Genomic DNA, 288,358 nt, shown 5'->3' with positions numbered 1-288,358 from the left:
GAAAGTAAGAAACAACGAAATGTTCGCCGGAAATCAAAACCACCTCCTATATCTAGATATATGTCACGTCTCGAAACAGAAACATTAAAAAGTTCTTTAAAAAATATAAGCGATTCCAAATAAAATTTAAATGATGGAGAGCTGGAATCGTTTAATTACGATATTATTACACTGATATTTAATCAGTGAGTTTTACATGTCTCATGACACATTTTAGTTTCTGACGTTTCGTTCCTAAAAGCTTTCTCAAATCACTTTCTTATACAAAAATTACACATTGAATTGTAAGCCTTCCTCTTCCTGATTTTGAAGTTAGTTAAAAGTGACACCGTTACGGTGTAGGATGTTGGAAAACTGTTTGTCAAAAGAAAAACTTGAGCCATAAAAAACGATAAGACTACAAAAATTATATATATATATATATATAAGACAAATGACGTCACAGAAAGTATAAAGGGACCTTGCAGTACCGAAATGAGTCTCTAAGTGCACAAGTTGAGGATTTATCGCAGACAGTTACCAATTGCACTTACTGTGTGTAAAATTGACTGTAATTATTGCAACACTGTGTCCTGTTTATGATAAAATGTTTTTGTTTTGCGGTGTACGTTATTGTAAAGTAAGGTTTTTTTATCAGGTGACAATTTTTTTACAACTTATTTTACGGTTATAAGAACCATTGATCAGATGTTTGCATTTGGTGCGTAAGATATTCTCAAAGTATGCACTCTGAGTAGAAACAACAGTTCTTTTACCTGTAATGAAACACAGGTCCTACATACATGTTTAACAACACTAAGACAATTAGTGGTCAATATAGAATTAAATTGCACCATGCTATGCATCGTTTCAAGTAATACAACTAAAAATTCACTTATAGTTAAAAAAAAATATTATTATAAAAATACGACCAAAATTAAAAAATATGCCTGTTTAAAAATGGTTTTTGTAATCAAGCTCAACAAAAACAGGCAACATTCCATCATATTGCAAGGCAATCAGTTTGCTTATTGACAGTATGACATATTAATCACACGGTGAGACCATGCGTATGCGTACGTCGTAGATCCTTCTGATTGTATTTCCACACAAACAAAACTTTATATAAATGTTAAGGACCCTGTAGGTTTGAATACATATAATAGTTAGTACTAAGATAAAATCAAGGCAGAGTTAATAAAAGTTGTACCCGGTGGGAATGTTTAGAGAGCAAATAAATAGTAAAAGTAGAAATCTTTAGAAGGATTCCATCCTTTCTGTCCCATACAAATATTTGGACCAAAATAAAACTATACTAATAAAATTCACGTAGCACTTCCAAAGAAATTTTGTGATAAAGCACGTAAAATTCAATATTCCGTTGGTGGTTTGGTTGTAACTAAAAACACATCTGAGCGAAAACAAACTGTTAATTGGTGAGTTTGTCGGTGCTCATAAATTAGGCGGTACACACCCGCGCGTCCTTAAGTGGAGAGCACACGGTGTCGTCGGTAATTCGACTATTAATCATGGCCGGTGGTTGACTCCGTGTGCACTCGCACTGCATCATAAATATAAATGCCTCCGAACGAGATGATACGATATCGCTTGTTAGCTTTTAATTTCCTTTTAACTGAAACATCCTTAAAATAATGCTAAAAAGTTAAATAAACTAGAGGTTTTTGGCTACCTTCTTAGTATCACTCGTAGTAAGGTTGGGAAAAACTATGCTCGTATGCTTTATGCTTTACATTATTATAATAGTTCAATTAGTAATAGTCTTTACTCACAAAAATATAGTAAGCTATTCATACTTTTTCTTTCAAGTCTTACTGGTAATACTTAAATTTTATTTGATTATTATGAACTATTATTAATGTGGTGTAACTTATCTCTAGTGCGATGTATGAATTTTGGGGCCTACCCACACTAGGGTACCCGTACCCGTCCGGTACGGTGGGTAACCGTCTGTTGCGGGTAACTAGAAAACAATTAGTCAGTTACTTATTATTCGTAAACACTAGCGTGGCATCAGTTAATTTAAGGTCTTTGTCGTGCCAATTTTTCTACAATCACTTCTAACAATAGTGAGTAGTGGATATCGTAAGTTGTAAAAGGAAATTGCTACACGACCCCATTTTTCAACAGCTCATGCATAGTTCACGTTGGAAATATTAGTAGGAAAAATGTATGCAAGTTATTTATATCTGCGCCGGGAAAAATAACACTAAAGGATTGCCTGGTACTTGGTATTTTATTGTTTTTGATTACAATTAATTATATACCTTATAAATAAATTATTTATGACCACGTCAAATACTGGATTCTAACTACTAACTATTATTACTGATGGATAAAGAGAAGCTGGCATATGGAACGGGATATTTATGTTTTCCTCTTGCATATCCTTTGAGATCGCATGGATAAATTTTCTGCTAATTAAGAAAACGCCTTTTAAACGGATTGAAGCTATTATTTTGCAAAAAGTAAAAGTTTGCGTAAATATTAATATTTTTTTAGTGTCATATACTGTGCGTTTTTAATTGGAGGTACTTGAGATGGCATATATAGTGTCTTTGTACGTAAATATAGATTCACCTAATCTATATTATATATACAAAATATTCTTTACTTAACAATAATGAAAATATTTGCAGTTGTTTACATTGTCGCGACTCGCGAGATATAAAACTGTCGTAAAACAACACATTGCGATGAAACCTACGTTTTATTGATTTAACTATGTTGGTTTATTAAATCGATACAATTTAAAAGGTATAAATTTACTCTTTAAATTAATTTTAAAGGATGTACATATAAACATATTAATTGCAACTATTAAAACGTTAGTGCAGACAAGTTGCCCTTGGAAAAAAGAGGAAACTATAAATCAAAACATGCCGTCATACGCTCAGAGAGTCGACGGAGTGTATCAGGCACAGAATCTCCTAATTGCATATTACAGAAAAAAGAGTTACGAAACAGATACAGAGACCTAAAAGATTGTAACGCAACTAGTATAGTACAACGAATACGTAAACGTTACCTACATTTGTCCATTTTTTTATCCACTAGACTTTGTGAATGAGGACTCGCTTCAATAAGGAGTTACCAGGTCAAATGACAGAGGGCGAGCTAATGCAGTTAAAACGCGGTATAAATCAGACACACGTAGTAGGCTGTGTTGATTTATTGGTCCATTTGTCGTTGCGCCAAACCGCTGATTCATTGGGCACACTATATCTTAACTTAGACCATGGATATGATAGTTAAAAAGTTCACACGCATAAAAATCATCAAGTAAAAGCTATAAAACTTATTGAAATATCCTGTATGCTGATTTTTTTCATAACAGTAGCGTGATACTGGATGAATAAAAGTGTTAATTTTATTATTACCAATTTCAAAACTTGGTATGTGTACTAATGTTGGATTGCGAATTCTAAATTAATTCAACTGCTATTACAAACGAATCACGTGCAACCGATATTATTTTGTACTTGAAAAATAGACCCCGTTGTACTGTAATAGAATATTTTTCAATTTGAATTTGAACTAGCTCGCCAGTTGGAAGACAAACGACAACAATATTGCATGTTGTATTGGATTTGTCCTTTTTTTCAATTCATGAAACGCCATATGATTTACTCGGGCAAAGTTTGCTTTTATTAGAACAGATCACTGGATATTCTCATCTAATCTGCATTGTATATTGAGTTACCGATTTTTATTTACTCTAGGGTAATATGGCTTTCAAGGATATAAATCTAAGCTAGAGAGAGCTGTGAGTCGCTGCGGTTTGGAATACGCCTATACTTTGGGCGAATTAATCCCTTCTTTACACATGATTTTGTATTTCTATAGCCTTTCATAGGGTCTCATGTTGTTGGAACAATGTGTTAAATCATAATATCAAGGCCGAGAACCAGGCTGAGTGTGATGATATAAACACGATCACTCACTTCCTTTATAAAAGTTGCAATGAAGAGGATGCTAAAATTAACCTATCCTAAGCCCGTACTTACAGAATAATCGAAATAGTTTGTACCACAACCGTAAAGCTCTGAAATACGAATTATTTGATCAGGAAGCCATAGCAAATAGTGACATGCAGCCTTGTAATGGCACATTAATATTAATATAATTTTCGTTCAGAATTATTGACTATACGATTTTGAGAGGGAGCTTATGAGTAAATTAATCAATGATTGGTAGGCCTTAAAATATACATAAACATAAATTATTATTTTTCCTTTATGTTTGTATGTGGCAATTAAAGTCAAAAGAAATAAAATGTAAATGTAATGCACTTCTACTTAATTAGCACTTTTATTAAATGGTATATAAACTAATTATGTGGCCATAATTATTTTACGTACTTATCATTGTCTGATCTATGACCACAGCATTGTACACAAATTAATAAAATAATATAGATGATACTTAAAGAGACTATTTTGCTGCTAATCGGCCAAATTGGTATTTGAAATTAAAAGCGGTGCGTAGACGGCAGATCTATGTAGACATACATAACAATTGATACATTTATTTTGTTTTTAATTGGGTTAAAAAGGATTCAAAATTATTTTTAGACTATATGTATACGTTGACGAAGTTAAGTTTGGAACGTTACACGTAAATTAATCATTAAAAATTTATATAAATTTGACGAATATTTTAATGCTCCTTATCCTTAGGATTGATTTGCTCCAATTCAAAAAAAAAATATGACTCAAAACTTAGCGATTAATAAGAGTGAAGAGTTTCTTTCCAGTTCTTCTTGACCACTCTACGCCCTTGAATTGTGAACTGGAATTAATGTACATTTATAATTAATTTAATTTCTTTTCTGACGTTCATTAGTGTACTTGTTGGACCATTTTGACTTTGAATATGCCTGGATAATGTGAATGATATGTTTATTTAATACATTGCAAATATTAAACAGGTCCGAATTAAAACTTTAACTGTTAAAAATGACGCAAACCTACTGAAAATAGTGAAGGCCTATAATAAGCAGCCTTGACGGCCAGTGGACAATTTTCTACAATTTTTGGGAGGCTTTCATGAGCCAGAAAGAAGAAGCGGAAGGGCCAGCGACATTTGTCCCGAAACCAATCCCTGACGCGCTCACTAAATCCACGCCACCTAAATGGGAAAAGTATCGCTTATGTGTTCAAAAGAGGGGATGTTGCGAGCACTGGACTCGATCTCTCTTAGCTCTTACGAAAAAAACGAAGTCCGATTGGAACGCATACTTGCTGTGTCGAGTCCCATCACAAACTAAAAATGGGAATGAAGAGACGCAGACGCAACCGTCGCATCGCGGCTTTGCTTTTATTGCGTCCAGACTAGCGCAATTGTTGGTGGCGCCTTTGGATTTTAGTGGCTATACACAATAGCGAGTCCTTTATAACCCAGGCCTAAGCATTTCCCCGAATAAAAGAAAACTGTAGAAAATATATAATTTCCGCATTCTTTTTCTTACTTTCTAAATGAGTGATACAGTTGTATGTTAATTCAGTGAAATAATAATAAACAAGTGTTAATGTTAATATTATGTTAATTTCTTATTGTGGATGTAGATTTTACTACATTTAATTACAAACTAATTTAATAAGACATTTGATAAGAAATTGAGTTAAAGCACAGTATTGGAACCGGTATGAATAACTAACATTAAACTAATTTGTGAATAAACAGTAACTCCTTACTGTACTCGACCAATGTATTTTTCATAGTTTTTACAACTTTTCATTTTGACAATTCTAAATTCCACGTTTATATGGACAATTTTTTATTTTATTTTATTTGCAACCGACGTGTCTGCTATTGACTGCTTGTCACATTTTTTAGAACGACTATTGGTTAAAGATAAACAAATCGGTCCATTTTATCAATAGCAAACAAAAGTTTCATATTCACAGATAAATATATAACAATATATCTAAGACTGAACTTTCTTATTACAGTAAAGGTTTCATTTTAGTTAGCAAAACTATATTTAAGCGATGTATCCACTGTTATGGAAACTAGATTCACTCTTATCCTATAAATATACATAATGTAGATTTATAAATTAAATATTAACAAAGTCGCTGTTGTCTGTGTTATATATAACATTGTTTTTTTTATTTCAGTACGTCATCTTGAATTTGCGTAAAACGTCCTTATTTGTGCCTCTGTTTCAAACGTAACTTGAAACTAGTAATTCACTGAAAATTTAATACATGACTACCTATGTGCTGCTAACTATGGTTTGTGTGTCTATAGGTAGGTAATCTTGTAACTTTGCGAAAATGCATGACTGTTCACTTAATTTATTTAGTATACACTTGCAATACCAATTTTATTTGTTAAGTGAATGATAAAATTCAATCTTCACTTATAGTTTTCATGCTTTACGTTGAGCCTGTTTATAAATGTAATTCTTTGGGATGCAGATTATTTGGGATTTCCTAGAAGCCGTAGCATAATAGTTTTTTTTTGCATAGATAACGTTGTACAACACACGTTAAATATTTTTTTATCTAGACTTCTGCCAAAGAAAAATTACAAACAAAAAACAAACAGAAGGGCGTTTGATAATATTGATATCTCTGTATGTATATATAAAATTCTCGTGTCTCAATGTTCGTTCCCATACTCGTCCAAAACGGCCCGACCGATCCTTATGAATTTTTTATGCATATTTAGTAAGTCTGAGAATCGGTTACTATATATCTTTAAAATCCCTAAGTGTTAATGCTAAGGGTGTCCACCTCAATAAAAACATTTTTATTTTTTAGACAATTTTTTTTGTTTTTATTATTTTATGATACAGCATACAAAAATACATACAACCGTTAATTGTTACCCATCTACGATCAAGGCCTTTTTTATTATAGTAGATAGGTTATTTTTATTGAACTAAAAAAATGTTACCTGGAAATAATATACATGACAAAACGTTGTGTGCCGGGTCAGATAATAGTATATAAATATAATATAAAATACAGAATTAACATACATTTTAAATAAAACTTTTAATTAAAGACGTTTTTATAAAACGAGAGGCGCTAGACGTTGTTTCCTGACTACTTTTTCTTAAAAGGCACTTACCTATTAAGAAAACCTACCACCTACTTAGGTGATCAGCGTTGTTTGTGTACTTTTTGTCGACTTTTTGGGTCTAAAGCAAGGGTCATATCCTAAAGATATTTTGCACATAACAAAAAGTTACTATACAGCCGTAGTCACACATAATCGCTAGTCACTCAAATTCTAATTGAGTATCATTTAAAATAAAAATATTACATCGATTTGCATAAACAACAAAATAGTACACAGTAAAAACTTAAATAATATGGTTTCCAAAGTAATTCCTCGCATTTCACTTGGAATGTAACAAGCAAGTAACGACTGAAACAGAAATTAAGTTAGTACTGTGAACACGAAAATATTTCGCTATTAAATATGAACCAAAACTTTAAGCATTTCAAGATTTAATCAATTTCTATAAAGAAGATATAAGCAACCACAGAATCAACAAAGCATCGTTAGCCTAGTGGTAAGTATGAAATTATCAAACCTGAGGTCATTCGTTCAAATATATCTATACTGATATTTCTGTCTAAAAGCGCAATAAACATTTACATTGTGGGAAAACGAATAATTATCATATTATATTTAGACTCAAAACTAGTCAAATTGTGAAGGGTTTGTTTAACTAATTGGACTATCAAAAATTATTTAACAATATTTATATTAGGAGCTTTATTTAGTTTAAAGGATATATTTTTTGATTATACAGGTTCAATGAGTATACAGGTTGGGGAAAAAGTACTTTCGCATTATAGTATGTATGAACTTGTAATAAAATCTCTTTGGCTATACTATTTGTATCTGGCTGGTTTCAAATTAGGGAAATGTGTGATTTTTATTTATTTTTCGTCCTGTCAAGATAAGTGGAGATAATGAAGAAATTCGATTAATTTTAAAATTTTACTACAAAAAAGGTAAAAATACAACGCAATACGCACGCAACGCAACGTTTATGGACCTAGTGCAATCTCTGTGAGAGTAGCACAAATTTGGTTTAAGCGTTTTCAACCCGGAAATTTTGATGTTGCCCCATTACGGATAAAAGGGATGCCATTTTTGTGGAGTAAAAGTGCAGAAAGATCGGCAGTTACGACGTAGCTGAAGAGCTGGGAATTGACCACAAAACAATTTTGGCGCATATGAAAAAAACTGCCTCTCGATTTTGAACTCTACTGCGAACCACTGAACTTATTAAACCAAAAAATTTAGAGGATTGGATGGATGATTAAAGGATGGCCACTTTCTCAGCGGCCGGGCTTAATCATTAGGAGGAGTGTCATTTTTCATCATTTTGACATCACATATCTTTAGCTACTCAGGAAAAATTAAGAAGGCTTGGCTGTGAGTTGTTGTGTGTTGTTAACCGTGCAACTTCAGATTTTCATCTGTTTCGGTCTCTTCAGAATTATTTAGGCAGTGACAGGAGTGTGAACATCACGAGAGGACTGCCAAAACCAATTGTCGTGGTATTTTGTCAGAAGCCCCAAAATTTTTTTTGCACCTATATGCTTTAGTTAAATGTAAATAAACTATAATAAAAAATGTTGTGAATTTTGAATTCTGAAATTGGTTAATTACTTTGGTTATCTAAGCATTCATTCTAAGACCGACAAACCTGCTTTCCATGGACCTTAGTCTGTGACCATCTTATCTAGTTCAGCGGGTGTTGAGGCAAAAATAATCAAGACTAGCAACTACTAGTTGCCCTAAAAACATTTGGCTATAAAAATTTAGACTGTAAGATAGGGAAATGTTATTAGAGAGTCATAGAAATTACACACAATACGTAAATGGAAATGATTATTAAATGTATAAACCCCTTACTAAGCTCCTCATACAGACCCAATTACCCAATCAAACTGCAATATTCCAGCTAGAAATATATTATGCAAGCTTAAGATCATACAATAAAACTATAGTTAACCGCGAAGAAAAACGTCTCAGACTTACGAGTCTGTGCAATTGGAATTGTGAAATGAGCACTCCTTTTTAATTGTTCAGACTATTTGAGTCAGCTCTATTCTATCTTTGGATTACTCCAAAAATTTATTATTATACGTTTATTTTCTACTGGCTATTGTGACTCTCGAAAGACATTTAATCACTGAAGTGATCTCTTCCAGGCAATCCTATAAAAGCAAATAAATAAAGGAGTAATGTAAAGAGTGCAAAAATAATAAGACAAAAAAAAATCAATAAATTATAGTAATTAATATTGTCATTTATTATTGAATTTCCCTTCTAACTTCAATTTTCAAATGAGCTCGTCAACAAGCGTCGCTAGGACGATAGCAAGTGGCCATATGGGATGTCTTTGATCCCTTGGAGAAGTAGCCTCAGATCGAGTGCTTTCCTAACTCAACGAATGGCTATCGCAATAAAGTGACAAAATGCTGCTACAGATACTAAATTTTTCAAATGTACGAGTATTTTAGTTTTCTATTTATCCATTTGCAACTGAAAATTTGTAAATATTAATAAAATTTAGGTTTCTAGAATGTACTTATCATAGGATACCAAGAGTAACCGCTGAAAGCTAAATTTTTGATAAGTGTAATATAATATTTCTATAGGATTGATGCGAAATGTAGAAAATTCTCTCATCTGTAGTAGTAGAAGTAGATAAGATAGATAAAATACATTCAAGTCGTCAAGTTATGTCGCACTCCGGTAACTCTTTGACTTTAACTTGAACTCGAGTTTAGTCAGTTTAACACACTTTTAGTGCTTTATTAATTAAATAACCCGACGAAGATTCTAGAAGAAAATTCTGAATTTGCTTTGACAGGTTTAAAGTTAATAACAATTTTCCGTTATCTTTTCTGCGTTATTAGTGCTTATTTATCAGTGTTAATGAAAATTATAACCATTTAGTACTTCTATTATCATTTATATATATTACCTATTAACTAATTTTGAATTTGAATGTTTAATAGGCCGGCAACGCACTCGTCAGTTTTGGCCGTGTATGTGTCTATGGGCGATTGTATCAAACACGAACACTGAACTTTTGCTTTTTTGTAGAAATGGAGTCACACTGCCTTATATCACACTGCTCAGCTCGGGCTGTTTTGGCGACTGTAGCTTGGTAAGAATGGGCTTTGGCCCGCAGCAGTACAAGGGTGTCTCTTGGAACTAGAATCGGACCTTGGGTTGGGTCGTCACGGGGTAGTCATTACCTGAAGGGCAGGAAGGTAATTCCCCAGAGTGAGCGAAATATGAAGTAAGGAACTACGCCTACCTTGGTGAAGGTTTTTACCCTAGCCTTATTTTGCCTTGCCGCGCCTGCGGTTTAAATCTGTGATTGGCTACGGTGAATGAATTAATCTAAGTGTCTAAGGGTCATCTGACTCCTTTTATTCAGGACGAAATAGAGACGAGAGTGGACAAACGAAGACTTCTTGTGAACGGCGGCTTTATGCATACAGAAGTACATACCGTGACTCCTAGATATTTGACAGACTTCGCAACGGGATGGCTTGCCCATATAGGGTTACCTCTTGCTTGAGGTGGAGCTTTTCCCGAAATTGAGTGAGAATACCGAGGTTATCACAAAAAGAACTGCGACGTCCTTTCATTCGCCTTGTGGGTTGTGAGCGGTGCCATCGTCATAGAGGGCTATTTCCACATTGGGAGCCCTAGGAATGTCGCTGTTGTTGTTGTTGTGGTGTACGATGCGCACAAGTCTTATTGGCACTTGTAGGTGCTAGAGCTTGTAAACCAAGCCGTGCCAGACCTTGTCGAACGACTTCGCTATGTCAATACGGAACTAATTACCAAAAATTAATTATGTATCTGCAGTTAACACTTAGCATGGAAAGCTACTATTCCCCTGCTTCTCAATTTGATATTAAATTTGAAGCGACCAAGGGACGGTTTAGCTTTATTGTGAACTTATTTGCAACCTTTAAGGATACTGAGTACATACGTAATACTTGAACGGTCTCATACACTCTAGCGGAATTTTCACTCCTTTTTCACAAAAATGTAGTTTTGTTCTTGTGACTCCTTGCTAACACACGCCCCACGAAACCATCGCTGACGCAGATTGTCGACGACGTTATACCTTTCCAACCACTTGAACAGCTTCTTTAGAACTGTGATAGTACTCTTTATCATTTTACTTATTGAAGTGTTCTTCAATCGTGAAATTTTTTTATCGGTAAATAGGATATATTCAATTTACTTCACTTATTCTATAAATATAAATCTAATTACCGATTAAAATTATATCTCAATATTTAATCTCAAATATAGTCTGAAAGAATGGTAATGAATCTAACTTATCGCCGGTCACGTATCTCCTCTTTCCAGCCGTAGCCATTCACCTAAATTCTTTGATAGAATCTCACAGTGGAATTAGCCATCCGTTTTTTTATCTTTACCTAACAAATGTTTCGCTTAATGACAGAGAACCAATAAATGCGTGAACATTACTTTAAAATGTCTTGAATGTTGTTATGCAACGAAACTAACAAGCAATTTAATTTATTTCGTTATAAACACTTAAAATCTAAAGAAAATTTATATAAGACTGTTATGTAATTTCAAAAATAAACTCAACTAACTACGAACGAAAAATGCGAACTCAAATGATTACGGCGACTCATCAGTTTCGCGACAGCCAAAGATCTGGTAATAAAATGCACGCAAGCAAGGAATATAAACAAAAGGACCATGGAAATCTCCTGACGGGTGTACAGTGAACCAAATTGATCACGTCCTAATAAATAACAGACATAAAAACATCTAACGATTAGGAGGAACTAATTGTGATAGCGGCCACTATATGCTAGGTATTAAGGTAAACCTCGAAATTAAAACATTTAGGAAATGTAGTGAAATAATAGAAATAGAAACCCTACAAAATAACCAGATCCGCACAAATTTAATTTTTGAAATTTCAAATGCCCTCAAAGGTTTAGTAGTAGACGATGACGTATGAGATAAATAAAAAACACTGTTTGGAAAATCTCAATAACAATGCTGGGTCGTGGAGATGGGATGAACTACGACGGCCGGCCGGACGGATTTTATGACGTCTACATGATCTCGCTTTGCCTATTTGATGACATTTTGAGTTTCAAACTGAAGCCATTAATACCTTTCTTTGTTTCTTATCTTGTCTTCTTATCGTCAGTAGCATGGAAACCATGATACGAGCTAACAAGACAAGAACATTCTATAAGGAAGCCAAATATGTTAGACTTATCCATCAGACCTAGTGTATCAGTGTATTTATTATGGCTCATAAGACATTCTACCTGTATATATAACTTTATTTTATAAAAATACACTGAGTGGTGTATAACGTTAAATTATTTTTTCCTAAATCACCTTTTATTAAAATAAGTAAGTGATGATACATAATATTATTATATTAAGTATTGATACATAATCAATAGTGTCATTTTGAGGGCACTATTGATTATGTAACATTAAAACAAAACATCAGTAGATGGCAAAGTGGAATTAATTCTCTAAGTTCCAAGGCAAAATCTGTTTATGCACACTACTTTAACATGTTGCTGAGAAAACAAACAATGTCTAGAAAGTTCTCTAATAAAATCTTACACGCCTCATGCTTGTATACACTTACCACATATTTGGAGGATAGTTATAAAAGTAAAAATCTGAACCAAATATTACAATTGCCTTGATGACTAATAAAATCTAACTATGATGGTTTTTCGTACAAGAAATAGTATTATTAATTATATTAGTTTTCATTGTTTCTTAAAAACAGTCGATTACAACAACATTTTGTATGCATAGTACTGGCATCTAGTTTCACGCAAAGAAATAAAATAAGGTAAAATTCATATTTAAGACGTAAGACTTCCGTATGTTAAAATGTTGAATGTGGAACTGACACGCGATGTGTGTGTCCCTTCTCTTTTCTTTTTGATAAATCTCATAAAAAGAACATGCAACTTGAGGCCACGACCCATTAAGCATTGTATTTCAATTGAATTATCACTATTTAATGTGCCTAGTAGGATATGTAGCTCCAAAATCGTATGATCAATTTTTAGTAAAACAGCTGGAATCACAATTCACCTTGTTTTAAAAACTAATTAAAATCATATCAATTGATAGATCTTATAGATGGGTGGACTTTAATCATGATTCACTACCAATATTTCAGAAAATACTCAGTTTCATGTTTATTTACAGTTGCAACCAACTCATTTAATTAACGGAGGCAAACAATTAATCAAATATCTTTACTATTTTATAACTTGCAACACAAACATAACAATGTATTTTACAGTCCATAGCAAAAACTTAATAATATGTCTATTTAAAAATTTTAACATGATCATTGTGTTCAAAACTTGAAAACTAATAATTTATGGTGTCAATCATTTCGAGAATTTATTTTTTATTCATTTATTAAAACTTCGTTACATCACCATATAAAAAAATGAACATAATTAAATCAAAAGGAGGGCAACTATCGGCCTTATCGCTTTCGAGCGATCTCTTCCAGTTACATAAGATAGGCAAGATGTGCAAAAATACATGGTATATTATTAAGACAAAACTAATCAGGAAACAAAAAAACAAACTAAACTAAAAAGATGATACATTAAAAATAAATAGTAAAAAAGAATTTACATAGAAATAACTTGATAACTCTTTCAAGTACTATCCTCATCGAATGTTTTTTTGTTTTAAAAATAACGATAAGATAATTTAGTATTACCTAATAATATGTTATAATGTTAGATATTACTTGTAAGAACTTTAAAAGAACACTAAACTGAAAAAGATGCGCAACTGTTTAGCGTAGTCTTAGGGGTGTTTACAAGTATCTATACTTCAAGCTAGCGATTACAAGGCTACAGTTAGTTCGCGAAGCTTATTAAACAGCTGTACTGGAGCAAAATGTAAATTAGCAGGCAAATTGCGAGCTGCCGGAACTAACGACCCTTATCCTCTATGTCGTGCTCAGCGCGTCTCTCGCATCGACAATTTTCTCACGGTACAATGTCGACATTTGAAGTGTTTGGTGTCTACTTAATAGCGACGTCTTGCATGAAACCGTTGTGGGACAGAATAATGACAAAACTCATAGATATTACACATTTTAATAATAGGTATATAATAAATAATATTATACAAAATTTGTGTTTCAATTGACTGACTTTCGTTATGTTATGTATTTTCAAAGGACATTCCTTGCTGCTTTCTTTTCCATTCGGGTTCTTGGAGGCGACGCACGTGTGCTAGATCGTTGTCTATTGACTTGTTTTCTTAATTAAATACTCTACTGATCGTCAAGAGTACTTTATGTATAATGTATTCTAAACTATAATTCTATAATTTTAATTAATATTATACACAAAATTATACAACAAGTAACATGGTTTGATAGAACTGAGACAAAGATATTTCGCTAAGGTGACCTTATTTTGAATCAAATCATGTTAGCGATCCGTCGCCCCGGATCAACGTAATGATTTGGTCTTTAGTTGTTATCTTAATTAGTGAATGACATGTTTTTAACACGTACCTAATGTTTAGCTGAAAATAACTTTAACTTAACTTCATTGTTACCCACGTGCATACAAAATATTTTTCTACTATAAGAGAATAATCTAGTGGCGTTACAACCCTAATAAGGTCTCAGATAATATATTTAATATTTTTATAGTAAAGTGATCAAGCTTATTGGCCTGACATCACCATTTTTTTGGCTTAAGACCTGCTTTGCCATTTTACAGCCGAACATTCAATATGTTGCAAAAAAATCCATTAAGCCTGCAAACATGAGCACATCAATCTTCATTCAAAGCGGTCCTTCTAAGCTGGAATGAAATAAATTACATTTTATTGTGCGACGCAACGCATATACGCATGAAACGACGAGTCCCAACAATAAAAATCTTAAGCTTCGATTAAAAAAAACAGTTTAGATACTAGAAATTAAATTACGTATTAAAACTGCTTTACTGAAATTTTATTTTATTAATGCATATACAATCTATTATTTTGCGTGGAAGAGACTGTAAAATTAGAGAAATTTTATCGTGATTGGTCAGTAATATCTTTAGCAGGTTCAATAAACGAAACATGTAATTTCGTCTTTCATTTAAAATGTTTAACCTTTTATATTCACACTTGAATGTAGAACAGTCAGTGTTTTGTTAAAGTTAATTAAAATATAATTATGTATCTCTAATAAACTTAGGTACTTCCAAGTAAATCCAATGACACCTCATTATGACGCCAGTATAATGTTGCTTGTGCATTGTTAGCGTGCCGATAGAATCGAACCCTGCAATAATTAAATTAATTCATTAATTTATTATTTGATTTCATTATCATACAATGATAACACTTTTATTGATATTATAATATTATCTTATATTATATTATAGTTGACAACCGTAGAAACAATTTTATGACCATGGCAACAAATATCATAATATCTTCTATTTAGTTTACGTTTTATCATAAGTCTGATTTTAGGACGTTAAAAACTAAGTTTTATTAGAAAACATGCCCAGTTTGTTTGTCCAAACAGGACTAGACCTTGAACACCTTTCTGCTTTTTCAATGATCGAAAAAGCAGAAAGGTGTCTCTGATATTATAAGCTTACTAAATTGTAACAGAACTCCTAGATTATTCGAAGACGTACTTGGGTAACACTGAAAATGTTTAGAACTGATCAGTTAGAAACATTTCTAATGAAAACTTTTTTTAATTTCAATTTTAGAACTCTTTGGTAACCTAATGCATTCATTTGTCATTTGTTTTTGTGAATTGGCGGCAAATCTAAAACTCTTGTTACACGTGAAAATGAACCTAACGCGAGAAAATTTTCGGACAATGATTTATTATGACTTTCGTTATGGGCTTACTCAACAACAAAGCTATAATAGGCTGCAATTAGCATTTCTTAATGAAGCCCCATCTCGTGCCACTATTTACAATTGGTTTAACGAGTTTAAGCGTGGATGTAGCAATCACAATGATGATGAAGATAACATCAGTGCTGTACGACGCATGATAGAGGAAGATAAGAGAGTGATAGGTTATCAGCAGATACGGTATGAGCCAAGTTAAAAAAATATTACGCGAACATTTAGGCGACAGCTTTGTACCAGATGGATTCCCCATACTTTAACACCTTCGCCTGGACTGGTGTCGCCAAATGTTAGAATAGTTCCACGGCGGTGACTCAAATGCTGTATTTGACATCGTCACAAGTGATGAAGGCTGGATATAATGGATTGTGCTAGAAGATGGAAGGACAGTTACTGCAGACCGGTATGTCAATCGCTGTTTGCCTGTTGTCTTGGGAAAACTTCGACAGCAGCGACCTCGAAGCAGGATCCTCCTTCACCACGACAATGCTTTAACGCACTCCGCAATACGGGCTATTGAATATTTGACTATAGCAGGTGTCGAGATAATGAGTCATCCATACAGTCCTAACCTGGCGCCCTGCGACTTTCATTTATTCCCAAGAACTTAAGATAAAATTCAAGGTTTACGAACCCTGAAGATGCGGTGAAAGCGTACAAAAATGCCATATAAGAGATCCCTTAGGAAGAATGGGCCCACTACTTTTCACAGTGATTCCATCGAATACGACGATGTGTAGAGAGGAACGGAGATTACTTAGAAAAACATTAAAAGTATTGGCAACTTTCTACATTAAGCCAATCTTTCATTTTCTAGACATTTTCAATGTTACCTAGTTATTATCATCCCAAATGAAATTCAACAATTTTGTTAACTTAACTATAGCTTAGAAATATTTTTGGCTAAGAAACATAAATCTTTCTGATTTTAATTTAAAAATACGTTTGTCTCCAAAGAGGTCGTTGGGCAGACAGATTCCTATAGATAATTTTAAAACGTCATCAGGTTTTATTACTTACCGTACCAAAACAACTATTATGTGACCAGGAATCGTTCTCAGAAAGTGATCGTGAAAGTGAAAGCGATCTCTAGATACCTAGGTTGTAACAATTTAATTCACAAGGGTTCATAAAGAAACTTCAAACAAAACATGCCATTTTTGTTGATTTCAGAACAAATTTAATCTGTCATCTAGAATTCTATAAAATAATAAAGCGAAAATTAATCAAGAACCTATGCTCAAGTCCATTACAGACTTTTCAAGTTTTCGGACATAAGTAGCCGCAACAGTGGCTCCGCCGAGTGAATTCCGACGCCGGGTTAGACGGCTAATTAGCTTTGTGACAACTTAGACGTACAAGTTAGATTCTCTGTAATAATAAAATATTTAGCACATTTTTTATAGAACACAAGGCACCAGACTTTTATATATTAAGCGCCTTTTGCCCTTTGCGCCTTTTTTTGTTACTTTTAAGTTAGATTTAGTTATTTAATGGTCTCGTGCTTTGGAAATTCCATAACAGATTTAAAAAACAAAACTTAAATTGTATACATTTTCAAGTACTTCAAGTTTGTATTAGAGCTGAATTACCTTACAGAGTTCTACAAATTGATAGGAACGGCTGTATTGTGAGTATAACGATGCATTGTCCGCCTCTCATTAAAACCCGGCTCATTACCACGCCGTAACGAATGTTTCATTTTAACAACTACCAAACATGACGTAATAACACCGTTGTATTTTTAATTCAGCTTCGTTTTTCTATAAGTTTTTTCACTTAGCCCTATGTAGCCCTTTTGTATTATCAGATCGTTAATTATATTTGTTAGAATTAAATATATGTTTCTCAAGGTAGGATTCAGAATCGAGGCCTAGAGCTAAGTAGGCCATCCATATATCAAAAATGTATTAAAGTTGACGTTCAGAAGACATGCTTAGCGGTAAGATTCTGAATCGCACCCTTTCAAGAGTAACATTTACGATAAATTAAAATATAAAAAACAACATTACATAATACCTATCAACACCAAACCGATTTATAAATGTTTTACGTCTTATTTTCTATACGAAAAATAAGGGTGTGACTACAACAATATTATCTCGAACACAAAGAACCCAGATGAAGCACAGTTAAATTATTCATGAAGAAACGCAACGGTATTAGGTAAAAACCTTGAAAATACAAGCAAAGCGCGAAGGAAATTTTTCTAAAACAATTTTGTTCGCGGTTTCATCATAAAGCAAAACAATTCATAAAACAACGTGGGGCTTAAGAAACTAATTTCCATTCAGAGACTTAGTAACGGTGTTTTGAAATGTTTTCTATACTTTTTTGTTACCACTTTAGAAAAGGAAAAACAGTTGTTCAGTTTCTTTCATTTCGTTTCATTTCGAGACTTCTGGGTGGATCCGTCACGATTCTAGTTCGTTCGGGTCACTTGCGAGGTGCAAACATTTTTTAAACGAGGCTAAGTATGATATAGTGTATGTATTCGACAAGTAACAGACGCACTCATCGACCCACCCGTGACACTAAAATTTAAGGCGCTGAAAAAGCGTCTTATATCGGCCGTTTATCGAAGAAATCGAAGAACCATCAACTTCAAAAATGTATCTCACAGTTGCTACGCATAATGAAGCAGCTCATCAAGGACAATATTCGTAATGACTCATTGAGGATACTCTGGCAAGGACATCCGCCCGGTAGGTGCTCTTCTCGTGGTTTCCGTCACTAAAGCACTGACAGTTTAGCAACCCTCGTAGACAACGTTTTTACGCAAAGTGAGAGCAGTGTCAGTGACTCAATAGCAGTACCAGTTTTCTTTGCCAAATTGACCATCAAATTCCAAAATTTTGCGAGATCTAGACGAGCACATCGCAAATATACCACGGGCGTTAACGTTAAATTAGTATTGTTCACCGTAGTCGTGGATAATGAAGAAATATACGTATTCCAAATAGTCAAGGTTGGAAGGATTTTTTTTCTAAATTACTGTAATTTTTTATGGGATTTGTTTAACTTAAGTAAGCATACGTCCTTTTTAAATTTTCCACCTCTTTATCCACTCTCTGATCTATACAACATTGTTTGTGTATACTACCAGAACTTCGGTATATGCTAGGGCTAGAGGTTGCAAGAGTCAGGTATATGCTATCAATCTAGAAGTTCTCGGGCAATTCCGCTTTATCTAGTTACTAAGAAAAATTAAAAACTAGGTCCTGAGGTGACTATCGGCGACTTAATAATTACACTAAACCCTATTTCACGTCTCTGTATACATCTGTTGGTAAGACTTATTTTCGTAAAATAGACATAAGTCTACTTTCAATGAGTTGCCCTCTGCTATTCAGTCAGCAAACTTTGATTTAGACAAAGTTGTTGAATGTAGTAAATCGTATGGTCTTCAGATAAACCCTTATAAGAGCCAGTCTATTATCATTGGGAGTGCATCGTATATAAGGAGAATAAATTGGTCAACTTTACCCCAGATTACTATAGATAGTACTGTCGTGCCATTTTGCTCCACTGTTAGGGACTTGGGCATTACCTTGGATACAACCCTTTCTTGGCAGCCCCGTATTAACGAACTGAGCAGGAGGATCTTTTCTTCTTCTCAAGCGCTTAATAAGTTATGCAATTTTTTTGCCTATCCCTACTAAAAGCCTCTTGCTCATTATCTTTTACTCTCTATTCTTGATTATGCAGATGTATGTTATCAAGATTTAAGTGTGTTGCAGCTTGATAAGTTACAAAATGTTTGCATCAGATTTATATTTGGACTTCGTAAATTTGATCATATTTCGGAGTTCCGAAGAAAGCTTAATTAGCTACCTATTCGATTGCGGCGTAAGATGCACATTTTACAACTTCTCTATTACTTTCTTTTTAATCCTAAAACTCCTAGTTACTTAAAGCAAAATGTTATGTTCCTCTCTGGCGGTAGTTTTGATTTGCGTTCCTTAGACAATCTAATTCTTGAAGGTTCTATTAATAAAACTGATTTCTATCACTCCTCCTTCACTGTGCAAGTATCCTACTAGCTCAGTCTCTAAATTTATTTAAAAATCTTCTTTTTGATCTTTTTTCTTCTGCCTTGTAACTAGCTACTACTTATATATATATATATATATATATATATATATATATATATATATATATATTAATTGTGGGTCAATTAACCTTTGGCAGAGCTTTTACATGTCTTTTTATACATATTATTATTTATATTTTTTCTTTGGATTTTATTTTATTTAATTTTAGCTATAATTGCATGTTATTTTGAGTCTTTTTTTGTTAATTAATTATGCACTTCGTGTACTTTACCCTCTGTAGGTGTTTCTTTTCTTTATTGTCCCAAATTAGGGTTGCCTGGAAGAAATTGTTAGTGATAAGGCCGCCTGTTCCCTAATAACTTATTTAACATACTTACTTTTTGCTTATTTTTTGTATAATTTATCTATATTATGGTAACAAAGTATAGATAAATAAATATAGCTTATTATTTTATACGAACAGCAGCGGAAGACATAGAGTACTAGAAATTATTCACGTTTTGGTCTCTTTGAATCACCTAATTAGGTAATTAAGCCTAGACTTTAAATAAAGAATTATGGACGTATTCAATGGGTTACATTTAGTTTTTAATTATGTTTATGGCACCTGGATCGCTAGCGAGAATGAATCCCAACACCTTGGACACTTGCGTATGTTTTATGAATGATTATGTTATTATATGCCAGAGCTGATATAATAACTACTTTAAATAAATAATCCCTAATAAAAATAAAACCAGAGCTCATGAGTCAGCTGACAAGAACGTATTTGTAATGGGAGACTTCAATGCCAAAGTTTGCCTCTGTCTACATTATACTAATGAGTATAAGCTGTCAGTGATGAATACATTCTTCAAGAAAAAACAATCACGCAATGGATATGTATATCTCCTGACCAAAGAACAAAAGACGAAATATATTTCATACTGAGCACAACTCCACAATCTATAACCAATATGGAAATATGAAGTAATGTCAACTTCCTATCAGATCACAAAATGCTGAGATGTTATCTGGTGCTAACATCCCCAAAAATGAGTCGAGAATCATTTAAAAAGACAGTAAGTACTCTTAAGACTAGTGAAGAAACAGCAGAACATATTCAAAAGCTTCAGGAGAATTCGAAAGCATTAGACAATAATTTGAAGGACAAAATAAACATACAAAAACTAAACGACAACATAGAAAAAATAATTTAAGCAAGCATAAAGTAGAAAATAATGTAAAATACAAAAGCAAACAAAAAATACTCAAAAAAGAAATATTAGAACTCATTTTAAAGCGTCGAGAACTAACCTCTACAAAAACTAAAACTGAGGTTACGAAAGCCCAAATAAAAAACATATGGAAACAAACTTAACTTTTATCGTACTCATTTAGAGCACACGCATCGTACCAAGGTTTTAATAAGTACTTAGGCGGTACAAAGAAATAGGTCACAGGAAGCAACCAAAACATTTGAAAAAATGTATATTTGGGATATGTTTTTTTAATTAACTAATTCTCAACAAAAACACATAGTTAGGTAAAGAAAGTAACGAAAGACCTAGAAGAATACGCAATTGAATATACATCAGTGAGTTTAATATTAAATGCTATTAAAATGAACACATCAACCGGTCAACTGAAATTTTAACACTTTGCGGTAAATTTTCCCGAACCATAGACATCATTACGTGAACTGTCGCCTATGTTTTGTTATACCATTTAAACCAAGGACTAGAATTATGTTTTTGAATTATATTTTTTTGATTATGTTATCGATATTATTATTATTATTTGTCTATAATACTTACTTGTCCTACCGAACGAAGAACATCATAGACATTGGTCCAGCCGCTCTTGAGTTATAAATGGTATAACAGATACGAAGTATAAAATATTTTTATATATTAAATATCTTATGTGATCGTAATACGCCGTCATCCCTTATATTTTAGCCTATCAGTAACCCTGCTGAACGCACACTTGAGCTGAAGGCAACATCTCAAGTTTCTTACGTCACGACCTTGGCTGTGCCTCACATTCTTAAATAGAACTTTGTATGTTACAAACATTCAGTGCTATGTGGTTAGTTAAGTTATAGCGTCATCTAAGCATTTAGCCTTTTGAATAAACGGACTATTTTCATTACTTTGTATATTTAAGAGTTTTCAATCTCGTATCTTAAACTTTTACAGTATGAGATTAAATTTTTACGAAAACATTAATTATTTAATTTGGAGAATTCTTTCGTAAGTTATACTCTCACTATATTATACTATATTTAGGGATACATTTTTATTTTTGTTTTATTTTACACGCATACATAATAGATTTTTTAACTGATCTTCTATAATTTTAAATTGTGGAAATGTGGAAGTTTCCGTATAGACTTAAGTATCGTTATTGGGAATTTATAAACGACGCCAAAAATAAGCAGGTTTTTTCGTCGCGAGTTTCGCTCTAGTTGGTTTATTTTACTTGTTTGCATTTCAAGTTTGTCTTCTAAGATTTTGTTTTGGTTTTCCAACTCTCTAAACTTTTCATTTATGCTTCGATTAATTGTCTCTTTAATATCTTCCTTCATATGATGCATATCGAGTTTTTGTTGGTTGATTGCCTCTTGCATTGATTGCAATATACTCTTTATTTCTTCTTCTATTAAAAATAAAAAACAAATTCGACACAATATGAATATGTTCCTTGATTTGATCTATGTTCCGTGATTGAGCGTCATCGGCTTTCGGCCAACTAGAGGTAAGAGTAATTTGCTGAATTTCTTCTATATATTTAGTTTGGCAAGTGACTTTTGGCGTGATGCCTAATAAATTGAAATATGCTATCAGTCACGTATGCACTTTCACAGCAAAATATGTTAATCAACGTTCCACAATAAAGATACTTCACTTTAGTCTCTTTTTTTTACAATTTCGACTTCACAAATTATAAGCAGGTTGGTCCGTGGCTGAGTCACTCACTCAATACGTTCCAGAAAATGTTCTTTTTTAACTATTTGTTCGAAGTTTATGTACTAAACATTTTGTAGGTCGTTAGTTTGTATCGATTTACATTTTTTAAACATAAATTTGCACTATATTATTCACTGATTATATTTATAATAAAATCTGTAAGACGGAGCTTGTGTTGACGGTTGCTACTCGCACTACCCTCAGGAAGCGGGTCTTTTTAATCGCCAAGTTTTTGTTTTACACAACGTTTGTAAGAAGCTGCAACCATTATATCATGTTCCACGTGACATCTTCAGTTATTAATGATAATAAAATAAATTTAAAATAAAGATTTGTCCTCTATCTGCAGGGATATATCATGTCGAAATAGGAGCACGCACTTACATTCTCGTGGGAACAACACGCCAATACATAGTCGAAATAACTAATATCACCGAATACACGAATTCAAGTACGATCAGTCACCACATGTAGCACCCGAGTCACCCAGTTCACGAGTATGACGCATGGCCAGCCATCGGCCCCCTCGCCATATTTTAGGGAGAGTAACAATCCGACGCATGGACGCCACCTTGTGCTTGTGCAATAACATTTAAACTCATCCTATTTATAAATGGATTGTTAGTTTCATTTAGTTTTATCTTTCATATAATATATTTTTATTACTTTGCGAATATTTACAAAACTTAATTTGCAGAGAGTCAGTCACTCCTGACTACGAATATTATGTTGATAGAATACTCACGCGATCAAAAGCTTCTCCAATAGTGACGTGATGTTCGAGACGGGTTAATTAGTGGGTAGTGTCAGTACACAGTTATTTCATTCAAAGTTGTAGTTATTATTTAATATATGTACCCCCTTTCCTTTGAAGACCTCCTCCATCCAATAAAGACCAGAAAAAGGGGTTTGAAAGTTTAGACACCTTATTTTAATTATTCTACCTAAGTAATGTTAATTAGTCTAACTCGTTCAAAACAAAACCTAAAAGTGACTTTGTACATTCATGTTTTCGTTTTTATACGTATATTATGGTAATTGGTATACAAATGTTAGTTACATTTTCAGTTAAGTTTTTTTAAGATTTGTAAGATTGTGATTTGGAACAAAAATATATCTAGTCTGCATGCATTATCGATGCTTTATAATCGCGAGTCACTATAGATTGGTGAGTGGAGAGAAGTGTGAAGGCAATTTGTATGCAAATAACGTTGGTACTCACTTCACGGCTGCAAGAAATGATAGAAAGCGTTTAAAAAAGTAACGATGAAAAATATTCAGCGGGGCCAGGATATTAAACGGAACGAAGTTATCGAAATAATCTCAAATCTCAAATTAGTTGTTTATTATTTTCAAATGAGTTATTGTTAATTTAATTTGTAAGTTCTCATTATAAACAGAATAATCTGAAATAATTACGCTAATTAACATATACGTCACTGGTTACAATGTGTTACAATTATAGGAGTTATATTTGTTCTTTAACTATTAGCCTAATATCTTTAGCGTACGACTATAAACCTGAGGTTGTAGGTTTGAATCCCGGGTGTACACCAATGATGTTTCTGTACAGGCTCGTACAGAATCGTGAGAAAAGCATGCCTTAGCTAGCTGATCATCAACTTACGTTTCAAATACAAATGATCATGAAACATGTTTTTTGTATTTGGTTTTTGGATATAATAGATAATTAAATTTAAATAATAATATAAGCTTTCAACTTGGATCAGACAACAACAAGATAAGTTTAGTTCACTAGTCATATATTTCAGCAGTGATTTTTTGCAAATAGCTATATGAAACGTAAGAAACGTACTTTGAAATTTCTATAGAAAATAACAATGTATGGAAAATACGTACCTAGTCCGGCCATAATAAGTTCTGTTACAAATGAAAATTCTTTTTAACGAAGTAATGTAATATTATTAAAAATAATACCTCAATATTGATTAAAGTCTCGAAACGGCCACTTTTGGCTTTTATACAGGCCTTTAATCTGTTTGGCCAGGAATATATGGATTTACGCACTGTTTCCAAGGGAAATTTCGCCACTGCTTGCTCCAAAGACATTTAAGAGATTCAATGTCGCCGTGTTGTTTAGAGCAGGCTATGTCCTCTAAAACTGACCATAATTTGAAGTCTGAAGGGTGTATCGCTACAGAAGGCGTTTTGATCCATCCTCTCTCTCTTTAATTGTAAAGATTGATAAGGGCATATCGTGTATATCGACGATAAGCACCGAAATACAGATCTTGTTTTATAGGATTGACAGAGTCCTAGCGGGAATCATTATTTCTCGCGATAAGATTTTTGCTTCCTAAAGGGGTTTCCATGAATTATTTCTTTAACAGCATTAACTGCCTTTGTAGTTCTAACAGCACGCGGCCGCCCCGATCTTTTCTGGTATTTGACAGACGACGCGTTGTTGTATCTGTTGATAGTAAGATATACGAACTGACGGCTGATACCAAGCTTTTGAGGTGTCTAGTAAATGACCGACGGCTCCATACCCACTTTTTACAAGGCGATCACTACAATCCTATTTTCTTAAATACCCCATTCCAATTGTAATAATATTATAACTTCAATTAATTAAAAAGTTGAAAAAGGTAAAGTTTTTATGTAACAGAATTTATGCCCAGACTAGTTATACCTATATGATTGTATATTTGTGTGTCTCATATTGTTTTTATAATATTCATTTCTTATTTTATTGTGTATCAAAAGCATGAACGTTACAAAATTTGTAGTTGTAAGAATCTTTAAAAAATGTTCAGTGAACCTACAACAATTAAAACGGTCAGCAATATAAGGCAGTCCAAATCATTTTACTAATTAATAATTAAATTTGAACGTAACTCATTTAGCACAAATCTCATTTAATGGTCCAACTAACTAGGCTAAATTGAAATTATATTTAAAGAAACTTAATATGAAATTTAAACATACAAGTGACTGATTTATAGATATAAAGTTTATGAACATTAGCAAAATCACATTTTTAATCCAACTATTAAATTTTTCAAATATATATTCAATTATTTTTGAAGCCTAGACAATATTGTTGTGGCCTTACCGGAAGTGGGTTTCGATATTACACTCAAATAATTTATTTATAAATTCTAGCTTCTCGTGGCTCGGAAAGACACAAACAAATATATAACATCTACTTTTCTACAGCATCGCAGGACATGGCTTACTTTGAGTCGTCACGCCAGCGCAGTAAGTTATTATATTAGATTTGTCTATCCAGTGACATTACATGTATTTATTCTAAATTAAAATCTTTTAAAATTAAACTCATAACTAACATTTTAATTCTATACTTGCTACTAGGTACTACGGGAATTGCAGCACTCTATTAACCCAGCCAAAACAAGTAGCAGTTCAATATTGACTCGCACTTGCAGCTCCGTTAATCTCACAGATATTATCAAGCACTAAAGAAAACCTGCTTGAAGCGACACGACATTCACAAACACTCTCCGGGAGCTCACTTGACGATGGATAGCAGTCAGTCACACCGTTGCAAAAGTATTTTCAAAATTTATTACTATGTCTTAAAATGAATTTTATATATACATATATTAAATAGCAATAAAAAAATGTTTTCTTTATGCTATAGTTTTTTAACAGGACTTCTTATATGTGTTTCCATTATTTTTGTCTAAGTTTAATTAAGACCATAAATATAATTGTAATATAAATTCAATTAAAAAAATAATTTAAATAGAAGATTTAACTTTATTTCGACTAGCACTAGACTAATTTACAGCGTATAGAAGTGTTAACACTAATATACATATTAAACAGTAAACTTAACCAGTACAGAAACAGAGAAAATATTTTTAAAAAATCTACGGAACGAAATACCACACGGATTCTTAACTGAGACAGAGAGCCTATCTTTTATTTGATATGGCAATTGAAACCTAAAAAATAATCAGATCTTGTGACATTTTTTGTAAACAACTCCTAACAACTTACACCATGGTATAATAGTCGACTACCATTTAAGGCTATCCATACATTTTTCCTCGTGTGAACGGCATGAGGTGAGGATCTTCGTAATTGGAGGAGATGGCAACGAGCAAATACGATCGAATGTTTGCTTCTAATTCATTATAGGAGCGAGTTTATTAAATGAAATGCTTGACGAGTCTGTTTGTGTAGGGGCGTGTGGATATGTATCACTTTATATGGATATAACCTTGGAGTCCAGTAAGAGTACTTACGTATTTTTGTGTTATATAAGTTTATATTATAGTATGTATTTATTTATAAATATTGATTTTAAGCCGATAGCTAATTTTAATACGAGCCCCTAACATCATAAATTACTTTAAATATAGAATTGAAAGTTCTATGCTGCCACACTTAAAGCAACCAATTTTTATTGATTAATTTTAATTAAGAGTCGGGCCTTTTTCATTTTCTAATTATGTACTATTAGTGTACACCCACCACACCACCCACCACTTCTATCTTACATTTGTCTTAATTCCTTTTAAAAATAAAATTCAAATTTCCTTTAAGTCTCCAAGCATTACGTATAGTAAGGTGGTTTCAGCCACGCGAGAAATCTCGACAACCTTTGACGACATAAAAATCCAATTGAATATGCTACCTGAACCTACAAGGCGCTTACATTTCATTCAGAATCTGCCGTACACAATATGAGTAGTGATGTGATGCTTCATTTGAAAAAAAAAGTCTTTCTATCTATAAACTGCTTGATATAAATAATAAATAGGTCTTAGTTTTTGTTTTATAAAAGACCTTGTTCTGTATAAATTCGCAAAATCATATTACGTTTGTTCCATGTGTACTGTTCGAAGGTTCGAATGCATAACCTCAGAGTTGAGAATAGTCTAGTTAACTATTAACGCTGCTTAATTTTATATCAAAATATAGTCTATAATACCAAAAATACAGAAAAACAGTTTTACTGGAACGTCACTAGTGTGTCGGAGCGAGCAATATTTTATTTATTTTCTTATATCGGGATTGTATTCGCTCGGTCCCCGCGGTGTAACTTACATTCAATCTATATTTTAATTAAACTTTGCTTCCATAAATATTATATAATAAATTATAAATGTAAATTGTATGGGCGATAAAACACTGACTAGATTAAACAAATATCATGAATGATTTTGAAAGGTTATTTATAAATAACGGTGACAAAATTGTTAATAAAAATCTTAAATTGTGTTTCTACCTCTAGTATCTTATTCCTCAGGGCCGGGATTCGATTATAAGGGAAACAATATCTAATTCAAGTTACAAACACCTGATTATAATCGTACACATAATTATTAAAAAGTTATATGAGTATATACTATTATATGTTTTGACTTACAGATGTCACTGATAAAAACGTAAAGCTCAAAAATAATCACATACATAAAATTCTGAAATGTTTAAAATAGATGATGTTCTTATACTACAAATAAGGAATGAAAACTTAATTCAATATAGCAAAAATGCTTTTGCTCTAATTAATTATTATTATTCATGAACAATAATGATCAAGTTGAACACAAACGCTTTTGCGATTTATACGATATTAAACTGCTCCTTGTTAAGTTGTATAGTAGGTAAGTCTAAGAGAGAAGAGAGATAATAAAAAATGTGATATAATTAAATGGAAACATAATATGGTTTGTTCTTTTTATCATATTTTTAAGGAATGTCCGTTCCTCTAATAATATTTATTTACTTGAACTTGAAGCGAACTGTTAGAATGTTAAATCTTATTGAATAATACTTTTTGTTGTACATTATATAATATAATGATTTTTTTAAACATTTTTCTGGCCCTTATGTATGTATGTATGTATGGTAAAGTTACTATACATTTTTAGTAAAATTATCATAAGTTTGTAATATATTTAATAAGATACAATACAGTCTTTAGTATTACATATTTCACGCTAGATATATAGTCCAGCACAATTCCTTAATCTATATATAATCAGAGAAGCGTAGCAGGCGTACAGTAGTGCGTAGGCTTGTAAAGCGTAGCAGTACATAATTTTGCATAAGCATGAAAATCATAGCAGTAGATTGCTGTCGTAGACATTTGGAGCGTAGCAGTTCTTTGTTGTGCGTAGGCTCGTAAAACGTAGTAGCTTATAGATGTGCGTAGGGTTACAGATCGTTGCCGTACATATCTGTCAGTAGGTATGTAAGCTGATATTGAACCATTAAACTGCTATGGTAATAATATATAAAATAAATCATACATTTGTTTAAACGAGCTAATTATTTTGTGTTGGATAACAAAGAAATCTGTTAGTAAAATGGTCAAGGTATAATTAAATTTCGTGTAGATTTCTAAATGTTTGGTAGTTGTTCTTTTAAATAAAAAACTATAAACTTTGTTAAAAGCATATATTGTAACGGATATTCGATAAGGCGCACTCGGCACACTCAATATTTGAAAGCTGTAATTGATCAGTTCAGTTATTGAAACCCGCTCCAATTTTGTCGTTCACTGCTTTTAACAATGCACTGAAGTAATATATAGTTTCCTTTTAAAGAAATATTCAAATAATATATCAACATTCCATTGCCGCTTTCGAGTTTTTTTATAATTTCGTATACCTTTATATCATTTATAAGATCGAACTTTTTCTTTTTTTATGTACACATAGTACCAATACCATATTGAAATGTAACGCCGAATATTAATTAATAATAAAGCCTTATAATAAGGTATTAACTAATTAATCCTTTAATATCTATGTTCTTTCTTCAAACATATTGTACCCTGTTATAACTAATTTCAACGACTGTGAAACGATAAGATAGATACATACCATATTGCATTCCAGACGAGGACTAGCCATCGAACGTTTAATTAAAGCAAAACGAATAAAGTGTGATATTTCGTACTCGCGATATCGTTATACTTCTATTACAATTTTAAATATCTGGCCGTCAGCATAAAAAACTGTTACCAATACCGTACATACATTTTTATTTATTTAAAAAGGTTTACTAACGGACATTACAATAAAATCTCACTTAGAAAAATTTAATAAATAACAATAAAATCTTATTGTATAATCCCTTTTAACAAGCAAACACGGCATGCGTGACCTAAACAGCGAGTGATATAAATGAGACGTTGTATTATAATTTTATATACATTAACGGATAAATTTTGCTTTATATTTTTATTATTATTATTTTGTTATATATCTATTATTTTAGCATTTTAATGAACCCCACATTGCTTCAGTGCAGTTTTCTGTTCTGCAACTGTTTTCAAATCAAATGTTAGGCGACTGTTCTTTGCGTTTGTAGCGGCTTAATGAGCTTCTCTTGTTGACAGTACTACAGTCAGCTCTCTGATAACACCTGATGACATTGCTGTCATTATTGCGCCTTTATTAAGCGTTGACTTAGATAAAAAATTAGGTAGAATTTGAAGGTTCACTGCTAATGAATACGTGATATTTAAAATGGATCTCATTGTAACGTGCGACTAGGTTTAATCACGCATAAAAATACGCCCAATTAAAATTATATTGTAAATCGTAATCATATTTCTGCGTCATTGGCCCTACCGAATATAAATTTGAATAAGCGTGAAACAGGATTTGCTCTTAATTTGAAATTCAAATTGTCCAAAGAATGTAACCACCCGCACCCGCCAGGAAATGAAAAATGTACCATACAATTTATTAAATTATCGTTTTTTGTATATAATATTGCTTAATGAATATTCTATTTTTTGTTGTATTGCTGAGTTCATTATGTAGAGATATTATCACATATTTTTAAAAATTATGCTCCTTTTGTTGCAGTTGATTTGTACATATTTTTCTTAGATGGTTTTAATAGACTGACGTATTACTTCCCTCGTATTGTATTAATGGTGCAACCCTGAACTAGGCCTCAATTTCTTTTTCAATAAATGCTTATTTGAAATTCAGATTTTATCGACAGTCGTGAGTCAGCGAATATTGCAATATTTATGTTACGTGTAAAGATGTGTAAAAATGGACAATCATCGAATAAATACCTTTTATTTAATAAAAATTTTGAAGATTCTTGCCGATTTCATTTTGGATGCAGTCGACGACTTTTTTGTATATGATGAAGAGATTTCGCTTGCTTTTTCTGATTTAAAGTTAAATTATCTTTCTATGTTTTAAACTACTGGAATATTGCTTTCAAAAAATCATCTTCAAAATAGTTAAGAAACTTGATTGACAAAATGTCTTTAATCATCTGATAATTAGCAGCATTAATTTAATTAAATTATTTCTTATGTCACATACTGTTCAAATGTATTTGAAACGTGTACTAAATGTGATAAGTGACTGTAAGACACTTATTGTCATTTTATACAAATAATACGATAATATTAAAACAATTCGTTTATATTTCCAGAAATATAATCTAAGGTTAAAGAGAACAATATCAAAGGGTTCGTAAAGACTCCCGACACTCGTGATGGGTCACAAATTATTTATTGCAAATCCAGATTCGGAACTTTAGGGTTCCATCGGGAATATACTGTATTTTGATCAGACAATAGTGGCGTTAATTCTGAGTAACCTTCCTAATGAAACCGGGCAAATCTGCGACGCCCAGTTAATACTGTATGTGTTATTTTCGAATGAAAAACTTAATATATTGATGGGTTATTGGATGGTTTATTAATGTAAATGATATATGAATTTATTTCCACACTTTAGAAATGTATTTGAAACTGTATACCACCTCTTAATTCATAAACAAATTCACAACATTAAATCCGCCAGTATAAACAAAACAACGTTAATAATTACGAGCCAGTAATAAACTGAAATTGTTCATCACAGTTTATACACAGCTAAGAGTTGATTAAATGTACTTCCGAATGACTTCAAATAGTAAACTGTAGGGCAAACAAGTCGTAATTACAACTTTTCGCCAGCTGTTAAGAAAATGAGGTAGTGAATTTTAGAAGTGTAAATCTAAACGACAGTTATATAAGGTTAAATGTAAAGAGTAAAAATTTGAAAAATAATATAATTTAATAGGCATTCCATCATTATACCACTCTCCACGTAAGTCTAGATGTTAGTCAGTCTAGCATTGATCAAAATGGAATGAATGGTTCAAAAAATTATAATACTAAATTAAACATTGAACTATTTAAAATAATAAATTTAATATTATGTTAGAATTGTTTAATATTATTATAAATTTACCCAAATTCGGAATTAATAATCGATTTGATCGTACTATAATAACAATCCGTGATTTAGCATTATTAAACGTTTCCATGTTTATATATACTTCTACTGACAAGTTTTTATTGTACCGTAATCCGTGTAACGCGTCATAAACGCCCAAATCGTTGGTCCGAATTTGCATAAACACGAAACAAGGTGGCGGTCGTAAATGATAACGCTGCACTATCGATAAAAACAAACGAAGCAGAAGGTGCCGATAAACGTATTTCTCAGCAAACTGTCCCATTCATGGCCTCAGAACACCGAGAGTTTACGAGGTGAAAATTTATCTTTAATACATTGAAAAGGAATATTTTACTCACAACATTTTTACTGGGAAATATATGGCGTGTATATAAAATACAAAAATATGGTCAATAGATATGGCGCAGTTAAAATGAATTGATAATGAATATTTAATATTATAATTATTATCTTTAAATTTTATAACCTATTGTAATTTATAAATTTTGATATAAACAATTAACAATCTATTAACAAGATTATGTTCAAATTCTCAAATAAAATACCTTAATATTGTCACGTTTATCACTACTATTATTTCGTATTCTCGATCACACAAAAATGTCTTGAATTATTAAGCACAGTGGGACTTTAATCAACATTGGTGTAAATGAAGACATTTTTGTGTAACATGACAATATTTCGGCATCTTCAACATTGTACAAAGCCGCAGACACGTCGCGTAGCAAGAAGTACAGTAGTCAGTAACGAGCCTACGCCTTTAAATTACCTTCATCTGGTCACGTGCGAAGGGGCGCCAGGCAACGGGCGGGACTTCCACCTTTTTAGTTCTGCCATAAAACACCTTGTATTCAATTAAATATTGTAATCGTAATTTTCTCAAAATCATGTTAACTCATAGCACAAACAATCTATGTAAAGACATTGCCTGGCCGAGGGTACAAATTTTCGAACAAAAGTCAAAAGTCAAAATTTATTCATATAGGTAACACAATGTACACTTATGAACGTAAAAAAAAAGAAATATACATTAAATGCTTCTAATTTTACATTTGCTACCAGTTCTCAAATCAAGGGCGTAGAACGAAAGAGTACACTATTTTGTCGTGGTAATATTACTTTTAAATGTTCAGCAAATGAAATTAAAATATATAAAATTAATTAAGGCAACTAATTGATTGATGATGATGATTCACAATCGGATCATACAGATTTGTGTAAATGCAATTAATGGAACTCAAAAACTTTAGGATGATTTTTGAGTTAAGCTACCGTTACTAGCTCCACACTGAAACCCGCTCTTAGAGGTAATGAGCCGCTTCGTGACGGTCGTGAAAAATTATATGAAATCGCTTTTGACCCACATACGATCAATTACTTCTATGTATATTTTTTATTTATTTTTCCTTTGATATTATATATTTTGTTTGCCTAGTTTCCTTCACAATTTATTTAATTTTTACTTTTACATACAAACAAATAATTACTATGAAAGTATACTTACTGAAAACATTACTTATTGCCTTTTATCCCGAGAATGCTAAAATATAGGCTTCTTATAATAAATATTTTTTTTACTCTACCGAGCAAACTAACCAAACTATTAAGAAGTACAAACCTTATTTAAAAGATATTTATACAGTATGGTACAAATAGTTACAGACAATCAACTGTATTGTACGCGGTTCCAATATATGGACGTGATGGCTAGAATGGCCAATAAATAAATAAGCGATATTTCAATATTCTCCAATAATATTTAATGCAAACGTGACATAACTCTTGTTTTACAACGAGTGTGCCGCGGCACGATTCATTTTTATTATGCGTGTAGCTTTAACACCATACGATTGATGTATTATATATACCATATCTGCAAATAATTATGAAGTGTATATATAAACAAATTTAACAAGTCTGTTTAACGATAACCAATACGCTATAGTATCGAACCACAAGTTTAAAATTATAGATTTATTTACAGTCTTACCTAAACCTTGTTCCTGCCTACCAGACTCGTAACCGTATTTTGTTTCATGTTCCTCAAATTAACACTAACTATTCAAAAAACCTCAGTTTTGTATCGCGCAGCCCGGACATACAACGACCAATATTTAAGCCTTGACTTGTTTAAGTTATCGCGGAATATGGTTAAAAGGATTATTAAGAATATCCATAGCACAAAATCACCTGCATCATGAGCATACACACGTTGACGTACTTACCCTCAAACATACACCTTCACACAACACAGCCAAATTAGGTACCTCTTAGTTAAATGTATTTAACTGTTTTTATTTTTTGTTTCCTTTTCCAAATTTTTAAACCTTTTTGTACTTATTGTACAAACACACAACATACATGTATAAAGTATTCCATCTCTGGCTATATTTTCAGTGTAATTGTTTGTTATTATATATAATTTATGTTAACTGAAGGATTACGAAATAAATAAATTAATAACCAATACAATAGATGAGTGCAATAAAGCCTTCTCGATAACAAGTGATATCTTCCAGACATCTCCATGCTACAATACTTGGAATAACAAAGAGTAGTATATTGAGATGTAAACATGAAAATAAAATAATATTCTATAACAATTAAGTCAATTTGACTTGGAAAGAATATAAATTATACCTGAGAATTTAATATGTCGTCAAACTCGTGATAATTTAACTGAAATCGTTTCGTTTACTATAAGTATTTTCTAACATTGCTGACGCGACTCCCACATGCGTGTGCATTATGGGAGCCTTCAAATATCACTCTTACTTGTGTGTATTTCTATTTCGTAGGTTTATTGGAGTAAATTTATTGTCATTCTGAACTAAAACGTCGTGTAGAGTAGAAGCTGTTTTATAATGGAAATATGTTCTAAGATTAGTTTTTGGTTCGTCATGTAAGTTAGATATATCAATGATTCCTCTACCGCCTTCGACTCTTGGCATGATCATCCTTTGTATATGGGACCTTGGTGACGCTTTCATAGTTGCGTTTATAAATATTATAAGTCGTTGCAGAACTTTAAGTTTAGAGCAGTTTATAATCCCAAACGTAAAAGTTGGGATAGACATTGTATATGATGTATTAAGATATTTTATAAAACTTTTTAGAAGATAAATATTTTTTTAGAATAGAATTTAATCGTTGGTTAAAGTTTTGTTTTAATTGGATTTTGATTTCTTCATACTTATTTTTTCATGCCTAAATGTTTATAAAACTCGTTTTCTTTTAAGCCCCCTAATTGTTGTCAATTATGCAATATAAATTGATGGTTTGTAATATAATCAATTTTTAAATTTTCTGAATTTTGAGATATTGCCATGGAAGCATGCTACGAGCTACGAGCTAGGGGATCGGATAGAAAATGCCGTAGATTTATTCAAGGGTTTACTCCTTGATAAATCAATGACAAATTTATAAGCACAAATTAATCGCATTTATAGACACTAATTACTTTAATTATGCACACTTCACATGATACTTTATCACTTGTCTTCACTTTATTCGCACTTTATAGTTTCGGTGTTTATCTCTTGATATCGCATTCGAAACTAAACTGGTCGCGCTCCGGCTCGCTTATATATCCCTGGGAATAATCTTAAACAATATTCGAGAACTCTCTAAGCGGGATTGCTACTGAGTAGCGATTGCACAATTCTAGAACTCATTACTCTTTGTCTCTTTTGCACATTGCTTCGTCCTTGTCGTACGGGGTTTTAGAGTGCTCAGTCTAGATGAAGGTTCCGATCTTCCTTCTCTCTCGCGTATCATTCCCGCCCTTGTCCCACACCTAGAAAATTCCGTCTAGAATATTCCTTCACCAAATGGGTACTAGGCCTAAATACGCCTGAAAACGGGCCTCCTGAAAACTGCACCTCTCGACTACACATTTTCTGAAACTGCCTGAAAAATGTTTCAGCTTCCTGAAAACTAGGGTAACATTATACAAATTACCATTTTCTAATATGTGATTGACCCTCTCCTGAAACGGTCAGAAATCACATTTCTGCCTGCTGAAAAGTTCTCTAACTAGTGGACATCGTAACACTATAATCATTATCCAATATTTTATGTATTTAAAAGATTTAATAGTAAACCCCTCTTTTTATGTTTACATATTGTTTGATTTAACCTATTTGATTCTAAACTGGGGTCACTCATAATTTTGTATATCTTGAAAATTTCTAATAACCATGAAGAAAAATTTCTGATAGTCAATGTATAAATGTTATGACTCAAACAAATTAAAACTCGCTGAACATAAAGATAATGTTCTTCAAATTTAATATATTTTCGGCACTCTTTCCATTGTTCTACAATTTTTTTTACTTTACATAGACGAATATGTAATTTACGAAAATTACTTGATATATTATGTAAGTAGTAATAATTTTATAAAATGTCTGTAAACAAGTGATTGGTCGGTAATTTGCGGGATTTATTATGTCGTGGTATTTAGGTGACCAATAAATTATTATAGTAATTCCCTTGGTAATGTATTTTGGTAGCGCTTCTGGATTACTTATAAAATGGTTAATGTGTATATATATATACAGGTCAGCCAAAAAGTCGTGGATCTAACGCAACTAGTGGTTATATGGGGTTATCAGCTGCAAAAAAAGACCCCTGCAGAGTGATCCTTTATTTTGCGTTTTTAAAAGAAATTTCCCTTTTTTTGTGTGATATTATGAAAAAGATACAGAATGTAGAGTTTTCTAATTTTAATGAGAATAAGTAAAAAAATCATAGATTGGTTGGTGGCCAAACAGATTAAAGGCCTGTATAAAAGTAAAGGTATTTCGAATAGAATATTGTTTTATTTTTTGCTGATTTTTTTAAAAATAAGTAGGTATAAATTTTAATACTATTACATTGCTTCATTAAAAAAATGCACTTTCATTTGTAACAGATCTTATAGCTGCACTAGGTATATATATACATATATATATAGGGATGAATGTGAGTAAATGTTTTATACCGACATTGTTTAAAAAAAACACTTTTTAGCGGATTGAAGCTATGTATTATTATAAACTTATAATTATTTTTTACATCATTTTTAATTTCTCCCGACGTTTCGCATGCTTTACAGCGTGCGTGGTCACGGTGACTGAAGACAAAATATGTTGAATGTCAAAAAGTATCACAGCTATAGAGAAAGTTGTTTTATCTGTATTTATTTCTTTTTTCTTTACACAGTTACTGAAAAATAAGCTCTCAGTATTGTTTCATCATTTTCTGCAGTCCATTTTATCCTGTTACCTAGCTGAGGTATGTCGGTTGAGATCCGTTCTCATGTGTGTATCCAGTTGTATACTTTGGGCATTTATTACTTCATTTTGGAGTTCCATAAAATTTCATATTTGTTCGATGTGTTACATTAATGTATGTAACATATCCTCCGATGTTGAGGTCATTTCACGGAGAATCGACGCCACCTGGTAAATGTTAGTAGCAAAAATAAATCTCATTTTTTTAATTATTAAATTAAATGCTATTCATTATTATATAAGTACTAGAATTAGATGTTTAATCAAACGAAATAAGTAGTCAATATATTTTATCCGAAATCAATCGAACTATTTTAATAAATCGATATATTTTTTTTGTACGTAAAAGCTGATGTCATTTTCTAGTAAAACAGTCATAAGTCATAAATAACTAGTTCGGTCTAAGTATGGGGATCATCGGTTGAAACGGATCTTAAGGCAATCTGCAAAAACATATGTTTTATAGATATATTTATATTATACCCTTATAATAAACATATTTTATTACAATTTGCCTTGTTAATTTAAATCCTGAATGAAGACATAAATTGTTCTCTTCATTACTATACAGAGAATTACAGTATGTATTGTTCTAACTAAGCGCGCGTATGATTTATACACTTATTTTCACTAGCGTGTATGGTACTCATTTTAATTTAACAGTTTCATATGATTCAGTATGTGCTTGATAATATTTATTTCACGTTTTGGAATGATTAAATTACTTCAAACAAAAATATTTGTATAATATCAAAATAACATACATTTCATACCAATAATGTAATAGTTTAGGCCTTATTCATACTTGGTACCAGCGTACCTGGGTCACCGAATTTCTTAAAATAATCAAGGATATTATTTTAACTCTATAATAATCACTTTCAACAAATCAATTAATGCTAAATGAAGTGATAAGCTATCATTAAAAAATTGTGTAATCGCCACCCCTATAAGATTAAGAAAGCCTGAGTGAGAAAAATTCTTAACTCTTGACTTGCTTTACAGGCTCTAATATTCCAGTCCTTTGAGGCGACTGCGAGACCGGTTGCTGATTATGCCGATGGGTAGCATACTCAGGTTACAATACTCCTCTTTCACGTCCCCTGTTTTTATACGCTATCTGTTACACAGGCCTCCATAGATTTTTGATGAGGAGTGAAATACCTGTATAGTATCATGTCAAGCATAAAAAGTACATTACTGTTTTGATGACTGCAAATATGGCCTATGCTAAATATTCATGTCATAATTTCTAACCGTACCACGTAGGTGATTAGAACGCTATAATTTCTAATCATTTTTTTTAAGTACATAAATTCTCCATCTTCAAGCTTCAAAGTTATTTGTAATATTGATACATATATTTTTAGGATGATTCATGTTTGATACACTATATGTAACTAGATATGCGAAACTAAGGCTCAGGACAGACGGATTTTATTAATCATTTTATGTATTCTGCTTCTTTCCTTTTCCTCTGCCATGTTTTTGATTTTGCTGTATAATGCTTTTATGCACTCCTGAACGGTAAACGATGATATAGCTGAACTTCCGCAACCTTCCCTTTTTAAGACGCCGCTTTTTATTTTGACCTTTATTTATGACCTAATAAACCTATATCTTGTAATTATTTCTATGCACGGTCACCTAAAAAAAATATAATAATATTTCTTTGTACATGGTCGAAGACAATTAATTATAAAATATAAGCGCTACAGATATTGCAGGTACTAAGTCTACATTGTAAACAAAACACGTCGGCGTCGAAATGGTTATTCCTATTTGGAGTTATAGTTACCGGTCTAGCACGCGTTCTTCAAGATGACCTTTTTTGTGACGTTCAGAAGTGATTTTGATGCAATATAACTTATATTTTATTAAGAATTTATTATAATAAAGATTTTCTATATATAATGACCGATGTCTATAAATACCCGGTTAGAGATATTTGAGCTGCGATGTTTGCTATTAGATGAAACACGAGGAACAAAACAAAACATACGAGATTGTGTAACCTGTATTAGAGGCTTCATTTTATCAATTTATTGTGAGTGCCATCTTAGTGAGGAACTGATGACTTAGTGTGATTTCGAAATATGGCTGTTTCAATTAAAATATTACGTTAAAGTTAGTAATTTTATTTAATGGTTTATAATATATAAGTATCGGCGTAATATAAGTGTATTTACTAATAGTATAATTAATAAATAGTATAATATTCAAATAATAAGAATAGATATTTGAAATCCTAAATTTTAATTTTATATTAAAGTAAAAAATCTCTATTACAGAATATAAACCCGTATGTTTAGATAATCGCCGATACAAATCGGCCGGGGCAATTCTTTTAATTGGCCCACGTCTCGAAGGGAAGCGGGTCACCGGGAAATTGGGATCAGTCTAAAGTTTTTCCATTTATGACTCAAATCTATACATGCTATTTGAGTCCTTAAACTTAAAAGAATAAGATTCAATTTTCATTGAAAATATGATGCTGGTGATTATATGCATCGGAAACGCATGGGTGCATTCCCTAGCCGTTTAAAACTGTTTGTTGAATGACAACTGTTATTTATGATTGCATTACGGGACGGAACCGAAATATTGGAATCATAATTTGCGTTTACTAAAATTGATCTACTTTTTTTTCACTTCACTCTGGAGCACGAGAAACAATTAGTGAGTTATTTTATTATCGTCACAGCCTATTCGCGTTATGTATACAATAATATACATACATACAATATGTCTAAATTATCTTATGACTTAAGCTAAAGTATCTTAGAGGCAAAATCTTATTGAATGCAATCTATAGGTACTAATACTAAACAGTAAAATGTAGTATTTTGGAAAGTTTGAAAAGAAACGCACGCCCGCGCCCTTGATGTCGAACTTGAAGCTCAAAACCTTCTGCTATTGAGAGGTGTAGCGATAACCTACCAAATCAAAACCCCTGAGCTCTCCACAAGGCGTTAAGATGGGCCCCGGGGTTCACCAAGGCATTTAAGACGCCTTATATTCGACATAGAGTTCCAGAGACCAAGACCTCAGTTGCACCGTATAACCGAAAAATAATTTTATCAAACAACAGGATACTTTAATTATGTTAAATATAATAGTTATACAATTATTGCACACGCAAAACAAATCGGTGTGATTAATAGTAATAATAAGCATTGAATTATGTATTTGATAGTTAATAAATACATATTTACCTACTAATACTAAACACGTAACTACTGGATTTAGCAAAAATCTAATACATATAATATTTTTTAATAATAATATTAACTTTAGCGCCATCTCGTATGCGATGAAAGAACTACGTTGTTCACGGAATTTGTAGTTTTTAATACTATTTCTGCAATTAAATGCAGCCTCCGACAGAGTGCAAAATATTGAAGATTACGTACACTGCTCTTTATATAAATTCGCTCCTTAGGTTCCTCAGGTTTTGTAAGATGTTGAGCAACGTAATGTATTTAGAGCCTCTAGATGATAATTAAATTTCGAATAATTCTGATTACAATAAAGCACACAATCCACATACCCTATTAATTCATACCGGAATAATTGAATAATTAATAATAAAACAATTTAAAGCATCTGGTAACTAATAAATAAAGTTTTAGATTAAAATTAATATAATTAACCTAGCGTACGTCGTACTCCCTAATAGCCAATGAATATGGTGCTACAGATAACCTAAATTTAACTTATGACTTTATGAAAGTAATACAATGAACACAAAATAAATATTTAGTTCACTTCTATCACCGAATTGCAATATTTAACGTTAAAATGTATCTAGATTTGCTGTATACTTAGGCAGCTTGATATATTTATTTAATTATTTTCTGAACGCTGGCACAAATATTTGACAATCAATGTGTAAATCTGAAATTATGCTTTTTCATTACTCACATTAGTCTACATTTATTAAATATAAAACACCACTATACGAATATTGTGGATGTATCTTATCGAAACTTTATTGAAGTAAGTTTATTTTGTCAAGAGAGTTTGCCGTCTCGACGGAATGATTATTTCTTGGGCCATATATACGATGCGAATGATTAAATGGCAATTATTTAAGATATGTGTTACGGATTCATCCAAAATGACCCGTGTAGTATGTGACGATAAGCCACAATAGTCTTGGTTTAAGAGTTATATGTAGTATCTATATTATAATTAATATCCTTGGTATTCATCGTTCGACAACAGAAGGCGCTTTGTCATTATAGATCATCAAGGTTTTTTTTATATAGAACAAGCCAAGGCAAACGGGCAGGAGGCTCACCTGATATTAAGTGATATCAGTAAGTGAGCCCATGAACACTCAATGCCAGAGGGCTCGCAAGTGCGTGGCCGGCATTTTAAGAATTGGTAAGCTTTTTCTTAAAGGACCCTAAGTCGAATTGGTTCGGAGGTACTTCAGTGGGCAGATTGAATTTCAGAAGCCTGTGACTTCCCAGTCATATGTTATGTGTACGTGTTTACACACAGCAAAATACTAAAATAAATAAATCACTATTTCGATTATTTGAGGTTAGATAAATGTATAATTAGTAAATGCATTTACATCGATCTTATTGATTAACGTCTTAGTTATATATTCATAAAAAATCTTGCTACCTTGCTTAAAACTAAATCGTTTGTTCATCATAACTAAGCGTTTTTAAGGCAGTTTTTTCCGCGCACCATCGAAAACAGCTGGCCACTGAAGTTCGGAGTTCCTTTTAACGTAATTTTATTTTTTTATATTTTAGTACTACACTTTTCACTTGCAAGTGTGATATGCACGTAAAGATGGCAAATTGGCAATTTCATTAAAATAATTGTTGTATTACCTTTGTTCAAATAATTCGGTGCTTCGTTCGTTTTATTGCGTCCTTAGGCTGAAGGCGTTGAATAAAGGACATTTCTACACTTTAATAGTTTAAGATGTCAAATTAAATACATTCTTTGATATTTGTCTTTTATTACAAAACCATTCACAATTATCATCGTTACATCGTTTTATTGGACTACTACATCATTAGTATCAGTCAATGTTAAAACTAGATACATTTTATAAAACATTTATTTTCACAGCAATAACTACATTACAACTACAATACATTCGTAAATTACGTATGTTTATTTATAAAGAAAAGCTTGTGTATCTTCTTCTTCAATATGAGGTAAGTCATCAGGACATATATTTAAAACGATAACTTCTCCTACAAAACGTAGATAGCACGATTTAGCGTCATATTGCTATGTGCTACGACCTCCGGTACGTTGCTTTAGATTTAAGTAAGCTCTCGACAGACAAACTTACGACAGAAAAATGTTAGCTATAAATTTTACATCCTAAAGTGATTTCCGCTGCGTTTGCACCTTCTCATCAAAAAGGTTGTTGGCTACAAGATAGACATAACGCAATATAAACATTATAAAACTAGTACATTAATTAGTATATTTATAAAATTTGTCATCTCAGTTGTTCGAAAAACAACGGACAGCTTAGTTATGGGGTGACACTGACATACGCTAATTTATACTGCACATATAAATTAAATTATTTTTTAAGGATGCATACACAGTGGGTGTTTTTAAATAACATATAATCTATATCTATCACATAAATAGGGTTTTATTCATAACACAACCAACATTTTGTCAATAAGACGTATTTAATAGATATAAGAATTTCAGATTTTCTTCAAAAATACAGCAGGAATACCTGAATATCTACTGTTCTTCCCTTCTATGAATCCAAATGAGCGCTGGGAGCCTAGGGCGCCATTAACATTTAATCCGACTTTGACTATTCCTATATTTTAATAATATGGATCATTCGTGCTTAGTTTAGAGGACACATTTACAGTAAAATAAATAATAGTAGTGAGGTAAAGCTGTTTACAGGGATGGATTAAAAAGCTTACTTACTAATGGTAACATGAACTATAAACATTGTCTCAAAAACGGCTTCTACATTCGCGCGTAATAAAGTATATAATAACAGTAATACCAGTATATTAACAGTATAATAACAGTATATTTTATAAAATCAACAGAATACACTCTAATTAACAAAAAACAACGATTATACAACTTACAACATCGAAAATGTATCTTAACTGCAAATTATCTTTCTATAATCGACCAAATATACATATGCCAAACATTTACAAAAATTATTTGTTGTTTAGTTTATTCTATACACACAATAATATCGAAAAGAGACAGTGGTCTATTTTTCGTAATCGATTCTGAATTTTACCACAGCCAAATGTGCTAAAGGTGCTCTGCATATTCAGTTACTTGTGTAAAGGGTCCTCTACACGGGCTACATCATTGCCGACTATCGCGAAAATACATAAAACATTTTAATGCAGCACATTGTTGAAAAATGTACTGGGATAATAAACATTTATCGGACATACAAAACATATTTGGCAATATATATAACCCGGCCATACTAGAAATATTGCCGAGTATTACCAACCGGAAATGCTGGCTGATGCTACCAACCACACTCTTGCATCTATACATTTTCGCGAAAAATAGACCACCTAGGAGCCTTAAAAGTGTTATGCCACGGTTTGAGTCAGTATATCAATATCGCATAAATTTGAGTGACCTAAAATCTTTTAAATACAATACAATTGATTTCGTTGTTTGAAGTCATTCACTTTGATTGAGGTCATGCTACTTATTATTTTATTTAATGGTTAAGCAAAGTTCTATCCTGCCACATACAAAAATTTACATGTATTTGGAATTTTACTACTATTACGCTGGCGCAGCAACTTCTTGGCCTGCGATGCGAGTTCACTAGCCATCTTATTCGATCGCGCGATACCGCGTCAAGCTTTTTAACGTATTATTGACGAATGGACTCAAATGATCAAATCACCTACTCTTTGTTAATTTTAGTACCTTGTTTTACATTTCTGAAAAAAAGTTGAGCTAATCGTGGTGCCTAATTAAAGTTATTATTCAGTAATAAACCAATTTTGACAATAAATAATTTTGTCTTACATGCCGTTTAGTGCTATGTAATTAAATATAATAATTAATTAATTACTTAAATTGTCAATTTTAACTTCATTGTATAATTTTGGAGTCTTTTCATTAATTAACAATTATGTCTTGATGATAAGTATAACCTTTTAATAAGTATAAAATTTCATTACAAATATTTTTTACGTTACACTTAAACGAAACCTGTATTTTTTCGACTTACTTTAATAACAAATAACCCTAAACTTTTTTTTTATAAGTCATAATAGAACAATTTATTGTATTTTCGATAATTTATATATACCTAGTCCAGCCATAAGTTCTGTTGCAAAAGAAAATGCATTTTTTTATGAAGTAATATAATATTATACCTACCTATTATTAAAATGATAGAATGGATTTATCAAAGGCTCAGCAAAAAATTAAAAAAAAATTCTATTCGAAATGTCCACCTTTGGCTTTTATACAGGCCTTTAATCTGATTGGCCAGGAATCTATGGATTTACGCACATTTCGCCACTGCTTGAACCAACGATTTTAAAAGATTCAATGTCACTGTGTCGTTTAGAGCTGGCCCTGTCCTCTAAAACTGACCATAATTTAGAGTCTTCTTTAGAGTTCGTTGACCGTGAAAATTTTATCGTAGTAATAAAGTAAAGAGGATATTTATGTGCTTTTCACTTGCGTATCGCGATAGAAGGCGTGTTCCAAATTGAAAATAATTAAAAAGTTTTTTTTTTATGTAACAGTATTTATGGCCAGATTAGTTATTATGAATAATAGCAACCATAACTTTTATTTTTTATACGATTCTTCCCATTATTATATTATAATCTTTTCATAATTTAAAAATAACTATGTATGACATAAATGGTAAATCAGCTTTTCTATTAAAATATAATATAACATTTTTGAGGTTTTTAATCAGAAATTCTCTCTTTTACATTACATTTTAATTCCAATGTACGTTATACAATACCTATACATTTTGATTATAACTATTTTCTTTTATAAAATAGCACAGCGATTTGGCACGTATTTAATTTAATAAATTGGTCACATTATATTTATCTAATTTAAGTTTATTGATCATATATGTCTACATTTCAAAAATGTAGTACTAGCATCGAACATGTAACTTGGCAAGAAGTATATAATGACTCAGGCCAACTTATTAGCCGGAAAATATACGGTAGCATAAGAGGATTGGAAAATTTAAATATGACTCTCGTGTACGTTCGGTCCATGGCTTGCTGCGATGTCCGCGCCAAGTGCTGTTACACCACAGTCTACTACGGATATAGTCTGGAAACCATTTATATCTTTAATTAATTTGTATTCGTATTTGGCAGCAAAAATAAATCTTCTTTATCGCTAAAAATGGAAAAACCATATACTGGAACAAATAATCATTATTTGTACACAAATCTAGGAATTATGACAAAAAAAATTTTTGCCTCCATATAACTGTGATGTAAACGAAGTTCGTTTATCTAAGCATCATGTAAGACAAGGTGTTACTCCAATTATAAAAAGCAACCGGTGACTTTACAACCTATTTAGGTCTGGGCCTCAGATTTCAGTATTCTTTCTAACACACCGAGTTCTGATTCTGGTTTATCGAGCGAGTGGTAATGCGCACATAGACAGAAGGTCAATTGGTGCACAGCCGGGGATTGAACCTACGAGTTCAGGAATTAGAGCACACTGTCATACTAGGTTAATAATGTTGTTGAATATACCTATTAATAATTATTTATCACTAAAAGACTTTTAAAGATTTGTTTACTCACATAGTTGCTAGGTACGACATTAGAGTCTCGATTGCCACGAATTCTCAGAACGTCGCTCGCCGCAAACATTTCCATCTCTTCTATGTTGTTTCCTGAATTGCAATATTAATATAGCATCACTGTAATATTATTTAAATAAACGAAGCAAGGTTCTTACATTCAATCGAGGAATAAATTCATAGAGTCAACTTCGATCAAACGTCGTGATAAGTTTAAAGCAAGATAGGTTGTATGTCTGGTATACTTGAAGTGTTCTATTACTTACCATTGCGTAAGTCTGGATTGTCGAGGGGTCCGACTTCTAGTGCGAACTGACGGCTATAGTCGATTTCGGGAGAGGCTGTGTACGTGTCATCATGTTCTGACGACTCCACGCTATTAATATGAAATTGTCAAGTTCATCAAAATATATATAAATGACAAAACAAAAATATGTATAGACTGACATTTACTGAAGTAGTCTCGAGTATAATAACTGTATTATACTCGAAATACTTCCTAATTTGTTAGTTAAAATAAAAGTAAAAAAATATCAAAACGAAAAATTATTTGGTTATTTACATTAAATTTACTCAAGTTATTATAAAAAAAGGCAATTTTTTATACAACTCAGATAAAGCACTCCTTATGTCTGTTAAATAGAGCTTACAGTTTTATGTAAATCATATATTATGTTTAGTACTCGCGCAAAAACTTACAGTATTATCATTAGAGCATCTTTTACTATAACTCACTTGATGGGTCGATTATTATGGGTCCTATGCCGGCAGTAAGCTGCCGCAAGCACTACACATATTGAGGCAGTTAAAAAACCCACAATTGCGACAAAGGACTCTAGCATTGGTGACAAGGACAGCGGAGTGTGTAACTCTGTAAAAAAAATATCACTGGCGTTTAATTATCTACAAACAATTATCGTTTCACTAAACCTAAACTCGGATCCATGCTTTCACAGTATCCTAAATTACCAATAAAGGACTTAGTTATAAATTTACATTTTTTTGTAAAGTTTTTTTTCATTAGATTAAAAAGTATAATGTTTATTTCCGTAATTTTATATTAAACAAACAAATTTTGTGATATATCTTAGAAAATTATGTTTGGCAAACACTTATTTATTGCATATATATCATATTCTATCATCATATTATAATAAAATTACTAATTTAATAAAGTCATTACGTTACAATTTTACCATTCTTATTTTCTACTGGGACTTTTAATACACTGAAGTATTTCCGAACCAATACGACTAAGGGTCCTTCAAGAAAAGAGCGTACAAATTCTTAAAAGGCCGGCTACGCATTCGCGAGCCCTCTGGCATTGCGAGTGTCTATGGGTGCGGTATCACTTAACATCAGGTGAGCCTCCTGTCCGTTTGCCCCCATTATTATAGAATATAATATTAGAGCCATACTTTTATGAAAAAAGTATTAAAACATCGATACAGGTGTATCAAGATAACATTCTTGCGGAGGTAGTGAAGCCCCTTAACAATACCATGTTCAATAACCAAGTCCTGCCAGCAAGAATAGGTGCCGGGTCATAAAGCTCGGCCTACGCAGTCTTGGTTGGAAACGAACGTATCCGTAATCCGTACGATCAGCATTGAAGAATTTTCCCATAGAAAGAGTGCGTGTTTTTATCTGGCCTCAACATTTAAAGGACTGTATTGTAACCATCCATCCATATTGTAATGTCCATATTGTAATGTACCACTTCGAATCAGCTTTTTATATTTTAAATTGTTTTATATTTATGTATTAAACTAATACACTGTAAAAGTATTGAATGTTATTTGCATTAGATTTTTTTTACTTTATTTCAGTATTTATGGCTAGACTAGGTATATACATATATTGGTTTACTTGGAAAGGTAACGTTTTATACCTTTTGCTTAGTAACCAACATATTTATCGTTCTAACGTTTAAAGAACTTTATTTCTCATTACAAAAAATTATATTTTATTTACATGAGAAACTAAACATTGTGAGCGAGATACAAGTCCCAATTTTAGTTCACTATGTTCACTTTGACATGGATCTTTAATGCTCCCTTGAATCTGTCAAACACGCCAATATTGCGAATTTTAGATGGCAACCGATTAAACAGTTGCACACCCTCATACCCATCGACCTCTTCAAATAATTTGTGCGCGGCTTCGGCAAGATAAGCAAACTCGCTCGACGAGTATTGCGTGTAGTGTAGAGCGTGTAGAGTGTTTGATTTTTTGAATGATAAGCTACTATGGAGAGAGTTATTTAATTTTTTTTAAATTAAGATACAGGTGCTATAAACATATAGTTGTTTAATCGTCATATTTTTGGTTTCTTGGTAGATTTTATTAGTCTGTGTTAAAAAATCTTATCTAAATAGTGCTTTTATGAATTTATTTTGTAGTGTTTGTAAGTTAGAAATTTTGTTTCTGCATGCTGTACCCCATATTCCAATTATATATATAAAATGTGGCTTGGCTAAACAATTATAAATTAAATTCCGTACAGATTGCGTAATACATTTTGATATTGACCAAAATCTGCCAATAAGTGATTTTAGTTTGGTAATTATGTGTGATATATGAAAGTTCCACTTTAAATATATATTTATTCTAAGACCCAGATATTTCTGCCATTTTTTATTAGTGAATTCAATTTCTTGAACTTTTAGCGGTTGAAAGATATGAATGATTTTATATTTTTCCCTGAATACTACATAAGATGTTTTTCAGATATTAATGGTTAGCAGAATCTGTTGAAACCAACAAGTTAGGGCATTTAGATCTAATTGAGCTTGAGCAACCATAGTCTGGATATTTACACCAAAGTAAAATAAGCAGGTTTCATCAGCGTAGAGAGTGATTCGACCATGTAAACCGAGCTCATGAATGTTGTTAATATATATTAGAAATAACAAAGGACCTAATATAGATCCTTGTGGGACGTTACTGGTATTTCTGAGCTTTGAGCATTACCTATTTGATTGTCTGGGTTCTGTTTGATAGATAAGATTTTAATAATTTTAGTGCATAATCTTTTATTCCTATGCGTTCTAATTTTTGTAGCAATAGGTTGTGGCTTACGGTATCAAACGCTTTTTTTAAATCAATAAAGACACCCAGCGCCATTTTTTTGAGTCAATATTTTGCTTTATTTCACTAATGAGATCGGCAGTAGCTGATAAAGTGCTGCTTTTTGATCTAAAATCGTATTGGTGTTTAAAAATAAAATTATTAGTTTGTAAGTAAGTATCAAGTCGTGAATAAATAATCTTGTCTAATATTTTTGATATTGAAGGTAGAATGGATATTGGTCTGTAATTACCGGGGTCAGTTTTAGGGCCTGATTTATAGATAGGAGTAACTTTGGCTTTCTTAAGAGAATCCGGAAATTCACCTTTATGCAGCAGCTTATTAAAGCAGATCGAGAGATATTCAGATATATCATTGATAATACATTTTATAGTTTAAGTGTTGATTCCATCTATTCCAGTACTACAATTTGTGTCTAGTGTTTTTATTATATTGGTGATTTCAAGTGATGTGCATGGATTAAAGTTAGATAATTCAGCGTTAAGACTTTGAGGAAGTGCTTGGGTAAAATTAGTGTGAAATTGTGTTGGTATTTCATTAGCTAGTTTTAGCCCTATGGTAGAAAAGTATGTATTAAAAGCTGCACAAATATCGGTCGCTTGAGTTAACTCTTTGGTGTCTATTATAAGTTTTGAAGGTGCGCAATCTTTGTTTAACCTGTTACCAGCCAATTTATTTATTAGACTCCAAAATTTTTGGGGTTTTTAGCGTGTTTAACAAATTCGTCGGAGAAGTAATTATCTTTAGTTTCCCTTATTTTTCTTTTGACCGTGTCTCTTGTAGTAGTAAATTGTTCTTGAACAGCTATATTTGTAGGATCTTTTTTCAGTTCAGCCCGTAGTTGGTTTCTAAAATTAATTGCACTAATAACTTCTCCACTTATCCAATCTTTCTGAGGTGGATTAAGTATCTTTTTTTTTACTTGTTTGCGTTTCGTTATACATTTCTTAATCGTCTCTTCCAGTGAAGAATAATCAAGTGGTGTTACATTTTAATTGTAAAATTTTGAATAATCAGTGGCTTCATACTCAGAATATACTAATTGTGGATCTTTGGATTTTTTCAACTCGACATAAAGTTGCCTATGGTCGGACATTCCAGTATCAATGAATGCCATATGAAAACGGTCACTTCGTAAATTTGAACACACGTGGTCGATTATAGATTTACGTGTTTTCGAGTCACGTGTACTATATTTTTTCTTAATTTTATTTATGATGCAAAAAATGAAAAGCAAACTAAGCAGTATATGGATGTCATGAACGAGGCTGTATATCCATCCATATACTGCTTAGTTTGCTTTTCATTTTTTTTCACTAAATTTATATTAAAATCCCCAAAAACTACAGCCCTCTTTCTTTCCTTTAGTTGCGATCGAAGTTTTATAAAAAAATTAAGAAGTTTGTATCTCCAGGATTATACACAAGTCCAATTTCGGTGGCATATCTGTCTAATTTAACCCATAGGTAGTTGTTGCCGTCTTTATATGTTGACGCCGACAAACTATGTTTTATACTGTTATGGACATAAGTTGAGACTCCACCACCTCTAAAATCCGATATATAATTAAAATAATCAGTGTAGTTTGGTAGACTGATCTCTTGAGCCTGAGTTTCATTAGTGATCCATGTTTCTGTAATGAGTACGATGTGAACAGTTTTAGAAATTGTCTTTAAAATACAATTGAGTTCATCAAATTTGCCTTTCACTCGGATACTCCTAGCATTAAGGTATAAAAACGATAAGCGTGACTTGTGCGGTTGTAGCTGATTATGGTTTTGCAAAACTTCATAGGTATTTGTATCTGTGTTAAGGCGTTTGGTTGTGTTTATTACTTCGAGTTTTTTTAAGATATTTTGGTAATAGATCTGTATTTCATAGTGATGTCAGTATCTCCCGCGGCTTGACGTCGGACTAGTTCATCCTTTAAATTTTGCAGATATTTTTGCTGAGCTGGAGTTAAATCTGAATAAATTTTAATGGCTTCCGGAAATTTAGACTTAATACGTAATAAGAATTTAGCCGTAATATTTGATTCGTAACAAACTTTGATTGTACGGTTTTTGCCTGGATTAAATTTTCCTATCCGAAAGACCTTAAAGGGTTATGGTAGATTGGGGTTTATGGTGGAAATCAGTTGTATTATCTTATCTTCATCCTTAAACGATTTTTACTCTGCGTTAATAGCTACATGTTCCGGTATACCTGCAATAATGAGGTGTTTCTCCCTTTGATTGCGATCTCGAACCTCATTGATCAGAGTTTCAGTAGAAAGATGCTTATCGATAAAGTTGTTTGGCAAAGATTCATTGTTGTTCGTTTGATCTTCCATTTGCGAAAGTCTACCCTCCCAAGTACTCATACGAGCTTCAAGTGAGAGTATGTCTTTCCTAAATTTCCGCGTCCTCGAAAATGGCAGCGTTGAGGTTGTCTCGCCATTGCTGTCTCAGATCTGCGAGTTTAGTATCCATATATTTTGTCAGCATCTCGGTATCGACGTTTAATGAGGATGCTAATTTTTTTTTCGGCAACACAGATGAAGTAGGAGCAACCTTTTTGCTCTTGCACGCCGTTTTGAAGTGCTTCCACTTTTTCCTATTCATCGGAAGAATTCTTTTAAAATCAGATGGATCAGCACAGAAGTAATGCATCACACACAGTGAGGCAAGATGTGCATTTAATCAATTCAGTATCAGAGGCATATTTTAGGCATTTGCAACAATACATCTTGGTTTATTAAAAAAAAATACCAAAACAAAAAAAAAATTAAAATTGTCCGCAACCAGATTTGATCTCGCGTAGTATAGGAGTTAAGAGCACCACGACGAGAACGCTGCGCCACCACGACAGTAAGTAAGTTAGCAGGCGAATATATTATACAATTTCTTGAGATAATATACCGCTGTTTAGTGACTAATGCAAGATTTATAGCAAGTCACGTATTCACTTTACATCAAGTCCTACAAGTTTTGGTAATTAAAATCCGTTTCTCGAAGTAAATAGCACTGTTAACAAGAACTGTCACACACTTTTGGTTACAATTTGAAGGAAAGAAAAGTCTCTTAAGTCAAACCACGAAACGCGATTTTAAAACTTGACTTAATCACTATATTCTATAGTATAGGAATTCCGATATTACACCCGGATAAGTACTTTAGACTAAATATTTTTAAAGAAAACTATTTATTTCGTATGTTTTTGTGAAGACACAATGTCCACGCCGTGACTGCCCGCGTATCAATCAATCGTTCTATCGAAAATAAACATATTATTACATATCGGCGCATCTTATGATATGATATATTATTTTTTACAAAAAGTTTTTACAACAGGCCTAGATAGCCAAATAATGTCGTAGATTACATTTCTGTAGGGTACTGTGTAAACATAATTTGCAATTAATGTACGCAATACCAAAAAACTAATTGAGTCATTGATAGATTATTGGAGAGTGAACAGTTCTCAAACAAATTTGCAGTGTATGTAGAACTACTACCTGTTAATCTTACCTGTTAATGTTGATTAACTTACCTGTTAATCGATTATGTGAAACAACAGCATACAAGGTCTCTATCTCGCTCCTCCCCTTCGCATTCGATGCGTACAGGATGAGAAGATAATGGGCTCGTGTTCGCTCAGGGAGACCAGTTACTGCCAGAAGTGATATATTTGAGGTAACATTTGACAGAACCTAAAAGAAGAAAGTTCTCATAGTAATTATGGTCAGTTGAACAGTGTTAGTCTAGTGCTTGAACTCACGACCTTACACCAATAGAAGCATCTTCGTAAATAAAACATTGTAGTATATATATATATATAATTTCCTATAGTGACAGCGATACTGTTCCCAAAGACACTTAACGTAAAGAGACAAATAATCGGTAAGGAAAATCCGTAACACTCGTGGTATTTACAAATTGTGCCGATGGATGTCACAAGCTTGACATCCGTCGTTCCAAAACTTAGCGTTTCTTCAATTTCTACCGCGCACCACCACTATGTGGAACCAGCTGCCAGGTTCTTCAAGAAAAGAGCATATAAATTCCTAAAAGTATTCCTAAATTCTTTTAGGAATTTATATGCTCTTTTCTTGAAGAAAAAGAAGGTTTTTTATTCCTTTTTTAGTTCACTTCACCACTTTAACGGTTACCTTTCAGTGATGTGTAGGAAAATTCTATGTATTGTTAGCAAATATTAATTCACATTTATTTGTGCATATAGTTTATTGGAGTTTATACCCTAGGTTCTTAAGGCACTTCCACCATTATCACATCACTTATTAATTCATATCGGATTTTTACAAATACATATTTAGTCGGCACCTGGGCATGGAAAAATTACATAACCAATTTCGCTCCCAGCGACATATCGACTGAGAGGACTGGAACGACGGATGTCAAGCTTGTGACATCAATCGGCACAATTTGTACCACACTCGTGGTATTTACAAATTGTGCGGATTTTCCATACCGATTATTTGTCTTTTTAAGTTAAGTGTCTTTGGGAACAGTATCGCTGTCACTATAGGAAATTATATATATTACGTTGTCACGTCAAAAATTAAAGTCAACTATCACTACATCAATATTAGCTTCAAATATATTAGGGATAGAACTTAAAATTCTTAATTACTGAAAACGCATATACTCACATTCAAAGAAGGTATATCCAGCACCTCCATATGGAATACCTGCGTAAGACCTCCATCGGAGCCTTCTTGACACTCCACTTGCAGAGCTGTAAAGCTTTGATTCAACACTGAACAGTTCTGTAGCGCCGTTGGTATAGCTGCAAGACAGATTTTAATTAAAATATCAATACAATAGTTATTAAATGACATATTTAGGTAACGAATTTAAAATCAATTACCCGAATTGGGGTTTGGTGGAATTGGGGAGGCATTGTGAGGAGGAGCGGTATAGTTATCACTCCCCACCACTTTCACGTGCCGGAAGCAGTTATTAAAAAAAAAACCAAAAAATACCTAACGAAACCTAGCCTATCCCATCCCAACCCTAGTTTTTTTTTGTTTTTTGTATTTTTTGCTAAGTGTGAATAGCGCGGGGAGTGTGGGGTCAAGGTCGTAAAATGCGATGGGCCCATACCCACTCAAACCACCAGGACCCAATGCATAGCCCAATAATAGCCAGTAGGCCTGAACCAAATACATCGAATAGATCCGATGTTTTAAAGAGGTAGAGGTAGAGTTATCATGTCCAACCACTTACACGCGGCGGAAACAGTTATTTAAAAAAATATTAATATACTAACCTAACCGAACAATAGATAATAATAGGGTTTTTAAACAACTCCGGCGCTACGGGAAATGCAGCCTCTCCACCCTTCCGTTCCAAAGCACAGGCATTATATTCAAGCCTGCATAATGCCTGTTTTGTTATAGTGGTGGGGGCTGCTCTCCTTCCGCGCCTACGGTTTTAATATAACATTCTAGGGTTAAAACAGACTAATAACACATCAGCTGAGGTTGACTGAATCGATGATGTCATAAATGCGGACCTAACTTAACATGTAGATGAACATTAATTAATAGTGCTGTAAATTCGATTGTAAAATATAGCCAAGTTTCCAAAAAATCCAAATAAAATAAACGCAGAAGCAGATGCACCTAAACTTGAAAGTAACAGATTTAATTTCTGACAAAATCTACATTCGAAATGGCGTTTTGCATTTACACACCATTGTCACATCTACATAGAAAAGTAAACTACGGTTTGTTTAAAAATTTCAATACATTACACAAAATTTTAATTTTTTTTTTAAATATTTAGACGCAACTCCGGCAGCGAAAATTTACTTGGAGGTGTTCCAATCAAGGTCCCCAAAGACACCTCTATATTCAATATCATCAATTTGTTGCCGTGGAAGACGCCGGTCACCTATCTAGGGGTCACCATAGACCGGAGTCTGACCATGACGCACCACATCTCCAGGGCTGCAGAAGAGCCAAGTGGGCGGCGCACACGCTTCGCCCACTCTTCACAGGCAACCTACCTCTCCGCACCAAGCTCCCGCTACACAACCCGGTACGCGGCACCGAGCCCGTATGTATATGTATGTCACAGAGCTTATAAATTAAAAACATCAAAGTCAAGTTTTACTTAATTACTTATATGGACGGTTTATTTGATTTGATTCGATTTTGCCTTCGGTTTGATTAGTTCGATGAAACGGTCGAAGCAAGGGGAAGTCTCTAAACTCGAAATTAAACGAGAAATTAATTTATGACATCAGAATTGCTTGCTACTATTTTTAATAATTTATCGGCTTCTATTTAAGTCCTGTTTTTGTTAATATTAAGGTCGTGCTGTCTAGTCATTCTTAAGGTTCCCAACTGTTGTCTCTGTCTTTCTATCATTTGACGGCAATATTTATTTTGTTTATTAATAGTTACTGCATCTGTCTTTCGGTTTAAAGAAATTTGTTCTCATTAAAAACAAAAACATACTTGTCACTTACATGAGAAAAATAATATTAAAAACTTAAAAAAAAAACTTTCTACTTTCCTTCCTCTACGTGTAATCTTGGTTGGACCCTTGGAATATTTAGCCCTTTTTTATTTTATATTTATGGATGTCGGTAAGGATGACGGCACCTCATGTAATTGGCATATGCAACTCTGTTAAATATTTCAGTTAACAAAGCAGCAGATCTATGCTGCTATCTAGCCACTATTAAGCCTGTTGAGTACCAATTGATTTCTCACTCTATCGGCGTAATATATAATAAGGTATATCTTTTAATACCAATATTATAAGGAGATATTGTGACAAAACTGGAATGTCTTCGTTATGATCATCGCTTTTTCTCAATATATTCCTATTTCTATCAAAGACAGATACACAAATCTGACGAAAACACCTATAAAGCTTCCGCAGCACCACTGCATTACTTGCTGCCGCAGAGAAAGAAGTAGGCATTGACATTGCCGCCGCATTCATTTCAAAGCTACAAAATCAGCAGAACTTTCCAAATTCGGTCTGTAATAACCAACATAGGAGGCACTACTCTTTCAAATTCTTCGCGATTATAACAGATTAATCACTACTTATTGAGTGTCAATTACAAAAATGTTGGGTAGAAAATTAAAATAACTTCGTCAAATTACATACAATAAACAACAGAATAACATGATGCAAATAAAGAAAGTAAAAAGTTTAATTAGCCTTTTAATCAATTCCATAATAACTTATGAATTGTGTATTAGATTAGAGCGGAAAACAAAAAATTCTCAACTTCATTAGATTAAGATTAGGTGTAGTTCTAGTTTTATTATTTGGCGTCGGGACGTGACGACCCAATCGCTCACAGGTGAAATAACCTGTGACAGAGATTACTTCACCAGTGCAATCAGTCAAACTAGTGGGAGTGCCATACTTTTGCTTTCGGACCAAATGGGCAGGCACGACCAAGGTAGTGCCATGTCTCACAGAAACCGGCGTGAAGTGATACAACAGGAATCATCTTATTATATATATTTCGTGCGATAAGTGAGACTCCTAGATTCTCTGTGGTAGTGGGTTTAAACGTTCTTGCAAGGCGGCCTAATGATAGGGCAGTGTGTGAGGGTCAGCTCGGGTGACGAAAGTATCTTCGCTTCCACAAACTTTGGCTATCCTTTTGGGACCCACTAAAAAAACCCCGACTGGGATGTCTGCCTGCAGAGGGCTTAAGGTTCAAACCTGATTGGAAAATAATGTAAAGGAACAGTGGAAACCTAAAGGTGACAATTATTTAAAAATTGGATGCCTCAATGACATAACATAGACATAGACGGGTTAATAACCGATGTAATAAAACGTATAAAGCATTCAAAGTAATCGCTTTATTGTTAATCAAGTGAAACATAAATTAACAATAATCAGTTTTATTTTCATTGTAGTGCTTTGTGATATACAATGTTTTTGTTTGATTACCTGGCGCGTAGACAAACAAATTGATGGTTTTCCAACAAGAGAATGTGAGATCGCAAAATGTATTGGTAAGCGCATAACTCTACAACGCCTGGACCAATTGTACCAATTCTTTTTTTTAAATGTTCGTTGAAGTCTAAGGATGGTTTTTACGGCTAGAAAGATTCGAATAATTTCCGGGAAAACCCTAAAACAAGGGCTGTTTTAGGCTTTAGGTTTTAGGCAAAGGCTTGTCTTTTTCCCATACAAACGTGAGGTTAACGGCCACCGTTCGACTTTTTAGGACTGCCGGTTTTGATGACATGACATTTTACTTTACCGTACGAGGGAATGTCAAAAGCACACATTGATAGGATAGTCGGAGATCGCACCTACGATCCCAGGGATGAAAATCGCACGCTGAACCACTAGGTTGACACGAGTCAAAAATAAATACTATGCGTTTCAATGATAATATCAATATACATCATAGGGAAATAAATGGACCCAATTCCGACCAAGTAAATATACTAAAATTTATAAAAAGATAATGTTCTTACTAGGAGCCACCAGTATGAAGCTGCATGGTTCGTCTTGAAGGCCTGCGGTGTTTACAGCCAAACATGAGACGACACCAAAGTCCTCTTCTGTACTTGGTGTGTACAGGAAAGTTGATTTACTTCCCCTCGATTTGTAGTACCTGAAAAAATATTCTATTTAGAAATAGTTTAAAAGACGACATCTTTAAATAGCAATGTCTGACGAATGGTTAAGCGCGGTTTCTCAAATATGTGGACGCCGGTTTATCATGCCAGCTAGCGATAATAGCATCCTCCGCATGATCGCGGACCGAGTCGATAGACCATACCTCAATCACTGTTCCGCCATTTAATGCGGAATGATTCGGGTATGAACAATTGAAGCGGTATTAATGTTTTTAATTTCTGCAATTCCTGTATTTTGATGTATTCTAATATGTAATCCTACTAACCCTTAGATTTAAGTTATTACGTTGTAATTACTAATATAGTTGTAGGTGATTAGTACGTGTCGTAATGAAACAGTAATGTGTCCTGACAAGGACAGTTGTAAACGTTATCGTCATGAAACAATAATTTGTTCTGAAAAGAACAGTTAATTGGCGTTATCGTTAGACCACGATATCGAACTGTTCTGAGAAGAACACGTTCGTACCCTTCGACGGTTGCGCGCAGAAAAGGACAACTTTTTGCCGCGCCTCGATTTTATCGTCTACGCACCCTTCGCATCTTGGTACCACATGTTACCACTAGTGGCCAGTGTAGGATAACTTTTGTATATAAATCTACAGTTTTTAAAAATTAAACACATTCCACATTCCATCTTCACCTCTTCTCAACGAATTATTAGGAAGTTTTATTTTAACCAAATTAGGACCAATCAACATAAACCAAACTACCTAAATAGTTATGGAACCATGTTTTCCGAAATAAACAATTTTTAATTTATTTTATTTTACTCCAATAGATTCTTCGTGGTATCAGCGACCATTCACGTCAAGGTGAGGCAAAATGTCATAAATTAAAAATTATTAATGAATCAAATAAGGAAGTCTGAAACTGAAACTGTTCGCTTCAAAGTTCGCTTCCGACTATACTGCCTATATCTTAACGTTTTCTGGAATAAAACGTATTTTTTGTCTCTCCTGGTTTCTAATCCTGGACGTTAGAAATTTGAGTAAAATAGCAGAAGTTTAAACACTTTATCTCTAACCGAATTTAATTTTAAAAACTTCACGCTAGATATACATTATTACATTTTGTAATTTTTTTGTGTATTAAATACAATGCAACATACTTTTGATCTATATCCATGTATTCCTTGGAATTATTGAACGACCACATAAAGTGTTTAGGTGGCGGGCTAGAGCTAACTTCACAGGTTAACTCTATCGTCTCCTTCTCCAGCACTACGAATACTTGGCTGTTCTTCGATGAGATACACACTGGAGGATCTAAGAAAAGAATTTGTGAATTAGATGTTGAGATAACTTTACGTGCGCGCCTTTGCTTGTACATAATCAGTGTTCTAGTTCATTTTGACAACGTTTCTATACATCACCCATCACGTGTCAGGCAGACACGAGCAAATGATATAGTATGTATATATCTACTTTTTTACATTTCCAAAGAGCTGTCAACTGACAACCTATGGGCTACTTCTATGGTGGCATACGTGGTCCTTAATTATCCTTATCATATAATTATCCCTATTAAAGCTGACACATGAGAAAATCACATAGATTTTTGGCTCATCAGCTCCATAGCTATGGTAATTATAACCGCTGTGAGTGAGTAATAACACAAGTCTCAAAAAAAAAAACAAATGAGAGCTGAGCTTTTTTGCGTAATTCTTATGATTTTGGGTGTACTTCGAAAAATTCATTTTATCATAGAACACCACGTTTTCTAATATTGTCGGTATCTCTGTTGAACAATGTATCTATCATCTTAAAGTAAAAGATAAACTTTATTGAATTTGAGCACTATGATTATGACCTGTATCCCAAAACAATAATAACAATGTAGGCAGTGTAAGAGTAACGTGCTAGATAGTGCTCCTCAGAGACGGACGTTGGGCACCAAGCCCTTCTTCCCTGACCCCTCATTTAAAGTTTTCATGTTAATGTAAATTGACGAAATTTTGATTTAAAAATTTATCAGTCTGTGCTAGTGAATAGTCGTAATTACCTTTGTATAAATACCTACATGTAACCTGTAAATTAACTGGGTTGCTTGTAGCTTTTCCTTCATCGTTCTGTGCTGCACATGTATACTTTCCGGAATCGTTGCGAATTACATTTTGCAGCAACAGGCTTTGCTCGCTCACAAAAACCCCTGCGCTGGCGTTGTGCTCTATTGGCATATCCTAAAGAACATACTCAATATTTAAATTAAAAAATTCAGGTCCATCATAAGACATCATACATGTGACTAGGGCAGACCTAGCATTCGTGTCTTTGTTTGAATTCAGTAAAGGTTTACCTATGCTAAAATAATCACTATAAAAATAATTTGTGTCACTATTAACAATATTATTTTTCGAGAATCTAGAACTATATATATTAACATACCGACCTGTTTGAACCAAAAGAATTTACTAGGACGAGGATTGGCTCGTGCAGTGCATTCCAAGTAAACGTCATCTCCTTCCGCGATGTGATTCGACTTCTTGCTAAAACTCATTTTGAGGCTGACTATTGGTACATCTGTTGGGAATTTTGGTTAAACTTTCCAATATGGACCATCGATATTTTAGGTTTTAGGGGGGCGACGGGGAGGGCTACCCCCCTGTGTCATCCCCACCCTGCGGAACCTCATGATTATGGAGATATTCATGGTTAAAGTTGTACGGTTAGAATGGTAACGATTTAAAAACTGTCGCACGAATTTGATGATACTGATTATGTAGGTACTTTGTACCTTGATTGGAACACCTCCAAGTAATTTTTGCTGCCAGAGTTGCGTCTACGTATTAAAAAAATGATTTAAATTTTTGATATACAGAAAATTCGTATTAAAATTCGTAAAAAACCGTACATTATTTATTAAAAAAAGCTATATTTGAAAAATGGAGCAGATACAAAATAAAATAACTTTATAAAATTTGATATTGAAGTGATTTTATCGTAATAATCGTAACACGATAATTATGTGCATTCATATAATATATTTTTGTATATTTTGTTTATACTTAAACAGATGGTTTCAAGTTTCACATCATTTTAAACTTTGCCAAAGTGGGCTCAGACGATCCATAGCAAGTAGCAATTATTTCTGTCCTGAGTCTTGTATCTTTCTTCTTTATTATATCTACTAATATCTTTGTTGTTGTCCTGATTTATATATTTCGTGTAGTATTGTCTAATTAGCTAATGTTTTGCTTTGTATCTTATTTTTATGAGTATATTGTGCATTGTATTAATTTTGATGTTTTGTTTTTACTTATTAATTTAGAGAGATATATCTATTTGTTTCCTAAATAATTAAATAAATATTGGGTTCTCAGCATTTTAACTATATGTTAGATCTGGAGGAAGGTGGAGAGAAATAAATAGAAAGTTATCCCTAGTTGTGAACAAATATTTAGTGCAACAAAAGCTCTTGTGTAATCCTTAATACCTCTACTTACATTGAACGGCTAATTTCCACGTGTCCTCAAGGCTCTTTGCCCTGAGATGAGGATTCTCAGCATGGCAAATCAGCAATCTTTCATGATCTTGTGCTTCTGGCACTAGCTGGACTATACTTCGGGTCAAGTTTGACTGTGAAAACTGTGAAAATTCATATCATTTAAATGTTTTGTGTATATTAAATGTCACATCCGTCATTAGCAAGTCTATCTTATTGGTAATCACTAATGGTATAATTTTTTTTATTACGATTTTTCCTATTCAAAAAATTTATGCTAGCCTAAAGTTAGAAAGGTAAGGGGTAAGGTCACGTAAACCTGTTCGTCTTACGCCTGCTTTGGGCCGCACTAAGGAACATCGAGGTCAATTTCAGTGTCTTAGTGAGGTCTGTCAAGAAAGGCGATTTAATTTTTGCACACGTATATAGTATTACAAAAGGGCTTCAAATAAAGTTCAGATATATTACTTTTACTAGATTTATATATGTATAAATAAATGGGAAAAACAAAAGTTTAAAGAAATGAATTTTATTTCCTTATCGACAAAATATTTTTTTTATTCACTATATGATGATTACTTATATTTATTTTATAAAATATTTAAAAATTGTGCAAAATGAAGATAAAACGCCTTGTTATCAATGAATAACCGCAAACTAATCAATTAAATAATTCAACACAATAGATAATAAAATATCTACGTAAATATCTACGCTACAAAACAAAATCGACAAAAAAAGGAAAAGGACCGAGAGACATCGGTCTGCCCTCTCGACGAAGTTTTGTTAAAAACTATCTTTTTTCCCCTCACTTACTGTAAATTTTTTTAATGATATAATCATTAAACTCTTAAGGGCTTCCTAAAAATGTATTACTAATAACTATACCTACAACTTTTTGAAAGAAATTAATTTTAAAAGTTTAACAGCGAACAGAACTTAAATAGATTTTTTTTGACATATGTACTTATTTTTCAAAACTAAAAAAAACATATCTATATAAATAAAAACGAAGCCCGAAGCCGAAGGGAAATACCGTTGGTCACGGCATCACGTGTCAACGGCTGGACCGATTTCGCTAATTCTTTTTTTGTTGTGTTTATTATTCAGTCAGGAGAAGGTTCTTATGAAAATAAAAAAGGTGGTGTTTTGCCTCGTCGCCTAATGATGAAACTAAGTTGCAGACATTAATCCGACCAACTCCCCCGAGCACTCTCCATGGTAAATGCGGTGGAAGCGCAAAGAGTGTTGCTAGGTTTTGTTATGTGGTGTACATAACTAAGCAACGACAAGCGATCAAGCCACTCAGAAAGTGACTGGTCATCGAAATGGAAGGAGCTGGTACTAGAGAGCTCCTTATGACTTTATTTATCATCCAGAGATGATAAATAACGTTTCGCCGTGCTGAACACACCAAGTTTCTTGGAGGCTCATTTCGCCTTTCCCTCTGACAATGATCGCGAAACTTAACTCCCTTACTGATAACAGGAGAAATGCCGTCTGAACCACAACTTTTACAAATATCTTTTGTCATAATTTTATTTTTCTAACATTGCATAACGGTAAGGCATTGCAAATTGTGGCATTTTATAAACTATTATCAACGCTACTGAAAACTGAGCTAAAGTGCTCCGCAATCCGCATATAAATTAACCTTTTTCGCAAATTTGTGTGGCTATTTCACCACCTCGAGACATTTCTTGCGTTATTGTGTATGACTATTTTCTTTTGTGATTAAGGAAATTCCAAAAATGCTTTTCATTTTTAGATATATTTTTTTCAACATTACTAGTATTACCGCTGCCTCCACCGTTCAAGTCTTCCACAAATTTTTGCCTTAGACTTAAGATTACATCCTTATAAAATCCAAATAGTCAAAAAAATTAAACCAGAAGACCTGGTAAACCAAAAACAATTGTAGTGCTCTTGAAAACACGCGAAATAAAAGACAAGAAAATATCTGGCTTACGTAAAAAACGGGAAAAAACCATACATCTGATATGGGAATGTCAGAGGATTCGAAAAGGTTCTCTGTAAATGAGCATGTGACCCCAGATAATAAGCATCCTCCTTAAGGAGGCGAAAGGGCTGGCAATCAAAAGTTAAACCCACCTTTATGTATTAATCGTATATATTTTTGGAGAGTAGTTATGTATTTCATGGTAAGGTGGTCTATGGTATTTCCTTTGTTTTTGCTTCATTAAAATATTAGACGTGATTTTCTGGTTCCATATGGGTCAATAACGTTGCATAAATTCACTATTAACCTTAGTATTGTAGATTACTTAAACTATTCATTTCAAAACTTAAAATTGCATTGTTCATTAAATTTTAGCACCTTAATAACAAATTTGTATTAAAAGTCTACACTAAAGTTGTTACATTCTCTATGTATTTCAATGTTTGACGAAACTTGTAACTTTATTTTATCAAAACGTGCGTGACCTGCGTACATAAACAAATAAATTTTATTAAAAACTAGTTTTAATAATATATTTTAATTCATTTCATGGCTTAGTAGCAGTTTTTTTATGATAATGAACTGTGCATTACCATATTAGATGTTTCGACGAGATAGAAGCGGAGGGCTGCTGATCTATGTATCTCGAGCAAAGCACATGAGAGGCCTGAGTGGAACTGCAATCGTGTTGAAACACTCTGGATAGCATATATCATAATTCATTGGCAGTCAACGACCGGCGCAGTCTCCATATCGGCCTTGTCTATATACCTCCAGACTTTATTCAGACTTGATACGTTTATTTCCTCGTATGTGGCTACATAATAGAAACAAATATAAGTGATAACTTTTTAATAGTCGGTGACTTTATCCTCCCAAATAATTATTGGACGCCTTTAGGACTCATTGTATTTTTTTAAAAATCGGTTGACTGTAAAGTCCGTTTACCGACGATAGTTGAACGTGACAACGTCATAAGAAAATACTGATGGAATGGTTGCTTTTTCAAAAGAAAATATTAATTTATTTGTTTGATAGATATTTTGTATAGATATAGAGAAGTGTAGGTAAATGGAAATCATAACTGAATTGATGAAGTTACATTTATTTGTACGCATAAATACAATTATATCATTTTTTCATCGCTCACTCAAGTAGAGAGAGACAGACAGTTTTTTTTGATGAAGGAATCTCGCTGTTGGCCTTAAGGGCCTTTACAGCTCAGCTCGGGCTGTTTTGGCAAGCGTAGCTCGGCCAGAATGGCGTTTTATCCCGCGGCTAGCGCAAGGGCGTCTCCTGTGAGACTCGAACCTCGTCTTGGGCCGTCGCGGGGCGGTCAATCGCCTGAAGGGCAGGACGGAAGCTCACTGGAGTGAGCGAAGTGCGAAGTAAAGGTCCTCGCCTTACCCGGTGAAGGCGGTTTTTTACCCTAATCTGTGATTGGCTATTTTTATTATTTTTGGCCGCGCGGGCGGCTTTTAATTTATCGTTTGCTACGGTAATTGGATCATCCGGATCCGTTAGTATGTGTCGGGGCCTCCTACGAGCCTTTTTTGTCGGGAAGGGGTAATAGTTGATGCTATTACGCACCAGCGGATTGGGATGGTGTTTAGCCTTGTCAAAGTGGCGTGTGGACGCCAACTTCATCCATTGGGCTATGGTAGGGAGCTCCAGGTCGTGGTGGAGATCGACGTTTCTCACATAGAAGGGCGCACCGGTCGCGATTCTCATGAATCGCGACTGAAGCACCTGTAGCCGGTGAATATAGGAAGGGGAGAGACAGATGTCGAACGCTGCCGAACGCGGAGGCCGATTGTGCCTCTTGGTCGCTCGTTCCGCGCTCTCGCTTGCACTTCAAGCCTTAAATGGAACGCCTCAGAGCGAGGTAACGCCGCATGCGTTAATTTTTTTTCGTGCATGCAGCCGGCTCCATCGAATTATAAGACGTTGTCACGTCAAAAACATGTGTGTGTACTTATGTCCATGCGTTAGAAGTTATACTTGTTTGGCGTTAAATTATTTCTAAATAATCAATTTTTTTATTTTAAAATCTTGGCTATGCTAACTTCAGCATGTCGGTTTTTTATGACGGTGTGCGCGCGCATCGTAAAAATTAAGTCTCCCAGATGTAATTTGAAGTAACGATTCCAACGATTTCATTCGACAGTTCGACAACTAATATGCCGCTAGTTACACCTGACATATACGAATATCATCCTTGCTTAAAGATTGATGCTACCGACTTAGTTCTACGTGAAACCATCCCAAAAGCACAAATAAAATACAACTTTCGTCGCGCTAACTACGAGAATATTAATAAACCATTGTCGAATATTGATTGGATAAAAGTTTTAATTGGAGATACTATTGATGAAATGACAGATAATTTCTACGTAATCTATATATATATAAAATTCTCGTGTCACAATGTTCGTTCCCATACTCCTCCGAAACGGCTCGACCGATGCTTATGAATTTTTTTATGCATATTCTATAAGTCTGAGAATCAGCTACTTTCTATCTTTCAAACCCCTAAGTGATAAGGGGTGTCCACCCCAAAAGAATATTTTTTTTATTTTGTAGATAATTTTATTTTTTTTATTTTTTATGATACAGCATACAAAATTACATACTACCCTTAATTGTCACCCCTCTACGATGAACTATTTTTATTATAGTAGATAGCTTATTTTTATTGAACTAAAAAGTGTTTCCTGGAAATAATTATATACATGGCAAAACGACGTTTGCCGGGTCAGCTCATACCTAAAAGACGGAGGATTGGCAGAAATAAATTGCCTAGTTGGTACTCAAGCCCTTTGATACATATAATAAAAGATAAATTAAAAGCTCACAAGCGTTTTAAAACTTATTCAAGAGACTGTCGATGAATTTTCGCTGTTACGCGCTTGATAAAAAAGTGAATCCAAAAAGTGCTTTGATATCTATGAGAAGAGTCGGGATCCCAAAGCGTTGTCGTCATATCTGAGAAATAAACGCCAATGTAGCCCATGATTCTCGGAGATTCATACTCACAATATAAGTTTTATATACACATAATATAAGTCTACTATACAGAAACATTTTAATTTTTCCTAACTAATTTGGGATGGAGAAAAAGACAATAACTTAAACACCTTGTACATCAGTCTAGTTGTTAATAATCCAATTTCTACATTAAATAAGTATTAACCACTTACATTAATGACATTATCTCTTAGAGGCTTAGAACCTATCGACCAGGTAATCTGCGGTGCAGGACGAGAACCAGTAACGATGCACTCCACATCGTAACTTCGGTAAGCAGAAAGCTGTTCTTCTTTCTTCACTATCTGCACACTGAGAGGCCTCACTGTTGACAGAAACAACTTGAAATATAAAAGGTCATTTTTGATTTGATTATTTTTATTTTATTTCAATTCAGTATTTCGAATAAAATAACATTTTACACGAAGTTTGAATGTTCAAGTTTGGAAAAGTCATTGAAAAACTTGAGGTAAATTTTTAAACGAAAAGTTGTTATTAACCGACACTTTTAGATTCAGAAAACAATTTATGATTTTGTGGTGAAATGTATTTTTTGCAACGCATGTGCTACGTATTAATACTAAATGACAAATTAACAGGTTTTACAATGAAATTTCACAACGAAAACTTTTAACTTCCAAGCCTAAAGAACTCAAGAGAAATAAAAATGTAATTTGTTAAAATCATATAATTACGGTCTACTTACAGTTTATGTTTATGATAATCACTTTACTCGGCGGTGGCGATAAGTTTGTGTTGGAGGCCTGACAACTAAGCCTAGCATTAAGATGCTCTCGTCCCAATCTTGGGAATGTTAATGCATTGCTGGTAACTCCATTGTCCTCTTCTTCAAACGTCTCATCTATTATTGTGTTCTCTAAATACCATATGAGACTTGGCCGTGGAATTCCTATTGAATAATTTTTTTAAAAAATCAATAAAATCTTTAACAGGTACATACATATAGCCCGGGATGACAACAATGAATTTTATTTCAAGGAGTTGTTTAATGTTCAGAAATTAGTAAAATAAGCGACAGTCCCTCTATCAGTGGAGCTAAAGGTGACAGCATGAAAAAGTAAACGAAAAAAATATGCTTTAATGTTCTTATACCGAGCAAAAATGTATTTAACTATTGTTTTAATCATATTTAAGAAAAAGCCGTCAGCTGTAATGACAGTCAGTTATATGTCAGTCACGTGCATGAAAGCCCTTTAAATTTTTGAAATTTATGCATCAAAAATTTTTAAAATAATATAGGAAATCGTCTATTTATTTAAAATTTTAAATGGTAAACCATTAACAGAAATAAAATAAATTTAAAACGAATACCTATTTGAGATAATAAAAAAATTTCAATAAAACTTTAACGCATGCACTTGTATAATTCTTTTTGTTGAGCATTTCTATAAACTAATAAGCCTATTAATGGTAAATACTTATATGATATGTAATAATATATAAATATAGATAAATGCAAAAGGTTAAAATGTACTACTTTCTAATCTTGGAAAAAATCTAGATTAATAGTAAAACTCACTGCCTTACCACAAGCAACTGAGATATTGAAATTTATTGCTTCCCATGCGACCGTTGTATTTCAACAGAATAACTCCAAATTATTAACTAACGCGAATATGGATTATTCAAACAATCAGTATTAAGAAAGATGTTGTCGAGTTAATTTTAACATTCTATTCCTCGTAGTAAGTTATAGTTTCAGTACACAATTTTGTAATATCTAATCTGGAATCTCGCTGTTGGCCTTAAGAGCCTCTACAACTCAGCTCGGGCTGTTTTGGTGAGCGTAGCTCGGCCTGAATGGCGTTTTATCCCGCGGCTAGCGCCAGGGCGTCTCCTGTGAGACTCGAACCTCGGCTTGGGCCGTCTCGGGCTGGTCAATCGCCTGTAGGGCAGGACGGAAGCTCACTGGAGTGAGCGAAGTGCGAAGTAACGGTCCCCGGTGGCTGTTATTTACCCTAATCTGTGTTTTATTACGTTAAGGATGAAAAATATATCTAAATATACTAATATTAAAACCCTGAAGAGTATGTTTAGTTGTATCGAGTTATCCATTCCATTTATTAAAGGTGACAGACTTCATTCCGAATTTACACGGGAATCTTTCGCGTATGGTAAATATCAACTACTATTTTTAAGGCTTATTTTCTTCCACGAGCATATATTGTATTACATTTAATCTCTTAATTTATACTTATATAAACATTTTGATGATAAGTTTCATTCATCAATATTCAACAGCTTACATAACTATGCTATACAACTAACTATTTTCTGCATTTTGATGTTCTTTCATCACTGCACAATTAGATCAACATTGTGAACTTTCTGTGACAGAAATATATTATTATTTTAAGTAACGTATATCGTTTTGTTTCCACGTTATTTAACATATATTAATAATATAACTTATAAATATAACTAGCGGACCCGACACACGTTGTCCTGTCTTAACTATGAATATTGATTTCGAATTGGTATAATTGACTAAAAAAATATAGTGTAATGCTTGCAGAAACAAAGTGTAATGCTTAATGTATTGTAATGAGTTATGATATACAACATTCTTTTTTTTTGGTTTTTCTGGCGCGTACATAAATAGTTTTGTTGAAATTCCTACTCGTGAACACGCGGCGTATAACTGAATGTGAAAAACATGTCAACAACATAAATTTTCAAGATTAATACCACAGACAATTAGCGACTGTAATTATTTTATCAATACATTAACTCCGATCGAAGCATTTGTTTTAAACGATATTAATTTTTATTACATCCCCTTTGACGATATTTGTAGCACGCATTCTATTAATGTTCTGTAAATTGCCAAAGGGATATATCATAAAAGTTTGAATTGTAAAAGCGCTATGCACTGAAAAAAAAATTTTGCTGTATCAAAAGTCTGGATTGCTTAAATTAAAAAAAAAATCTACTTTTCTGCGCAATTTTTTTTCTTCATAAAAACCTTCTGACAAGAATAAATACAACAAAAAAATAATTCTCAAAAATGTTCCAGCCGTTCACGCGTGATGCCGTGACCAAGGGAAATAGGGATTCATTTTTATATATAAAGATAACATAACTTACAATCGATATAATGTTTTTTTACGACGTTTTACTACAGACGGACATAAATGCAAATTCACCACATTATTTATGTAACTCGAGCGCTTATCAGCTAATACGCTCAGTGTCTTCCGAATCGAGTTGATACATAGGGAAGGAGATTAGAGAGGTATTTTTGATGTTTTAGTCTAAGTAAAAATTAAAATCTAAAAAACACTCATACAAGATTAGACGCCTTAGGTTTTAACAAAATTCATTTATCTCTAGTCCGCACACTAGGGAATCCCTGTGTAGTAGGTAAATAGATAACAATTATTCCATGGTACATGGTGACATACATGTTTAAAACACAGTTTTTTGAGAAAAAATTGTTTTAGTGTAACAAAGAATCAAACACAAGTCTTATGAGACATTAAGTATGCGTGAATGTGTAAGTTTTGGAATGGGTGGGTGTGTTCGCATGTATTTGAGGGAACATAGATACCGGCAAACATCTTGAACAAATGTCCTTACATGCGCAGAAGCGATTTTTAGGTAGCACTGCGCGGCGGCGGGAGAGTGACATGTCGATCGGCCGGTATCTGTATCTGAAAGTTGTTTCACGCTCATGCGTGTGCTGTGTGTTACCCTTCTGTAGATTCGAATTCCAATTCAAATTTGGTATCGGGAATACAAAAAGTATTTTCTTAGATGTGTGCGGATTTGTTAGTCTATGTAGTTTATGATATCTTAAACATATTGCTAAGCTTTCTTACTGAATAGGTTTTTGTTTCTAGGTGGAGTTTGGGGTATCTAAACGGTCTGCGATAGGCAACTTTAAGAATTGCTTTTTGTGCACATTCCAACTTAATCAGTGAAAATTCAGCCGTTCCTTCCCATGCAGGTAGACAGTACGTTATCATGGACTGACAAAGTGCTAAATAAATTATTCTAATAACCTCTGCTACTCGTTTCAGTCGATTGATGATCTGCTTTCTGATTAGCTTTCTGGTTCTAGAAGACTGTGCATCAATGTGCGTTTGTATTCTAGAACTGGACATTGGCATGGATGTTGGTTATGGACTGCTAAGTGCTACATGATATATCACAGACGTATTTTCAGCGAATGAATAAAGTTTTCCGTTGTCCAGTGGCAGACTGCACTATATATTAAAAACAAAGTGGGTGCAAGCGCTCCCCTGTGGTGATTCCACATTTGACATGGTTCCGGTGACTTGTATATCCCCTAGGCTATCACGCTGTTGCCTATCCTTAAGGTAGGATTGCATTGCAGAGCTACCCCTCTGGGTGGCATTCGCACAGGAAGAATGAATCGCTGACCCATACGACGAAGGCGAAGACTAATCATCTAGGCTGTCTCTTTGCGTCGAACTCCACTTTAAATGATCAAGGACATTGTTGCGGTATGATACTTCGATGCCTAAAATTATACTCCGGCAACGTGCTATCCGCAAACCTCTAAATTCTATGGACATTCTAAATCGAGCGGGCCTGATGGCATTTCCCCAATTGTATTGCGTACTTGTGCTCCTCAACTCACAAGTGGCTTCGGTCCTAAATGCGGACGACACTATTGGGGATATTCTTTACAGTGTCCGGGCTGGTATTTCGGGCAGTTATCGATCAGTACTGGAACAAATTTGTGACTGGAGACGAAATTCTGCTACATAGAATTTCGGACTGGGGTAGACAAAATTTAGTCTAATTTAGACGCTTTGTCGCTTCTCCTCCCCTCAAAAACACTCTCTATAAAGTCTTCTGTTTTTTCTTCTTCTGTTTGATCTCTTAGCGTTGCGTAGAGATTGGTGGTCATTCTGCATCGTCTTTCGTATTTGCTAAAGAGAGTGTTCACAGGATTTATATACCATCTACTAGCTGAGTTTCATAATAGGACGTCAAGGTAGAATACAAAATACCCCCTTCTCACCTCAACTTCGACGTCAATCCACAACTGAGCATTTCTTAAGCCGGTTTTTGCCACACACCACTACTACTCTGTGGAACCAGCTGTTCACAGACGTAGTTCCGAAACAATTCGACTTCAAGAAAAGAGGGTCCCAATTCTGAAAATTCCCACAACGTACTTGTGAGCCTTCCAGAAATTTGTACATGGGCGGCGGATGAACAAAACAAAACTGCCCGTTTGCTTCCTGATAAATAAAAATAAATGTTTTGATTTCGGATTCACTTCTTAAAAAATGTTACTTTTTAGATAATACTGAAGCTAACCTTTACTAAAGGTAAAAGTTAGGTTAATTGGTGGTCTTACCTCCATTTACTTCACACAATAGCTTCATCGTGTCTCCTTCATTATATGGTTCCAACAAGCGAATTGAGTGCTGCGTCCTCTCATCAATTATGGTCGGTCTATTCGGTGGAGCTAAGTATTGAAAATTGATAGTTTTTAAAAAAAAAAACTTCCAATCCTCAGTTAATAGGATTTAGCCTTCAGAAATAGAAGTTTGCATAAATATTAGGATACTAAGACCTATACCGTACTACAATACATATATATAATATAAGATATACTTTTTCATAGTAGTTGTAAAAAAAATTAAACATGACATACCTATTGAAACTTATCGTACGTATCGTATCGTAGGAGGCATATTAGAATAATAAGACATTTGGTTTTATCTAACTAAACGACTGTATTATTTAAATTAATTTAGATTTTTTATTTATAAATTATCTTGAAATTTTGTTATTTAATTAATATTTAATTTGTTATATGTATGCTCGAAAATGTACCCAAAATATTTTTCATTTAAGACAACGCTTTTGAACAAAGGGTGCCAAACAATGAAAGCTGTCCATTCATATTTTTTTCACTATTCTTGTATTTTGATAAAATAATTAACAATAAGTTTTGTGGGCTATTCTAGTGTGCAAGTACTGTCGCTGTCGCCGGTACCATTTCAATAAATCAATCAAGCTTCGTTTTTATGGAAGAACGATAAGTTTCAATACAAGAAAATTGTAATTCTACCACATAATATAGACATTAAATAGCATTACGATGTCTGAAAATAGGCGAAAAGCTGTGAATAATTAAGTTGAAATGTATTTATTAATATAATGCATGAAGTATTATCGTCTATGAGAATATTTTGGTAAAACAAAACGATCTGGGCTTTCTGTGTTTCTCCTTAACTATCTATAATATACTAACTATCTAATAAAATGTTGGATGTGGTTAAGTATTTAATTAGCATTGATTTAAGAAACAAGAGTAGGTATAGTTTACAGGGAAATTATGTTATTTTACTTGTACTGGGATGTGTGGTATATATGGAAAGTTTTATATAAATAACACTTTTTAAATAGACGCTGTGTGTGGTTCTTGTAAATGGCGATAGGTATTTTATTCAATTTAACTATACACCTTATTATTATCTTAATTTAAGTTTTTTATTTCTTACAATAACGTTAATACATTGATTGTTACAGGAATACTTACTGATGACTGTCAAATTAACCATATAATTTCGTGTTGCTGAGCGTAGGAAGTCTACCCGACACCAGTATATTCCACTATCTGCTGGAGTCACATGTTCCAATAAAAGAATAGCAGGAGTGACCGTAGCGTAGAAGTAGGCTCGAGTACCAATTGCACTGGATGACGATTTCGGCTGACTCATTGGGCGCCCGCGCACTTCATAACTGTTGACAATTTGATCATAACGATTGACATCTGGATTTTTTACGGTATTTAGGTTGAGGAAAAGGTCTTTTCGCAATCTAGTATGTATGAATTAGTAATAAAATCTCTTTGGCTATACTATTTGTATCTGGCTGGTTTTGATATCATTAAAAGTTTAAATTTTAAAGAAGATAATTCCAAATTCATTCAATCACTCATTCCAGATTCATTAATCAGACAGTTTTTTGTTGATAATCTATAATATAAAAATGAATCGCAAAATGTGTTGGTAAGCGCATAACTCTACAACGCCTGGAACAATTGCACCAATTATTTTTTTAATGTTCCTTGAAGTCTTGATGAAGATGGTTTTTACGGCGAGAAAAATTCGAATAATTTCCGGGAAACCCCTAAAACAGCCCTTTTCTTTTTCCCATACAAACATTTTGTAAATAAAATGTAGAGTCAATTTGATCTTTATTGCTATTCGATAAAGTTCATATTAAATTACAAGCACTCACTGTTGTCTAAGCAATGTCGCGTTCCGAAACATAACAAGTGATAATATCGCGAACCCGACCAAATTGAATAGTCAAAAAATGTGAGAGCTATAGATAATTAGTACTGATTTTTAATTTGGTTGGCTTCTCGATATTATTTATTTTATTTTAGTTTCGGCATGCGACATAAAATGCATATGTTTTTACGTCATTACATCTGTCAAACAAATCGCGTTAAAAAAAGGATTAAATTTTTGAATTATTATTTTAATAACCTTATCTGAGCAAAATTATTTGAATACATACTAATAGGAAAATATATCAATAAGGCACACAATTTTTAAATATTTGTTACTTTTAGATTCCCACTATCCTTTTAGATTATTTTCCAATCAGGTTTGAACCCTAAGTTCGCCTCTTAGTTTGAAGCCCTCTAGTAGACATCCCAATTGGGGTTTTTTAGTGGGTCACAGAAGAGTGGCCAAAGCTCGTGGAAGCGAAGATACTTTGGTCACCCGAGCTGAAACTCACACATCGGTCTATCATCAGGGTGATGGTTCTGCCATGAGAATTTTTTGCGCCGACTATAAAATTGGTAGGAACAAAAAACTGCCACATTTCAAATCAAATCTATGGGGTCCGCTAGTATTACATAAAAATCTATGACTTTGTATTGTCTATCTAGACGTTGTGATGTCATTAGTCACTCTTTGTAAACGTCATTCAAAAAAGAAATTATACAATTAATTCGTCCTTCTGGCCATATAGTCTTGTGGTGTTGCAGATAAAGCGCGTTCTGGAATCGAAGCTTTGTATCGGCCGGAGTTGTAACCTAAGTCAGGAAGTAATGGATGTTGCAATTTTTTTTTAATTTCTGTTTTTTCTTAATTCTATATGAAAATATTTAATTTAATTTTAACATATATAATATATGAGAAAAATTTAATTCTCTAAGGGAATAAATATAAAAAGAAGGGAGGAAAGGAGGGAACAGAAAGATAAATAATTTTGCGTAGGTAGTTAGAAACATAATTTCAAAGTATGGACAAAAATTAAATGGATTACCTTGTAGAATCGATATACCAAAAGCTGTGCGAAAAGTTGGAAGACCAGACAAGAATAATAACAGAAAGTATAACAAAGTCCGTCGACAGCAGTATAAATGTGAAGCTGGCAGAATTAACTGAAGAAAATAAGAAACATAAATCGGATATCGTCATTCTAAACGAGAAAGTAAAATTCCCATATGAAAAGAAAAAATAATTTATTATGTTTTGGCATAAATGAAAGTCAACAAGTAGAGGCTAACCTGCTTATACACATAATAAAGTTGATAAATAATTCAACTGGATTATCTTTGGATCCTAAAGATCTAAGTTCAGCATATAGACTAGGCAAATAGAGTGACAAACCTCGCCTCGATACTGAAAAATGGAAAGAAATTTCCATCTAACATGTATGAAGTATTAGAAAAACGAAAACTATTACAAACCGAACTAAACTATTATAAGCTGAACGTGCTAAAGGGAGAACATGTTATATTATAAAAGATTCACTCGTTATATACGAGAATAAGCGTGAGAAATTTGAAAAACGAAAGAGAAACTTCTCAGAATCTCCGAAAGAATCTCAACCTTAATCAACAACTAAAAAAATAAACTTACTCGTTGACTATGAAGCGCATGGTTCCATTACAACGCCGAAACAACAAAAAAACTAGTATGCGCCACTGACCGCACGAACCAACATAATTCACTCAAATGCAATAACGAAAGAGAAAATACACTAATCACCCCAAGCCGGCTGGTCACCGTGGGGCTCAGCGACCCTCTAAATTCAAGATTCTTTACAAATGCAATCAATTTCAACAGACCTTACCCACTACATCACATCTCTCCCGCAACAGAAAAATCCCATGAATTTGAAGAAGATGAAGAGTCATATTTAAAAACTTTAGAAACCAAAATAAAAGATACTGATGAAGGCAACGTAAACAAATATTAGGTCCTTACATATTAAATTGGCGTTTTGTATGGGAGGAACAAAAAGTCGAATATTTTAAAATATAATATATTTAATTAATCAAAGTATGATCCATTGTTTTGCTATGCACTTTTGCCATCTCATAGGTAGTTCATTGATCCCTTTACTAAAAAAACCAGTCGGACGGGAATCAATAAAATCTGTGAAGGTGATTTGGACTTCCCCATCAGAGTTATATTTTTTCCCTTGCAAGAAGTTGTCCAAATTTCGAAAAAAATGGTAATCTGTTGGAGCAAGGTCCGGGGAGTACGGAGGATGTCTTAGACATTCCAATTGAAGCTCTTCTAATTTGGTAGCCGTCTGTTGTGCAGTGTGTGGTCTAGCGTTGTCGTGAAGTAGCAGTGGCGTGGAGCGATTGATGATCCTAGGTTGTTTAGCCGCTAGCTTTTCCATCATGGTTTGCAATTGCTGACAATAGACCAGATGGCCAGATTTGAGAAAACTGCAATGAACAATACCGGCACTAGTCCACCAAACGCTTACAAGTAACTTTTTTGGGGTTAATTTTCGCTTGGGGTAGGATTTGGCTGGCTGGCCAGGATCCAACCATTGCACTGAGCGCTTCCGATTATCGTAAAGAATCAATTTTTCATCACAGGTAATGATTCGAAAATACCTTCATTATTATGCCGGTTCAGTAATGTAACGCAGCAGTCGACGCGCGTTTGCCGGTTTGCTTCAGTAAATTCGTGAGGTACCCACTTTTCAACCTTTTTAATCTTCCCAATTTGCTTCAAGCTAATTAAAACAGTTTTATCCCTAACACCGCAGCCTGCAGCTAACTCGGACGTGGTTTGCGATGGATCCACTTCCACAATAGCCTTCAATACTTCATTATCAACTTGGGTCTCAGGCCGTCCACGGGGCTTGTTCTGCAGGTCGAAATTTCCAGAACGAAAACGTTGGAACCAAAAACGAACTGTGTTTTCTTTTGCAACATGACCGCCATACACATCATTCACCCTTCGAGTCGTTTCTGCAGCACTAGTGCCACGGCGGAACTCGTACTCGTAAATAATGCGATACTTTAAGTTTTCCATAAAACAGAAAAAAACAAATGAATGACGGTCATCGAAGCACAAATACATGAGTAAATAGCTGTACAAATTTGAATTTGGAATTCCTTACCAAAGAGGAGAACATCGTGATTAAAGGCCAGTACGAAATACGCCAATTTCATATGTAAGGACCTAATATTGTGATCAAAAACGTCACTAACGAGCTTAAGAGCCGTTAGACTAAAAAGTAAAAATAGAAATAATCGAAAAGGTTATATTATCTCAAATTACATAAAGGATATAATTCCCAGAAGAAACGAGTTGACTCGTAACTCACATTTAAGCAGGACATAAATATAGACAGAAATAAAATAGGACAACAAAAAATATAGATTACAAGTACTAGATAATTTTTTAACAGAAACAAGGAGTCTAAAAAAAGGGTTTGAGAGCACTTAACGTAACCAAACAACGTATACCTCGAATAAAAAACCAGTTCAACATCGACAATATACTCTAGCTCCAAAATAATTGAGGTAGCTACTAAATTCTACAAAGAGTTATATGGTTCTAAGCATATAATAAATAATACAGAAAATTTTGAAATACATCGCAACAGTATACGGACTGAAAGATTTTCAACTTATGAAGTTATCAAAGCTATGGAAAAATGAAAGAAAGAGAAAAGCTGTGGACCAGATGGCATAACAAATCAAGCTATAAAAATTGGAAGATTTATGTTCTCACAAAATCATGTTTAAAGCTCTTGGTGAATGTAATGTTACTTATAAAATAATAGAACTCATACAAAATATATACCATCAAAGCGTAAGCCGCGTGAAGTTAGATAGAATAGGCCCAGAAATAAAAATATGCAAGGCGACCCTTTATCACCTAGAAAATTTATAACGGTTCTACAGAGCATTATGACCTTCAAACACGACAAACCTTCAATGGGAGAAAAAAGGGATAGAAATAAACGGTCAGTATCTAAGCAACTTGAGGCTCAAACAGTGCTTCGCAGCTACGCGAATTGATTTGCGCAAGTAAATGCATTAGTCTAGAAATAAACACCTCCAAAACTAAAGTTATGACTAACAGCAAAGAACGACCAGTTTTTGACAATGCCACGTCTCTTGAATATGCGCAGAACTACATATACCTAGGTAAGCAAATATCGTTTAGCCAAAATCGACATGTGGATAAAACAAACAAACGAGTAAACTAATTTTGGGCATTAAAAGAAGTTCTGAAATCCGACCTTAACTTAACTATAAAAAGAACAGTCATGGACACATGCATACTTCCATGTCTGTCATATGGATTAAAAACGTAGATTTTTAATATGCCAAAGAGCTATGGAGCGCTCGATTCTTCAATTGAAACTAAAAGACGAGGTAGAAAACAACGATGCCGTACAAAAAAGTTAAAATGGAAATGGGCCGGTCACATTGGCCGCATTTGAGATAGCAGATGGGTCAATAAGACCCTTAATTGGAATGGCCCAGTGGAAAGAAAAAAGAGAGGATGCCCACCAAAAACTTGGGAAGACGAAATAAAAAGGTTGGCGAAAAAATTGTCACAATGAATAGACAAGTGGAAGAAGTTGGAGGAGACCTTCACTCCGTCGTAGGTCGAGAACTAGTAAAAACATATCTGACATGCACTTAGTGTAACTATAGTGTAATCGAATTAAAGGCTATTTTTATTTATTTATTTTAATTCCAAATTCAAATTAGGAAAATGTGTGATTTTTATTTATTTTTCGTACTGTCAAGATGAGTGAATCTAATGAAGAAATTCGATACATTTTAAAAAAGCACGCAAGCCGCAAAAAAAATTGCGATGTTTATGGACCTAGTGCAGTGTCTGTGAGGGTAGCACAAATTTGGTTTAAGCGTTTTCAATCTGGAAATTTTGATGTCAAAGATGCACGTCGCTTTGGTCGCCCTATTACAGATAAAATGGATGCCATTTTTAAAAAAGTGGAGCAAGATCAGCATATCAGTAGTTACGACGTAGCTGAAGAACTGGGAATAGACCACAAAACAGTTTTGGCGCATTTAAAAGAAACTGGGTACACAAAAAAGCTCGATTTTTGGGTACCTCACGAGCTCACTGTAAGAAATCTAATGAACCGGGTAAGAACCATTTTTGAAGAAGCTGATAACTGGTGATGAAATCGGGATCACGTACGATAAGAACGTGCTAAAAAGGTCAAGGGCCCGTCAAGCTTCGCAGACTGTGGCGAAACCCGGGTTAACTCGCAACAAGGTGATGGTGTGTGTGTGTGGTGGGATTGGAAGGGCATTTTCATTATGAGCTGTTACCACCAGGTATGACCTTCGATTATGAGTATGAACAACTGATGAGATTAAAGCAAGAAGTTGAGAGAAAGCAGCCGGAATTAATCAACAGAAGGGGTGTGGTTTTCATCATGATAATGCATCCGCCGTATAGTCCTGATCTTGCACCTTCAGATTTCTACCTGTTGCGGTATCTTCAGAATTCTTTAGGCAGTGTCAGGTTAACATTACGACAGGACTACCAAAACCAATTGTCGCGGTATTTTGATCACAAGATGGCAAAAAGTTATCGAACAAAATGGTACCCACATACTTTAGGTAAATATAAATAAACTATATTAAAAAATGTTGTGAATTTTCTTATAAAATGCGAAGATACTTTTTCTCCTATCTGTTATTTAAAATTAACCAGCTACTTAAAAAGCCAATAAAAAAGATTTAAATATGTTTACCATGGCTCTAAAACTTCAAAGGTAAGCTGCCTTTTACTTTCTTAACTCTGACATTTACTCATCAGGGATCACTTAGATAAGATAAATAGTTAATTTACCGTTAATTTAAAGAACTAATTTAAGTTCAACAGTATATCTAAAATATAAGCCTTAGGTATAGAATTCAATCGCTATATTTACGTGTAAATAGGTTGCCCATTAGCCTTTTTGAACCACAGCACCATGTCCACCTTGTCTTGAGCACTGGGCTGAGTGTCACATGGAAGAAATACCTTATTACCTGCCATCGCCGTTACGTGAGCTGGCCATACTGAAACACAAATAATAGTTATTAATGGACAAAAAACTTTTCTGACAATGTAAAAGCAAATATATAATATTTATTAAAAATCATGACATTTTTTATGTTATCAAACTCAAACATTCGTCCAAACCACTTTTGTATGTCAATACACTTTAGAAAAACCTCAAACTGTTCAACGTGTTAAAGAATTCACAAACTACCTAGGTAACACTGAAAATGTTTAGAAAATTAAAAACGGCTTAATGTAGAAATTTGCCAATACTTTTATTGTTTTTCGAAGTAATCTATGTTCCTCTCTACACGTCGTCGCATTCGATAGAACCACTGAGAAAAGCAGTGGGCCCATTCTTCCTTCAAGAAAAGAGCGTACCAATTCTTAAAAGGCCGGCAACGCACTCGCGAGCCCTCTGGCATTGAGAGTGTCCATGGGCGGCGGTATCAGGCGAGGTCAGGACTGTATGGTGGATGACTCATTATCTCGACACCTGCCTTAGTCAATATTCAACAGTCCGTTTTGCGCGAGTGCGCTGAAGCATTGTCGTGGTGAAGAAGGATCCTGCTTCAAGGGCGCTGCTGTCGATTTTTTTCCAAGACCACAGGCAAACAGCGATTGACATATCAGTCTGCAGCAACTGTCCTTCCATCTTCTAGCACAACTGACGCGAAATGACCTTTCTGGCTAAAGAATTAATCATATTTTTTTCTTGACTTCTTCCTTTATTTACCTTCGTTGACCGATCCTCGAAAGGAAACACCCACTGAGCTGATTGTCTCTTGGTTTCGGGTTCGTAGCAATATATCCAGCTTTCATCACCAGTCAAATACAACATTTGAGTTACCGACGTTGAACTTATCTAACACTTGGCGACATGCGAAGGTGTTTCTGGTCGTCGGTAAAAGTATATGGAATCCATCTGGTACAAAGCTTCCTGACGCCTAAATGTTCGTGTAATACTTCAACTTGACTCATATCAATGCCTAGGCTTGCCCGTATCTGCTGATAGGTCACGCTCTTATCTTCTTGTGTCGCACAGCACTGATATTATCTTCAGTAGTCGCTGTTAAAGTACGTCCCTCACGCGGATCATTATTGAGCTTACTACGTCCACTACTTCGTCCTACTACTTAAACTCTTTAAACCAATTGTAAATAGTGGCACGAGATGGGGCTTCATTAAGAAATTCTAATCGCAGCCTATCATAGCTTTGTTGTTGAGTAAGCCCACAACAAAAGTCATAATAAATCATTGACCGAAAATTTTTTCGCGTTAGGTTTCTTTTTCACGTGTAACAAGAGTTTTAGATTTGCCGCCAATTCACAAAAACAAATGACAAATGACTGCAATATACTACTACTATTAGGTTACCAAAGAGTTCTAAAATTGAAATTCATTAATGTTTTCTTTAGCAATGTTTCTAACCAGCCAGTTCTAAACCATTTCAGTGTTACCCACGTATATTTTTAAAGATAATAATTATAAAATAAAATATGTGTTACAATTGCATTACAATGTGTAAGATTTGGGAACCCTTTTAAGTGAAAAATACCTGTGTCAGTGTTTCCAGCTCTTTCATAACAAACTTAATTATACATCCCTTAAAATATTTAATTTAGTTTAGTTTATAAGAGTGTGTCATCTATATTAATAATTTAAAAGCAAGGCTTTAAAATTTTGTATACAAATTGCAAATAATTACGAAATCTAATTTTGTTAAATTAAAAAAGTAAGGGCAAATTGCAACCATCTTATATCCATTAGATAATTTTCACGTTGAGAGAAGGGAGGACGCCCGCCAGGAACCTGGGAATATGGAATAAAAGCGATAGCGATAGGAATATTGTGGCAAGAATGCGAGACTTAGGAGGAGGCCTTCACTCCGTCGGAGGTCGAGTACTAAGTATTTGAACACAATGACAGATACTTAATGTAATGTATCTATTTTAATGTTTGATTTTATAATATATATATATAATTATAAGCTGACTGCTCGATGATTTAACTACAATCGTTGAAGCATAACTATGCCTCAGAGAATAATAGGTTCTTTTCACAGTACCAATATCATGTCATCAAGATATCGTTAAATACATAATAAAGGTGTAGGTTTGTTATTACATATTTCCTGATAATAATACATGACCATCGTAATGGTGCAACGGGCTTCCTACTAAGCTATTTCTTCCAAGTAACACTAAAAAAAGAGAAATGTGAAAAAGTGCATGGGTGCGAAATTATGATTCAAAGCGGTAAAAATATTAAATGATTATAATGGATCTTAATTTAATGTTAATGTAATTAACATACGGGGAGAAAAGAAAAATGTAAATAAAATGTTATAAATAAAATTGTTATTATAAATGACCATAACGACACCGAGTTTAACAAAAGAATACGATACGAAAAGGAAGGGAAGGTTTCCTTACAAAATTTGTTTTAGAATAATAATAATCAAACTTTATTTAAGACAGAAATATCATTGGGACAAAAAATTCGTCTAACGCTAGTTTCCGCACTAGGAGATTACAATTATTCCTTGGTAAGTGGTGCATGTTTTAAACATGTTTTTAAAGAAAAACTAGTCTTATTGTTACATCTAATGAAACAAGGATACGCAATATTAGCGATTGAGTGACACAAACACAAAATCATTGTTATTCGAGGACGTTAAGTAGTTAAATATCCTTAACACATAAATCACGATAGTGACGCTTTTAAATTTGTATCAGTCACTTCGTATGATTTCGAATCATTTCATAGCGCTGAGATATCACCCCTCCTTTGCATAGTACCCCCACAGCCTTATTTAAAGATCAACGAATATTTGGCGAATCATTTAGAGTTTCCGCAGTGAGGCTATGGAATTCACTTCCTGGCCCGCGGAATTTGCTCTCCTTCCTTGAAATCTCTACTGCACAAGCATTAATGTCACAATTACCTGTGACTTAATTGCTTTGTTTCGTTTATTATTATTCATTTATGTCTCAGTAATTGTAAGTCATCATCAGCAGTCTCGAAGAGATCGCTCGAAAGCAATTAAGCCGCCCATTGCCCTCGTAATAAAATTTAATTATTTCAATTGTACTATATTTATTGCAACGAAGTATAAATAAATAAAATATAATGTTAGTCGTCCCACAAATTTGTACATAAATATATTTTACAGATCACCATATCACAATTATTCAAGAGAATGAAGCCTTCGGCTTTGTTTGCAATTATGCAGAAATTGATTATTTAGTTATAATAATATGTTCTGGGTACCATGGGCTCTTATTGCTATTGATAACCTACAACTGAGATGCATTGCTCGCTTATTCATACCATGACGTCGCATAGTTCTCGGTTGGATTGAGGTTTTGGCTCAGGAACTAGTAGCAGTTAGGTGAGTTGGAAGTTTTAGTACAAAATATCAAAAACACAAGATGGCCGCCACAATCACCGTTTATGGACCCTTATCGCAAAAAAATACAAGGTGTCTTATATACGGTCAAGCAGCATTGAAACTAGTCTCACATTTCAATTACGCAAAAAAGATATTGGCATGCCTAAACTGTGCCAAATAAAAGGATGCTCGAACAAACTTTCATCAGCTATTTGTAGCAGTGACAGGGGCGGTCTATTTTTATTTTTTTCTAATTTTGGCGAAACTATAATATTAGGAGTAGCCACTTAGCTCAGATCAGCTCGCCGCACCCTAGACATAAGGTATTTGCTGAAAGTAAAAAAACGATTGATTTAGTTTTCGAAAGCTTTTTAAATTGCGGATTTCTGTCAATTCTTTAAAACATGATCTATTTCCTTGATGTGTAAGTGGCATCAAATCCTTGAGCCGCCCAAATAGCTGGTCGCGTGCGGACTAGCACCGCGTAATCTCTATAAGTAATTTGCTGGGAGCAAAGTCATTTGATTAAATGTTCGAAAGCATTTTAATAACTAACAGATATTTTAACAAATTCTATCAGAGGCTTGCCTATTACAACTACATAACAAATTTCACTAGAAGAGTTACGTGTCTGTGAAGTCAGTAGAGTACTTGCCAGGAGAGCACAAAAAATACGGTTCTAGAAGCATACATAATAGTTCAATAGTTTTTTTTTTAATAGGACAGGGGGCAAACGTGCAACAGGCCTACCTAATGTTAAGTGATACCCCTGCCCATGGACACTCAATGCCAGAGGGCTCGCGAGTGCGTTACCAGCCTTTTAAGAATTGGTACGCTCAGTCGTGGAACGTCGGACGTCGAGGTGATACGGGTGGAATTTTGTATTCTGCCTCGACGTCCGATGATGAAACTCAGCTGCAGGTATTAATCCGAACAACTCCTCTGAACACTCTCCATGGGGAATGCGGTAGAAGATGCAGAGTGACCCCACATCTCTACGCAACGCCAAAGGATCGAGCCGCTCGGAGAGGGATTGGTCATCGACAATTCGAACCGCTCTTCGTTGGATACGGTCAAGTGGAAGGAGCTGGTACTGGGGAGCCCCTGTCCAGAGGTGAGAACAGTATTCCATTTGGGCCCGTATTTGCGCCTTAATTTAACCTTTCCCTCCAAATGATCGCGAAACTGAACGTCGTTCGATATGTCAACGCCAAGTATTCCGATGCTGGCTGTGGCTTCAAGAAGAGTGTTTTCGAAAAGAGGAGTAGCGACAAAGGGTGTTTTTTTCGCGGAAAACGCGCAAATTTGTGTCTTCTTGGGGTTAAATTGGACTAGGTTTAGTCTACCCCAGTCCGAGACTCCAGACACAAGTTTGTTCCGGTACTCATCGACAACTGCCCCACAAATACCTGACCGGCCAGTGTAAAGAGTATCCCCAGTGCTGTCATCCGCATAGCAATGAATGTTGCTAAGTTGCAACATATCATTGATATGCAGAAGAAACAGGGTCGGGGATAGAACACAGCCTTGTGGGACCCCAGCATTCACGGGTTTAAGGTCGGAACATGCTCCGTCGACGATGACCTTGATTCTCCGATCGGCCAGAAAGCTAAAGATCCAGTCACGTAATTTCTCAGGAAGCCCGTAGGCTGGAAGCTTCGAGAGCAGTGCTTTGTGCCACACCCGATCGAAGGCTTTCGCTATGTCCAAACTAACTGCTAGCGCCTCCCGCTTGAACTCGATTGCCTCTGCCCATGTGTAAGGTATACTAGAAGGTCACCAGCTGAACGACTACTGTTAAAGCCGTATTAATAATCGCTAATCATCTGGTGGCCCTCTAGATACCTCAAGCATACCATTAATAATGGATTCTATTATTTTTGAGAACAAGGAGGTTATAGCTATTGGGCGATAGTTGGACGGATCAGAGCGATAGTTCATGATAGTTTTTAGAAAACGTTCAGGATGTTATATTTTGCTACTCTGCTGGTGAGTGCCCTGCTAACTTCACTATTCCGTGCTGCTATTCCGTGATTTCGTTTTCATTGACAATTATCTTTTTAGGAGTGTATCTGTGTTTAGTGCCTGAAGATTTAAATGCACGCGATGTCAATTTTTTTGGTTTTTACGGACAAAGAAAAAACTTCAAAATATATAAAGAGAAAGTGTCAATCGTTAGTCCGCCTAATGAGGAATGATAAAGCTGAAAAATAATTTATAAAGTTTCATGGAACTTCATATTTAATTATTTACTCATGACGAAGGAATGTATTTTTTTATTAAAATCAATCAATCATTTGTTTGAAAATAGAGTTTTTATTTTGAAGAAATCGTTTCATGAAATGGTACATAGAATTGATTTATCACGTTAACTGATTTAAAATTAAATAGATTAAATACCTAAGGGCATAGTTTCACTATCAAGTAAATTGATGATATTAAACTCTCCTCGAATATATTTTTATTTCTTAATTACATAACATATTATCCGTTACTTTCTATAAAGTATCGTATTCCACTAAACGAGATATTTACAAACTAAATCAGATAAGAGAACTAGAACAAAACTTCAATAGATTGCAATAGTTCTTAAGCGGTGCTATGCGGTGAATTATATAAATATAAGGTTATTTGTGTTTTGTCTTTAAATGGTTAATATTTAGACAAAATCTATGATATATTGGTTGGTGAAAAGGTCATTATAGTATGTATAAACTTGTAATAAAATCTCTTTGACTATACTATTTTTATCTGGCTGGTTTTGGTATCATCAAAAGTTTAAATTTTAAAGAAGATAAATTCAAATTAGGAAATTGTGTGATTTTTATTTACTTTTCGTACTGTCAAGATGAGTAAATCTAATGAAGAAATTCGATACATTTTAAAAACTTACTACAAAAAAGGTAAAAATGCAACGCAAGCTGCGAAAAAAATTTGCGAGATTTATGGACCTAGTGCAGTGTCTGTGAGAGTTGCACAAATTTGGTGTAAGCGTTTTCAATCTAGAAAATTTGATGTCAAAGATGCACGTCGCTCTGGACGTCTATTACGGATAAAATGGAGCAAGATCGGCATATCAGTAGTTACGACGAAGCTGAAGAACTGGGAATTGACCACAAAACAGTTTTGGCGAATTTGAAAAAAACTGGGTACACAAAATAGCTCGATATTTGGGTACCTCACGAGCTCACTGAAAGAAATCTAATGAACCATGTACTTATTTGTGATTCTTAATACGACGTAATGAAATCGAACCATTTTTGAAGAAGCTGTTAGGTGATGAAAAGTGGATCACGTACGACAGGAACGTGCGAAAAAGGTCGTGGTTGAAGGCCGGTCAGGCTACACAGACTGTGGCGAAACCCGGGGTAACTCGCAACAAGGAGATGCTATGCGTGTGGTGGGATTGGAAGGGCATTATTCATTATGACCTGGCAGGACCATCGATTCTGAACTCTACTGCGAACAACTGATGAGATTAAAGCAAGAAGTTGAGAGAAAGCGGCTGGAATTAATCAACAAAAGGGGTGTGGTTTTTCATAATGATAACGCTAGACCTCACACATCTTTAGCCACTCAGCAAGCTTGGCTAATACATCCACCATATAGTGCAGACCTTGCACCTTCAGGTTTCCACCTGCTTTGGTCTCTTCAGAATTCTTTCGGCAGTGTGAGGTTAACATGACGAGAAGACTGCCAAAACCCAATTTCAATTTCTATAGCAATGGGATCATGTCCCGCCTACCGTCCTACCTACAAGATAGCAAAAAGTTATCAAATGGTACCAACATACCATTGTTAAATGTAATTAAACTATATTAAAAAATATTGTGTATTTTCTTTAAAACTTTTTCCCCAACCTATTATGTGGATTTATGATAATAGAAGAACTAAGACAATGTTATTTTGAGATTTTTTAAGAAAAAATGACTTCATTTCGTAAAAGTTTGTTAACAGTATAAATTCAAGAATTTCTACTAATTCGTACAAGTTGTGATACTTTGAACTAAATTACAATATTTACCAAATAATTGGTACCCAAGTCTGAAATCGCGAAAGTTCTTTCCTTTAAACATAACACCTTACTTCTAGAGTCTTACAATTTAAATATTTGTCTTAGACGATCAAATATTTAAATTTTAATTAGATTTCATTCAATGTCATTTTGACATAGATATAGACAATATTTATTACTAACAAAACTCACACAGAGAAACATGAAATAACAATAATCAAATATTTAAAAAAAATGAGAGATAACTTTTTTTTATTATAGAACAAGGTATGTTTTAATTGTGTAATGCGTGTGTGCTGTGGTTGTAACTGGCCCTGGGAGCATTATGCTGAGGAGCAGAGTTGTTCTGGTTCAGAGAGCGCTGGTTCTGCCAGAGACCACAGCAGCTAGTTTGCTAATTTTTCATTCTATCAAACAATCTAATTTGCATTGATAAGCGACTAGCTCGAATTTTGTCTTACCAATTTTAGGCAGCGAAAAAAACGGCATAATATCAAAAGACACAAGACTGGATAAATTTATTTATTTATTATTTGATATTATGTAGCCTGTAACGAGTTAACTCTAAAATGATAACTAGTTTGACACGTGTGAATTTCTTAAAAAATCTTTCTGTTAGGCGTAAAATTATATTATTTACATTGGTTGCTTTACATTGGTGGATTTTACTTTAGTAAAAAGTGATACAGAAGTTATAGTTTTAGTATAGTTAGTATAGTTTTTTTTTTTTACCGTGAAAAGATCGATGATTATTTTAATAACAAAAAAGACTACAGTTATCACATTTATTTTTCAAATCACTTTAATAGCTTTAATATTTTACACCGTACGTGGGTAACACTGAAAATGTTTAGAGTGGACAGTTAGTGGACATTGATAATAAAAACGTTTTTTGAATTTCAATTTTAGAAGTCTTTGGAAACCAAAATGTAGTATATTGCATTCATTTGTCATTTGTTTTTGTGAATTGGCGGCAAATCTAAAACTCTTGTTACTCGTGAAAATTAACCTAACGCGAGAAAATTTTCCATCAATGATTTATTATGACTTTCGTTGTGGGATTACTCAACAACAAAGTCTGCGACCAGCATTTCTTAATGAAGCCCCATCTCGTGCCACTATTTACAATTGGTGTAACGAGTTTAAGCGTGGACGTAGCAATCTCAATGATGATCTACGTGAGGGACGTTCTTTAACAGCGGCTACTGAAGATAACATCAGTGGTGTACGACGCATGATAGAGGAAGATAAGAGAGTGACCTATCAGCAGATACGAGCAAGTCTAGGCATTGGTATGAGTCAAGTTCAAAAAATAAAACGCGAATATTTAGGCGTCAGGAAGCCTTTGTACCAGATGGATTCCCCATACTTTAACCGACGACCAGAAACACCTTCGCATGGACTAGTGTCGCCAAATGTTCGATAAGTTCAATGGCGGTCCTTTTAAGAATTGGTACGCTCTTTTCTTGAAGGAAGAATGGGCCCACTGCTTTTCTCAGTGGTTCCATCGAATGCGACGATGTGTAGAAAGGAACGGAGATTGCTTCGAAAAACAATAAAAGTATTGGCTATTAACTATCTACATTAAGCCGCTTTTCATTTTCTAAACATCTTCAGTGTTACCTAGGTACAATATTGAAATGAACGAAATAATAAATTTGTTTTTATTTTGTATTATCTGTTTTGTTACGTTTAAATATTTAATTCATATAAAGAAGAAAAAAAATTAAACGTAGAAAGCAGCAGTGCGATTGAGATTGTGGCGCTGTACATGCTGAACGGTGACGGTGACTTTTAATCACTATTGAAAGTTACATCAATATTCCCATCGCTGATTTCGCAACCTCGGGATCGCGCGACACAAGAACCCATTGAAGAGACAACTCGGCGTCCATGCGTCGGTTGCCTCTCTCCCTAAAATATGGCAAGGGGGTCGATGGCTGGCCATGCGTCATACTCGTGAACGGGTGCTACTTGTGTGTGGTGACTGGTCGTACTTGAATTCGTGTATGCGGAGAAATTAGTTATTTCGACCACGAGAATCTAAGTGCGTGCTCGTATTTCATCATGCCTCCTGCTGATAGATGACAAATCTATTTTTTAATTTGTTTTATTATTATTAATTACTTAAGATGTCATGTGGAACATAGTGTAATGGTAGCAGCTCCTTACAAACGTTGTGAAAAACAAAAAAACTTGGCGATTAAAAAGAGTGGCGGAGAGTTTATAGCCAGTTCTTCCGTTCTACGCCCTTGATTTGAGAACTGGCAGTAAATGTAAAATTAGAAGCATTTTATACACATTTATGTTTTTGTCGTTCATAAGTATACATTGTTACGTTATGTTTGTGAGATTTTGTCAATAAATTTGCGGAACCTAGGATACTCATGGTATTTAATATTTATATCCTAATTGGTACACGAGGGAGGTCATTCATAGAATAAACAAAAAGCCGCGCCACTAAATCCCACAGTGTGTACGAAGAGTTGTGCCGTTGCAGAGCAGAAGTCAAAAAAATTGTTTTGGCACTTCAGAATTATACTAAGGCTGTTGAATCTCATGTGATAAACGATACCAAGTAATTTTGGAGCTTTATTAATAGTAGCAGAGTCAACAGAGAGCCATCGGGTAGAATTGAGATCGGAGAGTATTTTAAACTATCCTTTTAATTTAAGTTATTACCCTGATGGGAGTATTAAAGCATTTGTTCAATATTTTAAAATTATTTATCTATGTTTTATTACTAGACTTATATGTATAATTATTTGTTTAATTAATTATTTACTATAATAATAGAAATTGAAGAGTAATCAGTTTTTGTATTTTTAAAATTATATTTAGTTTTTCTAATTGACATCGGTATTATGAATTTTCTAAAATTAAATTATTTATAGTGTCAGAACAAAATAAACTTAAAAGGAAATCACTTGACTGTCCACTCTCGACTGTTCGGGTAGACGTAAGAAAGCGCTACTGAGACACAGATTGACGCACACGTTACTCTGGTTACGGCTAACTTCCCTTTCCCATTTCCTCTGATTTAATAATTAGTGTGTTTTTATTACTGATGCCTGATTTCTTTTAATGCAGTCAGCATACGATACCTCTTAAAGATTTCATGATTTGAATCCGAAAATTATATAACTTTATAAAATCTTATTTACACTACATTATTTACATTACAAAGATGTAAAATAAGTTTTAGTAAAACCTTTTTCCTTAGATTAAATGATATCAAGGGTTTCTGCCAGATAGCCAGAGTTTTATACAGTGTAAGCTCTTTATAAACTTTATAAGAAGTTATTTATTTTGTTTACAAATTGGGATTGCTGGCACATGTAGACTGTTGTTGATCATGACTAATAAGTAGGAGTCATAGATTTGACTATTTGTTTCTCTCCATTTAACGACTCTCTATAACGACATAAAATGCACAGTCCATTCAGTGTCATTATATAAAGTTTACACTGTATTTATTTTTATAAGAATATTGCTGGTCTATTAGTTTAATTGTCTTTGGTACTAATAATAGCTGTAAAGATATAAAGACAAAATACAGAAACAGAACGTACTCACAATTTTATGAGATAATACTGATGAAATATCTAGTGATAATTAGATGAACAGTATTTTGTGTGTGAGTGAGCCTAACAGTTATCATTTCTATATGTAATTAGTTATAGTTTATACATGTTTAGATTTCAATAGTAGATGTTCTAATGTATAAATGTGATGAAAGCACGTAATATCATATTTCAAATGACAATTATACATAAGCGGATACTAAGGTTAAACTCCCAAACTTTAATCTTAGTACCAGCTAATAGTAAATGTATACGTAGTTTAAACATTTGTATTCAATAATAATAATCGAGAGAGTCGAGAATTTATTTGATTTGTAACGATTTTCTTAAAATTAACATTTAATAATTTAACTGGAAGAAAAGGTAAGTGGAAAATCTTATATAGAAGACTAAAGGAAAATGGAGTGGGCTGGAAGAGGATTATTGCTCGTACAGAGAGTCCTTATAATTAAGGATTTTTTAGCATTAAGTTTTGTTTATTATATTACTGAAATTGCGTATAAATATGCTATTGAAATTATATTTTTGTTATGGAGTAAATATGTTTTTACGGCGCCTTACACCGTTATAACATTGAAAGATTTATGAAATATGTTTTTAAATATTATAAACTATTACTATATACAACAACAGAAATCGTAAACATAAGCGTGTGTAAGAAACTGTTCCTCACATTCAAATCTAGAACATTTTGAACTCTTGATCATTTACTATTTAACAAATGGCAAGATGAAACTCCGATATTCGTTAGCACTTTCAGGTCGCCGCTATACACCAAGCCGCCTGTTGCAGTTTGGCATTGTTTGTGTGGCCATAAACTCTTCTAATCCCTCCCTCTTTAAATTATTGTTTTAGCATTATCAGGTGCAATTTTCTTTTTTTCAATTTGCACAATGAACCAACCTCAAGTTTATAAAGTATGATCTTTATTATTCTGTAAATTGATGTAAAAACGTTTGCTTTTCTCTAGTACATGTTATAGCGAATAAACAATAGTATATATTAAGCGCCAGTTTATAATAAAACTGTGTTTAATATTTACAAAAACTCCAATACTCTTAAAGTCTAAATAAATAATAAAAGAAATACGTAATAAATATTGTTATTTTTTTAAGTAAAATACAGAACTTACGTGATATATTTAATCCACTTGTGTATTTTGTATCATTCATAAGACCCAGAATCATGGTTGTCATAGCAACCAGCACAACAAAGACACGCATATGCATGATGCCTGACACCCCTCGGTATTTTCTCGTAATTTCCCCTATCAGAACGTCCAACTTTACTATATACTCAAAACGTATCTAATTTAACTTTAATAATTATTTAAATATAATTGAGTCTTTTTTTCATGTTCACAGGCATATTTTAAATTCATTGTTTAACTATAAATGTTCATATATAAAGAAATGGAGAGGCGCGAAACGTGCATCCTTCAGGAGAGCTCGCGGCAGACTGATTTAAAAGTCGAAAATGTTACCGGGAATAAACGTTCAAAGGAAAATGGAAAGTTTAAATTAGGTATTACTATAGTTGAACGTGAAAACGTTTTGAAATACAGAAGGCTGTGACTAGGGCAGCAACTAATGCGGATTTGAGAGGGGCTTCAAGCCATCCCGACAATTAACCAAAACAAACGCTGCCAAATATCAAAAATAATTGGTATTTCGTAAATAACAAGTACGCTTCGACGCTACGAAATTAGATAGGTGGCTATTTTTACTTATTAAGAAAAACACTTTTTGAACGGATTAAAGCTATTTATTATTTTTTAAAACTTATAGTTATTTACATAATTGTAAATTTTATTTTTTCCGACGTTTCGCGTAAATAGAGGCTTAAATTTTGCAACGGCACTGCGGAAAATCCCTTACGAAGAACTTGTTAGTTACGTAGAGGAATGTATATTCAAAAATACGATACCAAAGGATGAGGCTGAAACCATACGGCAAGTCATCTCGTGCATGCTGCGAGCAAGCAAACCGCCAAAAAGACACCTCACTTTCGCTGAAACAAAGGCTCTCGCGCAGCTAAAGGCGAACGAAGATTTGGTAGTACTCCGAGCTGACAAAGGGAACGCAACCGTTGTTATGGATACGTCGAAATACGAAAGCAAGATGGCTCTCCTCCTAAACGATGTCAATACCTATAAAAAAGTCAATATAGTTCCCACAAACAAGGTAATAAAACAAACATCTAGCCTCCTTACTAAATATTCCAAAACACTGTCACTAGACATTAAATCTTTAAACACAGCCTGCGTAAAACCTCCAAAAATGTATGGTTTGCCAAAAATACACAAAAAAACAATCCTTTAAGACCCATAGTCAGTCATATTGACTCATACAAATTAGCCAAACACTTAGTCTCAATATCATCCCTTCTCAGGGGGCACACTAGCGCTTTTGTTAAGGACTCTTACCACTTTGTGGAAACATTGAGAGATCTCAAATTACTCCACAATGAAACCATGGTGAGTTTTGAGATTGAGTCTTTATTTACAAACTTACCACTAAATGACTGCCTAGATATAATTGCTAAAAGACTTAATGAACAGAACATGTCACCAGATTATGTAGATATTGTAAAACACTGTCTCACATCAGGATACTTAATGTGGAAAGATGAGTTCTATGTGCAGGTTGATGGAGTAGCCATGGGTTCTCCGGTGTCACCTATAGTCGCTGACATCATCATGGAGGACTTTGAGGAGAGAGCTCTGGCCAATGCCCCGGTTAAACCTCGACTTTACAAGAGATATGTCGATGACACATTTGTAGTATTCCCGAATGACAAAATATCTGCATTTCTAGCACATTTAAATTCAATACATAACAACATCAAATTTACTGTTGAACAAGAAAACAACAACTGTCTGCCCTTTTTGGATATTTTAATTACACAATTACATGGCACACGAGGTCACACAGTACACAGGAAGGCAACCCACACAGATAGGTACCTCAATGGTGAATCCCACCACCACCCTTCACAACTGCTTTCTGTCGGTAAATATTTGTTCCAGAGAGCCCAACGTCTTTGTGATGCTGCCCACCTTGAGGAGGAACTACAGCATGTAAAACAGGTGCTACACCGAAACAAGTTGCGCATCCCCCGGCTGCATCACAGAAACAAAAACAAGACACAAACAGTTCCCCGTCAACCAGCCTACCTACCATATGTAAAGGGAGTTACAGATAGAATTAGCCGGATCCTAAAACGAGCTTCTATTAATACAATTTTCAAGCCGCACAAGAAGATTCAGCAATTCCTAAGACCAATCAAAAGTAACACCCCGTTGTAAGATGCAGGTATATACAAACTGGATTGCGACTGTGGCCTGTCTGTCAGCAGACTCAAAGAGCACATTGCAGACATAAGACATAGACGTCACACAAAATCAGCAGTCTGTGAACACACACTAGATAGGCCTAATCATTACATACGCTTTGACCAACCGAAAGTACTTGCGAAAGAAAAAACATTCTTCCCAAGATTGGTACGCGAAGCCATTGAAATAAAAAAACACCCCAATTTCAATAGAGAAGACGGCCTAAAATTATCAAACACCTGGGATCCAATAATATCCAAACTAAAACCCGAAGACAAACAATCCGCGAAAACAGAGGACACCGTTAGTCATTTTTGCAAAAACCCGTCATCTTTTAGTCGATACCAACTTCGGGACAATAAATACAGATAAAACAACTTTCTCTGCAGCTGTGATACTTTTGACATTAAACACCTTTCGTCTTCAGTCACCGTGACCACGCACACTGAAAAGTACGCGAAACGTCGGAAAAAATTTAAAATTTAGAACTATTTTTACTTATTTAAAATATTATCGAGTTTGATTGTGATAATTAGTAATAAAAATAGCAAAATATATGATAATTATAAATAGTTTAGAAGTGAATGATTCTGTAATTTATAAAAAAAAATTGGGTACGCGTTTCATACAAAATGCTACGAAAGTCGAGTTTCGCATAATTAAATCCTAGTAAATAGAGACTTTAATCCCCTCGACTTTAGTAACCCACTTAGGAAAAAATTAGACTGTTTACAGATATTTGAAGACTGGTTTGTGTAAATGATATGAAGTTTATAAAAAAAATATTTACTGTTATAGTCATAAGAGCGTTTTTTTTTTCATAGAACAGGAGGCGAACGGGCAGGAGGCGCACCAGATGTTAAGTAATACCGCCGCACATGGACACTTTCAATGCCAGAGGGCTCGCGAGTGCGTTGCCGGCCTTTTAAAAAAAGCCAAAAAATCCCGAATTAAGTTTCTATCGTGTCGCTCATGTTTATGATCATCTATTTTAATATCTTCGTAAATAGTAAAAGATGTGTGTGACAAATTCGCATACCCGGTATTTAGAAGCACTGTTTTTATCACAGTTAAATAATTTACTTAATCAAATTATAAATATTAATTTTTAATGAAACAACGTAATTTTTATAAGCTAAGTAAGATATATTTGCAAAATGTAAGTTTATTGATTGTCCCTGTTTTTATTACTACAAAGTAATTGATTGAAGTAATAATGAAAAATTTAAAATGCTTGAGAATACTTCGCAAAAACAGGTCAGCGTGATTCTCGTTCCCATCTCTTCGCTGTAAAAAAACGTCGTTTCCGCCATCTTCGTGCTTACCTTTACATTCAGGGACAAGACAAAGCTAAATATGACCGTATATACAAAAAGTATACGATTTTGGCGTGCGGAAGCAATTAAATATACTAAATCTCAATTTTCAATCATACTCAAAAATCTTGAAAGGAAGAATGGCTTTGCTGTTTTCAATAAAATGAAATCGCACGGCAGTCACAAATTTTGGAAAACAGTGTGTCACTTCAAGCATTATATATAGAATCCAGGATGTACCTTACGTTTTGTAATTGTGTTTTTTAAGGCTCTCACAACTAAACTTGTTCAATCAAATTCAATTATAAACTTTTTGCTAGTAGGTAATACCATGCACGAGGAGATGAACTTTTTACAAAATAAAAAGAATACAATAAAACAAGTATTAATGAATAATTTTCAAAAATATATATAAATAATTTCAGTCATTAAGTACTAACATAGATTATGAAGAAATATATTTGAAAGATTTGGTAATAGTGTATCTCAGATATCAAAAATGCTGTATCTCCATATTTAAAATAAAGACAATATTTTTCACGAAACGTAACCTAACCCTAACAACTAACAGAAAACCAATATCAATGAAAGAATTAAATCGGAAAGAATCTCTCTCCGGACAAAATCATTATACGTGAAGCTATTTTATCCGACTGCAAAAGCCGTTAGAAATATCTCATTAGCTAAGCCTCTAGGTTTTAGTCTATCATCGTGAATCAATGGACTTTGTGTATGTGTCAGATATAAAGCCGATTCGATTACCTACTTTTCTATGAAAGAATAATAAAGTAAAAGTAGCTTAGCTCAGTAGCTTTATTTTAAATGTACTAGGTGATAAGGATTAAATATTTGATAGTTTTTAATTAACAATTATTTACATTGGCATTGATAGGTTTGACTTTTTTAGCTAATTTAGCTAGCTATTGATTAATATTAGGTATCTACCCTAAAAAACAATAATCTTTATTTGTTTGACAGCCCACAGCTAACCAAAAACAATTATATCGAACAAGATCTATCAAATAAGAAAAATAATGGTTTTATTAAAATCATTACCTTACAATATAAAAAAAATTGAACATAATTAAATCAATAGGAGGGCGACCGGCGGCCTCATCGCTTTCGAGCGATCTCTTCCAGGCAACCATTGTGAGTAAAGAAAAAAGAAATAAAAATGTATTAAATTACATAAGATAGGCAAGAAGTGCAAAAATACATGTTATACACACTTAAGACAAAACTAAACAAGAACAAAAAAAAACAAACTAAACTAAATATATGATTCATTAAAAATAGAAAGTAAAAAGTAAAAACGACACATAAATCACGATAATTTATTAGATATAGATAAAGAACATCATAACATCATCATAAGTTATAGGATGCATACTTCCCATAATTTATTTTGAACAAATGGCCACAACTATTAAATTATTAAAAATTATTATTTATTCCGTGTAGTAATTGTGTTTTGTTTCTTTTAAAATTACTTTGTATTTTAGTGTCTCGAAAGTACATATGAAATCTTTCATCGTCTTGAAATAAGTCTGGATACGTCTAGGCCTTTTTTTTCCTGAGTCATTTAAGTATTAGATCTGTACCTAAAATTTTCATCAAATCTTCTTTAAAATCTTTATCTGTCTCGTTATTTATTAAATCCAAAGCACAAGCGTCGGGTCACGTCTAATAATGTGTTTGCGCCTTAAGAGGATTTTTGATGATTGTTAACAATCGGATATACTGTAATTACCAAGTTTAATGTCAATACAGTTATAAAAAATTTATTTTATAAAGAAATATCCGGGGTACATAAATCACATTTCACAATTTCTTAAGATATAATCATAAAGATATAATAGATAACAATTCAAAATTTCTTTCAGTCATTATTTCCTCCCCAATGCTACGCATCCATCAACTTCTTATTTTATTTTATTGTATTTTGTGGAATATCCAGCTCTCAATCGCGTGATAAAAGAATAAAGGATTATTTTGTCTAACCGGTTACGATCCCAATTATATGAATTTGTAAGAATACGTCGTAGAGTGTCGGTATAATATTTTATAAAACTTTGTGTCTCCATTTATTATTCATAATCTCTTGCTTGTCTCATTTAAGTTATTCCTTAGTTATTTTTATCCAATTTATGTGTCTTTAATTCCATGTAACATTTTTGATAGCTTTGCTCGTTTTGTTGAAAAGAATAGATTTTTAAATATATGTTCATTATTAACCTCTCACACCTCACTGACAACCAAATTGTCTAAGAGTTGGTCTATAACGCCCAAAATTAATAATGTATCTTCAATCTAAGTCTAAATCTAATCTTGGATTGATTCATATCTAAAGATCGATCTCCAATCTGCATGCCAATATTGCCATTTGCTACCCGATTGTTTATTGGACGATAGATTGCACGTAATCTTTTACGTGATCCTTCCCTCTCGACCGCGTTTCGTTAAATGCAATATGTTTGTTCAAGCATACTAAAAGGTTGCTGTTTTTGGAATAAAATAAAATAAGTAGGACTTTGTACCTATAGTAACAAATATTTTTGGTTATAGCTACTGATGTAAACGTTTAAGGTCTCTATTTATTTATTAAATATTATAATTTATGTTTTTTGTGGTAATATGATTTTAATATTAATATTATTTTGTCAACCCATGAATCTTTGTGCCCGCTATTTTCTAAAATCTAAATATAAGTGCGGTTTACTTAAGTACAAAATAACATAATATTATAAATTATACAACTATAATCTCTGTCGTAAAGGATGTTGAAACCGTAAGTATTTGGTTTACTTTATTTGCATGACGCTGATTTCCCGTCTTTGATTGTTTTGTCATATTAATGTTATATAAATGTGTTTTATTAGGTAAAAGGTCGACCTCTGTCTAAGGAGCAATGCACGTTTTAACTTAACCTAATACAAGAAAGTAAAACAATTAATAAGTAAGCCACCAACGCCACTAGCTATAAATGAAAAAACGATGAGTGGATTCGACTAAACGCCACCGCTACCACTTGTCCCAGGATATTGCCGCAGCAACTTCGTCTAAAATGAAAGAATTTAAAGAAGGATGCTCGTAAGAGAAGTAGCAAAGGAAAAAGGAATGAAATATAGCAATAGCAGAATATTATATGCCTAAACAAAAATTAACAGACTACTAAGTTTAAAAATGTAAATTTTAAAAATAAACATTTAATATTAAGAAATAAAGAACTTAGAACTAATGAAAAACTAGTCTTAGTTAGAAATGTTTTAATTAAAAATAGAAAAGTTAAAGAAGTAATTGGTTGTCGAGAATAATATTAATTAGCATAGTATAGTTTACAATTTTGTAGGTTTTGGTTTACATATTAGTAATATATAAGAATATAATGAAATACATTTTATATTATGTTATGTTTTTATTTCTTTTTCCTAATATTTCATTACATTACATGATTATAATAAATAATAATTTAATTTTATAGGTAGATTAACTACATAACTTATTAAAATTTTAACTGAGTTTCTTCTCTTATTTTATATGTACAAAAGGACATTTAAATAAAACATGTTTGTTTCTGCTAGAATTATATTAATTTTCCAAAAATAATAATGAATAAGGCTTGTTCTTTCAATTATGTCTTGATTTCCTTCATTAACTTCTTTACTTGAAATTGTATCAAGTGTTGGAACTAAAACTTCTGAAGGTATATCTACAAATTATAATCCTTACAAATATTTTGCATAACAGCTGTGGCAATAATAATAGCTTTAACTTTAGCTAGTGGTAAATACAATGTTAAAGCGACATTTCCATACTCCAAATGTTCTGAAAAAGACAAATATTTTAACCTTACATCATGTTTTGTTTGGGTTACATATCTTTCAACTTTTTGACATAGTATAGTTATTAATACTCTAAATTATACTATATATTTACCTCTCTATAGTATTCCTATTCTTAATGTGTACTTCATCATATCTCTGGTCAGCCAGAGAAATGGTGTTAATAAATATGGTAAATTTGAGTAAGCACTATTAACAACCATCCAGTGATTTCTCAGTAGACCTGTATGATATTAATCTATAAACAAATATAGCTGTTAATTTAGTTGGCACTTTTAACAAGTTCTACCTTCTTATCAATCAATTTGAATTAACTTGTAGAACCGAGTTTACAAAGATTGTTACATCATGAGCGGCACCAGGCCATGGGGCACAACATTAATAAATTTTATTTCTGCATCACACACAGCCTACATTTAAAGAGAAATATCCTTTTCAATTACGATATTATTCACCAATTACGTCACCTAAAGAAGATAATGCTGCTTATTATTATTACAACTTCATACTATAATGTACAATGTTAAATAATATATAAATTACTTACATGATGATTGAATTCGTAAATGAGTGCAATCAATGGCAACAATTCTAGGAAATCCAGCAATTTCATGTAATTTTTCTGTACTCTGTTGGTGTATAAAAACATACTCGTAAGCTAGCTTATCAATTGCAGATGATATATCACCAACAACTTCACTATCCTATATCTATGATATGAATATTGGCATGCTTTTCTGTAGAAACAGATTGAATTGTCGATCTAAGTAGGTTAAAATTGGACAATCTCAAGTAAGCTATGGTTATCCTATCTTTGCATTAAACTCGTCAATTACAAGGACATTATTTTTGAAGCATTTGTAAGCCTCTTTCAGAGTTTTTACAAAACTTATTAACTACTTCACGACTTGTATAACAGATGTGCTAATAAAAAACAGTATACCTATGTAGAATATTTTTTTATTAAAAATAAATTTATACCCTTAGTTTACAAAGATTTATTGAAGATATATTTGAATGACTTTTTTGTCGTGTTTGTAGAGAAATAAGAATTCTCAAGGAAATGTTTTAAAACTTATTTAACTATCATCCGCTCGCCTTGCTACTGTGGCATCCCTATTAAGATTAACGCCTCGTAAAATCCAACCTTTGCCAGGTTGTGAGCGCTCTCCCCCAATAGGTTTATCGTGGGGGTCGTATAGCTGCGCTAAGAGCATTCGACGTGGCCTCTTGGATAAATTAGGGGTGCTGCCATGCAGCATTAGGTAGCTAAACACAATCAAATCTCCGGCTTCAACAATAACAGGCTTTGCTTTTTCGATTGGGTATTTTTCCTAGAAAGAAATGAATACGTGTTAACTGTATTTGTATTAGTAAAATACTAAACGAATAAAGTAAAATAATATGAACTTCTTGACATTATACATTAAGGAACTAGTCTCGATTTTGCATTTATTAACATTATATTTATCAACAACAGGTTTGCTAGTACCTGATCGACGTAATGAAACTCGCTTCCTTCTTTCGGTCCGAAGTCTTCGAGAGGTCCAAACTTGTGTGAGCCCGGCCATACAAATAGTGTTCCATTCTCTACGTCAGCATCATCCAAAAAAAGAACAGCAGCTGTCATAGTATCATTTTCGTATGGGAAATAGTGGTAATCCTAATTACAAAAAAAACATTGATTTCAAGAGATTAATTTATCATTTATCATAATGGTAATGAGGTTTTTTTACCTGATGCATAGGATAAGCGGCTCCCTTTTCTGGTGGCTTATAATGCGCTTTGGTATGATGAAGAGCAATGTTGGGTGTGCCCATTAGGTCCTCCATAGCATCCAGCAGATTGTCGTTATACAGGTATCGCCCAAAAACTGCATGGTGCATTTGTAGGTTATGGATTCCTTTAACCTAAAATCTTATATTGGGTTATGTATGTGGTTCATTGTAAATATAATAATATCAAATAATACATTTAAGCTAAATTACATCATTGACTTAAAATAAATTATTATCAATACTTATATATTACTAGCGCCCATGAACTTGAACTATTGATAAAAAATGTTTAGATAGCAAAGATGAAATGAAACGCATTGCATAATATACGTGCTAGACTTTGTATGTCTAAAAAGTCCCAAAAACGTATTGTAAATAAAATTATTTCCATAGTAATAATGAAACCTGCATCAAATAATGCTACTAATTAACTCATACTCTAACTATAGCGTAAGTGTGTATCTAACATTAACCATAATTTCAGATTTATTTAAATGTAATACGTACTGTATAAGGGCTGTCACTCGCTCTATGGTTCTTTTCACTGCCTACCCAGGAACTCTCCACCTTTGACTCATTTTTCCTATGGAACAGATCATCATATTCTTGAGTTATCCTCTGTAATTCTCTGCCTTGAACGAGCTTTTTCAATATAATATAACCATTGTCCTTGAAGAACTGGATCTGATCCTGGCTGAGCCTGCCCATTCTGATGGTTTCTTAAGAACTGAAGTTCGTGATATTGTCTCATTGTTTATATGGATAAAAAAGGTCATGGCTCTAGATAACTAAGGTAAATAGAACCGAGGAAATATGTTTACAATTTATACGACGATGTAATTTTAGCGATATGCCTCGTTAGTCGGCACAAATTTTGCACATGCACATCCATTAGATAAGAACAAAAAAATTCTAAACTAGAAGCTAATAAAACAAAATCAAACTGTAAAAACTAACACTTATCAAGAGCGTAATCTCTATATATATATATAACATTTTCGTGTCACAATGTTGATTCCCATACTCCGAAACGGCTCGACCGATGCTTGTGAATTTTTTTATGCATAGTCAGTAAGTCTGAGAATCGGCTACTATCTATCTTTCAAAAACCCCTAAGTAGTAAGGGGTGGCCACCCCAAAAAAATTATTTTATATTTTTATTTTTTAGACAATATTTTTTTTTTAATGATACAGCTTACAAAAATACATACAAACCCTTAATTGCCCTCTACAAACAACCTCTATTTTTTTATAATAGTGGATAGTTTATTTTTATTGAACTAAAAAAATGTTTACTGGAAATAATATACATTGCAAAACGACGTTTCCGCCGGGTCAGCTAGTATAATATAAAATTAAGGTAAGTAGAAAGATTATTGTAAAATGTATCAATATTTTCATAAATCTTAATAATTAAATTGTAAGAGTGAGATAGGAAGCCGTAGGTACGTATAGAAAACTTTTAATTCTGGTAACCCTAGGATTATAAGAAAGGAAAATTTAGCATGGTCACTCAGCATTAAAATCAAATGTTTTATACAAACAGACAAGTCGATTTTGTCACTTTACGAGTTTAAGGGTATCTAACTAAAAATAATCTAAACGAGAATTAAGTTCGGTGGCGGTTTTTAGTATGGAGATGTTTATATAAAACTCTTTGTTTGAATCTGGGTGACAACTGACTTTAATGGTTTAAAATATGAGCTTATAGGTAACACAAAATTAGGGGTACCGACGCTAACATGGCTTATCATAAATCTAAAAGACACTTATAAGTGTGGTAAAAACGTAAGGGCTCATATTGGCTTCAAGTGTGTGATGATTGTTTACATTTATTTACGCTTCTAATTAATACCTAAAACTTTTATATGTAACTTAATCATTGTTGGATTACATGACTCCTCCCTTCTTATGAGAGAAGCATACTGAAAAGGTAAACTTCAACGCGCTCTGTCGTTGATTCTGGATTCTTCGATGTGTGACGTCGGACCGAAATTCTTCTTCGTTTTCGCCGGTACGTTGTACATTAGTTACTAGTTGATTTGACACAATACTTAAGTTTCGAAAATAATTTCAATCAAATAAGATTATACTTGTCTCGGTATGTCTATCAACAAATCCTTGCGATACAAATCGTTAAGACAGTTAAAGTTATACAATACTCTAAAATCTAGTCACTGACTGTTTCAATCAGCCAATGAACACAAATATAACGAACTGGTTCCATTTTTTTATACATCGAGACCAAAAATACAATTAATACTGAGATTTTATTTATTAAGATAATTAATATTATACTGTTTTGCACACAATATAACAGAAAAACGAAAATGCAAGTAGCATTTCATACGTATTTTATTTATAGGGAGTCTCCACGACCGATGGATAAAATTAACATATGAATGAGGCATTCCCTTTACCACTCTTCTGCAATGAGTATTATTAACTTCTCTTAAAGTAGATTTGATTTTTATGGGCGAGAAAGCTCGCCTGCACCATTCTGGCGGCGTGGAAGCGTACATGCAAGAAGTTGGGATGCGTGGTTTAGATTGGTCAGCTCGAAGTCTTGACCACAATCCAATTGAGCAGGTCTGGGATGTAGAAAAGAGAGGAGTAAGATCAGTTCAACCACAAACATCAGGGAGCTGAAAAGTTCAAAATATTATTAAAAACAACATGAAAAGCATGTCCAGAAGGATTCAAGCTGTAATTTTAGCAAGAGATGACACACTTCTTATTAGCTTTTTATAATTGAATCTTTATTAACTTAAACAATGTAAAAAATCTTCTTGTCTTTTTTGCCGTATACATCGGTTTTTCAAGAAGTCATCAAACATTTATAAAAATTGCCAGAATTAACTTTACGCGTATTAATTTATACGATAATAAGTAAACAGACTATGTCAGACAATTAAATTTCATTTCATTAAAAAAGCGATTCGATCGAAACAATTATTTTCCCAGTCATTTAAGGTACCTATTTAGCTTTTAGATAATGAGAGGGAACAATTAAAATTACTATAAATAGAAAATTCACACGTATTAATTAAACAGATTTTTTATTCTTATCAAATTAACTATAGCTATTGCCGTGAAATAGATAATGCCAATTGTCGTGAATTGTAAATTTTTTTGTTGCAAATAAATTATGTCTGGAAATCGTTGATATCTAATCGAAACAGTTCTCTGAAAGACAATCACTAAGAATATTCTAAATAATATAGATATAATAAGAATAGCTAAATCAAAGCTTCACAAAAGCATTAATTGGCCTGTATGTAATGCGCAAGTTTCTATATTATCTCACTGAAAGCTGAACTTTAACTGAACTTGAATAAGCTAGGAAACTCTAATTTAGTCATGTTTACAAAGTGTCATTCGTTAATTCATCTGAGATAATACTATGACTACCATTAGTAAGTTTGTTGATTGATTTCTCGCCATTAGTTTGGTTGAAAAGGCTTCAATTGGCTAAATCAGAGAGATTAACGAAAGGTTATCTAAGGGAAATACGAACGTTTGCTGTATTCAGTCCTGCATTGTGCATCTAAAAATTTGCAGCAGGTATCAAAGGTATAGAATCCTCGATAGAATTGATCGTTCCACCAACCAAGACAAAGACCGAATATCGACACACATTGCTGGTACTCTTTGTTATCCACCGTTCTAGCACATACCTTGCCAACCCTATAAACAAAACACATATAGAATAGCCTATATAATATAGATGGATTTTGTAGATTACAGTTTTTTTATTTCATTAATAAGGCTGATGGCGTCAGGCACATGAAAGACGAAGGCTAGGGTTTGGTTTTATGTTTGGAAGAACCTGATGATATTAACGATTAACTTGCAACATTTGAAAACACTCTATAAACTCCATGTAAAATTCCTCGATTTAACGACGAACTCCCTAAAGCATCGAAATCGATTGGCTTTGGTTGGTCTAGCTGGTTTTCCATACAATGATACACTCTACATAGCATTACACCCACTAACAATAACTACAACAATTGTAAAGTACTTTCATGAATAAAAACCTTCTAAAAAAATTGTTATTTCGTTTACAAATTGGGAATGCCTGCACCTGTATACTATTGTTGACCATGGACTTATAAGTAGGCGTAATGGATTTTCTATATGGTATCATATTCTTAGTTGCTCACCAACTTTCAAACTGCAAACAATAAACATGTCTAGTAGTAGAAAATCACTGTGTATTGAAACGGGAGAGAAGATAAGTGACGTTGGAAAATGATTTAGATTTAGTCACTCTACCGAATAACATTCAAATAAGATTTTTTATGAACACACTAACTACTAATTCTAGTCTGAAATAAACTTTTTCTTGTTCTAATTCTGATCTCTCTGTTCTCTCTAAAACGACATAAAAATCACAATCCCTTCAGTGTATACAAACTAACGGTATTTACAATTTTACGGTGACATATATAGAGTTTACATTGTATTTTGATGAATGACCATACCGTGTATATAAATAATTACATTCTTCTCCGCAAACAAGGGGGGTTTTGGTTGTGGTCTCATTTGGGCCAAGTTCTTTGTCCAAATAAAGCCAGTGACCTCCAGGCCAATACGGCTCATAGCCATGATTGGGGTTGTAGTCTGGTTGAAGCTTAGGGACATTCTTCTCAACCCATGCTTTGAAACTCCTACGAATAGATGATGTATTGTAGACTCATGTTGCAGATTGAAAAGTATAGTTGCCTCATAATAAACAAATAAAAAGAATATATTTTGTAATTCACAAAAGAGCTAACAAAATCAATTAAGAAAATGTATCATCCAAGTAAAATCATCACATATGAACATATTTTTTCCATTAGAACGTAAGGATGAAATTAATACACTAATTAACAACGTCTTAAGGATATGATACAGTTATATAATTATGCTTTTATCATATTTACCCTTTTGATGCCTTCATTTGTTCAACTGGTGTACATAAATACAGGACTAGAACAACAAAAAAATTACCGCTTTTTTAAACTATTACTATCCCTAAAACTGAGTTCAATTAAACAAAAATTTCATAAAAAATGTACAGTCTTATAAGCATACTCAAAGAAAAATCCCCTATAGTACAAATTCTGTCAAGACATTGTCCGTTTATATCTACATCGCTTTCTAAAATAATTATACTAACTGTGCGTTGAAAACACGAATTTCTTAAACATAACTGCGACGACTAATTGAAATTATCGTCTAGCTGACGTAGTAATTTGCTCACGGAAAATACAGTTTTTCCTTTTTTAAGTAATTTTTAATTATTTTTAGATTGAATTTCCATGCACAACAATGCATTTTAAATTCTGAACAAATGTGATTGATTTAATAGCTTCTGTCCACATTTAGAGTTTATGAATATATGTCGCAGATTCAACGCGATAAATAATTGCAAAATTGGTGTTACTACCGTCGTTCGACATTATTATAACTTAATAATTAAACACAGTCAGTGCACACGTCGGAAAAAAATTAAATGTAAATAATTATAAGTTTATAATAATAATACATAGCTTCAATCCGTTTAAAAAGTGTTTTCTTAATGTGTAAAAGCTTTGTTAACTAAAGACAATACTAAATCATTACTTAGTAATGTATCAGTTGTGTAGAGAGAAAATTATAATTACATTTTATATTTTGATGAACAAGAACTCTATTTTTCACGTCTTACTAAAAATTATAAATATAATAATCCTACCAAATCCTAATGAATATATCCTATGTCTTATCTATCATATCGCTAGACTTCCAATGTTTAAGAACTAAGTACAAATACTTTAATTATAAGTGTTCTTCTCACGTTGTAACACTTTGCGTATGCAAGGGATGGGTCAATGCTTGTCGGCGAGCGGTCCAAACCATTTGGTACCACCCGAACATTTTATATATCCCCGAATCCAGCCAACACTGCACTGCGGAACAATTTGCATTTATAATTTTCACTTTGTTGCTGCAATCATTCACGCTTAAGGGTGTATTTTAAAACTTCCTCAAAATATTGTTTATCACATAACGATATATCGCACGAATTTTGCTTTTAATTTCTTATTCATATTTGCGAATTAAATTTTATCTCCTTAAAAGTTCCTTTATTCGTAAGTATTATAGAAAAATATATTAAACTCACGCCATATAAAAATGATATTCATTTTTTAAACCTGCATTAAAGAAATTCTAAAAATATATAATAACTATAACAATGATAGTAATAATTCAAAACAACTGATGAAATTCTGGAATAATCTTAGTAGTAATAAGGTAAAATGAAATAATAATTGTAGTTTGCATTTGTAGCACAGACAATTTCAAAATTGAAATTGGTCAGATAAAGGTTCCATTAGATGATACGCGATCACATAGTCACGTGAGTTTAGCTGACGCAAGAAATATATCTCCGAGAAGGGAAGACATAGCCGAAGCTTCTACAGCCGAAGTTTGTTACGCGCTAGAGTATAGTTTCGTCATCTTTTGTTTTTATGATCTCATTTTTTATCAATTAATTAGGAGCTGAGCTCACTTTGATTGACAGTAATATTTAATTAAGAGTCGACCGAAAAGAAATCTCTTCTGTGGACATAAAATAATATTTTAAACAAGAGGGTTTATTTCTTTATGTAATTTTTGATATGAAGTATTATAATGCAACCAGATTGTTTGGTTCTAAGAAATACATTGTTTTTTAGTTTAGTTTTATTTAGCCAAAATACACATTTTATCTTTTCTGTGGATGGATTGGATGGTGGATTAAGTAAGTTAATAATGATAACTAAATATTTTAATTATCTCTCAATTATTATTTTATCTTTTCACCATGATTACTTTATCTTTGTTCTTAATAAATGCTGATTTGAACAAAAAAAAAACTACTAGATTTGTTCATGACCCTTTCAAACTTTATCTGATTTAACTCTACTTAACCAACTTCTGTAAAGTTGCATATAGTAGATAATTTTTCGAAAAATAAGGTCACAAAGAAGTTTCACTTCTTACGTGTGTACACTAATACACGCACACATTTTTTATTATTTTCATTAAGTATTTTTACATGTTCTATATTATGTTGTAAAATAGTTGTTTATAAACAGCTAGACCAAGGCCCGTAATATATCTTCAAGCGGTGAAATTATACGGGGACAGATTTTATGTTAAGTTATGAGGATCTAAACTTGCACAGAAGAGCGAAGATTAACGACAGATATCCACCTAATTTGAGTAGGACAGTTTTTTCATAAATATTTTAACAAAAATGGAAGAAAATGTATGGCAATCAAAAGAAATGAATAATTTAGAAATCTATAATTTGTTTCTCTGTTTAAGGCGTACGATGAGAAGCGAGGAATGGTTATTTCTATAAATTTAAAAATTTTGCTCTCCAGTGTACTTGCAGCAATTTGATTGGCACTCGCTAATTATGAAATGGTAGTTTTAGTAGCGACAATAAAAGTGTTGGCTTCAGTGTCTGATATTAAACAGTTAAGTTTTATTTCCAGGGGGTCAGGTGAGTGGAGAATGTTTATGATCTTTAACGGTACATGAATGGTCCGAACTCTCCTTTAAATTTCGCTTTTAAGCGGCTTAAACGTTCTTGGAAGTTAAGTCAAACTAATCTTTTAAAATACCCTCAAATGCCAAAATTTGTAGCCATGTTCCTTCTTCATGGCTCATATTTGTTGAAAATATTCCCATTCAATAACAATAGCTTTCAGTAAACCATAGACTAAACAAGTTGCGTTGCTTTTGCATAAAATCACTATCGTAGTTTCGAGTCCTACATAACAATGACGTAGCCTTGCTAGAATTACTAATCCTTTGTTGTAGAGTAGCACACAGCAGAAACTTTAACTCGAAGTAGTGCTTAATAATTATGTTTACCTGACTGAAAAGGAAACGTGTAGGTGCGTAATTCTATATTAAACGCATTACCGACTAAGTCAAAGACGTCACCAATAAAATATTGCGCATAACACCATAACATTAATAAGTATGATATCGGTATCAATATTTAAGAGACTGAAATTAAAACTTAAAACGGGACGACCTCATCAATATCTCGTTACCTCGCCGAACTGGTTTGTTGCGAAAATGATTACTTTAGTAATAAAAATAGAAGATTCATAAAAGCGGACTTAAGTAATGCTATGACTGGATTAATATAATTTTTATTTTTTATTAAGCTACAGCTTTTGAGGACAGAAAGAAAGGGTACTAAGGTAGGGTAATGTACTTGTCTCAATATAATATTGTAATATTTATTTAAATAAATTCTAAACATTTTTATGAAACATATTCTTAGCGTCTGGCTTATGAAAGAAGAAAAAGAAAAAGGGCGGCAAATTCAAAAAAAAAAATAGTATGGTATCCCTAAAAGTTTGATCTATTTTGTGGATTAAACTTACTTGATTTTATTTTATTATTTTTTACATTGATAGCAACTGTATTTCTATGAAATTAAATACTATACCTAATACTACTATACTAGCATTGCATGGAAAACTCAAACCATATTTATTATAAAGCACAACTTTATTCGGAATAAATCGTTGCCATCCGAAAGTTTTTAAATAATTCAATTATCTTCTTTCATTAGCCAGACTCTAAGAATCTCGCTACAAGTGCGCATGTGCAATAGTTATTCATTTGACTCGTTGGGTGTTTACGAATGGACTCGAACATCACCCCGAAATAGGATGGTCGAGACGAAGTAGGGAGGTGATTATAAAAGAGGTTGTGACACATGCGCACGGGCAATTTCCTACCCTAAGAACTAGATTAACTAGGCTTAAAATAGTATATTTCATTACGAGTGCGAAAAGCCTGTCATTGCAGAGTTGACAGTCGGACGGCTTCCCTCATTTTTAAAATCAATACGAAAGATTCCAGTCCAGTAAACGTCAATGATAGCTTAGTAACTCTATCGTAATGGTTTGCCGCGAATAATTTACTCCTCAATTCTGCTAAAACTAATGTATCAACTCTCGCTGCCTAATGTCACCCCAGTAGGGCTTAACGTAACTCGATGGTGACAAACTTGAAGTCATCACTGAAACCGTTTTCTTGGGCATAACCATTGACAGTAAATTACAATGGGGAGCTCACATCGCAGCATTATCAGGTAGACTAAGTTCTGCAGCTTATGCAGTCAGAAAAATAAGACAGCTTACTGACGTTGCTACAGCTAGGCTTGTATATTTTGCTTACTTTCATAGCATAATGTCCTATGGTATTCTACTGTGGGGCGCGGCGGCTGACGTAGATGCCATATTCATTCTCCAGAAAAGGGCAATTCGTGCAATTTATAATCTTGGCCCCCGCGTGTCTCTGAGAGAATTATTTAAAGAAATTAATATACTCACGTTGCCTTCCCTTTACATTCTAGAGAATATCATGTTTGTTCGTAAAAATTTGCATCAATTCACTGTCAAAAGTGTTATTCATTCTATAAATACCAGGAATAAGCATAAAGTAGTAGTCCCAAAATATTAGTTAACAAAATCGAATAAATCGTTTCTTGGTAATTGTGTCTACAACAGGCTGATTCTACAACAGGCTACCGAAGTGTGTAACTGATGTTACGACTAAAAAGTGCAAAAACGTCATCAAAGGAATCCTAATTAAAAAAGCGTATTATAAAATCCAAGACTATGTTGACGATAAAGATGTATGGCGTTACTGAGTTTCGGTGGTGTTAATTCAAATAGAACTATTTGCATGAATCATAAAAACTTCTACGATTTTTTTTAGGAAAAACTTGGCGGTTGGTTTTTTCTTTTTAATTGACATTATTTTGACAGTTGGGAAAGAGAACCCACGAGTGCGGAGTGTGTAATAATAGACCACATCCCGAAAGCTATACGTCCCTGCAATGCGCCACTTTTTGAGCAAATGTATTTAAAAAAGTCAAATATTCACAAGCAGTTAGTCTCTAGTAATTTCCCCTCCTTTATTTAAAGCAATTAACAATTGTTATCAGCTTCTCACGTAAGAATCAATTTGTCAAGTGTATGACTTAGTCCAAATTAAAAATATTTTATAACAAATTGGCAACCTTACCAACGTATTTTTATGACTACCTCAGTTGATGGTTTTTGTCATCAACCAAAAATTAAGATTTCTATTATTTACAAGTAAAAATACAAAATGCATATTCCAGTCTCACCGCCGTTGACCGTGCGTTGTACCGCTGACATACCATCCACAAACCGAGTGCGGAAGAGAACATTCGCTTTGTACAACTGTCACAGAACACTTTTTTAGTAATTAACAAAAACCGTTCAATTCATACAGTTTTTCACATACTTTTCTGATATTTTTGATACAACAGCAAAGTATAAAAATGAAAATATTGTTCACCAAGTTACTTTCTCTATCATAAAATCTATCAGAACTGTTTAGGTGTTCGTGTTATATCGACCTGTCGTTCTATAAGGGATAATTAAAGTCCTTGCGAACCTCGCAATACATTATATGCCACTTTGATTAATGATTACCTAAATATCGATATTAAGCTGAACGAAATGTGAAGGATAGCTGCTGCACATGATTACTGTCGCGCATGTAAGTAATATTACCTATCTATAAGATATAATAAGACAGTAAAAAAGTGTCTGTACATAGAACGTATTTCCAAAAAAGACCTAAGATATTTTAACAAGTTTATGGGATGTAGAAAAATAAAAACATTATATTTTAATTTGTAATCTTTTATTAATCTGAATCAGAGAACGGTATCACGCCTTCAATGGTCTCGCGACAACGCCTTTTGCTTACCGAGGGCCCGGGCTCATAACTGCTTCGTTCGTCGGCACTAGCGTCATCTTTATTGCTATCCTCGGAACTATCTCCATCGACATGAATAATGAATTGTTCTGTTACCAAATCCACGACATGATCACTCTTTGCATGTTGCTCTTCTATATCCTTCAACTTTTTACACAACTTTTGCCAATCCCATGTACCCATTAGTAAAACCTTTTCTTGTATTAGGTCTATACATTTACTGACACTGAATTTTATATTTTTGCTGCCTACATATTGTTTAATATCCGACCATGCCATTTCAATCGGATTTAGGTCGGGGTGGTATGGTGGTATTCTCAGTACCTGATCACCTCGTTCAGCTAGGATTCGATCAATCGAAAATGTTTAAATTTATTTTTGTTGATCTTTATTAAATTGTATAACTGAGGTTTCAAATATATTTCCCCGTACTGTATACCTTTTTCAAAATTCATATTGTCGTAGTAGTCGCCTGATTTGGTTCCTGCTTTAAAAGTCAGCAACGCATTAGGTATAAACCCAGTATCAGACCATGCGTGGACAATGACAACTCGCTGTCCTTTCGAAATAGGTTTCTTAAGCCCCTTAGTAGTACCATCGGTCCAGGCTTTTGAAGAAGAGTGCGATGAATCTACGTAAGATTCGTCTGTATAAACAATAGGCTTTCCCTCTTGGCGATATTGCTTTATTTTCCTTAAATATTCGATATTATAAGTTACTAAGATGTTAGAAGTCTCAATCAGCACTTTCCGGTTGTTTTCGGTGTTTTTCCACCGAAATCCCAAACTCTTAACTATTCGCCGAAGACTTCCTTCTGAACCTTTGAAATTTATGTCATCTTCTAGCTGCTTTTTAAGCTTTCCGGTGGTCAGAAGTTCATTATTTGTCTTGTGAAAGTTATTAATGGTTCTCTTTATTACTCCTTGGTCGAAGTTGTCGATATTTGTGACCGGTTTTGTTCTGGAACGTTTTTTGCCAGGTGTTCTGAACACTGTGATCAAATCAGAACTTTTGACTTGATTGGAGATGTTTCTTACCGTTACAACAGTAACAATAATATTAATGACGCGACTGTACATCATCCCATATGTGCGCGGGGCGTCGTATCGGTACGGGGGACGGAATGCGACTGGAGAGCCAATCGACGCTACGCGCGCCCGCTCTTCATTCCGATAGCCCCCCCCCCTCAGGTACCTTATTTTTTACTTCTGCGCAATAATGGTCAGCGCTAGAGTTTCGTGCCGGTACTTGTAAAAGGTGTGGTAGTGGCAATGACAATGTGTATAAAAACATTAAATATTAAATCAATATAAAGTAAATCATCAATCAAAAAGACAAGAAATAATCGAGACTAATACAAATCATCAAATAATAAATAGTTTGAATAAAATACATTATAAAGAACAACTCACTCTTCCACCAGCCGCAGTCTCAAGTGCAGTACAGTATTTGTCATGGACGACGTCGATCAGTCTGCAGTCCGTGCCTGAAATTTATTTTAGGTTCTACTAGTAACTTAGGTTAATAAGAATCCGTATGATAATTATGCTGTACTAATTACTAAACTTTCTATGTGCTCATTTAACACTCGACGTACGATGAGGGAAAACATTATAAGGAAAAACTCGTTTTTTTATCTATTTTAATTTTATTATTACATACCAGCAACTCTATTAGAGTCGAAGTTCAGTTGTGGCGGTGTATAGCGGAAGTTACAGCGTTGTAGCCTCGAGGCCAAGTCATCGGCGCGACCTTTGTAGAGTGCGTAGACGTTCCTTAGTCTCGGTGCATTGAGCCTCATTAAAACTCATTTCAGATAGCTGACTCTATACAGGAAAAAAAGCAATCATGTTGATATTTAATATGAAAAAAAGTATTGAATTTTTGTAAATAAATGAAATGACGCGTAGAAAATAAAAAGGTATATTAGTGCGCATAGCTGTCGCGCCAGTTATCTTTCGGCACTCTCTCGTTGAGGTCATCAGTAAATAATATTAATTAAGAATCTACATTTTTAAATAAAATTGTTGCAACAATCTGTTCAGATTAAAACCCACTCCACCCACACCCCTGTAATCATTCAGTATAAGGCGTTCTGTTACACTCAGCCTTTTGAGATATTACCGAACATGTTTATTGTTACTCTTATGTGCAATGTAAATAAATAATATTGTTCTAGACTCTCTAAATTCCTTATAAAAAAGGTACCACCGGAAAATATACAGACTATATAGCACACGCATATTCATTTATAATTTATATGGCGCGGTACAAGTGTCCCCGAGTAGTTCGTGAGAACAACCGCCGTCGCTTTCAACGCCACGTGGCATATTTCGAATTTAGATTTATAGCGCTGTGAGTTCTGCGTACGACTTCGCTGGATTCTGTCGAAAACGAAACTGACCGACCGGTGGTCGGCGACCACCTCTCGACCCGTTACGTCCCCACTTTCGAATCGTACACAGACCTCATTCAAAAGCCATCTCTGAAACAGGGAGCATTTGACGCTTTTTTTAAACAACTAATAACGACATCTATGATCACTTTAACGCAACCTCGCCGACATATATAATAAACATTTATTTTTTATTACATTATGTTACACATTTTAGTAGTATTATATAAGTTTTAGTTATTGAACCTTTTCCTTAAACTGTCCTTGGTCTTTGTGTATCTTCACATCGATATGAAGACTCTCAGTCCCTGTATTTTTTAATTAATTATTAAAATATTTTTTATGGATCGTCCTAGAACGGGTCATAATTAATATCAATATTTATAAGTTTTTGTATGGCATATACCTGCAGCCGGTCGACAACAGCTTGTTGTTCGGCAATAGTTTCCAAGTCCCGTCGGTGTTGAGAGCTACTTGAGCTGAACTCACGTTCCAGACCCGTCAGCCGCTCTTCAGCATGACTCTTCTCCATCATGCTCTGAGAGATTCTGGTAGACGCCTACGGTGCTTGCTGTTTTGCGGCTGAGAAAAAAACATAGAACATTCCACCACTGATTTCCAATTACAAACAATACAAGCAACATTTACAAAAAAATGCTGTTATTCAGCAATGCTGGAATTCCAAGGCGAAATGGCTTAGAATTTCATTATGAGTAACTACTTTAGCAACTTCTGTACTTAGTGAATACTTTTTTAGATTAAACTTTTACTAAATATGTATTTCAATTCTTTTAATTCAGGAGCTTCTGTAATCGCCGTTTATATTGTATCTGCAAATGATTTAAGAGATAAGATTTATATGAAAATGAATATAAGACAAGAGAATACAATACAATTGTAAACAATACTTCTTTCTTTTAAAGCTTAATAATCATATATAGTGTAAACTGTAAACTCCATCTAACGTCCCTCGATTTAACTACGAACTCACCAAAGCGTCGAAATCAATTGGCTTTGGTTAGTTTAGCTTATCTTCCATACAATGATACACTCTACATAGCATTACAGCATCTCTCAATAACGACAACAATTGAGTAATAAAGTACTTTTTAAGTTAAAAAACTGCGCAACTGTCTGCGTTCTTTTGTCGCTTTATTATCCTAGCTCGCAATAAACTCGACTGTCGGCATCATGCATACGAACTTTCTGAGAAATTCTTTCTTTTGTTTACAAATTATGATTGCTTGCACGTGTAAGTGATGGCGTTGGCGGTACGTTTTTCTTCTCTCCATTAACGACAACTCTCTATAACGCCATAAAATGCACAATCTCTTCAGTGTTGTTATATATAGTTTTTTAATTAACATATCATAGCATAAATTTAAACCTAAGCATTTAAGCACTTTAAGCAATATTACATGGGCCGACATAATTGATTTTTATAAGACTTACCAACCAGGAAAAATATTTTTTCTCCAGAAATCGTATCCATCCTGATTTTGTATGCAATAAATGTGAACACAGGAGCTTCAAAATAATGCAAAAGTAATTTTGTTTAAATATATACCCATGAGCTGGTTCTGTAAAGATTCCCCCGCATCTTCCTGTCCTGTACTGACCGCCAGGAATTGAGCTTGTGCTTCGGCCAGAGCCTGAGTTTGAGCCTCGCTCGCACTGCGGAGATTATCGAACGTCGAAGATGCCTACAATTACATTTCAATCAAAATTTATTTATTCATATTAGTCTGAATTTACATAAGCTGCCAGTTCCCAAATCAAGTGCGTAGAGCGGGCATAAAGCGGGCCCTCAACAACTCTTTTAAGTAGTTTTTTATTTATAAGGAAATGGTATGGTACCACCATGTCTATCGTTGAGCAACATGCTAAATAAATTAACAAACTCTTAGCATCTGTTTACAAAATAGAAACTAAGTCGATCAAGGTGAAAATGTGTAAAGTGGTTGAAATTAATTTAATGGTTTGATACTTTATATGTCACAGGCCTTAGTATATATATTAATGATTTAAATATGTTCAATGTCCTGGTGGACGGTACAGTTTGTATTTCCACCACACCAACTTCCTGGATATTAAGATCATTTATGCAATAAATAAATAATTATTAATAATATTCACACACACTCGAATTCAAGCACGTCAAATAGCGGCTACGAGCATTTGGAAGACTAATCACATTTAAATTTTGGATATTCGGTTTATGTAAGTAGTAGTTTAAATACCTGTTGCCTAAGGGTTACAAAAAAGCGAGTTTTTAATAAGGAGTGTTACTGTCACCCAATCCAGGTGGGATCTGATAATACAAGCTTTTTGCTTAAAGTGGTTACATTTAATGACATGAATTTATGGTTGAAGATTTTTTTTTTGTAATTAAAAACAGTTTCATACACTCTTCTAACATACTAAGGCAACTTTTATTTTTAGGATAGGGCAAATAAGCCTGCCTGTCCCTTTTTGGGCGTCCTATGGGCAGCGATCGCAGCCTATGGACACCCATTTTAATGGGTGCGTTGCCGAAATTCGAGGGAGGAGCTCTTTTAATAGTTATTCTAGGTTAGGATTTAGAATGTTAGGGTCCGTATTTCGAATCGTATCTTAAGTTATAATCTCATTTTGAGCTCTGGCATATATGATTCGTGATTGATTGGTGTTCTAGAATAAGAGCCTGAATATCCTAATAATATTTTGACAAACAAATTTGAACCCGTTAGGTATATTATTATTAGGGTATATTATCGAAACCAAATACATGAGTGTTTTTAATAACAACACTAGTTTAAAGAACATTATACCTGAGTAAGGACTGCCCTTTTATCAGCGAGTGCAGTTTTATCATCGGCTAATGCGCGTCGCAACAACTTCGCCTTAGCTTCGCTGGCTGTGACAGCTTCCTTCGCAGCGCGGTGCGCGGCCGCCATACTTGCATCTGACTTCTCTGCCGCTTGCAATTCAGTCTCGAGGTCTTTTAGTACACTGCCACTTTCCTACAAAAATTTTGTCAAAAAATCTAATTGAGGTGTAAAAAACATACGATCAGGGTTAGCATATGTGGCGGATAATCCTGGATAATTCGATTCTCATATAAATAATATTTTTTTCGGATTAATTAGTATTCTAAGCTTGATTGGATAACTGAAAACCGACTTCTAAACCACATTTTGATACTTATTATATGAAAGTAAACAATAAATACTGTTTATATGTAATTTGTAATACCTTATATTAGTTTAGTATAAAGAACATTTTCAACCCGTATAATTATTAAAATCTACAAACATACACAAAGGGGGAAAATTGAAACCGATAATAATGAGTTATATTATATATTAGTATATTATTTATATTTATATTTTAAATATATACAACAGTTGCTAAATGGTTCTACACCGTTCTATTTCATTACGAGTGCGGAAAGCTTGTCATTGCAAAGAGTTCCGACAATTGTCTACCCGAGCCGAGGCGCAGCGAAGGTGAGGGTTGACACAGTCGGAACAAATTGCAATGACGGTTCCGCACGTGTACTGAACAACTATTTAATACAGTTGCGAAAATTATTGCTATTTGCTTTTTCTCTTCTCTCCACGCAATCGAGTCGTATATGTAGCGACTTTTGTACCTTTCCGGTAAAATGTTCTCCGAAGCATTTTGTGCAATTATACTGAGTTCCGTTGGTAACACCACATTCAAATAAAATATCGTCGGAATTACTCATTTTTCGTAACAAACAATTAAACTCGCAAGAACATTTTTGCGCCAACCGTAAAAGAATATAAGAAGAGATTTTTTTTTTGTTTTCTTTTTCTGGGTAGGCAAAGGGAACTATGCCCATACTGGCGTATATAGTCTTCAGTAGAATTTTTTGATTGATATGAAATGAAAATGAAATTTAATGAGATGAAATGAAATGAAACCTAACCGAACTCATTGAATCAAATCATTCAATCTGATATTGAAACAAATTAGTTGTTTCTTTATAAAAATATTTGCATGAATCATAAAAACTTCTACGATTTTTTTTAAGTAAAAACTTCGTGGTTGGTTTTTTTCTTAATAGACACTGTTTCGACAGTTAGGAAAGAGAACGCACGAGTGTGTAATAGCACACATCCCAAACGCTATACGTCCCTGCAATACGCTACTATTTGAGCAACTGTATTAAAAAGATCATTCAGTTCATAAAAAATCTATAATTTGTACCAAAAAAGGCGACATTTACTATTAATTATTTATTAATAAAAACAATTTTCCTACCTCATCAAGTTTCTGATTAAGCTTAGCCACTTCTTGGTCAACCTCTGTTGCTCGTGCAATATTACCCTCAATGTTATCTTGCTTTTGCTTTATGTCATTCTTTACTTCAGTTACTTTATTGTTGGCTTCCACCACATTCTCTTCAGCTGTTACATACCTAGCATTTGAAATTTCATAATCAATGATAACTTTACTAAGAAAAAAACAGGACATATTCTTGTATTGTGGTCTTGAATTGTTCCATGTATTGTTTTTACATTCACGAATGTAAAAACAATACAATTTCCATTCCCTACAATTATTCTGTTATAGTATTAAATTATTTCTTATGATATGATCATGCAAAGTTGACTACAATTATTTTATTACAATATTATATTTGACTTCATTTTAATCTAATGTAAAACCAACAAAATTATATAATTTCATATTATTAATATGATTATTAGTCTGAAAATACTTTATTTTGCTTAAATAAATACAATTAAAAAAAGAGACACTAACTGCCAGGCAACATGAAGACGTGTCAAATTTTCGAATTCTCGCACAACCTTTTGTTACTCTTGAAACTGGGATCTTTCAACTTGTAGCTTTTGCAACTTTGGTGCTATATCCTCACGAATTATCTGTGAAAGAAAGTGTTAAAAAGGTAAGAAACATTCAAAGATTTTTTTTAAATAATACTTCAATAAATTTCAGGGTCTTTAGAATAATATAATATATATATATAGTATGTTTTCTTTAATAGTTGAAACTACTAGGAATGCAATAATCTTTTGTGGTTGGTTGAATTTTTTTTGCATACAAACTAATATACAAAAGGAATCCCTAAATTTTACTATTATAATTTGATAATAATAAAACACTACCTACTTTGATTATTTAATAAGTATTTATCTTAATGCAAAATACTGTAAGAATATATATATTTACTACTTGGTACTACACCAAACAAAAACAGATACGTACATCATTTAACTCTCTCAGTTTTGCATCTTTCTTTTCAATCATTTTCTGAGCTCCTTGTTTTTTAGTCTCATACATTCTTGTTCCTGTTGCCTCTTCCACCATTGATAAAATCTTAAAATTTTATATTGTTTAAATATATATGAATAATTGGTAATTTAAACTTTTGTTAAAAATAACATTTAAACAAGAGTTTAAATTGGTGTAGGTCAGACTTACTTTACGAGATCAGGCGTGACCACAAGCCAGTAATTTGGGAGCGTTGGAATGTCTGATAACCTATCAAAAGTTATCAAGAATGCAAAGTGCTTGCTATATGCTGATGATGTTAAACTGTACATGCCCATAGGGAGTACAGATGACTGCATATGGCTGCAGGAAATCATTGATTGCGTTGGTTAATTGTAGCAGGAGAAATATATTAGAAGTTAATTTGGCGAAATGCAGTCATATCTTATTACATAATAACTAATTATACCATTAGTGGTCTAACATTGGCTATAGTCTCAGAGGTCTTTCATCTGCGCACCATGTAGATAAGACATGTAAAAAGGCTTTCAGAAACCTGGGGTTCATATTAAAAATAGCTTGTGGCTTTACTAATATTAGTGCAATACAAATTTTATACAATGCATTAGTTAGAAGTCACTTGGATATGAGGCTAAATACAGTCTCCTGTTAGAGCAAGTACAAAATAAATTCACCCATTACCTCTACAAGAGACTGTATGGAGTGTATACCTTGTATCTGCTTATGTACCCTGTTTGTTCGGGGCATGGTGGGTTATGACCAGCCACAACCCAGAAGAGAGCAACCTCTTTCAGTGTGTTTATTTATAATACTTACGGGTTAGGTTCATAATCTGAAGATAATGGAGAGACTGGGTCTATGGGTACTAAGTAAAAACCTGAGGCAGTTGGACTTCTGCGATCTACAGTGTGCACATTCCAATTTGGTTAGCGAAGCGCCACTAACGCGAGGCATACAAATACTTAATAAACAAAATTTATATTGAGGTAGACCTATTAGTTTGTACACGACTGAGTTCTATCACATCTATGTTATACTGCATTAGGAGTAACTGTTAAGATAGAATAATAATGTGGAATAAATAAATAATATAACTCCTTCAAACTTAAACTTTTTAATCAGGTAAATTGATGCCAATTAAACTGATAAAAAAATAGTAAATAGGAAAACATACACAAGACTCACTTGGTATCAAGACATGATACCATTGGAAGACCTAAGTAATTATATTCACACATACCTCAGGTGGTTTCATGTTCTATACTTTAATAATTCTTCCTTGCATTATGAGAAAGTGTGGATTGTTGACATTTAGCTGTACTGAGCTGAATAGATCTGTTACCCTCTTGTTCTGGACATTAATCCCATTTATTAAATATTTGTTTTTGCCACCCATTACAACCTGTAAAGTATGAATTGAAAAGATGATATTATTACAGCTCTCCTGTCAGCAGGGATTTAAAAAAACATAGATCTTAAGAGTACAAATGAAACTATTGGTAATGGAGAGGTTATAACAAGTGTCTGGTAACTGTAATTTCATCATGATTATGAGAATCAACCATCAACCAATCAAATCAACCAATTGGACTTTGCTGTTTATTTTTGTTGTCAAATGTGATGCTCACTGTGGCCTTTGTGATACCAGCCTGTCCATGTTTGTATGTCAATTCTTAAATTATTTCCGGACGCACCTACCAACGCAAGTTAAGAGTTGTAGTTTCATTAATATTTTATATCCTTTTGCATTCATTCAGGCTTGCATATATAATGTATAAACAACAGGTTGACTACGCAATAATTATACAGGATATTTTAGTTATAGTATAACCACTTTAGTAGAAAGTTTTTAAATTTACATTTGAAAGGTTGGTAATACCAAGCACAAAACATATTGAATCTAGGATATTGGATTTTCCAGTGCCATTCAAGCCTGTAATCGCATTGAATTCTGGGTCGAAACCGGTGACCTCAACTCTATTGCCATACGATTTAAAACCGTCAAGAACAATAGACTTAATATACATTTTATTATTATAAACAAACGCTCTTAATTCTTTTTTAAATAATTATAAATATTAAACAATTATTGGCATTCGCGCGTATCTGCCGTTAAACCAAATAAATATCCAAATGTCAGTTACAACTTACAGTTTCAAATTATCAAATAACGAAATGACAGCTGAAACCACAAAATTGTGTATACTTTTTTAGGGTAGTTTTGGTTTAGGTTGATTGGTCCTTATTTGGTTACAATAAAACTTCCTAATAATTCGTTGAGAAGAGGTGAAGATGGAATGTGGAATGTGTTTAATTTTTAAAAACTGTAGATTTATATACAAAAATTATCCTACCTGGCCACTAGTGGTAACATGTGGTACCAAGATGCGAAGGGTGCGTAGACAATAAAATCGAGGCGCGGCAAAAAGTTGTCCTAACGGTAACGCAATTAACTGTTCTTTTCAGAACAAATTATTGTTTCATGACGACACGTACTAATCACCTACAGGATTCCCCCTCTAGCGAAGCGTACCGGCAGGCGTATAACGCGGACTCGGCGAGTTGTTCTTGTAGGTATTGAGGTGTTCCCAGTGTCTTGTTGTTTCAGGTTGTTGTCATTTTGATGTTTCAGGCTATTTGATGGTTCATGTAGTTCGTTCGCACTTGATGTGATTTGCTTGTTGCAGGTACTCGTCGTTGTATCAGTAGGCACATCTTGCTCGGCGATAGTGTAGGCAGGTTTGAGTCTGTCGATAGAGATATTCATTTCACGGTTAGGTAACTGCAGCGTGAATATCTTACTGTCTCGTTTCAGCACGCGATAGGGTCCGTCGTAAGGTGCTTGTAATGGCTTCTTTACGGCGTCTATGCGTACGAATACGTATTCACATGATTGCAGGTCGCGGTGAACGAATATGGGTTTTGTGTTGCTGTGTGGTTGACTCGGCATTGGTTGCAAGTTACGTATTGCGTCGCGCAGCTGATCGATGTAGCCAGAGTCCATGATGACATCATTGCGGGTCGTTGATAAGAAATCACCGGGTAAGCGTATGTTGCATCCGTAGGTAAGTTGGGCGGCGCTTACGCCGGTGTCACTTCGCATAGCGGCGCGTAATCCGAGTAGGACGGTTGGTAGCTCGTTGATCCAGCTTCTTGCGGTCTGTAGTCTTGCCTTTAATGCGGCTTTAAGGACACGGTGCCATCGTTCGATGATACCGTTACACTGTGCGTGGTATGAAGTTGTACGCGTTTTTTCGATTCCTAGTAAGCGAGAAAGAGATGCAAATACTCTGCTTTCGAATTGGCGTCCTTGGTCCGTTGTTATTGTTACAGGACAACCGAAACGGGAAATCCAACCTTCGTATACCGCTTTGGCGACTTGAATTGACTTGATGTGTGGCGTTGTATTTTAGCGCGCTGACACTGTAGGCATACTTTTGCCCACTTGCCGACGTCTGCGTTCATTGAGGGCCAAAAGTAACGTTGCGTAATTAATTTTCTCGTAGTCTTTCAGAGGTCATTCCAGGGTGGCTAACGTTATGTACTGCGTTGAATGCGGTACGTCGGTATTCTTCTGGTAGGTACGGACGTAACTGTGAGGTTGAAGTTTCGCAGTGTAATTTGATATTTGAGACGGGCAGGTTGACTTTCTTGAAACATAAGTTGCTCTGTAGACTGAGTGCTTTAATGGTATCGCTATCGCGTTCTTGAGCTTCTGCAAGTAGATTGTAGTCAATCGGCGATGGACAGGTGATTGCTTCGACACGTGATAATGCATCTGCGGCTGCATTTTGAGATCCACTGACGTGTCGTATATCAGTGGTAAATTCGCTGATATAAAGTAGCTGTCGGGTGCGTCTCGGTGATTCGCTGTTTGTATTTGTTTTTATGTAAGCGAAAGTTAGCGGCTTGTGGTCGGTAAATATAATTATTTCTCGTCCCTCGAACATTTTGCGGAAATGTTTGACAGCCATGTAGATGGCGAGTAGCTCTCGATCGTAGGTACTGTAGCGAGTCTGTGCGTCGGTGAATTTCTTCGAGAAATAGCCGAGTGGTTGCCATGAGTTGTAGATAAATTGATTGAGTGCGGCACCAGCTGTTTTGTCGCTAGCGTCGCTGAATATAGCAAGTGTCGCCTGGTGAGACGGATGAGCAAGTAAAGCGGCGTTTTTTATGCTCTCTTTACATGCTTCATAAGCTTGCGTTGATTCAGTGGTCCAGTCGATCTTAGTTTTGTCACGCTTCTTGACGTTGTGCAGGTAGGTATTTAACGGCGCTTGTATGGTGGCGGCATCTTTGATATTTTCACGGTAAAAGTTTATCATACCGAGAAAACGTCGTAGTTCTTCTACGGTTTGTGGTTTTGGAAAGTCTGTAATAGCTTGTACCTTCTCTTGGGGTGGCTGTATTCCTTCCGCTGTGACTTGGTGACCGAGGAATTTCACAGTTGGCTGGCCGAAAACACATTTTGATGGGTTGATGGTGATGCCGTATTCTTCTAGTCGCTGTAATACGATGCGTAGATGTTTTCGGTGCTCTTCCTCGTCGATTGATGCTATGAGTAGATCGTCAACGAAAGGGAATACGAAGTCGAGTTCGCGCAGTACTTCGTGAATAAAGCGTTGGAAAGTCTGTCCGGCGTTCTTTAGACCAGGACACATGCGCGGAAACTCGAAAAGACCAAAAGGTGTGATGATGGCGGTTTTCTCCACATCTTGCTCGCTGACTGGCAGTTGTTGGTACGCGCGATTGAGGTCAAGTGTGGAGAAAATTTTCTTCCCTGCGAGTTGGTATGTGAAGTCACGTATACGTGGTATGGGATACCGATCGGGCTTGGTTATGGCGTTGAGCCTTCGGTAATCGCCACACACGCGTAGGTCTCCATTCTTCTTTGGCACGACGTGAAGAGGTGATGCCCAAGGGCTTTTGCTTGGTCTGCATAACCCTTGATCGATCATGTTTTGGAATTCCTTCCTGACCATTTCGTAACGATGCGGTGCAATGGGGCGTGGCTTGCAGTGAAGGGGCGGTCCATTTGTTTCAATGAAGTGTTCAACGGAATGTTTGGGACTAAGCTTCATTGAAGTGATTCTGGTTGTGCCTGGGAAATCTGCTAGTATGCTGTGGTAATTTTGCTCTATGTCAATACTACGAACTGTAGGTATGTCTGCAGTACTGAGTTGAGCGTTTGTTACCAGCTTTGTTTTCCCGTCGATCAATCTTCGGTTTTTTACATCGACAATGAGGTGGTGGTGCTGCAAGAAATCTGCTCCCAGGATTGCCTTAGACACATCTGCTACGACGAATTTCCATGTGTATGGTCTTCGGAGGTTAAGATCAAGTTGGAGTGACTTCTCTCCGTATGTTGGAATGACCGTGTTGTTGGCGGCGTAGAGTTGAAATGGCAGTGGTTTTTCGCGTGAGCCTTTTGTCTTTGGTAGCACGGAGATATTGGCTCCTGTGTCGACCAAAAAGGTAAGTTTCGTTACCCTGTCGGTAACGAAAAGGCGGTGTGATGATTCGGTAACGCCGGTTCCCGCCGCGGCCAGCGTTACTTTTAGTTTTCCGACTGATTTATGGGCTTGAAACTGCATGGTGGTGCGCATTTCTTCGCGTCCATACCATAGCGATGATGGTAATAGCAGTACGGCATTGGAGATTTTTTCCGGCTTCGATCTTCCATCTGTGACTCTCGTCGGTTTTCGTTGCGCTTTGTTGATGCGTTCCGCGAGCGTGATTGTAAATGGTAGCGAGAACGACTGTTGCGGTAGTTGTCGCGCGGTTGTACTCGTAGCTCGGCAACTTCCAAAGACAACCTTCTCATTTCACCGATGAGGGTGTCGATGGTTGATTGTTCTGGAATTGGTGGCGATGCTACAGGTGTGAAAGGCGTTGCGACGGCAGCGATGTGTTGCGACGGCATGTGGACTTACATCATCTTGTCCGCGAGCAAGGTCAGGTCGTCAAGCGTCGTTTTGATTTTAAACGCTTCGCTGACGGATAGCACGGAACGAATGTGTGGCGGCAGATGCTCGAGCCACATCATTTTGATGGTGCTCTCAGGAAATTTGTCCTTGTTAAGCTGCTTCATTTGCCTCATCAGCTGGCTGGGTTTCTGGTCTCCAAGCTCAACTTGCGACAGTAGCTTCTTCGTTTGTGCGCTGTTAGATTCTTCGTATAGCGATATTAAACGGTCTTTAATGGCGTTGTAGTAATCTGCTTCCGGCGGCGAGCAAATGAGATCAGCGATGTTTTGGATATCTTGCTTTTCAAGCTGTGCGATGACCATCTGGGCGAGCTGGGCCTGGCTTCGTTTTAGATCGGCGGTTGCTGCTTCGAAACTGCAGAACCAGAGGAGCGGCTGGTCGCGCCAGAATGGTGGCACACGGAGCGACAGTGAAATACCGGAGACTTCTTGGCTCGACGGTTGTGATGAAACTTGACGCTCTGCACCGGAATTTTCTGTGTTCGTCATCTTCAATTTTCTTGGTGTTCTTCTCGGGGTCACCACTTTAGGGTAGTTTTGGTTTAGGTTGATTGGTCCTTATTTGGTTACAATAAAACTTCCTAATAATTCGTTGAGAAGAGGTGAAGATGGAATGTGGACATTCCACATTCCATCCAGTTTAATTTTTAAAAACTGTAGATTTATATACAAAAATTATCCTACCTGGCCACTAGTGGTAACATGTGGTACCAAGATGCGAAGGGTGCGTAGACAATAAAATCGAGGCGCGGCAAAAAGTTGTCCTAACGGTAACGCAATTAACTGTTCTTTTCAGAACAAATTATTGTTTCATGACGACACGTACTAATCACCTACACTTTTATCACTATTAACCAAAATTTACATCAAACAAAAAATTTTAATTGACAACGATTTTAGATAATTTATTTAATGCAGATCATTGTATTTAATATTAATTCGCTTCGAACTGAGAATAAAAATGACAATCTAATTATACTTTTAAGGTAAAGGCAAACATTTGATAAAATATTTTTTATGTCAACAATACCAAAGTTTTTAGAATTAAATCTTGTCATTGTAATGTGAACAAATAAAATTGTCTCTCTAATTGACTTTCATAAATATATATTTACGACACATTCAATTTGATAGCATTCTAAAGGTGTAAACAAGCATCTGAATTTTTTTCTGAGTTTAAATATGTTTACGACCACTAAAGAAGGATAATATGTGGGTATCTCAATTACCCATGCTGAGAGTCCAATTCGTAGGAGCTATATTTTTTAGACGGGTTTTATGCGGTAATTCTTATTTTAAGTTAGTGTAGCAATAGTTGAGTTGAGTGAGTTGACTAGTGTGGTACTAAATATTTATAGTCGACGTATTATGAACTGAGGCTTCGGGTCAGTAATCATATTTATATGTCTGTCTCGCTCGCACTTACAGGTCTTATAGAAGTGATATGCGTAACCATTGTTAGCCTGTGCATATCGATAAAGGTCGCTGCACTAACTCACAAATCAGTGCTGCAAGTTCTCGTGAACTATTGAAATTGAGGCTAGTTTTTTTTTCGCAGTCAGTTTTCAATTAACACGCGTTGATGTCACCATTCTTTTTTTTCAACACCACGTTAGAAAATAAATCCTCCGCTGTGCGTATTGCGTAACGAAGCGTAAATAATGTAATGAGTTTCATAACAAAAAATCTTATATTTATAGAAAACTAAAAACCCTTACTCGTAAGGATCAGAGTGCTAATAATCGTGACCTTCGTCACGATGACGCATCGACTCCGCGTGCGCAGGTAGCTAAGTATCGATAACGGGTGGCATTGCGTGCACATTTCTACTGTTAGGACATGATTCTATTGCCCAACGACTCAGTTTAAAATGCGTCGACTATAGTCATAATGTATAAAGTCTACTTTTTTTTGCACGTCTAATTTTTTTTTCTTGTTTATGGCTTTTATTTATGCCAACTGAGCACAAGGTACTTCGGCAGTGTCGTGTAGATGGAGAAGACATCTAAAATGTCTTCAAGCTTCTGTCCAGATATGTCTGCAAGAGAACAAAGATCCTGAGCTGAATTTTTAAAATGATCTAGAGAATCTGACTCAACAGCTGCTTTGGCACTTGAATCAGCAGTCTCGTTTCCTGGGATACCTGAGTGGCTAGGAATCCAAACTAGTTTGATAGACAATCCTTTTTGCTTACAAGAGAGCAGTCTCCCTGATTTTTAGTATAATAGGAAAACGTGATTTGCTACGAAATGGGTTTTCTTTAATGGACATTAAACAACTTAAAGAGTCTGTCAAAATAGCTGTTTGTTGTATGTTATGGGAGTGTGCAAATAGGATTGCTTCCAATAGAGCTGTGGCCTCTGTGAACACTGAAGACTCGGGAGGACATTTAAATTTCAGGATAATTCTATACCGAGGAACCCAACAGGCAGCACCAACACAGCCATCTGGAGACAGCTTTGATGCGTCAGTGTAAATAAGAAGATGATTTGACCAATTTTGATTAATATAGCTTTGTAATGTGGTATCTGGGGCTCCTTTGATCAGACCAGTCTGTGATGATAGGAGGTTTGTATACCAGGGCTTTATAAGGAGTAGAATACAGGGGATTTGTTGGAAAAGATATCAGGGGGTTAGGGAGGCTGGTGTACTTTAGATAACTATTGAGAAGATAGGAAGAGAAGTTGTGGGTGCAAGGAGCATGTGATAATTGTAACATCTTGCTAACAAAGCGGTCACATAAATACTGCCGGCGGATGTGTAGAGGAGGATCAACACACTCAACCTGCAAAACATTAATAGGGGAGGATTTCATTGCACCTAGAATGATTCTTAGGCACCTATACTGAATTTTGTTTAATTTTTCAGCAGCTGATTTGTTAAAGGGATCCAGAACAAACATACAGTAATCCATATGACCATGTACTAAGGCATTATACAATAACTAAAGAATAGGGGTGAGCACCCCACCAAACTCCCGCTACTGCTCTTAGTATGTTATACCTTTTTCACATTTTTTTATTATGTGTTCAGAGTGGGCAATTCCGTTCAGCCGGTTGTCTAAATAAATACCTAAAAAATTTACTTTATCTGTCAGGTTGATTGCTTGATTTTCAAATGAAATGGGTAGAGTAGGAATGTATCTCTTGTAAACACCACTGCCTGAGATTTGCCAGCTGACAGGGACAAGCCGTGGTCAGACAACCACTGGCCTAGATAATACAAAGCAGAATTGTTATGACAGGATACATCCCCTATACTGCCTGAGCTGTGATAGAGGACAATATCATCAGCATATTGTAAGATGTTACAAAAACTGGTGACAGACAGTTCGAGGTTGTGGGTATAAATACTAGAGAGCAGAGTACTGAGCCTTGAGGGAGACCTTTCCAGACTAGTCTGGGTGGAAGAGAGGTATTCTGAAAATCCTTGAATCTACCTTTACATTTTCTTTTTTATTTTTATATTATACCTACTTTCATGTCTTTTCAGATTTTGCTTATTAGTTTGTTAGTAGATAATACTTTATTAAATTTTTTAGGCAGTGGTGATGTTAGTGTAGGCATGTCACCATCTGGTTGGTGCTGGGTTGTAACTGGGCGTAGAGTTCTGGCCCAGCCTCAGGAGCTGACAGGTTCATCAGGGCCAGTAGCTGCTTGTGAGCTCACTTTACCCCACACACAAAGCTGACCTTGTTTTTATCTTCTATGAAAATGATGAACAGGTAAGAAAAAATGTCAACACTCTAGTTACAGTGTCTAGTTTGCACATAGTAATTTAATGTGAAATGCTTTTTATTATAAAAGGTACATTGTAGTGTTTTTATGTCTGCTAGGCACTTCTTGCTTGTAGTATTTTACCTCTATACCAATTTTTATTTTTAGTGTATAGTGTTTATTATATAATAATATGTATGTATTTAATAATAATAATGTATACCTCTTTTAAAATTAAAATTTTAGTGAAAAGTTATAACACATGGATAGAAAATATATACAAGCATCCTAAGTTCTTATTTTATCTGTTCTCAGACTGTACCTTCCTGTGTTGGGGTTTCACCTGAAGGAATTGTTTGTTACTGGTCATCAGTAGGGCATGAGGGTGCATACAGTGAAGTAAGCTGTGAAATTGCAGGGCAAGAATGTGATCGATTAGTATCAAGAGTAGATGACACTGATACCACTTTGGGATTGTTACTTCTTGCAACTACAACTTGTACTTTAGTCAAGATATCTACTAATGGAGGTAAATTTCATTTAAAAAAATCAATCAGTGAGAAAAAGAAATCTATTTATGTATTTCAGACTAAATGGACTGTATATCTAAATTATAAATATATTGTATATAGTGCAAAATGGCTTTTTATTTATTTATTTATATAACTTTGTTAATACAACATTATACACATCTCAGGTTAATCGACCAACTCGTTACAAAAAAGGTTCACGAACAAACTATGGAATGAAAAGGTTTTTATGATATAAATCTAAATTCATCAAAACTGTTAGTGAATTAATCACATTAATTTCACTTTCAAGTATGGAAATCTGTTTCTTTATCTTGTTTAAGCTTAAAATAGCCTATACATATAATAATTGTACGTATTATCTGCGGGCACGTTTGCAAGTGCGGTTGATGTATAGAGAAGCGCGCGTAGACCAAGTGGCAGACAACGCGGTGATCCTTCTTCCTGTCGTCCGGCTCCAACTGCGCATGTGGTGAATCAGGATGTTCCACTCTTATTTGGCCTAGAAAAACATTAGACATAAACATATACAGTCAAACTTGGAAAAGTGAGAGATCTCATTTTCTCTTATAGAGGTTTCTCACTAACCCGAGTTTCTAGCTTACAGATTTACAGTAGAGGAATGTCTCACATATACAGGTAAGAAAGAAACTATAGAAAACAATAACAGATGCACATTTGGTTTGAAGCAAAGAAGAGTTCCACGAAATTTATGAATGAGTCATAAATAGCAAAAGTTAAATGCGTTTAACAATGCTTATCGCTTAGAGGTATAGGCAAGTATCAATCTCACTTGTAGAGTTTTACGCGTTAAAAATAAGTGTCACTTATACAGGTTTAATGTTTTTTTTATAGAATTGGGGGCAAACGGGCAGGAAGCTCACCTGATGTTAAGTGATACCGCCGCCCAAGGATACTCTCAATGACAGAGGGCTCGCGAGTGCGTTGCCGGCCTTTTAAGAATTGATACGCTTTTTTCTTGAAGGACCTTAAGTCGAATTGGTTCGGAAAAACTTTAGTGGGCAGCTGGTTCCACATAGCGGTGGTACGCGGCAAAAATTTCCTTAAAAACGCTCAGTCGTGGAACGGCGGACGTCGAGGCGATACGGTTGGAATTGACCTCGACGTCCGATGATGAAACTCAGCTGCAGGTATTAATCTGAACAACTCCTCTGAACACTCCATGGTCAATGTATGTGGTGTACCTGGTAAATACTCATTAATAGAGTTTTCTCGCTTACCCAGTTGTCACTGTTATAGTGTTAAAAAAATTAAACTCAAACTTATTTTTCAAACAAAGTATTAACAAATCCTAAAAATAATTTTATTGATAAAGCGTCAGTGGGCAAGGAGAAGCCGGAACACGTAGATGTGTCCGCGGAAGGCGACCGAGTGTTGGGCGCGGGAAGGGGCGGAAACGGGGCTTTGTTGGTCACTCGCAGGCACGGACTACTACGCCTCACCACCGCGTTTTCAACCCATCATGAGATGCATCAGTAAGTATAGTCTGTGTAGAAAGCGACTGGCGTGGCGGTTATGCAAATTCCTTTTAATTATATACTTTTATTTTTTTTATATTAAGTATCAATATGTCGAATAATATTGTAAACATCACATAAAAGGTTTAACACTGCTGCGCACTCAAGTTTTCTTTTTACACTTACTCTGCATACTATAGCATGTTTACTTAAAATATATTTAAAAAATAATATTTTCATTGTGAATTAGCCGCCAGTTGATTTAATTATGTTCAATTTTTTTTAAATATTGTAATGTAACGAAGTGTTAATAAATAAAATTACCGACAATTTCTTTCATTTCTAATATTAGGCCCTTACATATGAAACTAGAGTTTGTATGAGAGGAAGAAAAAGTAGATTTTTTTAAATAGAATATTTAAAGAATCAAAGTATGTACCAAGTTGCTATCAATGCACTTTTGCCCTCTTATAGGTAGTTTTTCCATCTAACAATCGCGGTACTCTTAGGCCCACCCTACCTCATAAGGTCAAGCATATTCACAATTTTGTAAAAGATATGTTTTTAGGTAATAGCAGTGAAAGTATAAATTAAAAATTAGTTAATTATGTATTCTTTTTAATTCTATTATCATATTTTTTTATTAAATTTCCTGACAAAGTAAACCAAGAAAATAATCTATTAGCAACGGAAGAAAAAAGTGGTAAAGTATTTTACACATAACTTAGAATTTGTAATGTTATCTAGTATTCATAAGGGAACGTTTCCCCTTCGAATAGTCGTCATTATCTTTCGCATAAATCGTCCAATGTTACTGAATGGTACAGTAATGTTCTCACTTAAAAATAATTTCTCTTTCTTTGTGAAGGAGGGAATGGCACACGGTCATTTGTTCTTCTTATCAAGACCCACTGGGCCTTACATACAGGCCAATTTAATGCGTTTGTTAAGCCTTCATTTAGCTTTGATTAATATTCTTAGTGATTGTCTTTCAGAGAACTGTTTCGATTAGATATCAACGATTTCCAGAAATAATTTATTTGCAACAAAAAATTTACAATTCACGGCAATTGCCATGGTTAATTTGATAAGAATAAAAAAGCTGTTTCATTAATACGTGTGAATTTTCTATTTATAGTAATTTTAATTCTTCCCTCTCATCTCTCTCTCTCGTTATCTAAAAGTGAAATAGGTACCTTAAATGACTGGGAAAGTAAATTTTTCGATCGAATCGCTTTTTTCAATGAAATTAAATTTAATTGTCTGACATAGTCTGTTTACTTATCGTATAAATTAATACGCGTGTAGTCAATTCTGGCAATTTTTTTTATAAATGTTTGATGAATTGTGTGTCATCCTCTTGCTAACATTACAGCTTGAATCCTTCTGGACATGCTTTCCATGTTGTTTTTAATAATATTTTGAACTTTTCAGCTCCCTGATGTTTTGTGGTTGAACTGATCTTACTACATCCCAGACCTGCTCAATTGGATTGTGGTCAAGACTTCGAGCTGACCAATCTAAACCACGCATCCCAACTTCTTTTATGTACGCTTCCATGCTGCCAGAATGGTGCGGGCGAGCTTTGTCGCCCATAAAAATCAAAACTTCCTTAAGAGGAGCTAATGATATTCATTCCAGAAGAGTGGGAACGGGAATTCCTCATGCATATGTTAATTTTATCGATCGGGTGTACAGATATCGGTCCCTATAAATGAAATACGTATGTATGTTAATTGTATTTTTGGTCTCGATGTATAAAAAAATGGAACCAGTTCGTTATATTTGTGTTCATTGGCTGATTGAAACAGACTGTGACTAGATTTTAGAGTATTGTATAACATTAACTGTCTTAACGATTTGTATCGCAAGGATTTGTTGATAGACATACCGAGACAAGTATAATCTTATTTAAGTCATATTATTTTCGAAACTTATAATATATATTATATTATTATATATAATATATATTTCGTAACTAATGTACAACGTACCGGCGAAAACGAAGAAGAATTTCGGTCCGACTTCACAGACCAAAGAATCCAGAATCAACGACAGAGCGCGTTGAAGTTTACCTCTTCAGTATGCTTCTCTCTTAAGATTATGATTAAGTTACATATAAAAGTTTAAGGTATTAATTAGAAGCGTAAATAAATGTTAACAATCATCACTTACGTTTTTACCACACTTATAAGTGTCTTTTATGCCATGCGCCATGTTAGCGTCGCTACCCCTAATTTTGTGTTACTTATAAGTTCATATTTTAAACCATTAAAGTCAGTTGTCACCCAGATTCAAACAAAGAGTTTTATATAAACATTTCCATACTAAAAACCGCCACCGAACTTATTTCTCATTTAGATTATTTTTAGTTTGATACCCTAAAACTCGTAAAGTGACTAAATCGACTTGTCTGTTTGTATAAAACATTTTATTTCAATACTGATTGACCTTGCTAAATTTTCTTCTTATAATCCTAGGGTTACCAGAATTAAAAATTTTCTATACGTACCTACGGCTCCTATCTCACTCTTACAATTTAATTATTAAGATTTATGAAAATATTGATACATTTTACAATAATCTTTCTACTTACCTTAATTTTTTATTATACTAGCTGACCCGGCGGAAACGTCGTTTTGCAATGTATATTATTTCCATTTTTAGTTCAATAAAAATAAACTACCTACTATAATAAAAATAGAGGTTGTTCGTAGAGAGGTGACAATTAAGGGTTTGTATTTATTTTTGTAAGCTGTATCATAAAAAAAAAAAAAATTGGGGTGGACACCCCTTACTTTTTAGGGGTTTTTGAAAGATAGATAGTAGCCGACTCCCAGACTTACTGGATATGCATAAAAAATCATAAGCATCGGTCGAGCCGTTTCGGAGGAGTATGAGAAAAAAATTCAGTAAAACGAAGTAGTCATGTCCGAAAGAACACAAGCATGTATTTAAAGAAGAACCGAGTTCATTAATACTAAGCATAAACCAAAAGAAATAAAGAAGGAACTAAGAAATCCATTCAACAAAACGAGCAAAGCTATCAAAAATATTACATGAGATTAAAAACACATAAATTGGAAAACAATAACTAAGGAATAACTTAAATGAGCCACAAAGTTATACAAACACGACATGTACGACGTCATCTTACAAATATATACATAATATAGTAGCGATCGTAACCGGCTAGACAAAATAACCCTTTATTCATTATTTTATCACGCGATTCAGAGCTGGATATTCCACAAAATACACTAATATAAAAGAAGTTGATGGACGCATAGCAATGGGGAGAAAATAATGACTGAAAGAAATTGTGAAATGTGATCTATGTACCCCGGATATTTCTTTATAAAAGGAATTTTTTATAACTGTATTGACATTAAACTTGGTAATGACAGTATATCCGGTTGTTAACAATCATCAAAAAACCCTCTTAAGGCGGAAACACATTATTAGACGTGACCCGACGCTTGTGCTATGAATTTAATAAATAACGAGACAGATAAAGATTTTAAAGAAGATTTGATGCAAATCTTGGGTAATTGGGCGCTTCACTGCTCGCCGTTAGACCCGCCCTCCCTTACCAACATAGAGTGCTCTATGCTGCGCGTAGCCATGACCGGCCATCAGCCGATTATTATCGCGTCGGTGTACCTCCCTCCCGCCAAGGACATACTAGAGAGCGATCTCAGAACCCTGTTTGCGATGGGCCCCTCGGTCTTATTAGTCGGGGATCTCAATAGCAAACACGGGGACTGGAATAGTTCAAAACAAAACCCTAATGGGTTAGCCCTCAATAGGCTTATAGACGTGCTCAATTTCAACGTCATTGCCCCCATACAACCGACTCGCCGTGGCATAACAGGCAACGGCCTTCTCTCAACGGACGTCATAGACGTAGCGGTTTTACGTAACGTGGCACTACAGCCGCGAAGCGTAGAGACGTTACACGAGTTAGACTCGGACCACTTCCCGGTTCACTTTGAATTCGGCCCTCCTAACACTCGAGAGAAGAAGTTCAAGTCCATTGTCGACTGGCAGAAGTTAGACGAGGCCCTCAAGCCCGCCGACACCTCTGCCCTCCCAAATGTCCCCGACAATTTAGTCTCGTCCGCTCACGCGTTAGACGCGATCTCCTCGGTCACTAATCACATTCAGACCAAGGTCGCCGAGTCGTCCCGGAAGGTCCCAGATGAGTTCGCTCAACGCTGGGAGCTTCCCCCGGACGCGAGGCGTCTATTGACCGAGAAGAACGCGGCGACTCGCGCCTTCGCCAGAGCACCGACCGACGAAAACCGCAGAGCACTCCGCGCCTCGCAGCGCCGAGTCAAAGAGCGCATGCGGGAAATTAGAAACGAACGCTGGGACCGTCTTACCAGCGAATTGTCACCTTCGCACACGGCCTATTGGTCTCTCGCGCGTTCCCTTAAAAACGACACGGTGGCGTCCATGCCCCCTCTCAAGCGTCCAAATCTGCCTGACGCATTCGACGACGACGAAAAAGCCGAGTGCTTAGCCGTCAACCTAGTGGAGCAGTGCAACCCGTATCTCGATCATAGCGACCCGGCGCACGTCGAACACGTGAACCGAGAGGTCGAACGCATCGTAGCACTGCCCCTCCTTCCCGAGCCGCTCCCTCCTACGTCGATCGCCGAGGTCAAAACTCTAATAAAGAGTTCACTGCCTCGTAAATCTCCAGGTCTCGACGCCATCTCGAACAAGGTCCTCCGGTGCCTCCCGCCCCATCTGATATGCCTACTAGTGTCCATTTTCAATTGCCTCCTTGAAAACTGCACCTTCCCGGCGCAGTGGAAAGAGGCCATTGTCATTGGTATTCACAAACCAGGCAAACCCCGTAACAACCCCACCAGTTACCGCCCTATCAGCCTTCTCAATACGCTTAGCAAGCTTTACGAGAAGGTACTAAAAAAGCGCCTCCTAGACTTTGCCCTAGATAAGGGGCTCATTCCCGATGAGCAGTTTGGCTTCAGGCCGGCCCACTCGTGCGTTCATCAAGTCCATCGAATCACGGAGCACATCCTCTCCGGGATGAATAGCTCCCTGAAACCGAGAGCCACGGGTGCGCTCTTCTTCGACATAGCGAAAGCTTTCGACAAGGTCTGGCACAACGGCTTGGTTTACAAGCTCTACCACCTTAATGTGCCACTAAGACTCGTGCGTATCGTACACGACTTCTTGTCCGACCGCTCAATGCGCTATCGCGTAGAAGGAACGTTATCGTCTCCTCGCCCCATCATGGCCGGAGTCCCTCAGGGCTCGGTCCTCTCGCCCCTTCTGTTCACGCTCGATAGCGGCATGTCTTTCCGAAAGCACATAGCCGCCGTTCGCAAGAAGGCCCATTTTGTCCTCTCTCGCCTTCATTTCCTCCTAAATAAAAGGAGTCAAATGTCTCTCAGACACAAGGTGACCCTGTACAAGGCATGCATCCGACCGTGCATGACATACGCTAGCGTAGTCTTTGCGCATTGTGCCCCCTCCTATATTCACCGGCTACAGGTGCTTCAGTCGCGATTCATGAGAATCGCGACCGGTGCGCCCTTCTATGTGAGAAACGTCGATCTCCACCACGACCTGGAGCTCCCTACCATAGCCCAATGGATGAAGTTGGCGTCCACACGCCACTTTGACAAGGCTAAACACCATCCCAATCCGCTGGTGCGTAATAGCATCAACTATTACCCCTTCCCGACAAAAAAGGCTCGTAGGAGGCCCCGACACATACTAACGGATCCGGATGATCCAATTACCGTAGCAAACGATAAATTAAAAGCCGCCCGCGCGGCCAAAAATAATAAAAATAGCCAATTACAGATTAGGGTAAAAAACCGCCTTCACCGGGGAAGGCGAGGACCTTTACTTCGCACTTCGCTCACTCCAGTGAACATCCGTCCTGCCCTTCAGGCGATTGACCGCCCCGCGACGGCCCAAGCCGAGGTTAGAGTCTCACAGGAGACGCCCTTGCGCTAGCCGCGGGATAAAATGCCATTCTGGCCGAGCTACGCTCGCCAAAACAGCCCGAGCTGAGCTGTAAAGGCCCTTAAGGCCAACAGCGAGATTCCATTCTCAAAAAAAAAAAAAAAAAAAACAACTCGGGCAGTCGTTCATCGACCATTGCCCGGTGCACACGTTACGTAATTACCGAGTAGCTTTTGAAATATTTACCTATTGAATTTGTTTATTAAAATCGTATTGGAATAAATCAAGTGATTGGGAGAAAACTTTGTGTTTGTTATCTTAACAATGTCGGGACCTGACGCTACATCAGAAGTGGGATCCACCCCCACACCAACCATCATCGCCAAATGCGCCGAGGAGTACAGTAATGGAGCAAATGATGTCGACTGGTATGGAAGAGATCTTCAAAAAAATCGCTGATAATATGACACCTTGTCAGCCTGTTCAGCATGCACCGATAAAATTAGTCAATTATTATCCGGATGAACCTAAACCCGACATCATCAACTGGTGCACACTCAGCGAAATGATAATTGAACAGAAAAACCTAAAAGGAATCGATTTAATACTTGCCCTAACACATTCTCTCGTGCTGCAACCTGTCTGACGAATATCAAACCAGATCAAATATCATGGCTGACGATCAAGGAGATGCTGGTGTCAAGATTTGCTAAGCCCATGATGACTCGAGACTACTTCGATCAGATCATTAAATTTCAGTTAGATGGCAAAGAGAGCCCTGCTGAAGCGGGAATGCGACTATGGCAATTAATTGAGAAATTTCCTGAAGTGAATATGCCCGACAAGGTGTTCACTGGCTTTGCAATCTCTGTGCTATCTCAGTGCTACGAAAAGTTTCGTCGAGTGTTAAATTCAGTGGTTATAAACGGTACGAGACACGGTCATCGAGGCCTAGATTGCCGCGACAGAAATAGATTCGTCGCAAGGGACTCTTCAGTGGCAGCCAAGACAAAGCCACGTTTCTCAGCCACTCCGCAGAATCCTCGCCCATCTGTCGCCTGCTACGTGTGTGCCAATCCCGGCTACGTAGCCTCGGTATGTTCCAGCAAGCAGGTTAACGTGTGTACTCGAGCTGCGCATGGATTGATTGAGATAAGTGGTATAAAATTGCCTTTTGTTTTTGATTCCGGTTCGGAATGTAGTTTGATTAAGCAAAGTTATTGTAAGTTTATTAAGGGTGAACAGTTTCATGAAAAAAATAGCTTTAAAAAGTGTAGGTAGTAATAATGTGATTTCTTTCACATGTCCCACTATAGTCCAAAACCTTAATTTTGACATCATTTATCACGCTTTGCCAGATGAGTTTTATTAGGTCGTGATGTTTTAGAACTAGGGATTTCCGTTTAGATTAGTAATGATAATTTGACTTTTGTTAAGAAAAAGATATCAAACTCTTGTACAACACTCTCGCCATTTCACAAAGGCTCGATTGATACCGACCTCGTAGGATGCGATAAAGAGCACCCCCTTTGAAATCGCACACACTTCCACTGTATATTCCTGTGTGGTTTGCAAGTCTTCAAAAGGGTCCATCTGATGCCCAACAAGTACGCCTGCATCCAATCCCCAAGGTCCCCATCCACTCCCATGGCACACTCTCCACTTAGATCTTACAGGAAAACTCAGTGGTAAGAGCGACCGCAAGGAGTATTGTTCCGTCACTATTGATGCATTTACAAAATATGTCTTACTGCTTAGGAGCGGCTCGGGAGGGAGGGGCAGTGCTACGATGCGTTCGACCTCGCGGTTCACGTATTCGACGTGCGCCGGGTCGCTATGATCGAGATACGGGGTGCACTGCTCCACTAGGTTGACGGCTAAGCACTCGGCTTTTTCGTCGTCGTCGAATGCGTCAGGCAGATTTGGACGCTTGAGAGGGGGCATGGACGCCACCGTGTCGGTTTTGAGGGAACGCGCGAGAGACCAATAGGCCGTGTGTGAAGGTGACAATTCGCTGGTAAGACGGTCCCAGCGTTCGTTTCTAATTTCCCGCATGCGTTCTTTGACTCGGCGCTGCGAGACGCCTCGCGTCCGGGGGAAGCTCCCAGCGTTGAGCGAACTCATCTGGAACCTTCCGGGACGAATCGGCGACCTTGGTCTGAATGTGATTAGTGACCGAGGAGATCGCGTCTAACGCTCAGCCTATACGTGCCAGAAGGGAAGGCCGGGCTGCATCTTTTTAATTATCTTGCGCCGCACCCCTGACCTCACCCCCGCTATATACAACATAAAGGAGCTGTTGTGTATTCCGGGGGTCACCATCGAATCTTGGCGGGGCAAAAGGGGCCCCGCTCAGTGCCACCGCTGCCAGGGATTCAGACACTCCTCGCACCAGTGCCACCGGGCCTTAGCCTGTGTGCGGTGCGGGGAGGAACACCACTCCGCCGACTGCCCCCTACCAAAGAGGGCCACGCCGAAATGCGCCAACTGCAAGGGGGCGCATACGGCTAACCACAGCACGTGTCCGGTGTTGAAGGAGGAAGCGCGCAATAAGCGCGCGGGCACGGTGGCGCACACCGCAGGGGGCAAGGGTGTCGCGGTGCACAAGATGCGCGCGGTGCGCGCGGTACGCGTGGCGCTCGCGCCGCGGGACCCGCTGCGTCGCTACCAAGGGGAGGTGAGCCGCACACGCATGCGCAGGCTGAACGGCGCGCCCATGAGCAGCGCGCCGTGCACCCGCAGGATGCGGAATTAATTTCGTACCCTGCGGAGTCTCCCAGAGGCCAACGCAGGCGCCCCCGAGAAAGAAGAGGCCGGGGGGGCTACAACCCCCCGCCACCCGCGGGCGGAAAATTCCGCGCACTTCGCAGAGGGCCCCAGTAGGGCCGCTCCTGACTCCGCTCCGCAGTGGGGGCCCTCTGAGGGGCCAGATGTTCCTCAGCGAGACGGCGATTGCTGAGGCGGTCGACAGGGCGGTCAACTCATTGTTGACACCCTCATGACACCCCGGAATTGACCCCATCGGCTGCGCGCAGCGGGTAGAGATCGAGTCTCCCCGCGCGCCGCAGCCCTCACCAAGGGCTATATGCATGCCCGTACCGATCTGTATCAGCAGGGCGCGAATAAAAACACCACCTGAAGGGGGCATACGCCCCGAACAGGATAAAACATCCCCCTCGCGAGAGAGGGTGTAGCATTAACTAACTAACTCGGGCAGTCGTTCATCGACCATTGCCCGGTAAACACGTTACGTAATTACCGAGTAGCCTTTGAAATATTTACCCACAAAAATAAGATCAGAGACCAAAGCAATTGATGCTCTAAGCCACGCCAAAAAACTGAAGTGGAAGTGGGCGGGTCATGCAGCACGCCTAACAGATCACAGGTGGAAGTAACTTCATGGAGAGGCCCACCAGGCAAACGGTACAGAGGCAGACCTTACGCTCGATGGGATGATGATATCAAAAAAATCTCGGGTCCTTAATGGATGCAAATAGCTCGAGATAGAGAAAGATGGCAAGCCTTGGAGGAAGCCTTTACCGGAGAGGGTTCCTGATACATACTAACTGTTACAAATAATTACTAACACATAGGATAACCGGATATTAGTGGATCGGGAAATAATTTAAAGCTTAAAAAAAAAAAAAAATAACCTCTAATTGAAATAAGCGAAGTAATAAGAGCAACAAAATCTCTTAAACCAGGAAAAAGCCCAGGATCTGATGGAATCACTAATAACTGATTTAACATCTCTTATAGTCCACCTGAATAAACTGTTTAACCTCATTCTTGTATATACCTGCATCTTGCAACGGGCTGCTACTTTTGATTGATCTTAGGAATTGCTGAATCTTCTTGTGCGGCTTGAAAATTGAATTAATAGAAGCTTGTTTTAGGATCCAGCTAATTCTGTCTGTAACTCACTTTACATATGGCAGGTAGGCTGGCTGGTGGGGAACTGTTTGTGCCTTGTTTTTGTTTCTGTGATGCAGCCGGAGGATATGCAGCTTGTTTCAGTGTAGCACCTGTTTTTCATGCTGTAGTTCCTCCTCGAGGTGGGCAGCTTCACAAATACGTTGGGCTCTCTGGAACAAACATTTACTGACAGAAAGCAGTTGTGAAGGGTGGTGGTGGGATTCACCATTGAGGTACCTATCTGTGTGGGTTGCCTTTATACGTATTGTGTGACCTAGTGTGCCATCTGCTTTGCTTAATTAAAATGTCCAAAAAGGGCAGACAGTTGTTGTTCTCTTGTTCAACAGTAAATTTAATGTTGTTGTGTATTGAATTTAAATGTGCTAGAAATGCAGATATTTTGTCATTGGGGAATACTACAAATGTGTCATCGACGTATCTCTTGTACAGACGAGGTTTAACCGGGGCATTGGCCAGAGCTCTCTTCTCAAAGTCCTCCATGAAGATGTCAGCGACTATAGGTGACACCGGAGAACCCATGGCTACTCCATCAACCTGCACATAGAACTCATCTTTCCACATTAAGTATCCTGATGTGAGACAGTGTTTAACAATATCTACATAATCTGGTGACATGTTGTGTTTACTAAGTCTTTTTGCAATTATATCTAGGCAGTCATTTAGTGTGCCCCCTGAGGGGGGATAATATTGATACTAAGCCAAACGGCTAATTTATATGTGGGCGAGTCGATGTGACTGACTATGGGTCTTAAAGGATTGTTGTGTTTGTGTATTTTTGGCAATACCATAAATTTTTTGAGGTTTTACGCATGCTGTTGTTAAAGATTTAACGTCTAGTGACAGTATTTTAGAATATTTAGTAAGGAGGCTAGATGTTTGTTTTATTACCTTGTTTGTGGGATCTTTAACGACTTTTTTATAGGTATTGACATCAATCTTTTTGGTGGTTTACTTGCTCGCAGTATGCACGAGATGTGTTGCCGTATGGTTTCGACCTCATCCTTTGGTATCGTATTTTTGAAAATACATTCCTCTACGTAACTAACAATTCCTTCGTGAGGAATAATCCAGGTTTTGTTTTGATAGATTGATGACAGTGACGTTTTGACAAGTATCGGCTGTCATTTAAAGTCGCGACGTTTGACGGATGTCTATTGGTGCTCTGTGCTAGTTTTTCAAACTTTTTTATTTGTACCTATGACTTTGCAGTTATTGAATTTGTTGTGAGCCCGACTGTTTAAGATGTTTATGCACTGCCTCCAATCTGTTTTCGACAATATCTCACGTAGTTCATACGTTTCATTTTGGATTTGAATGTTTAGTCGTTGATACTCTGTTCAGTGTCCGGCGATAAGTTTAATTAACAATTTTCTACTTGCTATTTCAAGAATACTGGTTCTCCCAACTATGTCCTTTCTTGGAGCCAATCGTACACAGTTGGGGATGATGTTGTGGTCTCTGCATCTTTTAAGAAAATTTATGGCTGCTAGGAGACGAGATGCCTTTATTTTCTTGAATTCCAGTCGTCTAATTTTGTTTGCATTTTCCAGTCCGTACTGTTGCACATATTGTCTTTGCTTAATATAGCTTTTACACATTGAAAGAAAACAATTTTTTAACCGGATTTAAGCTATTTGTATTATTACCAACAACCTGTACCAACAGGCAGGACCATCGACTTTGAACTCTACCGCGAACAACTGATGAGATTAAATCAAGAAATTTGGAGCGGCTAGAAGTTCCAAAAATTATATTTCAATGGGATCATGTCCTTACCTACAAGATGGCAAAAACGTATCGAACAAAATGGTACCTACATACTTTATTTAATGTAAATAAAGTATATTAAAAAATGGTGTGAATTTTCTGTTGCCAGTTCTCAAATCAAGGTCGTAGAACGATAGATAGGCAATAAACTCTCCGCCACTCTTTTTAATCGCCAAGTATTTTTTACACAATGTTTGTAAGGAGCTGCAACCATTAAACCACGTACCACATAACTTCTTAAGTAGTCAATAGTTAATTCAAATTAAACAAATTAAAAACTAATATTTGTTTGTATATTTGTGCTGATAGATCAGTAGGAGGCATTGTGCAATAGGAGCACGCCGATATTTTAGGGATGATTGGACATTTAAATAAAACATTTAAAACGGTTTTAAGTTTTGTTTATTAATAAATGTTTTAATAAAATTCCTCAGCACTTAAGTGCAGCATAATCATTTATTAAATCTTCGCAATCCAACTTGCTTAAAAAATCAGCTTCTATGTTTAGCAGAACAGATATTATGTTTAACCTATGCTCTGTCATTGTTGTGCGTAAATAGTTTTTAATACTGCTGTACTGTAAATGTTTTGAAGACCTTCGGTTCGTAACCATTTGAACAAACTGACTGCACTCTTTCGCTCCTGATATTTTATGCTGCAGTGAGAACGAAAATGAAGACATTCTTCTGTAAAATTGTGGAAATTTGTCTCGCCAGGAAGCAGCTTTTGCTTGCGATTGCGTTGAAAATCTTTTTCATATTCCTGTACGAAGGACAGTTCTTTGGCTTTTTTCGAAATCATCCAAATTCTCTCTTGTTTCGCCAACAAAATGTATTAAAGCCTCGGACAGTTTTATGACGATGGTAATGTCAATTTCCACATTCCTGTAGTTTTTTGCTTGTTGCGTTAATGCGATCCAGTAAACATCCCCAAAAAACAGTCATGAGGGCCGGTTCAAAACGTTCCAGTTTCAAATGAATACCTCTTGCTTCGTAAATAACGGCTTTCTTATGTTATCCATCGCTGTATGGATTTCATTCCAGGATTCGCGTAAACTTTTGCATGCGACTGCACGAGCTGACCAACGAGTCGTTGATAGACTTTTGACAGTAAAATGGGCTTGACGAAGTTCCTAGCGTTGAAATGACGCTGCAAAGAAATTGTGTAACTCTTGGAGAAGAAAAAAGAACGAACAAGCCTCTTGGATGCTTTCAGCTGCACATTCTCCTACTAAATTAAGCAAGTGTCTAAACAGGGAACGGCTGAAGGGCTTTATTTTAGCTTGCAGGCCGTTATATATGCCTGACATGTTAGCTACGTTTTCATAGAATTGTCTGCGGCAGTTTGAAATGTCAATTCCCAATTCTGTTAAAGTTGAGGTGACAGCATTAGTCATTTGTTGCGATTTGTGGCCTGCAAATCAAATCAAAGCGTTTATTTCAAAATAGGATAAAATTAAATATTACTTATTGAAAGTCAGGCAAAATGTCTCTATAAACTACTACCCGCTCGTAAACTAGAGTGGCGCTATGCGGACAAGAGAGGGTGCGAGAAACTCGGCAGTCATGGTGATCTTTTAAAATAATTACATACATAATTTTATGTATAGTAAAAGGAACACGCAGAGCTCAAACAATACAACTATGACCAAACATTTTTATTATACAAAACTGTCTTCAAAACTTTGTCTTCCATAAGACGAATGAATTTTTCGCATGTTGTTGAAGAAAGATAACTCGTAAATCCCGAGTCTGGATTTCCATAACGTGTAATGTGTTTGGCTAAGAACGGATCGAATCTCTAAGAACATTAAATAATTTCCATTATACTATTATATTGAACAAAATGTTTCGTCGTGTCCTCTGAAAGACAAACCACGCGATGCAAGCGCTTCTATCGCGATCTAATTGCAGTGATAATGCGCAGTCAATGCGACCTAACACGTTGCTTCGTTCTTTCATTTGCAGAACAGATAATTTGTCAGAAGGCGAATTCTCATGACTTGATACTCGATGTGTGGATACGTCTCAGATAGTATGGTATTCACGCGCGGCATATTTGTTTAAGATCATCTATCTTTAGGAACGGTGTACTAGATCTTCATTAAACTGCGTATGGGTTGTCTAGTTTCTATAGGGAACAGTTTGTCAATAAAACCACAAAGGGCGGCCCACAAGCAACGACATTTAAGCGAGCATGACGATCCTTGAAATGTGACCTTGGCTACATAAGAATATAATAATAATACTAGTTATACTGGAATAATTTGATGCCACAGAATCACGGTTTGTTACCACTTTACATTAAAACATTCGTGGATGTTGACGATCGCCCTCGAGTCTGGAAATGTAGCTGAGAGATTCAGTCGCGTTACCTTTGTTAAGACTTAACGCCTGCGAAAATATTACGCCAAAACACCATCGCGGGAACATTGCCGTCACCCACATCAGGCGCTTGAATATTCTTCATACAAATCTGTCTACTCATGTCACTTGACCTACGTTCAATTCACATCCTTTTTTGAATTATATTAATTTATTAAGTATCTGGGCATTTAATTTACACCGCTAAAGATAGAACATGGTGGCCCACGAGGGGAACAAAGAAGAATCCGCGAAATAATAACAATTAATACGTAAATACGACGAGACACAGCTTTGTTACAGCAGGGCTGCTCTTCCTGCGCGCCTCCGAGCTTTTATATACACTCTAGGGGTACCGCAGACAAGACCACGTGGATAGTGGGGTGCTCTGATTCGGTTTTGGGTACTTTTTGAATATTAAATAAGTAAGTAAACACTTAATTGATTGATGACAAAGAATTAGATAATACAGAAAGTTACAAACAATGAAATGAATTTATTATATTTTATATACATATTTAATCGCAGTTAGTAGTTCTTCGTAGGCATCCAAATGATTTATCAAAATTCTTCAAGAGTAGTATCGATACTTTCAAAATAATCGGAACCCTACACTAAGTGATTGACGTTTGACATCAATTATTTGTCAAATATATTTTGTAATGGCGTGTTATTTACCAATTTGTATGAAAAGTTTTAAAAAATGTATCTCATGAACCGTAAGTTTGCGCAACCGAAAACATTGCAAAACTCTTACTTTTAGTGAGTACTATCTATATTTTAAATCGACGGTCCATATTGGAAAGTTTAGCCTAAAGTTAAATTATTTTAGGAAGTAACGTTGGTTTCGTATTTTAGGTTTTCTCGTTTCGTATTATTTATACATACAATATTTAGCGTATTTGCCGAATATTCCAGGCCAATATTTATCATCGCCGTGCGCCGTTTGCAAGTACATACTTATCCTGTTGGATTACATTGGCCGGCCGCGGCTCCTGCACCGGCCGGGAGCGAACTGTTGAGCGTGCGCAGCCGGGTTCCCTGATCGGCAAGTACCACCAGAACGAGTAACGTGAGCCATTTCAATTGAATTACGCAGGAATTGCATTGCTATTTTATCTGACTACCAAAAAAGAAAAGTTTAAATTATATTGTTTTGTTGCTGGTTGTTCGTAAGTGTTATATTTAATGACAGTAGAAATGAATAAACAAATTTTACGTGATTTAATCACTAGAAGAACAGTCTAGTCAAAAAAGTCAACAATACAATTCTACATTTAAAATCAGAGGCCAATTTTATCATAAAATAGGCTCATTGCTGCCAATGCCAAACGAACCACATACAATTTTACAAATCTACTTTATGGGGGCGAGAACTCCACAAGTGCACTAGCCAATCGGGTGTATATACATTGTGGCTACAATAACCTTGATTCATTCGTTACCAGACGCATCGTCAGCGAGCTGGATGCCAAATGAATGAGCACAATGAATTGTTGAAAATATTCAAATCCCACATGCACAAATTAGAAAGCAATATTCACGCTATTTTTTATTAATCCTGATAAAACACCAGCTGGAGAACACGTTCGTAGATTCAATGCACATGTTGCTGACGACGTTGAAGGAATCATGGTTGGCGATCATACAGGTGCACGAGAAATTGTGATTCATAGGAGAAATAATAATCTAAAGTTCATTGCTGATCCCTTCGTATGACACTCTCCAATATCCGCTAATCTTCTATATAGCATAAATATGCTATATCCGTATTTAATATTTATTAAACAACGAGATCTCGTATCAGGTACTTCATTAATTATGAATATTATTATTACACTTTTAACAAAACAATTTAATTATTAAACGTAATTAATTTAAATTAATATTTATAATAATAATAAGCCTTTTTATTTCCTGTTTTACAATAGTTGGTAGTTGCTATATTACAGTAAACAAAAATATTGATTTTTGTTAGTATGTTAGCTTAGATTATGTTAGTAATATATATACATTATGAATTGACAAGAACCCTGGTTTGGGTAAAGGCCTCCTCCAAAGATACCCATTATTGTCGGTCTTGTGCTATGGAGTGCCAGTTTAAAGGTGTTGTATTGTTTTATTTTGTTGCCCTGTCGTCTAACTTCCGAAATTCCCATAATATCATAGTTAATTTTACTTAAATATTCTTCCAGTTCTAAAAGTCGGTCGTATGATGACAGGCCGTTGACGTTGTATGTTATAATGTTTAATTGGCGGTTTAACTTTGTGTGATTTTTTGAACTTTTTAACATTGAGTTAAAAACGTATTGTTGGAGGGTCGTAATCTTCCACGGTGACCAGCCAAGATTTCTTGTGTTTTGCGAGGGGGTTTCTTGCTATGCATTTTTGTTTGCTGTCTTTTACTTATCAAGAAACTTCTTGAACTGAACATAGTTGGTTTTATGGTACCTTCGGTGACACTATTTGACATTGTGGCTTTTAATTTTGAGCCAGACTGTTGTTTTTTTTATATTTTTTTGTTTTATTTTCTGTAGTCCTGTTTTTGTCTAGTAGTAGTAGTAGTATGATAGGGTATGATCGTAGTTTATTACAGCAGTATTACCTTTTTCTCTCTGAATCTCCGATAATGCTCTCTTCCTTTTGTCTGTTTTAGTATAGAGTAATGATTAGACGCGGGCTGAACAACGTCATTCTACGATGTCGAGAGCTTTGTCAACAATTCATGGTAGACATGTACGCGAAGATAGAGGGTGAACGACTACGATACTTACGATATAATCAACTCAGGCTATGTGCGGAAGTGTCAATTCAATTGCGAGACGTAATTGTAAACAACGCTAACGCCGCCGAAATTGGTAACTCTGTCATTCTACCATCATCGTACGTAGGCAGTCCAAGTCATATGCAAGAATATACACGATGCTCTGACTTTCATGCGCGAATATGGGTGACCGTCTTTATATTTCTTAGTAATCCAAAATGGCCATCTTTGTCATGACATTACAGCACGTGTGTTTAGACAGAAGATGAAGTTATCGAAAGCACCATTTTAAATGGCAAGTTTCGAGGTAAAAATATATTAATACGACGAATACCTATTATACCCACAGATGTACAAATTCAATTAAAGCGTATTCAATTCATTAGATTGTCATTTGCGATGACTATTAATAAATCACAAGGCCAAACAATGTCTGTTTCTGGCTTAGATTTGAGCACACCGTGTTTTTCACACGGACAACGTTGTGTACTCTCGAGTGGGTAAACCATCAAGTTTGTTTGTACTAAAGACGGGCTAACAAAAAATATCGTTCACGTTGTAGAATGAAGAGTTAAATATTATGTAATGAATTAATTAATAATAAATTTAAAAAATAATGTTTGGTGTTTTGTTATTTTTATATTCCCTTATAGTTCACAGCGCTCCATGCCTTTTTCACTCATATAGTACGTCCTTACACATTTCCAATAAGTTAGGTTTTTTTTCTTACACTAGAAATTCTCTAGAAATTATTATCATAGCAAAACAACGTTTGCCGGGTCAGTTAGTAATATATACACATCAAGTTTTAGTATGAAACTTAAGCAAGCAAATGAATTGATAATTTTGAAGAAACCACCTTTTCTTGTTATATAATATGCAGGAGACAAGGCATGATCAAGAATGCATCGAAATTATGATTTCATGATTTCATTGCAACAAATAATCAAAAGAGTTCTATTAACAACAAACAACTTTTATGCAACGCCATCGAAAGGTTCATTACCATTTTCTGACTCGTGTCGCCATCCCTCTGTAAGCCTGTAACAGACTTAACGTACCAGTAGGACATGATTTAGTTTTAATAATTTTATTGTCGTTTTCTTATTTAGAGATCTTGATTAACTACTTTTAACAAATGTGATACGGCTTACGTTATTATTCTATGTTATATTTTTTGCGAATGTTGTACATAAGTAAGTCAAAAATTATGTCTTGCTTTAAATGAAACCATATTTTTTCTCATTTAATAGATCTTGTTCGATATAATTGTTTTGGTTAGCCGTGGGCTAAGTCGAACAAATAAAGATTATTGTTTTTTTAGAGTAGATACCTAATATCAATGAATATCTAGTTAAATTAGCTAAAAAGTCAAACATATCAATGCCAATGCTAATTGTTAATTAAAACTATCATATATTTAATTCTTATCACCTAGTACATTTAAAATAAAGCTACTGAGCTATGCTGCTATTACTTTTATTTTTTTATAGAAACGTAGGTAATCGGCCTGCTGTCTGACACATAGACAGAAAGCCCAGTCCACAAAAATTAAATATATTACAATCGGGTTTTGCAGTCGGATCAAATCATTCAACGTTAAATGATTTTGACCGGAGAGAACAGTATTTCATAAATCAACGGATTTTATTGCGATTCAATTATTTCATTGATATGGGTTTGCTGTTAGATGCTAGGGTTAATTTACGTTTCGTGACAAATATTTTCTTTATTTTAAATATGAAGATACATAATTTTTGATATCTGTGCTACACTGTAATACCAAATCTTTCCAATATATTTTTTCATAATCTATGTTAGTACTTAATGACAGAAATTAATTATATATATTTTTGAAAATTAACTCTGATAAAAACAAGTTCTTTTAAATACCGCGAATGCCAAACGAATTTGTCACACACATTTTTTACTGCTTACGTTGATATTAAAATAGATGACCATAAACATGAGTGACACGGTAGAAACTTAAATCGCGGGATTTTTTGCTACACTCTATGATTATAACAGTAAATATTTTTTTTATAAACTTCACATCATTCGCACAAACCAGTCTTCGAGTATCTGTAAACAGTCGTCTATTTTTTTTCTAAGTGGGTTACAAAGTCGAGGGGATTAAAGTCTCTATTAACTAGGATTTAATAATTTCATCTGCGAAACTCGGCGTTCGTAGCATTTTGTATTAAGTGGGGTGCTATAATTGTTTTTGAATTTATTTAATTTAAATACATAGGCTATTATACGAAACGAGTACCCAAACTTTTGTAATAAATTACATAATCATTTACTTCTAAACTATCTATAATTATCATATATTTTGCTATTTTTATTACTAATTAACTTAATCGAACTCGATAATATTTCAAATAGTACTTGTTATTTACGAAATACCAATTATTTTTGATATTTTCCAGCGTTTGTTTTGTTTAATTGTCGGGACGGCTTGAAGCCCCTCTCAAATCAGCATTAGTTGCTGCCCTAGTCAGAGCCTTCTGTATTATAAACGTTTTTACGTTCAACTATAGTAATACCTAATTTAAACTTTCCATTTTCCTTTGAACATTTATTCCCGGTGACATTTTCGAGTTTTAAATCAGTCTGCCGCCTACTCTCCTGAAGGATGCACGTTACGCGCCTCTCTATTTCTTTATATATGAACATTTATAGTTAAACAATTAATTTAAAACATGCCTGTGAACATGACTTAAACACTCAATTATATTTAAATACTTATTAAAGTTAAATTAGATACGTTTTAAGTATATAGTAAAGTTGGACGTTCTGAAAGGGGTAATTACGAGAAAATACCGAGGGGTGTCAGGAACCATGCATATGCGTGTCTTTGTTGTGCTGGTTGCTATGACAACCATGATTCTGGGTCTTATGAATGATACAAAATACACAAATGGACTAAATATATCACGTAAGTTCTGTATTTTACTAAAAAAAATAACAATATTCATTTCGTATTTCTGTTCTTATTTACTTGATTTTCTAAGAGTATTGGAGTTTTTGTAAATATTAAACACAGTTTTATTATAAACGTGCGCTTAATATATACTATTGTCTATTCGCCATAACATGTACTAGAGAAAAGTAAACGTTTTTACATCAATTTATTTAAACTTGGGGTTGGTTCATTGTGCATATTGAAAAAATAATATTGCACCTGATAATGCTAAAACAATAATTTAAACAGGGAGGGATTAGAAGAGTTTATGGCAACACAAACAATGCCAAGATGCAACAGGCGGCTTGGTGTATAGCTGCGACCTGAAAGTGCGAAAGTGCTTATCGGAGTTTCATCTTGCAATTTGTTAAATAGTAAATGATCAAGAGTTCAAAATGTTCTAGATTTGAATCTGAGGGACAGTTACGACAGACACGCGCTTATGTTTAAGATTTCTGTTGTTGTATATAGTAATAGTTTATAATATGTAAAAACATATTTCATAAATCTTTTCAATAGTATAAGGGTGTGAGGCGCCGCAAAAAACATATTTAGTCCTTGACAAAAATAAAATTTCAATAGCATATTTATACGTAATTTCATTAATATAATAAACATCTAACAATAATCGACTCTCTCGATTCTTATTATTGAATGCAAATTTGATATATTATATGATATATGTTTGATATATTTGTAAATGACATAATAACTTGTTTTAAGCATTCTAATGAGTATATGTATGCAGACGATCTCAAATTTTGTCGTGTTATCAGTAACTTCAAGGATTGCTTGCTGCTCCAATCGGATCTGAATGATATAACTTCATGGTGTATCTCCAATGGTATGGAGCTGAATGTCCAAAAATGCCATTTCGTTAATTTTTCTAGAAAAAGGGATATAATAATATAATTACCTATATAATTCACAACTATCATATAGTTCGAGAGGAAAGAATAATTGGTGACTTAGGGGTACTTTTTGACAACAAACTAACGTTCTCAGAACACCAGGACATTATAATAAAGCAAAGCTTCTAGAATGCTTGGTTTTATCCTGAGAAATACAAAAGGATTCCGAAGCATCAAAACAAAAATTGTATTATACAATAGTCTCGTGCGGAGCATTCTAGAATATGGTACAGTTGTATGGAGACCGCATTATGCGACCCATATGTTACGACTCGAGAGATTACAAAAGAGGTTACTGTGGCATCTGCTTTTCTCCAGTGGCATCTCGAAAAAAAAGTTACAAAACCAGGCTAGCGCACTTTAAAATTTTGTCATTGGAGAGTCGCAGAAAATTAGTTGATATATCATTTGCATTTAAGATATTTAATAATCAGATTGATTGCCCGAACCTTCTATCTAAATTCGAATTTCGTGTACCCTCTCGATACCCCAGGCATCCCATTATACCATTTGTCCCTCCTTTCCGTAGAACGCGTTTTGGTCAAAGCTCACCGATATTTATTAAGCATTCTGATAAACGAGCTAGGTCTGGATATCCACACACTGCTCCCCTCACATTAAAATCGATTATTGTTTAGTTTTTTTGTAATTTAATGATTTATGTTTAATGTTTGTTTTGTTTAATATGTGTATGACCTCAACGTGTATACCATGTTTGCGTTTAAGTGCTTGTCACATTAAAAATTGTATTTTGTGTTTATTTTACATAATATGTAATGTGTGCCGAGCGTTGGCAAGCTTTTATCAATAAAATAAAACATATGATATTACGTGCTTTCATCAAATTTATATGGAAATGATAAGTGTTAGGCTCACTTTACATCGTTAAATTCTTAAAATCATTTATCATTTTTTGTGTCAGAGGTTATTTCACCAGTGCAGTCAGTAAAAACCCTTCCTAGTGGGAGTGTCATGCCATGCTTTCGGGCTTCAAAGGGTTCGTGCGTGAAGCGATACAATAGGTTCATCTTGTTGTACTCGCGTTTCGTGCGGTGAGTGAGATTCCCGGAGCCCATCAATCCCCCCCCCCGCAAAATATGAAGATGCAGTTTAAACAGGGATTACCCCAGGGGGGTACCACACGTTTCTGCTGTGGAGAATCCCCCTCTGAGGCGTCCATCATCGGAACAATCAGTATTCGGTGGTGGATGCACAGGCTGCCTTTCGTATTCTGGGGGGGGGGGGGGCAAAAACTGCGCAAAATACTTTAGGATTCGATTTCGGGGCAAATAGTAGAATTTACCGAAGGCATCCCCTTCCCCGCTCTCAGTGGACTTTACCAATGTTAGGGGGCTCAATTCTAATCTTAACGCGGTTCACTTTCACCACGAAGCCAGCCTTATTCTTCCTTACTGAGACTCAGATATCCTCCCCAGCTGATACTTCCTACCTCTCTTACCCGGGGTACAAATTGGAACATTCATTTCCGCCGCGGGCGGGAGTTTGCGTGTACGTCAGAGAGGATATCTGTTCTCGTCGCCTCGGGACGCTGGAAGGAAGGGACCTATCTAGCCTCTGGCTGCGCGTAGACTGCGATGACCATCCGCGATTCTACGCATGCCATAGGTTCCATAGCGGAAATACTGAAACTGTTCGACTCATTGAGCACATTCAGATTGCTACAGATTCCCTGCTCGAAGGGGTTCCTACCGCTGAAATCGTGATACTTGGCGATTTTAACGCTCACCATCCCGATTGGCTCGTCTCGGAAACCACCGATCACGCGGGAAGTTCCTTTCACGACTTTGCTTTAGCTTACGACCTGTCACAAATGGTCCCTGCGATTACGCGAATACCAGATGTGGATGGTCATAAACCCTCTTTGTTAGACCTTCTGCTGACCTCACATCCGGAGACCCAACAAGTGTCTGTTGACCCGCCATTGGGTTCATCGGATCATTGTGTGGTCCGGAGTACTGTGCCTACTACGCGCCCTCCTCGGCCCCCTTTTTCGGGTTGTCGTCGTATTTGGCACTATCGGTCACCAGATTGGGATGGGATGCGGTCTTTCTTTGCGTCCTACCCTTGGGGGCCTATGTTCTTTTCGTCGGAAGCTCCAGATTCCGTCGCTGCCTCTGTCGCTGAAGTGGTTCTGCAGGGCATGGAACTCTTTATTCCATTATCTGCGGTGCCGATCGGTGGCAAGTCACAGCCCTGGTTTAAGCGTTCTTGCAAGGCGGCATCGCGTCGAAAGCGAGAATGCTTTAATGTATGTGTGGAAGCGGTGATATCTCGTGATGCCAATAGCAGCGAACATAAAAAAAGCATATAACTCAGCCTCCAGGTCCTTCAAACGGGAAATCAATAAGGAAAAGTCAGAGCACATCGCCAGATTTGGCGAGAGATTGGCCCAACTCCCTTCGGGGACTCGAGCCTTCTGGTCTCTCGTCGAAGCTGTACAAGGGAATTTTTGTCAGCCATCCATTCCACCGCTGCACAGGTAGGATGACTCGCTCGCCCACACTGCGAAGGAAAAGGCCGACCTCTTGGGCTGTCGCGTCCAACTCGATTTTGGATGACCAAGGGAGATCACCGACGATTTCGCGGTGTAATTATTCAATACCGGAAATCACATTCCGGCAACGTGTTCGCAAAGCACTATCTTCCTTGGACAATCATAAGTCGAGCGGGCCGGATGGTATGCCTCCAATTGTGCTGCGTACTTGTGCTCCTGAGTTGGCTCCGGTCCTGACGCGCCTTTTCCGATATCTGTACTCGCTCGGCACTGTGCCAAAGTGCTGGAAGATCGCTTCGATACATCCGATCCCTAAAAAAGGCGATCGCTCTGATCCGTCCAACTATCGCCCAATAGCTATAACCTTGTTCTCCAAAATAATGGAATCCATTTTTAATAGATTAGCGATTATCAGTACGGCTTTCGTCGTGGTCGTTCGGCTGGCGACCTTCTAGTATACCTTACACATAGATGGGCAGAGGAAATTGGGTCCAAGGCGGAGGCGCTGGCGGTTAGTTTGGTCATAGCGAAAGCCTTCGATTGGGTGTGGCACAAAGCACTGCTCTCGAAGCTTCCAGCCTACGGGCTTCCCGAGAAATTATGCAAATGGATCTCCAGCTTTCTGGCCGATCGGAGCATCAAGGTCGTCGTCAACGGAGCATGTTCCGACCTTAAACCCGTGAATGCTAGGGTCCCACAAGGCTGCATATCAATGATATGTTGCTATGATGACAGAACTGGGGGACTAGACTCAACCTAGTCCAATTTAACCCCAAAAAGACACAAGTTTGCGCGTTTTCCGCGAAAAAAACAGCCTTTGTCGCTACTTCTCTTTTCGAAAACACTCTTCTTGAAGCCACAGCCAGCATCGGAATACTTGGCGTTGACATATCGAATGAATTTTACGCCTAACAGAAAGATTTTTTAAGAAATTCTCAAGTGTCAACTAGTTATCATTTTAGAGTTAACTAGTTACAGGCTACATAATATCAAATAATAAATTTATCCAGTCTTTTGATATTATGCCGTCTTTTTCTCTGCCTAAAATTGGTAAGACAAAATTCGAGCTAGTCGCTTATCAATGCAGATTAGATTGTTTGATAGAATGAAAAATTAGCAAACTAGCTGCTGTGATCTCTTGCAGAATGACCAGCGCTGTGGAACAACTCTGCTCCTCAGCATAATGCTCCTAGGGCCAGTTACAACCACAGCACACACTTTCTTCTATCTATCTTCTAAATTCTTTTTTTTTTATATATTTGATTATTGTTATTTTAGTGTATGTCGTAATTTAGTTAAAAGTATCACAACTTGTACGAATTAGTAGAAATACTTGGATTTATACTGTTAACAAACTTTTACGAAATGAAATCATATTTTCTTTAAAAAATCTCAAAATAACATTGTCTTGGTTCTTCTATTATCGTAAATCTACATAATTGGTTGGGGGAAAAGTTTTGTTTAAAGAAAATTCACAATATTTTTAATATAGTTTAATCACATTTAACTAAAGTAAGTAGGTACCATTTGATAACTTTTAGGTAATGCTTGTGCAGCAGAGATTTCAAAGTAGAGATTTCGCGGGCCAGGAACTGAATTCCATAGTCTCACTGCGGTAACCCTAAATGATTCGCAAAATATTCGTTGATCTTTAAATAATGTTGTGAGGGGTACTATGCACAGAAGGGGGAGGGATATCTCAGCGTTAACAAATGATTCGAAATCAGACAAAGTGACTTATACAAATTAGAAAACTTTTCAGCAGGCTGTAATATGATTTCTGACCGTTTCAGGAGAGGGTTAATCACATATTAGAAAATTGTAATTTCCATAATGTTACCCTAGTTTTCAGGAAGCTGAAACCTTTTTTTCAGTCGGTTTCAGAACATGTGTAGTAGAGTGGTGCAGTTTTCAGAGGACCCGTTTTCAGGCGTTTTCAGGCCTAGGTATACCCTTTGATGAAGGAATATTCTAGACCAAACTTTCTAGGTGTGAGACAAGGACGAAATGATACGAGAGAGAGAGAGAGAGAAGATCAAAACTTTCTCGAAACTAGACTGAGCACTCTGGAACGCCGTACGACAAGGACGGAGCAACGTGCGAAAGAGACAAAGAGTTCTAGAATTGTGCAACCGCTACTCAGTAGCAAGCCCGCCTAGAAAGTTCTCGAATATTGTTTAGAATTATTTTCAGGGATATATAAGCAAGCCGAAACGCGACTAGTCACCTTTAGTTTTGAATGCGATAACAAGAGTGAAACACCGAAGCGATAAAGTGCGAATAAAGTGAATACAAGTGATAAAGTACAGCTCGTAACAGTAGTATATTGCATTCATTGATCAATTGTTATTGTGAATTGGCGGCAAATCTAAAACTCTTGTTACACGTGAAAATGAACCTAACGCGAGAAAATTTTCGGTCAATGATTTATTATGACTTTTGTTGTGGGCTTACTCCAACTTTACTTACTTACTTACTTAAACTACAACTTACTTTGTTAAAGCCACTATTCTTATCCACTAGAGCCACTAATCTCGTGCCACTATTTACAATTGGTTTAACAAGTTTAAGCGTGGACGTAGTAAGGTCAATGAAGATCCGCGTGAGGGACGTCCTTTAACAGCGACTACTGAAGATAAAATGAGTGCTGTGCGACGCAAGAAGATAAGAGAGTGACCTATCAGCAGATACGGGCAAGCCTAGGCATTGGTATGAGTCAAGTTCAAGTATTACACGAACATTTAGCCGTCAGGAAGCTTTGTACCAGATGGATTCCATATACTTTTACCGACGACCAGAAACACCTTCGCATGTACTGGGGTCTCCAAATGTTAGATAAGTTCAACGTCAGTGACTCAAATGTTGTATTTGACAGGTGATAAGCTATATTGCTACGAACCCGAAACCAAAAGACAATCAGCTCAGTGGATGTTTCCTTTCGAGGATCGGCCAACGAAGATAAGGAAAGGAAGAAGTCAAGAAAAAAAGATGATTAATTCTTTAGTCGGAAACGACAGTTGTACTAGAAGATGGAAGGACAGTTACCAATCGCTGTTTGCCTGTTGTCTTGGAAAAAATTCGACAGCAGCGCCCTTTAAGCAGGATCCTTCTTCACCACGACAATGCTTCAGCGCACTCGCGCAAAACGGACTGGTGAATATTGATTTTGGCCGGTGTCGAGATAATGAGTCATCCACCATACAGTCCCCTGGCACCCTGCGAGTTTCATTTATACCCAAGAATATTCGCTTTACGAACCCTGAAGATGCGGTGAAAGCGTACGAAAATGCGATAGAAAAGACCCCTTTTTAATAGAACAGGGGGCAAATGGAGGAGGCTCACCGGATGTTAAGTGATACCGCCGCCCATGGACACTCTCAATGCCAGATGGCTCCCGAGTACGTTACCAGCCTTTTAAGAATTGGTACATTCTTTTCTTGAAGGAAGAATGGGCCCACTGCTTTTCTCAGTGGTTCCATCGAATGCGACGACGTGTAGAGAGGCACGAAGATTACTTCGAAAAACAATAAAAGTATTGGTAAAATTTCTACATTAAGCCGTTTTTCATTTTCTAAACATTTTCAGTGTTACCTAGGTAGTTCGTGAATTCTTTAACAAGTTGAACAGTTTGAGGTTTTTCTAAAGTGGTTAGGACGAATGTTTGAGTTTGATATCATAAAAATGTCATGATTTTTAATAAATATTATATATTTGCTTTTATATTGTCAAAATTTTTTTTTGTCAATTTTTAATTGTTATTTGTGTTTCAGTACGGCCAGCTCACGTAACGGCGATGGCAGGTAATACGGTATTTCTTCCATGTGAAACTCAGCCCAGTGCTCAAGACAAGGTGGAGATGGTGCTGTGGTTCAAAAAGGCTAATGGGCAACCTATTTACACGTAAATATAGCGATTAAATTCTATACCTTAAGCTTATATTTTAGATATTCTGTTGAACTTAAATTAGTTCTATAAATTAACGGTAAATTAACTATTTATCTTATCTAAGTGATCCCTGATGAGTAAATGTGATGAGTTAAGAAAGCAAAAGACAGCATACCTTTCAAGTTTTACAGCCATGGTAAACATATTTAAATCTTTTTTATTTTCTTTTTAAGTAGCTGGTTAATTTTAAATAATAGGTTGGGGAAAAAGTATCTTCGCATTTTATAAGAAAATTCACAACATTTTTTAATATAGTTTATTTATATTTACCTAAAGTATGTGGGTACCATTTTGTTCGATAACGTTTTGCCATCTTGTGATCAAAATACCGCGACAATTGGTTTTGGTAGTCCTGTCGTGATGTTAACCTGACACTGCCTAAAGAATTCTGAAGATACCGCAACAGGTAGAAATCTGAAGGTGCAAGATCAGGACTATACGGCGGATGCATTATCATGATGAAAAACCACACCCCTTCTGTTGATTAATTCCGGCCGCTTTCTCTCAACTTCTTGCTTTAATCTCATCAGTTGTTCATACTCATAATCGAAGGTCATACCTGGTGGTAACAGCTCATAATGAAAATGCCCTTCCAATCCCACCACACACACACACCATCACCTTGTTGCGAGTTAACCCGGGTTTCGCCACAGTCTGCGAAGCTTGACGGGCCCTTGACCTTTTTAGCACGTTCTTATCGTACGTGATCCCGATTTCATCACCAGTTATCAGCTTCTTCAAAAATGGTTCTTACCCGGTTCATTAGATTTCTTACAGTGAGCTCGTGAGGTACCCAAATATCGAGCTTTTTTGTGTACCCAGTTTTTTTCAAATGCGCCAAAACTGTTTTGTGGTCTATTCCCAGTTCTTCAGCTACGTCGTATCTATTGATATGCCGATCTTGCTCCCCTTTTTTTAAAAATGGCATGCATTGTATCCGTTATAGGGCGACCAGAGCGACGTGCATCTTTGACTTCAAAATTTCCGGATTAAAAACGCTTAAACCAAATTTGTGCTACCCTCACAGACACTGCACTAGATCCATAAACATCGCAATTTCATCGCAAGATTCACTTACCTGAGGGTACAAAAATAAATAAATATCACACATTTTCCTAATTTGAATTTGGAATTAAAATAAATAAATAAAATTACACTATAGTTACACTAAGTGCATGTCAGATATGTTTTTACTAGTACTCGACCTACGACGGAATACTACACAAATTCTTCCACTTGTCCCTATTCCTTGCGACAATTTTTTCCGCTAACGTTTTTATTTCGTCTTCCGAAGTTTTTGGAGGGCATCCTCTGTTTTTTCTTCCCACTGGGCCGTTCCCGTTTAAGGTTCTTTTTGACCCATCTGTCATCACAAATGCGGCCAATGTGACCGGCCCATTTCCATTTGAACTTTTTTGTATATATTATTTACGTTTTTATTTTTGTACGGCTTCGTATCACATTGTTTTTACCTTGTCTTTTAGTTTCCATTTGAAGAATCGAGCGCTCCATAGACCTTTGGCATACTTCAATCTTATTTATTAAAGATCCTCGTTTTGCATCCATATGAGACATGGCAGTATGCATGTGTCCATGACTGTTCTTTTTATAGTTAAGCTAAGGTCGGATTTCAGAACTTCTTTTAATGCCCAAAATTTGTCCCATGCTAAGTTTAGTAGTCTGTTTGTTTCATCCACATGTCGATTTTGGCTAAACGATATTTGCTTACCTAGGTATATGTAGTTCTGCGTATATTCAAGAGGCATTGTCAAAAACTGGTCGTTCTTTGCTGTTAGTCATAACTTTAGTTTTGGAGGTGTTTATTTCTAGACTAATGCATTTACTTGCGCAAATCAATTCGCGTAGCTGCGAAGCACTGTTTGAGCCTCAAGTTGCTTAGATACTGACCGTTTATTTCTATCCCATTTTTCTCCCATTGAAGGTTTTTCATAATGAACTGTATACTCTGTAGAACCGTTATAAATATTCTAGGTGACAAAGGATCGCCTTGTCTTACGCCTCTGCATATTTTTATTTCTGGGCCTATTCTGTCTAAATTTACGCGGCTTACGTTTTGATGGTATATATTTTGTATCAGTTCTATTATTTCATAAGGAAAATTACATCCACCACATGCTTTTGTGAGAACAAAAATCTTCCAACTTTTATAGCTTGATTTGTTATGCCATCGGTCCACAGCTTTGTTTTCCTTTCATTTTTCGATAGCTTTGATAACTTCATAAGTTAAAAATCTTTCAGTCGATATGCTGTTGCGATGGATTTCGAAATTTTCTGTATTATTTATGCTTAGAAACATACAACTCTTTGTAGAATTTATTAGCTACCTCAATTATTTTGGATCTAGAGTATGTTGTCGATGATGAACTGGTTTTTATTCGAGGTATACATTGTTTGGTCTGTTAAGTGTTCTCAAACCTTTTTTTAGACCCCTTGTTTCTGTTAAAAAATTATCTAGTACTACAAGTACTCTATGTTTTTTGTTGTCCTATTTTATCATTTTATGTATATTTTTATACAGAAATGATCGTTCCTTCTTTTCTTAGCTGCTTAATTGTGACTTACGGGTCAATTCGTTTCTTCTGGGAATTATATCCTTTATGTAATTTGAGATAATATAACCTTTTAGATTATTTATATTTTTAGTTTTTAGTGTAACGGCTCTTAAGCTTTTCGTTAGTGTCGTTTTTGTCATAATATTTGTTCACGTTGCCTTCATCAATATCTTTTATATTGGTTTCTAAAGTTTTTAAATATGGCTCTTCATCTTCTGGAGATTTAAGGTAAGCCTATTTTTATATTTTACTCAACTCTTTTTTAGGTCTTTTATTTTATATGTGCATCTTACAAGACTCTGGTCGCTGGCAAATGATATATTGTGCACCACTTTTTGTTAACGCAACTCATTTGTTAATATTGTTACGAGCTAGGGGATCGGATAGGAAATGCCGTAGATTTCTTCAAGGGTTTATTTCTTGGTAAATCAATGAGGAATTTATGCGCACAAATTAATTGCAGAATATTCGAGAACTCTCTAGGCGGGCTTGCTACTGAGTAGCGATTGCACAATTCTAGAACGTCCGCACTCTTTGTCTCAGTCTAGTTTCGAGAAAGTTCTGATCTTCTCTCTCTCTCTCTCTCGTATCATTTCGTCCTTGTCTCACACCTAGAAAGTTTGCTCTAGAATATTCCTTCATCAAAGGGGTATACCTAGGCCTGAAAACGCCTGAAAATGGGTCTCCTGAAAACTGCACCACTCTACTACACATGTTCTGAAACCGACTGAAAAAAGGCATCCTGAAAACTAGGATAACATTATGGAAATTACAATTTTCTAATATGTAATTGACCCTCTCCTGAAACGGTCAGAATCATATTACAGCCTGCTGAAAAGTTCTCTAACTAGTGGAAAAATCTAGAAACATTGCAGTCGACCCGTCTTCGTAACAATATATAGTCAATTTGACTTCGTCGCTTTTTGAGTGAAGGCCAGCCCCATAGACTTTTTTTAGCTTCTTTGTCAATTTTGGTATTTATTCTCTTTAAGTCGTTTTCACGGCAAAATGGCAGGAGCAGATCTCTTTGATCCTGTTTACCAAAGCAATTAGCACCCATTCATAACACCATAACACATAACACTCTTTCTTCCCAGTTTTTGACGTGAGCGTGTTTGAGTTTCAGACGTCTTATAATTCTATGGAGCCAGCTGTTCAATTGTGATATCCATACAAAATATCTATCAAACAAATAAAATTTAAATTTTCTTTTGAAAAATGCAATCATTCCATCAGTATTTTCTTATCACGTTCAATTATCGTCAGTAAACCGACTTTACAGACAACCGATTTTTTTCTCGTTTGATGATAGTGAACTCGCGTTAATTGTACAAATAAATACATGGGAATTTTCTTTCGCGGGAGAGATGTGATGTGGTGGGTAAGATCTGTTAAAATTGATTGCGTTTGTTAAGAATCCTGAATTTGGAGGGTAATAGTCGCTGAGCTACTGCGCTACTGAGCTACGGTGACCTTGTATTTTTCTTTTGTTGTTGCATTTGAGTGAATTATGTGGGTTCGTGCGGTTAGTGGCGCATACTAGTTTTTGTGTTGTTTCGGCGTTGTAATGGAACCATGCGCTTCATAGTAATCGAGTAAGTTTATTTTTTTAGTTGTTGATTGACGTTGTGATTCTTTCGGTGATTATGAGAAGTTTCTCTTTCGTTTTTCAGATTTCTCACGCTATTATATACGAGAGTATATAACGGGTTAATCGTTTATAATATTACATTTTCTCCCTTTAGCACGTTCAGCTTGTAATAGTTTTCTTTTTCTAATACTTCTTTAGAGAAATCTTCGTTTACATACATGTTAGATGGGAATTTTTTTCCATTTTTCAGTATCTCGTATTTTCTCCAAAAGTTATTAAATTTAACAAGCACTGGGCGAGGTTTGTCACTCTTTTTGCTTAGTCTATATGCTGAACTTAGATCTTTAGGTTCCAAAGATAATCCAGTTGAATTTTTTATCAACTTTATCATGTGTGTCAGCAGGTTAGCTTTTACTTGTTGATTTTCATTTATGCCAAAAAATAATAAATTATTTTTTCTTTTCCCATCTTCAAGGAATTTTACTTTCTCTTTTAGAATGGCGATCTCCGTATTAAGTTTCTTATTTTCTTCAGTTAATTCTGCCAACTTAACATTTATACTACTTTAGAATTTGTTACACTTTCTGTTATTATTCTTGTCTGGTCTTCCAACTTTTCGCACAGCTTTTGGTATATCGATTCTACAAGGTAATCCATTTCATTTTTGTCCATACTTTAAAATTATGTTTCTAACAACCTACGTAAAATTATTATTTATTTATTTATATTTCTGTTCCCTCCTTTCCTCCCTTCTTTTTATAATAAATAGCAACATCCAAAATTTCCTAACTTAGGTTAGAACTCCGGTTTGTTCAACAAAGCTTCGATTCCAGAACTCGCTTTATCTGTAACGCCACAAGTCTATGTGACCAGGAGGACGAATTAATTGTACAATTTCTTTTTTGAATGACGTTTACAAAGAGTGACAAATGGTATAATAACTCGTCGCAAGTCACGTACACACTTTTTGCATCACAACGTCTAAATACAAAGTCTTAGTTTTTTATGTTATAGTAGCTGACACGACGGACTTTGTTCTGTCAAATAGAATTGGAATGTGGCAGTTTATTGTTCCTACCTATATTATAGTTAGCGCAAAAAAATCTCAGGAAAAGGGGTCAGCTCGGGTGAACTTTGGCTATCCTCTAGGGACCCACTAAAAAACCCCGAGTGGGATGTCTGCCAGAGGGCTTCAAACTTAACAAGTTGGTAACAAGAGGCGAATTTAAGGTTCAAACCTGATTGGAAAATAATCTAAAGGGACAGAGGGAACCTGAAGGTGACAAATATTTATTTTTTATTTTTTTATTTTTATTATTTATAAAGTGGATATTATTATTTAGTTTGGTTTGTAGCATTTCGGGTTCTTCAACCTAAGTTACTTCGACTTATAGGAGTCTTATAAATTGTGTCACATTCAATAATTATTAGGTAAACGCTTTTTTTAACGCGGTTTGTTTGACAGATGTAATGACGTGAAAACTGATGCATTTTATGTCGCGTTCCGAAACTAAAACAAAAGAAATAATATCGCGAAGCCAACCAAATTAAAAATCTAATGATGAATGCTCTCACATTTTTTGACTATTCAATTTGGTCGGGTTCGCGATATTATAACTTGTGTTTCGGAACGCGACATTGCTTAGACAACAGTGAGTGCTTGTAATTTTTTTATGAACGTTTGTATGGGAAAAGAAAAGGGCTGTTTGAGGGTTTTCCCGGAAATTATTCGAGTTTTTCTCGCCGTAAAGACCATCCTTAGCCTTCAATGAACATTTAAAAGAATTGGTACAATTGGTCCAGGCGTTATAGAGTTATGCGCTTACCAACACATTTTGCGATTCATTTTTATATTATAGATAATCAACAAAAAAAAATCTGATTGATAAATCTAGAATGAATGATTGAATTTGGAATTATCTTCTTTAAAATTTAAACTTTTAAGGATACCAATTCCAGCCAGATACAAATAGTATAGCCAAAGAGATCTTATTACAAGTTTATACATACTATAATGCGAAAAGACCTTTTCCCCAACGTAGATACCGTAAAAAATCAAGATGTCAATCGTTATGATCTAATTGTCAACAGTTATGATGTGCGCGGGCGCCCAATGAGTCAGCCGATATCGTCATTCAGTGCAATTGGTACTCGAGCCTACTTCCACGCCACGACCACCCCTGCTATTCTTTTATTGGAACATGTGACTCCAGCAGATAATGGAATTTACCGGTGTCGTGTAGACTTCCTAACTTCACCAACACGAAATTATAGCTTTAATTTGACAGTCATAAGTAAGTATTTCTGTAATAATCAATGTTTTAACGTTATTGTAAGAAATAAAAATCTAAAATAAATTAAGTAAATAACTTTAAGGTGTGTAGTTAAATTTAATAAAATGCCTAAAGCCATTTGGCTATAGGCATTTTATGTTCTTGTAAATACGAAAACCACACACACCGTCTATTTAAAAAGTGTTATTTATGTAAAACGTAATCTTGTTTCTTAAATCAATGCTAATGAAATACTTTACCACATACAAAATTTTATTAGATAGTATATTATAGGTAGTTTAGGAGAGACACAGAAATCCCACACCCATTTGTTTTACCAATACATTATCTTAGAAGATAATACTTCTTGTATTATATTAATAAATACATTTCAACTTAAATATTTACAGCTTCTCGCCTATTATCAGACATCGTAATACTATTTAATGTCTATATTATGTGTTGGAATTCCAATTTTCTTTTATTGAAACTTATCGTACATCCATAAAGAACGAAGCTTAATTGATTTATTAAAATGGTATCGGCGATAGCGACAACACCTACCCACTAGAATAGCCCGCAAAAATTATTATTGATTATTTTAGTAAAATACAAGAATTGTGAAAAAATATAAATCATCACTATCATTGCTCGGCACCGTTTGTTCAAAAGCGTTGTTTTAAATAAGAATGGTATTTTAGGTCAATTTTCGAACGTATATATAAAAAATAAAATATTAAATATATAAAACAAAATTGAAAGATAATGTATAAATAAAAAATCTAAATTAATTTAATTAATACAGTCGTTTCGTTATTTAAAACAAAATGTCTTTTTTTAAATTCAATTTTCATTTCTTAGCTCCACCGAATCAACCGACTATAATTGATGCAAGGACGCAGGACTCAATTCGTTTGTTGGAACCATATAATGAAGGAGACACGATCGAGCTATTGTGTGAAGTAAATGGAGGTAAGACCACTAATTAACCTAACTTTTACCTTCAGTTAAGTAGGATAGCTTCAATATTATTCAATAAGTGAAATCCGAAATCAAATCATTTATTTTTATATAACAGGAAGCAAACGGACAGGAGGACAAGGGGCAGGAGGTTCACCTGATGTTAAGTGCTTATCCGCCGCCCATGGACAAAATGCTGGAAAGCTCACAATACGGTGTCGGACATTTGAGAACCCTCCTTTCTTGAAGTCAAATTGTTTCGGAAATATTTCCGTGGATAGCTGGTTCCACAGAGTAGTAGTGGTATGTGGCAAAAACTGCCTTAAGAAACGCTCAGTCCTGGATTGACATCGACGTTGATAGTTGCGTAGAGTTGATCCCTAGCAAACCGGTGGGAAACTCAATGGTCGTCGACAATTGGAGTGGTTTTTCGTTGAATGTGGTCAAGCGGAAGGAGCTGGTACTGGGGAGCTCCTGTCCAGAGGTGAGAATAATACTTAACGTAGAGCAGAAATTGCTCTTGTTTTCGCCTTGCTAAGCATATCAAGGTTTTTAGAGGCTAATTTAGCCTGACCATCCAAATGACCACCAAAGTCCAATGCAAATGTCATTTGGCTTTAACGAGAGTGTCTTTGAAGGGAGGAGAAACGACAAAAGGTCTAAATTAGACTAGATTTAGTCTACCCCAGTCCGAAACTCGACGTAGTAGTGTTTCGTCTCCAGTCACAAGTTTGTAAGAGTACTGATCGACAACTGCCCGAAAATACCAGCCCGGACACTGTATAATATCCCGATAATCAATGTTGCTAAGTTGATATTTTATCCTTAATATATGGAGAATAAATAGGGTCGGGGATAAAACACAGCCTTGAGGGAACGTTCACGGGCTTAAAGTTGGAACATGCTACGTCGGCCTTGAAGCTCTAACCAGCGAAAAAGCTAAAAATCCAGTTGCATAATTCGTGGAGCACATAGTCATGTCCAAACTTATAGCTAGAGCCTCCCACTTGGACTCCATTTTCTACCATTGTAAGGTAAACGAGAAGGTCACCAGCGGAGCGAGCATGACGAAAGACGTACTGACTTTGTTTGGTTATCCTCCATACTTGCTAGAGGACAACCATCGGTTGTCGGAGCTCGCCTCTTATAATGGTTTCCAAGTAAAGATAAGTAAGTGAAGTTGTTTTCTAAGGCAAAGTCGATCTCTCCGCGTGATCGGTGGTTTCAGAGTCGAGCCAATCGCCATGGTAGGCGTTAAAATCGCCAAGTATCACGATTTCAGCGTTTGGAACACTTTCGGGCAGGAAATCTGTTTGGATGTGCTCGATGAGTCAGTTAGTTTCGTCATTTTCGTTATACAGGCATGCGTAGAATCGCAGTCCTCGCACAGCTAGTTAGGTCTGTATGTCAGTTCCTTCAAGCGTCTCGAAGCGACGGAAACAGACAACCTCTCTGATGTAAACTCTCGCACGCGGCACAAATTAATATTCCAATTTGTTTCCCGGGTACGAGGTATTTGAGTCTCACTAAGAATGAGCACGGTCGGCTTTGCGTCTCTAAATAGAAGTGAACAGCGTGGATGTTGAAATTGAGACCCCTAACATTTGTGAAGTACTCGGCGAGTGTGGAAGTTTACTCTTAATTTTGTTTTTTATCATGAACATAATCTATTTCTCTAGTTTCTCTAATACTGCAACGGAATAACTATTCACATACAGCCAACTCATTTGTTTTGTAATGCCAAAAACTTCTACCTTCGAACACATAGCGATTTTCTTGTATCTCTATTCTCAAAAATATACTGTTCGAGCACAAGAATTACTCTGGTTTTTCCCTTTTTCTAATTCATAAATATCTCTTAAACCCACCATCCATTTCTTTCTATAAAATTCGATAGTAATGCTTAAATTCAGGCCATTGATGGCACAACATCTAGCGATAGCGAGCTACTGTGGCATTTTGAAGATTGCAAAAGGTCCAACCTATCAATCGTATCACAAAATATTCGGAGTATCCAGAAGAACTTCGACGCCTTTAACCTCTTTCTTGGACTTACCGTATTGTGCTTACCGAATGCTCGATCTATAATTATACTTAAAATATAAGCAAAAATAAACATGTTGTTAGATATGGCAAAATTCTGTACAGAAGCACAGGTAACTCTGAAAATGTTTAGAAAATGAAAAACTCAGTCCCTCTCTACACATCGTTGCATTCGATGGAACCACTGAGAAAAGCAGTGTGCCCATTCTTCCTTAGGGCCTCTTCTATTACATTTTCGTATGCTTTCACCGCATCTTCAGGGCTCGTAAAGCGAATACCTCGAATCTTATATATATGAAAGTTCCACTTTAAATATATATCTATTCTAAGACCCAGATATTTCTCCCATTTTTAATTAGTGAATTCAATTTCTTGAACTTTTAGCGGTTGAAAGATAGGAATGATTTTATTTTTTTCCCTGAATATTACATAAGATGTTTTTGAGATATTAATGGTTAGCAAATTCTGTTGAAACCAACAAGTTAGGGCATTTAGATCTGATTGAGCTTGAGCAACCAAAGTCTGGATATTTTAACCAAAGTAAAATAAGCAGGTTTAATCAGCGTAGAGAGTGATTCGGCAGAATCCACCTGGTACAAAGATTCCTGACACCTAATTGTTCGTGTAATACTTGAAATTGACTCATACCAATGCCTAGGCTTGCCCTTAACTGCTGATAGGTCACTCAAAAATCTTTCTCTATCATGCGTCGCACAGCCCTGATGTTATCTTCAGTAGTCGCTGTTAAAGGACGTCCCTCACGCGGATCATTATTGAGCTTACTACGTCCACGCTTAAACTCCTTAAACCAATTTTAAATAGTGGCACGAGATGAGACATTTCTTAATGAAAGAAATGCTGGTCGCAGACTATCACTATCAGCTTTGTTGTTGAGTAATCCCACAACGAAAGTCATAATAAATCATTGATGGAAAATTTTCTCGCGTTATGTTTCAAACTGGCCAGTTCTAAACATTTTCAGTGTTACCCACGTATATACAGGAATAGAATGTTAGTAATTCTAACATTCTATATTAATAATTAATTAAAACATTCTATATTCACGACAACAACCTTCTTAATACTGATTGTTTGAATAATTCATATTCGCGTTAGTTATTCATTTGAAGTTTCATTCTGTTGAAATACAACGGTCGCATGGGAAGCAATAAATTTTAATATCGCAGGTGCATGTGGTGAGCCAGTGAGTTTTACTAATAATCTAGATTTGTTCCAAGATTAGAAAGTAACCCATTTGAACCTTTTGCATTTATCTATACCCCTATTTACCAGGCTATGCCTTAGTAATAAGCTTATTAGTTTATACTAATGCTTAACAAAAAGGATTATACAAGAACATGCGTTAAAGTTTTTTGAAATTATTTTATTATTGATAAATAAATTTATTTATCAACGTTTTTAAAGAGCTTTCATGCACGTGACTGATATATAACCCCGTATATGCTCGGTATAAGAACATGGATGCATATTTTTTTCGATTACTTTTTCATGCTTTTTCACCTTTAGCTCCACTGATAGAGCGACAACTGCCACTTACATTACTGATTTCTAAACATTAAACAACTATTTGAAATAATATTCATTGTTGTCATCTCAATTTTATTGGATTTTTGATAATTTCATAAATTTTATTCAATAGGAAATCCACGGCCACGTCTCATATGGTATTTAGAAAACACAATAATAGATGAGACGTTTGAAGAAGAGGACAATGGAGTTACCAGCAATGCATTAACATTCCCAAGATTGGGACGAGAGCATCTTAATGCTAGGCTTAGTTGTCAGGCCTCCAACACAAACTTATCGTCACCGCCGAGCAAACTTCTTATCCTGAACATTAACTGTGAGTAGACAGTAATTATCTTATTTTTATCAAATTACATTTTTTACTCTTGAGCCCTATACCTTGGAAGCAAAAAAGTTCGTGCATTGTAAAACCGGTTAATTTCTAATTTAATAATAGGTTGGGGAGAACGCTACTTCGCATTAAAAAAACGCAACATTTTTTAATATAGTTTATTTACGTTTATCTAAAGTATGTAGGTACCATTTTGTTCGATAACTTTTTGCCATCCAGGCAGGGACATGATCCCATTGCTACAGAAATTATGGGGCTTCTGATCAAAATACCGCGACAATTGGTTTTGGCAGTCCTCTCGTGATGTTAACTTGACACTGTCTAAATAATTATGAAGACACCGCAACATATAGAAATCTGAAGGTGCAAGGTCAGGACTATACGGCGGATGCATTGACACCTCCCAGCCAAGCTCTCTTAATTTTTGCTGAGTGGCTAAAGATGTGTGAGATATAACGTTATCATGAAAAACCACACCCTTTCTGTTGATTAATTCCGGTCGCTTTCTCTCAACTTCTTGCTTTAATCTCATCAGTTGTTCGCAGTAGAGTTTAAAATCGATGGTCTTGCTGGGTGGCCCTTTCAATTCCACCACACACACAGCATCACCTTGTTGCGAGTTAACCTGGGTTTCGCCACAGTCTGCGAAGCCTGACCGGCCTTTGACGACCTCTTTCGCACGTTCTCATCGTACGTGATTCCGTTTTCATCACCAGTTATCAGCTTCTTAAAAAATGGTTCGGTTTGATTACGTCGTAATAAAGAATCACAAATGAGTACCCGGTTCATTAGATTTCTTTCAGTGAGGTCGTGCTCGTACCCAAATATCGACCTTTTTTGTGTACCCATTTTTTTTCAAATGCGCCAAAACTGTTTTGTGGTCAATTCCCAGTTAATAAGCTACGTCGAACTTTTTCAAAAATGGCATCCATTTTATCCATAATAGGGCGACCAGAGCGACGTGCATCTTTGACATCAAAATTTCCGGATTGAAAACGCTTAAACCAAATTTGTGATACTCTCACAGACACTGTGCAGTGTCTAAGTCCATAAACATCGCAAAAATTTTTTGCGGCTTGCGTTGCATTTTATACCTTTTTTGTAGTAAAATTTTAATATGTATCGAATTTCTTTATTAGATTCGCTCATCTTGACAGTACAAAAAATAAATAAAATCTTATTGAAAATTAATTTTAGATACAAATAGTATAGCCAAAGAAATTTTATTACAAGTTCTTACATATTATAATGCGACTAGACTTTTTCCAATAGGTATGTTCCAAAAAATTAAGGAAGTATGTGTCTAGTTTATTAGAATACCATATTAGTTCGGCTCAATACATAACCAATCTGTTTAATTTATTCGTAACCTTCCATGTTTTTTATCTAACACTGGAACCGGATCTTAAGTCATACAACTTACATTGCCAGAGGGTAGCAAGTGTGCTGCTGACTTTTTAAAATTATGTAGTGCGAGTCATGCAGAAAGCTACTAGTATAGTAATAAATAGTTGATAATAATTCTTTTAAATCAAAAATGCATTTCAGCAATAAATCATAAATTGTATTCTGAATTTAAAAGGGTCGGTTTATAACTACTTTTCGTTTTAAAATTTACCTCAAGCTTTTCAATGACTTTTTTTAACTTGAACACTTAAACTTATTACGTGCTAAAAATTATATTTTATTCGAAATACTGAATTGAAATAAAATAAAATAATCAAATCAAATATGACCTTTTATATTTCAAGTTGTTTCTCTCAACAGTGAGGCCTCTAAGTGTGCAGATAGTGAGGAAACAAGAACAGCTTTCTGCTGACCGAAGTTATGATGTGGAATGCATCGTAACTGGGTCTCGTCCTGCACCCCAAATTACCTGGTGGATAGGTTCGAAGCCTCTAAGAGATAATGTCATAAATGTAAGTGGTTAATATTTATTTCATGTGCAATTTGGATTATTGTTTACTTAATTACCTATATTTTACGGATTAATATAGCTTTAACATTGTACTCTGCAATAGAAATAGGTGGTTGTTGCGTCGTATATTATAAGATGTGAAATTTTTCAAATTTTAAATGTCTACTAAATCTTAATATATACAACACAGTCGGGTTTGTTCGAAACGAGAACGGTTGGACTTAAATTAATGGATATAAAACATCTTATAATTTACATTATAATAATACATTCTTGTATTTGTCTTCATCCCAAATTAGATTGGAAAAGTGAAAAATTCAAATGCTTCTGTATCTCCAAGAATCAACGTGTTAGGATAGCCTGAGCTACATTAGCGTTTATTTCTCAGATATGACCACAACGCTTTGGGATCCATACTCTTCTCATATATCAAAGCATTTTTTGGATACAAGTTTTTGTAAAGCGTGTAACAGCGAAAATTCATCGTATTCACTTGGATAAGTTTTCAAACACTTGTGAGCTTTTTATTTATCTTTTATTATATGTATCAAAGAGCTTGAGTACCAAATAGGAAATTTACTTCTGCCAATACTCCGGCTTTTAGGAATTAGCTTTTTTTTATGTAATAGCAGGCAAACGGACAAGAGGCTCAACTGATGTGAAGCGATACCGCTGCCCATGGACACTCACACCGCCAGAAGGCTCGCAAGTGCGTTGCCGGCCTTTCAAGAATTGGTACGCTCTTTTCTTGAAGGACCCTAAGTCGAATTGGTTCGGAAATACTTCAGTGGGCAGCTGGTTCCACATAGTGGTGGTGCGCGGCAAAAACTGCCTTAGAAAACGCTCAGTTGTGGAACGACGGATGTCGAGGTAATACGGATGGTACTTTGTATTTTCCCTTGACGTCCGATAATGAAACTCAGCTGCGGGTATTAGACCGAATAACTCTTCTGAACACTCCCCATGGTAAATGCGGTAGAAGATGCAGAGGGACCCAACATCTCTACGCAACGCCAAGGGATCAAGCCGCACGGAAAGTGATTGGTCGTCGACGGTTCGAACCGCTCTTCGTTGAATACGGTCAAGTGGAAGGAGCTGGTACTGGGGAGCTCCCGCCCAGAGGTGAGAACAGTATTCCATGTGGGGCCGAATTTGCGCTTTATAGAGTTGCAAGCGGTAGCCCGGAGTGAAGTACCGTCTCGCCTTGCTGAGCACACCAAGCTTTTTGGAGGCTAATTTAGCCTTCCCTTCCAAATGACCGCGAAACTGGACGTTATTCGATATGTCAACGCCCAATATTCCGATGTTAGCTGAGGCTTTAAGGAGAGTGCCTTCAAAGAGGGGAGTAGCGACAAAGGGAGTTTTTTTAGCGGAAAACGCGCATACTTGTGTCTTCTTGGGGTTAAATTGGACTAGATTTAGTCTACCCCAGTCCGAGACTCCACGTAAAAGAGTTTCGACTTCAGACACAAGTTTGTTCCGGCACTCATCAACAACAGCCCGAGAAATACCTGCCCGGCCCGTGTAAAAAGTATCCCCAGTTCTGTCGTCCGCATAGCAATGAAGGTTGCTAAGTTGCAACATATCATTAATATGCAGAATAAACAGGGTCGGGGATAGGACACAGCCTTGTGGGACACCAGCATTGACGGGTTTAAGATCGGAGCATGCTCCGTCGATGACGACCTTAATGCTCCGATCAGCGAGAAAGCTGGAAATCCAGTTGCATAATTTCTCGGGGAGCCCATAGGCTGGAAGCTTCGAGAGCAGTGCTCTGTGCCACACCCGATCGAAGGCTTTCGCGATGTCCAAACTTACCGCCAGCGCCTCCCCCTTGGACTCAATTGCCTCTGCCCACCTATGTGTAAGGTATACAAGGAGGTCACCAGCTGAGCGACCACGACGAAAGCCGTACTGAGAATCGCTAATCAGCTGGCTGCCCTCTAGATACCTCAAGAGCTGGCCGTTAATAATGGTTTCCATTATTTTGGAGAACAAGGAGGTTATTGCGATTGGGCGATAGTTGGACGGATCAGAGCGATCGCCTTTTTTAGGGATCGGATGTATCAAAGCTGTCTTCCAGCACTTCGGAACAGTGTTGAGGGAGTACCGGTACCGGAAAAGGCGCGTTAGGACCGGAGCCAACTCAGGAGCACAAGTACGCAGCACAATTGGGGGGATGCCATCAGGCCCGCTCGACTTATGGATGTCCAGGGAAAATAAATGTTAATGGATAGCACGTTGCCGGAATGTAACTTCAGGCATCGTAGTATCACACCGCAATAATGTCGGTGGTTCCTTCCCCTGATCATCCAAAGTTGAGTTCGACGCAGAGACAGCCTAGAAGATCGGCCTTCTCTTTTGCAGTATGGGCCAGTGAGTCATCCTCCCTATGCAGTGGTGGAATAGAGGGCTGACAGAAATTCCCTTGGACAGCTTTGGCAAGAGACCAGAAGGCTCGAGTTCCCGAAGGAAGGTGGGCCAATTTCTCACCAAACCTGGCAATATGCTCTGACTTTGCCTTAGCGATTTCCCGTTTGAAGGACCTAGAGGCTAAATTGTATGCTTTTTTACGTTCGCCGATAGCCGCACCACAGGATGTCGCCGCTTCTGCCCAGGCTTTAAAGCATTCACGCTTACGGCGCAAAGCCTCTTTGCACGAACGCCTAAACCAAGGCTGGGACTTGCCACCGACCGGCACCACAGAGAATGGAATAAAAAGTTCCATGCCCTGCAGGACCACATCAGCGACAGAGTCAGCGACGGCATCCGGAGTACTCAACGAAAAGCAAATGGGCCCCCAAGGGTAGGACGCAAAAAAAGACCGCATCCCGTCCCAATCTGCTGACTTATAGTGCCACACACGGCGACAGCCCGCAAGGCCGTAAAGGGCGCGTGAGCGGCACAATGCTCCGTACCACACAATGATCTGATGAACCCAATGGCGAGTCAACAGAGACTTGGTAGGTCTCCGGATGTGAAGTCAGCAGAAGGTCCAACAAAGAGGGTTTATGACCATCCACATCTGGTATTCGCGTAATCGCAGGGACCATTTGTGACAGGTCGTAAGCTAAAGCAAAGTCGTGAAAGGAACTTCCCGCGTGATTGGTGGTTTCCGAGACGAGCCAATCGGGATGGTGAGCGTTAAAATCGCCAAGTATCACGATTTCAGCGGTAGGAACCCCTTCGAGCAGGGAATCTGTAGCAATCTGAATGTGCTCAATGAGTCGAACAGTTTCAGTATTTCCGCTATGGAACCTATGGCATGCGTAGAATCGCGGATGGTCATCGCAGTCTACGCGCAGCCAGAGGTTAGATAGGTCCCTTCCTTCAAGCGTCCCGAGGCGACGAGAACAGATATCCTCTCGGACGTACGCGCTAATTTGTGCATACAAAATTTGTGCTACATACGGGCTCCAGCCCGCGGCACAAATGAATGTTCCAATTTGTACCCCGGGTAGGAGAGGTAAGAAGTATCAGCCGGGGAGGAAATCTGAGTCTCGGTAAGAAAGAGCAAGGCCGGCTTCGCAGTCTCTAAATGATAGTGGACAGCGTGGATGTTGGAGTTGAGCCCCCTAATATTTGTGAAGTCCACGGCGAGTGTGGATGTGGGTGCCTTTGTTGGATTGCTCCGTTTGCCCCGAGACCGATATTTTTTTTTAAAGAGCGCAGAATGCGAAGGGCAGCCTGTGCGTCCACCACCGGGTGCTGAGTGTGTTGTGGTTGTGGTATCCCCCTGGGGTAGATTCTGATTCTTCTGCACCTTCATATTTCTTGTAGAGGGGGGGGGGATGGGCTCCAGGAATCTTTCTCACCGCACGAAACGCGAGTACAAGAAGGCGAACCTTTTGTATCACTTTACGCCGGTTTTCTGAAAGACATTGGTACTGCCCCGGTCGTGCCTGCCCGTTTGGCTGAAGCCAGGAGGCAACAGCATGGCACTCCCACTAGGAAGGGATTGACTGATTGCGCTGGTGAAATAACCTCTGTCACAGGTTATTTCACCAGTGGGCGATGGGGTCGTCACGTCCCGACGCCAAAAAACCCGCTGACCTGGCAAACGTCATTTAGCCATGTATATTATTTCCAGGAAACATTTTTTAGTTCAATAAAAATCTAGCTAAGCTAAGCTAAGCTATCTACTATAATAAAAATTAGTTCTAGAGGGGTGACAATTAATATAATTTTGTTTGCTGTATCATAAAAAAAATAAAGATAAAAAAATTGTCTACAAAATAAAAAATATTCTTTTGGAGTGGACACCCCTAATAACTCAGGGATTTGAAAGATAGATTAGCCGATTCTCAGACTTATAGAATATGCATTAAAAAAATCACAAGCATCGGTCGAGTCGTTTCGGAGGAGTATGGGAACGAACATTGTGACACGATAATTTTATATATTAGATAGAGATTACGTAGAAATCTGTCACTTCATCAATAGTATCTCCAATTAAAACTTTTATCCAATCAATTTCGACAATGCTTTTTTAATATCCTCGTAGTTAGCGCGACGAAAGTTGTATTATATTTGTGCTTTTGGGATGGTTTCACGTAGAACTAAGTCGGTACAATCAATCTTTAAGCAAGGATGATATTCGTATATGTCAGGTTTATCTAGCGCCATATCAGTTGTCGAACTGTCGATGGAAGCGTTACTTCAAATTACATCTAGGACGTTATTGCTACTATTGCGACAAATTATGTTGTTTTAGGCCTTAAATATTAATTTACTTTAAAAAAAATTCGGAGATATTTTGTATTTTAGAAGTAACTTTTGAAGCTATACTTGTTTTGGTGCGTTAGGAAAAAATGAAGAGACTAAATTTTTACGATGCGCGCGCACACCGTCTCAAAAAACCGAAACCCTGATGTTAGCATAGTCAACATTTTTCAGAAATGATTTTTCAGAAATAATTTTACGCCATAGAAGTTATACTTCTAACGCATGTACATAAGTACACACACATGTTTTTTTTAAATAGAATGGGTCCTAAAGGAGTAGAATTAATATTTGGGAGGATAATGTCACCGACTATAAAAAATGTATCACTTATATTTGTTTCTATTATGTAGCCATACATAATAAACGTTTCAAGTCTGCATAAAGTCTGGAGGTATATAGATAAGGCCGTTATGGATACTGCGCCGGTCGTTGACTGCATATGAATTATGGGGTATAGTTATCCAGAGGGTTTCAATTTTATTGGAGGTTTCATTAATTCTGTCTCGTCGAAACATCTGGTACTAATATGGTAATGCACAGTTCATTATCATAAAAACTAAGCCATGACTCGGTTATTAAAATAATATCGTTATCGAAAGTTCAAGTAAGTAGATTTTTGTAAAACTAATTTGTTTTTGTACGCAAGCCACGCAAATTTTGATAAAATAAAGTTGAAACATTGAAATACATAGAGATTGTACCTACTTTAGTGTAGACTTTTAATAAAAATTTGTTATTTAACCTTGTTATTAAGATGCTAAAATTCTATTTTAATGAACATTGCAATTTTATGTTTTGAAATGAATAGTTTAATTAATCTACAATACTAAGGTTAATAGTGTATTTATACATCATCATTAGTATCATCACAATATATTAGCCCATACGGAACCAGAAAATCATGATACTATACTGATTTTCTGGTTTTTTAAAGAGGCAAATACAAACGAAATACCTTAGATCTACCATGAAATACATAACTACTCTCCAAAAATATATACGATTAATACATAAAGGTGGGTTTAACGTTTGATTGCCAGCGCTTTCGCCGCCTTAAGGAGATGGGGTCTGGGGTCACATGCTCATTTACAAATAATCTTTTCGAATCCCCTGACATACCCATATCAGATTTATGGATTTCCCGTTTTTCACGTAAGCCAGATAATTTTTTGTCTTTTATTTCGCGTGTTTCCAAGGGCATCATAATTGTTTTTGGTTTGCCAGGCATAGGAATGCTTCGGCTGTCTTTTGGTTTTTAATTTTTTTGACTATTTGGATTTTATAAGGATGTAATCTTAAGTAAGTAATGTAATCGTAAGGCAAAAAATTGTGAAAAACTTGAATGGTGTAGGCAGCGGTAATATTAGTAATGTTGAAAAAAATATATCTAAAAATGTAAAGCATTTTTGGAATTTAATTAATCACAAAATAAAATAGACATACACAATACCACAAGAAATGTATCGAGGTGGTGAAATAGCCACACAAATTTGCGAAACAGCTTATTTTCTATGCAGATTGCGGAGCACTTTAGCTCAGTTTTCAGTTGGTTAATAATAGTTTACAAAATGCCGATTTAAGTAAAAAATATATAATGAATTAGCCAGTATATCTGTTAATTTATATTTAAAAAAAAAAACTTTCTTTGTTGGTATACAAAGTTAGTCATAATGTCTTATTACAAACACTGGCTATACCATTGAAGGGGGGTTACTAAAATATTTTGTTTTATGTATGTTTGTATATGTATTCTCAATATTCGTAGTAGGTAACTCATGTTGTAGATAATCTATTATCCGCTAAAAAACACCATTTGTCGCTACTCCTCTCTTCGAAGACATTCTCCGTAAAGCCTCTGCCGTTGACGTATATAAGGGAGTTCAGTTTCGCGATCATTGTCAGAGGGAAAGGCGAAATTAGCCTCCAAGAAGCTTCGTGTGTTCAGTACGTCGGGACGTTATTTCTCATCTCTGGATGAGAGCTTCCTTGGTTGAGCTAGTAGCTCCTTCCACTTCGACGACCAATCACTTTCTGAGTGGCTTGATCCCTTGTCGTTGCTTGCAGTTCCAAGGAGGTGCTCGGGGGAGTTGTTCGGATTAATGTCTGCAACTAAGTTTCATTATCGGGCGTCAAGGCAAAACACCACAGTGAGCGCTTTTTAAGGCACTTTTTTGTCCAACCCCACTATGTGGAAATAGCTGCCCACTGAGGTATATCCGAACCAATTTATCTAAAGGTCTAAGATAAGAGCGTACTAATTGCTAGAAGGCCAACAACACACTTGCGAGTTTATGGGCGGCGGTATCACTTAACATCAATGGAGCTTCCTGCCTGTTTGCCCTCTGTACTAAAAAAAGGCCTTGGGATTGTAAGCGCGACATATTTCATAGGATCGCAATTATTATAGCGATTAGGAGTTACAGTACCGACCCACAATTCTCCGGTGTGACTTACTTCAGTTGAATTTTAACATATTTTCAAAAGCAATTTACGAGATAAGATTGCTTAATTTCGAACCATTGGCTAAAGTCATGTTGCCTATTGACGCTATCTACCTTCCTCACACTCACACTTAGTTTTTAATGTCCCGGTTCGAATCAAGTCGGTTTAAGCCATAATTTTGTTAGTCATTATTGTTATTATTTTTTTACCCTGATTATGGAAAACGATTATGTTACAATAAAAAGAAAATCTATTAATCTTAAACCTTAATCTTTCATCTAGTTTCTCTCTTCTTCTCTTTCGTCGTCGAAGCGCAGCCGTGCGAGTGACATGCGCATAATCTAACACGATCTTTTTAAGACAATCTAATCATGTCGAAGTGTCACACTTGTATTAAATGTAATAAATCTTTTTCTAAATCTTTGCCTGGATGTGAATTTGCCCGATGTGAAATAATGGTACACCTAAATACCAGATGCAGTGGTCTTACCAAAAAACAGATAACCGCATTAAAGGCGGCCCCAAGCCTGGACTGGACCTATATGGAATGCCAACAAGAATCCCCGAAGCGAAACTCCTCTTTGTATCTAACAGAGGATGCAGAGGAGGAAAAAACTATAAAGAAGGAAATAAACGAATTCAACCAATCTCTGCAATTTCACAGTACGAAGTTGGACGAAGTATTAGGTTGTATTGATGCCTTTAAAAACACCATAAAAGTTTTAAACACGGAACTAATACACAAAAACAACAATCTGGATTTGACTGTAGGTGCATTGGAGCAGCGTTTTCATGAGATGGAACAGGAGAAACTTGCTAATTCTATAGAAATAGCAAACGTAGAATTAAAAACGGTATGGTGCGTGCAAGAAAGGATGAAAACACTAAAATACAAAACCTAAGATCAGTATTGAATATACAAGTGTTAAAAAAAAAGACAGAATGTCAATTAACTGACCAAATTAAATGCATATAAATTATTATTATTAAGATGGATAGTTTAACTAGTGATATTTGTGAATTAGAAGACTGTATAAACATAAATGATTTTGTGAGTAAAATTCCCAGTAGTCATTTAAATCTATTGTGTGTACACATAAACATAAGGTCAATCATAAAATACTTTACCAGTCTCGAGCAATGTATATATGCGGCTGGCGCTGTTGACGTTATTGTGCTTACAGAGGTTAACATTTCTGATAGAATCAGTTGTCTGTATAATTTAGATGGATACCATATGTTTTCGGCACTCAGAAATGGTAGGAAAGGTGGAGGTATCTTAGTATATGTAAAAAAGAAACATAAATTTAATATGCAAATTGTAAAAAGCCAACATTTCGAGAATATACTTTTTACCATCACAACTCAGACAAAATACACTGCATAAATTTGTGCTATTTACCGCCCACCTAGCCTAAGCAAGAACCTGTTTATTGACGAACTTCATAATATTATTAAGAACAACTGTCAGAAAAATATTGACATGTATCTATTGGGAGACGTTAATATAAATCTAAAGCTAGACATTCCTATAAAAAATAAATATTGCAACACATTACACAGTTTAGGCCTTATGATCACAACATACACTAGGGCGGAACTATACAAAGGAACCATAACAAAATCATGCATAGACCACATATACGCTCGATCCCAAACACACGACTTATAGACGGCAGCGGTTGGCACAAAACTGGCGGACCATCGAGCGTTTGTGCTTGCTTGCACTAAAACACAGCTACAGGATGTTCCAACATATAAAACATTAATTGACAATAATAAATTAACGATCCTTCTAGAGCAAATTGATTGGAAGCCGACAATAGAAATGAAGTGTCCTATTGGTATATACAACTTCATACAAAATAACTTAACTCAAGCATATAAAAATCTGAATTTACAGTTAAACTTAAATCTAACTCTCTTCGAAATAGTAACCATTGGATTAATAATAGAATTATTAAAGCATGTCAGTACGGAGATAAACTTTTTACTCAATATACAAAAGATCCAAACAACTTAATACTCAAACAAAAATATAATAAAACCAGAAATTATGTCAATAAATTGATAAATAAAACTAAAAATAAAACAATTAGAACCAATATAGAAGCTAATAAAAATAATCTAAAAAATCTATGGGACATCAAACCAACTAACAGGAAAAATTAACATCCATCGACGTAGCTATACAGAACTCATTTGCAAATGAAAATATTACATGTAAAGATATTGCAAATAATTTTGCAACTTCCTTCCACAATAGTATTAGTAATATAGCAACCAACTGTGTAAATCCACTGTTAGATAAAAGCTCTTACAAGCGTGCAGAAAATACTAGTATGAGATTTCAGTCAGCAGACCCTAAATCAGTTGCAAAGATAATTAAATCATTAAACGACAGAAAGTCTCCAGGTGCAGATAAAATACGAGCTATAGATATTAAAACATTATGTAATAAAATCAACGTAGCCATAGCTAACTTTATTAATACGAGCATTTACACTGGAAAATATCCTAACTTACTAAAAATAGGCATAGTACGACCAATATACAAAAATGGTAGCAAAAAAATCTATAATAATTTTCGTCCAATAACTATATTGCCAACAATTAACAAAATAGAATAGAAAAATACATATGTGGACAAATTCAAAATTATTATAAAAAACACAATATTCTTTCGTAAACTTATCGTGTGCAACGAAGAAAGTTTTCCAATAGATTACAGAAGGTACGGCTCAGGGCTCAGTCATTGGGCCTATACACTACCTTACCTACGTTAACACATTACCTAACATAATAAAGTATTGTCAGATATTCCAATTTGCAGATGATACATGCCTAGTAGCCGCAGGACCTAACATCCAAGAAGGAGAAACAAAGCTACAATCTGATTTCGATACATTGGCTAAATGGTCCCACGACGTAGGACTTGTACTAAATCCTAACAAAACAAAGTTCATGCATATCCGATCCAGTCACAATCTAAGCTCACGTACACCCATCTTAATCTTACACAACCACACATGTACACATTCTTATAACTCGTACCCCAAAAGCTGCAACTGCAACGCCTTAGAATTAGTTCATAACCATAAGTACCTGGGGCTTACAATAGATGACCGAATGTCCTGGAAAATGCACATTAATTCTGTCTGTGATAGGCTAAGAGCGATACTTGCCAAATTCACTTTAATAAAAAATAAAATACCTCTTAAAACTCTGCTACTATTATACAAAGCACTAGCCGAATCCATTATAACATATGGACTTTCAAGCTATGGGAGAACATGCAAAACTTATCTAAATCAAATATTTGCAATACAAATACGTATTTTAAAAACAATTGCTCCCATAAAATTAAAATCACAATATAAAGAGGACTACAGAAAGCTATTTGCATTTTTCAAAATTATACCTATACACGAGAAAGTGCAACTAGGATTATTAAATGAAAACTACTTTACAGAAAATTACCTCAAAACAATTAAAACTCACTATCACTATTCAACACGTAGAAAATCAAAAAACGAATTTCTATTACCCAAATACAATAATTTATATGGAAAAAAAACATTAGATTACATTATTCCAAATTTAATAAACTCGATACCAGCTACACTTCTTACTAATATAACAAGAAACAATATTAAATTTAAATTAAAAAAATACTACATAAGTCAAACAATTATAAATTATGCTATATACGTCATTATAACATATTCGAATATAGGAACTCATCATGTATGTGAATGAGAATTCTCGACAAGAACAAGTTTCTTGCATCGGCTATCTATGGCGCGTCAGTGTTTAGATTTATATATGACGTTTTATGTGCAATTTTAAAGCGTTTGAATGGTTTGATTGTTATAAATTTACAGTTTATATGTCACTCGCCTTAGTATATATATATGTGTGTTAATGATTTAATTATGTTCGACGTCCTGGTGGATAGAAAAACTGTACAGTTTGTGTTTCCACCACATCAACTTCCTTTATATTAAGAACACTTAAACAATAAATAAATTAAATAGTTCTACTCAATCGAACTGTGACTGTTATGACTTTAGAAGTTTACCCGACATTTCTACCAAAAACTTATACGAATGATATGATCATTCCGAATTATTGGAGCAAATAAAAAAATTACAATTAGTTTCAGCGCACCAAAGAATTGAAAACGTATTACTTAAAAATTCTATGATAATGAATAATAGTACTCCCAACACCTTATCAAGAAGCAAAATACAAAGGAAGCGGTAAAATAGGAAAGTAAAGAAACAAAAATTAAATGCAAGCTGCGGCGACTTGGAATGATTAGAAACCTCTATAGAGGTACTTAACGTTGATTCTAGGAAATTTTTTATAAAAACTAAAGAATACTTACAGTCCTGAAGAGATGACTTAACAATGCCGAGGACTTGCCTCGGAGCTTATACGATCGAGGTTTAATACACAATACGGACGCTTTGAAATTAATTCTATCATTAAACCCAATGCAAAAACGTGTGATCTCTTAAGTACAGTTGATGGTTTGGATGACTTTGTGGGAAATTACCTGGTACTATGCTTAGGTGAAAATAATACCAATCCATACCAAATATTTATTATTATTAAAAACAGCAAAAAAATCAATAATTAAATGTCTGTACGAATAGGTTCCTTAATGAAAATTTTCTTAATAATATGTTGAAAATTATTTCTAATAGTTTTAAAAAATGGATATTGAACGCGGTACTTAATAAAAAACAATATTTGACGATCGTATGTAAAAAATTAAACTATATATTTGATCATGATGCCTATACTAAAAAAATCTTCACTTTCCAAAATAAATGTAAAGAAAACACGTGATCGTGATGATATTCCTTGTAAGGATACCATACCGTTCTATTTTCCCGTGATAAGACCTAGCCAGAACCCACATGTAAAAAATAGAGGTTTTTTTAATGAAAGCTCAAATACCTCACGAAATGACCTAACTGGCGGCATTTACTTATTACACCAAAATATAGCAGGACTTCTTAAAAAACTAGATTCTATTGAACTATATCTTAACGCATTCACGTACACTAAAAATACTAAAGTTTTCTGTTTTTCTGAAACTTTTGTAAAAAGAGGTAACGAAATTTACATGAATCTGACAAAGACAAAGCTTTCCAAATTTTCCATGACACTTTATTGTTATTAATTTATCTCTGCTTTCCACTAATTCAAATTAATGTTAATAACAAAATGACAACACCCAAGTGGATTACATCAGGACTTAGAACTTCCTTTAAAATATTTAAAAAATAAATAAACGAAAATAATCAAGAATACAAAAAATAAGACAATTATCTTAAAAACGCGTTGTGGCATCTAAAAAATACACTCATTTCACGTAACTTAAAAATGTTTAAAATAAATCTCATGCGACTTTGAATATTATAAAATACCAATTATAAATATAATAATAAAATATTGAAATAGTTAATCTGTTCAACAACTATTACGTTAATAATATAACAACAACTAATAAACCTTTCAGTAACCTTCAAAACATTCACTCTATATACGAATCCTTGTTTCTAACTCCATGGTTAGGTGACGAAATATTTAAAGCTATAATCTTAATAATACTAAATCAGCAGGTTATGACTCAATAACTACCGGGAAATTCGGTAGATGTAAAGAAAGTTCTCATTACTCAAAAAAATGTATTAGGGATATTATGGGCGTTGGACCCCTTGTAAGCTGTAGACCATTTTTTTTTACGAACTCCATATTTTTTTACAGTACCAAGTTTATATATTCTTGAAGCAGTTATGACTGTAAAAAAATATCCAAAATTGTTCAAAGCATACAAAGAAACTTGCCTTTATATACCGAGGGATCCACCACGATCTATACAAAAAATTGTTACGTCATGGCTATAAAACTGTTTAATCACCTTCCTAGAAGTTATAGATCACTGCCATGTAAATCTTTCGTAATAACGAATACGGGAAAGGGAAGGTGAAGGTGAGGTTAGCGAATATTTGGACCATAGATTTGACACCGACTGTAAATAATTTATTTAACATTATTTTATGTACTTAATAAGTCATTGTAAAAATTTATATGACATTTGCATGCTATTTATATATGGCTGATTGTGCGGATATTTGTAATTGATCGATCTAACCTGTTAATAATAAACGATTATTATTATTTACAGGTTTTCGTGAAAAATCATAATGGCGTATTTTAAATTTCAGCTATTAGTGATTTAGTGATTAGCAAGTCTACCGAAAAGGTAGATGTGACATTGAATATACACAAAACATTTCGGGTTTCTTTTGTAAGAAAATCATATGAATTTTTACAGTTTTCACAGTCAAACTTGACCCGAAGTGTGCTGCAGCTAGTGCCAAAAGCACAAGATCATGAAAGAATGCTGATTTGCCGTGCTGAGAATCCTCATCTCAGGGCAAAGAGCCTTGAGGACACATGGAAATTAGCCGTTCAATGTAAGTAGAGTTATTAAGGATTACACAAGAGCTTTTGTTGCACTAAATATTTGTTCCACTCGCATTCAATACATATAAATACATATATAGAAATAACTTTCTATTTATTTCTTTCCACCTTCCTCCAGATCTAATAAATAGGTAGGTAGGTAAAATGCTAAGAATCAAAATTTATTTAATTATTTAGGAAACAAAACGGACACATCTCTCTAAATTAAAAAGTAAAAAATAAAACATAAAATTAACACATTGCATAAATTCACATAAAGTTTCACAGGTAAAAATAAGATGCAAAGCAGATCATGACAGCAGAACTTTAGCTAAGTAGACAATACAACAAAAAATATATAAATCAGGACAACGACAAACATACTAGTAGATATAATGAAGAAGAAGCTTAGGGCAATCATAATCGACTGAGCCCACTTTGGCAAAGTTTAAAATGATTTGAAAGTCGTAACCTGCTGTTTGAGTATAAACAGAATAAAATCAATGTATAATATTAAAAATATTATATGAATGTAAATAATTATTAACACAATTATAACGATAAAATCAATTCAATATCAAATTGTATTAAGTTAATTCATTATGCTATGCTCCATTTTTCAAAGATAGGTTTGTGTGAAATAAACTAAATTCAATTAAAAACATAACTTGTAAATAAACTAATTTCGCAACGCAGTTCTTCTATCGTAAAAAGTTGTGAGATCTATGTAATTCCAAGTCGGTCCCTGCGGGACTTTCTATATTAAGTTACTACGTTATTAGCCAACCTAACAAAATCTTATAGCAACCAAATATTACAAATATTTTATGTTTAAAATAAATACATTGACTTGGCCTTGAAATGCTATCGAATTTATAGCCATCGAAAATGGCCTGAATTGCTTCTAGAAAAGTAGTAGTAGTGTAGTGACATCATAATCAGTCAAACAATAATATTGCACTTGTGTGTAGTAGTTATAACCGCTTGCCTTGTTTGTAATGTATTCATGTTCTTCAGTATAGATCCATGCAGTGTACTTATCGCTCGTAATAAATAATATATATTTTAACATCAATTTTTTATTGAACTAAGACAAAGGCAGGACATAACTACTATTGGCTACATTAGTCTTACATTGTTCTTACAGATAGTACCGCTGTTTTGCTCCTTGCCCCTAGATTCTGTTACAAGAGTTTCTACGCGTTACTAGACTGTTCTATAATTGAAAACAAACTTGTTATAATGCGGTAATGAAATTTCTATTTAGATTCTACAACTATCTGAGTTACCATTACACTGCTGTAGGCAAAGCATTTGACTCTCTTGAGGCGTATGAAGGATGGGGGTATAAAATGATTCTATGATTATTTTAATATTGACATTTATTTGAGTTTTTATGCATATACATTGAGGTATATTCCGAGTATTTATACGCTGTCCCGATGGATCTGAGTTTAAGAAGTACTTAGATGATTTTTAAAAATTAAATAAGACAGGCGTTTGCATAAATGCAACGAAAGGTGAAAGGTGAAAGGTATTCCAGCTAATTTAAATTTACACCACGCCTGTTTAATAACTGGTCGTTCTCTTCTTTCATAAAAATGCCAATATAAAAATGATTTTTTTAAATTTAAAAATGACAAAAGTATTTGGTAGCTATAAATAATAATTGACTACACTTGCTGCACACTAGGGCCATTTCTGTGTTGCGAGTGACCAAATAGGCCTCCGTTTAATATCCCTCCTCCATATAGGTATACAAAGAACAATACAATATTGTCATTGGGTCATATTTTCTCTTCTTCAGTGGAGAACTTTTTTAGTAGCAACACTTATGAAGTGTCAGAATTCTACGGAATGAAAAATCAGAGTATAGAGAAAGGGGGCTCTAAAGAAAAATAATCGTTGTTCGAAAGCAGTCCGTCATATTGGCGTCGGGAAAGTGTGAATTACTATTTAGTAATTACGACATATTTAACTCCATTTATTACTAACACAGGTAGCTAGAATATATAGGTTTAGACTGAGCGTGTGTTTGTGTCTAAATGGACCCAAAGGAGGATATCGCAAGAAATACGTGAGTATAGACTGATAAAGCGCTAGGTAGGCTTATCACCGCATTTCCCGCGGTTCGCTTCAGTATTGTGTATATATAGACAAAAACTTAATAATGATGCTTCAATTTGTTTATCCCATGTAATGTGTTGGTCGATAATTACTCCTAGATATTTGGTTATATCTGAATATTCGACTTATGGGCATATACATGGGTGTCGTCTGATGCATGGAATTTAATAGATGATAGTGACTTTGGTCTAACACTTTTTGAAATACTAAAGTAAATAAAATTTGTTTTGGTTACATTTAGATGTAATATATTGCTTTGAAGCCACTCTTTTAATACCTGCTACAACAGTGGCCTGCCTTCCATTTTTTGCATGATTTATTATTATATAAAAACCACAAGAAAATTCCCAACAGATGTACCAATAGTCAGCCTCAAAATGAGTTCTAGCAATAACTCGAATCACATCACGGAAGGAGATAACGTTTACTTGGAATGCACTGCACGAGCCAATCCTCGTCCTAGTAAATTCTTTTGGTTCAAACAGGTCGGTATTTTAATATAGTTTTAAAACAACTGGTGACTTTCACCAGTATAATTCGCAAAATAGAACTAATTTGAGTGTACTACCAACGAGGCTCCAGAAGATAAACCACTCCTTCTATGGAAATTCGTTTTTACAACAAACTCCTAAGGGAAATTAGAGAATTATCACTAAATAAATTCAAAGCCCTCGTTAAACGTAAATTAATCAATAAAGCATTTATAAATTTGACGAATACTTAAATGATTCTAATCCTTGGGATTGATTTGCTCTAGTTCAAAGAATTTGAATGACTCAATACTTAGCGATTAAAAATAGTGGCTGAAAGTTTCTTGCCAGTTCTTCTTACGTGCTCTACGCCCTTGACTTGCGAATTGGTAGTAAATGTAAATTTACAATTAATTTAACTTCTTTTTGACGTTCATTAGTGTACTTGTTTACCTATATGAATAAAGATAGTTTAAGTATTGTTCTAGATTCTCGTAAAAATAATATTGTTAACAGTGACACAAATTAATTTATAGTGATTATTTTATCATAGGGGACATTCACTGTATTAAAACATATTAATCGATCACTTAAGTACGTTCTTATTCATAAAAATATACTATAAGACACGAAGGCTAGGTCCGCCCTAGTCACATGTATGATTTCTTATGATGGACCTGAATTTTTGAATGTAAATGTTGAGTATGTTCTTTAGGGTATACAATTAGAGCAAGACACCAGCGCAGGGGTTTTTGTAAGCGAGCAAAGCCTGGTGCTGCTAAATGTCATTCGCAACGGTTCCGGAGAGTATAAATGTGCAGCACAGAACGATGAAGGAAAAGCTACAAGCAACCCAGTTAATTTACAAGTTAGATGTAAGTATCTATTAAAATACAAACGTAATTAAGACTTTTCACTCTAATAGTCTAGACGGATAACTTTTTAAATTAAATTTTTTGTAAATTTACATTTACATGAAAACTTTAAATTAAAGGGCAGTAAATGCCCCTCATTTACTTCAGGGAAGAAGAGCTTGGTGCCCGACTTCCGTCTCTGATGAGCACGCCACTCTTCACTGTCTACATTGTTACTATTGTTTTGGGGTACAGGTCATAATCATAGTGCTCAAATTCAATAAATTTTATCTTTTATTTTAAGATGATAAATTGTTTAACACATTATCAAAAAAGGTGACGTTCTATGACAAAATATTTTTTTAGCAAATTTATTGAGCAAACCCAAAATCATAAGAATTACGCAAAAAAGCTCAGCTCTCATTTTATTTTGGACACTTGTGTCACTCACAACATTGCAGTCGTTATAATTACCATAGCTATGGAGCTGATAAGATATGCTAAGTATCTATATCATTTGCTCACGTGGCAGACTTCTTTAAAAGCGATAATTATTCGATACGGAATATTAAGGACCACGTATACTATCGTGAAAGTAGCCCTGCGTTGTCAATTGACAGCTCTTTGAAAATGTAAATAAACCAAATAAAATAGTATATATATACTATATCATTTGCTCGTGTCTGCCTTTAAGGGTGATGTAACCTAGAAACCTTGTCATAATGAACTAGAAGACTGATAATGTACACACGAAAAGTTATATGAATATCTAATTCCCAAATTCTTTTCTTAGATCCACCAGCGTGTATCTCTTTGAAGAACAACCAAGTATTTGTAGTGTTGGAGAAGGAGACGGTAGAGTTAACCTGTGAAGTTAACTCTAGCCCGCCACCTAAACACTTTGTGTGGTGGTTCAATAATTCCAAGGAATACATGGATATAGATCCAAAGTATGTTGCATTGTATTTAATACACAAAAAAATTACAAAATGTAATAATCGGTTAGAGATAAAGTGTTTAAACTTCTGCTATTTAACTCAAAGTTAACAAAAATTCTAACGTCCAGGATTAGAAACCTGGAGAGACAAAAAATACATTTTATTCCAGAAAACGTTAAGATATAGGCAGTAAGATAAGACTTATGTCTTTGAAGCGAACAGTTTTAGCTTCAGACTTCCGTATTTCATTCTTTAATAATTTTTCATTTATGACGTTTTACGTGACCTTGACGTGAATGCTCGCTGATACCACGAAAAATCTATTGGAATAAAGCCGGCTTCTACATATTTGATAAACCAGAGCGTAACCATTCGTCAGACATTGCTATTTCAAGATGTCGTCTTTAAAACTATTTCTAAATAGAATATTTTTTCAGGTACTACAAATCACGGGGAAGTACATCAACTTTCCTGTACACACCGAGTGCAGAAGAGGATTATGGTGTCGTCTCATGTTTGGCTTTTAACACCGCAGGTCTTCAAGACGAACCATGTAGCTTCATACTGGCGGCTCCTAGTAAGAACTTTATCTTCTTATAAATTTAAATTTTAGTATATTTGCTTGGTCAGAATATCGTCCATTTATTTTCCTATGATGTATATTATGATTATATATTATCATGGAAATGCATAGTATTTATTTTTGACTCGTGTCGACCTGGTTAAGTGTGCGATTTTCATTCCTGGGATCGTAGGTGCGATCTCCGACTGTCCTATCAATGTGCGCTTTTGACACCGTACCACGGTGAAGTAAAATATCTTGAAAAACCGGCAGTCGCAAAAAATCAGGAGACATAGGATGGAAAAGAAGTCTGTATTTAGATCTGTCGTTATATGTGTAAGTATTTATTTCATACCGAAGAATCTTATCGCGAGAAATGAAGATTCCCGCTAGGATTGCCGCGTTTTATAAAACAAGACCTGAAATTTGGTGCTTTTCGTCGATATACAGGACATGCTCTAAATCAATATTTACAATTTAAGAGAGTGGATCGATCAAAATGCCTTCGGTACACGAAAAGCACAGAAATATCCTCTTTACCGATGAAAAAATTTTCACTATTGAAGAACACTACAATAAGCCTTATGATAAAGTATACGCTCACAGTTCTAAAAAAGCTGCTCAAGTGGTCGGAAAGGTGCAACGTGGCCATCAACCTGCGTCAGTGATGGTTTGGTGGGGCGCACAAGGCACGAAGTACCTAAGCCTGGTTTGTACCAAGTTTGAAACCAACGTTCCAAGCTTTATAAGAGCTGAAGACTGAACCTCATTTAGCCCAGACCGCCACCCTTTAAACTTCATATTATATCAGTTTTAGAGGACATGGCCTTCTTAAGATGACACGTTGACACTAAGTCTGTTAAAAAATCTGTGGACCAAGCAGTGGCGAAAATTCCCTTGAAAACAATGCGTAAATCCATAGATTTGAGGCCTAACAAATGTTTTTTTTTTAATTTTTTGCCGAGACTTTCATAAATATGTAGGTATAAATTTTAATAATACTACATTACTTCATTAAAAAAGAATGCATTTTCCTTTGAAGGAGAACTTGGGCTGGACTCAGTATTTAGAAAGCATCTTAATTGGACCTCCTTGAAATTAAATATTTCACACACTTCCACGAGGATCATAAGAAATGATCTACCACAGGTCGAATCTATTTATTACCTTATTCTATTGGATAGAAAATATATCGTCCCAACCTTTAAAAATCTGATGTTGATGGCTCAAAAATTAGGTTTGTTTTCAAATTAAGTGAAATCTAAACAACTTAATGTATACCTATGTATATATAAAGAATCTATTGGTAAAAACTTGATACTGACAATCTCAAAGTTAGATCTTAATATAATTCAAGTTTTTTTAAAGTACACACGGGCGGGTACACTTATAGGGAGAATTATATATATATGTAATTTTAAGAAACTAAGGCAGCTTATCCACTCATAAAAAACGTGTACACTGCATTGGCTGAGTCTATTATGACTTATTGTATCTCTTCTTGGGGCGGTGTCCGAAAGATACATCTTATAAAATTAGAAAGAGCACAGCGTACCTTACTCAAAGTCATTAAATTTAAACCATTCAGGTACCCTACAGTCGATGTTTATTCAGAATGCGACGTATTAACAGTCAAACTATACATAAGAAATATAATTATCAATCAACACCAAAAAAAAAAATTTATGATGAAGCCATCGTAAGTAGACGAACACAGAATCTGTCCCACTATACATACTGAAACAAGTTATATTCAAAAACTCCAATGTTAAACAGGCCCCATGTTGTACAATAAGCTGAATAAAATTATGAATATATATCCTCTTAATATCTATGAATGTAAAATGAAACTAGTAGAATAGCTAAAATAAGTAATAAAAAGAAAAAAATGAAATAGAAAACATGTTTGGTAATATAAAATAATAAAATTACGCCATAATTATTAATAAAATTAACAGACTGATGTTAGAAATTAAAATCTCTCTTATATTGTTCAAAATTTAATTTAAATAGAAAATCTTAACAATAAATATTAGTTTCCATACTTACCTAAATAACGAGACTAAATTCATATCTCGTATTCAAGTTTCTCATCCACAAGACATAAAAATCTTTATCGAAGTTCACACTTCTGCGGTCTAACCCATTGCAACAACTTAAATAGATTCTACCTTCATTTAGTTTAATTAACAATAAAATGAATAAACATCTTATGACAAACTGGAAGGAACTAGCGTTTAGATACAGGCTATTCCTAGTTTAAACGCTAGTGCTCATAGAAGTATATTATGTATAAGGTTAACCAAAATGAATATTGTATCTCAACGTTTCGTTGCCTATTGTATTTTTACAACCTTTAGAATTTAAGTACAATACTATATATTTTGATAAAAAACGACTTGAAAGCACGACCTTAATATTAATAAAAGCAGGAGTTAAATAGAAGCAAATAAATTATTAAAAATATTAACAACAGAAATTCTGATGTCATAAATGAATTTGTCGTTTTATTTCGACTTCCCATTGCTTCGACCGTTTCATCGAAATTAATCAAATCGAAGGCAAATAAAAAATATAAGTCAACCTTTAAACGGTTTTAAACTAACTTGACTTTGATGTTTTTAATTTATAAGTTCTGTGACATATAATGACAATGGCAGCTGGCAGTAGCGCCATTGCTACGACATTCATAATAGGTCATAGGTCGAAGAGTCATATACTAAGACATATCCTAATGTAATTCTGTATCGTTATTCTTATAAAAATTTAAATTTACAAAATTCGATATAATTTAACCTTATATTTAAAGCCGTCAATTTGTGCAATTCACCCAACATAAGAAAGTAATATTTATAATAGTGTTAACTGTAGACAGTTAACTGTAGATAGTTAGAATGTCACTTTTACTACAGTCTCGAGGAATATAATAAATGTCGATTTCACTTATTTACCTTGTGCTATATATAAGCGGCTGTGCCTATAAAATACATTTTAAGTATGTCATTTAATAACTATTGCATTGATATTTTAATTACAATCTGTCTTGTAGCTTTACCAACGAAGCTACAGAACTGTTCAGTGTTGAATCGAAGCGTTACAACTCTGCAAGTGGAGTGTCAAGAAGGCTTCGACGGAGGTATTACGCAGGTATTCCATATGGAGGTGCTGGAACTACCTTCTATGAATGTGAGTATATACGTTTTCAGTTATTAAGAATTTTTAGTTCTATATCTAATATATTTTGAAGCGAATATTAATGTAGTGATAGTTAACTTTAATTTTTATTTGTTACATAATCATGACATTCACATTGTTTTAATTACTTTATTTGTATAGAGTTCTATCAATACATGAAATATTTGACGTTACATTTTGGACATAATTAATGAATGTAAATTATGTTAATCTAACCTTTATATATTTTAAAGAATGTCAAAGATTGTTAAATCTTGCCTCTTATTTTTTGATATAACATCAGCTGATTACCACAATTTCGGTAAATTAATGGTTTGAGTATGTAGTAAAAATAAAATGGATACAATTTTTACAAGAGGTGTTGCCGTTTTGTGCAAAGCTGTTGTGCGAAAAGAAGGGAAGTAGACAAAACACCCTGCGCTGGCCATCCCCTGTCCTGCCCTACTTGCTTTTAGGCCTCTCAGTCGATTTGTAGCTGTGACCGAAATTGGTTATGTAATTTGTCCATGCGCAGGTGCCGACTCCTTATGTGCGTGTAGTAATCCTAACATTACGAATGAAGATGTCATTTGTAAAAATCCGATATGAATTAGTAAGTGATGTAATAATGGTGGTAGTGGCTTAACCTAGGGTATAAACACCAATAAACTATATGCACAAATAAATGTGAATTAATCGCTAACAACAAATTGAATTTTCCTACACATTACTGAAAGGTAACCGTTAAAGTAAAATGCCTTAAATATAAATAAAAAAACCTTCTCGAAAGCACAAGCTAGGCCCGCTTCGTGCCAGCACTTTACATTTAGGAATGTAACTATATTTTGTGTACACATCACAAAATCATATGATACTAGGTATGGTTTTTATATTAAGTTTAAAACAGTGAGTTAATCAAATTTCAAACGTGAATCTATTAAATTTATTACAAAGATACATTTATCACAGGTTACACGGCACATATAGTTGAGATATTGAAATATTCATACGGCACTTGAACATCTAAAAAGCAAACAATTGTGTTCACGTTTTCGACTCAAGTGAACTTAGCGATAATATATACATCCCGTTCGTAGGTATTCTTTTAATCCTACCTAACTAGCACAACAATGCGCGGTGTTGCCGTCGTCTAGTATGTATGAATTTGCAATGGTGTTTAATATATTGACGAATTTTATTTTAATTTGTTTGTATGAGAAACTAGACTTTCTAGTAAATTACATTTTTCTTTTACTGTTACCAAAATATGTATATTACGCCTATACCCTTGCACTATATAAAAATGGAATGGAATAACGTTATCTCGGTGAGGTATGGCCCTAAGAGTTTTTGAGCTACAAACACTATTATGTCTGTTTCATGTGGTTTATATTCTATGGGAACGACCCAAAAGAAAAATACAACGGACGCCAAAATAAAATGTCGAAATCTCGTAAGCGCCGTAGTATCCTTAATACGATCTAGCACAGTACGTTACAATACTATGTTTTGACAAACAATAATAATCCAGCGCTTTATACGCATAAAATGAAAAATGCTTATTTTTTGCTTATACATTTTTAATAATAATAATTTATTGCAAGACTATGGTACAAAAAGGTGGTACAATAGTAATTTCGCATATTCTTCAACACACAATGGCGCTATAGGAAATTATAGACTGAATTTATAGTTCAATATCGCTTAAGCACTAGACTAACACTGTTCAACTGCCCACGATTACTATGAGTGCTTTTTTCTTTTAGGTTCTGTCAAACGTTACCTCAAATATATCACTTCTGGTAACTAATCTCCCTGAGCGCGCACGAGCCCATTATCTTCTCATCCTGTACGCATCGAATGCGAAGGGAAGGAGCGCGATCTCTACCTTGCATACTGTTTTTTCACATATTCGATTAACAGGTAAGTTCTAATATATATGCAGGAATTACATCGAAGTCAAGTTCAAAGTTCTGCATCTACATACACTGCAAACTTGTTTGAGAACTGTTCATTCTCCAATAATCTATCAATGACTCAATTTGTTTTTTGGTATTGCGTACATTAATTGCAAATTATGTTTACACAGTATCCTAAAGAAATGTTGTCTACGACATTATTTGGCTATCTACGAAATAATATTTTTATTTTCGATAGTACGATAAATATGTTGGTTTTAAGTAACAGGTATAAAACGTTACCTTTCCAAGTAAAACAATATGTATATACCTAGTCTAGTAATAAATACTGAAAAAAAAATCTATTGCAAACAACATTTAATACCTTTACAGCGAATTAGTTTAATATAAAACAATTTGAAATGTAAAAAGCTTCTTCGAAGTGGTCCATTGGCTGCAAAACAGTCCTTTAAACGTTGAGGCCAGATATCAATAGAAGCACGCACGCTTTCCATGGGAAAATTCTTCACTGCCAATCGTACGGATTGTGTTAGGGACTCCAAATTAACATTATTATTATGATTAATAAGCGTTTAGAGGAAGCCGTATTCTCTAAAACTGACAATAAATCATTATCCAGTAGATTAAGATCGGGACTAGACGACGGCTATTCTTCAGCTCTGATGAAGTCCGAAACGTTCGTTTCCAACCAAGACTGCGTAGACCGAGCATTATGACCCGGCGCCGAGTTTTGCTGGAAGGACTTGGTTATTGAACATGGTGTTTTTAAGGGGCTTCACTACCTTGTCAAGAATGGTATCTTGATACACCTGTGCCGATGTTTTGATACCTTTGTAATAAATTTGAGCATAAATACGATCATATTGTTTGTTAAAATATTGCTCAATTGTAAAAAAAATCTTATTCGTACCTAGTCCTAAGTCATCTTTTAATTACGCGACATGGTTCTAGGTGTTATCTTCAACTCCCGAGATAAAATATTTTGCGGCATTATTTCAATATTAGTATATGGCTTTACAGTATTGTCCAGTGCAGTATTGTCTTTACACGGTCTATATATATGGCTTGGCTAGTACTTATAACCAAAACAAACACAAACGAACATAGCGCTACTCGAATGAATCATGGCAAACTTCACGTAGCATGAAAAAGGGACGAACTTAGGCCTTACAGCGAGACAGAAATAATATGGCTGATAAATATTGGCGTATTTTTGATTGCAAAGCGATCGTTCCGGCCACTATATACGGCTGGGACACTAAACATTTATCGGACACACAAAAAATATTTGGCAATATATCCCGGCCATACTAGAAATATTGCCGAGTATTGCATTGTCTAACCGGAAATGCTACCAGCCACACTCTTGCAACTATACATTTTCGTGAAAAAAAAGACCGCCCAGGAGCCTTAAAAGTGTTATGACACGGTTTGAGTCAGTATATCAATATCGCATAAATTTGAGTGACCTAAAATCTTTTGGATACAATACAATTGATTTCGTTGTTTGAAGTCATTCGCTTTGATTGAGGTCATGCTACTTATTATTTTCTTTAATTGTTAAGCAAAGTTCTATCCTGCCACATTCAAAAATTGACTACTACGCTGGCGCAGCCACTTCTTGGCCTGCGATGCTAGTGAAAGCCATTTTATTCGATCGCGCGATACCGCGTCAAGCTTTTTAACGTATTACTGACGAATGGACTCAAAGGATCAAATCACTTACTCTTTACAAATTTTAGTACCTTGTTTTACATTTCTGAAAAAAAAGTTGAGCTAATCGTGGTGCCTAATTAAAGTTATTATTAAGTAATAAACCATTTTGACAATAAATAATTTTGTCTTACATGCCGTTTATTGCTATGTAATTAAATATAATAATTAATTCAATTTTAACTTCATTGTATAGTTTGCAGTCTTTACAATAATTAACAATTCTGCATTAATAATAATAATAACCTTTTTTTATAAGTCATAATATAAAAATTTATTATATTTTCGATAAATTAATATATTACTACCTACCTAAGAAGAAGACAGCAAAAAATTAAAAAAATATACAGGCCTTTAATTTTGGCCACGAATCTATGGATTTACGCACAATACGCTTCCAAGGAAAATTTCGCCACTGCTTGAACCAAAGATTTTTATAAGACCGTCACCGTTGTCGCCGTGTCGTTTAGAGCAGGCCTACTCCAGTGTCCTAAAGCTGACCATAATTTGAAGTCTAAAGGTTTGATATCTGGGCTAGATGAGGGCCAGTCTTCAACTCTTATAAAGTCCGCAACGTTGGTTTCAAGTCAGGCTTGGGTAGTTCGTACCTTGTGACCGGGTGCAGAATTCTGCTGAAAATTCACGGGATATTTTTAAATAGTGTATGTATCGTTTCTATCGTTTCTATCGTTTTTTCGAAGGTGTTTCGATGAATTAATCGAACCACGGCATGTCCTGTATATTAACGATAAGCACCGAGCTTCAATTCTAGTTTTAAAATACGCGACAGATACATTTTTTTGCTCCGTAATGGGATTTCGACGAATTCTGGCTTTAACAGCACTAGAAGCACGCGGCCGCCCTGATATTTTTTGGTCTTCGACCGTCGATGTAGTGTTGTATCTGATGATAGTACGATATATACGCATAGCATACGGCTGATAAAAAGCTTTTGAAATGTCTGGAATATGACTCACGGCTCCGTACCCACTTTGTGCAAGGCGATCACTACAATCCTATTTTCTTTAACACCCCATTCCATATTGTAATTTGATAATGAACACGAAAAAATATGTGAATTGGCGCAAAATCGATAGCAGTTTTTAAAATAATATACGTGTTCCAAATTTAAAATAATTAAAATTTTGAAAAATATTTTTTTTTATGTAACAGTATTTATGGCCAAACTAGTTATTATGACGAATAGCAACCATAACTTTTATTTTTTATACGATTTTCCCCAATATTTTATTATAATATTTTTAAAATATGTTAATCAGCATCTTCCCATTATTATATTGTTATAAAGACGGGTCAACTGCAATGTTTCTAGATTTTTCCACTACTTCGAGAATTTTTCAGCAGGCTGATGATTTCTGACCGTTTCAGGAGAGGGTCAATTACATATTATAAAATTGTAATTTGCATAATGTTACCATAGTTTTCAGGAAGCTGAAACATTTTTTCATTCAGTTTCAAAACATGTCTAGTCGAGTGGTTCAGTTTTCAGGAGTTTTCAGGCCTAGTTATACCCCTTTGATGAAGGAATTTTCAAGACCAAATTTTCTAGGTGTGGGACAAGGACGAAATGATACGCGAGAGAGGGGGAAGGCCGAAACCTTCTCGAAGCTAGGCTGAGCACTCTAGAACGCCGTACGACAACGACGGAGCAATTTGCGAAAGAGACAAAGAGTACGGACGTTCTACAATTGTGCAATCGCTAGTCAGTAGCAATTCCGCCTAGAGAGTTCTCGAATATTGTTTAACATTATTCCCACGCTTATTCATAAGCGAGCCAAAACGCGACCAGTTTAGTCAAGCCGAGCTACGCTCGCCAAAACAGCCCGAGCTGAGCTGTAAAGGCCCTTATGGCCAACAGCTACATTCCATAACAAAAAAAAAACCAGTTAAGTTTCAAATGCGATATCAAGAGATAAACACCGAAGCGATAAAGTGCGAATAAAGTGAAGACAAGTGATAAAGTACCGTGTAATGTGGGCATAATTAAAGTAATTAGTGACTGTATAGTGTGTGTATAATAAGTGTATTTCTGCGAGTAATTTGTGCTTTTAAATTCCTCATTTATTTATCAATAAATAAACCCTTGAAGAAATCTACGGAATTTTCTATCCGATCCCCTAGCTCGTAACAATATAATAACATACCTAGTTATCCTAATTTAGGTATAAAAATAAAAATAAATCATGAATGTTATATACAATAAACAATAAATTATATAAAAAGTATAAATGTCATGGTGTATAAAGTATTAAAAGCCTCCTAGTAGAAAATAAGAATGGTAAAATTGTAACGTAAATAATTCAATTAGTAATTTTACTATAATAATATGATGATATGATATGATATATATGCAATAAATAAGTGTTAGCCAAACAAAAGTTCCTAAGATATATCACATAATTTTTTTGCTTAATATGAAATTACCGAAATAAATATTTTACTTTTTAATAAATAAAAATAAAAAAATCATTTATTTCAGACCATCATAAGTCCATATATTGTTAATAGAGACACTTATAACTATATTAGCAAAATTATTAAAACATTTAATTCAAAAATCTCCGTTGATTCGAGGCACCAGGTACATAGGCATGTATATGAAACCCAGTGTCTCAAAACAGCACATTCGGGTTTATTAGCTATAACCATCAGGATATTGTTAGTACTCTCACGAACCCCACGCATCAGTGAGGCTGTCCGTTTGCGGATTATTGATGAAAAGTCATCCACATGTGCATCTGCAAACATACCCGACGCGCTACAGTACCACGAGAGCCCCAACAACATCCTGAAAGCGTTATTTTATTGCACTCGGAGACCATTGTATACCCGCCGCGTATATCCAACCCACAGGGCAAATGTATAAAAGGATTGGCAAAACGCCTTGAACAAGGTTACCTTAACCTGTGCGGTACAATGGTAGAACCTGCGGGCCAGCATATTGCAGCGAACAGCCAACGCTCTCCGTTCCCTTTCAATATCTGCATCGTCTTTAAGGTGCTCAGTTACAATATGGCCAAGGTACTTGAACTCCGTAACCCTCTCCAGTGGAACACCTCCGAGCGTTACTGGTGGCACATAAGTCGGTTTTTTCTTTGCTGCCTTAAAGCCGAGCTGTTCACTTTTTTTAACATTATAGTGGAGCCCGTGAGATGGACAATAAACGCCGGAGGGCACCAACCGATGTGCTCAGTAGCACCATGTCGTCAGCGTAACTAATGCTGTTCACACAGTGACCATCAATCGAGCAGCCGACACGTGCGCTACCGAGTGCCTCGATCAGCTCATTTATATACAGGTTGAATAGTGCGGGTGAGATTAAACCCCGCATTCCAACCTGTACTCTTCCGACAGTGTGCTTGACCATCTTATCTGATTGGTCTGATGCTCGTACCAATGGGAGAACAGGTCCACGTAAGGCCCCGGTTTTTAATCTAATGAAAAAAAATAACTAAGTCTTTTATTGGTAACTTAGGATGCAGTGTAAGCATGGATGGAGTTTAGGTTTACTGTGAAACGATAATTGTTTTTAGATAATTTATCGCCAGTGATATTTTTTTTACAGAGTCACACACTCCGCGGTCCCTGTCGCCAAGGCTAGGGTTCTTTGTCACAATTGGGGGTTTGTTAACTGCCTTAATATGTGCAGTGCTTGCGGCAGCGTGCCGGCATAGGACCCATAATAATCGACCCACTAAGTGAGTTATAGTAAAATATGCTCTAATGATAATACTGTAAGTTTTTGCGCGAGTACTATACATAATACATGATTTACATAAAACTGTAAGCGCTATTTAAATGTATTACATAATTCGACATAAGGAGTGCTTTATCTGAGCTTTTGTTATTTTTTTTATCATAATAATTTGAGTAGACATAATGTAAATAACCACATTTTTCGTTTTGATATTTCTTTACTTTTATTTTAACTTACAAATTACGTCACAATTGTAAGGAAGTATTTCGAGTATAATAACTGTCTTATACTCGAAACTACTTCAGTAAATGTCAGTTTATACATTTTATACATATTTTTGGTTTGTCATTTATATATATTTTGATGAACTTGACAATTTCATAGTAATAGCGTGGACTCGTCAGAACTTGATGATACGTACACAGCCGCCCCAATGATCGAATATAGCCGTCAGTTCGCACTAGAACTTGGCCCCCGCGACAATCCAGACTTACGTAATGGTAAGTAATTGAACACTTCAAGTTTACCACGCATTCAAACTGTCTTACTATAATATTACGTTTCATCGAAGCCGACTCTATGAATTTATTCTTCGATCGAATGCAAGAACCTTGTTTCGTTTAATTTACAAAAGTAATATTTAATAATATAAGTTTAATATTAATATTGAAATTCAGGAGACAACATAGAAGAGATGGAAATGTTTGCGGTGAGCGACGTTCTGAGAATTCGTGGCAATCGAGACTTTAATGACGTACCTAGCAACTACGTGAGTAAACATTTTTTTAAAGTCTGTGCAATTGTATCTAATAACCTGTAGTGATAAAAAATATTAAAAGGTATATTCAACAACATTATTTACCTGGTTTGCCAGTGTACTCTAACTCCTGAACTCGTAGGTTCGATTTCCGGCTGTGCACCAATTGACCTTCTGTCTATGTGCGCATTTACGAGTACATCACTCTCAATCAAACTCAATAAACCAAAAAGTCGACGGCGTGTTAGAAAGAATACTGAAATCTGAGGCCCAGATCCAAAGAGGTTGTAAGGCTGCTTTTTATAATTAGAGTAACACCTTGTCTAACATGATGCTTAGATAAACGAACTTATGATGGTTTTGATAACATCACAGTTAAATAAGAGCTTACAATTATTTTTAAAATTATTGTACATGAATCATGATTATTTGCTGTATTCCATTTTTAGCGCTAAGGAAGATTTTTTTTTGCTGCAAAATACGAATACAAATTAATTAAAGATATAAATGTTTTTCAGACTATATCGGTAGTAGACTGTGGTGTAACAGCACGTGGCGCGGACATCGCAGCAAGCCATGGACCGAACGTGCACGAAAGTCATATTTAAATTTTCCAATCCTCTTATGCTACTGTATATTTTCCAGCCAATAAGTTAGCTTGGGTCATTAAGGGGCACTGAAGTCGGTTTTAGGACTTTACACCATTAAAGTTCATGTACGCGAACCCACCTCGAAGAATCTTGCCAAGTTACATGTTCGATGCTAGTACTACATTTTTGAAATATAGACGTATTATATGATTAATAAACTTTAATTAGATAAATACAATGTGACCAATTTATTAATCAACGTGCCAAATCGCTGTGCTACTTTTTAAAAGAAAATAGATAAAATTGAAATGTATAAGTATTATGTAAAGTACATTGGAATTAAAATGTATTAAAAAGAGAGAATTTCTGATCAAAAGCCTCAAAAATGTTATATTATATTTTAATGGAAAGGCCGATTAACATATTTTAAAGGGTGTTAGGAGGAAGGATGTTATACATATTTCAAAAATATTATAATATAATATTGGGGAGAATCGTATAAAAATAAAAGTTATTGCTGCTATTCGTCATAATAACTAGTCTGGCCATAAATACTGTTACATAAAAACTCTTATTGTTTTCAACTTCTTAATTATTTTGAATTTGGAACACGTACATTATTTTAAAAACTTCTTTCGATTTTGCGCCATTTCACATATTTTTTCGTCTTGATTATCAAATCGCAATATGGAATGGAGTGTTAAAGAAAATAGGATTGTAGTGATCGGCTTGCACAAAGTGGACACGGAGCCGTGAGTCATATTTCAGACATTTCAAAAGCTTTTTATCAGCCGTATGTTCGTATATCGTAATATCAACAGGTACAACAACACTTCGACGGTCCAAGACTAAAAAAGATCGGGGCGGCCGCTTGCTGTTAGTGCTGTTGCTGTGCAAAAAAATGTCGCGTATCGATAATATGTCGATATACAGGACATGCCCTAAATCAATCGTTACAATTAAAGGGAGCGGATCGATCCAAACGCCTTCTGTCGCGTTTTGTGAAAAAGGAGTTAAAAATTCAGCCAAAGTGTATCATCTTGTGAAACCTCTCAGCAATAAACTTTTTATGAATATACCGTCGATTCTCCAGCAGGAAAGGATTTTGAACCCGGTCACAAGGCACGAATTACCCAAGCCTGGCTTGAAACCAACGTTCCGGACTTTATAAGAGCTGAAGACTAGCCCTCATCTAGCCTAGACATAAAACCTTTAGACTTCAAACTATGGTCAGTTTTGGAGGATAGGGCCTGCTCTAAACGACACGGTGATATTAATTTATTTAAAAATGTTTGGTACAAGCAGTGGCGGTATTTCCCTTGGAAGCGTAATTCGTGACCAAACAGATTAAAGGCATGTATAAAAGCGTTTTTGAATAGAATATTTTTTTTAATTTTTTGCTGAGACTGATAAATCTAGGTATTAATTTTAATATGACATTACTTCATAAAAATGCATTTTCATTTGTAACAGAATTTATGGCTGGACTAGGTATAAATAAATTATCGAAAATACAATTAATTGTTCTATAAAAAAGTTTAGGGTAATTTGTTATTAGAGTAAGTCGAAAAAATACAGGTTTCGTTTTAGTGTATAATTTCGTAAAAAAATTGTAATGAAATTTTATACCTATTTAAAGGTTATACATATTAATAATACAGAATTGTTATTTATTGTAAAGACTGCAAAGTATACAATGAAGTTAAAATTAGCAATTTAATTAATAAATTATTTTATTACTTAATAATAACTTTAATTAGGCACTACGATTAGCTCAACTTTATTTTCAGAAATGTAAAACAAGGTACTAAAATTTGTAAAGAGTAAGTGATTTGATCCTTTGAGTCCATTCGTCAGTAATACGTTAAAAAGCTTGACGCGGTATCGCGCGATAGAATAAAATGGCTTTCACTAGCATCGCAGGCCAAGAAGTGGCTACGCCAGCGTAGTAGTCAATTTTTGAATGTGGCAGGATAGAACTTTGCTTAACAATTAAAGAAAATAATAAGTAGCATGACCTCAATCAAAGCGAATGACTTCAAACAACGAAATCAATTGTATTGTATCCAAAAGATTTTAGGTCACTCAAATTTATGCTATATTGATATACTGACTCAAACCGTGTCATAACACTTTTAAGGCTCCTGGGCGGTCTTTTTTTTCACGAAAATGTATAGTTGCAAGAGTGTGGCTGGTAGCATTTCCGGTTAGACAATGCAATACTCGGTAATATTTCTAGTATGGCCGGGATATATTGCCAAATATTTTTTGTATGTCCGATAAATGTTTAGTGTCCCAGCCGTATATAGTGGCCGGAACGATCGCTTTGCAATCAAAAATACGCCAATATTTATCAGCCATATTATTTCTGTCTCGCTGTAAGGCCTAAGTTCGTCCCTTTTTCATGCTACGTGAAGTTTGCCATGATTCGTTCGAGTAGCGCTATGTTCGTTTGTGTTTGTTTTGGTTATAAGTACTAGCCAAGCCATGTATATAGACCGTGTAAAGACAATACTGTACTGGACAATACTGTAAATCCATAAACTATTATTGAAATATTGCCGATATATAGATTTTAGCCATGTCCTGCATTATAATATTTTATGTATTTTAGCGATAGAGTCGGCAATTATGTAACCCATGTAGAGGACCCTTTACACAAGTAACTGAATACGCAGAACACCTTGAGCACATTCGGCTGTGGTAAAATTCAGAATCGATTACGAAAAACAGACCACTGTCTCTTTTCGATATTATTGTATATAGAATGAACTGAACAACAATTATTTTTTGTAAATGTTTGGCGTATGTATGTAATTTGTAGTGTTAAGATACATTTTCGATGTTGTAAGTTGAATAATAGTTGTTTTTTCACAACGTAAATGATGGAGCCCGTGTTGTTACGCCACAAATGGATCTCAATGCACAACAGCTAGAATCATTGTCTGTTCAGCTTTCGAAAGTTGGAGAAATATGTGCCTGTGAGAGCAGAAATGACCAAGGAGATTTAATTTTGATCGTAGCAATTTACATCTTTCCCAACCAATCAATAAAATCAGTTATTGAATTTATACATGAAAATTTGATCAAATATACCCCAGAGGTATCGCGAATTCTCAAAAAGAATTATGATAAAATTCCGATGATTTTAAGTGGGGATTTTAACATAAATTTTGCATCAGATACAGCGCTTCCTTTGATTGAGTTTCTCGATACAACATTTTATTTAAAAATGTGTAACAATCGCACTCAATCAACTACAAGATCAAAAACGGTAATAGATGCAGTGTTCCAAAGATATATCAACCAAATTTAAACTAAAATATTTGTATCGTATTTTAGTTATCATAAGCCTCTTGTATCATTTGTTGAAACTGAAAATATGGAACTTGAGTAATAGATTATGTAACATATGTTAAATAAAATATAAAATATCTTTTAAAATTAATCAAAATACTTTCATTTTTGAACAATTAAACTTTGTAATTATCCTACCCTTGTTATAAATATTCATCTCATTCTTTTGTCGATTCACTGAAGTTTCACTTCTATCGTGTGTGAATCGCACACACACCTTTTTTTTTCGTTGTAAGTTGTATAATCGTTGTTTTTTTGTTAATTTGAGTGTATGATGTTGATTTTATAAAATATACTAAGTATTACTGTTATAATATACTTTATTACGTGCAATTGTAGAAGCTGTTTTAGAAAATGTTTATAGTTCTTGTTACCATCAGGAAGTAAGCTTTTTAATACCTGCATCCATCCCTGCAAACAACTTTACCTCACTACTATTATTTATTTTTCTGTTAATGTGTCCCCGGAACTAAGCACGAATTATACATATTATTAAATATAGGAATAGTCAAAGTCAGATTAAATGTTTATGGCGTCCTAGGCTCCCAGCGCTCATGTGAAATCTCGTGGCGCATAGAAGGGAAGAACGTTATGGTATTCAGGTATTCCTGCTGTATTTTTGCAGAAAAGCTGAGATTCTTATATCGACTATATACGTCTTATTGAAAAAATGTTGGTTGTGTTATGAATAAAAAGCTATTTATATGATAGATATAGATTATAGTAAGAGTGATTTAAAAAAACCCACTGTGTATGCATCCTTAAAAAATAATTTAATTTATATGTGTAGTATAAAGTGTATCCTTAGCGCATGTCAGTATCACCCCATAACTAAGCTGTCCGTTGTACTTCGAACAACAGATATAACATTAAAAAAAATATACTAATTAATGTACTAGTTTTATAACGTTAACATTGAGTTACTTCTATCTTGTAGCCAACAACCTTTTTGATGAGAAGATGCAACGACAGTGGAAATATCTTCACGATGTAAAAATTATAGCTAACATTTTTCTGTCGTAAGTTTATCTGTCGAGAGCTTAATAATTAACTCTTAAAGCAACCGGAGTTCATAGCACATAGCAATATGAGGCTAAATCCTGCTACATACGTTTTTTTGTAGGAGAAGTATTCGTATTAAATATATGTCCGAATGAATTACCTCTATCATATTGAAGAAGAAAATACGCAAGCATTTTTTTATAAATAAACATAGGAAATTTTTAAAGTTATTGCTGTAAAAATAAATGTTTTATAAAATGTATCTAGTTTTAACATTGACTGATACTAATGATGTAGTATTTCAATAAAACTATGTAATGATGATAATTGTGAATGGTTTTGTAATAAAAGATAATCAAGAATAAAAAAAAAAATATCCAAGAATGTATTTAATTTTACATCTTAAACTATACTATAGAAATTGAATTATTGGAATCGATTCAACGCCCTCAGCCTAAGGACGCAATTAAATGAACGAAGCAACGAATTATTTGAACAAAGGTAATACAACAATTTCTTTAATGTAATTGCTAATTTGCCATCTTTACGTAGACATCAAATGAAATCACTTACAAATGAATAGTGTAGTACTAAAATATAGGATAATCATATTACGTTAAAAGGGGTTGTTTAAATATTCATACAGGAAAAAATAGAGAGAGAGGTATAAAATCAATCAAATATAAAATAAGTAATAGGCGCAACTGCCCCGCAAAATAAAATTACAATCCGCGCTGTAAATGAATACTTTATAATCGTCTATGAAAAATGATAATTTAAATATACATATTCGTTTGTGTATAATATTATAATTTTAAAATATAGAGTATTAACAACATAGTAATAATTAAACAAAATAAAAACGGATAGACAGAAAACCAAAATAAGTTTAAAACTCGTACTCGACTCGTTTGGTCATCTTCGTCTGTTGGGTGTAAGAAAAATTAATTAGGATTGGATCGTTTCTTTATATTTAGTATTTATTGTATTTGGTTAACATAGCTTTTACACATTGAAAGAAAAAAAAATTACCGGATTAAATGTATTATTATAAACTTATAATTATTTACATAATTTGTAATTTATAATAATACAAATATCTTTAATCCGGTTAAAATTTTGTTTTCTTTCTTTATATTTTTTACTAACTTTTCTTCAGATGTGTTTTTGAGACAGTGCTTTCCTCTAAATTATTGTATTTATTACCTATTATTTAAGCCTGGGGAACTGCCAGCATATTATCTGGTTGGGATAGAATTCAAAGTTTAAAAGTTTTATTGAAAAACGATTTTCTTACTGTACAGAACTTAGAATTGTAATGCTTGACTAATGGGATAATGAAGTAATTTTATAATTGTAACTCTTACAACCAAACCAAGCCAAATCTAACCATAATAAAACTGAAAAGCGCATATTTCGGCTCTTTATTGCTATGTTTTATTTTATTTTTGCTTAAATTGATAGAAACAACAAAATTGGAGCTAAATTTATTTTTATTTCCCACCTTACCTTCGGCAGTTGGAATTCAAATTTCATTAAATTTATTTTATTAAATATGTATATGTGTTTGTCAATCACAACATTAATCGTGTCTTAGACTCATTTTAATGTTATTGACGATTAAAAACCACAGAGAAAAATGCTTTACCTCTACAGTACAGTTAAGAACGATAGTCCAAATAAGTTTTAGTAAAGTTGTTTAGTTTAAGTGTAATATTCATAAGTAGTAACGTCACCCAAAATCTATGCTAAATAGTTCTGCGACAGCTTACGTTAATTACCCCAAAATATTTTACTTACATTTTCTAACTTTATATCAACATCTGAAGCAACGTAGATAACGTCTTGATTCTTCACTTATTATATTACGCTTTTCTAATAAAAGAAGCTAAGTATTTTACAACATCCTAATAAAAGCCATTTATGTATGCAAATGTATGCGTTAAATAAAATTGGTTTTATTAAATAATACTTAGTATTGTATATGGAATGTGTCACGGCCCACGGGTCGATACAATTTCCATTTCGTAGTATTAATAAGTAACTCTTTGAAATATTATTAAATTATTTAAGCTTTGAGAATATACTTTGACCTAGTTTATTAATACAATGAAAATATTAAAATTAATATTTTGAATCGAAATTATTTTTCATTAAATTTTAATACAAATCAGATGACTCAATACCGTAACAGTAGCTACAAATGAATAAAGGTGATTAAAAAAAAAAAAAAACATGCTAAATTAAGTGGGGAAATTTTTTATCCTAATTTCCGAGAGAACCTCAATAACAAGTTTTCTTTTATAAACTTCTATCCGACAGTGGAGTCATTAAATTACGTTTCACGATGAGAGTGTTTCGTACATTTAGAGGTGCGTGCAAACGGTTTTCCACTTAGCCTTCCAAATTCAATGTTGGCTTCAAGAACCTGCAGTGATTGAGGGATTACAGTAAATAGGTCCCGCTTACTTGGGAATAAACCTTATTTCATTACGCCCAGCCATTATGAAAACGGAAAATTTAATGAAAAACAATAACCACGATTATTGTTAAAACAATACTGCAGTTGACAACTCGCAGTAAAACGTGATGATTTTATCGCGGCCGCGCGTGTGCGTGGCTCTCTAACAGTTGATCAATTGCATGGTGCAATTGCAGGTGCAGGTGGATCTGCGGCTGTCTCTGGCATTACAAACAATAATCGATTCTACGTCAATGAGCACCTTACCTTAAAAAACAAAATACTTTTCAGTAAGGTCAGGCAACTTGCAAAGGAAAAACGGTACAAGTATGCATGGATAAAAAACTTTTATTTTTGTTAGATAAAACTGATTAAGCTAAAGCCATCCAAGTGTGATGCAATGATGATTATACCAATGATTACGCCAAATTAGTACGACTATATTCCCGTTTGTATAGTTTACATATTTTTTATATTCTATTCAAATTTTCTATATCTTTTGTTAGTATCTTGATCTTTATATATTCTTTTACTGCGGTGTGGAGTGCGAAACTGGATTTTTCTATAATTTTCACTTTGTTTCATATTTTTGATGATGGATAATGGCTCAAAATGCCTTATCTATTTACTATGAAAACTGTAGAGGCATCAAGAGTATAAACTCAAAAATAGTATACTTCTTAGTAACTTTGATGTTATTGTTCTGGTAGAGACTTGGTTAGTGGCTTCTATCTTTGATGGAGAGTTGCACCTAATGTTATGATGTATTTCGACGGGACAGAAACCTCCAGTTCTCTCGTAAAAAAGGTGGCGGTGGAGTTTTAGTCATGGTGAAAAGAGTAATTAAATCTATTAGATTGACTGAGTTTGAACCCACCTCATGCTGGTCTTCTCCTCACTGCTTTTTACTTTTCTCCCGTTACTCATACCTCTGCATATTTAAAATTCTTTCAAAAACTGCCTGACATACACGCTAACGCTCGATTTTCTAATTACATAATTACAGGCGACTAATTTACCTTATCTCATCTGGTCATCCTCTCCAGATACCCTACTACAATCTGCAAATACTGAGTCATCTAAATTGTTGTTGCATACCATGTCTTATATGAATTTAAAACAAAATAATGTCATCCACAACAACAATGGGCGGTCTCTGGACCCAGTCCTAACAACACTTCCCGGGCGTGTTGATTTCTCCGATGATCGTTTGCTTGGTCATGTTTCTCATCACCCGCCATTAGATATTCTTAGTACTGTTAATAGATTAACTGTCATAACATCATCTATTTTCAATCAAATAAATTTATCTAATTCAGATTATCACTTAATAAATATAGCTATCGATAAAGTAGATTGGGTGACACTACTAGCCTCGTCTCATTCTGAAGATGTTGTTACCGACTTTTACTCAAAAATTAATGCAATAATTGCTGCTTGCGTGCCATTCTCTAAACCTAAATCACATAAGTATCCAGTTTGGTTTACTGTCCCGAAGTGCTGGAAGACCGTTTCAATACATCCAATCCCTAAAAAAGGCAATCGCTCTAATCCGTCCAACTATAGCCCAATAGCTAAAACCTCCTTGTTCTCCAAAATAATGGAATTCATTATTAATGGCCAGCTCTTGAGGTATCTAGAGGGCCACCACCTGATTAGCGATTATCAGTACGGCTTTGGTCGTGGTCATTCGGCTGGTATACCTTACACACATATGGGCAGAGGCAATCGAGTTCAAGGGGGAGGCGCTGGCGGTTAGTCATAGCGAAAGCCTTCGATTGGGTGTGGCACAAAGTACTGCTCTCGAAGCTTCCAGCCTACGGGGTTCCCGAGAAATTATGCGACTGGATCTCCAGCTTTCTGGCCGATCGGAGTATCAAGGTCATCGTCGACGGAGCATGTTCCGACTTTAAACCCGTGAATGCTGGGGTCCCACAAGGCTGTGTTCTATCCCCACAGCCAGCATCGGAATATTTGGCGTTGAGTTATCGAACGACGTTCAGTTTCGCGGTCATTTGGAGGGAAAGGCTAAATTACCCCGGGCCACTGCTTGCAACTCTATAAAGCGCTAATTTGGCCCCACATGGAGTACTGTTCTCACCTCTGGGCGGGAGCTTCCCACTACCATCTCCTTCGAATCGTCGACCACCGGTCCCTTTCCGAGCGGTTTGATCCCTTGGCGTGGCGTGGAGATGTGGGATCTCTCTGCATCTTCTACCGCATTTACCATGGAGATTGTTTAGAGGAGTTATTTGGGCTGCAGCTGAGTTACATCATCGGACGTCAAGGCAAACGGGCAAGAGGCTCACCTCATGTTAAGTGATACTGCCGCCCATGAACACTCAATGCCAGAGGGCGCGCGAGTGCGTTGCCGGCATTTTAAGAATTGGTACGCATTTTTCCTAAAGGACTCTAAGTCGAAATTGGTTCGGAATTTCAGTGGGCTGGTTTCGGTGGTGTGAAACAAAAACTGCCTTGAAAAACTCTCAGTTATGATGAACAAACGATATAGTTAAAACGTAGCAAGAATTTTTGTCACTATATAACAAAGACGTTAATAAATACGCCTCCTGCCCGTTTGCCCCCTGTTCTATAAAAAAAATTAAATTAAACCTTGACGATTTATAATGAAAAAGCGCCTTCAGATGTCGAACGACGTATACCGAGGACATTAATTCTTTTATAGATACTACACGAGTTTAATCATTAAATTTTATTAAATATAACTCATAAACCAAAACTATTGTGGTTTATCGTCACATACTACACGGGTAATTTTGGATAAATCCGTAAGACATTTCTTAAATAATTAACATTTAATAATTCGCATCGTATATTATTACGATTTGTTTTTTGTTAAATATTTAAATATATAGAATCCGAATAACAGGAAAATTAACGAAAATATAAAAATCAATACAAAATGATCATAGGTTTTGTAACTGTCAAACAATTAATTAAGGCTCTTCTTCACAATGGACCAGGATGGCCCATCAAATGATCATCCCGTCGAGACGGTAAACTCTCCCCTCAAAATAAACTTACTTCAATAAAGTTTCGAAAAGATATTGGAAGCCACTACGGTTGCAGGTACTATGCTGATATCCTTTTTCTGCCGACTATATTTTTTTCCAAATATTGAGCAACCATAATACAGTCCACAACTTAACAACTAGGTATTTAAATACATAAGTATAAAGGTATACTTAGCACCCCCGCGCCGCTATAAAAGTGGTCCATACGAGCCGATATATATTTCTTGGCTTGTAGATTTTACCTACGCTCCGCTTATTTTCGCTTAGCATAACAATTGTAATGTTATGCTTATAACATTTCGATTTTATTGGTATCGCTTTGTTAAATGTATGCGTGACCTTCGCATAGGTTGCCGGTCGCTGCAACATACTTTCACTTCAGTAAAATTGATAAGTTTTCTATCTTTAATTGCTATCTATTTTTTGGCTATTGTATAACTATAATTTTACCACTATTCTAAATGCCGAAGAGTGATACGCTATCGGAATCCATAGATCTAGTTGTAGATATACAACTCGTATGATTAAAACAAAGACGGAATACAATTTTCATTTGTGTACAATAGGTATTTGACCTATCTAAAGATGTGGATTGTGACCCTTTGATGAAGGAAAACTTTCTCTACGCGAGTAGTAATATTGAAACGTTACGCTCGGACTTTAATAAAATCTTAGACGATTATAAAATTTTTCCTAGTGGGAGTGCCATGCTGTTGCTTTCGGGCTTCAGCCAAACGGGCAGGCACGACCGGGGCAGTACCACTATCTCACAGAAAACCGGCGTGAAGTGATGCAATAGGTTCATCTTATTGTACTCGCGTTTCGTGCGGTGAGTGAGACTCCCGGAGCCCATCAATTCCCCCCCCCCCCAGAATATGAAGATGCAGTTTAAACAGAGATTACCCCAGGGGGGTACCACACGTTTCCGCTGTGGAGAATCCCCCTCTGGGCGTCCATCATCGGAACAATCAGTATTCGGTGGTGGATGCACAGGCTACCCTTCGTATTCTGGGGTGGGCAAAAACTGCGCTAAAAACTATAGGTTTCGATCTCGGGGCAAACGGAAGAATTTACCGAAGGCATCCCCTTCCACGCTCTCAGTGGACTTTACCAATGTTAGGGGGCTCAACTCTAATCTTAACGCCGTTCACTTTCACCTCGAAACTGCGAAGCCGGCCTTATTCTTCCTTACTGAGACTCAGATATCCTCCCCGGCTGATACTTCCTACCTCTCATACCCGGGGTACAAATTGGAACATTCATTTGTGCCGCGGGCGGGAGTTTGCGTGTACGTCAGAGAGGATATCTGTTCTCGTCGCCTCGGGTCGCTTGAAGGAAGGGACCTATCTAGCCTCTGGCTGCGCGTAGACTGCGATGACCATCCGCGATTCTACGCATGCCTGTATAGGTCCCATAGCAGAAATACCGTAACTGACCGACTCATTGAGCACATCCAAATGGCTACAGATTCCCTGCTCGAAGGGGTTCCTACCGCTGAAATCGTGATACTTGGCGATTTTAACGCTCACCATGCCGATTGGCTCGGCTCGGAAACCACCGATCACGCGGGAAGATCCTTTCACGACTTTGCTTTAGCTTACGACCTGTCACAAATGGTCCCTGCGATTACGCGAATACCAGATGTGGATGGTCATAAACCCTCTTTGTTGGACCTTCTGCTGACCTCACATCCGGAGACCTATCAAGTCTCTGTTGACCCGCCATTGGGTTCATCGGATCATTGTGTGGTTCGGAGTACTGTGCCTACTACGCGCCCTCCTCGGCCCCGTTTTTCAGGTTGTCGCCGTATTTGGCACTATCGGTCAGCAGATTGGGATGGGATGCGGTCTTTCTTTGCGTCCTACCCTTGGGGGCCTATGTGCTTTTCGTCGGAAGCTCCAGATTCCGTCGCTGCCTCTGTCGCCGAAGTGGTTCTGCAGGGCATGGAACTCTTTATTCCATTTTCTGCGGTGCCGATCGGTGGCAAGTCACAGCCCTGGTTTAAGCGTTCTCGCAAGGCAGCATCGCGTCGAAAGTGAGAATGCTTTAATGCATGGGCGGAAGCGGAGATATCTCGTGATGCCAATACCAGCGAACATAAAAAAGCATATAACTCAGCCTCCAGGTCCTTCAAACGGGAAATCGCTAAGGCAAAGTCAGAGCACATCGCCAGATTTGGCGAGAGATTGGCCCAACTCCCTTTGGGGACTCGAGCCTTCTGGTCTCTCGCCAAAGCTGTACAAGGGAATTTTTTCAGCCATCCATTCCACCGCTGCACAGGGAGGATGACTCGCTCGCCCACACTGCGAAGGAGAAGGCCGACCTCTTGGGCTGTCTCTTCACGTCCAACTCGACTTTGGATGACCGGGGGAGATCACCACCGGCGATTTCGCGGTGTGATAACTCAATGCCGGAAATCACATTCCGGCAACGTGCTGTTCACAGAGCACTATCTTCCTTGGACATTCATAAGTCGAGCGGGCCGGATGGTATCCCTTCAATTGTGCTGCGTACTTGTGCTCCTGAGTTGGCTCCGGCCCTGACGCGCCTTTTCCGGTACCTGTACTCGCTCGGCACTGTCCCGAAGTGCTGGAAGACCTCTTCGATACATCCGATCCCTAAAAAAGGTGTTCGCTCTGATCCGTCCAACTATCGCCCAATAGCTATAACCTCCTTGTTCTCCAAAATAATGGAATCCATTATTAATGGCCAGCTCTTGAGGTATCTAGAGGGCCACCAGCTGATTAGCGATTATCAGTACGGCTTTCGTCGTGGTCGTTCGGCTAGTGACCTTCTAGTATACCTTACTCATAGATGGGCAGAGGCAATTGAGTCCAAGGGGGAGGCACTAGCGGATAGTTTGGACATAGCGAAAGCTTTCGATCGGGTGTGGCACAAAGCACTGCTCTCGAAGCTTCCAGCCTACGGGCTTCCTGAGAAATTATGCGACTGGATCTCCAGCTTTCTGGCCGATCGGAGCATCAAGGTCGTCGTTGACGGAGCATGTTCCGACCTTAAACCCGTGAATGCTGGGGTCCCACAAGGCTGTGTTCTATCCCCGACCCTGTTTCTTCTGCATATCAATGACATGTTGCAACTTAGCAACATTCATTGCTATGCGGACGACAGCACTTGGGATACTCTTTACACTGGCCGGGCAGGTATTTCTCGGGCAGTTGTCGATGAGTACCGGAACAAACTTGTGTCTGAAGTCGAAACTCTACTACGTGGAGTCTCGGACTGGGGTAGACTAAACCTAGTCCGATTTAACCCCAAGAAGACACAAGTTTGCACGTTTTCCGCGAAAAAAATACCCTTTGTCACTACTCCTCTTTTCGAAAACACTCTTCTTGAAGCCACAGCCAGCATCGGAATACTTGGCGTTGACATATCGAACGACGTTCAGTTTCGCGGTCATTTGGAGGGAAAGGCTAAATTAGCCTCCAAAAAGCTTGGTGTGCTCAGTAAGGCGAGACGGTACTTCACTCCGGGCCACCGCTTGCAACTCTATAAAGCGCAAATACGGCCCCACATGGAATACTGTTCTCACCTCTGGGCGGGGGCTCACCAGTACCAGCTCCTTCCACTTGACCGTATCCAACGAAGAGCGGTTCGAATCGTCGATGACCAATCCCTCTCCGAGCGGCTCGATCCTTTGGCGTTGCGTAGAGATGTGGGGTCACTCTGCATCTTCTACCGCATTTACCATGGAGAGTGTTCAGAGGAGTTGTTCGGATTAATACCTGCAGCTGAGTTTCATCATCGGACGTCGAGGCAGAATACAAAATTCCACCCGTATCACCTCGACGTCCGCCGTTCCACGACTGAGCGTCTTTCAAGGCAATTTTTGCCGCGCACCACCGCTATGTGGAACCAGCTGCCCACTGAAGTATTTCCGAACCAATTCGACTTAGGGTCCTTCAAGAAAAGAGCGTACAAATTCTTAAAAGGCCGGCAACGCACTCGCGAGCCCTCTGGCATTGAGAGTGTCCATGGGCGGCGGTATCACTTTACATCAGGTGAGCCTCCTGCCCGTTTGCCCCCTATTTTATAAAAAAAAAAAAATAATAATAATCGCTTGTTATCTTTAAATCTGAAGGCGACTTCAGAGTTTAAAAGTTCAAGTGCATTCGAGCGGCATTACAGCCGCATCAAGCGCTTAGTTTCACATATAGTGCAAATAAAACTGATAAGGATACGCCACGGAGGCTTAAGTTCTATTTGCATCTGATCAAGTAAGTATCTTTTGACGGAGATATTTAGTCTAAGCCTTTATTCTATAATAACTTTAAGACCACCATACATGAAAATCAATTCCTTACGGACGCTGAAAAGATTTATTATCTAAATCAATAGGCTCTGTGAGCTTAATTGTAATCAGCATTATTCGAAATTTAATTATCACCTAGAAGGCTATAGGCTATAGGCTCTCAATAAGTCTTACATTGCTCAAAATCTTACAAAAACTAAGGATAGGTTATTTATATATAATGAGCAGTGTACGTGATATTAAATTGTTAATCTTCAATATTTTGCACTCTGTCGGACGCTGCATTTGATTGCAGAAATAGCATTCATAACAATAACTTCCATAAACAACGTAGTTCTTTCTTCTCATACGCGATGGCGCTAAAGTTAATATTATTATTAAAAAATATTATACTATAAATTTGCTTGCTATGTATTGATATGGTCAAAATACAGTAGTTACGTGTTTAGTATTAGTAGGCAGGTATGTCTTTATTAACTTTCAATTACATAAGTCGACGCTTATTATTACTATTAATCACGCCGATTTGTTTTGTGAGTACAATAATTGTATAACCATTATATTTATAATTAAAGTAACCTGTTGTTTGATAAAATTATTTTTCTATTTAAAATCCTTAAATTTGTTTATATGATTCACATTCATCATACAAGCATCTCACCTAGACTGAATAAACTATAGATGCAAAACCGCGGTTTGAACTAGACTGACAACTAGTCTTTATAAGCATATTTGTAATTATGTAGAAACACCGAAATTTTCACTCCCACAAATTTATAATCCTTTACCGTCCGTCACTATCAGCCAGTCTCTCATTTCGTGTGAAGTATTTAACTACTAATTCAGTGTTAATGTCGCCGATGAAGAGCTATTGTTTCTAGTTTGTTCAGCCAAAATTGTTTGTAGAATTGAATGCTACATTCAATGAATCATTTGTATGAATTTGTGGTCTAGGTGCATTTAATTTCAGTCTAATCTATACAAATATTATAAATAGATAAAGTTTGTGCGGTTGTAGGACGTAATTTCTGGATCTACTAAAATTTTAACACTACAAACGCTGCCTTAAGGTCGAAAGACTACTAGTTTACTAGGCTCGTTGTACATATTTCTAAGCAATTCTAGTAGGTAACGGCATAGAACAATGTTTTGTTTTTAATATACATGTTTTTTTTAATATAAATAGTATATAATATATATTATGTACGGCTCCTTGGTCATCGGGATGCTTTAAATAATAGAGAATTTTAGGTTTACTCTATATTAACCACTCGCGTACAACAATAGAATGTAAGCGAATGAATGCAATGAAATAATGTAGAGAGTGCCTGTGTCTGGCTATACTCTACGCTTATAAAATTAAGAAAGAGTGAGCAAAATGAACAGCCTTGGATCGTACATACTTCCCCAGGCAAAAGTACAAGATGAATATGTAGTGTTTTTGAAGATAATTCCATTATAATATATCTAACTGTCTCCAATTTCTGAAATACGTACACCTTTTAATCATGGCATTATCATCGCACTATCACTAACACTAGGACCCATACATATGGGCCCTTGCACTACCTAACCTGAGTCCGGTCCCGGGTGGCTTCCCTTGAGGCCACTGCGAGACCGGCTACATCTACTGCTACTTGACGTGTCCTGCTCTTTTTATGATTGTAATATCCTACCCAATACTTGTCTTGAGCACATTCTGAGAACTATCATGAGCATAAAAAGTCCATTACTGTTTTGGTGAATGCAACCATAACCTAAATAAATATAATTGATATAAAATGCAACCGTACCTCAGTCATTTGATAGCTTTATAAAACTATTCATTATTGTTGACGTCTTTCACAATAGGTTAATCTACTAGCTAACATATGATATTTTGCTGAACTGGCATTCCATTTATTGTTTATGATATTATATTATTTATCGTTTTGACGTTTTAATGATTTATGTAAATCTATAATAATAGCTTTCGCTCAATATCAATGTTAAGTTTCTACAATGTATGTTATACATAAATTTAACTGAACATACGAAACATAGTCTCTGGTTTGTACAATTTTATATATGGTGCTTTTCATTCTTTTCCTCTCATTACTCATATTTGACCGGATCCGGATGACACGGTGCAGCTGGGGTCTTGGTCTCTGGAACTCTATGTCGGATATAAACCCGGGTCTCTTGGGTTAAATGCCTTGGTGAACCCCGGGGCCCATCTTAACGGCCTGTGGAGGCCTCATTAGTTTTGAGTGGGTAGGGTGTCGCTACCCCTCTGAATAACAGAGGGTTTTGAGCGTAGACCCAGCCCCACAGTCTCCGCGTCAAGTTCGACATCAACGGCGCGGGCGTGCGTAAGTGCGTTTCTTTTCAAAGATACAAAAATACTTAATTTTACTGTTCATAGTATTAGTACCTATAGATTGCATTCAGTAAGATTTTGCTTAGATGCTATTAAGTCATAAGATAATTTGGATTTGTATACGTAATGTTAGTGCGAATGGGATGAGACGTTTATCAATATAAAACTAACCATTATTGTTTGTCGTTCTTATAACGAGGCAATGAAGTGAAACCAAAAAAAAAAAAAACAATTTTAGCAAACGCAAATCATAATTCCAATGTTCCGATTCAGTTCCGTAATGCAATAATAAAGAATAGTTGTCATTCAACAAACAGTTTTAAGCGGCTAGGAAATGCACCCATGCGCTTCCGATGCAGTGATGCCAACTCCTACAAAATGTTCCGCCTGGGACCAACTTCAAAAACCCCTAAAGTTTTAGTTGTACATTTGGTTTGAGAGATAATTTCAATTATGAATTAAAAATACGTTGAAGTAGTAAAAATAGCTAATAATAACAATGAGATGAAACAATTCTTATTTTTTATTTCTTAAGTTTTCTTTATTCGAATTCAGTTTTTCTTAACGTTTATTGGCAGACAATTTTTTGTTTTTTCATCACATTCTTTTCATACATTATTTTTAAAACTTTTTGTACTTTTCTTTTTTATCGGTTCCGTTACAGTCTCCTTTTTTCCTTCTATCACATTAAATGTCATTGGAATAAGCTTCTAATATTTCGTCGAAGGCATCGGCCTGGATATCGCGCTGCGTTTTACAGTTACTGATATTTTAAAAAAACTGCTAAAACTATTATTTGAAAGAAAAGTGTATTGTATAAAAATTTCATGCAACCCGTCTTCGCAACAGTAGCATGAATGTTTGAAATCAGTACTTTGCGTATCAATATGTATTTTGTTCATAATATTTTTGCAGATTGTCTTAAGATCCGTTTCAACCGATGATCCTCATACTTAGACCGAACTATGGGCCTACTCCTATTCTGATGTGATTATTTTACTAGAAAATGATATCAGCTTTTACGGATCGGCCCGACTCAATAGCTTCAATAGGTTTACTATTAACCTAATAATAATTAAATTAACGTACAAAAAAATAAATTGTATAACTTGAAAGAGTTGAAGATTTTTGCGAATGAGTAATATGCAAGAAGCAAGAAGAAATGACCCCAAATCCGTGGCGGGCACAGCAGTAATTCTGAGACGGTAGTGGGCTTAATATTGAGACTGGTGGTGCAAAGAACCCCCTGGTGGCGTCGATTCTCTGCCATGACCCGAATCGACATGCCTCAGAATAAGATGGAGTGGGTAACAGAATAAGATGGACTATAGAACATAATGAAACAGTTCTGAGAGCTTATTTAAACAAAGAATATATATATATAAATCAGTAATAAAGTACATTGACACGAAAATCCTACCAATACCGTTAGAAGACAAAGAGTTGTTGATTGGTAGGTATGTAATAGAAATATTCCAAAAGGTACTTATTGGAAAAACTACATAATTGGAAAGAACCCGGTAGCAACAATATCCGTAACTATCGGTATACACATTAACTCATCCCTATATAGTATATATATGCACTAGGACCCTATATAGTGCCATCTGCCGGAAGCTAAGAAATCACTCGCTGACAACTGCAATTAATGGCAGTCACATAAAAACAATATTCGTTCCTACTTAGATTGTTTATTTACAAAAAAGATGGATCTGATTCTGATCTGAATTAAATATTCACTTAAATCAAGGAACTCTTGTGTGATCGTGTCGAGATCGATCTGTGTCTTTCACCAAATCGTAATCGTAAAGGTAATGGACAGTAAATATTTATCCTTGTTGTCGAGCTGCAGCTTTGAGAATCACGAGAGATAGGAGAATATAAGAGCTGTGAGGGCCATAAGAAGATATAATCTTCCTAGTGGGAGTGCCATGCTGTTGCTTTCGGGCTTCAGCCAATCGGGCAGGCACGACCTGGGTAGTACCACTGTTTCACAGAAAACCGGCGTGAAGTGATGCAATAGGTTCATCTTATTGTACTCGCGTTTCGTGCGGTGAGTGAGACTCCCGGAGCCCATCAATTCCCCCCCCCCAGAATATGAAGATGCAGTTTAAACAGAGATTACCCCAGGGGGGTACCACACGTTTCCGCTGTGGAGAATCCCCCTCTGAGCGTCCATCATCGGAACAATCAGTGTTCGGTGGTGGATGCACAGGCTGCCCTTCGTATTCTGGGGTGGGCAAAAACTGCGCAAAAAACTATAGGTTTCGATCTCGGGGCAAACGGAAGAATTTACCGAAGGCATCCCCTTCCACGCTCTCAGTGGACTTTACCAATGTTAGGAGCCTCAATTCTAATAATTTCGTTAATCTTAACGCGGTTCACTTTCACCTCGAAACTGCGAAGCCGGCCTTATTCTTCCTTACTGAGACTCAGATATCCTCCCCGGCTGATACTTCCTACCTCTCATACCCGGGGTACAAAATGGAACATTCATTTGTGCCGCGGGCGGGAGTTCGCGTGTACGTCAGAGAGGATATCTGTTCTCGTCGCCTAGGGTCGCTTGAAGGAAGGGACCTATCTAGCCTCTGGCTGCGCGTAGACTGCGATGACCATCCGCGATTCTACGCATGCCTGTATAGGTCCCATAGCGGAAATACCGAAACTGAGCGACTCATTGAGCACATCCAAATGGCTACAGATTCCCTGCTCGAAGGGGTTCCTACCGCTGAAATCGTGATACATGGTGATTTTAACGCTCACCATGCCGATTGGCTCGGTTCGGAAACCACCGATCACGCGGGAAGATCCTTTCACGACTTTGCTTTAGCTTACGACCTGTCACAAATGGTCCCTGCAATTACGCGAATACCAGATGTGGATGGTCATAAACCCTCTTTGTTGGACCTTCTGCTGACCTCACATCCGGAGACCTATCAAGTCTCTGTTGACCCGCCATTGGGTTCATCGGATCATTGTGTGGTCCGGAGTACTGTGCCTACTACGCGCCCTCCTCGGCCCCGTTTTTCGGGTTGTCGTCACTATCGGTCAGCAGATTGGGATGGGATGCGGTCTTTCTTTGCGTCCTACCCTTGGGGGCCTATGTGCTTTTCGTCGGAAGCTCCAGATTCCGACGCTGCCTCTGTCGCCGAAGTGGTTCTACAGGGCATGGAACTTTTTATTCCATTTTCTGCGGTGCCGATCGGTGGCAAGTCACAGCCCTGGTTTAAGCGTTCTTGCAAGGCGGCATCGCGTCGAAAGCGAGAATGCTTTAATGCATGAGCGGAAGCGGCGATATCTCGTGATGCCAATACCAGCGAACATAAAAAAGCATATAACTCAGCCTCCAGGTCCTTCAAACGGGAAATCGCTAAGGCAAAGTCAAAGCACATTGCCAGATTTGACGAGAGATTGGCCCAACTCCCTTCGGGGACCCGAGCCTTCTGGTCTCTCGCCAAAGCTGTACAAAGGAATTTTTGTCAGCCATCGATACCACCGCTGCATAGAGAGGATGACTCGCTCGCCCCCACTGCGAAGGAGAAGGCCGACCTCTTGGGCTGTCTCTTCGCGTCCAACTCGACTTTGGATGACCGGGGGAGATCACCACCGGCGATTTCGCGGTGTGATAACTCAATGCCGGAAATCACATTCCGGCAACGTGCTGTTCACAGAGCACTATCTTTCTTGGACATTCATAAGTCGAGCGGGCCGGATGGTATCCCTTCAACTGTGCTGCGTACTTGTGCTCCTGAGTTGGCTCCGGCCCTGACGCGCCTTTTCCGGTACCTGTACTCGCTCGGCACTGTCCCAAAGTGCTGGAAGACCTCTTCGATACATCCGATCCCTAAAAAAGGTGATCGCTTTGATCCGTCCAACTATCGCCCAATAGCTATAATCTCCTTGTTCTCCAAAATAATGGAATCCATTATTAATGGCCAGCTCTTGAGGTATCTAAAGGGCCACCAGCTGATTAGCGATTATCAGTACGGCTTTCGTCATGGTCGATCGGCTGGTGACCTTCTAGTATACCTTACTCATAGATGGGCAGAGGCAATTGAGTCTAAGGGGGAGGCACTAGCGGATAGTTTGGACATAGCGAAAGCTTTCGATCGGGTGTGGCACAAAGCACTGCTCTCGAAGCTTCCAGCCTACGGGCTTCCTGAGAAATTATGCGACTGGATCTCCAGCTTTCTGGCCGATCGGAGCATCAAGGTCGTCGTCGACGGAGCATGTTCCGACCTTAAACCCGTGAATGCTGGGGTCCCACAAGGCTGTGTTCTATCCCCGACCCTGTTTCTTCTGCATATCAATGACATGTTACAACTTAGCAACATTCATTGCTATGCGGACGACAGCACTTGGGATACTCTTTACACTGGCCGGGCAGGTATTTCTCGGGCAGTTGTCGGTGAGTACCGGAACAAACTTGTGTCTGAAGTCGAAACTCTACTACGTGGAGTCTCGGACTGGGGTAGACTAAACCTAGTCCGATTTAACCCCAAGAAGACACAAGTTTGCGCGTTTTCCGCGAAAAAAATACCCTTTGTCACTACTCCTCTTTTTGAAAACACTCTTCTTGAAGCCACAGCCAGCATCGGAATACTTGGCGTTGACATATCGAACGACGTTCAGTTTCGCGGTCATTTGGAGGGAAAGGATGACCAATCCCTCTCCGAGCGGCTCGATCCTTTGGCGTTGCGTAGAGATGTGGGGTCACTCTGCATCTTCTACCGCATTTACCATGGAGAGTGTTCAGAGGAGTTGTTCGGATTAATACCTGCAGCTGAGTTTCAGCATCGGACGTCGAGGCAAAATACAAAATTCCACCCGTATCACCTCGACGTCTGACGTTCCACGACTGAGCGTTTTTCAAGGCAATTTTTGCCGCGCACCACCGCTATGTGGAACCAGCTGCCCACTGAAGTATTTCCGAACCAATTCGACTTAGGGTCCTTCAAGAATAGAGCGTACAAATTCTTAAAAGGCTGGCAACGCACTCGCGAGCCCTCTGGCATTGAGAGTGTCCATGGGCGGCGGTATCACTTAACATCAGGTGAGCCTCCTGCCCGTTTGCCCCCTATTTTATAAAAAAAAAATCTCATTCCTTTCTTCTGTTTCAGTGAAAATTGAAATAATGCCTAGCAGAAAGTCAAATTTAGTCCGTCGCACTCGCCACACAGAAGGATCAAGATCACAATCAATAGCTCAAGGATAAATATTGACCTTTAGAATTGTGAGGTTTAAATATCGATACGGATTGCTTTTCACATGGATAACTGTATGTTGCGTGTTCCCGAGTCAGCAAACCAGATAGTCTTTATATCTATGTAGACCGGGGAAAAACAAAAAAAATATTGTATATCCACAAGTATTGCAAAATTAAACTTATCTGAAATGTATTCTTTGTTTTGTTTCTCATTTCTCAACCTGTCACAATGTGCCACACAATGACCCCCATGACGTCTGACGTGGAACCAGACCCCCTGATCTGGTTCCAGGATTTAGGTAGACCACTAATTGAACATAATGATTTTATTCAAATATTTAATGAATTATACCCCGCAACACTTGGTCGACTACGTAACGTCTTAACCAACTTCAACATATCATAACATAGTTTATATAAGATAAAAAACTATAATTTCTTTCTACATTCTTCTTTTATAATGTGTTTATAAGTGTACCTTTATAAGTATTCTTAAATTCAGAATGAAATCGTGGCAAAGATCTTCAATGGTTGAAGATCGCCTAACCGGACTGGCACTTCACGTTCATAAAAACGTACCCATTGACGTAATAACGCGTTTCGGAAGAAGACGTAAAAGAAAATTGATTTTGTTATTTAAATATATGTATTTTGTCTGTTTCTATTTTGTTTGTTGGAAAGCCTTGTCGTACCACCTCTTCACTTTTGCGGAGTTTTCCGTCATACTCCTCGACATACCTCTAGCTGTTAATTCATTCACTACGGTTATGGATTTAACGATTTAATGAAGTCAATGCCATCTACTTCACGATATGATTTCTGAAGAAGTTGCAACTTTCAGATATAATTGGAATAATTATTTACAAATTCAGTTAAGAAAGAAAACGAATTTAATTAAATCCAATCATCACATACACAAACAAAATAAAATTTAACAACAATATCTATCTCTCCCTTATATGTGGACGTAAATTTAATAAAAAACCAGAAAGAAACGAATAAGTTTTCTCACGAGCGTAAAATAGAAGACATAATATGAAATCCCATATTGTCACATGCAGTGAATAAATTTTTCAGTGAGAACCCTCGAATATGGCGGCAATCTGAGAATGATAACACTGCGAATCAAATAAAGGGATGATATTTGGAGGCCCTCATAAAGCACACGCATGTGGGAGTCGCGTCAGCAATGTTAGAAAATACTTACAGTGAACGATACGATTTCAGTTAAATTATCACGAGTTTCACGACATATTAAATGCTCAGGTATAATTCATACTTGACTTGACTACTACATGACTTACTAAGTCAAATTTACTTAATTGTAATAAAATGTTGTGTTGTGTATTTTCATGATTACATCTCATTATACTACTCTTTGTTTTTCTAAGTAGCACGGGGATGCCTGGTAGATATCGCTTGTTAGCGAGAAGGCTTTTTTGCACTGATCTATTATATTGGTTATTTATGTTCATTGTTTAGGTAAGATTAACTGTAAATAGACCTATTTTTATAAACTTATGGTTCGATACTATAGCGAATTGGCTATCGTTGAACAGACTAGTTTAACTTGTTTATTTGCAAATATGGTAATTTATCCATAAATAAAGTGCTTTAACCGACATAATACATCAATCGTAGGATGTTAAAGCTACACCCATAATAAAAATGTATCGTGCCGCGGCAAACTCGTTGTAAAACAAGAGTTAAGTCACGTTTGCATTGAATATTATTGGAGAATATTGAAATATAGCTTTTTTATTACCAGAATGGCTATCACGTCCGTAACGCTGTACGCGTTTCCGACATACGGACGTGATACAGCTACAGCTGAATGCCTGTAACTTTTTGTACCATACTCTATAAATATATTTTAAATAAGGTTTGTACTACTTAATAGTTTAGTTTTTCTCGTAGTATTGTGCCAATGTGAGTTTATCATCATCGGAACACTTAAAGTTCTGTTAAAAATAAAAATGCTCGGTAGAGTCGAAAAAATATTTATTTGTAACTGTCGAAGATTTATTAATGCGTTACAAAGAGCATCGGGCATTTTAGCATTGGGATAAAGGCCCATAACTAATGTTTTCAGTAAGTGTACTTTCATAGTAATTACTTTTTTGTATGTAAAAGTAAACATTAAATAAATTGTGAAGGAAACTGGTCAAAGAAAAAATATAATATCAAAATAAAAATAAATTAAAAATATACATAGAAGTAATGAATTGTATATGGGTCAAAAGCGATTTCATATAATTTTTCACAACCGTCAGAAAGCGGCTCATTACCTCAAACCCGCTCGGTTTGAGTGTGGAGCTAGTAACTGTAGCTTAACTCGAAAATCATCCTCATTTTTTTGTGTTTCATTAATTGCCTTTACACAAAACTGTGTGAACCGATTGTGAATCATCATCATGAATCAATCACTTGCCTTAATTAATTTAATCTATTTTAATGTCATTTGAGAACATTTAAAAGTTATATTACCAAGACAAAATCTGTCCGAAAATTTGTACCCTCAGCGAGGCAATGTCTTCACAAAGATGCTATGTGCTATTAACATGATTTTGAGAAAATTACGATTACAATATTTAATTAAATTTAAGATGTTTTATGGCAAAACTAAAAAATGTGGAAATCCCGCCCGTTGCCTGGCGCCCCCTCGCACGTGACCACATGAAGGTAATTTAAAGGCGTAGGCTTGTTACTGACTGCTGTACTTCTTGATACGCGACGTGTCTACGGATTTGTACAATGTTGAAGATGCCGAAATATTGATTAAAGTTCCGCTGTGCTTGATAATTCAAGACATTTTTGTGTGATCGAGAATACGAAATAATAGTAGTGATAAATGTGACAATATTAAGGTATTTTATTTGAGAATTTGAACATAATCTTGTTAATAGATGTTTATATCAAAATTTATAAATTACAATAGGTTATAAAATGTAAAGATAATAATTATAATATTAAATATTCATTATCAATTCATTTTAACTGCGCCATATTTCTTGTCCAATAAAATACACGCCATATATTTCCCAGTAAAAATGTTGTGAGTAAAATATTCCTTTTCAATGTATTAAAGATAAATTTTCACCTCGTAAACTCTCGGTGTTCTGAGGCCATGAATGGCACAGTTTGCTGAGAAATACGTTTATCGGCACCTTCTGCTTCGTTTGTTTTTATCGATAGTGCAGCGTTATCATTTACGACCGCCACCTTGTTTCGTGTTTATGCAAATTGGGACCAACGATTTGGGCGTTTATGACGCTTTACACGGATCACGGTAGAATAAAAACTTGTCAGTATAAGTATATATGAATATGGAATCGTCCATATATTGTTAGTTGTTAATAAATGCTAAATCACGGAATTGTTATTATAGTACGATCAAATCGATTATTAATTCCGAATTTGGGTAAATTTATAATAATATTAAACAATTCTAACGTAATATTAAATTTATTATTTTAAATAGTTCAATGTTTAATTTAGTATTATAATTTTTTTAACCATTCATTCCATTTTGATAAATGATAGACTGACTAACATCTAGACTTACGTGGAGAGTGGTATAATGATGGAATGCCTATTATATTATTTTTCTAAATTTACTTTTTACATTTAACCTTATATAACTGTCGTTTAAATTTACACTTCTAAAATTGACTACCTCATTTTCTTAACAGCTCGCGAAAAGTTATAATCAGTATTATTACGACTTGTTTGCCCTACAGTTTACTATTTGAAGTCATTCGGAAGTACATTTAATCAACTCTTAGCTTATAAACTGTGATGAACAATTTCAGTTTATTACTGGCTCGTAATTATTAACGTTGTTTTGTTTATACTGGCGGAGTTAATGTTGTGAATTTGTTTATGAATTAAGAGGTGGTATGCATTTTCAAATACATTTTTAAAGTGCGGAAATAATTTCATATATCTTTTACATTAATAAGCCATCCATTAACCCATCAATATAATATAATGTTATACATTCGAAAATAACACATACAGTATTAACTGGGCGTCGCAGATTTTCCCGGTTTCATTAGGAAGGTTACTCAGAATTAACGCCACTATTGTCTGATCAAAATACATCATATTCCCAATGGAACCCTAAAGTTCCGAATCTGGATTTGTAATAAATAATTTGTGACGAGTGTCGGGAGTCTTTACGATCCCTTGGATATTGTTCTCTTTATCATTACATTATTTTGCTGGAAATATAAACGCATTGTATTAATATTATCGTATTATTTGTATAAAATGACAATAAGTGTCTTACAGTCACTTATCACATTTAGTACACGTTTCAAATACATTTGAACAGTAAGTGACATAAGAAAGAATTTAATTTAATTAATGCTGCTAATTACCAGATGATTAAGGACATTTTGTCAATCAAGTTTCATAACTATTTTTAAGGTGAGTTTTTTAAATTCAATATTCCGTTTCAGTAGTTTAAAACAGAAAGAGAACTTTAAATCAGAAAAAGTGAATTGGGAATCTCTTTATCATATACGAAAATATCGTCGTGCATCCATGGTGAAATCGGTAAGAATCTTCAAAATTTTTATTAAATAAAAGGTATTTATTCGATGATTGTCGGTTTTCACACATCTTTGCACGTAACATAAATATTGCAATATTCGCTGACTCACGACTGTCGATAAAATCTGAATTTCAAATAAGCATATATTTTTGAATTTGCTAACAATTCTTATGAATGGCAGAACGGAACGTATCTATTAATTAGTATTTATAACAGTAAATCATTACCTAGACAGATTATGTCAGAATTTATTGGCTAGTGGCTTGAGCGTGCTTCTCTCAACCCTGAGAGAAGCATTCGGTCTCTCCTTCTGTGCGCGCATTCAACACTCGTTTTTACGTTAAAGGAAAACATCGCAAAGAAACAGATATTGCCTTTTAAGAAAAATTTATTAATAAAATTATACAAAAATTGACGCCCAGTTCAGGGTTGCACCATTGGTTTTGATACTATTAAAACCACCTAAGAAAAATATACACAAATCAACTGCAACAAAAGGAGCATAATTTAAAAAAAAATGTGATAATATCTCTACATAATGAACTCAGCTGTACTGTTTTTATTTTATAACCTTTAACAAAAAATAGAATATTCATTAAGAAATATGATAAATAAAACGATAATTTAATAAAATGTATGGTACATTTTTCATTTCCTGGCGGGTGCGGGTGGTTACATTCTTTGGACAATTTGAATTTCAAATTAAGAGCAAATCCTGTTTCACGCTTATTCAAATTTATATTCGGTAGGCCCAATAACGCAGAAATATAATTACGATTTACAATTTAATTTTAATTGGACGTATTTTTATGCGTGATTAAACCTAGTCTCACGTTACAATGAGATCCATATAACATATCACGTATTCATTAGCAGTAAACCTTCACATTCTACCTAATTTTTTATCTACCTCAACGCTTAATAAAGGCGCAATAATGACAGCAATGTCATCAGGTGTTGTCAGAGAGCTGATTGTAGTACCGGCAACAAGAGAAGCTCATTAAGCCGCTACAAACGCAAAGAACAGTCACCTAACATTTGATTTGAAAACAGTTGCCACTGTACTAAAGCAATGTGGAGTTCATTAAAATGCTAAAATAATAGGTATATAACAAAAAATAATAATAAAAATATAAAGCAAAATTTATCGGTTAATGTATATAAAATTATAATACAACGTGTCATTTATATCACTCGCTTTTTAGGTCACGCATGTCGTGTTTGCTTGTTAAAAGGGATTATACAATAAGTTTTTATTGTTATTTATTATATTTTCCTAAGTGAGATTTTATTGTAATGTCCGTGTAAACCTTTTTAAAAAAATAAAAATGTTTGGACAGTATTGGTAACAGTTTTTTTTATGCTGACGGCCAGATTTTTAAAATTGTAATAGAAGTATAACGATATCGCGAGTACGAAATATCACGCTTTATTCGTTTTGCTTTAATTAAACTTTCGATAGCTAGTCCTCGTCTGGAATGCAATATGGTATGTATCTATCATATCGTTTCACAGTCGTTGAAATTGGTTATAACAGGCTACAATATGTTTGAAGAAAGAACAGAGATATTAAAGGATTCATTAGTTAATACCTTATTATAAGGCTTTATTATTAATTAATATTCGGCGTTACATTTCAATATGGTATTGGTACTCTGTGTACATAGAAAAAGAAAAAGTTCGATCTTATAAATGATATAAAGGTATACGAAATTATAAAAAAAAACTCGAAAGCGTCAATGGAATGTTGATATATTATTTGAATATTTCTTTAAAAGGAAACTATATATTACTTCAGCGCATTGTTAAAAGCAGTGAACGACGACATTGGAGCGGCTTTCAATAACTGAACTGATCAATTACAGCTTTCAAATATTGAGTGTGCCGAGTGCGCCTTATCGAATATCCGTTACAATATATGCTTTTAACAAAGTTTATAGTTTTTTATTTAAAAGAACAACTACCTAACATTTAGAAATCTACACGAAATTTAATTATACATTGAGCATTTTACTAACAGATTTTTTTGTTATCCACCACAAAATAATTAGCTCGTTTTATATTTCCTTTAAACAAATGTATGATTTATTTTATATATTATTACCATAGCAGTTTAATGGTTCAATATCAGCTTACATACCTACTGACAGATATGTACGGCAACGATCTGTAACCCTACGCACATCTATAAGCTACTACGTTTTACAAGCCTACGCACAACAATGAACTGCTACGCTCCAAATGTCTACGACAGCTATCTACTGCTACGATTTTCAGGCTTATGCAAAATTATGTACTGCTACGCTTTACAAGCCTACGCACTACTGTACGCCTAATTACTGCTACGCTTCATACATTTTTGAATAAAGCACTAAATAAATAAATGTTCTTTGGTCTCTGATTATATACAGATTAAGGAAATGTGCTGGACTATATATCTAGCGTGAAATATGTAATACTTAAGACTGTATGGTATCTTATTAAATATATTACAAGCTTATGATAATTTTACTAAAAAAATATTGTAACTTTACCATACATACATACATAAGGGCCAGAAAGATATTTTAAATAATCATTATATTATATAATATACATAAAAAAAATATTATTCAATAAGATATAATACTCTAACAGTTCGCTTCAAATTCAACTAAACAAATATTAGTAGAAGAACGTACCTTCCTTAAAATATGATAGAAAAAACAAACCATATTATGTTTCCATTTATTTATAGCACATTTTTTATTATCTCTCTTCTCTATTAGACTTACCTACTACACAACTTAACAAGGAGCAGTTTAATATCGTATAAATTGCAAAAGCGTTTGTGTTCAACTAGATCATTATTGTTCATGAATAATTATAATTAATCAGAGAAAAAGCATTGTGGCTATATATTTAAGTTTTTATTCCTTATTTATAGTATAAGAACATCATCAGTTTAAAAACATTTCAGGATTATATATATGTGATTATTTTGGAGCTTTACATTTTATCTGAGACATCTGTAAGACAAAAAATATCATTAAATATAATATTATATACTCATATAACTTTTTAATAATTATGTGTAGGATTATAATCAGGTGTTTGTATCCTGAATTAGATATTGTTTCTCTTATAATCGAATCTCGGCCCTGAGGAATAAGATACTAGAGGTAGAAACACAATGTAAGATTTTTATTAACAATTTTGTCACTGTTTACATTTATAAATAACCTTTAAAAATCATTCATAATATTTGTTTAATCTAGTCAGTGTTTTATCTCGCAGACAATTTACATTTTTAATTTATTATATAATATTTATGGAAGCAAAGTTTAATTAAAATATAGATTGAATGTAAGCTACACCGCGGGGCCCAAGCGAATACAATCCCGATATAAGAAAATAAATAAAATATTGCTCGCTCCGACACACTAGTGACGTTCTACTTTCACTGTTTTTCTGTATTTTTTGTATCATAGACTATATTTTGATAATTTACGTTAATGGTTAACTAGACTATTTTCAACTCTGAGGTTATGCATTCGAACCTTCGAACAAAAGAGCGTACAAATTCTTAAAAGGCCGGCAACGCACTCGCGAGCCCTCTGGCATTGAGAGTGTCCATGGGCGGCGGTATCACTTAACATCAGGTGAGCCTCCTGCCCGTTTGCCCCCTATTTTATAAATAAGTACACATGGAACAAACGCAATATGATTTTGCGAATTTATACAGAACAAGGTCTTTTATAAAACAAAAACTATGACCTATTTATTATTTATATTAAGCAGTTTATAGATAGAAAGACTTCAGAGAATTTTTTTAAATGAAGCATCACATCATTCAGATTCAGATTCCGCCGTACACAATATGAGTACGGCGGAATCTGAATGAATTGTAAGCGCCTTGTAGGTTCAGGTAGCACATTCAATTGGATTTTTATGTCGTCAAAGGTTGTCGAGATTTCTCGCGTGGCTGAAACCACCTTACTATACGTAATGCTTGGAGACTTAAAGGAAATATGAATTTTATTTTTAAAAGGAATTAAGACAAATGATGATTAAGATAGAAGTGGTGGGCGGGGCCAAACCCTTAATTATAATAAATTAATAGCTTTAAACTAATTTATGATGATAGGGGCTAATATTAAAATTAGCTATCGGCTATAGAATCAATGTATGTAAATAAATACATACTATAATATAAATTTATATGACACAAAAATGCATAAGTACTTACCGGACTCTAAGGTTATATCCATATAAAGCGATACATATCCACACGCCCCTACACAAACAGACTCGTCAAGCGTTTCATTTAATCTACTCGCTCCTATAATGAATTAGAAGCAAACATTCGATCGTATTTGCTCGTTGCCATCTCCTCCAATTACGACGATCCTCACCTCATGCCGTTCACACGAGGAAAAATGTATGGATAGCCTTAATGGTAGTCGACTATTATACCGTGGTGTAAGTTGTTAGGAGTAGTTTAATATGTATATTAGTGTTAACACTTCTATACGCTCTAAATTAGTCTAGCGCTAGTCGAAATAAAGTTAAATTTTCTATTTAATTATTTATAGTATAATTATATTTATGGTCTTAATTAAACTTAGACAAAAATAATGGAAATACATATAAGATATAGAAGTCCTGTTGAAAAACTATAGCACAAGGAAATCTTTTTTTATTACTATTTAATATATATATAAAATGTATTTTAAGATATAGTAATAAATTTTGAAAATATTTTTGCAACGGTGTGACTGACTGCTATAATCCATCGTCAAGTGAGCTCCCGGAGAGTGTTTGCGAATGTCGTGTCGCTTCAAGCAGGTTTTCTTTAGTGCCTGATAATATCTGTGAGATTAACAGAGCTGCAAGTGCGAGTCAATATTGAACTGCTACTTGTTATGGCTGGGTTAATAGAGTACGTAGCAAGCATAGAAGTAAAATGTTAGTTATGTGTTTAATTTTAAAAGATTTTAGTGGAGAATAAATACATGGAATGTCACTGGATAGACAAATGTAATATACTAACTTACTCCGCTGGCGTGACGACTCAAAGTAAGCCATGGCCTGCGATGCTGTAGAAAAGTAGATGTTATATATTTGTTTGTGTCTTTCCGAGCCACGAGAAGTTAGAATTTATAAATACATTATTTGAGTGTTATATCGAAACCCACTTCCAGTAAAGCCACAACAATATTGTCTTGGCTTCAAAAATAATTGAATATATATTTGAAAAATTGAATAGTTGGATTAAAAATCTTCGATTAAAAACTTTATATCTACAAACCAGTCACTTGTATGTTTAAATTTCATGTAAATTTTCTTTAAATATAATTTCAATTTAGCCTAGTTAGTTGGACCATTAAATGAGATTTGTGCTAAATGAGTTACGTTCAAATTTAATTATTAATTAGTAAAATGATTTGGACCGCTTTATAGTACTGACCGTATTAATTGTTGTAGGTTCACTGAACATTTTTTAAAGATTGCTTTTTTTGATGCTTTTGATACACAATAAAATAAGAAATAATTATTATAAAAACAATATGAGACATACAAATATACAAACATATAGGTATAACGGGCATAAATTCTGTTACATAAAAACTTTTCCTTTTTCAACTTTTTAATTAATTGAAGTTTTAATATTATTACAATATGGAATGGGGTGTTAAAGAAAATAGGATTGTAGTGATCGCCTTGCAAAAGAGTGGGTATGGAGCCGTTGGTCATATACTAGACACCTCAAAAGCTTGGTATCAGCCGTCAGTTCGTATATCGTACTATCAACAGATACAACAACGCGTCATCGAAGAAATAATTCGTGGAAACCCCATTAGGAAGCAAAAATCTTATGGCGAGAAATAATGATTCCCGCTAGGACTTTGTCAAGCCTATAAAACAAGACCTGAATTTCGGTGCTTATCGTCGATATACACGATATGCCCTTATCAATCTTCAAAATTAAAGAGAGAGGATAGATCAAAACGCCTTCCGTCGCGATATGCCACCGGAGCCCACCTTTTGCGCGCCACTTGCGAAGAAGCACAGAAATATCCTCTTTACCGATAAAAAAATTTCACGATTGAAGAACACTACAATCAGCATAATGATAAAATGTGCGCTTAAAGATCGAGCCCAGACCTCAACCCTTCAGACTTCAAATTATGGTCAGTTTTAGAGGACATTGCCTGCTCTAAACAACACGGCGACATTGAATCTCTTAAATGTCTTTGGAGCAAGCAGTGGCGAAATTTCCCTTGGAAATAGTGCGTAAATCCATAGACTCCTGGCCAAACAGATTAAAGGCCAGTATAAAAGCCAAAAGTGGCCGTTTCGAGACTTTAATCAATATTGAGGTATTATTTTTAATAATATTACATTACTTCATTAAAAATCATTTTCATTTGTAACAGAATTTATTATGTCTGGACTAAGTACATATTTTCCATACATTGATATTTTCTATAGAAATTTCAAAGTAAGTTTCTTACGTTTCATATAGCTATTTGCTAAAAATCACTGCTGAAATATATGACTAGTGAACTAAACTTATCTTGTTGTTGTCTGATCCAAGTTGAAAGCTAATATTATTATTTAAATTTAATTATCTATTATATCCAAAAACCAAATACAAAAAAAACATGTTTCATGATCATTTGTATTTGAAACGTAAGTTGATGATCAGCTAGCTAAGGCATGCTTTTCTCACGATTCTGTACGAGCCTGTACAGAAACATCATTGGTGTACACCCGGGATTGAAACCTACAACCTCAGGGATGATAGTCGTACGTTAAAGATATTAAGCTAACAAATATAACTCCTATAATTTTAACAAATTGTAACCATATACGTCATATGTAAATTAGCGTAATTATTTCAGATTATTCTGTTTATAATGAGAACTTACAAATTAAATTAACAATAACTCATTTGAAAATAATAAACAACTAATTTGAGATTTGAGATTATTTCGATAACTTCGTTCCGTTTAATATCCTGGCCCCGCTGAATATTTTTCATCGTTACTTTTTTAAACGCTTTCTATCATTTCTTGCAGCCGTGAAGTGAGTACCAACGTTATTTGCATACAAATTGCCTTCACACTTCTCTCCACTCACCAATCTATAGTGACTCGCGATTATAAAGCATCGATAATGCATGCAGACGATTAATTTATGCATGCGATTAATTTAATCTATTTTTGTTCCAAATACACAATGTTTTACCAAAATTTGTATACCATATTTGTAGATCATAATATACGTATAAAAACGAAAACATTCATTTGCAAAGTCACTTTTAGGTTTTGTTTTAAACGAGTTACACTAATTAATATTACTAAAGTAGAATAATTAAAATAAGGTGTCTAAACTTTCAAAACCCTTTTTCTGGTCTTTATTACATGGAGGAGGTCTTCAAAGGAAAGGGGCTACATATATTAAATAATAACTACAACTTTAAATGAAATAACTGTGCACTGACACTACCCACTAATGAACCCGTCTCGAACATCACGTCACTATTGGAGATGCTTTTGATCGCGTGAGTATTATATCAACATAATATTCGTAGTCAGGACTGATTGACTTTCTGTAGTTAGCGTTTATAGCTGCAAATTAAGTTTTGTAAATATTCGCAAAGTAATAAAAATATATAAAACTAAATATTTATAAATGGAGAATGAAACTTATTCTCCATTTATAAATAGGATGAGTTTAAATGTCGTTGGACAAGCACAAGGTGGCGTCTATGCGTCGCTTTGTCTCTCTCCCTAAAATATGGCGAGGAAGCCGATGGCTGGCCATGCTTCATACTCGTGAACTGGTGCTACTTGTGGTGACTGATCGTACTTGAATTTGTGTATGCGGTGATATTTGTTATTTCGATTATGTATTTTCGTGTTGTTCCCACGAGACTGTAAGTGCGTGCTCCTATTTCGACATGCCTCGTGCAGATAGAGGACAAATCTTTGTTTTTAATTTTTTTTTATTATCATTAATTAGTTAATATGTCACGTGGAACATGGTATAATGGTTGCAGCTTCAAACGTTGTGTAAAACAAAAAGTTGTAATTAAAAAGAGTGGCGGAGAGTTTATTGCCAATTCTTCTCTTCCGTTCTACGACCTTGATTTGAGAAGTATTTCATATACATTTCTGTTTTTGACGTACATAAGTGTACATTTTTTAAAGAAAGGGCTATTTATTGCTCATAAATTCCCAATAACGATACTTAAGTCTATACGGAAACTTCCACATTTCCACAATTTAAAATTATAAGATCAGTTAAAAATCTATTATGCATGCGTGTAAAATAAAACAAAAATAAAAGTGTATCACTAAATATATGTATAACTTACGAAAGACTTCTCCAAATTCAATAATTATTTTTTAATGTTTTCGTAAAAATTTAATCTCATACTGTAAAAGTTTAAGATACGAGATTGAAAACTCTTAAATATGCAAGGTAATGAAAATAGTCCGTTTATTGAGAAGGCTAAAGGCTTAGATGACGCTATGACAAAACTAACCACATAGCACTGAATGTTAGTAACATACAAAGTTCTAGTTAAGAATGTGAGGCACAGGTAAGGTCGTGAGGTAAGAAACTTGAGATGTTGCCTTCAGCTCAAGTGTGCGTTCAGCAGGGTTACAGATAGGCTAAAATATAAGGGATGACGGGGTATTACGATCACATAAGATATTTAATATATAAAAATATATTATACTACGTATCTCTTGTACCATTTACAACTCAAGAGCGGCTGGACCAATTTCTATGATGTTCTTCGTTCGAATTCTTGTCCTACGACAAGTAAGTATTATAGACAAATAATAATTATAACATCGATAGTTTAACATAAACAAAAAAATTAGTATTCTTCTATGTCTTTAGTTACTTTCTTTACCTAACTATGTGTTTTTGTTGAGAATTAGTTAATTAAAAAATCATATCCCAAATATACCTATGTCTTAGTACCGCCTAAATACTTATTAAAACCTTGGTACGATGCGCGTGCTCTAAATGAGTACGATAAAAGTTAAGTTTATTTCCATATATTTTTTATTTGGGCTTTCGTAACTTTAGTTTTCGTTAAGTAGGTTACATAAGTTATTAGGGAACAGGCGGCCTTATCACTAATAAGCGATATCTTCCAGGCAACCCTAATATGGGACAGTAAAAAAAAGAAACACCTACAGTACAAGAAGTGCATAATTAATTAACAAAAAAAACTCAAAATAACATGCAAATATAGCTAAAATTAAATAAAATTCAAAGAAAAAATATAAATAATAATATGTATAAACAGACATGTAAAAGCTCTGCCAAAGGTTAATTGACCCACAATTAATATTTATATATAAGTAGTAGCTAATTACGAGGCAGAAGATAAATAAATTTAGAGACTGAGCTAGTAGGATACTTTGCACAGTGAAGGAGGAGTGATAGAAATCAGTTTTATGAATAGCAGTTTCGAGAATTAGATTGTCTAAGGAACGCAAATCAAAACTACCGCCAGAGAGGAACATAACATTTTGCTTTAAGTAAATAGGAGTTTTAGGATTAAAAAGAAAGTAATAGAGAAGTTGTAAAATGTGCATCTTACGCCGTAATCGCATGGGTAGCCAATTAAGCTTCGGAACTCCGAAATATGATCAAATTTACGAAGTCCAAATATGAATGTGATGCAAACATTTTGTAACCGCTTTAACTTATCAAGCTGCAACACAGTAAAATCTGGATAACATACATCTGCATAATGAAGAATAGAGAGTAAAAGAGAATGAGCAAGAGAAATTTTAGTAGGGATAGGCAAAAAATTGTGTAACTTATTAAGCGCATGAGAAGAAGAAAATATCCTCCTGCTCAGTTCGTTAATTTGGGGTTGCCAAGAAAGGGTTGTGTCCAAGTTCCAAACAGTTGCGCAAAATGGAACGACAGTACTATCTATAGTAATCTGGGGTAAAGTTGAACAATTTATTCTCCTTATATACGATGCACTCCCAATGATAATAGACGCCAGTCTATTATCATTGGGAGTAGAGCCAGAGAGAGAGAGAGTAGTAGAGCCATCTTATAAGGGTTTATCTGAAGACCATACGATTTACTCCATTCAACAACTTTGTCTAAATCAAAGTTTGCCGACTGAAAAGCAGAGGGCAACTCATTGACAGTAGATTTATGTCTATTTTACGAAAATAAGTCTTACCAACAGATGTATACGGAGACGTAAAATAGAGTTTAGAGATATTATTAAGTCGCCGATAGTCACCTCAGGACCTAGTTTTTCAGTTTTTCTTAGTGACTAGATAAAGAGGAATTGCCCGAGACCTTCTAGATTGATAGCATATACCTAACTCTTGCAACCTCTAGCCCGAGCATATACCGAAGTTCTGGTAGTTTCTATACAATGTTGTACAGATCAGAGAGTGGATAAAGAGGTGGTAAATTTATAGGACGTATGCTTAGTTAAGTTAAAAAAATCCCATAACAAATTACAACATGGGTGCTCCCTATTGAAAGATAGAACGGATGGCTCACTGTCATACACAATTGAACCTATCACTTTCAAATCTGTAACCTGATCTATGATTTTGTGTGCTCTGTAAACCAGTAATTAAGAAAAAAATCCTTGCAACCTTGACTATTTAGAATACGTCTATTTCTTAATTATCCACGACTACGGTGGACAATACTAATTGAACGTTAACGCCCGTGGTATTTTTGGCGAGGTGCTCGTCTAGATCTCACAAAATTTTGGAATTTGGTCAATTTGGCAAAGAAAACTGGTACTGCTTTTGAGTCACTGACACTTTTCTCACTTTTTTAAATTCAAAAACGTTGTCTATTGCTGCTAAGCTGTCAAGTGCTTTAGTGATGGAAACCGCGAGAAGAGCACCTACCGAGTTGGGCGGATGTCCTTGCTAGAGTATCCTTAATGTGTCATTACGAATATTGACCTAGATGAGCTGCTTCATTCTGCATAGTCACTGTGAGATACATTTTTGAAGTTGATGGTTCTTCGATTTCTTATAAACGGCCGATAGAAGACGCTTTTTCAGCGCCTTAAATTTTAGTGTCGCGGGTGGGCCGATGAGTACGTCTGTTACTTGTCGAATACATACACTATATTATCATACTTAGCTTCGTTTAAAAAAGGTTTTGAGGTGCAAGTAACCCAAATGAACTAGAATCGTGACTGATCCACCCAGAAGTCTCGAAATTTCGATGTCAACCTAATCGCCGTCATATTGCCGTCGCATATATTGTTGCCCCAACATATGCAACAACTAAATTGAAAGTAAAAACATCTTTTTTAAAAGAAAATTTTAATTTTATTTGATTGATAGATATTTTGTATGGATATAGAGAAATAGGTAAATGGAAATCACAATTGAATTGTTTAAGTTACATTTATTTGTATGCATAAATACAATTATGTCATGTTATTTTTTTTCATCGCTCACTCAAGTAGGACAGAGACAGATGTCCAACGCTGCCGAACGCGGTGGCCGATTGTGCCTCTTTGTCGCTCGTTCCGTTTTTTCGTGCAGCCGGCTCCATCGAATTATAAGACGTTGTCACGTCAAAAATGAGGTAATATAGGAGTGTGTATGAAATTAAAGACTAATAATTTATTGCGCGGGGCAAGAACCACCGTCGCGTCGTTACCAACTATACGCTACACATAATGTGTGGTACACATAAACCCCTACAGCATTATATAAATTATAATTAAAACGACAACAAACAAAAAAAAAGATTATCGCTTTTATCAACCCTGATGAATAATAGTGCTGTGTTAGCAAATAATAAAAAAAATATTTATGTTAGTTAATTCAAGAAGGATAAACTACAAATCTTCCTATTTATCTGTTAAGAAACTGAACAACTGTTTTTACTTTTGTAAAGTGGTCACAAAAAAGTATAGAAAACGTTTCAAAACACTGTTACTAAGTCTCAGAATGGAAATTAGTTTCTTAAGCCCCGCTTGTTTTATGAATTGTTTTGCTTTATGATGAAACCGCGAACAAAATTGTTTTAGAAAAAAATACTTCGCGATTTGCTTGTATTTTCAAGGTTTTTACCTAATACCGTTGCGTTTCTTCATGAATAATTTAAGTATGCTTCTTCTGGATTCTTTGTGTTCGAGATAATATTGTTGTAGTGACAACCTTATTTTTCTTATAGAAAATAAGACGTAAAACATTTATAAATCGGTTTTGGTATTAATAGGTAATGTATTTTTTTTTAATATTTTAATTTATCATAAATGTTACTCTTGAAAGGGTGAGATTCAGAATCTTACCGCTAAGCATGTCTTCTGAACGTCAACTTTAATACATTTTTGATATATGAATGGCCTACTTAGCACTAGGCCTCGATTCTGAATCTTACCTTGAGAAACATATATTTAGTAGTCTTTTGTTGACATAGCTTTTACACATGAAGAAAACACTTTTTACGGATTGAAGCTATGTATGTATTATTATAAACTTATAATTATTTACATAATTTTAAATTTTGATTTTTTTCCGACGTTTCGCGTGCTTTTCAGCGTGCGTGGTCACGGTGACTGAAGACAAAAGGTGTTGAATGTCAAAAGTATCACAGCTGCAGAGAAATTGTGTTATCTGTATTTATTGCCCCGGAGATGACGGGTTTTTGCAGAAATGACTCACGGTGTCCTCTATTTTTGCGGAATGTTGGTCTTGGGGTTTTAATTTGGATATTATTGGATCTCAGGTGTTTGATAATTTTAGGCCGTCTTTTATATTGAAATTGGGGTGTTTTTTTGTTTTAATGGCGTCGCGTACCAATCTTGGGAAGAATCTTTTTTCTTTCGCAAGTACTTTCGGTTGGTCAAAACGTATGTAATGATTAGGCCTATCTAGTGTGTGTTCATAGACTACAGATATTCTGTGTCGTATATTTAGTTCTTACAAATATAATTACCGATCTGATAAGACAAAAGGGGAAAAAAAACTTATAGAAAAAATGAAGCTGAATTAAAAATACATCGTTGTTATTACGTCATGTTTGGTAGTTGTTAAAACGAATGTTCGTACATTCGTTACGGCGTGGTAATGAGCCGGGTTTTAATGAGAGACGGACAATGCATCGTTATACTCACAATACAGCCGTACATATCAATTTGTAGAACTCTGTAAGGGAATTCAGCTCTAATACAAAATCAAATTACTTGAAAATGAATACAATTTAAGTTTTGTTTTTTTAAATCTGTTATGGAATTTCCAAAGCCCGAGGCCTTTAAATAACACAATCTAACTTAAAAGTGGGCAAAAGGCGCTTACTATTTTAAGGCCATGTTGGTATTGTCTTGTCGGATTGTTGGATGTCTTGTGTTCTATAAAAAATCTGCTAAATATTTTATTATTATAGAGAATCGAATTTATACGTTAAAGTTGTCACAAAGCTAATTACCCGTCTAACTCGGCGTCGGAATTCACTCGGCGGAGCCACTGTTGCGGCTACTTATGTCCGAAAACTTGCGAAGTCTGTAATAGACTCGAGCATAGGTTCTTGATTAATTTTCTCCTTATTACTCTATACAATTCTAGATAGATTAAATTTGTTCTAAAATCCACAAAAATGGCATATTTTGTTTGAATTTTCTTTATGAACCCCTTTGATTTAAATGTCACCACCTAGGTATCTAGAGATCGCACATTCTGAGAACGATTCCTGGTCACATAATAGTTGTTTTGGTATGGTAACTAATAAAACCTGATCACGTTTTAAAAATATCTATAGGAATCTGTCTACCGAACGACCTATTTGATGAAAAACGTATTTTTAAATGAAAATCAGAAAGATTTATGTTAGAAATATTGTTGGTTAGCCAACAATATTTCTAAGCTTTCACTAACTATTAATTAATTTCTTCGACGGTACATTTTATACGATTACGATACGATTTTGAATTTCATTTGCGTTGCTAATACGTCTTCGAATAATCCAGGAGTTCTGTTACAATTTATTAAGCTTCTTATATCAGAGACATCTTTATGCTTTTTCGACGATCGAAGATAGGTAGTCGAAGGTAGCCCTGTTTGGCCTGCCCAGTTTGTTTTCTAATAAAACTCGTTTTTTGACGTCCTAAACGTAAGCTGAATAAAAGAGATCATGGTATATGTTTCCATGGTCAAATCATTGTTTCTACGGTGGTCAACTACTAAAAGCCTATATTTACTAAATAAAATCATATTTAATACAGATTCATATTGTGGAAACTGGCTTCAATAAGTGATAAAATTACTAAATAACCTTATACTCGTAAATATAATATCAATAAAAGTGTTATCATTCTATGATAATGAGATCAAAATAATGAATTAATTTAATTATTTCAGGGTTCGAATGTATCGGCACGCTAACAATGCACACGCAGCATTATACTGGCGTCATAATGAGGCAGTTTTAAAACGTAATTTAATTTTCTGAGTATCGTAAACTGTTTTTTTATCTATGGTTAAAATGGTTATTGTAAGAATTCGCATTTTATTAGTAACTGGCGTTTCATGCGTATATGCGTTGCGTCGCACAATAAAATGTAATTTATTTCATTCCAGCTTAGAAGGACCCCTTTGAATGAAGATTGATGTTCTCATGTTTGCAGGCTTAATAGATTTTTTAGCAACATATTGAATGTTCGGCAGTAAAATGGAGTAGCATGTAGCATTTGTGAATAATAAAAAACAATTGAAGGTGTTACTTAAAATTGTTTTATCGTTGCTTGTTTAATAGAATAAACCTATTTTTTTACAAAAAGGGCTTAAAAGTAATGCTATTTCGTAAAAAGGGTAAAATACACAAAGTAGAAAGAGTAAGTAAAAGTTCATAGAAGTCTAACGCTCAAAATTAGTAATGTATCCTCAAACTAAGATTATAAGCAATCTTGTATTGATTCATAGCTATCGATCTCCAATCTGCATGCCAATATAACACATTTGCTTTTTCCGATTGTTTATTCGACGATAGATTGCACGCAATCTTTTGCGTGATCCTACCCTCTCGACCGTGTTTCGATAAATGCAATATGAAATATAGCAATATATTATATGTATAAACAAAAATTAATAGACTAAGTTAATAAATATAAATTTTAAAAATGAACATTTAATATTAAGAAATAAAGAACTTAAAACTATTGAAAAACTAGTCTTAGTTAAAAAAAAATATTTGAAAATATAAATTTTAAGGAAGTAATTGGTTGTAGAGAATATTATTAATTAGCCTAGTATAGTTTACTATTTTGTAGATTTTGCTAACATATTAGTAATATATAAGAATATAATGAAATACATTTTATATTATGTTATGTTTTTATTTCTTTTTCCTAATATTTTATTACATTACATGGTTATAATAAATAATAATTTAATTTTATAGATAGATTTTCTGTAGAAATGGATTGAGTTGTCGATCTAAGATGGCTAAAATTGGATTGAGATTGAATATTAATTTTGGCTGTAAGTAAATGTTTGTTGTCTGAGTGCTAAAGTGAAAGCCTTTAAACCATCAGCTATGACTTCATATAACAAGGCCCGTGATAATTTACATCTCAAAGAAACCAGCAGGTCTTAAGCCAAAATATTGGTGATGTCAGGCCAACAAGCTTGATCATTTTACTATAAAAATATTAAACATGCTATCTGAGACCTAATTAGGGTTGTAACGCCACTGGATTATTCTCTTATAGTAGAAAGATAATTTGTATGTACGTGGGTAACAATGAAGTTAAGTTAAAGTTATTTTCAGCTAAACAGTAGGTACGTGTTAAAAACATGTCATTCACTAATTAAGATAACAACTAAAGGCCAAGTCATTACGTTGATCCGGGGCGACTGATCGCTAACAAGATTCGATTCAAAATAAGGTCACCTTAGCGTAATATCTTTGTCTCAGTTCTATCAATCCGTGTTACTTCTTATATAATTTTGTGTATCTATTTATGTCAAATAAAATTATAATATTAATTAAAATTATAGAATTATAGTTTAGAATACATTATACATAAAGTACTCTTGACGATCAGTAGAGTATTTAGTTAAGAAAACAAGTCAATAGACAATGATCTAGTACACGTGCGTCGCCTCCAAGCACCCGAACGGAAAAGAAAGCAGCAAGGATTGTCCTTTGAAAATACATAACATAACGAATGTCAGGCAATTGAAACACAAATTTGTACAATATTATTTATTATATACCTATTCTTAAAATGTGTAATATCTATGAGTTTTGTCATTATTCTGTCCCACAGTGGTTTCACGAAAGACGTTGCTATTAAGTAGACACCAAACACTTCAAATGTCGAGTTTATACCATGAGGAGATTGTCGATGCGAGAGACGCGCCGAGCACGACATAGAGGATAAGGGTCGTTAGCTCCGGCAGCTCGCAATTTGCCTGCTAATTTACATTTCGCTCCAGTATAGCTGTTTAATAAGCTTCGCGAACTTTCAGTAACCTTGTAATCGCTAGCTTGAAGTATAGATACGGTGTAAACTGGTAAACACCCGTAAGACTACGCTTAACTAGTTGCGCATTGTTTCCAGTTTAGTGGTCTTTTAAGTTCTTACATGTAATACCTAACCTGAAAACATATTACTAGGTGATACTAAAGCTTCTCGTTATTCTTAAAACAAACAAAAAAACATTCGATGAGGATAGTACTTGGAAGAGTTATGGAGTTATTATATATTCTCGAAATGACTGACACCATAAATTATTAGTTTTCAAGTTATGAACACAATAATCATGTTAAAATTTTTAAGTAAATATATTACTGAGTTTTAGCTATGGACTGTAAAATACATTAATATGTCTGTGTTGTTATAAAATAGTAAAGAAATTTGATTAATTGTTTGCCTCCGTTAATTAAACGAGTTGGTTGCAACTGTAAATAAACATGAAACTGAGTATTTTCTGAAATATTGTAGTGAATCATGATTAAAGTCCACCCATCTATAAGATCTATCAATTGATATGATTTTAATTAGTTTTTAAAACAAGGTGAATTGTGATTCCAGCTGTTTTACTAGGAATTGATCATACGATTTCTGAGCTACATATCCTACCGTGCCGTGGCCTCAAGTTGCATGTTCTTTTGATGAAATCTTTTTACATCTAAAGATAAGATAAGAAGAAAAGAGAAGGTACACATCGCGTGTCAGTTCCACATTCAACATTTTAAGCGTCAACTGTCTTTAATCGTTAAAAACGAGAGCTTATAACTAACATAATATTTGGGGTAGTGCGGTGCGACGCTTGTAACTATGAATAGGTATTAATTAAGTTTCTTTTTAAGAGGCTTTGTGACAGTTTAAAAATGAACTTCGTGTTTTGTTTATTCCATTTATAAATCAGAAACCTCTACTCACGTTACGCGAGGAGAATTAGTATAGTCAGTCCTGGAAACTAACATTGTTCCAATACGAAGCAAGTTTTACAAGCTCGTGTACACACTAATTAAAACCGGGTCGTTCCTGAGGCGTGAACCAATAACAGGCGGCGGCACTCTAACCGTGTTACTCTGCTTGCGTGAAACTAGATGCCAGTACTATACAACTCTACAATGCATACATAATTTGGTTGTAATCGACTGTTTTTAAGAAACAATGCAAACCTTTATAACTAACATTGTTATATATTATTGGCAATTATAATATTTGGTTCAGATTTTTACTTTTATAACTATCCTCCAAATATAAACTGTGGTAAGTGTATACAAGCATGAGGCGTGTAAGATTGTATTAGAGAACTTTCTAGACATTGTTTGTTTTCTCAGCAACATGTTAAAGTAGTTAGTGCATAAACAGATTTTGCCTTGGAACTTAGAGAATTAATTCAACGTTGCCATCTAATGATATTTTGTTTTAATGCTACATAGTCAATAGTGTCGTCAAAATTACATCATCACTTACATATTTTAATAAAAGGTGATTTAGGAGGAAAAATTAATTTAACGTTATACACCACTCAGTGTATTTTTATAAAATAAAGTTATATATACTACCTGTCTTATGGGCCGAGCGAGCGAGCAGCGAGGTGAAACACGAGGCTCAAGACCGAACGCGATGGAGACTCACTGTGGACGCCCTCTGCCCCACCTAGGGGTTATAGGACATTAAGTCAAAGTCAAGTTATGGGCCATAATAAATACACTGATACACCTCAGTTTGCATCTATCTATTAGAATATAAAAAAAGTAATACGTTTATTTTCTTCCTTGCACAACAACAAACAATAATGGTATTTAGTATAATATTGTTCTAGATAATCTTCATCAGTTCTTGTTAAAACGGTATATCGGTGGATTTAAAAGAATTTACTATGGCTTATTCAGCAATTTGTCGCCAAAATGAATGGATAAGTCTAACATATTTGGCTTCCTTATAGAATGTTCTTGTCTTGTTAGCTCGTATCATGGTTTCCATGCTACTGATGATACTAAGATACAAAGAAAGGTATTAATGGCTTCAGTTTGAAACTCAAAATGTCATCAAATAGGCAAAGCGAGATCATGTAGACGTCATAAAATTAAAAGTATCTTATGTATTGTTCTTGCCGTCGTAGTTCATCCCATCTCCACGACCCAGCATTGTTATTGAGATTTTCCAAACAGTGTTTTTCATTTATCTCATACGTCATCGTCTACTACTAAACCTTTGAGGGCATTTGAAATTTCTAAAAGTAAATTTGTGCGGATCTGGTTATTTTGTAGGTTTTCAATTTCTATTATTTCACTACATTTCCTAAATGTTTTAATTTCGAGGTTTAACTTAATACCTAGCATATAGTGGCCGCTATCACAATTAGTTCCTCCTAATCTTTAGACGTTTTTATGTCTGGTATCAATTAGGACGTGATCAATTTGGTTCACTGTACACCCGTCAGGAGATTTCCATGGTCCTATTGTTTATATTCCTTGCTTGCGTGCATTTTATTACCAGATCTTTGGCTGTCGCGAAACTGATAAGTCGCCGTAATCATTTGAGTTCGCATTTTTCGTTCGTAGTTAGTTGAGTTTATTTTTGAAATTACATAACAGTGTTTTATAAATTTTCTTTTGATTTTAAGTGTTTACAACGAAATAAATTAAATTGCTTGTTAGTTTCGTTGCATAACAACATTCAAGACATTTTAAAGTAATGTTCATGCATTTATTGGTTATCTGTCATTAAGCGAAACATTTGTTAGGTAAAGATAAAAACGGATGGACAATTCCACTGTGAGATTCTATCAAAGAATTTAGGTGAATGGCTACGGCTGGAAAGAGGAGATACGTGACCGGCGATAAGTTAGATAATGAATCTATCCATTCTTTCAGACTATATTTGAGATTAAATATTGAGATATAATTTTAATCGGTAATTAGATTTATATTTATAGAATAAGTGAAGGAAATTGAATATATCCTCTTTACCGATAAAAAAAAATTCATGATTGAAGAACACTTCAATAAGTAAAATGATAAAGAGAACGATCACAGTTCTAAAGAAGCTGTTCAAGTGGTTGGAAAGGTATAACGTTGTCGTCATCCTGCGTCGGCGATGGTTTGTTGGGGAGTGTCTTAACAAGGAGTCGAAAAACTACATTTTTGTGAAAAAGGAGTGAAAACTTCAGCTAAAGTGTATGGGACCGTTCACGTATTACGTAGGCAGATTTACTGCCATTTATCCCCCACCCCTCCTCTTGTCAGAAAAAGTAAGCAAACTTTTCTAAAATAATGTGTAGCACATAAACGTATTCATTTTTTATAGGAATCCTCGAAAATGCATTTCGTTTTCAAGCATAGACATATGGTAATATGTGTAAAAAAGTTAAAAATTATTGTTGACTTAATCAGCAAATAAGAAAAGTCTTCATTTAAAAACAGTGCGTAAATCCAAAGATTCATTGCTAAACAGATTAAAGGCCCGTATAAAAGCCAAAGGTGGCCATTTCAAATAGAATATTTTTTTAATATTTTTTGCTGAGACTCTAATAAATAAGTATAAATTTTAATAATATTACATTACTTCATATTTTAAAAAATACACTTTCGTTAGTAAGTGGACTTGCTAAAATAGTTAGCTGTAATTGACTACTGTGTTTATATTAATATCTGAAACGTATTAGGTATAGGTATAGGCTAGAGGTATAATAGACCTACTATTATGACGTACGTTCGTAAATACTTCCTCGTCGTCTTCGTAATATGTCATCTCCTTATGGGCCAGGATTAAATCAAACGAGTAATTGCATGACCGTTATTTATTGATAAACACTCGTCTATACGCAACGGGGCCCGGAGACAACTGCCACGCGACTCATCATTTGCACACGTCGACAGCTGTCCCTACACTTAGTTCAGTTTCATTTTAATTGTATCATATAAAGTTACACTAAGCAAAATTTGCTTAACAACCGTACTCAGTATCCTTTAAGGTTGAAAATAAGTTCACAATAAACACAAACCGTCCCTCGGTCGCTTCAAATTTAATATCAAATTGATTGCAGGTGATTAGTAGTTTTCCATGCTAAGTGTTAACTGCAGATACCTAATTAATTTTTGGTAAGTAGTTCAGTATTGACATAGCGAAATCGTTCCACAAGATCTGGCACGGCTTGGTTTACAAGCTCTACCACTTACAAGTGCCAATAAGACTCGTGCGCATCGTACACCACTTATTGGCCGACCACTCGATGCGCTATCGTGTAGAGGGAAAGTTATTGTCCACTCCACCCATTAGGGCCGGTAATCCTCAAGGGTCGGTCTTCGCGCTCTTCCTGTTCACTCTAATCATCGGCGACATCCCTAGGGCTCCTAATGTGGAAATAACCCTCTATGACGATGGCACCGCTCACAACCCACTAGGCGAATGGAAGGACGTCGCAGTTCTTTTTGTGGCAACCCCGGTATTCTCGCTCAATCAAGCTCCGCAAAGCCGCCGTTCGCAAGAAGTCTTCGTTTGTCCACTCTCGTCTCTATTTCGTCCTAAATAAAAGGAGTCAGGTGACCCTTAGACACAAGGTGACTGTTAAAGGCCTGTATCTACCCATGGATGACCGACGCTTGCGTAGTCTTTTCCCATATCCACCGGCTGCAGACGATCCAGTCGGCTCCAGACCGGTGCGCCCTCAACATGACGAATGTCGATCCAACATGACCTGGAGTTCCTTACCATAAGTCGATGGATGACGTTGGCGTCCACACGCCACTTTAACAAAGCTAAACATCAACCCTACCCGTTGGTGCCGAATAGCATAAATTATAACCCTTTCCCGACAAAAACGGCCCGCAAGAGGCCCCGACTCGTCTTATCGGATGCGCTTAATACAAGCAACGTAGCCAATCACAGATTTAAACCGCAGGCGCGGCAAAGCAAAATAAGACTACTAAAATCAATTTTTGAACGGATTGAAGCTATGTATTATTATTAAAAACTTATAATTAAGACTTATAAAATAAGCCTAGGGTAAAAACCTTCACCGGGGTAGGCGTGGTTCCTTACTTCATATTATGTTTTTAGTTTTGTTTTCTATTGCATTAGTATTAAGTTACTGTAAAAATAGGAAATAAATAAATATTTCGTTCGCTCCGGGGAATTACCGTCCTGCCCTTCAGGTAATTGACTACCCCGTGACGACCCAACCCAAGGTCTGATTCTAGTTCCAAGAGACACCCTTGTACTGCTGCGGGAAAAAGCCCATTCGGGCCGAGCTACGCTCGCCAAGACAGCCCGAGCTGAGCTGTAAAGGCCTATAAGGCAGTGTGATTCCATTTCTACAGAAAAGCAAAAATCTGCCGATGACACCGCTTGCCGATGACACCGCTCTCTATACCACTCACAAAGATAGAGGTGTCATCGTGGACAGACTCCAGACCGCTACCACGTCGTTAGGCGAATGGTTTCGGAAATGGGGCTTCCAAATAAATCCCGAGAAAAGCGTAGCAGTTCTCTTTGCCAGGGGCAACCCCGGTGCTAACGCTAGGGATAAATTTCACCTCAAGACAGAGGTAACCCTATACGGGCAAGCCATCCCATGGCAAAAGTCCGTCAAATATCTAGGAGTCACGCTCGATAGCGGCATGTCTTTCCGTAAGCAGGTTATTTAATTAATAAAGCACTAAAAGTGGGTTAAACTGACTAAACTCGAGTTCAAGTTAAAGTCAAACAGTTACCGGAGTGCGACATAACTTAACGACGTGATTGTATTTTATTTATCTTATCTACTTCTACTATTACTATCTACAGATGGGAGAATTTTCTACATTTCGCATCAATCCTATAGAAAACTTATTTTACATTTATCGAAATTCGATCGATTTATATTTACAATATTCTTAACCAACAAAGTAATAAAAATTAAAGTCGCAAATGGATAAATAGGAAACTCAAACACTCGGACATTTGAAAAATTTAGTCTCTGTGGCTGTGTACCTATAATACTGGCAGCATTTTCTCACTTTATTGCGATACTCATTCGTTGAGTAAGGAAAGCACCAGATCTGAGGCAACTGCTTCAAGGGATCAAAGACATCCCATCCGGCCGCTTGCTATCGTCCTAGCGAGGCTTGTTGGCGAGCTTATTTGAAAATTGAATTTAGAAGGGAAATTCAGTAATAAATGACAATATTAATAACTATAATATCTTTTTTTGTTTTGTCTTATTATTTTTGCACTCTTTACATTACTTCTTTATTTATTTGCTTTTATAGGATTGCCTGGATTAAATGTCTTTCGAAAGTCACCATAGCCAGTAAAAAATAAACGTTTAATAATACATTTTTGGAGTAATTAAAAGATAGAATAGAGCTGACTAAAACATTCTCAACAATTAAAAAGAAGTGCTCATTTCACAATTCCAATTGTAGAGACTCGGCACTTAAGTGGTGTCTTAAGTTTAAGACGTTTTTATTCGCGGTTATCTATAGTTTTATTGTATGATCTTAAGCTTGCATACTATATTTATATCTGGAATATTGCTGTTTAATTGGCTAATGGGGTTTGTATGAGGATTTTAGTCGTGGTTTATATACTTAATAATTAATTCCATTTACGTAATGTGTGTAATGTCTATGAATCTCTAATAACATTTCCCTATCTTACGGTCTAAATTTTAATTGCCAAATATTATTAGGGCAACTAGTTGTCGCTAGTCTGAATCTATTTGCCTCTACACCCGGTGAACCGGAGAAGATGGTCACAGACCTTGACACGGAAAGCAGCTTTGTCGGTCTTAGAATGAATGCCGAGATAACCAAAGTAATTACCAATTCCAGAAAGGAAACAGTATTATTAAATACGTAGCTGAATACTCGAGCACACATTATCTATGACCGATGCAACAATAAAATAAATAGACACAAGAATTGCAAGATTATGGAAGAGGTTTTAGGCGCTTACGGAAGTAATGAAAAACAAGAAAATGAGCAAACTTTGTCAAAGACCGATGGAACAATGTATGATAGGGAGGGAAGAAAAGAATAAAACAAAATAAAGATTACAGCGTTAAGAAAAATAACTTAGATAACAGATGTTACAATAACAATAAATAAACTAAAGTGGAAATGGGCGGAGCACATGGCAAGAGGAACAGAAAAGTAGACCAAAAAACTACTAAACTGGTGCCCTTACCGCAAACAAAAAAAAAGAAACAGCAGGTCATGGCATGGCAGAGAGTGGCACAGTGCAGATAGGAATGGCGGGATTTGGAGGAGGCCTTTGCCAAAACAAAGCACAGAGATGCTGATATGCCGATCTTGCTCCAATTTACAAAAATCCCTTTTATCCGTAATAGGGCGACCAAAGCGACGTGCATCTTGACATCAAAATTTCCGGATTGAAAACGCTCAAACCAAATTTGTACTACTCTCACAGACATTGCACTAGGTCCATAAACATTGCAAATTTTTTCGCGGCTTGCGTTGCATTTTCACCTTTTTTGTAGTAAAATTTTAAAATGTATCAAATTTATTCATTAGATTCACTCATCTTGACAGTACGAAAAATAAATAAAAATCACACATTTCCCTAATTTGAATTTGGAATTATCTTCTTTAAAATTTAAACTTTCAATGATACCAAAACCAGCCAGATAAAAATAGTATAGCCAAAGAGATTTTATTACAAGATCACACATACTATAATGTGAAAAGACTTTTTCCCCAACCTAATACATGTATACTCATTGAACAAATATATATCCTTTAAACTAAATGTAGCTCCGAATATAAATATTATAAAATGATTTTTGATAGTTCAAATAGTTGAACAACCCCGTCACAATTTGACTAGTTTGAGTCTAAAAATGATAATTGTCCCACAATGTAAATGTTTATTGCGCTTTTAGATAGAAATATCAGTATAAATATATTTGAGCGAATGACTTAGCGTTAGGCTAACGATGATGAACGATTGTTGATCCTGTAGTTGCTTAAATCTTGTTTTATATATGTATGTATTTTTGTATGCTGTATCATAAAATAATACAAAACAAAAAAGAAATGTCTAAAAAATAGATTTTTGGAGGTGGACACACCCCTTATCACTTAGGGATGTGAAAGATATAGTAGCCGATTCTCAGAGTTACTGAATATGCATGAAAAAAAAATCATAAGGATCGGTCGGGCCGTTTCGGAGGAGTATGGGAACGAACATTGAGACACAAGAATTTTATATATATACGAGAATTTTATATATAGAGAGATAGAGATATCAATATTATCAAACGGAAGGGTTTTTGTTTGTTTGGTAGAAGGCTAGAAAAAAAATGTGTGTGTGCTACGACGCACGATTGGAGTTTACTCCTTACGAACGATAATTATGATATATATCGAATAGAAAAAAAGAGTAAATGAACGCATCTGCTAAAATGATAAGAGAAACAAACATATATCTGTAATTATTAGGTTTATTTATATTACTTCAATAAAGCGTATTACATAAAGTATGTTACAAAACAATATAAATAATAATAATAACAATAAAAATTGTGTTCAATTTATACAAATCCAATTTTAGAGAGAGAATGAGATGGAATCATTCTTTTACACGTTCAATCCTACAGATATATATATGTTTGTCTCTTTCTACGTAACCCTTCAACTTTTTGTGTTACACTTGATTTTACTCCTCATAAAATTTCCGTACCGGGCCTTATAACTCAAATCGTTTCTTAAGGAGTAAACTCCAAAATTTTAACGTGTGTTGTACAACGTTATCTATGTAAAAAAATCTATTATGCTACGCCTTCTAGGGAATTTAATTATCAAAAATTTTAAATACATTATTCTGCAAGCCAAAGAATCACATTTATCAAAAGTCTCAGCTTAAAGCATGAAAATTATAAGTGAAGATTGAATTTTATCGTTCGCTAAACAAATAAAATGGGTATTGCAAGTGTATATTAAATTAAGTAAGTGAACAGTCATGCATTTTCGCGAAGTTACAAGATTAACTACCTATAGGCACACAAACCATAGTTAGCAGCACATAGGTAGTCCTGTATTCAATTTTCAGTGAAATGTGAATTACAAGTTTCAAGACTAAAAATCTTACGTTTGAAACAGAGGCATACTTGTGCTCAAATAAGAACGTTTTAAACGCGAATTCAAGATGACATACTGAATTTAAAATATTATTTTTATATGTAACACAGACAACAGCGACTTTGTTAATATTTAATTTATAAATCTACATTATGTATACTTATATGATAAAAGCAAATCTAGTTTCCATAACAGTGGATACATCGCTTAAATATAGTTTTGGTAACTAAAATGAAACCTTAACTGTAAAGTTCAGTCTTAGATATATTGTTATATATTTATCTGTGCATATGAAACTTTTGTCTGCTATTGATAAAAGGGACCGATTTGTTTATCTTTAACTAATTGTCGTTCTAAAAAATGTGAGAAGCAGTCAATAACAGACACGTCGGTTACAAATAAAATAAAGTAAAAAAAATTGTCCATATAAACATGGAATTTTGAATTGTCAACATGCAAAGATGTAAAAACTGTGAAAAATACATTGTTCGAGTCTCCTAACTATTTATTCACAAATTTGTTTAATGTTTGTTATTCATACCAATACTGTGCTTTAACTCAATTTCTTAACAAATGAAATTAGTTTGTAATTAAATGTAATAAAGTCTAGATCCAGGATACGAAATTAAATACATTAACATAATATTAACATTAACACTTGTTTTATTTCACTGAATTAACATACAACTGTATCACTCATTTAGAAAGTAAGAAAACGAATGCGGAAATTATATATCTTCTACAGTTTTCTGTTATTCGGTGAAATACTTAGGCCTGGGTTATATAGGACTCGCTATTGTGTATAGCCACTAAAACCCAAAGGCGCCACCAGCAATTGCGCTAGTCTGGACGCAATAAAAGCAAAGCCGCGATGCGACGGTTGCGTCTGCGTCTCTTCATTCCCATTTTTAATTTGTGATGGGACTCGACACAGCAAGTATGCGTTCCAATCGGATTTCGTTTTTGTCGTAAGAGCTAAGAGAGATCGAGTCCACTGCTCGCAGTATCCCCTCTTTTGAACACATAAACGATACTTTCCCCATTTAGGCACCATTTAGGTGGCATGGATTTAGTGAGTGCGTCGGGGATTGGTTTCGGGATAAATGTCGCTGGTCCTTCAGCTTCTTCTTTGTGGCTCATGAAAGCCTCCCAAAAATTGTAGAAAATTATCCACTGGCAAAGGCTGCTTATTTCGCTTATCGCCGTCACTATTTTCGGTACGTTTGCGTCATTTTTTAACAGTTAAACTTTTAATTCGGACCTGTAAAATATTTGCAATGTATTAAATAAACATATCATTCACATAATGCAGGCATATTTAAAGTCAAAATGGTCCAACAAGTCCATGAACGTCAGAAAAGAAATTAAATTAATTATAAATGTACATTAATACCAGTTCACAATTCAAGGGCGTAGAGCGGGCAAGAAGAACTGGCAAGAAACTTTCCGCCACTCTTTTTAATCGCTAAGTTTTGAGTCATAAAAATTGTTTGAATTGGAGCAAATCAATCCCAAGGATTAGGAGCATTTAAATATTCGTCAAATTTATATAAAGCTTTATTGATAAATTTACGAGTAACGTTCCAACCTTAACTTCGTAAACATATTCATATACTCTAAAAATGATTTTAACCCAATTAAAACAAAATAAATTCATCAAATGTTATGTCTACACAGATCTACCGTCTACGCACTGCTTTTAATTTCAAATACCAATTTGGTCGATTAGCAGCAAAATTGTCTCTTCAGATATCATCTATATTATTTTATAAATTTGTGCACAATGCTGATAGATCAGACAATGATAAGTACGTAAAATAATTATGGCCACATACTTATTATTTTATAATATTATTATTTTATCTACCATTTAATAAAAGTACTAAAATACGAAATTAAGTAGAAGCGCTAGACATTTAATTTCTTTTGACTTAATTGCCACATACAAACATAAAGAAAAATAATAATTTATGTTATGTGTATTTAAAAGCCTACCAATCATTTATTAATTTACTCGTAAGCTACCTCTCAAAATTGTACCGTCAATAATTCTGAACGTACATTATATTCATATTAATGTGCCATTACAAGGCTGCATGTCGCTATTTGCTATGGCTTCCTGATCAAATAATTCGTATTTCAGAGCTTAACAGTAGTGGTACAAACTAAGACTTGCTTAAGATTGAGCTTAAGATTGATTGATTGACTTGAATAAGATTATTCTGTAAGTAAGGGCTTAGGATAGGTAAATTTTTGCATCCTCTTCATTGCAATTTTTATAAAGCAAGTGAGTGATCGTGTTTATATCATCACACTCAGCCTGATTACCGGCGTTGATATTCAGGTTTAACACATTGTTCCAACATCATGAGACCCTATGAAAGGCTATAGAAATACAAAATCATGTGTTAAAAGAAGCGATTAATTCGCCCAAAGTATAGGCGTATTCCAAACCGCAGCGACTCGCAGCTCTCACTAGCTTAGATTTATATCCTTGAAAGCCATATTACCCTAGAGCAAATAAAAATCGGTAACTCAATATACAATGCAGATTAGATTAGAATATCCACTGATCTGTTCTAATAAAAGCAAACGTTGCCCGAGTAAATAACATGCAATATTGTTGTCGTTTGTCTACCAACTGGCGAGCTAGTTCAAAATTGAAAAATATTCTTTATTACAGTACAACGGGGCCTATTTTTCAAGTACAAAACAATATCGGTTGCACGTGATTCGTTTGTAATAGGAGTTGAATTGATTTATAATTACCATTTCCGTCAGCCACACTTCACGTGTGCGTATTATGCTGTCCGATCTTATCGACCCTTAAACGTATGTTACTGTCTTATCGAATGGAAACTCGCAATTATTCGCCTTAAAAAAATGTCTTATATACAATTCAATAAAGCAATAAACTAACATTTTCAAATGGACATTCCGTTTGTGCCTGATATTCACCGTAGATTTTTGCGCCTTAGACATACTGGTTCCCACGCGCTTCTCTGCCAGTATGAAAATGCTAATGCACACATGGAAAAATCTATCGGTGCACACAATGCTAACATTACTCTATGTGGACATGACAATTTATACAGAAATAACAAATTTTAGTTTAGTATTGTCTTTTGTTAAAATAGCTTTTACAATAGTAAAATTTAAGAAAAAACACTTTTTGAACGGATTACGTGCATGCTAAAAAGCACGCGAAACGTCGGTAAAAAAATTAAAATTTAGAATTATGTAAATAATTATAAGTTTTAATAATAATACATAGCTTTAATCCGTTCAAAAAGTGTTTTCTTAAATTTTACTTTACTTCAAATTAGTAAAAGAGAATCCAAATACATATAATTATTAAGCAATTTCATGAAGCTCCAACGTATGTGTAATAAAAATTAATGCAGTATCTGTTCCGAGTAATTGGAGTGTCTGTGTAATTTCGATAAGAACCTCTTTTAGAATAGTAGTAGTATATTTAACTATAAACATGTAACTGGTACGAGTTGTACTAAGCCAATAAATAACCAGTCAGAAACTTCAACTTTTGCCTCCAGATTTCTGAATCTGTTTCGTTGATAACTTTTCTTTGTAATTAATAATTTTTCTATACCGAGCATTGTTGATAAGCAGTTTTTTTTTGTTTTTATTAAATGTATTACTTTTGAACATTAATACTACAACATCGACACTACTAACATTGTATAATACTTTGGAATTTTATAGTGGATTAACACTTCTCGTTTAATAGTTTTGTGAATTTACGCAAACTTACTTATATATTTATAAAAAAATTATGTGATTATAATTACAAATGAAAGGTTTTTTTCTATATAATACACGGATCTCCGGAAACGAATAACACCCATCGGCTTATTGCTACTGTTTGCTGAGATAAATGAACTGCAACGATAAATTCTTATTAAAGCTCATGACTTTATCTGGTAAATATACAACATTTTAAACTATTTTGTTAATGGAGAATGTAGTTGGCCGTGACATTTTTGAAATATTTTATAAATTGGTAAGGGTGATTCTTTAAATAGCTACTTAACTTCTTTTTAACACGAAAGACTAATTAGGAACATAAAGGTGTATATTTAACTTCTCATTACCCAGTATTAAATGTGTTGGAATATAAGTGAAAAGTCTGCGCCTCTGCATGATTTTTAGAATCTACGTACGCAGTGTCAAGCATCCGTCCCATCGATCGAGAGAGGAAATAGAGAGAGCAAACACAAGTTTTTGTACAGAAACTTGTGCACTAATAACCCATGCGTTGGCTTGTAATGAGTTTCTGAGATGACACATTTTCCATACAAACTATTCACTTAGTAAACTAACTTTATTTTTGTCCATCTTATATTATATAATATTTATATATAAAAATATACATTAAATTATGTACTTAAATATTCATTGGATATTTAATCCTCCGCAAAGTCTTAAACTCACGTCGTTTAATATAAATCATGTTAATTGAAAACCCATAGTAAGTACCGCTAAAAATTGCTTTCCAAAATTACATCAGTTATTAAAGTAATATGGGGTTATAAATATGGAAATAATGGCATTACCCCGGCCCTTGAGTGTAATGAAAGTTGCTAAATGGAGGTGCGCGATTCTTTTGGCGGTGACTTTTAATGGATTCAGGCTGTTATAGCCCGCTTTATTAACGGATTTTAACAAACCTTTTTCAAGGCTGCTTTAATTTAGACCAGAATCTGTATAGCAGTATAGCAACCAGATTAACACACGCGTAGTATATTAATAATTTACTTAATTCAAATGAACAATGTGTGCAGGCATGGTATCGGGTCACAGTGTCTTCTTATTTAATAAAACACTTAGATTCAATATATTTGTATAAATATCGTATCGTATCACTAAACTACAGATGATATCGTTTTAATTAAAGGTTATACTTAAAACATTAAATATAATTGATGTCTATTGGCGCGCTTCGCGTTTTTACAAGTTGTCTGTGGAAGTTGGTAGTATCGCATCGAAGTGACGCGCGATGGAATGGCGGATGACGTGATGAGATTATTTAGTGCATTGTATTGTTATGAAAAGATAGATAGATATAATTGAGGAGTGAACTTTAAATGTCGCTTTTTTGATTTTCAGAGAAACCAGTTGTGGTTCATTTTGAAAATCCTTAATAATATCTTATATATATATATGTGTGTGTGTGTGTGAGTTCCTTATTTTTTAAAGTTTATATTTTGTAAGGCGTATGTATGCTTGTTTTTGTTCTGTGGTTCCTAAAACATTCGGGAATAAATTTTTACCTTTTTTGGAGAGCGATAACCCGTGACGACTTGCATTAAATCTTGATTCATACAAGTAGTGGGGCGTACTCAGCGTATATGTCATTTTTTCTTAGTTAGTCTCGTGATGAACAGGTATTGTTTTACATGTCCTAATCTGTTGATAGGGGGGATCACTCTCTTATCTTCCTCTAGCGTCGCACAGCACTGATGTTATCTTTAGTAGTCGCTGGTAAAGGACATCCCTCGCGCGGATTATTATTGATATAGCTACGTCCACGCTTAAACTCGTTAAACCAATTGTAAATAGTGGCACGAGATGGGATGGAAACGAATGAGAAATGAATGCAATATACTACATTAGGTTACCAAAGAGTTCTAAAATTGAAATTCAAAAAAGTTTTCATAAGAATGTTTCTAATTAGCTAGTTCTAAACAATTTCAGTGTTCCCACGTATAAGCGGAATGATTTCATCATTGTGCCGGTTTTATTCCGTACGAAGTCAAGAAATATATTTACTGTGAAGTGTTTTAGTTTCAGATACGGCTACGTTACGTCACAATCAAATAATGATTTACTATTCTTAACAACATTAAAACCACTATAACATATTTATCCAAGTTGAGTTTACGTAATAAGTGACATTGCACTAAATGCGGAAGTTGGTTTTGAACCATAATAGAATGGAAGAAGCGGAAACGGGCCAGGGTGATCGATTCCGCAGCCCATCCGAATCGCCGCTGGAAACAAAAACGACGCCGCGTGACAGGGCGACCAGCTTCTAATTTGTAGGCTCAAGGACGCCCATGTATCTCAAGAAGAGATATCTGCTAATGCATTTCTGTAAACACTGTAGCTGACCTTTCCCAGCTCAGTATAACAAGACGGATGGGGCGATTTGAGAATAACCCATGCTGTATCAAAGGTCAACAGAAATAATGCATAACCACGGAAACTTGTAGAACTTACGGTAGACCCTTAGCCTGGGAGCAGACAAGGCTCCGTAACCCATCTAGAACGTTTGGAGGCGCCGTGGGGTATAAGTAGGTCACACACAAACCTAAGCTCATATCACGAGTCCCACATAACCCAAGCAGTCGTGCAGAGGTGTATGTGAAATGCATTTTCCTACTATAATAAGAGTCTACTAACCATGAAATATAAGTATCAGATTTCTGTAAATGTGGTCAAAAGGCATTGCGCCTTTTTGACAAAAAAAAATTCATGGTTAACAACTGGCAATAAAATGCACCTGTTACGGGTGATCTAACACTGTCATTGTTGACACATGTTGTGTACACACAATTATAATTTTGCTACTGTAATCATTTGAAATTATCTTAAGATGCAGATTTTAACATTCGCTTAATAGCCATTAAAGTGATATCTTGTCGTGAGAGCAGCTTCTAACCATAAATAATGCTGAAAAATTATTCGCTATCTTCGCATCAGCGCTTGGAGCGGTTTCTATTCCGATTGGAGTTTATTATCCTTAATTATACTAACATGTAAGAGACAAAGAAAATGTATTCTTTACTCGTCTTCAGTTTAGAAATTCCATACCCATACATAAATTATGCAATTAACATAACTGTAAGGTACGGGATAGATATGAATTTATTTGTTTCATATAAACATAATACGTATCTATGGTATAATAAAATGCGCTCAAATTCATTAATTGTAATTTTAGATGTATTGTCAGAATGCCGGTATAAAAGGAGCTGCGAAAAAGGTCCCAGTTGACATCAGCACGGCTACACGTATTATATCAATAAATATATAAATATAGATAATAAAATTGATAACTTAATCTAAACCTCTTTTTTGTATAATCACTAAAACCAGTATTAGAAGTATTATAGTTATCTGATGATTCAGAAACATTTAAAATTAACTTAAGTAGGTAGATGAACGTTTACCGATATTTTTGTTATTATTTGAAATGATATGTGTACTACGCATAAGGTGAGACAACTATATACTTTGAATTATCGTACATCATCGGATCGTCGGATCGTTATATAAAATTAAAAATAACTTTAGACGCGTTAATATTAATTTCTTGAGAAATAAGCCATTAAAATATTGTAAACGTACCTTAATAATAATTGAAATGGTAAAACACATAAACCATTACACTATAAAATCCAATTAGGCCACATTGAGAAGCAAAAAACTACGTGAGAGTTACTAAAATCATACAGAAAGAAAAATCCTTTGTTCATAAATATATTTTACAATTGAATAGTTTAGTGAATTAATAAATGACACTAAGATTCGAGGGCAGTTAATCTCTCCTAATTTTCAAGTACAATGTTCGTGTACAGATTCTACTTATACACAAAACATTAACTGCTAACTAAAGAAAATAACTATGATTGTTTTAGTAAAGTTGGTGATTCTAATGTTATTAGGTATATTATTTATTGACTTGACTTCTATCTTTAATTTGTCCTAATAATCAGATCAGTACTTTCCTAATCTTAATATATATAAATCTCTTGTCACGATGTTTGTCCGCGATGGACTCCTAAACTACTTAACCGATTTTAAATTAAATTGGCACACCGTGAGCAGTCTGGTCCAACTTAAGAGATAGGATAGCTTAGATCTTTAATTATAGTCGCAATTTTATATATTGCAAATTATTTGTGTATAATTAATTGACAGTCACAATTATCTGTTAATTCCAAAAGATTGCAAAAGAAAGATTCCAACAGATGTCGATACTTTTCGACTGGATTGAGTAAGTAATCAATAGATGGAACTGCTATGGTAAACCGACAAACGTGTCATATAAGCTACAATTCAATATCATGATTACCACGTGTTATTTAGGCTAAAGTATACATTAAATTTATTTTGAAGTCAACGAAATACCGTGAAATTCAATTATTTCTACTTTTTTAATTTTTGGTGTTAGCATAGCCAACCACGTGTTACTTAGACCGAAGAGTAAATCAAATTCAAATTATAGTGACGATAATACAGAGAAATTATTCTTTCGTGTCACGGTATTAAGGCTAACTAAAACCACATTAAGGAGAAACGAAGTTCGCGGGGGCAGCTAGTATAAATATAAGAATACGTAGTTGCAAGTCGGTGTAACGACATTCCAACACCCACAAACGATCCAACGTATTAATAATGATCGATATATTTTAATATTCATAGTACGATCTCGCCACAGATACGTTTAACCATATTAAATGTTAATTTCGCTTTTTAAAATGGAACAGGAATTAATGGCTCTGCAAATCCCGCAAGCTTTTTTTATTTTATTCTTGACGTCCTTAATGCCTTCATTGAATGCGCTCCCATGATGCTCTTTTAAAAGATTTAATTGGACGCCTTTTATACAAATAATAAGCATTATTGTCACTTATTGAAGGAGTTTTCAATAGAGATAAAATTTAGTTAACGATATAAATGTACTTAAAAGCGCATTTTCTGAAATTTTGTAATTGGATTGATGTGTCCTGACCAGAGAATTCTTTGTTAATGAAATTATGAAAGTTGTCTTTATTATCTATAAGGAAGCAATTAATAAAGAAGATTAATTATGTAATTAGTCTTTACTTGAATAATTACAATTTACACAATTTATATGCAGAGAAAATTAGTTAAAGATGTGGAAGTATAAAATAATATATTTTATCAAAACTGATGACCCTAAATATTTCATAAGAAAAAATCCAATTTCTACTAGATGCCCTAAATATATGCATGTTATGAGTGGAACCAAGTTATGAGCTAGTACGTGATCTGTCCATTCTTGTAAGAAAATATTTATCAAAAATATTATGTATCGAATTAACAATAGAAAAGTTATTTTAAAATAAAAGTTTTGTTTAGATCTTTTCAATTAATTTTATACAATTTTTTTTATTAAGGGAACACTATCCTAGACGTCAACCATAGAGACTCACACGGTTTGAAGGCTCGCGAGTGTTTTGCTGACTGTTTCAGAATGGATCTTTATGAAAGACCCTGAGTGAAACTGTAGAGACCGTAAACGATTAGGAGTTAGTTAGATAAATGTTAAATTTAACTTTCTGCCTTTATAATGAAACTTAACTGCAAGTGTCACCTGGACAACTCCACAGAACAAGTGACAAGGACTCCGTAGGCCAAACAATGAATGAAATAAATTTAATATTTTTTAATATAAAGCTAAAACGCAGTTCAGCAGTTCGATTTATTAATCCTTGCGACATAACAGAGCTTGTTTAGCCTTTTAAATTGCCATTTATTTTTCTAGCAAATTATAATATATAAATTTGTAGTTGTATTCGATCTCTCTCACAATTCATCAATACCTATCAATGCCCACCTAGGTAGCAAATAGAGTGGGTATTGTTTACTAATTACCTATTTCCTGATTTCACGACGTAATTATCATACCGGTTTCACGTTGATAAAATTAATTACATTGATGAACATCGGCTAGTTAAATTAAGTTCAAAGTTATAACGTGTTTTATTATTTTCCTTTGAATGGTAAGTGAAGTCGTCGTATGTTTCATAATTTATATCGCAAACAAAAACAATTCGCATTGATAAGAAAAAAGGTAAAGCTGCAATACATAAATAACATCACTTACCATACAAAAACTAGGCTATTGGGAACGGTATAGCGATTCGATTTCCCCTTTGGGCTATCTTTGCCAATTGTTTTTGCCTCTTGGCTAATATACAGAAATACTTGATAAAGTTTAAATTTTGGAACATTTAGAACATTTCTTTAGCACACAATTTTTTGTAATAAAAATGGCTATCATATAATATTACATATCATTTCAATTTTACGATTTTTTGTTATATCTATTAATATTTCCGAATTTAGTAGATTTATCTTTAATTTTTCTATTTTCACACATACCGACGATGTTTAACACGAATTATGTTTAAAGCATGGGTCCATTTTGTATCGGTGAAATGTTCTTATATTTCTTCGCGATTTTGTCCCTACAAATATCAATTCATAAACAAGAAACTGGATCTCCCAGGCAGATGTCGGACGACAAAATCCCGAACCCCCGGGCATTTCTTGCCTCAGCATAGGGACCACTCAATCAATTCTTAAGTGAAAGCGGTTTTATTTGAAATCTATATTAAATGCGTTATAGCATACGAACCCCAACCTCATGTTTACACAATCAATAGATTAAATAAACATTAAAGATAATTTTTAGTATATCGTTACATTTAAATGAATTTAATAAATAATATCGTAGATGTAGCGAGACGATGTACACGAATATAGACTTTTGACCGTAATCGTTGTAAAGCACTCGAAACATCTCGATGTAAATAATGTTGCTCTTAATTATTGATTTTTTTTCAAATATTTAACGAATCTTTTGTTTATGTGACGGAATTCTTTATTCGGTAAATATTTTATTTATTTTGTAGTAAAAGGCACCGCATAACTTTCGTGCCTTGAAGCGTACGAAAATCGTGACAAATTGAATATTTTCCCGCTAGAAGCAAGACAAAGGTCGATTCACATTTTATTTGCCATCTGATTGTTCCGCTCCAGGCCTCTTTCATTTTCATCACTCGTAATGGGATTTCAATTACTTGGTCGCTGTCTATGATATTATCCGTTATAACATATTATATTAAATTAATTTTTGTTCCTCAAATTAACTTCCGTGTGTATTCATGAGATGTTGTGATATTTCCTTTGCTATTAAAGAATACACTTTTTTAACGGATTGAAGCTATGTATTATTATAAAACTTACAATTATTTTACATAATTTTAATTTTTTTTCCCCGACGTTCCGCGTGCTCTACATCGTGCGTGGTTACGGTGACTGAAGACAAAAGGTGTTGAATATCTAAAAGTATCACAGCTGTAGAGAAAGTTATATTATCTGTATTTATTTCCCCGGAGTTGATATCGACTAAAACATGAAGGGTTTTTTGCAGAAATTACTCACGGTGTCCTCTATTTTCGCGGATTGTTTGTCTTGAGATTTTAATTTCGATATAATTGGATCCCAGGTTTTTTTATAATTTTAGGCTGTCTTCTGTATTGAAATTTGGGTGTTTTTTGATTTCAATGGCTTCGCGTACCAATATTGGGAAGAATCTTTTTTCTTATGATTAGGCCTATCTAGTGTGTGTTCACAGACTGCTGATTTTGTGTGTCGTCTATGTCATGACATTGTTTTTATTTTTTCTTGTTCCAATGGAGTAGATAACTCCAATCTCCAACTCCAACTTCCAATAACTCATTCAGTAGAAATAATAGCATAGGCTTGTGTTATTCGGAAAATGATTAGTTTTATTCAACAGTAATGATTTTCATATAGACCAGCAATGTTCATATAAAAATAAGAATTCCGAAAATTCTGGCTATAGTTTGATGGTGCGTCTGATAAGAACAAATCCTTGATATCATTTAATTTAGAGAAAAGATCAAGATTCAATTATTGCGAAGTTTTGTGAAAACTTATTTAGCATCTTTAAAACATAAACAATTTAAAGGAAATAAGATTTTGTAACTATTAGGTCCTTACATATGAAATTGGCGTTTTGTATGGGAGGAAAAAAAAGTCGAATATTTTTAAATATAATATATTTAATTAATCAAAGTATGAACCATTGTTTTCCATGCACTTTTGCCATCTCATAGGTAGTTCATTGATCTCTTTACTAAAAAAAACAGTCGGACGGGAATCAATAAAATTTGTGAAGGCGATTTGGACTGCCCCATCAGAGTTAAATTTTTTCCCTTTCAAGAAGTTGTCCAAATTTCGAAAAAAATGGTAATCCGTTGGTCTTAGACATTCCAATTGAAGCTCTTTTAATTTGGTAGCCGTCTGTTGTGCAGTGTGTGGTCTAGCGTTGTCGTGAAGTAGCAGTGGCGTGGAGCGATTGACCAGCCTAGGTTGTTTACCCGCTAGATTTTCCATCATGGTTTGCAATTGCTGAGAATAGACATCAGCCGTAATAGTCTGGCCAGATTTGAGAAAACTGCAATGAACAATACCGGCACTAGTCCACCAAACGCTTACAAGTAACTTTTTTGGGGTTTAATTTTCGCTTGGGGCAGGATTTGGCTGGCTGGCCAGGATCCAACCATTGCACTGAGCGCTTCCGATTATCGTAAAGAATCCATTTTTCATCACAGGTTTAAAATACCTTCATTATTGTGCCGGTTCAGTAATGTAACGCAGCAGTCGACGCGCGTTTGCCGGATTGATTCAGTCAATTCGTGAGGTACCCGCCTTTCAAGCTTTTTAATCTTCCCAATTTGCTTCAAGTGAATTAATACAGTTTTATCTCTAACACCGCAGCCTGCAGCTAACTCGGACGTGGTTTGCGATGGATCCGCTTCCACAAAGCCTTCAATACTTCATTATCAACTTGGGTCTCAGGCTGTCCACGGGGCTTGTTCTGCAGGTCGAAATTTCCAGAACGAAAACGTTGGAACCAAAAACGAACTGTGTTTTCTTTTGTAACATGACCGCCATACACATCATTCACCCTTCGAGTCATTTCTGCAGCACTAGTGCCACGGCGGAACTCGTACTCGTAAATAATGCGATACTTTAAGTTTTCCATTTTGTAAAATGATGACGCAAACAAAAAAAACAGAAGAAAAAAACAAATGAATGACGGTCATTGAAGCACAAATACATGAGTAAATAGCTGTACAAATTTGAATTTGAAATTCTTAACCAAAGAGGAGGTATTTGAGGTCAAAGTGGCCAGTACGACAAAACGCCAATTTCATATGTAAGGACCTTATATTAAATTTCGGACCCAAGTCATGACATCTTTAATACGTACCGCTAGATGGCATTAAAACCTTTCAGCCGTTGTAGTGTTTAGTCATAATCAATATCACATGATACTTACATATACAAATTCTTGAATTAGTAGAAGGCTACATCCGAAGTTTTCAAAAGAACACCAATATTTAAAACTAATTAAATTAACTTTAAAAAGACAAAAATAATTAATTACTTAAAATAATTATTAATTGTTACTTAAATGAAATATATATATATATATTTCATTTATTAAAGAAACTATAGGGTGAGTGAGGGAAAGATTGAACGGTTTTTTGACGTGATTGAACCTCTTGTAGAACAATACATATTAACCTGATGTAATTAATGGCTTTGATAAATAACGATATAACTATAATTTTAATCATATCAAAAATATATTATTAAATATGTTCCAAAGCAGAGAAAATATGTAAATATAAGATTTGGCAACAAAACAGGTTAAAAATGAATACGTGACGAGGAAAGATTGAAAATCTTTCTAAAATTGTTAAAATTACTGTTAGATGTCGTCGATGGTTTTAAGTCTATAGCTTTTAGTGCCTTAACAACTCACATCTGTCTTTAGTGAAAAAAATGCTTTATTTAACAAAGTACAGCTACTTGTTTTATTTTTTATATCAATTTTACCCCAAGGGGGAAAAATTTAAACACGTTCTCAATTTTTACCATCTCAGTTTTAAACCATCCACGAATCCCAAGCAAATTTTCCTTTAAATAAAATTAAGGGGATATATATTTTTGGAATTGGACTAACGGTAGTTAAAACAGCGATATTTTCTTTGTTTGTGCCATGTTCGAGAGATTGACACAACGGGGATTCTTTCAGGTTAATCAGCATGTTTATTTCTGCAGCGTTCAAGCGATTGAGGTTTTTACAGAGGAAGTCCGTGACGTTTACAGAATTTAACCAAGCTGGTCCTGGAACACCGTCCTTAAATGGGGTAACATAGCATTCTACGAGAAAAAATATTTCTTTTCTAGATAGCCCAAAATCTTATTTTTCCCAAACTTTGAGAGGGAACTTTGAACTTTGCTAATCTCATTTCGATTTCATGAGCAAATACTCGATGGCGACCTAATGTAATACTTTTAACGCCGGTTTTGTTCAAACGGTCGTAAACAGTAGCGATGGGTATTACATAAATTTTAGCTGGTCCAAATGTCTGTCTAAAACTTTTTCTATGGCTTTGGCCACATCGTCTTGAGTATAGGATGTTACATAATTAATGAAACATTATTTAGGTATTAATAGTGCAGTCTGATATTGATGGATAGCTTTTTATTTAATTTCCAAACGAATATTTTATTTTAAGTAGAAATTTAAATAGATTAGATAGTTAAAATCGAAATTTAATGTATTCACTTATCTTATTCGGTATAATTCTGTGGAAATATCAAGTAGGTACGTTGCCAATTTATTTCCTATGTTACCAGTTAAAGTTTGTGAATAACTGAGATTTTGTATGACACTTGAGAACGGAGTAAAATCAAAACATATTTATCTTACCCCGTATTTTTTTGGGTAAAGACGGAATGTTGAGATTTTACCTAAATGACTAAAATTAGCCGTATTTTAATGTGATTTCATAACTACGAATAACAAACTGTTAGGAAATATTCCTATGAAACACTAAATGGGGTAAGATTAAATCACTTGAAGATTTTACGAAAGAATCACGACGCAGAAATTTTCCAAATTCACGCACTCCACGCACTCTGGGCGGCTAACTTTGACTGTGGTTTGGAACGTTAGAAACTGGAGGTCTTAACAAAAATAACAAAACCCAAAAAAAACGTTAAAATTGGTGTTATAGACGATTTGTTGTCTTGCACCATTTTTCATCTTGCCCTCACTTATCCTAAGAAATTTAAATGTCTGTTTTCCTTAAAAATTGGAAAACTATATTTCATCAGGCATAAATCTTTAAAATGTAAAAAATTAACAACATTTAACAAAAACGTAATTCTCTTGCCAGCAAATTAGAAGTCGTCTAACATTTATTAGGTAAATAGCTTCAGCAAACAAAATTCCCTTTTTTCATTTGATCAGTTACGCGGCAGCTTTCATCCCGATCGGTTATTGCGTTACAAAGGGTAAACTTGTATATTTGTCTCGAGCCAACCATTGTCGACTTTCCCAAGATTTAATGTAAATTCGGACGTTTAAAAATTTATTTGTGAACGATACTTTAAAATTATGAGATAATTGGAAATATTTTGTACACAAAATGTACAAGGAAAAATCAGAGCCACTGATTCATTTTGATGTTTTTGATTCTCTATATTTTATTATCAACAAACAAAACAAAATATAGAATAGAATCGTGTTATTAAAGCTTTCAAACATTTGCGTTTGAGTTTATTTAAACGGTATCTTGATTTTTTTGTGAGATTGAAAACCTATTCTATAATGTTAATAAGTTGATTATTTAATAGTAAATAACTAGTTTAGATTTCTTAACTGTAAGCTTAAAAACATATTTCTATGTTTAAATATTATTAAATATCTTCGTTAATTTATGAATATAAGAACAAACTGTAAAATTGAATATCGGTCTCTAGAGAAACGTTTCTAACTATCAGTTCACATCCGGTTCAGAGAATATAAAATATCGAATAAACGCCATAAAATTGAAATAAAATAAGGCATACCAGCTTCAATCAAAAGAATCGAATTGCAATTCGATTCTAAGCTGTAGACATCTGTCGGCCATTCCAGTCTATACGCCTTATTTAAAAGAACTTTATGTATACAAAGTCTTAATTTAAATACATACAGTAAAAAAATTAACAGTTTTTGAACAAAAAATAATTAAATAGTTAATTATGTACAGGTCACGTAGATAGCATATTCAATTTACGTAACTAACATATTCCTATCTTTAGCTGTGTGCACTAACAATTTATTTTTCTAAAAGATCAATCTATACGTTATCAAATATCATATACTTTATAAAATTTCTTATTTTGCATAATATATTGTTTTGCCTTAGTGATATAGATGATTCCTGATTTTTATATTTTCGAATTGAAGTAATATGAAAGTTAATGATTCGTTTGGACATGCTTTTTCACTGTATTTATGCTATTTATGACCATGCTATTAACTAGTTTATAAAATAAAATAAAAACTTCTATCTTGTACTTAAACATTTTACACTTTAAGTTATTTTTGTTATCCGTCATTGAGATTAAAAGTTCATTTATGAAGATAGTAAACAAAAAGTAGCATAATATTTACATAATTGCATTACTCAACTCTACAGTAATATTAAAGGACACCTGTCTACTAACTTTCCGACTAAAATACATTTTTTGGACTTCTTTCATAAATCAACCTAACTTGTTTAAAAAGTAATTTTCTGAGCGAACGAGAATTTACGTTAGTGTAATAAGATTTCGGCCATATTTTTCTTATACATAATATTGATTTTTATCAATTTCTATGTCTTATCATATAGCAACATTTACAGCACAAGTGGCGCAATATATATTGTAAATAAATTATTGTTCTTTATTTATCGAGGCAACTATGGAAATTGGTCGAGATTATTTGCAATTATTTAAAAATGTAATACAATAGCATCAAATTTGCCGTAAACCACTATTCACAGTTTCATTAGATTTTGCATTGCCTTTAAATGCTAGTCTTGGATTTCAAAGGCAAAAATACCACAAATCAAAAAAGACGACACGTGACAATGCTTTTCAACATATATAATTTTTAATTTTTAAATTCCTGTATATAACAATTTATCCCCAGCCCGCGTTAGTTCCTATTCGTCCCAGGGGCAACCTTTTACTGAACACCTAAACTTGGCACATTTCACTAACTGACACGTTTTGAGTCACTAAAACTTCCCAACTTTTCAACTTTAGCGTTTTGTCATCTACACCTTAGAGAATATTATAGAGATCGATGATCTCTATAAATACTTATGATTTAGTTAAAGAAGTTATCCATTATCTCTCTTATATCTCTAAGTTCCATTACATCCTATTAAAACATGAGTGAAACACAGTTTTGTCGATAAGTTTCAATCAAATGTTAGCACGCTTTTTGTGGCTTGCGCGCAAATAAATCACAAAGTTTTTTTGTCAATAAAATAAGTAACAAAGTAGTTTCAATAAAATAAAATAAATAAGAATAATAAATGCAGTGATTAATGCACAACATAGTCAGACAGTCTAGTATCGCATTTTACACAGCTGAACACATATTACGAACATTTAGTTTTATTGAATTCTTCCATATCCTAAATAATTAAGTAATGTTAAGTCTTTGTTATGTCGTATATTCTCGAGTCGTTTTAATATATATTACTATTTATTAATTATTATTAATGCAATGATGATTAAAATTTAAATCTTATATGTAATAATTACTTTATAACAAGAGTATTTTAATACTTTCTTTGGTTTGAAATTATTAAACCTTAATGACACAAAAACAACAAGAACCAAAAAACAAAGTCATTATAATCCAAAATCTCGTGTGGTCTAAACTTTCACAACTATTGATCACTAATAAAACTTTTTAAATATTCATTTTCACCAGCTACTGTTTACGGTAACTTTTATCAATTTTGCTTCAAATATGCTCAGAGTTATAAACTTTCTGTTCTATTTCCCTTTTGCTGCAGGCTTTTGCCGCTGCGTTATAATTTGGTTTATAAATGAGCAATTCAAGGTTTAAAGTTTATTGTAAAATCAATTCATTTTACCCATCAACGTGTTTGGGTTGAAATAACTTTCTCTAGTTTAGAAATAATGAAATCATTATATATAACATATACACATATATATATACTAAGGCCAGTGACATATAAACTGTAAATTTAAAAATATATATAAATATATACATGATTTAAATATGTTCGACGTCCTGGTGGATAGAAAAACTGTGTACAGTTTGTGTCTCCACCATACCAACTTCCTTTATATTAAGAACACTTATACAATAAATAAATAAAGAATAAATATTGAATATTTTTTTAGTAATCTTAGCAGATTCAGTTGAAGAGTGTTAGCTTAGGAACGCGGCTTTTGACTCTGAGGTCTTGTATTCTAACTGAATGCTTGTTTCTACTTGTATGCAATAACTTGCACATATGGATAAATCCTGATAAAGCCAGCATGCCGTAAGTCCAACAATTGACAGCGGGCTCCAGATACCTACTTGCCATTAAAAAAAACAAATTTTCACGTAAATATTACTTTTCTTTTATATGCACATTTGGTGCAATAATGATAATATAATAGAACATAATAAAACGATACTAATGCTGTATGGTTCAGAGAAATACTAGTTTCACAGCGCCTTACTTCGAAAACTAGTGCATTCAAGATATCTAACAATCCAAGCCGAACAGACGCTGCCAAATAAAATTTTTGCATTTGCCGTAGCAGGTGTAAAGTGCTGCGTGAAGTTCAAAGATTATTGTGATGATATAGAAACACTGTAAATAATTCTTAGTCTTCTATTGGTTCTATTTAGTTCTTCTACATGAGATTAAAATAGTTTATATAAAGTAAATATTCTCCTTTTTAACGAAATAATATATATTCTATTAAACGTGATGAATTTTGTTCTTGAATACGGAATAGACTAAAGCGAAACCGTGTATTTGATTGTGATTGGAAACACAATTAATATCTTTATATTTCAGCGTGTATTGAACTGGAGTTGCTGTTGACCAATGATAATATATTATAATAGTATATCATTTTACATCCTCCATAGTTATATTTGCTATATAATACGTATATGTATGATAAATTAGTAAATTCCTGTTAACAGACGTAGGTCTGTGTTGCAAGTAGTTGTAACGTGTCCACTTTACTCTATGACAAGTGTTCCCGCTCGATTTGAATTTATTCCCAGAACGAAACTGTTCGCAACTTTACTGCATTTCAAAGTTTGGAATTCCTAATGTTTCGAACTAACACACGATGTCAGGGTTTGCTGTAAAATCTAAAAGCCTAGACGAGAGCCAGGTGTCTGGGGAAAGACGCGTCAAAGTACCTACAGTATTTCAGATAGCTGAATCGTTACAATTTTAGGAAATCTACAAAGGTTAGGAAATGCTATGGTTATGATTACTATAAAATCGATGTTGAATATTAAACAAGGTTCAATTTAGTGTACTCTTATAAAATAATAATTAGTATACTATTAAAAGTAAATTTATTGAAATTAGTGAACTCATTATTATTAATTTCTACAGTTATCTATATTTATAGCTGAAAGCTGCATCATATAAATATTGCCTTATTATTTCTACTGTGTGTATCATTAAACATACAACATAATAGAGTGAAAAAGACTTGTATCATGTATAATTCACAGAATTAACGACCTTACTAATGTACAATAACCTTTCATATTTTCATGACTTAATTACATGTTTGCATTTTATTTTGGAGTGTGGAAGGTGCAATGTTTAAAATTTACAGCGGCTCGAGGTCCCTCGCAGCGGTGATTACGAGAAGTGCCCGTTTCATTGTTCAAACCGGGTGAAGCCGGTTGAAACTGTTGACACGCCGACCAGGTACATGCCATAATTATAAAACATTGTGCACTCTTCGCCATTTTGTTTTCATTGTTTCAGACAAACCTACACTGTATAATATACAAACAAACTACTAAAACTAAAAATTTAAATATAATATATTATGTCCTAATTCATAGAATTCTTAATTTTTATATAGTTTTATGCCTATTCATTAGTGGCACCAGTCAATCAGCAACTTGTTTATAGCTTTTTATAGATATAATATATCCCAGTCAAATGTTACTCCGTATGTAATTAAGTTTTAAATCTGCGAAAAAACTTTGTTTTGGAAAATAGCGTTTGAATATTTTTTTAATCTACAAACAAGCAATGTCTACTGATTAATTGAGTTTTAGAAGTCATTTCTGTTTTATGCTCGTTTCCAAACTCAAAAACAACACAATTCAAAACACGTCGATAATTTATTATTTAACAATTACTCATATGCTTATGATAAATTATTTATAATAAAAAAGGTTATGTTCCAACAAATTTCACTCCGAAACGTAACAAATTCTCAGAACGTAAGTTCTGAAACGATACTAATCAATTTTAGGATCGATGTAATGGCAACGCTCACTCACCGCTCACATTGGGTCAGATACGTCAACTCGATAAGATCTGCAAGATAACATCTAGAATTACGTTTGTAAGTGATTTTCTTTTCTAGAAATGAACGCTCTATTTATATACTAACTATATCGTGGTAAAAAAATAAATGTGTATGATTAATTTTCAGTACTTGTGATATGATATAAAATCTATTGCAACAATTTCATGGCCATCATAAAAAAATACTTAGATCAGTTTAACTTTCTAGACAAATTCTCCGTTGTTTAATGTAGCATCAGAACTGAGTAAGAACAACGCGAAATCCTTGTAATGCATAGCCTGTACGTAGTTTTAACAATAGCTTGGCAAGTCGCCGCGGCCTCTGGGAATCTGTATGCCGGGCACAGCCGACCCCGCATACCAAATGAATCCGTTCCTAATCCTACCATCCGTCTCGAACCCAATCCAAGGTGTACCTTAATCGCTAAATAGGAATTCCGAAAGAAACAATCCCCGATAAAATTAATTCTGCCGATAGTTTAGCTACGCTCATTTGAACAAGGAACAATTGTTGATACAGTTTGATTATATTTAAAAAAAATCTTAAAGCACACTACATCTAGAATTTATTCAATTACACTTTGCAAGTTATTTTTGGTTTGTACTTTGATATATAAAGATTTGTATGATTGTTATTGAAACTAAACAAATTTTTGGGGGTAGTATATATGTATCTAAAATATTGCAGCGTACACAGTAAAAGACATCCTTTCAATTATATAAAAGCATGTATATGCAATTTTTTAGCATCTCATTTACAGTTTTATATATCTCTTCCTTAATTATACTGTTATTTCTATCGCGGAGTGAATCTGTTGCCTGTCTGAAAGGAAATACATTAATAACAAAGAAAGGACAAATTATTAATGCATAGCTAGGATTCAAACATACAACTTTATGGTTCATAGTTGCGAGCTAATACACTTGGCTAACAATGGTTCATGTTTTAATGACTGATTTTATTGTAAAAAAACAGCGGTAACTTTACCTTTTAGGTCTGGGATTTCTGTATTAGTTTCGTGATCATTTGTTTTTGCTAATGTGCAAGTAGGTTATTAGCCATCTAGGGTCTAGGGTATGTAAACGGTGTATTCAGTGTACGATCGAGTGGTGAATGCGTACGTAATAGAAAGTACTCACAGGTGCAGGGCCAAGGATTGACCCAACGACGCACAAAACTGCGGCCAAAATCTTTAAATCTGATAACAGGGATTCAATCTCAGGAAATCGGCAGAATTTAACGAAGGCATTCACTTCCATGCTCACTATGCTCTTTACCAATTTTTGGGGGTCAACTCTAACAACTCTAACACACTTACATCTGTAAACTGCGAACCCGGCCTTATTTTTCCTTAACGAGACTGAGATATCCTCCCCGGCTGATACTTTGTACCTCTCCTATCCGGGGTATAAATAAGAACATTTCTTTGTGCTGCAGCTGGAAGTTTGCGTGTAAGTCAGAGAAAATGTCTGTTCTCATCGCCTCGGGACGCTTGAAGGAACGGTCCTATCTAACATCGGTCTGTGCGTAGGCTACAGATTCCCTGCTCGAAAAGGTTCCGTCCGCCGATATAGTGATACTTGGTGACTTTAACCTTTGATACCCACCACTGATCAGGCGGGTCGATTTTATGACTTTGACCTGACAAAAATGGTTCCCGCAATTACAGGAATACCTGATTTGAATGGTCATAAACCATCTTCTAGGACCTTCTGTTGACCTCACATCCAGCGAACTACCAAGTTTTCGTCGACCCTCCTCTGGGTTCGTCGGTTCATGGCATGATCCGAAAGAATGTCCTTACTACGCGACCTCCACGGCCCCGCTTTGCGGGCTGTCGCTGTATTTGGCACTATAGGTTAGTTGATCGGGACGGGACGTGGTCTATCTTTAGGTCCTATCCCTGATGCTCAATATGCATTTCGTCGGATTTTCCAAACTCCATCGCTGACTTTGGCGCCAAAGAGCTTCTATAGGGCATCGGCATTATTACATTTTCTGCGGTGCCGATCGGTGGCAAGTCACAGCCCTGGTTTAAACGTTCTTGCAAGGCGGCCTCGCGACAAATGCAAGACTGCTTTAAATGCTGCTCTGTGGGTGGAAGCGGCCACATCTCATGATAATCAGCTCCATAAAACAACTTCTTCAACTTAGTCATTCTAAATAGTAGTTATTATATGCATATTTAACGTCATAAACACTGCAACATACGCAAAATCCGTAAGTAATTACTGCATTTATTAATTGTACAAAATTATATTAATTAAATAAGTGGTAATAAAACTATACAACGATGGAGGAGTAAATTCAGCATAACATCCCATTTTCCGGGCAAGTTAAAACCGGCAGCGGTTTACGTTAATTACCGCAGTACAATACAGAGCTTGTTTTATTATACATAATACATATGAGTATCTCGCTCACAATTCATATTACGTTAGAATATTCTAAGTGGACTAACAAAAGTTTTCTTTATTTACAAATTGATTATTTTTTGTAATCAATGGGTGTTACCCTAAGGTTTCATTAGATGTTTGATGTTAGTCACCTAATATATTAGATAATTAAGTGAGTTGAGTTAGACTTACAATTAAAAGTAGTTGAATAAGCATACTACGAACTTTGATAAGCATACATTCAGTGGTAGTGCGACCACAGCCACGGCGTGATGTGAGGCGCAGGAAGAAATTGATGATTTGTATCATTAAAAAGTACAGTTGTATACTGTTTTCACTTCCCCGTTTCAAGTACCCGTCTTAATTTAAAACAATTTGAGGTCGATTTAGAGTAGAAATAAGGAAAACAAAATTTATTCACAATTAGTAAGCTGCATTATCCCCGAGCATAAGCTAGTTAATAAATAATGGCGCCGAATCCAATAATCGATAAAGGCAATAAATATAATAATTAATCAGCCTTTGTTTCTACATTCGTTCGCAGTAGCTATCAGTGGTATGTTCAATGTTCATATGCGGTACTGTACTTAGTATCACGTGTGAAGTAGTTGAACTAAATGCCGCCAGTAAATCTGCACTGCATTAGCTGCATTGGCTCGCGTTTGCAACTGACACACATACAATTAATTAATGAAAATAATAATAATGATGAATCTTTAATTGGCAGTGAAATAAAACCGTTTAACCTAGGTTAATAGTAATCTCTTTTGTCAATTCTGTGTTTCTTAGTTAGAAACTGAGAATTTACACACTTCGCAACTTCCAGTCGTTTAAACTTCCGCGCCAACTAAATTTTTTGATGTTGTATGTAACATTAAAAAGTTCTTTAAAAAATATAAGCGATACCAAATAAAATTTAAATGATGGAGAGCTGGAATCGTTTAATCACAGTGAGTTTTAGATGTCTCATGACACATTTCAGTTTCTGACGTTCCTAAAAGCTTCCTCAAATCACTTTCTTATACAAAAATTACACATTGAATTGTAAGCGTCTACGTCTTCGAGATTTTAAAGTTAGTTAAAAGTGACGCCGTTACGGTACACGGTCAGCAGTTTTCCAACATCCTACAGGATGTTGGAAAACTGTTTGTCAAAAGAAAAACTTGAGCCATAAAAAACGATAAGACTACAAAAATTATAAAGACGAATGACATCACAGAAAGTATAAAGGGACCTTGCAGTACCGAAATGAGTCTCTAAGTGCAAAAGTTGAGGATTTATCGCAGACAGTTACCAACTGCACTTACTGTGTGTAAAATTAACTGTAATTATTGCAACACTGTGTCCTGTTTGTGATAAAATGTTTTTGTTTTGCGGTATACGTTATTTTAAAGTGAGGATTTTTTATCAGGTGATAATTTTTTTACAACTTATTTTACGGTTATGAGAACCATTGATCAGATGTTTGCATTTGGTGCAAGATATTCTTATAGTATCCACTCGGAGCAGAAACAAAATTTCTTTTACCTGTGATCAAACACAGGTCCTACATACAAACATATTTAACAACACTAAGACAATTAGTGGTTAATATAGAATTAAATTGACCCTACTATGTGTAATCGTATAATAATTTCCTTATAGTTACAATTTTTTATTATTAAAAATACGATCAAATTAAAAAATATGCCTGTTTAAAAATGGTTTTTGTAATCAAGCTCAACAAAAACAGGCAACATTCCATTATATTGCAAGGCAATCAGTTTGCTTATTGACAGTGTGACATATTAATCACACGGTGAGACCATGCCTACGCGTACGTCATAGATCCTTCTGATTGTATTTCCACACAAACAAAACTTTATATAAATGTTAAGGACCTTGTAGGTTTGAATACATAGAATAGTTAGTGCTTAGATAAAATCAAGGCAGATTTAATATTAAGTTGTACCCGGTGAGAATGTTTAGAGAGCAAATAAATAGTAAAAGTGGAAATCTTTAGAAGGATTCCATCCTTTGTGCCCCATACAAATATCTGGACCAAAATTAAAGTATTCTAATAAAATTCACATAGCACTTCCAAAGAAATTTTGTGATAAAGCACGTCCCCTATTCCGTTTGTACCACAAAGAATGGTTCGGTGGCCGTCGATACACAATCTTATACTAGAATAATAATAAGTCCTGAGTACATACCTCGTTACAATATCTTCTTACCAGGAAGAAAGGCACACAGTATTATCAGCCGTAAGGATTTGGAGAAATTCTATTAGATTGGGAACAAAGAGAGGTTAGACTGATGCTAATACCTTGCCTCACGATAGTTCTCAAAACGCACTAAACACTCACTATACAATTCTATATAATGGACGTAACGTATCAATTATAATTAACAAAAAGTATATATCAACATAAAAATGTGTGTAACGTAACCCGAGTAAATCTCAACAATGATTCTCGAATTTCGAAATTATGTATTTCGAACACCGTTGGTGGTTTGGTTGTAACTAAAAACACATCTGAGCGAAAACAAACTGTTAATTGGTCAGTTTGTCGGTGCTAATAAATTAGGCGGTACACACCCGAGCGTCCTTAAGTGCGGAGCACACGGTGTCGTCGGTAATTCGACTATTAATCATGGCCGGTGGTTGACTCCGTGTGCACTCGCACTGCATCATAAATATAAATGCCTCCGAACGAGAGGATACGATATCGCTTGTTAGCTTTTAATTTCCTTTTAAATGAAACATTCTTCCCATTCTAAAAATATTGCTAAAAAGTTAAATAAACTAGAAGCTTTTGGCTACCTTCTTAGTATCTCTCGTAAACTTACTGGTTGGGAAAAACTAGGTTCGTAAAAAACTTTACATTTATACTTAATTATAATAGTTCATTTAGTAATAGTTTTTGCTCATAAAAATATAGTAAGCTATTCATACTTTTTCTTTCAGGTCTTACTGGTAATACTTAAATTTTATTTGATTATGAACTATTATTATTGTGGTGTAACTTATCGCTAGTGCGATATATGAATTTTGGGGCCTACCCTCACTAGGATCTGTTGCGGGTCTAACTAGAAAACAATTAGTCAGTTAGTTAACACAGTAAACACTAGCGTGGCGTCAGTTATTTTAAAGTCTTTGTCGTGCTAATTTTTCTAGAATCACTTCTAACAATAGTGAGTAGAGGATATCGTAAGTTGTAAAAGGAAATTGCTACACGACCCCATTTTTCAACAGCTCATGCATAGTTCACGTTGGAAATATTAGTAGGAAAAATGTATACACGTTATTTATAACTGCGCCGGGAAAAATAATAATACACTTAAGGAGTGCCTGGTACTTGGTATTTTATTGTTGTCGATTACAATTCATTATATACCTTATAAATAAATTATTTATGATCACGTCAAACAGTGTATTCTAACCACTAACTATGATTACTGATGGATAAAGAGAAGCTGGCATATGGAACGGGATATTTATGTTCTTTCTTGCATATATCCTTTGAGACCGCATGGATAAATATTCTTCTGCTCCGTACACTCATAGGATCCCAAATATACGTATGTGTATCTAATATTTGTGTTTTTAATTATTCAATAAGAATTCAGCTCTACAGATTGATGGAAAACTGAATTATTTTGCAAAAATTAAAAGTTTGCGTAAATATTAATATTTTTTTAGTGTCATATACTATGCGTTTTTAATCGGAGGTACTCGAGATGACTTATATAGTGTCTTTGTACGTAAATATAGATTCACCTAATCTATATTATATATACAAATTATTCTTTACTTAACAATAATGAAAATATAAAACTCTCGTAAAACAACACACTGCGATGAAACCTACGTTTTATTGCTTTAACTTTGTTGGTTTATTAACATCATACAATTTAAAAGATATAAATTTACTCTTTATATATATAATAAATCTGAAGGATGTACATATAAACATATTAATTATTACTTAATAGTAAACGTTAGTGCAGACAAGTATCGCCCTTGGAAAAAAGAGGAAACCATAAATCAAAACATGCCGTCTTATGCTCAGAGAGTCGACGGCGTGTATCAGACACAGAATCTGCTAATTGCATATTACAGAAAAAATATTTACGAAACAGATACAGAGACCAAAAAGCTTGTAACGCAACTAGTATAGTACAACGTATAATAAAACGTTACATACATTTGTCCATTTTTTCATCGACATACCACTAGTCTTTCTGAATGAGGATGCACTTCAATAAGGAGCTTCCAGCTCAAATGACAGAGGGCGAGCTGATGCAGTTAAAATGCGGTATAAATCAGACACACGTTGTAGGCTGTGTTGATTTATTGGTCCATTTGTCGTTGCGCCAAACCGCTGATTCATTGGGCACACTATATCTTAACTTAGACTATGGATATGATAGTTGAAAAGTCTATAAAAACTATTTAGAATAGCGACATAGCCCCTTCAAATTTATTAAAAGTAAGATAGTAATAATTATAGTAAAGTAAGTAGTTTTGCGATACTGTATGAATAAAAGTCTTAATTTTATTATTAACAGTTTCACAACTTGATTAAGTTTGATTGCGATTTTTTCCATTTTCAATTCCAATTTACTTGTCTTTCCATTGAACTAAGAAATATTACTACGTGGGTAACCAAAATCAAAATACGTTTATTCTCTTTTGATGCGTCTTACCGCATGTTTATGAATGTCAAAGACATTTACAAAATTCGTGAAAGAGCAAAACTACCAGGAGACCTTGTTCTGAAAAGAATTTAAGCAAGTTTTTACATTAAAATTATTTAAAGGAAAATTTCATGAACCCCTACACCACAAACACATTAAAGTTCTATAAGAAAAAAAATCTGCTCTGTGATTTGCCACATTTAGCTTACACACATATTAATATAATTATGAACTTTGTAATTTTGACCCAAAGCCGTGCCATACAGCCCCGAAGCAAATTGCTTAGACTAGGTTATTAATACTGTAGCACTTAGTATTGTCTTTTGTTAACATAGCTTTTACACATTAAGAAAATACTTTTTAAACGGATTGAAGCTATGTATTATTATTATAAACTTATAATTATTTACATAATTTTAAATTTATTTTTTTCCGACGTTTCGCATGCATTACAGCTTGCGTGGTGACGGTGGTTATATATATATATATATATAACCACCAATATTACAATAAATAATAATACGTAGCTTCAATCCTTTTAAAAAGTGTTTTCTTAAACTGTAGCACTTGTTCAAAGGCATTAAGCATGAATCAGCGGTCGCTTCATTCAAGCAAATTTAAGGGATAGTAAAACAGACGCATATGTGACTCTAGTTAAATTGATTATTAGAACAGCAACATATATATTTTTTATATAGTACTTATGCATACTCTTCTAAAAGTTATTGTAAAGATAATAGTAAATTACGTGAATAGCCCTTCAAAATGGTAGTTATAAGGAAAAGTCTACTATCTTTGATCTCACGATTCTTAAAGCCTCAAGCAGCTCAACCAAAAATACTTTTTAAAGGTTTACTGCGGAAAGAGTTATTCGGAAACTCCCTAGGCGTTCCATTGAAGGGACTAAGTAAGGAAAAATCGGGTCTTCCCTTTTATTTTCAAGCGCTTTTCAAGTTGAAAGGGGTTGTCAATATTTTCAGAGGATGAATGGCCTATGCAGTCGATTTCAATGAGAGCTTAAGTGTGTGGGAACTGTGTCCACTGATAAGTTATTGCGTTTTAAGTAAATGTTTTCATTAGAACTTTGCCCATAATATATTAAATGTTTATATATATTATACTTGATTTTTTTTCATATTTATTATTATTAAATTTATTTGGCTTCAACATCTATCTACTCAATTTGTCTCACTATTGTATGTGTAACTCGTTTAAACATTGATTTGTATTAAGCGAACTGGTTCCTCCGTATTATACTCGGAAAGTATTGCCATTGATAGAAACCACGAATTTGAGCTTATTGCAGTGCACTAACCACGAAGTGACTGATTGAGTGATCACAATGTTGGACACCGGTCAGTACATAGTATCTTCACCACGCTGTACATATGATAGACATCTAATATAGATTGTATGCATCGATACGTCAATGTAGTTTTTGACAGCAGTTTAGAATATTTTAGGCGTTTTGTCGTAGTGGCAACACATTGTCCTCAAATCTCCTCTTTGGTAAGAAATTAAATTCTTTACCGCTCGTGCATTTGTTTTTCGTGATTGAAACCATGATTAACTCCGTCTATAAAACAGAAAACATTAACATAGGCACCACCAGCGCTGCAGAAGTGACTCGAAGGATTAATGTTGTGAATGGTAGCGGTGTGTGAAAACACAGTGCATTTTTGTTTCCAACGTTTTCGTTCTAGAATTTTCAAGCTGCAGAAGAACCCCCGTGGATGGCCGGTGACCAAAGTTGATAGCGAAGAATTGAAGGCTCTTGAGGAAGCGGATCTATCGAAAACTACGTCTGAGTTGAAGGTCACGTCACGAATTGAGTGAAGCAAATCAACAAACGCCCGTCGACTGCTGCGTTACATTACTCAACCGGCACAGTAATGAACAATTTTAAATCGAAGGAGATGAAAATTGGATCCTGTACGATAATCGGAGGCGCTCATCGCAATGGATGAACCCATCGCATACAAAACGCTGATTTTATATGTAACGATGTAATATTATACTATTCGAGTTATATCCGATCGTCGTTCTTCCGTTAAGTTCTAAAGTTCTAAAGACAGCCGTCCGTGTTGCTCAAGTTTATGCTCAATTATATAGATATGTAAGTTTTTAAATACTTATTTCACTTAAATACCTATGTCATTTTCTCTAAAAAATCCTTAGGATTACACATCCCTTTTAAACGAACTATGGAAACGAGCTCCCTACTACGTCTAGCCTCTATAAAAGATAGCTCAAAGCCAATTAGATGCAGCGACAACCCGAGTATCATCATCATGTCCGTTTATTCGTCTTTACCGCGCGTAACTTAGTATATAACTAACGCGCATCTGTTTTTTGTGATTAAGGCTAACTCTCCAAGCTATATATAGTCAAAACGGTTTACGACGACATCGTTAAGAACGACATACTTGGTATATTGGCCTAAATCAAAGGTCCCGGCGGGTAAAGTATTAGGTACTTGATAACAACGTCATCGACTATAGGTTTTTTGACTTTTTGAAATATGAGTAGTCCCTTCGATGTCGTTATAGATATAAGATTATGCCTTAAAATGTTTTTTTTTATGTCCTTTTTTAAGAAGCTTTCTTTTTATTCAAAATGTGAGCAAAAACAGGAATTATAAAACTAATTTAGTTAAAATGAATTATATAGTAAATCTTTATACACTTGGGAATCTGATGATAAGATTAAACGTAGAGGCTTAGCCTCAATATTTGCTTATTTTTATTATTTATTTTTATATTTGGTGTGTTTATTTTTATTTATATAATTAGTGCATTAAGTTATAAGTATTATTTATACAGCCGTACTATTAAAATATTTAAAGATATAACTGAGGCTGTTACCATGGTCACGATTTATTTTTTTAAATAAGAATATCGAATAAACACTTCTTTCAAGTCTACGTGTTTATGTTTCACTTCGATTTTATTCCTAAAAAGTAGTTATAGGCATTCCTTATTTTGTTTACGAGGTTTAATTTAATTTGATTTCTGATTAATCAATTATTGTCAAATATTACAAAACAAACCGCATTTCTCCGCAACTTTTTCTCTGCTTCACTCCAGTTTAGTGTAAAAGAGAACAGGTGTACAAAAGTGTATTGTATAGCACCTCACACTTTCCGAATTTTCAATACATTCGTTTTCATAATTGTCAAAGCGTCAATCACGTATATATTTATGTAAGTTTCATATTATGTGCGATTGTAATAGCCATAGTATAGAACTAGCTTAGGGGAATGTCTAGTGCTTGCAGCGTGTGGCTCAACCCTGAGTTCGTAGGTGTGAACCTCGACACTTCACTTCTTTGGTCTATTAGCGAAAGAAGATGTTTATAAAACTGGAAGGAAAGCATCGTGAGGAAACCTTCTGTCTTCTCCGCACAGAAGGCTGATCACCAACTTGCCTGTTAGAAAAAAATAAATACTAACGAAACAGATACAGAAATTTGAGGCCTAGATCTAAAAGATTGTAGCTAAACAGATAAATAGAGTATAATATTTATATAAACTATAGAAATAGATAAACTACTTTGAGTGCACAGGTAGTATTATGGTGATCGACCGTGCAGATAGATCTATAAAGTTTGTTCTCATTTGAGCCAGCCATTTAGTATTCGTAGCGTATTCAAGACGCCGCATCGGGGACTGTACACTTTGTCCGGGAATCGAATTGGATACGTGATAAAGTCAACCGTTATTGATCTTTATCATCCAGCCTTATATAGAATTTTCTGATTGAAACAAAAAGTGTAAAACCGAACGGAGATCCAAATCCTATGGGTAATAAAATTAATTATATAATTGTTTTTCAAATTAAATACAATAAACTCTATACTTATGTTTCACATCTGCAACGTTAGTTTAGGTTTTTCTTCAGCGAGGAAAGCTCATAAAAAGTGATCAATTATGGTACATAGAAAATGGGCAGTACCATATAACTACAATTTCATGCAAGTTTCGAAACAGTAAATGGAACTCCATCATAACCCACATATACGGAATATTTACCGATTTAAGTCTAATAAAGCATAATTGTCAACATAAAATGAGCCCTAATTCCATGACATAAGATTCCTAATCTAATAAGGATTCATATACATTTCGCTTTTTGATTCAAAGTTGGTGACACACACCAACTATACACCTGAAGTATTTAATATAATAAATATTTGTACCTCAAACTGCTCGTTTCAAATGAGCTTTATTAAGCACCATTTCTATTAATAAATTATATAGTGTAGTGAATCATATTATATTATTATGATTCACTATACTATATGGCTTAGGATCAGTGGAAAGGCTTTTCATATCGATAAGTCATATTAATGTGTGGTTTCACTTAAGGGGCGGTGCGCTCTGACGCCGACTAATGGAGGACGCGAATTTATACAGATTATACATTTATCATCCATCGTCCATTCCCCTTGGATGGTCCGAATATAGGCTTAATGATGTGTTGCCGCTTTTTCCTGTATACGCCTACTTCTTAACAAAATTTTAATACTTACTCAAATACCATGACCGATAGCAGTAGGATAAAAGCTAATCTGCTATTCATATTACATGTATATCTACAAAACAATTCCAACTCGTTGGTGCCTGCGCTTTCGTCTAATAATGTACGCCAATACTTATTTAATAAATCGGTATGCATAAATAGCTAGCAGAAGAACAGTTCTTTTTTATATACGATAATGTTAATTTTGCACTAATCACAAAAATTTCCTTCCAGTGCCATAGTGTGGCGTTTTTAAAAGTTGTGCATATATAACGATACTTTTACAGGACACTAATTTTCATATATTTTACAGAACTGCGAACGTGTACAGAAATGTATCAACCCGAAGGATCTTCTAATCTACATAACTTTAAATAATAATACAACTTTGGATGTAAGTGATCCGGTTCACGTACACTGATCGATCAGAGCTTAGCAACTAGTGAGCAGTCTCAGGGAGTGGGACAGATGGCGCCACAGGGACAATTAGGGACATCTCCAAATTAGATTAATTACACTAATACGTCTTCTTTGTTGTGTATTCACTAATATCGATATTCTGTTTTGTTGCCGATGACATTTGCTAAGGCATGGACCACCAACAACTCACAATTCTCCCACTGCTGGAGAGTGTTCAGAGGAGTTGTTCGGATTAATACCTGCAGCTGAGTTTCACCATTGGACGTCAAGGCAGAATACAAAATTCCACCCATATCACCTCGACGTCCGACATTCCACGACTGAGCGTTTTTCAAGGCAATTTTTTCCGCGCACCACAGCTATGTAGAACCAGCTACCTACTGAAGTATTTCCGAACCAATTCGACTTAGGGTCCTTCAAGAAAAGAGCGTACAAATTCTTAAAAGGCCGGCAACGCACTTGCGAGCCCGCTGGCATTGAAAGTGTCCATGGGCGGCGGTATCACTTAACATCAGGTGAGCCTCCTGCCAGTTTGCCCCCTATTTTAGAAAAAAAAACATTAACTGTCCACATCGTATCCCTAACTTCCGCACTGTCGTGAGATTGATCTAAAATTATAAATAATTTGATTCATGTGCACTTTTTATTTTTCATGTCCTTTTTTAGTTTAGTTTTTTTAACAGTGGAAGAGATCGTTCGAAAGCGATAAGGCCACTCATTACCCTCCCTCAAGTTGCCCTCCCATTTAATTTAATTATGTTAGTGCCGGTAAATCGTTTTATCATTAAAAAGTTAAGGAAAATTTAGTCTCATAATTGCCTATCGACTTTTAATTGTGTAAATTAAAAGGAAATTACGAATCGTTTGTAAAATTCCCGTATTTTGTCGGTAATGGGGAATGTGAACAAAAATGAAGAACCGAAGGGCGGTTTCTCCACTTACGAATAATAACGAATGTTCTTTCTTGATTCGAAATGAAACGATTAGGTTCAAAGTAATACGACTGAGATATTTATTATATTAGAGATATTCATGTCAATCAAAGAAACTTGTTACAGTTTACATTTTTAATAGTAACATTTGGACACTAAGTCGCATGTAAAAAACAAAATATCTATATAAAATGAATCTATATGTTTAACGACTTGAATTTATCTGAAGTATTTTATAATTCACATGCAAATTTATTGACCAAAGTATTGATAGAAAGTAAAATTTATTAAAGATTACTGCTTTCTGTATGCTGGCTTTGAGAATGCAGCATGCAGTGTACTATGCTGTTGTATGATGGATTCATCATACTACAGTATCGCTGCATATTTCTATGTTCTAGTATTAAAAATATCTAAAATATATAAAACATCTTTAATGAACAATTAATATTTCAAAAACATTTGGACCACAAATTGGCTACTAAAATAAAATTAACAAATTAGCTGATTAGGCCTTACGAATGGCCATTAGAGGATTGAAATTATAAAATTTCGCTTATCTTTGTCCCTGTCCCTTGCCATCTGGCGTTTTGTTCTCCTTCTACCATAATTAATTTATAATTTCATTAATGACTTTTGTCTTAATAAAATGGGATATTAAAATACATTCCATATATTTAAATAATAAATGCATTTTTTATAATTATAATATTATGTAAAATAATAAATAGACTTAGAATTAATCAATTACAAGTACGTATTATGCCTTGAAAATACTGATTATTTTCCTTAACAGTCAATAATTTTTCATACGAACGCAATTTTATTTGAATTTAGAAGTATTTAATTTATGCATCTATTCGGTTCTTAATACAACAATATCAACAAATTGATAACTTTAAAATTACCAATAATTTTTTTATCGATTTAAAGGTATTCCTTTTAATTTATCTAATAACAGCAAATTGCAAACAATTTTTTCTAATAAGTTTTTATCTAATAACAGCACGTTCCGAATCCTCTTGTGTAAAACAATACTCCACATAAACAATAAATCAGTCAGAATTAGAAATAGCAGTGTCTCGTGATGGCATAAACCCCGCATCACATGGCTTACCTAATTACCAAGCATACTAAGCACTCGATTTATGGAACCAACTCCTTGCGGTGTAAGACGAATAGTTTTACTTCATATATTGTTACTAATTGCACTATAATATTGTCAATTGTCAATTAATAATTCTGTCTTATTGAACTAGATTATTTATTTATTTATTTATAATTTGTTACCTTATAGAAAAACATACATATAAAAAAAGCAGGTTACATAAGTTTTTAGGCAACGGGTGGCCTTATC

At 34.9% G+C, this 288,358-nt stretch overlaps 4 protein-coding genes and 3 long non-coding RNA genes across 9 annotated transcripts; 2 read left to right on the top strand and 5 right to left on the bottom strand.

Moving 5' to 3' along the window:
- Positions 1-66,565: 66,565 nt before the first annotated feature.
- On the bottom strand, positions 66,566-79,720 carry LOC123716494 (synaptogenesis protein syg-2-like). The gene is made up of 5 exons (XM_045672259.1): positions 79,614-79,720; positions 72,952-73,154; positions 71,761-71,871; positions 67,111-67,314; positions 66,566-66,729 (listed from the first exon to the last, which is right to left on the bottom strand). The coding sequence occupies exons 1-5, from the start codon at positions 79,718-79,720 to the stop codon at positions 66,566-66,568; spliced, it is 789 nt and encodes a 262-aa protein (XP_045528215.1).
- Positions 79,721-100,153: 20,433 nt separating this feature from the next.
- LOC123716040 (phytanoyl-CoA dioxygenase, peroxisomal-like) lies at positions 100,154-101,774 on the bottom strand. The gene is made up of 4 exons (XM_045671535.1): positions 101,497-101,774; positions 100,948-101,121; positions 100,704-100,874; positions 100,154-100,545 (listed from the first exon to the last, which is right to left on the bottom strand). The coding sequence occupies exons 1-4, from the start codon at positions 101,695-101,697 to the stop codon at positions 100,291-100,293; spliced, it is 801 nt and encodes a 266-aa protein (XP_045527491.1). The 5' UTR covers positions 101,698-101,774; the 3' UTR covers positions 100,154-100,290.
- Positions 101,775-103,261: 1,487 nt separating this feature from the next.
- Positions 103,262-106,352, bottom strand: LOC123716042. Of its 2 annotated transcripts, XR_006754504.1 has the most exons (6): positions 106,157-106,352; positions 105,921-105,966; positions 105,477-105,662; positions 105,077-105,166; positions 104,507-104,676; positions 103,262-103,634 (listed from the first exon to the last, which is right to left on the bottom strand). It is a non-coding gene; the product is annotated as an uncharacterized LOC123716042 (long non-coding RNA). The 2 variants fall into 2 exon arrangements; XR_006754503.1 differs by lacking the exon at positions 105,077-105,166 and having other exon boundaries at positions 103,268-103,634; positions 106,157-106,346.
- A 6,856-nt stretch (positions 106,353-113,208) lies between these two features.
- Positions 113,209-121,290, bottom strand: LOC123716039 (structural maintenance of chromosomes protein 2-like). The gene is given in 10 exon segments (XM_045671534.1): positions 113,209-113,278; positions 113,455-113,618; positions 114,594-114,769; positions 115,755-115,890; positions 116,998-117,189; positions 118,457-118,613; positions 118,961-119,082; positions 119,426-119,536; positions 120,693-120,854; positions 121,151-121,290. Coding segments are annotated over 8 exon segments (1,137 nt in total). The 5' UTR covers positions 120,849-120,854; positions 121,151-121,290; the 3' UTR covers positions 113,209-113,278; positions 113,455-113,531.
- A 7,093-nt stretch (positions 121,291-128,383) lies between these two features.
- Positions 128,384-129,736, top strand: LOC123716044. 2 transcript variants are annotated; one of them, XR_006754508.1, is made up of 4 exons: positions 128,384-128,430; positions 128,683-128,852; positions 128,980-129,162; positions 129,470-129,736. It is a non-coding gene; the product is annotated as an uncharacterized LOC123716044 (long non-coding RNA). The 2 variants fall into 2 exon arrangements; XR_006754507.1 differs by lacking the exon at positions 128,384-128,430 and having other exon boundaries at positions 128,448-128,852.
- A 120-nt stretch (positions 129,737-129,856) lies between these two features.
- LOC123716045 lies at positions 129,857-142,090 on the bottom strand. Its single transcript, XR_006754509.1, has 3 exons — positions 141,933-142,090; positions 141,033-141,193; positions 129,857-130,186 (listed from the first exon to the last, which is right to left on the bottom strand). It is a non-coding gene; the product is annotated as an uncharacterized LOC123716045 (long non-coding RNA).
- Positions 142,091-157,719: 15,629 nt separating this feature from the next.
- Positions 157,720-188,763, top strand: LOC123716491 (synaptogenesis protein syg-2-like). Its single transcript, XM_045672253.1, has 10 exons — positions 157,720-157,756; positions 158,103-158,232; positions 164,533-164,735; positions 165,576-165,686; positions 169,378-169,581; positions 171,364-171,515; positions 185,034-185,175; positions 187,646-187,776; positions 188,477-188,636; positions 188,756-188,763. The coding sequence occupies exons 1-10, from the start codon at positions 157,720-157,722 to the stop codon at positions 188,761-188,763; spliced, it is 1,278 nt and encodes a 425-aa protein (XP_045528209.1).
- The last annotated feature ends 99,595 nt before the right edge of the window (positions 188,764-288,358 follow it).

The sequence above is a fragment of the Pieris brassicae genome, chromosome 11 (genome assembly GCF_905147105.1).
Source record: "Pieris brassicae chromosome 11, ilPieBrab1.1, whole genome shotgun sequence".
NCBI classification, from domain to species: domain Eukaryota; kingdom Metazoa; phylum Arthropoda; class Insecta; order Lepidoptera; family Pieridae; genus Pieris; species Pieris brassicae.
Note: the sequence above shows the minus strand (reverse complement) of the source record. Positions and strands in the feature narration are given on the sequence as shown.

Coding starts and splice junctions, on each gene's coding strand:
- LOC123716494 (XM_045672259.1), bottom strand. CDS start 79,720: ATGGCAGGTAATAAGGTATTTCTTCCATGTGACACTCAGCCCAGTGCT. Junction 73,155..79,613: donor AATGGGCAACCTATTTACAC/GTAAATATAGCG, acceptor AATTGTCAACAG/TTATGAAGTGCGCGGGCGCC. Junction 66,730..67,110: donor GATTATCATAAACATAAACT/GTAAGTAGACCG, acceptor TTCTGTCAACAG/TGAGGCCTCTCAGTGTGCAG.
- LOC123716491 (XM_045672253.1), top strand. CDS start 157,720: ATGGCTCCCGAGTACGTTACCAGCCTTTTAAGAATTG. Junction 158,233..164,532: donor AATGGGCAACCTATTTACAC/GTAAATATAGCG, acceptor AATTGTCAACAG/TTATGATGTGCGCGGGCGCC. Junction 171,516..185,033: donor TAAGAGATAATGTCATAAAT/GTAAGTGGTTAA, acceptor GAATTTTTACAG/TTTTCACAGTCAAACTTGAC.
- LOC123716040 (XM_045671535.1), bottom strand. CDS start 101,697: ATGGGCAGGCTCAGCCAGGATCAGATCCAGTTCTTCAAGGACAATGGT. Junction 101,122..101,496: donor CGAGTGACAGCCCTTATACA/GTACGTATTACA, acceptor ATAAGATTTTAG/GTTAAAGGAATCCATAACCT. Junction 100,875..100,947: donor CCGCTTATCCTATGCATCAG/GTAAAAAAACCT, acceptor TTTTGTAATTAG/GATTACCACTATTTCCCATA.